Source organism: Notamacropus eugenii, chromosome 3 (genome assembly GCF_028372415.1).
Source record: "Notamacropus eugenii isolate mMacEug1 chromosome 3, mMacEug1.pri_v2, whole genome shotgun sequence".
NCBI lineage: Eukaryota > Metazoa > Chordata > Mammalia > Diprotodontia > Macropodidae > Notamacropus > Notamacropus eugenii.
The window spans coordinates 371,340,045-371,628,402 of NC_092874.1; the positions used below are offsets into that span (position 1 = coordinate 371,340,045).

The window sequence follows — 288,358 nt, forward strand, 5'->3', positions numbered from 1 at the left end:
AGGATTTAAAGAATAAGTGGAATTTGAAGAAGGAAGAGTAATTTATTATATTCTGAGTAAGCCTATTCTAGATATAGGAAGTAGAATAGAAAAAAGAAAAATCAGTAACTTCTCATATTTATATAGTGCTCAAAAAATTAACAAGTCTACATATACACATCATTTTTACTAAATGACCTACCCAACAGTGCCATTGACCACTGACCTAGGATAGGGCAAAGCTGCCATTTCACAACAGGTACTAGTATTGCCTCAGGCCTCTCATCTCCATAACTTAGCCCAGGACTAGATCCTGAAACATTACACACTGCTCTGGATCTTATTTAGGAGGAGTTTTCCCTAAGTGCTTATGAGAGACAAACTTGTCTACTTGGTGTTGCCCAAGCACTACATTCCATCTCTTACCACTTTACATACTTAACCTCCATACTTGGAATATCTTCTCTCCTCAATTTCATCTCTTAAATTCTCAACTGGTTTTGAAGTCTCAGTTTATGTCCTACCTACCTTTTGTGATTCCCATAGATTTTCATTCTTTACCTCCTCTTCAAATATATACATATAAACACATACATACATACATACATATATACTTATCTGTTTATATGTTGTTTCTACCAATGGAATGTGAGTTCCTTTAGGGAAGAGGCTATTTTTCGTGTTTTGTATCATTACCACATTGCATGTGTTTAGTAAATCCTTACTGAATTGAATTGTATCCCAACTCTCTCATCTAACATGTTAGCTTTCTTTCCCTCTCCAGGAATCATGGCACATCATCATCATAGTCAGCATTTAAGTTTTAAAGTTTATAATTTTTTCTGAACAAGTATCTCATTTTATCTCTATGAATAACAACCACCCTGGGAAATAGTTACTATTATTATTCCTATTTTAAAAATGAGGAAACTGAGACTAAAAGAGGTTAAGTGACTTGCCCAGGGTCACACAGCTAATATGTGACTGAGGCCAGATTTGAATTCAGGTCATCCTGACACCACATCTAGGGTATACTCCCTAGCTGTTTTCTACATCTACAACTTGGACAACTATGCCATCTATGCCTTCCAGTACAGACCATCTAGACTATGCTTTCCCCTTTGAAGAAGCAGTATACTGTAAATTTCTTTTCATTTCCTACGTATCTTATTCATTTCATTCTATGAGACTACAAACCATCTTAGAATGATCATATGAGGATAGATTTAGAGCTGGAAGGGTCCTCACAGAGGTTATTTAGTTCAACCTACTCAGTATATAGATGACAAAAATGAGACCTAGGAAAGTTAAGTGACTTGATCAAGGTCCTATAGATAGTGTCAGAGACAGAATTTGAATCCAGATCCTCCGACTCTAGTTAGCACTGAATAAGGACATGAGGCTGGGTAGTACCAGCTTGCATAGGGCAGAGAAAAATATGATTTGGCCAGAATGATGCCATAAGACCATAAGTGTGGCCAAAAGTCATGAAGCAAGAATTAAAAAGTGAAATTATTGTAATGTTAAGGGAATTTTTAGATATTCCCTGCCCTTTAATAGGCCCATGTAACTTGCTTTGAGCTTTGTCCCAACCCACAGCCTGAGTCACATGGCATGGTGGGAGGAGCTTGCTGAATGGGTGCAGCAGGAAGGGAGAGTGAAATGGAGCTGAGAGAGAAGCAGGAGGCAGAGCAGAGCAGAGCAGCTAGCCTGGGTGAGAGAGGGGCATTTTGCCTAAGGGAGATTGTGGGGAGTCCTAAAGGAGGGAAGGCTTGGGGATGGTTGTTCTCCCTCTATTGGTAATATGTACAAATTTTGTTGTTACTATGGTAGAACTGACTTTCTGGTATCTGAATAAATATCTTGGTTCCATTTTCTGAGGAAGAGAGTTTATGTTTTGTGAATTTACCCCAGAAATGCACCTGCATATTCATAGTGGCTGCTGTGGGTATCACATTGTTGCTACAACTATAAGGAAAATTAAAACTCTAGAGGTGAAAAAAAACGGAAGGAGTAAAAAAGCTTAGAACAGAAGACAGAAAACCTTATTCAAGTAACTGACGCCTTGAAAAACAGAATGGAACAAACAGAGCATAATGATTTTGTGAGACAAAAAATATTGAAACAAAGTAAAAAAAATGGAAAAAAATGTAACAACTTGCCCAGAAAACAAGTCAAAAAGAGATAATCTTAGAATCAACAGACTCCTCCAAAAGGATGATTTGGTGGGAGCATTATTCTATTTCTCCTCCTCCATTCAAGGTAGGCTAATTTTTCCCAGAAAGTCTTTGAATTCGTCCCCTTGATTCAGGGTACTCAAAGCTAAAAGGATTCAACTAAAAGGCTCAAGTTGTTGACATCACTTCCTGGTCACCTGAATACAAAACAGATATTACGTGCTCTAGATGCTTGGCTGATAGACCACAGTGACCTGCAACTCAGGCTAGGGAGTTTGTTCATTTGGTTAAATCAATCTGAGGTGTCATCGATGCATATATCCTTGTTGAATATGTTTTTCCTGCTAAGGCTAAGCAAATCTCCTATTAACCACTGAATCACCTGTAAATGTCTCATTTTGTTCCAGTATTAAACCTAAAACACCAGAAGAATTGCCTGAGTCTAGCCTTGCCAATAGAGCAATAGAAAAGATCATAGGAGATAAAATAGACAACTTTGTTTATATAAAATTGAAAAGTTTTCCTAGAAATAAAATCAATGCAGTTAAAATTAGAGGGAAAAACAGTTGATTTTTCTGATAAAAATCATCATGATGCCTAAGGAAAAGAGCCATTCTCTAACAGATAAATTCGTAATTCTCAGGGGAAGAAATGTAAGCTTTCAACAACTGTTGTAAGAAAAGTGTTCCTTATTACTAATAAAAGAGAAATTCAAATGAGAAAAACTCAGGTTCTACACAGCAGAATGGCAAATGGGAAATGTTGGAGAGGCAATAGGTGAACTGGCATTGTTGATGGAGCTGTTAATTGATCTGACCATTCTGGAAAACAATTTAGTCAGGTGACCATGGTGACTGTGGAACTTCCTGTGTGCTGGGGGTTCACATGTGCCATGAAGGTTTTTAGTGGGTTAAAAAGATGTCATATAGTCTGAGGAGAGGTTCAGTCACTGTTTTCCTATGCTCAGTTCTATGAGTGACAACAAGCACTCTTTTCTACCCTGGAACTTGGACCATGGTGCCTACATCTTCCGTGCTCCTCCCTGCCCTGGAATTGTGATCTGGAACCTAATATGGGGCAATGCGACAAAGCCTTGCACCCAGTGCTAGCAAAGGGTCCCCTGTGATCTCCTTCTGATCGGTTGTGCAGCTCCCTTATTGTCTTTGAGCTGAGAGCTGCAGAAGCCACCACCACAGTAACCCCTGAGGCCTGTTGCCAGCTTGCAGAGGCACTCCAAATCCCAGCCCTGTGAAATAAGACTTTTCATGCTGATTTCTAAATTGACTTAGGCTGGAAAATTGTTTCATCCCATCCTTTTGCTGGTTCTACCACTTAAGAATTCATTTTGAGGCATTACTTTAAAGTTGTTTGGAGGGGAATTGGGGAAAGCTCGGTGAGTCCCTGCCTTTACTCTGACATATTGACTCTGACTCCCCAAAAAGACATTTGTAAAGCTCTTAGTACATTGTCTGGCATACAATAGGCACTTAATAAAAATGATTGTTCCCTTCACCCTTCCCATATTTAAGCATCAAGCTCATTCATATATAACTGCAGAGGATGGTCTCCAATGAATTTAGAGTGCGATGTCTTCAACCAATAAAGGACAGTGATAGATCTTTGAAGTATTTTTTTTAAAGAGGTAGTTGGGGGCACAGTAGTCAGAACACTGCTGGAATCAGGAAAGACCTGATTTGACCTCAGACATTTACTAGCAGCATGACCCTGGGCAAATTACTTAACCTCTATTTGCCTCAGTTTCCTCAACTTACAGGAGAATATTCATAGCTCCCAGGATTGTTGTGAGGATCAAATGAGATAATATTTGTGAAGTGCTTAGCATATCTGGCACTCAGTAGGCACTGTATAAGTACTTATTCCCCCCTCCTTACCCTCAGCCCCCTTACATAGGACACACAGCCCATCTATGTGCATTTGCACTTACTGAGATACATTCCTTGAAATGTACTTTTCCCTCACACTGAAGGAATCCTTTATTTCCTTCACAACTCAAATGCTACTTTCTACATGAAGCCTTTCATGATCTTCTCCCCCAACCTGCTAGTGCTAATCCCCAACTTCCACAGTTTCCTTGTATATATATTTTATATACCTATGCATACATCATGTTTTCTTCCACAATAAATGTTAGTTCCCTGAAGGCAGGAACTATTTCACTTTTGTCTTCATATCCTCAATGCCTGGCAGGTAGGGATGGGGATTGGTATTGTGACTTCGTTGGTGTATAGAGCTCTCAGATAAGGGAAATCCTTTTACCAAAGCAGGCTGTACTTTTTTTTTTTGAAGCTTATCATCTTAGATTCTCCTAGAGGACTTATCCAGGGTCAAATAGTAAGTGTTTGTCAGAAATGGAGTTTGATCTTCTTGGGTCAAAGGATAACTATTCACTGAACTAAGCTGCTTCTTATCTGGTTTATAGTAGCTATTTAATAAATGCTTGTGGAAAAATTATTTAAATCTTATTAAAGTATATCTACATATTCCCAATTTCCTAGTTCAGTACCCTGTATAAAAAGGGAATGTTTCTTTTTCTGAATTGCATATCCTAGAATGTCAATTGGTTCTCAAACCCCAGTTACTGAACTAGCCTACCATATGTGACTTGTAGATATTTTCCTTCTACCATAATGTCCATGACAATAGTGTGTTCATCTCTATTATGTTTTATTCCTCTGGTTTAAAATTTTCCTCATGGGGAATATACTGTGTAATATACCATGCTATTCTACTACTTCTTTTACCTTTACTGTTCCTTTTGAATAAAGCAAAGTTCCTCAGGGTAATTTTCCAGTTATAAAGTCCCATCTTAGTAAGTCTGAGTAAGGCCTATTAGGTCAAAATCTACTTGCCTTAGGACCTTTATTTTTATTTGCTTATTACCTACCTATAATGTCTCCATTTACATTTAGTCACTTACAGCTTGGATATTCTCTTATGTGAATATGTGATTGTGTTTACTACTTTTCCTACTATGATGTATGCTATCTAGTTTGCAGATATATGCAAGTACTGTCCTTTTTCAGATTCTGTAGAGTTTTGTGTTTAGAAGCCAGACTGGAAGAGACTGAGAAGTGAGAGAAGTAATGATGCTTACTAAGAATTTAACAAAAACAGATGAGAGGTATAAAATAAGTTTAGAAAGTTTAAATGGTATCCCGAACTCAGGATTCAGTTGATACTCCTTTATATAAGAAGCCTATTAGAACACAACATCTAACAATCTGACCACAACCTACCTTTTCAAAATTATCTTCCACTACTGCCATGTACAAGCTTTCTGTTAGAACCAAAGTGATATAATCACTACTCCCTTATAGACATTTGTATTTCTTCACCCTGCTCAACCATTCCCCTAGTACACATCTTATGCCTACTCTCTCTGACTTTCTGGATCCTAACTACCCTTTAAGGCTTAGTATGGGGCAGGAGAAAAGAGTGCTAGATCTAAGAATCAGAGGACCTGGATTCAAATTGTAATAATTATTCACTATTAATGTGACCTTGGGCAAGTCACAACGTTCCCTAAGCTTAAATTTTCTTTCATATAAGATGAGGACACTGTATTGGATGATCTCTGAGCTCCCCTCCTGTTCTATAGGTATCATCCTAAATTCCATCCCTTACCTTTCCTATCCTTAATTCATAGTAATCTCTTCCTCTTCTATATTCTTAAAGTATTTTTGTCTGTATAATTTACTGGAAAAATAAATATTACCTAGCATTGTGAATTATACTTTTTTATGTATAAGTTTTGCCTCTGCAATAAAGTTGTAAGCTTCTTGAAACCTGGAACTGTCTAATACTTCTTTGTAACTCATAGTTTCTTCAAACGGAGGTAATAATAGCACCTACCTTTCAGGGTTGTTGTAAGAATTAAATGAGATAACATTTGTAAAGCACTTAACAGTGGCTGGCACATAGTACGTGCTTATTAAGCACTTTATTTTTTCTTCTTTCTCCTTTCTTTCCTTCTCATAGCACACTGTGCCAGACATAATGCTCAATAATGAATAATAATATTTGTTTAAGGCTTACAAAGTGATTTACACATTATCTTATTTGCTCTTCATAACAACCTTGTAAAGCAGGTACATTTATTATTATCCCCATTTTATAGATGAGGAAACTGAGGCTGGAATTTCAGTGATTTGCTCAGGATCACAGGTAGATGTCTGGGGCAACATCTGAACTCAGATACGGAATCCTATCCTCTATCCAAGGTGCTACTCACCCTAGTCATGGTAGTTGACTAATCTTTTAGCACAGTTAGACCCAAAGAAGTTGTTACTTATCTGAAGTCATACTGTTAGTGTAGCAAAGTTGAAACTGAAACTAAAATATCTAGGGTGAAAGTAGCAAGCTCCTTGCATTGACTCATCGAGGAATGCACCCTGCTATGGACAGAGCTCAACGGGATGGCAGAATGCCAAAGAAATAGGACTCAGTCCTTCCCTGCAAGGGCTTTATAATCAAGGCGGGGCGACAGGAACACTAGCAAAGACTTGATTAGAATTACAAAAAGACAACGATACATAATTACTAGACAACTGAATAAGTAAAGGCCGAGTTAATGAAAAGTATCCATCTCACAGAGATAAAATGTACAAAGCTATCCTAGTGGAGCTAGGTTTGCATCTAGCTTCTAATAATATGCATGGTGAGATTTGCAAAACACTTCACAGTGATTCTCACAACTCTGTATAATAAATAAAGTCGGTGCTATTATTAATCTCATTTTACAAGTAGGGAGAAAGGTTTGGCCACCGATGCTGGGGCATGTGGCTCCTAAGCAGGATTTGAACGCGGCTCTCGACACGAGCGGGGAGCGGTCACCTAGCGGGTTCCACCACAGCACCGTGAAGGGAGAGTGTCCGGCCGGGGGCCCCGGGGTTGGATGGAGCGCCAGCCCACAGGCTGACCCCGCGGAAACACAAAGCCCCAGGGAGGCTGGCGAGGAAAGGGGGCGCGGCCTTTTCGTCTTCCCAAAGCCGCAAGACGAAGGCCCGGGATCTGCCCAACCCGCCCGGGGGCCTCCAGCCACACCGGAGCAAGCCCCGGGAGCAGTCACGTAGAGGAAGGGGCCCGCCCCCTCGGGGACGTCTTGGGGCGTGGGCCCCGAGGCGGGTGAATGGAATCAGGCGAAGGAGGGACGATCTCCGCCCACGCGTGCGCAATGCGCTGCTCCCGCCTTAAACAAGATGGCGGACTCGAAGTAGGGAGGGGGGCGGAGTGAAAGCGCCGGAAACCGGGCCGGGGCCAGGAGGGCGCCACGGGCGAGGGAAGCCCCCGGGCCGCCGGAGGAATGGGGCTTTGGAGCTGCGGGGTCGGTTACCTTTGAGGAAAGAGGAAAGAGGGGGAGCTCGGGCGCCCCCCCTATGTCCTATGTCCTCCTCCCCAGACACCACTCTGCGGCCGCCTCCTGCCCGGACCCCGCTTTTCGGTTCCCCGAGCTCCAGCGGCGGCCGGGGCTGCATCGAGCCGGGGGAGCGCCCCGGCGGCGCAGCCGCTCCCGCCGGCCGCGGGGCGAGTGCCTGGCAGGTGAGTGCGGCCCCGACCCCTCGCCCTTCCCCGCCTCTCATTGTGCTCGCCTCTTGTCTCCCTCTGAGCCCCTCACCCCTCTCAGGCCTCTTTGGCACCCCCCCCCCCCCCGGCTCCTCAGCGCTCACCTTGATCCCCCTCTGGCGTGGCTTTCTTCCACCCTTCCCATGCCGGTCCAGGGTCCCCCACTTCGGTTAACGCCTGGTGTGGTGCATCTGGAGCTGCCCTCGGAGTCTGGAAGCCCTGGGTTCAGATCCCGCTCTTGACAAACACCTCCAGCATGTGTACCCCGAGCAGGGCACCTCCCTGAACCCCTCGGCCCTCCCTGCAACTCTCCCCGACTGTAAAGTCACGGAACTGTTACTGATCTGCTTTGGTAAAGGGATTTTCCACTCCCAGAAGTACATCAATTAAGTCACTGGTCTGGACCCCCCCCCCCCCCCCCCAAATGCACAAAGGACTTTCCTCCTCGGTCCCGGTTCTTAACTCTTTGCTTCTGACTGTTGAATGCGTTGTCCCGTTTCACTCACTCGCTTGTTGTAAAGCTTCGATCTGCGAAGAAAAGGCTGGTTATCTAGTTTTTAAATTCTTTTGCTAACCAATGGGAGGGATATAGGTGAGGATAGGTTCGCATTGGCTTGACGGGGTGTGAAGTCGCTGGCTTATATAAAGGTTCGAATTTCCCACCTGGTTAGACTCTTCCAAAGTGGAAGAATAGGGATGGTGATAACTGGTGATTGAACTGATTCTCGTCTTTCCTGGGGTTTAACTTAACCACTTTCTGGTTTTATAGAGTAAACCTTTGTTGGAATACTTGCCAAGGTGAACACGAGTTTTCTTTTATCTCTTACCATACCTTGTCATGTTCTGGTTAAGCCCAAGTAGTAAGTCATTATGGACTGTGCTAGGTTTTTATCAAGTAGATTTAAAGATACCATTTTATTAAATTCAGTTTTAACTTAGATTACAGATTGGGGTTTTTATATTCTTTATTTTATGTCCTTTTTTAAAGGACTGCATTGGAGAGTTTTAATCCACAATACTCCAATTTTTCTTTGTTGCTTTTACTACTTAACAGTCTTTAGTTAATTGTTACATATTATTAAAGTTAGCTTATTCTCTTTTCCTCTACTCTTCCTCCTCTCCCTTTTAGAACCATCTATAGTGTAGTGTCTATAGTCTATGACACATACTATAGTATATTTTAAAGGTCCTGTCCAGACCTTGCCAGAATTCATTCAGAAACATTAATAAAATTTACATTTAGAAGCGCTTGCTTTTTTTCCCCCTTGGTCTATATAATTAGGTTTTGGTTTCTGTTCGAAGAAGTGGCATATGAATTGTGTTTTTTTTCTTCACAAATATATTTGGAATTTACTCATCAGCATCAAATACTACTTATTAAAGTACAGTCAATTTCATGATGATGTGTTAGGTGCCTTCTAGAAAAACTGATAACAGATCATCTCTGACTTTGGTGTAGTGGAAAGAGTGCTTCCCCTAGGACTCAGGAGGCTTGAATTTGAATGCTGATTACCTCTGGTCTGGTCAACGCCTTCCACATCTTCCCATCACGCCACAGACATAGCATGAAAATCTTACTGAAATCTAAATATGCCAATCTGGTCTAGCTCTATGATTCGATGAGCCTTGGTATTGATCTGAGTTTCAGGTCATGGAGCTAGAAGGGATCTTCTCAGAGGCCATCTAATCTCCAATCCTTTCATTTTTATAGATGAAGAAACTGAAGTCCAGGGAGGTTAAGTGACCTACCCAAGGTCCCACAGGAAAGTATCAGAAGCAAGATTTGAATCCAGAACCTCTGACTTTATGGATCAATGAGTCTGACTTCTATTTCCGGCAGATTTCTGAATGTGTGCATGTGTGTGTATGTGTATTGTATAGAACTGGAAGCATTGAAAGAACCTCACTATATCTGGGGCACATTCGTTGTTTTTTTTTTTTTTGAGGGGTGGCTAGTGGTTACATGGAGGACATTCCCACAGGGTACTGGCACAGGAGAATAGAAGGCAGTTTGTATGGGGAGGTCACTGGAGTTCCTTTGAATATTACTGGACCCTCAGGTTATTTCCTCTACCCGCATTTTTTGTGCCGTAACTAGTTAAAATTCTTAGCAATGATCATTAAAAGCCAGCTTGAATTAAAAAAAAAAATTCATGCCACATTGACTTCATTTCTTTGTTGACAGAATTACTAGAATCATAGATTGGTATATTTAGATTTCAGCAAGATTTTCATGCTATGTTTGTGGTGACATGGGAAGATGTGGAAGGGGTTGAATCACCAGGCCTAAGAAGTAGTAATTAGTGGGTTTATGTTAGCTCAAATGGAAGAATCTAGAGCAAGGGTTCTTAACCTGGAAGTCCATAGAGCCATAAGGAGTCTCTGGACAGATTTCAGGGGGTTCATGAACTTTGATGGGAAAGTGTCATCTTTATTTTTACTCACCTGTAAATGAAATTGTGCATTTCCTTCAGTTATTTAAAAAATTATTCTGAGAAGGGGCTCATTGCTGAGCTATCCTTGGCACCATGGGTGTGTGTGTGTGTGTGTGTGTGTCTGTGTCTGTGTGTGTGTGTGTGTGTGTGTGTGTGTGTGTATGACTTGAATAAAGGATGAAGATACAGATAATATACTTGTTACTTTTACAGACAATAAGAATTTGGAGGAATAAACTCAGATAATGGATGATATAATAGGTCTATAAAGATTTTGATGAAGAATGCATTGGAAAACCCATGCGTTGGGATGACTGCTGGTTTTGAGGGGAAGGGAAGAAGCATTTATTAAATGCTTACCATGTGCTAGGCACTTTGAAGTCTATTTTACAGATACCTCATTTGATCCTCAAAACAGCCTTTATCCTCATTTTATAGATGAGGAAACTCTGGCAGACAAGTTCAGTGATTTAACTAGGGTCCATCAGTCAGTAAACATTAAATGCCTATTATGTGTCAGGCACTATACTAAGCACTGAGAGTGAAAAGAAGGGAAAGACACTCCCTACCCTCAAGAAGCTTACAGTGTAATGAGGAAGATAATAAATATATACCAACAAGCTAATACAGAATAAATAGTAAATAATTAATAGAGGAAAAGCACCAGAATTAAGAGGAGTTGGGAAAGTCTGGAAGAAGGTGGCATTTTAGTTGTGAAGAAGCAATAGTCCAGGCTTGGGTGATGAGGGCTTATTCTGGGATGGAAGCCTCACAGCTGGTAAGTGAGGCTGAATTTGAACCCAGGTCTTCCTAAACTGCCCACTATGCCACCTTGGAATCAGAGCACTTGATAGTGAACCCCTAATTATATTGTAAATCAGAAATTTTCACAAGACCATTACATGGCCCAAAGCAATTTCTGTTGATTTTCATTGTTCTTTCCATGTTATTTCTGACAGTCTCTTTTCTCTAACTTTGGTCTTAAGAAAAGAGGCAGATTTTTTTCCCCCCAATACTCTATACAGATATTGTAGGCTAGTTTTCATATGTGATTCTGAGGGCAGAGTTTACTTTATACTCACTGAGTTATAGAATATTACGTTTGGAAAGGAATTTTTGAGATCTAGTCTCATCTCTGCATGTTACAGACTAATTTGAGGACTAGAGTGGTTAAGTGACCTTATCCAAATTCAATCAAAAATTGAAAGCTTTGTCCTAGTTAGTATAATGGTGGTAAAAAGGAAGAGTGGAGTTAAAAATATGATTTATCTTAGACAGTAGTGGTATGAGAAAAATAAATCATTGGGTCAGAAATAAGTAGTATATCAAGACTTGAAGGAGCCCTTTATTGTGAACTTTTAGTATTTCTATTAGTGTTGTTTATTAAAGAAGAGCAATTTACATATCCATTAATAGGATAATGGGATTGAGAGCTGGGAGAGATCTTCAAGATAATTTGGTTTTTAATATTCTTTTTTTTTTTTAACCTAAAAAGGGACTGAAATCCAGGGAGATTGTGACTGCCAGAATTTTGATTTTAATCCTGGTTCTCTGGTTTTCTATAAGACAAAAAGTACTTTTTTAAAAATAATGTATTGGGTCACTAGTTAAGAAGGTTAATCTTTTTTCTACAGAAAGTGCATTTTTATTAGTTGATGTAAATAATTCGTTTATCTTCGAAAAGGTCATATGATCATAGATTTTGAGTCTAGTGTACTTTCTTATTCCCTCCTCATCTTCACTTTATATATACTCCCTTACCTCATTCCAGATGCAGTTTTAAGTACCACCTTCTATTAGAAGCCTTTATAGATTCCCCCAATTGCTCCAGTACCTTTCTTCCCTAACTACCTTGTGTTAAACTATGCTTATTTTGTATCTATTTTCCATTCAATTCAGTAAGCATTTATTAAGTACATACAATGTATGGGGCTCTGCTAAGTGCTGGGGTTTCAGAAAAAGAGACAGCTTTTCCCTTCGAGGAACTTATAGTCTAATGAGAGAAAACACACAAAAAAGCTGAAAAGCTGGAGGACGCGGGGTACCCAGCTGGAGGGACTCAGCACAGGAATGTGATGTTCCATGAAGCTAAAGCAGACTAGGGCAGCTGATAGAAAATGGAGTGACCTGAAAAGTTTTGAGCCCTCTATAAAGAAAAGCTTTGGGAGGAATTTAATTCTCTGGTCTCCAGTAATAGGGGATAGGCAACTGAGTGTCAGTTGAGATGTTGAGGTATAACAAAACTTACTATGTGTGTTCATGTTTTCCCCTTTAAAACAGAAGTTCCCCCAGAGTAGGAATTATTTCTTTTTCCTTTTTTTGTCTTTGTATCTCCAGCACCAGTATAATCCCTGCTTGGTACTATGATGCTAATAAATGTTTATTATCTGATTGATTGGTGAGGACCATGAAGCCCAAAAGGATGAAGTGTATTGCAAGATCACCCCGGTTGTAACTTGTACACAGCCAGGATTTGAATCCAAGTCTTCTGATTCCATATCCAGCATTTGTTCTGCTATATTATATATACAGCAAATAATTTAGAAGTAATTATATATAGTAATAATTTAGAACTGTTAGAAGGTGAATGTGATTTATTTTGATTTTTTTACACTAGTTTTTCAGAAGTATAAGAACTTTATTAAGCAAAGTTGATGCTTGTGAAATTATTGTAAGGTAATCCATCTCAATTGTAGCTGATTATGGCTGTTCAAGGTGTATTTTTGCCGTGCTATACTAGCACTTATGTATTCTTTATTTTTGTGTGTATATATATATATACATATATATGTAATTTTATTAATTAAAACATTTATTTTCTTGGTATTTTTCTTTAACACCTAGCATTTAGTTATTTTTAAAACAAGTATGTGCTTGAACTTGAAACTTGTAAAATGTATGCTGCAGGGCATTTTTTAAAAACAAATTGAATATACTTTCAGCTAGGTCTATGTGAGAAATTTGAAATGTTCTGTTATGCAGTAAACTCAGTCTTCATCTCTCCTTTCCTGCTTATTCATTAAACTGAAGAGGTTTGTTTTCAGCATTCAATTTAAATGAATGAAAATAAGCTGTAGTTGTTAAATGCTGTATTGTCTCTGTTTGCCTTGATAAATTCAGATGCTTAACTGTTATCAGTTCACAATTGAAACTTCATGGGAGCATAGATTTAGAGCCGGAAAGGATTTGAAATCTGGTCCATTCCCTATTCCCCTTTCCTATCCTCCTCTTTTTTTCGTAATAAATGAGGAAACAGGCTGAGAAGAGAAGTAAAGTGACAAACTCACACAGGAAGATTTGAGTTCAGGTCCTATAACTCACAATCAAACTTAATATTTGTCAAAATTTCAGTTAAAATATAATACTGATATTGGTACCCAGATTAAAATACATATTTTTAAATATCAGGCAAAGTATAATCAGATGTAACTTACTCACTGTTTGTCCTGAACTTCCTAAAATGTTCACTTTGTTTAGAATAAAAAATGTGGCAATTTGGGCTATCATTTTTCAGATACAAACTATTCATTATATTGGATTGTAGATTTAAGATTGAAAGAGAACTTGCTAGCCAACTCCTTCATGTCAGAGATGAATCTCATCCTTTTGTTCTAGTTTTCCCTCCCCACCTTTTCCACTATTCCTCCCCCAAAAGAAAACTTGATTGATTATATCCAGCATTTTCTTGGTTATTTTTCCAGAGCAACATATTGAATAGTGTCTTCAGGCAACAGTGTATATTAACTCCCACATCCTTTTCCTGGAGTGTTAATGAAAACTTAAGCCAATCATTTTGGAAACATATACTTTCTCACAAAAACTCAGCTGCGATTTTATTGTCTCTTACATAGCTTCTCAAGTAAGGTTTTCAGGAAATGTTTTTCCAAGTCATTTTATACTAACCAGGAAATTTTGTGAAATTAAATGAAATTTGGAGATACTATATTTCTTCTTCCAAATAACTTAGTAAAATGTTCATTAAAACCAGTGCCAACACTATTGTCTTCCAGATAGAGCTCCCACCCAAAGAATTTGTCCTTTATCTCAACCCATTCTTAATATATGACAAAACCATTTTCCCTGCTCCATTCCACAGTGGTTTAATGATTTTGACATTCACCTGTAGTGATACTCTTAAAAAACTCTTTCTGAAACTCTTATATAGATTAATTGTACTGATTTCCCTTTACCCAAATTCAGATTACATAATAAAAGCAGTAATAATGATGTATATGACATAATGTAATGAGATATATATATATATGTAGTGTAATGATATAATAAAAATAGTTAGCATTTACATAGCATTTTAGTGTTTGGAAAGCACTGGAGGTGTGTTAGTTCATTTGATCCTCACAACAGTTTTGTGAAGTAGCGCACATTTTACATTACAGATGAGGAAACTGAGGCAGAGAGAAGTTAAGTGTATAACCAGGGTCAGATAGCTAGTAAATGCCTGAGGCAGGATTTGAGCTTAGGATTTCGGATTCCAAATCCAACACTCGATATTGCTACCTGCCTGCAACATGTTGTTAATATTGTTAATGATAACAGTCATAATGCTAATAACTGAATTTATGCTGTGCTTTAAAGCTTGCAAAGCACTTTACGTATGTTCTCTAATTTGTGCTTCACAGTAATGGTGTTCTCGTCGTACACTGCAGACATTGTTATCTTCATTTTATAGCTGTAGAAACCGAGGCTTAGAGACATCATATGGTTATATAGTTAGTAATTGTGAGAATTTAATATAGTGCCTACTATGTTCCAGGCACTGTGCTAGGTGCTTTACAAACATTGTCTCACTTGATCCTCATAAAGACACTGGGAAGTAGGTGTTATTATTGTCCCCATTTTGTAGTTGAGGAAACTGAGGCAAATAGGAGTTAGTGACTTGCCCAAAGTCACAGAGTCCGGAAGTGTTTGAAGCCGCATTTAAACCCAAATCTTACTAAGTCCAGCACTCTATCCAGTGCACCACCTAGCTGCAGTGCTAGGCTACACTGACAGTTGCACATATTATGCACTTAATAACTCTTAAGTGTTGGGGATACAGAGAAAGGCAAAAAACAATTGTTTTCTTTTTTTTCCCCTCATGGAGCATGCATTCTAATGGGGAAGAAAACATAAATACATACCAGCTATATGATTGGTTGTTGTCCTTTGTCTTTAGAGAGGACCAAAATGACATCACCATTGTAAAGTGAAATTTCAGCGTATCTGACTGTGGCTGATCAGACCAGTATGAGCTCGGAATGCTCTGCCACAGGTTGGGCACAGATAGTCTGTGTGAATATTTGTAGTGAATATCCCAAATTTGCACATCCTACATTTACTTTGTGCTGTCTCAATTCTGCTTTGCTCATAGAGCACAGCACCCTTTCTGATGTGGGCACACCATGCTAAGCAGTCCTGTGCCAATGTTTCACATGTTGCACAGTCAAATCCAGATTTCTAGAGAGAGATCTTGAGAGTGTCCTTATATCGCTTCTTCTGACCACGATGTGATCACCTACCCATGTGAGTTCTTCATAAAATAGTCTTTTTGGCAAGTGCACGTTTTGCATTGAAACAATGTGGCCAGCCCATCGGAGTTGCACTCTCTAAAGCATAGTTTGAATGCATGGCAGTTCAGCTTGAGCAAGGACTATAGTGTCTGGTACCTTATCCTGCCAGGTGATCCTCAGAATCTTCCTAAGACAGTTCAAATGGAAGTGATTCAGTTTCCTGGCATGGCACTGTAGACTGTCCATGTTTCACAGGCATACAACAATTATAAAGAGTATGTGGAAGGTAATCTGAAAGAGGAAGGTTTTAGTAGCTGGGGGAAGGGAAGAACTGCAAAGGTCTCCTGTAGAAGGTAGACTTAGAGCTAAAGTTCACTTAAGGAAGCCAGGGAAGCTGAGGAATTCTTGGAAGGGAGGTACAGTGATACACTGTTGGGAGAATTGTGAATTAGTTCAGAAATTCCAGAAAGCAACTTGAAATTATGTTAAAAAATTAATCAACTGTGCAAACCCTTTGAATCAGTCGACCAGCTATTGAGCTCTCAAGAGTTCATAGACAGAAAGATTATACATATCAACAAACAATTGGCAGCACTTTTTGTAGATTATAATGATAAACTACAAAGGTAGGTACTCATCATTTGGAGAATGGCTTAACAAACTGGCATGTGAATATAAATGGTAATGAAATATTGCTTCATAAAAAATAATGAATATGAGCAATTCAGAGTAACATGGGAAGACTCAGGTGAACCAATGCAGAGTGAAGAAAACAGAACCAGAAATACTCATGAAGACTACCATAATGTAAACCAAATCAAATGTAAACCAAAAGTCAATTGAACTTAAGTTAAATGCATTGACCAGCAAATGATGAAACACCTCCTTTCTCTCCACTGGATGAGGAATACTGCATATACTGATGGACCTTGCTGTAGTGTAGTTAATTTTCCTTAAAATTTTCATTGTTAGAAAGGAGAGTTATTTTGGAACAGAGGAAGTATAATTGGAAAAGAGTGGTATGTAAAAAGAAAAAGGATCATTTCAAAAAGATATATGATTTCCCTATATTAAAACTGTTCCTTATAGGTTTTGTTGTTTTTAGTGTCCTAATTTTATCCTTTGTTATAATTACCAGCTTGCCTTAGCAAAGGCAAAAACAAAACAAACTTTTACCAATGAAAAATTTTAGGGCAAAAATATTTGAAGCAGCTATTTCTGTGTTTTAATGTTAGCTGAGAAACAAGCTCTACAAGTCATATTATTAAGTGACTTATTTTTGTCATAGGAATAAGAAAGATAAGTTTTGATGATTGAGCTCTGTATTTTATTTTTGAAGTTTCGTTTAAACCATTTTGAATGGTTATCTTTCTAAAATGGTATACATTTCCCTATCTTCTTAAGGAATAATAAGCATAATTTTGGATAGAGACTTACTTCTGGGATTTGAAATCCTGTGTTTATGTAATTTGAACTTTAGCCTATCCTTATAAGTAAAATAGGGTAAATGCTTATACTGCCTACCTTATGAGGTTGTTTGAAGGAAAACACTTTATAAAGAGTAAAGCTCTTTCTAAATTATTTTCTTAATATTGCGTTAAATTTTTTTTAATTTTGTTAAATATTTCCAAATGAGATAGATATAACTATAAAAGATAAAACAGGTAACTTTGATTATTCACAACTGGAAAGCTTCTGTACAGGCAACACTAATGCATTGAGATAACCGTTGAGAAGTGCTCCAGTGGTTGGTTGTATCAGATTTCTGTGATAAGTGTTTGATGAAACCTCAGAGTTGTTTTTGATTTTCTTTTCTCTTATTAGTAATTTGGAGTGTGTTTTCATGTGGTTGTAAATAGTTGGCAGTTTTCTTTTGAGAACTTTAGTTTTACATATATATTAATTGTTTATATCACTGAGATACAATTATATGTTTTTTACATTTTTTTGTCTTGATTTCTAAATTCTATCCTTTCTTCCCTCCTTTCTCCTCCCCACCTGAACCTCGAGATGGTAAGCAATGAGATATAGGCGATGCATGTGCAATAATGTAATACATTTCTGTATTAGTCTTTTTGTATAAGAAGACTTGAATAAAAAAAATAAAGCAAAAAAAGAAAAAAGTGAAAAACACCATGCTTCTGTTTTCAAACAACATCAGTTCTTTGGTATGCTTCTTCATTTGTCCTTTGGAATCCTTGTTTTGCTGAGAATAGCTTAGTCATTCTTAGTTCCTTATCATACAGTATTGCTGTTACTGTGTATAACATTCTCCTGGTTCTGCTCATTTCACTTTATGTTAGTTCTTCATGTAAGTCTTTCTGAAATCATTCTGCTTGTTATTTCTTATAGCACAAAATATTCCATCACAATCATACCACAACTTTTTAGCCATTCCCTAATTTTTGGGCATTCTCTCAGTTTCCAACTCTTAGGTACTACACAAAGAGCTGCTTTAAATATTTTTGTACGCTCCTTTTAAAATCTTTTGGATCTTGATCTTGCGTGGTATTGTTGTAAAATTGCGTGTGCACAGTTTTAAAGGTTTTTGGGCATAGTTCCAAATTTCTCTGTAGAATGGTTAGATCAGTTCACAGCTCCATCAGTAGTGCATTAGTGTTCGAGTTTTCCACTATTTCCTCCAACGTTTATCATTTTTCTTTTTTTGTCATATTTGTCAATCTGGTAGGCATGAGATGGTAGTTCATAATTGTTTTAATTTGCATTTCTGTAATCAGTAGTGATTTAGAGCATCTCTTCATATGACTATAGTTTCTTGGTCTAAAAACTACTACTTGTTCATATTCTTTGATTATCAAATATGACTATTTTTACAAATTTGACTCAGTTCTGTATATATTTGAGAAATGAGGCCTTTGTCAGAGATACTTGTTACAATATTTTTCCCCCAGTTTTCTGCTTTCCTTATAATTTTGGTTGCATTGGTTTCATTTGTACAAAATCTTTTAAATTTGATATAATCAAAATTATCTATTTTACATTTTGTAATACTCTGTATTTTCTTTGTTCCTAAATTCTTTCCTTATCCATAGATTTGACAGGTAAACTTTTCCTTGCTCTCCTAATTTACTTATGGTATCACCCTTTATGTCTAGATCATATGCTCATTTTGATCTTATCTTGGTATGTGGTATGAGATGTTGGTCTATGCCTAGCTTCTGCCATACTGTTTTCCAGTTTTCCCAGCATTATTTTTGTCAAATAATGAGTTTTTCTTCCAAAAGCTTAGATCTTTGGGTTTATCATAATACTGTATTATTATGGCCATTTGCCACTGTGTCTTGTGTACCTAATTTATTTCACTGATCCAACACTATTTCTTAGCCATTATCAAATTGTTTGGATGATTACTGCTTTACAAAACAGTATGAGATTTGGTATGGTTAGACTACCTTCCTTTACATTTTTTTTTATTAATTCCCTTGATATCCTTGATCTCTTATTCTTTCTGATGAATTTTTTTTCTAGCACTATACAGTTGTGGTTTTTTTTTTTTGGTAGTTTAATTGGTACATCACTTCTGCAACAAAGGACGAACACACACTGAATAAATAAATTTAGGTAGAATTACCATGTTAACTATATTGGCTTGGCCTCTCCATGATCAATTAATATTTTTCCAGTTGTTTAGATCTGACTTTATTTATGTGAAAAGTGTTTTATAGTTATGTTCATATGGATCCTGAGTTTGTCTTGGCAGGTAGACCCCCAAGTATTTTGTATTGTCTATAGTTATTTTAAATGTAATTTCTCTTCCTGTTTCTTGCTGCTGGACTGAAACATTGATGATTTGTGTGGGTTTATTTTGTATCCTGCAACTTTGCTAAAGTTGTTAATCATTTCCACTACTCTTTTGGTTGATTCTGTGGGATTCTCTAAGTATATCATCTTCTCTGCAAAGAGTGACAGTTTTGTTTACTCATTATCTAATTCCTTCAATTTCTTTTTCTTCTCTTATTGCTATAGTTAACATTTCTTCTTTTGTAATTTACTTTGCTTTTTAAGTTCCTTAGTTTTTTTAACCTTTACTAAAATCATTTTTATTTAAGTTGTGAGCTCAAAATTCTATCCTTTTTCCTCCTATTCTCCCTCCCTGGCTCAGTAAGCAATCAGAGACACATTATCCACATGCAATTATATTTCCATATTAGTCATTTTGTACAAGAAGATTTGAATAAAAAAAGAAAGTGAAACATAGCATGCTTCAGTCTGTATTCAGATGGTATCAGTTCTTTTTCTGGAGATGGATAGTATGTTTCATCCTTAATCCTTTCAGATTGTTTAGGATCATTATATTGCTAAGAATAGTTAAGTCATTCGCATTTCTTCATCAAACAAAATTCTGTTGTTGTATATTATATTCTCCTGGTTTTGTTCACTTCAACATGCATCAATTCATGTAAGTCTTTCCAGGTTTTTTCTGAAATCATCCTACTTATCATTTCTTATAACACAGTAATATTCCATTATAGTTCTATACCACAGCTTGTTTAGCCATTTCTCAATTGACGGGCATCCTTTTGATGTCCAGTTCTTAGCCACTACAAAAAGAGCTACTGTAAATATTTTTGTACAGATAGGTCCTTTTCCCTTTTTTGGGAAGTCTTTGGGATATAGACCTTATAGCTAACATTTCTAGTACAATATTGAATAACAGAGGTGTTAATGAGTAGATAGAAGTCATGTTTGATATTAAAAATAAGTTCCTCTATGTCTATACTTTGTAGGTTTTTCTTTTTCTTTTCTTAACATAGAAGAGTGCAGTAGTTTGTCAAAGGATTTTTTTCTTCATCTATTAAGATGATTGTGTGCTTTTGGACACTTTAGTTATTAATATGATTAGTTATGTTGATTATTTTCCTGACTATCCTTGCATCCCTGGTATAAATCTCACTTAATCTTAATGAATGATGTTGGATAAATTGTTGTAGTGTAAAAGCAAGCACCCTGACATATTCGAGATGGACTGCTATCCCAGGCCCTTTGATCTACTTTTCTAAAAGAAAAGACAACTTTTGAGGGGTCAACAGTTACTTTAATCCAGCACATGTATCATTCGCTTAGTTCAGGAGAAAAAGTCAGCACCCTGAACTTCAGAGAAAATACTAATAGAGAAACAAAGATCAAGCAACAGGGCTTCCAGTTGTCTGGTCCTAAGTAACATTACATCACAGATCAACAGACAGATAATTGTCTGACCATACGTACATAGTTACCAGAGAGAGAGAAGCACCACCATCAGGGTTTTCAAAGCTGGGGGTGGGGGTTCCTTAGTGGCTGCCTAGACTCTCAGCTGGCCAAATAAACTCCAATGAGTAAACCCTAAAGTAAAACCTCACCTCAGAGTATTTATACACTTTTCAGAGCCAGAGGGCATCACAACCCTTGAAAACCAGTGCCTCATTAACAAAAAGTGTGGGCCTTCCAACAAATCTCCCTTAATCAAATCCCCTTTATTGGGAAGGCGTATTAATGGTAATATCTTTAATCTTATTAGGATTAATTGTAGTCAGTTTGGTAAGATTTTGTTTAAAATTTTTGTGTTAGTGTTCATTAATGAAATTGACCTCTTTTCATCAAAAGTGCCTTAATGAGGGGAGGAGTCAAGATGGTGGAGTAGAAAGATGCACATACACTTAGCTCTTACCCCACAGCCCATAAAATACCTGTGAAGAAGAACTCTCAACGAATTCTAGAGCAGCAGAAGCCACAGAACAATGGAGTGGAGATTTCTATCCCAGAGAGACCAACGGACGGGGAGCAGAGCCTAGCCCAGCCTTGGCCACGCAGCCCACAGGCGCCAAAGGTCAGTGAGAGGGTTTTTCGGCTGGCTGAGAGGGGAGCGGGGTGTCCACATAACTCAGGCTCCATCAGGAGGCAGCAGCAGAAGCAGCAGCAGTGGACAGGGGCTCCCAAAGGAGGCAGAAGCCTGCATCCATTGTTGGAAGGTCTCCTCGTAAACCCCCTAAGGGAACAGAACCAGGTGTGGCGGCCCTGCCCCCACCTGAGTAGCTGATCTTAATCTCACACTGAATAGCAGCCCCACTCCCTCTAAAAGCTCTGAGACTAGGGAGTAGCTCATTTGAATCTCAGCACCCAAGCACTGGCTTGGTGGAACTGGAGGTGAGTTGGTTGTGGAGAGGAAACTCAGAAGTCAAGTAACTGGCTGGGAAAATGCCCAAGAAAGGGGAAAAAAAATAAGACCATAGAAGGTTACTTTCTTGGGGAACAGGTGTCTCCCCCCATCCTTTCAGATGAGGAAGAACAAGCCATACTGTCAGAGGAAGTCAAGGCCTCTGCCCCCAAAGGGAACTTAAAATGGGCTCAGGCAATAGAAGACCTTAAAAAACAAGTTAGCAGCATACTAAAGGAGAACCAAAAAAATACTGAGGAAAATAACAGCTTTAAAAAGAGGCTAACTCAATTGGAAAAACAGGTCCTAAAAGCCAATGGGGAGAAGGAGGCTTTAAAAAGCAGAATTAGCCAAATGGAGGAGAAGGTTCAAAAGCTCACTGAACAAAATAATTTGTTGAAAGAAAGAATTGAGTTCAGGGAAATGAATGACTATGAGTTAAACCAAGAAGTTAGTAAACAAAACCAAAAATTTGAAAAAATAGAAGATAAGATGAAACAATTCTTTGGAAAAACAACTGACCTGGAAAATAGATCCAGGAGAAATAATTTAAAAGTTATTGGACTACCTGAAAGCCATGATCAAAAAAAGCCTGGATATTATCTTCCATGAAATTATCAAGGAAAACTGCCCTGATGTTATAGAATCAGAGGGCAAAATGGATATTGAAAGAATTCATCGATCACCTTCTAAAAGAAACCTGAACAGAGAAACTCCTAGGAATATTGTGGTCAAATTTCAGAGTTCCCAGATCAAAGAGAAAATACTGCAAGCAGCTAGAAAGAAACAATTTGAGTAGTGTGGAAATACAATCAGGATAACACAGGATCTGGAAGCTTCAACATTAAGGGATCGAAGGGCTTGGAGTGGGATATTTCAGAAGTCAAAGAAACTGTAATTGAAGCCAAGAATCACCTACCCAGCAAATCTGAATATAATACTTCAAGGGAAAAAAATGGTCATTCAGTGATATAGTCGAATTTCAAGATTTCTTGTTGAGGAAAAGACCAGATCTGTATTTAAAAATTTGATTTCCCAAGACAAGAATCAAGAGAAGCATGAATAGGTAAACAGAAAAGAAAAATCATAAAAGACTCTAAAGCTGAACTATTTACATTACTACATGGAAAGAAAATATTTTTAACTCTTGAATCTTTTCTCAGTATTTGGGTAGTTGGAGAGATTGTACATACATACACACACACACACACACACATAGATAGATAGAGAGTACAGGGTGTGTTATATCAGAAGAGATGATATACACACGCAAAAAAAAAAACAAAAATTAAGGGGTGAAGGAGGAAAATTCCAGGAAGAGAAAGGGAGTAATGGAATGGGGCAGGCTGTAACTCATAAAAGAGATAAGAAAAATCTTATTCAATGGAGGAGATAAGGGAGTAGGGGAGAGGGGGAAAAATAAAGCTACTTTCCCCACGTGTGGCTGAAGGAGGGAATAACATGCCCATTAAATTTGATATGAAAATTTATATACACCACAGGAAAGTAGGAGAGGAGGTGACAAGTGGGGTGAGGGGAATGTTAGAAGGGAGGGCAACTGGGAGAAGGGAGTCACTAGAAATAAACACTTTCAAGAAGGGACAAGGCCAGTTGTAGGGGGGAAATATAAGGGGGGATAGGGTAGGTCAGAGGGCAATATAATTAGTATTACACATGATTACTACGGACGTCTTTTGCAAAACAATACATATTTAGTCTGTATTGAATTGCTTGCCTTCTCAGTAGGGCTGGGGAAGGCGGGGGGAGGGAGAGAAGTTGGAATTCAAAGTATTAGAAACGAATGTTGAGAATTTTTATTGCATGTAATTGGGAAGTAAGAACTACAGGGAATGGGGTATGGAAATTTATCTTGCCCTGCAAGAAAAGAGAGAAGATGGGGATAGGAGAGGGGTGGGGTGTGATGGAGGGTAGGGTACATTGAGGGAAGGAGTAATCAGAATGCAAGGTATTAGGAAGCAGGGGGAGGGGAGTGATGGGGAGAAAAATTGGACATGTTACAAAGTGAGGTAAAAGCAATTAGTATAAAAACAATAGACTGAATTAATTACTGAGAATAAATCAATGACATCTTTAGTTGGAGAAAAGAATTTCAGGCTAAATTTCCTAGAGGAAGGTAAAATTCAGCATTGATGGAAAAGTCAAGGTTTTAATGGTGAATTTGATTTTATGACTGCCATTTAATCAGGAACTAGAACATATATAGAAAGACGTGTAAGCCACTTAAGACTTGCCTTAAAAGATGTTCCTTAGCCAAAGTGAAACTGTAATCATATTTGAAACCTGGTTATTGGAACTTGCCATTTTTAGATGCTATGGGACTAGTAAGTGACTGTTCTTCTGAGTCTAACTCCAGGTATGGGTAGCAAGAGAGGCGATCTTACAATACATGATGCCAGTAAGCCTGTGAGATGCTGGTATGAACTGCATAGGTGATCTCAAGGGAAGGGTGGGAGAGCAGCTGTTCAGCATAGGCTGAGGTGAGATTCTCCTAACTCAATTTCCCCACTGACACCTGGCAGACTTTAAGCCTGACTGAATGCAAGTGGATAATCTAATCCTGCCTGGAACTGACATGAAGTTGGGGAGATATTGTATCCTTGCAATGTCCTTACTATTGGTGGCAATTTCCTACAGTCAAAAGGTTTGTAAGCTTAATACCAGATCTATTCAATTATAGATTATGGGTAGGGGAACATCCGAGGTTAGGTCTAAATTAAGCTATTAGGCGTAGGACTTTAGACTGACAACAATAAGTTAGGGTCCTTTAATTCTTAGTAATACTGTGGAGACAATTAGGTCAAGAGCTTGTGAAGTTAGCATACATAAATGTTATTTGTGTCTCAGTTGGTTAATGTTTTAAAAAAAAAAAGTTTCTTTTGTGGTCCATATTGTAAATGCTTTAAAAAGAAGTATCACCTGACCAAAAGTTGGAATTGCTTTATCTGTTATAAACTGTGTTAAAAATAAAAAAAGAAAAAAGAAAAAAGAAAAAAAAAGATTGACCCATAGTTTTCTTTCTGTGTTTTATATTTTCTTGATTTAAGTATTATTGTTAAGTGTTATCTTGATTTAAGTGTTAAGGATTGTATTTGTCTCATAAAATGATTCTGGTAGGGTACTTTTGTTATATAAGATCTTTATCTAGACTTCTGATAGTTTGGGTATTTTGTATTTTTGAAGCTATTATTCCATTTCTTTTATGTTCTCAGTATATAATTATCCATAATATGATCTAATTTTTCTTTTCATTTCTTCTAGTTTTGCTGTAATTTCAACTTGCTCATTTACTGTTTTATTGATTTGATTTTCTGCTCTTTTTAAAAATAAGATTAGTCAAGAGTTTATCAATTTTATTAGTCTTTTCAGAGAACTAGCCTTTTATTTAGCATTTTATGTTTTGTTGGTATTTTTGGTTTCCCATCTATTCATTTTCTGTCTGTATCTCCTTTTTTGTGCTTATTTTAGGTTTATTTGTTGATTTTTCCACTCTTTTAAAATGGATAGTCAATTCACTAATCTTTTCTTTTTTTTCTATTTTGTTATTGTTTCATTGTAAGGATTTGATTTTTCCCAAGGACTACTTTAGCCATATCTCAGAAATTTTGCTATTTTGTTTCATCATTATCATTTTCTTTTTCATCGTTATTGATTATTTATATGATTTATTCTTTAGCCTGCTCCTTATTTGAGATTTCATTGTTAAATCTCCATTTTAGTCTGTATCTTTTGATTTTGGTCTTGGAACCAATTTCTGTTTTTAGTTTTGCATTATAATCTACAAAGGATATATTAACTATTTCTGCCTTGGTACATGGTTAATTTTTTTTTTTTACATTTAAATGTGGTGTTGAGAAATATATATTTTTTTCCTGTCCCATTTATATATTGTAAGTGTTTTAATTCTGCTTTCTCTAGCAGTTTGTTCAATTCCATATTTTCCCTTTTGTTCATCTATTAGACTTAATAAAACTGATAAAGGGATAGTGAAGTCTCCTGTCACTATTGTGTTACTGTCCATGTCTTCTTGAAGCTCAGGTAATAATTTCCTTTATATATTTGGATGCTAAGATATTTGGGATTTATTACTGATATTGTTTGTTGTCACTGCTGATTCACTTCAGCATAATATAATTTTCTTGTTCATACCTTTTTATTTTTTGTTTCTATCTTGTCTGCTAGTGTGATGGCAACTACTCTTATTTTTAATTCACAGGATGCATGGTAAAGTTTTTTCATCTCCTCACTTTTATGTTGTGTATTCCTTTATTTTTTTAAATGTTTTTCATATACAGCAGATTGTAGGGTTTTGTTTTCTTATCCAATTTGTCGTTCTTTTTTTGTTTTATCAGATTTTTTAATCCATTACCTGTTGAAGTTACAAGAGTTATTATATTTGCCTCTGTCTCTCAAATTGTTTTTTTCCCAAGTTATGATTTTTCTTTCCTCCTGCTGTACACATATTACATTCCTTCAGTTACTTTAATATTTTTAAAAGATGGCCCTGTTCCCATTGACTTTCTTCCTGATCCTCCCTTTTCATTTGTTAATCTTTTCCCTTTAGGGTTTTATTTCTTAGGTCCTTTATATCTCTTTCTTTTATCTGGTTACATATTTCTTCCCTCCCTTTTTATCTCTCAGTGAAATAGATTCCTTCTTCTTGTCTCATTTCTCTAAGTTGTATTCATAAGTTTTTAAAATTTCATATTTTGTTCTCCTTTCCAAAAAGGATTTCTCTCATTCTCCATTATTCATCTTCTCTTTCTATTTTTATTCTAGACTCTTATTCTCTAATTTATGACCCTTATAATTTTCTGGTCTCTCTCTTTTCTCGCTGTTCTTCATGTAAACAAAGCTTCCAAGATTTCTGTTCTAGCCTCTCCCCTCTAGGCACTTTGTGCTATGGCCTTGCCTCATGAATTCCCCTTTTCCATTGTACCTCATTTGCAGAACAGTGCCAGTTGTTGCAGGTGTCAAAGAGTACCCAATCCCAAGATAGGACACCTCCCCCACTATATTCCTTACCACCCATCTAATAAACCTACCTTTGTTGACCTATTTTTCTACATTTGTCTGGAAATCTCCTCCCATGTGTCCATGCTATCCCACCCCTCAGAGCGCCAGTTGCTCCTAGGGTTTCCAGCTCCCCACCTCTCAAGAGTAGTAGATTTTTCAAGTACCAGCTCCTCTAGGCTTCATCCAGTACAACATGGATCATCTCTTTTCACCCTTAGGAGCATTCATATGTGGAACCCCTCCCAATTCCAAAGTAAGGCATTCTTTTTCTTCCCTCTCTTTTTAACATGTTTTCTCTCCTTTTTACCTACTCCCCTATAGACTCATCTCTTTCTGAGACCACTGAGGTCACCTTCCTCTCATTGCTTGATTTGAACCTGGCACATCACCCGTACATATCAGTCTCCTTGCTCCTTTTCCTCATGTTATGTACTCTCCCGTGGTATTATGTAGTCCCTTAAAAAAGGCAAAAAATCTGATTGACCTCTAGGCAGAGTATTGTCAAGTTGTCTGTGATGCCTCTTCTCTGTTACCTCTCCCAGATTTCTGCTCTCTCTCTTGGTGTACATTTATACAGACGTGATCTCTTTTTGTTCACTCTGTGCCTGCTGCATTTACTCACTCTGCATTTTTGTTGTTTGAGGTGTTTGAGAAGCAAATAATCTCTTCAATTATGATTTTCTCTTAAAAAATGTTTCAAACTCTTATTTATAACTGACAAAGGTTCATCTTTTGTTCTGTATGGTTAAGTTTGGATTTGTGTGATAGGTTAATCTGTGCTGCATCCTAAACTCCAGTGTTCTTTGGGAGACATTATTCCATTCTTTACTTCTTTCTCTAGTGGGTTTGGAAGATACCTGTCTTATTTGAATGTCCTTTTCTTTTTATGTGAAGATCTTTTTCCTGTTGGCTTGCAGAACTTCTCATTTCTGAATTGAATTGTTAAATTTAATCACTATATATCTTGGAGATTTCAGTCTTGGATTTTTTTCTGGAGGCAACCTGTGAATTCTTTCAATTGGCATTTCATTTTCTATGTTCAGAAGTTTTTGGAAGTTTTATTCTGTTATTTCCTTCATTCTTGTGTTAAGGTTTTTTTGTCATGTCATGTTCTTTTGGGAGACCTATGATCCTTAGGTTGGCTGTAAGCGTTCTGTCTTAGAGTTTGATATGCTTTACTTGCATAATGAACATCCTTTTAATGTTAGTTTTTGTTTCTCTTCAAGATTTTCTTTCATATCTCTGTATTTTGCAGTCTTAATCTGTTGTTCTCTTATTTCTTTCGCGAAACTGTTAAAAATTCCAGTTTTTCTATTCTGTGCATGATTTTTTACTGTGTTGGACATAAATTCTGCTCTCATGATTCTCATTTCTCTTAAAAGTGCTCAGTAATAGTATGTTGTGATTCCACTTTTTCTTCGAATTCTACAGGGTCCTCTGTCTCCCCACTTTTTCTTCAAATTCTATGGGGTCCTCTGTCTCATGAAGTGTTAGATCATTTTCCTTTATCTGCCTGAACTCATTTGGTAGATCGGGAGGCCATTTTTCCTTATGTTTTTCCAATTGAGTTATCTGTTTATGTTCAATGCTGTTGAGTTTTTTCTGGAAATCTTTGGTTCTTTTAGTCCTTTTCCCTCTATATTTTCCTTCTGTGATTGTGGTTTCCTTGAAATCAGGATCTCAAAGTCTCTCAGCCTTCTCCCACACTGGGCAATTCATGTTTCACCAGCCTTCCTAAGTCTTTGCCACAAGTGACTTCTGGGCTATCAGAACTGGGCCCAGGTGGATGCTGTGCTCTTTCCCTCAGTTTTGGTGGAGAGCTACACAACCTTCCACATGCAGGGCATCCTGTCTTGGGGACCTGTCCCACCTCCTCAGTGCAGAGCATGTTTTCCCTGGCAGTTCTATTCTCTTGGGACAGTTAAGTGTCACAGTGGGTAGAGTGCCGAGCCTGGAGTCAGGAAGATCTCAGTTCAGATTTGGCCTTGGATACTTACTGGCTGTGTGACCTTGAGCTAGTCATTTAATCTCTATCTACCTCAATTTCTTCATCTGTAAAATGTGGATAGTAATAATAGTACCTTACCCCATAGTGTTGTTGTGAGGATCAAATGAGATAATATAAAATACTTAGCATAGTGTCTGGAACATAATAGGTGCTATATAAATGTTAGCTGTCATCATCATCCTCATCGTTATTTTATAATTTTGTTTTAATAATGTGGTCTTTTATATCAATATGATATTGTAGAAAGGATGTACTGGGATATGGTGTCTGAGGACCTGCATTCAAATCATTGCTCTGTCTGTATGTGAGCTTAGACAGGTCACTTAATGAATAAATGAAAAATCATTTAGCATTTAATATGCTCCAGGCACTGTGCTAAGCACTGTGAATCTACTCTTATATTGTTGGCATATAGTTCATTTTCATTTGTTACTTTCATTTTTGATATTGGTAATTTGTTTTTTTTTTTTTTAGGTCAGACAAGCTAATGGTTTGTCTACTATGTTTTTTCTATATTTTTTCTATATTCTTTATTCTTTTCTTAAGCCATCTTCTAGTTTATCAGTTCATTGTTTCGTTTTCAATTTTGTTAATCGCTTTGAATTTTAGAATTCCTGTTTTGGTGTTTAGTTGGGACTTTTTGATTTGTTGCTTTTCTAGCTTTTTTTAAAAAGTTGCCTTCCCAATTCATTTATTTATTTTCCCTTCTGTTCATTAAAATGTTTAGTAAGCAAGTCAACAAACATTTATGGAGTGCTTACAACATACCAGGCCCTTTACTTTGCACTGGGAATACAAATACAAGCAGAAAGACAGACCATGTCCTCCAGGAACATGCATTCTTATGGGGAAAGCCACACATGAATGGAAGCTGAAGGGGGGCGGGGATTAGGGGATGGGGTGGAGTCTGGTGTACACCTAGGGATGGAGAGTACTTCTGTTGTGAGAAGTGAAAGGGGGGAGTGAAGTTCCAGTCTGAGAAGGCTTCTTGAGCATGGTAAAGGTTTGAAGAGTGAAGAGTAGAGCCGGAAGGGCATGAAGACATGGCTGACCTGGGTTTTTTCTTTAAGATCAAGGTTCTGTTTAGATCTTTCTGTACTGACTCTTATCCATAGAGTGAGCTTCATGTTACCTACAAATTTTTCAAGTATTGCTTCTGTACTTTAGCTTCATGGGTCCAGCAGCGCAGCAACATAGTGGAATCTGGATGCTATTTAAGGCCACATTCTTCCATGGCAATTAGTGAGCATCTCTGCTGCTTGTCCCAAACTGAGGGGAAAGTGGGCTAGCCCCTTCTGTGCCAACTTCCAACCAGTGTTTCCTGCCCTTCTGCATGGAGGGATAGCAGGGATCATCCTCTGTAGGGAATCCCAACTATTAAAGTTTTCTTGGCACAAGACTTCTGAGAGTTACCAAAAAAACTTATAGACTCCAGAGGTATCCCAACCTTTTCAGCTCAGAATGTTCCCTTGACCACTCTTTCTTCAGAGAGAGACATGCCTCAGATATGCTACAGAACTACTCTGAATTGGTAAGGCCAGACCCTAATAGCACTGTCAGAGGCAACAGAGGTTTTCTGACCTATTTATCTGTTGAAAATTCACTATTCTCTTTTGAAGTAAACAGTCTTGAGATATTAGACTAGTAGTGGCAAGGCCAGACTTGGTTTGAAAAGTCCTTCCTCAACTCCAATAGGAACACACCTTTGCTTGGCTTGCAAACCTCTTCATAACCTAGGCCCTACCCTCCTTTCCAGTGTTCTTATACCCCACCACACTGGTGACACTAACCGCCTTGCTGTTGGTTGAGCATGACACTCCATCCCATGGCTCCAAGTGTTTTCACTAGCCAGTTCTCCTTCTTCATTTCTACCTCCCAGCTTTCGTGTTTTCCTTCAAGTTTTAGATAAAGACCTGCCTTCCACAAGAAGCCTTTCCCGTAATCTTAATGACTTCCATTTGAGACTACTCCCAATTTTTTATTTTATATATATATGTATATATATATATATATACACACACATACATATATATTTGTATGTGTGTATCTATATATCTATCAATATAGATCCATATATTTATGTATATAGTTTGTAAATAGTTGTGTTCATTTTGTCTTCCCCGTTAGATTGGAACTTCTTGATTACAGGGATTTCTTGCTATTTTTGTTTTACCCTTAGTACTTAACATAGTGCCTGTCACAAAGCAGGTACATGATAAATATTAGTTGACTTGACACAACTTATATATGCCATGGAAGTTGACTTTTACAGCAAGGCCACACTCTGCTGCATCTACAGCTTTAATGATGCATCTGTTTGTAAATTATCTTTTCCCTTTTTCATTACATCTCCTGAAGAAGATGGTCCCTGGCATCCATGAACGACTGGGCTGAATTCTGGCCCCAGGGAAATTATGAGATATCTTTAGGAGAAAATTTTCTTTATTTTTCCCTAACCAATTTCAGTTTGTGACCTTGGAACTACCATTAGTCTCTTGCCATTCTTTGAACTTGGCTTTAAATCCCCTCTCACGTATACACATACCCACTCCTCTGTTAAGAATTTAAATGTCTTCCATTAAAAATTTGTTTGTTTTTTTATGTGCCAACTATTCCTTCACCCAAGTCACTGATAAAAATAGTGAGTACGACAGAATTGAAGGCATATTTCTTTGGCACTTCTGAAAAGACCTACCTCCATCTAGGTTATTAACCCATTTATGGACATTTTTTGACTATTATTCAGTGAGTTCCAAATCAGGGTAACTACTGACAGCTAACATGGCTCCATCTTGTCCAAAAGAATATCATGACTTAGTCATATGCTGATTTTTAATTACAGGTACAAGGAGGCTGTATATTATGCATTTCCCACACCACAGTTGGGGGGAGGATAAGGGAGAGAGGGGAAAAAATGTCTAATTGCAGAAAAAAAATAGAATGCTTTAAATCACTGATAATTAGAGAAATGAAATTAAAGCAGCTCTCAAGTTCCAGCTCCCACCCATCAGATTGCCATTGCCAAGAAAAGAAGGAAAATGACAAATGTTGCAGGGGCTTCAAGAATTCATTTATGGATGCTGGTGAGACTGTAAAGTGATCTAGCCATTTGGAATTATGCTCCTCCTATATTTCTAAATTATACATACCCTTTGACCCAGTTCTACCTTTATGAGGCCTTGTTCTCAAAGAAATAAAAAAGAAAAAGATACCATATGTGCAAAAATAATGTTTCTTTTGTAGTTACAAAGAACTAGAAACTAAGAGGGTGCCCATAAATTGACCAAAGTCTAATAAACAAACTGAAGTATGTGAATGCAATATTATACTTTTGTCCTGTAAAAACAGAAAGAGATGATTTCAAAGATAACTGGGGTGACTTGCACAGACTGATGCAAACTGAAGGGGGCCAAACCAGAAGAAAAATGTCTGCTATAACCTCTACATTATAAAATTGGAGAGTTTTGAAAGACAACCCTGAATGAGTATGAAGAATGCTGCCCACCCCTGGTGACGGAACTAATATACCAAAGGAGACACGTTTTCAGAAATCACCAATATGTGCTTTGCTTGACTAAGCATATTTGTTACATGGGGTTTTTTTTCCTTTTCTCAGTGAGGGGGCAGAGAAAATACATTTTTATTTAGTAAGTAAAAAAAACACTTTCAAAAGCATATTGGGTTTTTTAAGTTTAAAAAGCATCAAGTGCCTTTTATTTAGTAAGCACTTATTTATTAAATGCTTATTATTAAGTCCTAGACTATGTGCCAGCCAATGTAGTCAGAAGATCTGGATTTGAATCCCATTTCTTCCACTTGCGCGACCTCAAGCCTTCATCTCCTGGATGAAATGACAGTGACCTCCATGGTCCCTACTTCTCTAAATCTATAATTTAATAATAGAATAATAATAGAATCTCTGATTCTATTAACCAGTGACCTATATGCATTTTTTTCAAGTTTGTATATTCATGCACACGTTAGTCATTAAACATTTATTAAACACCCTCTATATGCCAGGCACTGTGCTAAAATCTGGGGATACAAAGAGTGGCAATAGAAATTTTCTGCCATTAAGGAGCTTGCAGTCTTAACCAGGGAGACAGCAAGCAGACGGTCTATACAGTATAAATAGTAAATAATTAAAAGAGGAAAGGCCCCAGAATTTAGGAGTAGAATATGTCTCAAGGGTCACCTTGACTAAATGGGCTAGCGGATGAAGTATCGTCCCCCCACCTTTTGATCCCTGTCGTTTGCCTTGTGCTGTCTTCCCCGCCCCTCCCTCCCCCCTCCCGGAAGGGATAACAGTTTCCATCAGCCGCTTTCGGGGTGGAAGGGTGAAGGGGCATTTTTAGGGCCTTGGACAGCTCTGTGCTGTGGGGTGGGGTCTGCTTTCAGCCCCAGACCGGCTCTGAAAGGGTCTGAGCAGCAGCTGTGTCATCTGCTGATCGCTGATCAGAGCTCATCACATCCTCCGATGGGAACTGGGGGTTGGCTGGCTGAGCGTGCACGTGACTGGCATGTGGTTGCATTGGCGCAGCCGGGCAGGGGGTGTCACTGGAGATGGAATGGAGGTGCAGCCAGGTTCGGAGATGGGGTAGGTGCTGGAATCTGGCAGCGATCTTTGCTGCAGAGGGGGAGGGGTGGTGACAATGACTGTAAAGGCCCCCTCTGCCCACTCCCGGGAGCCCCGGGAAGCTTGGAGGCTTTTCGGGAGCTTGGCTTACTTCGGTAGCAGTGCCCTCTGTGGCATGTCAGGCTGGAGAGGGCTGTTTTCCTTCTGCTGCAGTGGTGACCGGCGATGGCTTTCCTGCGCTTCTGATCGGGGTGTTTGACAGGAGAGGAAGGAGGGGGAGGGTAGGAATGTCAAGAGAGGCATAGGGAGAAAAAGTAGCTTTTGTTGCGAGAACTGGGTCTTGTTTTAATAAAGCCTTTTGACATGAGAACAGCGGAATAACAGTATCTAAGGAAACGGGTACAGAGTAACAAAGAATGGAGCAGATCCGTGGCGAGCAATAGAAGCTTTAGTGCGCTGGAGTCCTCCTGTTCCTCTGCCACAGTAACTGCAGGGAGCAGCCGCCGCCAAAGGGAGGGACAGGGACACAAAGCGCCTGCTTAGTCCTGGATGTGGGTCTGGCAGAACCACAATGAAGCATTTCTGGGGGGAAGGAAGAGCGTGAGGCAGGTACTGCGGAGCTTACTGTGGTCTGTCGAGTGGTAAAGATGGGGTTGCCAGTCGTCTGCATGTTATTGGGAAGCGTCTAAGCAAACTCTCTCTGAACAGGGGGTCAGAAAGATTCTGGTGTCTTTGTTGGTGACAAGGTATGGTGGCTTTTTGCGGTTGGTGTAGCGTTTTTCTCCTGTGCCGAGGAGAGAGGAATGAGAGCCTGTGGTACATTGCTGGTCTGAGAAAGCCGTGTACAAGAAGCTTTAATATTAAGTTGACTGCAAATGCTATAATAAATAAGGAATTGTTTTTTTTAATAGTGGAAAAATAGAGAGTTGTGAATGCTTAATCTGTTGGAATGTCCTGACATTTTAATTTTACATTACAAAAGAGATACTCAAAATCTGTGATTTAACCCAAATCCTATAGGAAATCTTAATACATTATGTATGAAGCAGTGAGCCCTTTCTCTTCCTTTGTTAGGTGCAGCTTTTATGCCATTAATTAGGTCACCCCAAAACTGATCATTCTAGATTATAAAATGTTTTGTGTAGGGTTTGTTAATGTTTCTTTGGTATATTTAGAAACCGTAGTTTTATTCCTATTCACTTTGGAATATAATGGCATAAAATCTAGAAGCAACTCTTAAATCATCAGATCATAGCTTTTCTTTTATGTGCAGTTAGGTGTTAAGAGAAATAATTTTAAAAACTTGATACAAGAAATGTGTTTTAAAATGTGGAGGTATTTAAAATGTGGATACATGTGAATTGAATAAAAGCTGAATTTATTGTAGTTTAATGTTTTATTCTTTATAGTTATAGTAGCCACATGCCACACCCCCAAGGAGAGATGGCGCTTGTTCTATAAAAATCACTTAGTATCAGATGCAGTATCCCTTAGATTTTTTTTTTTTGCTGCTGATTCTTAAGTCTGAGATCATTAGATTCTGAAATAATTCAGTTTTTAAAAATTAATTGCAATCTCAGAAAAAGGCATTTTTAAACTTTAGATGTCAGTAGCATTATCTTTTAAACTAGAAGGAATTTACATAATTTTAAATGAGAGACTCTAAAAACTTTTCTTCCCCAAAATGACAATTTAATTTCTCTTTTTACTGCTTTCTTTCTGTTAAATTAAACACTTACATAAAAGAAATAAGCAACATAGTAGAGATTTCATGTATAATTTTTTTCTGGGTGAAATTAAAAATACCATTGACTCTTTGCAAGAATAAATTTGAATTTTTTGTACTTGAGAAATTTGTATTTAACTGGAAATGGTGTTGAACATAAGTTAAGCTAACCGTTTTTTGTTAGGTTCTATTTTTAATGAGTCTAATTTTAAAAATCTAATATCAGAACTGCAAAATTGAGTTGTAGTTGAGACTGAAATACTATACCAAAAATAGCTGACTCATTTAAATCCCAAATCATAGTTCAGTGACAGATTATAATGAATGCTATGATGTCCTGGGGTTGAGAATATTCTTAATATTTTAGCTGCCCAAAAGTTAACTGAACTTAAGTATGACACTTTGGAATTAATGTGGTGAAAAGATGACATTTTTAAAAAGTTCTGTTTCATATGTATGTATATATGGAAATGCTTACACTTGTTTTTATCAGAAAAACAAAAAATAAAAGTTATATATTTTTAAAAAGACAGTGGTAAAGTCTTATGCTAGTTAATTTCATCAAAAAGGAAAAGCAAAAAAGGAAATGTAAAAGAATACAATGTCCTTCACACAATTGAAGCATTCATTTTTAGAGTATGTATAAAATATAATTAGGAGAACCTTTTTGAATTTAACTTCTTGGAAAGATAGTGAAACTATTTCTAGATTCTCGTTTTTTGACAGACTTACTGATGAGTAGACTAGCCCAGGGAGACAAAAATTACCTACCTACAAGTAATAAGTAGCACAGCCAGAATTCAAACCCAAGTCAGTTGACTCCAAATCCAATGTTATAATGAAAATTTGTTTATTTAATGCTTTGAAGCTTTACAAAGCTTTACTTTACCCAAAACAACCCTGAGAGATAGGTAGTAGGGTTATTAAACAGCCATTTTAAAAATGAGGAACTCGGAGATTGGCGAGGAAGCCAGTATCAGATCTAGGATTCAGACCTGAATTTTCTGATTGCAAGTGTAGCACTTTTTCTAGCACACCATGTAAGATTGTCTAGATGCAATCAGGAATAGACTTTTCTTAACTGCAAATTCAGTGGACTCTGCAGATTAAACCAGTGGCAACTTCTGTTGCCAAATTTAATTGCCTTTTCTCAAACCCTAATCCTGCAGTCTTTAACACTGTAAATCTTAAGTCTTCTTTGTGGTATGGTAAATGTTCTCAGTGTTCACAGTATTCTTCTCTTCCTCTATCACAGGCCATGCTCATTAACCATGAGTGACCTTCAAGGTTTTTATCCTGGTCCCTCTTTTCTCCTTGTATACTGTTTGACTTCACAATCTCATCAGCTCCTGTGGATTCAATTTCAGATTATTTGTCCAGCTCTAACTTATAATTTTCTTCCAGTTTCTTTATTTCCAACTACGTATTAGGTATCTTGAATTTGATGTCCTTCCTCTCCTTTGTACAGCATGTTCAGAATTGAATTAATTATCTTTTCTCCCAGACCTTCCCCTGGTCCTAACTTCCTTATTACCGTCAAGGGCACTACTACTGCCCCATCATCACCCTAGCGCACAGTCTATTCTTATCCTCAACTCTTCATTCTCTCACCGCACATATCTAATGAGTTGCCAAGCGCTATTGATTCTGCCTTTGCAACTTCTCTTATATATTCCCCATTTTCTCTGACATTGCCTCCACCCTTGTGTAGTACTTCATACAGTCAGTAGTCACACCTATACTATTGCAGTAACCTTTGGTTGGTCTCTCTGATCTTCCTAAAGCACAGATCTGACCCCTGTTATTCCATCAGCTCTACTGGTTCCCTGATGCCTCTAAGATGACATATAAAATCCTTTTGCTTTTTTCTAAACGTAATTTTATTAATTTTTTTGTTACTTTTTGAGTTCTGTCTTCTTCCCTCCCCACCCTGGGCAGAAAAGGCGACCATTTGATAGATATATGTGTCTGTGTACATATATACATATGTATGTATGTGTGTGTAAAACCGTACTATGCATACTTCCATTTGTCCATTCTTTCTCTCAAGGTGAAATAGCGTCTGCTTTCATAGGACCTTTGCTAGTCCTTTACAATTGTTCTTTGAACAATATTGCTGTCACTTTGTAAAACATTCTCTTGGTTCTGCTCATTTCACTTGTTATTGTTGCTTAGAAGTCCTTTGGCTTTTATAGCCCTTCATAACTCTTTTTGCCTTTACAGTTTTCTTATATCTTATTTCTCTCTCTTATGATCCAGTGAAACTGACCACATTGCCATTTCTAACACAAGACACTATATAAGTGCTTATTCTTTTCCTGTTCTCTTTTACATCTCAATTTTATGAAAGTAGACCACAGGTCTTTTGTTGTCAGTTTTCTGATCAGTTCCTCATACGTTTCCTTTTTTTTTCCTTCTGGATGAAATTAGCTGCTATAGGCATTACCACTGTCTTTTAAAAAAATACATTTTTATCTTAAGGATAAAAAAAACCTACCAGGTATGAATATTTCCATATATATTGCATATATTTTTTAAAGCTTATAATATTTTCAACATTAATTCCAAAACTATCATACTTACCTGTGTGTTCCTCTGAACTTATTCCCTCCTGTTTTATACTTAATGTTTTGTTGATACACCTATTCATTTTTGTTCTGCCTCACTATCATTATCTCCCTTCTTATTTCTCCCCTCCCAAAACAAACATACCAAAAATAAAAAAAGATAACCCTCCCCTCCCTTTGTGATCAGTAAGCGTTATCAAACAAAACAAATCCTCTGATGTGTCTTTTAAAAAATAATTCAATAGCCCTCTTTTTTTCTTTTGGTGATTCTGTCTACCTTTTGCTCCCCAAACTCCTCTTCAAATAAAAAAAAATATAAAAGAATTATTTAAATAAAAACAACTTCACACAGTTGCTATGTCCAAAAGTGTATATTTCATTGTGTACCTTGAGTCCATTACCCCTCTGTCAGGAAGTGAATGAGATGCTTCTGAAATATTGTTTAGTTAAATACAATTATTTAACTTTTAAGGCTTTTAGGTTTGTTTTTCTTTTGAACGCCACAGTGATTTATAAATTGTTCTCCTGCTTCTGTTCACTTTTCTTTGTATCAGTTCACACAAGTCCCTCCAGGTTTTTCTTAGCCTGTTCTCTTTTGTGATTTCATATTGTGCAGTAATTTTCATCCTTATATCATAATTTGTTTAGCCATTGCCCAACTGATGGTACTCTCCCTTTGTTTCTAGTTCTTTTTTATACTAAAAAATTCCTGCTTAAAATATTTGTACTTTGAAGTCCTTTCCCTCTTAATTCTTTAGAGGTATAGATCAAAGGGTGGTTATCAACAGTTTATTGATTGGGGGGTATTGTTTTCCAGAAAAGCTGTATTAATTCACAACTCCATAAGGATGCATTTATGTGCCACTTTTCCCATATCCCCTCCAACAGTTGTCACTTTTTTTTTTTTGTCATCTCTGCCCATTTGTATAGTATTTGTATTTGTAGGAACAACCTCAGGGTTATTACAATGAGCTTTTCCCTTATTGTTAGTGACTGCAGTTAACAAATATTTATAGAGCACCTACTTTATGCCAGACTCTCTCTGTTCAAAGTGCTGAAAATATAAAGAAAGGTCCAAAAAAACCCCTCAACCCTACCCCAAACCAAAAACATTCCCTGTTCTCAAGGAGCTTATAGTCATAGGGGATACAGTATGGAAGTGATTATGTCCAAGCAAGAAGTATGTGTGAATGTATATATACATGTTAGTATACATGTGTAAATATGTATGTGTTTGTGCATATGCACACATTTGTGTATGTGTATATTTATATATATGGTATGATAAACTGGAAATAATTAAAAAAGGGAAGGCACTAGCATTAGGGAGGATATAGAAAATCTTCTTACAGAAGGTAGAATTTAGTTACAAAGACATAAAAGAAACAAGAGAAGCTAGGAGGGTAGGGATGAGGTGAAAGAGTTCCGATCTTTGGAGAACAGCAAGTGAAACTACTAGGCATTGAGAAATTGAGTATGTAGTGCAAGTCACATAGAGGAAACCAGTGTTACCAGATGACAGAATACATGATGGATTATGAGGAGTATACTAGTATAATTTTGTTTTTGAGTTCTCATATGATAACTTGTCTTTTTTTGAGAATATCTTCTGACCATTTATCCACTAGGAAATAGGGAATGTTCTTGTATTACTTCCCTATATATCTTATACACTATTGGAAATGGGAGAGTGACTGAACCTCCCAAATGAGGAAGCAAGAGTTGCTTAGAGGTCTCACAGGTTAAGATATTTGCCCAGGGGTTTCAAGGCTTGTGTATTAGAAATAGGACTTTGAATCAAGGCCTTCCTGGCCAGGAATTCAACTCTCTAGCCACTGTTCCACATTGCTTCTAATATCTTTAAAGAAATTTGCTGCAAAGATTGTTTTCCTAAGGTTTTAACTGCAACAGTTTTGTTTGTTCAAAAGCTTTTAAACTTTATGTAACCATAATTGTTCATTTTCTCTTCTGTGGTCTTCTCAAACTCTTATTCGCTTGAGGTCTCCTCTGTCGATAATTGGAAAAGGTATCCCCTTCCTTGTTCTTTTATTTATCATGTAACCTTTAATATCTAGGCGTATATGCATTTGGAGCTTATTGTGATACTACATTGTGAGATATTGGTCTAACCCTAATTTCCTCTAGACTGCTTTTTAGTTTTTCTATCAAATAGAGAAAACTATCCCAATAGTTGGTTTCTTTCTTTTTTTTTTCTGAATACTGTGCCATCATGTTTGTTTCCGGGCCAGGTATTCGAATCAATTCCACTAAGGAACTTTTCTATTTTTTAAACTAGTATGAACCAAATTTGATGATAAGTGATCTGTAGTATAGATTGTGATCTGGCTCTACTTAAAAGCCCATCATTCCCATTTTCTGTTATTATTAATCTTGAGGTTCTTTATCTTATCTTCCTCTTCCATATGAATTTTTTTTCCAACTGTAAAGTAACCCTTTGCTGCTTTGATTGGGATGGCAACAAGTAAAATATAGGTAATTTTGTCATTTTTATTATATTGGCATGATTGAAATAAGAATAATTAATATCTCTCCAGTTATTTTGGGTAAGTTTTTATTTCTGTAAGTATCTGCTGCATTCATCATTGTTGACCACTCTCTTCCTAAATACTTTCTCTTCTGGATTTCCCTGACACTGCTTTGTTCTGCTTTGCCTAATACCTGTCTGACTGCTCCTTTGTCTTCTTTCCTGGTTCATCCCTATAACTGTTAGCAACCCCCAAGGTTATGTCCTAGGCCCTCTTAACCCTCTACTTTCTCTTTAGATAGCCTCCTCAGTCCTTAGGAATTTCATTACCCTATGCAGATGACTCCCAGATTTATGTATCCAGCCACAGTTTCTTCTCTTAGCTTTAATTACACATTGTTAGTTGCCTATTTGACATGTCAAACTGGATGTCTTGGAGACTTCCTAAATTCACCGTGTCTAAAACTAAACTCATTATCTTTCCGTCTAAACTAGGGGTTCTTGGCCTTTTTTTGTCACAGACTAATTTGGCAGTTTGTTGAAGTCTGTGGACCTCTTCTCAGAGTAATGTTTTTAAGGAAATGTTAAATTTCACATTTAGAGGTTAGTGAAAATAAATGTCATACTTTTCCATCCAAGTCCATAGATCCTCTGAAATCTAAAGGGTCTCTAAACCCCAGGTTAAGAATCTCTGACCTAAATCCTTTCTTATAAACTTGTCAGTTTCTGATAAAGTTACTACCATTCTTCCATTCTCCTAGGCTTCTAATCTTGGCATTATCTTAATTTCCTCACTATTTTTCACCCTACATATCTAATCACTTGCCATATCTTGCCATTTATACTGTCAAAATATGTCTTGCATCTCACCATTTTCTTCTTTCACATATTAGGTTAGGCCCTCATCATCTCTCCTGGATTATTGTATCAAGCTTCCTAATTGTTCTCCCTTCCTCAAGTTTCTCACTACTGTAGTCCATCATTCAGGGTGCTGGCAAAGTAATTTTCCTTAAATACAGATCTCATAATAAAACTCTCTTTAACCAACTTCAGTGGCTTCCTGTTGCTTTTAGGATAAAATATAAATTTCCTTGTTTAGTTTTTAAAGCCTATACAACCTGGCCTCAACCTATCTTTTTGGCCTTTTTGACATTATGCCCCCTGCTACAGTGTAATGTAGCCAAACTGGCCTTCTCTCTGTTCCTCCAACACTGTACTCCATCTGTTATCACTGTACCTTTGCAGTCTCCATTATGCCTAGAATGTACTTCTTCCTGACCTCTATCTACCTCATAGAATATTCCCTTTTTCTTTAAGACATAGCTTCTGCCCCTCCCAAGCATAATTTATCTATTTTCTTTTCTATTAAAGGGGCCATCCTCCTGACTAAGAGGCCTGTTCACTGAATGAGAATTACCTCACTTTAAGTGAGTACCAAATAGGCCTTGGCCTAAAAGGCCAAAGTCTCCCATTGCATTCTGGGCCATCTCTAGTCATCCTGATGAATATCAGGTCACTGGATCCAGGTGACCCAGTAGGAGAAAGTGAGGCTGGTGACCTTGCACAGCCCTCCCTCACTCAAAACAAGGTCAAGTGTAAGTCATGTCATCATTCCTCTGTTGTCCTGGTCCTCTTCGAAAATAAAAGACAAACACAACAACAAGAAGAAGACGGTTCAGGCACCATAGTCTGTATGAAGCCTTTCCTGATCCTTCCAACTGCTCATGACCTCCTTTTTTAATTTAACTACTTTGTATGTATTTATATTCACTTAATGGTTAATTCCTCCTTTGAGAAATCAAATTTTGTACTGCATTTATAATTCTAAAGCTACCTAATTTCATGACCTGAAACTCATAAGAAATTAACACATATCTATACATGTCTGTCTTTCTGTCTATCTGCTGTCTGTCCATCTAGCCTACCTGTCTACCTACCTATGTATGTACCTGATTGGCTGTCTGGGCTGTCTGGCTGTTTTGTTAAATTAGTCCAACCCCCTCATGTTACAGATGATAAACTGATGCCCTGATGGGTAAAGTTACTTGACCACATGATAGGAGGTAGTAAAGATACACCTAGAATGTGACTTTCTGACTTCAGAGATAATATTTTTATTCTTGACTTAACAGACACCACATAGAATGGCCATTTCACACACTCAGAGTAGAAAAAGAGGATTGTATATTAAACTACAGGTATCTACTGTATACAGCTTGCTTTTAAAAAAATGTTTATAAAGATCAACTTGTAGTTTTCAAAACTTTCGCTTATCTGGGCTTTTCTTCCTTCTGTTCTTTTCTCTCTTCTTAACAGAAACAAAGATATTTCAGTGATGCCCTTTTTCTTTTTCTTTTTTTTTGACCACTTTTTTATCCCTATCCCTCCTTAAGCCCCCATCTCACCATTGGGGAGAAAAATTAAAAACAATATCCATGTTTCAAATATACACAGACAAGCAAAACAAATTTACATTTTGACTGAAAATATGTTTATTATTCTGTATCTTGACTCCCTCCTCTCTTTCAAGAGGTAAGTAGCATATGTCAGCATTATTTCTGGTTGTTCATTGCATTAATCAAAGTTCTTAGGTTGTTCAAAGTTGTTTTTCCTTGTAAGGTTGTTATTGTATAATTTTTTGTTCTTGTTCTTCTGGCTAAACTCTGCATCACTTCTTACAAGTCTTCTAGGATTGTCTGTGAAATTGTCCATTTCATCATTTCTTATAGTCCATTATCTTTATGTCATAATTTGTTTTGCTTCTCCTCCTCAATTTTATCTGCTGACCTCTCTGGCATCCTTTAAGTACCACCTAACATTCCAACCCCTCTTAATTCTAGTGCCTTCCCTCTCAGTTGTTTCCAGTTTATAATATATATGTAGATATAGACATAGATTGCTTCTTATATGTTGTTGTTATTGAGTCAGTTAAATCGTGTCCAACTCTTCATGACCCCATTTTGGGATTTTCTTTTGCCATTTCCTCCTTCAGCTCATTTTGCAGATGAACTGAAGCAAACATGGTTAAGTGGCTTGCTCAAGATCACACAGCTAGTATATGAGGCTGAATTCGAACTCATGAGTCTTCTGATTCCAAATGCAGTGCTCTGTCTACTGCGCCATCTAGCTGTCCGTAACAGGCTTTCAGTTTTATTTATTGGTTCAGTTATTTAATTCATGTCTGACTCATTGTTGACCCCATTTGGGGTTTTCTTGGGCGAGATACTGAAGTGGTTTGTCCTTTCCTTCTCCAGCTCATTTTATAGGTGAGGAAAGTGAGGCAAACAGTGTTAAGTGACTTGCCCAGGGTCACAGCTAGTAAGTGTCTGAGGCTGGATTTGAACTCAGGTCTTCCTGACCCTAGGCCTGGTGCTTTATCCACTGTGCTACCTAGCTATCCATAGTTGTTCTGTATAAATTTGTTTGTGTCTTGTTCCCCAACTCCCATTAGATTATAAGCTCCTTGGGAGCAAAGACTGTATTTTATTTCTTTTTTGTATCCCCATTGGTAAGCACAGCCCCTGGCATACACAGTAAGCACTTAATAAATGTTTAATGATTGAAAATAGTATAGCTACTACTTTCTTACTACTTCTAAAGAGATAACTAGTCTGGGTATCCTTAAGTGGAGTTTCTCTACCCTCCATTTAGAGGAGCCCAGGGATAAAGGGTACTGATAACATGAATACTTTAAATTAAATCAAGCCTGATTGAATCATTTCAGAATAGAAAATAAAGGTATCATCTTAGTCTTCAGTGGAGCATTGAAATACATTGAATTCTCTTATTTGGCATGTTTAAAATGACATGTTTAGGCAGATCCATATAAAATCCATAGAATGTGGATTATATCTTCAAAAAAATTATAATCAATACATTTAACCCTAATTGAACATAATTTAATCTGTGAGAAATCTCTTATTATATAATCCTGTAGGGTATCTTTTTTGGACAAAATTATTTTCACACATTGAAATCTGGAAGTTATCTGGAGAGATTCCCACTCAAAGCAATTCCAACTGCTTTAAGCCAAACTTAAGCCGTTTAGTGGCTTAACAATAACCTAAATTTAATATGTCTAAATCTAAAACTCATCATTTCATAGTTTCCCCCCCACACACGTATACCCACGTTGGTTTTATTAATGAAACATTTTTTTTTATGTGAAGACCTCTTAGTACTTCTTAAGTACCAACTCATTCTCAGCACTCTCATAAGGTTAAGTAGATATTAATTCCCTTTGTACTAGTAGAGATAAGGATAAAGACTGAACCTGGACCTGTGGTATTGAGGACACCTAAGTGAGGTCTTAGAGCAGATCTGCCCAACCTGGGCCTCATCTGCCATCCCCCTTCCTTCCCCCCCACCTGCAGCTTGTACCCTCAGGCTACTTGTGGCATACCAAAGGATTTCAGGTAGCCCACAAAAAATGTAGAAGAAAATATCCTTTGTATGTAGAGGAAATCCTTTGGAGTGCTGCAAGCTGCCACAGGTTGTACAAGCCTGTCTTACAGAGTTTCCAGAGCACTGAGAGATTAAGTGACTTGCTCAGTCACACAGCCATAATGCTTCAAAGGTGTGAGACTTGAACCTATATCTTCCTGCCTTCAAGGTTAGTTTTCTGTATTGGTATACCACCCTTGCCTCTATTTGTACCAATAAAAGAATTAATATGGATACAGTTTTTATATGGCCAGAATGAGCTGGAGATTTAGCTAGATTATAATAAACATCTTTGATTCCATGCTTTTGTTATGTGATTTTTCTATCTTTTGATATCAAAGACATCTTTTAGTACTTAGAGTTGCAGTGTATAAACTATAAAAGGTTAAAGGAACCTTAAACTGCCTTCTTTTTCTCCTACCGCCCTTACTCATCGCTAGAAGGGACTATCAGTGATTTTTTTTACATCTCTGCTTCTTAGATGACTCCCCTACTATGACACTATCTTGTGGTCCTCAAGCATCTCCGTTTTAGGACTCCACAAGGCCACATGCATCATGAAATGATAATAGAATCTTTTTCTTCTGTTTCAGTGAAATCCCAATTTGTATTCATGTTTGCATTCTTTGTATTTAAAAAAATAGCCCACCATAATGCTGTCGTCATGGTCTGGTGTATGAACTTCTTTTTGATCTTAAATATTTCAATAACTAATTTGGGTGAGGGGCCTTGTAATTGGATTCTTTTATTAATAGTATTACAGTAAGTTTCTAGAATATTTTCTGAGACATCTGTGTGAGTACATGATTTTAAAAATCATAATTCATATTCTATTTTTGGGAGAATAAAATTTTTTCCATAGTTGAACAACAGAACAAATTTTTAGTTTGCTGTCATTCAGATTGGTAAAACTCATCTGTATATATATATATAGTCAAGGCTATATAAAATGTGTCAAGGTTACCTAGAAGAAATCCTAGTTTGTAGAGATGATTCTCTTCAAACGGAGAGTAGGTATGTATGTACATACACTTTAGAAACTGTTATTTTTAAATAGCCTTGAAAGCCTTGAGGACTGTGATTGTGCAATGATCAAGCACAGTTACAAAGAATTGATGATTAAAGCATGCTACCACTTCCCAACAGACATGACTGAATGAGGGTACAAAAGAAGACATTTTTTGGATATGGCTGGTGAAGGACTTTGCTTTGCTTGACTATGCATATTTTTTATGTTTTTTTCTTTCCTCACTGGTTAGAGAGAGTAAGAGAGAAAGAAAATTCATTTTTGATAATTGAAAAAAGATTAAAACTAAATTCTCTTTGCCTCAGAATAAGACATCAATTTTTTTGTACAGTTTTCCTAGAAATTTAATCAAAAGATTATGATTGCTGCCTTAATTCAAAGAATCTGAGGCATGTACAGTTTAGTTTAAAACCTGTAATGTATTATTTGGAAATAAATGACAGGGAAGAAGTTGATTTTCCCCTTCCTTATAAATAAGAAGCTTTTGGTAGAAAAATTCAAAATTATTTTTGATTTCTTAGGTCCAAGGGTAGCCAAGGATGGCTGCAGCTTCATACGATCAGTTGTTAAAACAAGTTGAGGCACTGAAGATGGAGAACTCAAATCTTCGACAAGAGCTAGAAGATAATTCCAATCATCTAACAAAACTGGAAACTGAGGCATCTAATATGAAGGTATTAAGAATGTTCTTTCATTCTAGTTGGAGTTTTTGTATTCATTTTTTTCCCCCCATATAAATGGAGGTTGAGAGTATACAAAATTTTAGTAGACCAGGAGGGTGAGTACAACTTGTTCCTTAAAAGAGAGCATTGAAATACATTTTAAAAATGAAAGATTGTTTTGGAACTGTTGCTAAGGATGTTAGTACAGATTTTCTTGTCCCTAACTTGCCCTTGATCTGACCCCTACCTTACCCGAATGGCTTTCTGGTACAAGACATCTTTGGTCCACGTACCCTGTTCCAACATAGTAGAGGCTATGGGAAGAAAATATTTGTCATTTAGCTTTCTGACTTCTGTGTCAGGAAATGTTTGAAGTTGTTCAGATTTTTATTTTATGGAGAGAGATCCTAGTAACAGTTGGTGAATATGTTTAATGGTGAAGTTGAATTAGCAGAAATTCCAGCAGACCTAGAACATTGAGAATACTTCAGGCACCCTGTAACTAAGTGAATTTCTCATTACATATTGATCTTGCTAAAAAACAATTATGAAAACATGCTGACAATTTTTTCAGTATAAGATAAAAAGGCTGAGGTGTCTGAGGTTGAGGTTCCAAGAAACAAAAACTTAGGTGACAAAAGAGGAATAAATTCTAGTATAATTTCCCACCCATTGCTAAAGAACTTGATGATAACTCTCTAAAAGCAATACCTGGCAAATCTGTTAATTCCAAAATCTGAACTCTAAGACTCTTTCTTAATGATATAAAATGAAAACATGCATGCTGTGTTCTCAGTTTTGAACAAAAGAGCCATTTCTTTTTTACTCCTGTAATTCTCAATTTAGATTGAGAGAAAAAAATCTTATGTTAGAGGATAGTTTTCTTTGTTTTGGAAAGTGATAAATTTGGGAGAACTTGAGGTTTTTAAGTTCCAAAAAAGACAGAACTTTTGGAGATGGATTCTCTAATATAGCCAATAAATGGATGCAGATAGGATTACAGGTATTGAATATATCATTGTTGACTCTTCACTTTAAGCTGGCACTGGAAGTTACCAAATAGGTTATATAAAAAATTAATACCTTAATAAATAAGAAAAATAAAACAGCTTTCAGTGAACAAATTAATATTTCTGGAAGCTGGAAAAATAAAATGATCATATATTCCCACTAAGTCTTCTTAAGAATTTAGAAATAAAAAGTACATTAATTAACTTCCTTAGGTATAAGATATAATGTTTAAAGAAATGAGATTGATTTTTCCCTAGGACCTTTGGAAATCATTCTTTCTAAAGTTTCCAAGTTGTAGAACTTCTTTAGGGATGAATTACATATGGAACCCTCCTCTCCCATTAGTGACAGATGATGAGTCATTCATGGTTTTCCCAAGCAGCACTGAAAGACATCTGTCACAAATGCCACTTCTTTCTCTCTTGCTGCTTTGTCTTTTTCTCTCTGACCTTTCCCTTTTTCTTGATTTCCTGCCTGAATTCTCTCCTGCTTGGTTACTAGTTTTTCTTCCTTCTTTTCTTCTAACTCATTATCATTCTCCTTTAGTACTTTTACTTCTTATATAAGTATATCTTTGTCACTTGAGTTCCTAAAAAACTTTCAGTGGATCTTTTTTTGGTATTTTTAATTTACATTCAAGATTTATCTCTCTGTCTTTTAAAAGAGTTATTCATGTTTCTTTTCCTTTGCTATTTAAAAAAACCCCACCATCCTCATGAATGGCTAAACTGACCTACAAGATTAATTCTTTGGCATATCCTGTGTGCTCTTTCTGCCACCTTGTCATTGCCATCTCCTTTGGTACAAAACTCCTCTCTAACCTTGAAGTCCAAGAGTGAGCTTCTATAGTACAAATAAGATGTGAATCGAAAGGTAGCTATATTATCTTGTAATTGTGTAGGTTGGCATTTGGTTTTTGTTGTGTTTATTTTTATTGTTTAAATAGTGTTTATTTATTTAGCATTTATTGTTGTTTTAACAGCATCTGATTACTTTCAAGCTTCAACAGTAGGATAACACTCCTCCATATATACCATAATAACATTCATAATTATAATATTTAGTAACTTGAAAAATTAACCAATATGTAACAAAAGGACTCATTTGATACATGCTACTTTTATTGTTTTGACTGATTTATCAGCATTATTTATTGGGCAAATATGGTAGGCATGACAATATTGTTGGTCAGTTGAAATAAAATCTGGAGCATACCGATCAGTTTTGGACTATAGCAACCCAGTTCAGTATGACAAGAAGAAAAGGATACCCTTAAGTATAATCGGGGCTCTGGTCTCCTTGAGGAACAAAATCTTCTAAATTAGATAATAGAAGTTAAGGAGAAGTAAGAGGAGGTAATTGTTTTGTCTGACCTGAAGGGTTGATTGACTGTTGTTGATGTTCCTTGACAGGACTGGTAGTATTGATTTGGTTTACTTCCCAGAACAGGTGATGGGGTCTAGACCTCACTGACTTGACAAGATCTTGTCCTAAGCCTCAACTGAATAACAGGGAAATTGGCCTTATTCCTGCAGCACTTATTGCTGCTGTGTTGCGTTTATTTCGTCACTCTCCAGTTAATGTCTAGATGGACAAAACTATTAAAACATTAAAATTTATGACTGATTTATATCTAAACAGAACAAATTTATATACATAAAATAAGCCATCAAAAAACAGTGTGGGAAACTGAACTTGCCACTTATATAAACCAGTTGGAAAAATGGAGACAAGAGTCACAGGGTTAAAACTGAATTATCACATAATATAAAGTCTTTTTTAGAATGGTTAAGGGGTTTGTATCCTGAGTTTTATAAGCTTGTTTTATAAATATTTTGACAACTATTTTAATATAATTGGTTTCCTTTGTAATCTTGCACATTTTACGCACACATGCACACTTTTAAATAGTTTGATAAGTAGTCTGTAGACTTCACCAGACTGCTAACAGAGTCTATGACACACACACGGAGTCTAAGAACCCCTAGCTTAGGGCTCATAGTACAGTAGGTGGCTACAGGCACATGGACACAAGCATGCATATAATCCCTTAGCATGTCTGATGGAATTGTCTTAAAAAAATAAAAGCAAAAACCCTCAGGAACTAGTGAGATGGGGTAGCTACATTCTGAAGAGCTCTTAGAGATTTGAAAAAGTCCCTTTACCTTCTGTAGTTGATCTAGAGCTTTGTTTCTCCTCCTCTCCCCCAGAGGAGCAGTCCAGAGTTGTGCTGACTTCTTTCAGTTGTCAGATTCTGAGGCACCACCATCGAACTGTAGAGGAAAAGTATTCTATACCCTTTATTTAGTCATATCTGTCAGAGACATATTTTTATTAATGTGCAGTTATTCTGTATGGAAAGAAATTTCTATATCTGACCCATGGAATTGCTCCTGCTAATCAGGAAACCCATCCTACAAAAGTTCTGACTCACAATTATAGTAACCGTGGAACAGAACATGAAGAAATTTTCACAGCAAAGGTAAAACAAAAGTACATAGTTCAGTTAGGATTTTTAACATCCAAAATAGAACAATTATAATGTTAATCTTGGGCACATGGTCTTTTTTTTCCTTGGAGATACTAAGCTCTTTCTCAGGCTGGGCTAGGGTGAATGAAAGGGTTAAAAAAAAACCCCAAAAGACCTTGATTTGGTCTTTTGATAGACTGCGGGACACATCGCCTTTGTAGTTGCTTAACAAAATAACATTCCCTTCATCTAGCTAATCACTATAAATTCGTTATAGAATTAAATATATTCTCTTTTTTAATAGTGGGCTCTGACTCAAGGGAGCCCAGGAATATTAAGAATGCCAGACTAAAGACACTCTTATAATGCTAATTCTTAATTTTTATAGAACAACAAAGGTCTTAGTGTTCTACGTTTCCACAGTTGGCATCATGTTTAATAGCTATGTGAGGGTTGGTTTTTCTGAGGAAGGGAGCTGGACACATTTGTTCAGTTTTCTCTGTGTAGATACTATATATACTATTAACTAACCATATTGAAGAGAGGAAGTTGAGGAGTTGGTCTGGGTGCCAAGCAAGGACTGGGGGCAGGGAAGGAATGAAGAAAATGAGATTCAAGAGGTAGAGTGATGGTGACTATCTGAGGAAGGCAGTCGAGATAAAAGATTTCAGAAACAAAATATCACTAACTCAAATGATGTAAAAGCTCCTATTGATGAGATTAGGGTGTGGGCAGAGATGGGGTCAAAAACTGTATAATAATAAGGGAAGTAACACTAGTTTTGGAACTGGAATACCTGTATTCAAGTCTGGGGTCTGCTGGTTACTAGCTATTTGATCTTTTTAAAAAATACACACATGCATACACACGTGTGTATTTGTATGCATACATATGCAAATGTGTATATATTTTTATTAAAGATTTCCCAATTACATGTAAAAAGTTTTTTTAACATTCATTAAAAAAATTTTTGAGTTCTAAATCCTCTTCTTCTCCCCCACCCCTTGAAAGGGCAAACAGTGTATAGATTATGCATGTGAAGTCATGCAAAATGTATTTTCCTGTTGGCCATCTTGCAAAAGAAAACATACAGACACATAAAACAAAATAAAGTTTAAAAAGTATACTTCCATCTGCACTCAGAGTTCATCAGATACTCTGGAGATGAATAATATTTTTCATCATGAGTCTTATGGAATTATCTTGGATCATTGTCTTGATCTGGGCCTCAGTTTGTTCAGTTTGAAAATTAAATATTTGGACTACATGATCTCTAAGGTCCCTTCTGGCTCTTGAAATTCTGGTTTTTGCAATCTTTTATTTGATCGAAGTTCTGGGTGGATATATAGGCATGCACTGTATAAATATCATTAATACATGTTAACTGTGATATTGGAAAAATTTTTTAAAAGATTGGAGCTGACTAATGTCTTTGCTAAGGTACAAGTGTGAAAAAGAAATTTTGTATTTTAGTCCTCTTTATTTTAGTTCTATTTCCCAGTCATCTTTTTTGTCCTCTCTTAAAATAGTTTTCTTAACAATCTACAATCTTATTTGCTCTTTTAAAAACATTTATTTATTAAGAAAAATTTTCTCAACTACATGTAAAATCAGTTTTTAACATTCTGTAGCAGCAATACAATACCCATGGCAACTGCTGTGGATATACATATGTATTTCCAGGGTAAATTCACAAAATATAAGCTCTGTTCCTCAAAGATGAAACCAGGACATTTATCCAAACACCAGAAAGTGAAATCCATCATAGTAACCAGGAAGTTTGTACACATTACCGATAAAGGGAGCATCACTATCCCCAAGCCTTCCCCTCCATTAAGTCTCCCCACAAGCAAGCTCCCTTAGGCAAAATCACTCCTTTGCTCACTTGTGCTAGCCTCTCTGCTCTGCCTTACTCTCTCAGCTCCACCCTTCTGCTGCATCTGGTAGCCAAGCTCCTCCTATCATGGGCTCCATGTGACTCAAGCTGTGGACTGGGCCAAAGCAGGTCACATGGGCCTATTAAGGGATAGGGAAGATCTTTAAATTCCCTTACCATTACACATTCTTTTTTTAAATTTTGAGTTCCAAAATCTCTACCACTCTCTTTTCTTCTCCTTGAGAAGGCAAGAAATTTACTATGGATTATACATATGCAAAAACATTTCTATATTAGCCACGTTGCAAAAAGAAATCAGACAAAAAAGAACAAGAAGGAAAAAAAGTAAGCATTCAGACTCCATCAGTTACTTCTCTGGAGGTGGATAACATTTTTCATCATAAGTCCTTCAGAATTGTCTTGGATCATTATATTGATCAGAATAGCTAAGTCATTAACAGTTGATCATCACATAATATTACTATTACTGTGTAGTGTTCTCTTGCTTCTGTTCACTTCTCATCAGTTCACATAAGCCTTCTTAGATTTTTCTGAAATAATTCTGCTTGTCATTTTTAATTTTAATTTTATTTTTTTCTCAATTATGTAAACAAAAATTTTAACATTTTCTTTTAATTTTGAGTTCCAAATTCTCTCCCTCTCTCTGTCCTCTCCCCTCTCTCCTTAAGAAGGCAAGCAATTTGATATAATTATACATGTGTAATCAGGGGTGTAGGGTGTGTTCAAGGAGGACCAGTACCTTTGGGGTAATGGCGGCTGAGCCCTTTTCGGGGCTCTTTCCACCTTTGGTGTTCACCTATTCCACCCAACTCTCACCTGTGGCTCCAAGAACGTGCAGCATATGCAGCGGCCACACCCTGGTAAACCATTTCAGCAGATAGGCCAAACCAGGTTGAGAGTAACCAAGAGGTCTCAAACCCATTGGTGAGTTGGGGGGAGTGTCTACGCCAAGCATGTGAAGACTTCCTCTGGTGGAATGGGGGGATGAGAACAGTTTGTTCCAGCGGCCACGAAGGTAGCTGAAGCAGGCTATGTGGAGCTCTTAGAGCTTGGTTAGACACCAAAGACACCAAGGTCATCCACTGAATCCTGAGCTAAGCCACCCATCTTGGCTGTGTCCTGCCACTGGATTATGATGACTCTAGAGGAGAGTGAGACTGATGACTTCATGCAACTCTGCCTTAATTAAATCTAATTTACACACAAATCAAAAGACATTACCCATACCATTTTACTATTATACCTCAAAGCCCTATGGCAACAGGCACGTGATGAAGCAGCAAGTGCAGATGCACTGGGAGCTGTAGTCACAACCCTGCACTCAGGTGGCCCAGGCCATAGGGTCGTTTCTCACCTGAAGCAGCAGTGGGACTCAGCAGCCCCCTGGCTGTGTGAGCAGCCTTTTAAGGATCGCACTACTCACCTCCTGGTGTGAGGAAGGGGGCTAGAAAAGGTGCCCTAAACATTGGCTGCTTACCCATCTCTGGCCTGATTACCGTGGCAGGCAAGGAATCCCACTATGCGGTCAAAACACAAAAAAATGTACAAAATGTACGTTTGCAAAGATGATTCCACTCACCATCAGCACATGGAACGTGTGCACACAAATAGACAACACAAAATTCAGTAGACCTGAATGAAGAACTGTTCTTGTTGCAAGAGAACTTAACAGGTACCACATCCAAATAGCAGCCCTGAGTGAAACAAGGGTGGCAAATGAAGGCCAGCTTACTGAAGTTGGAGCTGGATACACATTTTTCTGGAGTGGCTGCAGTGAAGGGGAGGTGCTGTGAAGCTGACGTAGGTTTTGCAATCAAAACTAATCTAGTCAGCAAGTTGGTATGCCCACCAAAAGAAGTGAATGACAGGCTCATGACAATGTGATTGCCACTTACAGGAAAACGCCATGCCACCATCATCAATGCCTATGCTCCTACCATGATGAATCCTGATGAGGTCAAAGAAAAATTTTATGAAAACCTAGAGACCCTTATCATCAATGTGCCAAAAGAGGACAAGCTTATAATTCTGGGTGACTTTAATGCTAGACTAGGCTCAGACTACCAGACTTGGCAGGGAGTCCTAGGGAAGAATGGAGTTGGAAATAGCAACAGCAATGGTCATTTACTGCTGAAGACTTGTGCATTGCATGTTGTACATCACCAGTACTGTTTTCCATTTACCTAAACACAATAAAACATTGGATGCAACCTCGCAGCAAACGTTGGCATCTAATAGACTATGTGATTGTAAGGAGAAGAGACAGACAAGATGTAAGTGACAAAGGCAGTGTGTGGTGCAGAGTTCTAAACTGATTGTAGACTTCTTTCCAAGATAAATATTTGCATTCATCAAAAGTGCTGCCCCCAAGGCAAAAAATCTACCGGAAGAATTAATGTCAACAAATTAGAGCTATTGTCTGAGTGTGAACAGTTTGTTGCTAACTTGGAGGGAAAGTTGAGCCAATACACAGTTGGCAACAGTGGAGCAGAAAAGAAGTGGGCAGTTTTCAGAGATTTGGTGTACAGCACTTCATTTGCTCATCTGGGTCAGAACACTTGCAAACACCAACACTGGTTTGATGAAAATGATGAGGAAATCCAGAAGCTGCTAAATGAAAAACGAGAACTCCACAGGATTTACCAGCAGGATAGTTTGTTCATCTCTAAGAAGGAAGCATTTAATTCCATCAAAAGTAAAGTAGCAAGCAAAGCTTAGAGAGATGCAGGATTCCTGGCTCAGTAAGAAGGCAGATGAAATTCAGTTTTATGCCGATAGTAACAATCCAAAGTGCTTTCATGATTCTCTGAAAGCTATTTATGGACCAAAAACCTATGGTGCATCACAACTACTCAGTACTGATGGAGCCATATTGATTAGTGATTAGGACATGATCCCAGAGAGGTGGGTTGAACACTTCCATAGTGTTCTGAACAGACCATCATCAATCAATACTGAATCCATTGACTTTTATCTCAGGTTGAAGTCAATCCCTCCTTAACTGAATTTCCAACTGAAGAAGAGATTTTAACTGGCATTAGGTTCCTTTCATGTGGCGAAGGACCTGGTGCTGATTCTGTTCCAGCTGAGATTTACAAGGTAGGGGGACCGTTGCTCATACAAAAGCTGACTGAAATTTTCCTGGTTATATGGCAAGAGGAGGTTATTCCCTAGAAGTTCAAGGATGCCTCTGTTGTCCATCTCTGTAAAGGTAAAGGGAATAGATCATCCTGTGACAATCACAGGAGGATCTCTTTTTTAGTCATTGCTGGCTAGATTCTTGCTAGAGTCCTTAATAGGCTGATCTTTCCCCTGGAAGATGGTTATCTACCTGAGAGCCAGTGTGGCTTCAGAAAGAGCCAAGGAGCAGTCGATATGGTGTTTGCTGCCCTCAACTCCAGGAGAAATGCCAGGAGCAGAACAGAGATCTGTACACACCATTTGTAGATATGACCACAGCCTTTGATATTGTTAGTTGTGAGGGCTTATGGAAAATTGTGTCAGAATTTGGTTGCGCAGAGAAGTTCATCAGTATTGTACATCAATTTCATGATGTTGTGTTTGCCTGGGTTCTGGATAGTAGACAATGCTCTTGTCCCTTCCCAGTCACCAATGGAGTGAAACAAGACTGTGTGCTTGTTCCCATATTTTTTAGCATGGTGTTTTCAGCCATGTCAGATCCTTTCAGTGAGGATGAACAAGGCATATCAAGGTCAACTACCATACTGGTGGTAAGTTCTTCAATTTGAAAAGGCTGCAAGCCAAGATCAAAGTGGAGGGAGTGTTGGTGCATGATTTTCTGTTTGCAGATGATTGTGCACTCAATGCAGCCTCTGAAGCTGAGATGTAGCAAAGTATGGATCAATTCTCTGCTGCCTGTGCTAATTTTGGCCTAATAATTAACACCAAGAAAACTCAGGTGCTCCATCAGCCACCATCACATCATTTATACATGGAACCATTGGTTACAAAAAATGGAGAAGTTTTAAATGCTGTGAATAAGTTGGGAAGTACACATTGACAGTGAGTTTGATGCATACATTGCCGGAGCTAGCTCAGTGTTTGGGAGGCTCTGAAGAAAAGTTTGGGAGAGAAGCAGTGTTAGACTGACTCCCAAACTGAAGGTCTACAGAGCCATTGTGCTGACCTCATTGTTATATGCCTGTGAAACATGGACAGTCATACCAGGAAACTGAATTGCTTCATTTTGATGTCTTAGGAAGATTCTGAGGATCACTTGGCAAGATAAAGTACGAGACAGTGAGGTCCTTGCTCAAACTAAACTGCCAAACTTTCAAACTATGCTTCAGAGAGTGCAGCTCTGATGGACTGGTCATGTTGTTCGAAGTCTCAAGAACTTTGGATTTGATTTTACGACATGGGCAACACTGGCCCAGGCCGTGCCCACATAAGAAAAAGTGCTGTGCTCTATGAGCAAAGCAGAATTGAAACAACACAAAGGAAACATAGGATGCGCAAATTTGGAGTAACCACCCCAAATGTTCATATGGACTATCTGTGTCCAGTGTGTGGTAGAGCATTCCAAGCTCCTATTGGTCTGATCACCCACAGCTGTGCACATTAAAACTTCACTTTATCATGTTGATGTCATTTTGGTCATCTTTGGGAATGAAGAACAACAACCACATGTGGAATCATGCAAACTATTTTCATATTAGCATGTTGCAGAAGAAAATGCTGACCAAAACCTCAAGAATAATAAAGAAAGTAAAAAACAGTATGCTTCAATCTGCATTCAGACTTCATTAGTTTTTTCTGTAGAGGTAGATAGCATTTTTCATAAGTCCTTTGGGGTTGTCTTGGCTGACTCTGTTGCTGAGTATGTACGTCATTCACAGTTGATCATTAATGGTTTTGTCCTTCAAGCTCAAAAAGGACTAAAATGATACCACTCTGTTGAGGTCAAGGTTCAGTGTGTCCAGCTGTGACTGATCAGATGAATATGAGCTCAGAAGGCTCTACCACAAGTTGGGTACAAATAGTTCATATGAACGTTTGGAGTGGAGATATCTCAAAATTTGTCCATATCATACTTGTTTTGAGCTACTGCAACACTTCTTTGTTTGTAGAGTACAGCACCTTCTTTGTTATGGGAACATCATGCCCTGTGCCAGTGTGTCTCATGTCTCACAATTAATTCCAAAGTTCTTTAGAGAGAAATTGGATATGTCCTTGTATTGCTTCTTCTCACCTCTGTGTGAGCATTTGCCTTATGTGAGTTCTCTGTGAAAGAGTCTTTTAGGCAAACATACTTTTGGCATTTGAACAAGGTGTCCAGCCCATCAGAGTTGCACTTTCTGCCATAGAGTTTTAATGCTTGTCAGCTTAACTTGAGAAAGGACCTTAGTGTCCAGTACCTTATCTTGCCAGATGATCTTCAGAATCTTCCTAAGATAATTCAAATAGAAGCGAATCAGTTTCCTGACATGGTGCTGGTATACTGTCCAGGTTTTATAGGTGTATAACAAGGGCAAGGCCTCTGTAGACCTTCAATTTGGTAGGCAGCCTTTTCTCCCACACTTCCTTTGAAGCCTCCCAAATACTGAACTAGCTTTGGCAATGTGTGTGTCAACATCATCATCCCTGTGACAGACCTGGAAAGTGTAAACATGCCATCATGAAACTGATAGTACTGATGAACTTTTCCAGACAACAAAATTTTGCCATAATCTTCCACAAGCCCTCACGACTAACTGACAGATTGACGAATGTAGTATATAGACCTCTGAAAAAAAAAAGAATATTCTTTCTTATCCCCATTCAGTTTTCTCCAGAGGTCTGTCATATCTAACTTTTCTCAAATTCTATTCACTTCCTTTACTTTTTTTGGTTTATTTTGTGTTTAGATTTATCTAGTTCTGAGGGGGAAAGTTGAGGTCTTCCACAATTACAGTTTTGCTCTTTATTTCCTCCTGTAATTCACCTATCTTCTCCTTTAAGAATTTGGATTTTATACTACTTGGTGCATATATTTTTAATATTGATATTACTTTATTGTCTATGATAACTTTTAGCAAGGTGCAATTTTCCTTTCTTATCTCTTTTAATTAGATTTATTTTTGCTTTTGCTTTGTTTGATATCATGATTGCTATTCTTGTGGGAGATTTTTTGTTTTTGTTTTTTATTTCAGCTGAAGCATAATAGGTTTTGCTCTAGTTCTTTACCTTTGCTCTGTGTGTGTGTCTCTCTGATCCAGGTATGTTTCTTGTAAGCAAAATATTGTAGGTTTTTGCTTTTTAATCCACTTTGCTATCTACTTCCCTTTTATTGATGAGTTCATCCCATTCATAGTAATGATTAGTGACTCTATTTCCCTCTCTCCTCTTTTTCCTCCCATTTTTCCTTCTCTCTTTTTTCATCCTTGCTCTCCTCATCAGTGTTTTGCTTTTGATGACTGCCTCTCCCAGTCTGCCATGCCACTCTTCCTGGTCACCTTTTTTTAAACCTCTTCCCCGCCTAATTCTCTGTAGGGTAAGATAGATTTCTGTACCCCACTGATTGTATATATTATTTCCTCTTTGAGCCAGTTTTGATTAGAGTAAGATTCAAGTGATGCCCACTGTTCCCTTCCCAGCTTTCCTTCCACTGTAATATAGGTCTTCCCCACCTCATTATGGGTGATAATTTACCCCATTCTACCTTTATCTTCCTTCTATTCCCATTGTAATCCTCTCTCTCACCCCTTAATGTTGTAATTTTTCTTTTTTAGATATCATCCCATTTACTTTTTTTTTTTACAATTCTTATTTTTTTTTTGTTTATTTAACGTTTAACATTCATTTTCACAAAATTTTGGGTTCCACATTTTCTCCCCATTTGTCCCCTCCCCCCTCCCCCCACCCCAAAACACCGAGCATTCTAATTGCCCCTATCACCAATCTGCCCTCTCTTCTATCATCCCTCCCTTCCCTTGTCCCCATCTTCTCTTTTGTCCTGTAGGGCCAGATAACTTTCTATATCCCGTTACCTGTATTTCTTATTTCCTAGTAGCAAGAATGGTACTTGACAGTTGTTCCTAAAACTTTGAGTTCCAACTTCTCTTCATCTTTCCCTCCCCACGCATTCCCTTTGGAAGGCAAGCAATTCAATATAGGCCATATTTGTGTATAGTCGTGTTGTATAAGACTAACTATATTTCCCTCCATCCTATCCTGCCCCCCATTACTTCTATTCTCTCTTTTGATCCTGTCCCTCCCCATGAGTGTCAACCTCAAATTGCTCCCTCCTCCCCATGCCCTCCCTTCTATCATCCCCCCCACCCTGCTTATCCCCTTCTCCCCCACTTTCCTGTATTGTAAGATAGGTTTTCATACCAAAATGAGTGTGCATTTTATTCCTTCCTTTAGTGGAATGTGATGAGAGTAAACTTCATGTTTTTCTCTCACCTCCCCTCTTTTTCCCTCCACTAAAAGTCCTTTGCTTGCCTCCCTTATGAGAGATAATTTGCCCCATTCCATTTCTCCCTTTCTCCTCCCAATATATTTCTCTCTCACCGCTTGATTTCATTTTTTTAAGATATGATCCCATCCTCTTCAATTCACTCTGTGCACTCTGTCTCTATGTGTGTGTGCATGTGTGTGTGTGTAATCCCACCCAGTACCCAGATACTGAATAGTTTCAAGAGTTATTAATATTGTCTTTCCATGTAGGAATGTAAACAGTTAATCTTTTGTAAGTCTCTTATGACTTCTCTTTGCTGTTTACCTTTTCATGCTTCTCTTCATTCTTGTGTTTGAAAGTCAAATTTTCTTTTCAGCTCTGGTCTTTTCATCAAGAATGCTTGAAAATCCTCTATTTCATTGAAAGACCAATTTTTCCCCTGAAGTATTATACTCAGTTTTGCTGGGTAGGTGATTCTTGGTTTTAGTCCTAGTTCCTTTGACTTCTGGAATATCCTATTCTATGCCCTTTGATCCCTTATTGTAGAAGCTGCTAGATCTTATGTTATCCTGATTGTATTTCCACAATACTTGAATTATTTCTTTCTAGCTGCTTGCAATATTTTCTCCTTGACCTGGGAACTCTGGAATTGGGCCACAATGTTCCTAGGAGTGTGTCTTTTTGGATCTCTTTCAGGCAGTGATCGGTGGATTCTTTCAATATTTATTTTGCCCCCTAGTTCTAGAATCTCAGGTCAGTTTTCCTTGATAATTTCATGAAAGATGATGTCTAGGCTCTTCTTTTGATCATGGCTTTCAGGTAGTCCCATAAATAGATCCTCCTGGATCTATTTTCCAGGTCAGTTGTTTTTCCAATGAGATATTTCACATTATCTTCCATTTTTTCATTCTTTTGGTTTTGTTTTGTGATTTCTTGGTTTCTCATAAAGTCATTAGCCTCCATCTGTTCCATTCTAATTTTGAAAGAACTATTTTCTTCAGGGAGCTTTTGAATCTCCTTTTCCATTTGGCTAATTCTGCTTTTGAAAGCATTCTTCTCCTCACTGGCTTTTTGAACCTCTTTTGCCAATTGAGTTAGCCTATTTTTTCAAGGTGTTATTTTCTTCAGCATTTTTTTGGGTCTCCTTTAGCAGGGTGTTTAATTGTTTTTCATGCTTTGCTTGCATGTCTCTCATTTCTCTTCCCAGTTTTTCCTCCACCTCTCTAACTTGATTTTCAAAATCCTTTTTGAGCTCTTCCATGGCATGAGCCCATTGAGTGGGCTGGGATACAGAAGCCTTGACTGCTGTGTCTTTCCCTGATGGTAAGCCTTGTTCTTCCTCATCAGAAAGGAAGGGAGGAAATACCTGTTCACCAAGAAAGTAGCCTTCTATAGTCTTATTTTTTTCCCTTTTCTGGGCTTTTTCCTAGCCAGTGACTTGACTTCTGAATATTCTCTTCACACCCACTTCGCCTCCAGATCCGCCCAGCCAGTGCTTGACGTCTGAGATTCAAATGCTGCTTCCCAGCCTCAGGCGGAAGGCTTTTGGCGGGGGTGGGCCTGCTATTCAGTGTGAGATTAAGTTCAGGTGCTCAGGTTGGGGCAGGGCTGCCTCCAGGGCTCAGTTCCCTCAGGGGCTTTATGCAGAGACCTTCAACAATGGATCCAGGCTCCTGCCTGCTTGGGGAGCCCAGGTCTGCTCCCACTTCTGCTGCTGCCTCCTGAGGGGGCCTGAGTTATGGGGGCACCCCACTCCCCTCTCGGCAGGCTGAGAAGACCCTCTCACCAACCTTTGGGGCCCGTGGGTGGAGGGACCCATGTGGCCACTGGAGATTCCATCCCCGAAGCCTGCTCGGATCTGCTCCTCTTGGCGCCGCGCGGCCAAGGCAGGGCTGGGCTCAGTTCCGGGTCCGCAGCGTGAAGGGCCTTTTGCGAGAGGTTTTCAGGGCTCTGTGGAAAAGAAATCTCTAATGCTCCGTTGTTCTGTGGCTTCTGCTGCTCCAGAATTTGTTGGGAGTTCTTTTTTACAGACATTTTATGGGCTGTGGGTTTGGAGCTAGCGTATGTGTGTCTTTCTACTCCGCCATCTTGGCTCCACCCCCATCTCATTTACTTTTAAGGCTCCAACCATTGGTTTACTGGAGAGACTGTTAGGATTCCAGTGGAAATAAATATCCAGATTCTCTGCTCCACCAACGTTCACAGGGATCTCCTTTGGCCCAGGTTGGGGATGGAATGGGAAAGAAGGTCAAAGAGACTAAAGTAGAAGCCAAAGCAGTTTTTCATTCCTTTGTCCAAGTGCTTCCTTTTCAAGGGCCTTTGTTAGGACTATTCCTTCTTGGTTCAGCATTCACTTAACTCACTCTATAACTGGTTCTCTGTTTTATCAGTGATGTACAGTGACCTGGTTACTGCAGTGTGTTTGAGTATACTTCCTGTACAGTGTCACTCCATTTCCTCCACTGGCAAAAGCCCATTGATTATGGGCTTTTTGGACTTATTCTGATGTCTTCAATTGATTGAGAGTTCTCACTTGCTTAAAATATTGGGGCAGAGAAGTTTGAGAATTTACTGTGGAATGAGGTGATTTGATTTATTCAGTTGCCACCCTTAATACTAATACTGAGGCAGTATGGTACAGGGGAATATGTTCTGGACTTGCAATTATATGGGTTTCAGTTCCAGCTTTTATGTTTATTATCAGTCTGATACTTAACTAGTCAGTTGACCTCTTAGAAGATTAGTTTATCTATAAAGTGGGGATAATAATGTTGCCCTACCTTCCTCGTGATGTTGTTGAAAAATGTTTTGTAAACTTTAAGTTGTTATCTGAATGTGAATAAGCATGTTTGTCTTTTCCCCTGTCCCTTTTTATTATGTCAGAAATCATTTGAGATCTCATAGCTGCTTTGAATTGTCAGAGGATCACCTTTCTTGTCTTTCCTCACTTAAAGGGCTCTGACAAAACTTCTTGAGACTTAGCTTACTTTATTTCGCTCAACTCTGCTTTCATACAGCAATTCCTCTGCTCCATCTTCTACCTTCTTCCATCAAACAGCATCCAGAAAGAATCCTCTTAATTGTACAGTACAGAGCCTTTCCTAATGAAAAGAGGGAAACTCTTTAATAGAATATGTATCATTTATTAAATGTCATGTGTCCATCTAGCACTTCTAAGCATTCATTTCTCAGTTCCAGTCAGTGTTGTCTACAGTGTATCAGATATTTCTGTATTTTAAGTTTTATATAGTACAGACTACTATTTTGATGATGGTGATTTTAATTGGCAGAAAATCTGAAATGTTATTATTCACCTATGAGGATATATGTAGTATAAGAGTATAAACAGTATTTAGTATAAAAGTATATATGGTAAAAGAGTATAAACAAATTAGTCATATTTCATATAAGTTATTCAAAATTTAGTTAAGTTTATATGTGGGATTCTTTTTACAGGAAGTACTTAAACAATTACAAGGAAGTATTGAAGATGAAGCAATGGCTTCGTCTGGACAAATTGATTTGTTGGAGCGTCTGAAAGGTAGGCTTAAAAAGTATTGTACATTGTAAAAAAAACTCACATAATACTCTTATTTAACATATCCTTCAGGTATCTTAATAAAAATTTCAGTGAATTAATTAAAGAATGGAACTGAAATAAATTTTTTTTCAGACTCTTACTGTGCTTTCATCAACATAGGGATCTCCCTGTTAAGAAACTCGCTTTATAAATGCAAGTTAGCAGCTGTCCTACAGATTATGATTGTCAAAAAACGTTTGGACCAATGAGAGATTAGGTGACATAAAATTAGGTGTCAGGGGTAGAATTTGAACCCAGGACTTGCTGATTAAAAAGCCATCTCTCTTCACTATGCCAGACTGTCTCTTGATGTGACTAGTGGCTTCAGTAAAATAACAGGATAAGAAATCCAAGCTATCAGTAGCCACTTGAAAATATCTTCCACTAATAATTAAAAAAATGTAAATTAAGCAATTCTGAGTTTCTACCTTAAATCCATCAGATTGGTAAATTAACAATAAAAGAAATATTGAAGAGGCTGTGGGAAGAGGCATATTATTAGCACACTGTTTTTGGAGCTATGAATTGATCCAGCCATTCTTTAAGTAGCTTGGAACTTTGCCAAAGTTACTAAACTCTGTGTATCTGTACCCTTTAACTGGGTACACATTAGTGGGTAAGCATTATTTGGCCTCTATCCTAAAACATACACACACACAGTCACTCACACACTACTTATAATGACTCTGTTTGTCTTGGCAAATAACAGGAACCTAAGAGAGAACCCAACAGTTGTAGAGTGGCTAAACAAATACTTTATATGGATGTAATAGAATCCTATTATACTATAAGAAATGATGCAGTCTGAGAAAGCTTCACAGAAACTTGAAAAGACTTATGTGAACTGAGGCAAAATGAAGTGAGGACCAGCAGAACAATTTTTACAATAGTAACATTGTAAATACAAGCAACTTTGAAAGACTTAAGAACTCTTATCACCAAAATGACCAACAGTGATTCTAGAGGACTCTTGATGAAACACACTATTGACTTGATGGATTCAAAGTGCAGATTGAGACATAAAATCTTTGGTCACGTATAATAAAGGAATGTTTTCCTTGACTAATTAATATTTGTTACTAGGGGTTTCCTTTTTCTTTTTCATTTTGGGGAGCTGTGTGAAGAAGAAAAATTAGATTTTATTCACTTAAAAATCTAAAAATCATCAACATTTCCTTACATCAATAACAGAAAATCAGTAGGACAGAAGAAATCAGAAGTGGACAATAGAGAAATTCCTATCAAAATAATTACAAGTTGCAGAAAATATTTGGGAATATTTTCCCACCAAGTAACAAACACTCAGAACTTATATAAATAAAATCACAAAGATTTGTTTTGTCATTTGTAAGTCTTTTTTAAGGTAAACTCAAATAACTACTGAGTTTTCATTGTTCATGTGTGGACTGTGCCAGTATAAGAATGAAGTTACTACCTAAATTAATTTACAAATTTAGTATTTTACTAATCAGTTGCAATTGGCAAAAGTAGATTTTTGTTGTTTAGTTGTTTTCAGGCATATCTGACTTCAGGGTTTTCTGGAGTAGTTTGCCACTTCCTTCTCTGACTCATTTTATAGATGAGGAAACTGGGACAGATGGGATTAAGTGACTTACCTGGCCAGGGTTACACAGTTAGTACATGTCTGAGGTCAGATTTGAATTCAGAAACGTGAGTCTTCCTGACTCTACCCACTGAGCCACCTAGCTGCCTTTAATCATGCCATGTGCCATTGTAAGCACCAAGTAGTAATATGAAAGGACTTGTAGATAATTGCAGCCAAAAAGTATGAGGAATACTAAAAAATGTGGAAATGATTTTATGAAATAATGCAATGCAAAAACGTTAGTAGTGACAGAATGCACACTGGGATCACAATAGAGGAAAAGTGCGTAAGAATGACCAAAGAATCCTAATGAGAATTCAGAGGGAGTTAACTTCAAATCTAATAATCATTAAATTATCACTGTAAATAGTTGTTGAGCAAATTGATTTTTGATGTTAAACTCTAAATTAGAAATTAGCAAAGAATAGGTGGTTCACAATTCAAATCTGTGGTTAGGAATAGAATTTTTAACCAAACAGGAGCTAGACAAGGAAAATCACCAAAGAAAAAAAGGCCAGTTTTGGTATATGAAATTTTAAAAATCTTTTGCTTTAATAAAAATCTATCACTGGAAAAGTAAAGAGAAGAAAGTCTAATGAGGGCTAGAGGAGAGGAATCTTTACACCAACTGTCTCTGGAGAAATAGCACAAATGATTTAGAGGAGGAGCTGTTACTCAGTTGTTATATGGTGGGAGGCTCTATGTGAATAAACATATTTCAAAAGAGGAGATGTGGAAATGATCATTATTCATATAAAACAGTTCTCCAAACCACTAACAATAACAGAAATACAAACTGAAATATTTCACACCCATCTTTTTTTCCATGAAAGATCAGTAATACTCTGTTGGAAATAGCTGGCAATTAGTCCAATTGTTCAGGAAAACAATTTGAAATTATGTGAGGAAAATCATTAAATTGTTCATTACCTTTGATTCATTAATCATTACTGGGTATATACTTTAAGGAAGGTAAAGATGAAAGATCTCGTATGTACCATAATATTTGTGGCATCATTTATTTGTGGTATTAAAAACACAGAAACAAACTTCATGTTCATCATTTGGGAACTGTCTGAATAAAATGTGACATGAAACTATGATATTGCTCCATAAGAAATAATGAATTCAGCGAGGGAGCTCGCATGAACTGATGATATAAGGAGAAGAAAGCAGAATCACGAGGACAATATAAGTGACTTTAAAAACAAAAAGACACTTGAACTCCTGTTAATTTTGGTGATCAGGAAAGAAATATAAGCATTCATGTAGTATCTGCTAGGTGTTGTGCTAAGCACTTATCTCATTTGGTCCTCACAATAGTCCTTGGAAGTAGGTGCTGAACCCATTTGACAGTTGAATAAATTGAGGCAAACAGAGGTTAATTGACTTGCCCAAATTTATACAGCTGTTGTGTCAGAGGTTGGATTTGAACTCAGGTTTTCCTGTACTATCTCCTCTCTTCCACCCAGCCTGCCTCAAGTTGATTAATCTTGGTTCTAGAGAGCTAGTGATGAAAGCACTTCTTTCCTCTTAGTTTAAAAAAAAAAAAAAGACTACATTTGCAGATATTTTCACTTGCTGTCAGAGGTGATTGTCATGGTCTTTGGTTTTTAAGTTTTTCTTGAATTATATGGGGGCGTTAAATTTGGTGGGAGACACATATACCAAAAAATAATTATGATATTAAGAAGATATCAATAAAACTTAAAAACAAAAATATGTTTTAAATGGTCCACTAGTTTGTCATCTTTTTAGGTGTCAGGTTTTCACATGCTTGGTTTTGATTAAACAACATGACCAGACTCCTTTCTTTGGTAACCTTAATGAAAGAGAACTAGAATAGTACCCTTCATGTGGTTGATGCTTGATAAATGCCTTTTGAAATGAATTGCAAGGAGAGCTTAGTAGTGGGCTATTTCAGTAGTTTAGATCCGAGATAATGAGGGCTGATGCTAAAAAGTGAACAGAGTGTGAGTCGTTGGTGAAGTACAGTTAACAGGGCATGGTAATTGATTGAATGTGGAGACCCAGAGGGAAAGTAATCAAGGATAGTGGTGCCAGAACTAAAAATAGAGAATATGTAGGGAAGGTGAGCAGGGCAGGGTTTTTAGTCGGGAGGGGGGGATAGTACAGATTTGAATTTGTCTTTAGGCATGCCATATTTAATGTCCTGACAGCATGTTCATGTGGAGATGTCCAACAGGTCATTAGAAAATATGGATCTTGAGCTGAGGGGATAGGGTGAGGCTAGAAATAATGATTTTGAGAGGAATCTGTGTAGAAGAAATGATAGAAAATGTGAGGTTTGATAAAGTTCACTGAAAAGAAAAAAGGGCTAAGTCTAAGATCAAAAGAAACCTTAGTGAGCAGGCAGAGTCTTAAAAAAAAAACCAGAAGGATGAATCAAGAGAGGTAGGAGAAAGATCTGGAAATTTTATATTGTTGCAAAATTTGGGGAGGAGAATTTCAGGGTTGAAATGGTCCCCTGTCTTGAAGAAGATAAAGACTGAGAAGAAACCATTGATTGATTATTAGGAGACCATTATGATCTTTGAGAGACCAGTTTCAGATAAATGATAGAAAAGCCTGTCATAATGGGTTGAAAAACAGATGAGTACAGAATTGGAGAGTAGATAGTGCAAACTATAAAGAAGTTTTTATAGCATAAGAAAGTCTTGAATACTTTTGTAGACAAAAGGAAATGATTTGAGAGAGGAGAAAGATTTAATGGAACAGTGTCTCTTAGGTATTAGCATGGTCCCATCTTTCCATGGCAAGGAGAGAAATGCTTCTTTCTCAGAAACAGGAAGTAAGGAATTTTATGAAGAGAGATGCAGAGATAGTTTTTTTTTTTTTAAGTGAAAAAAAGGGAGTATGGGATAAGCCTAGGAGTAAGGAGGATAAGGGATGAGGTAGATATCTTGAGGTAGGTAAAAAAGGTTTATAGCAGATTTCAATAGGAAGCATAATAGGAAGTAAAGAAGCTGGGGAAAAAAATGGATTGTAGAGGTAAAGAAATTCTAATCTTGAAGTTAAATTGAATAACCCAGTCAGTGTAGTCATGTAATTTCTGTGTAACAAGGTTCAGCTAGACAAAAGCAGAGAAAATAGATAATTGGGAGGTGGCAGGGATAGGGAATACTTATGGTCTATGTTTCCTAGAAAAGATCAGACCCTTTGATCAGGTTCTCTTTTGCTAGAGCAAAAGCAGATAACTGAATTCACTGGAATTAATGAGGTCATGAAGCACTTATGCAGGATAATTCTCAGATCATTTATCTATTCCCTAACTTTCAAATTTACATCTCCCCTTTCTCTCCTCTGCCTGCCATTACCTTGGTACAGACATTTATCACCTCATGCCTGAAGTAATATAATAGCTTGGTGACTTGTCTACCTGTCTCAGATTTCTCCCCACTTCCATACGTCTTCCACTCAGCTGTCAAATAATCTTCCTAAAGTAGAAGTCTAGCCATGAACCCCTCTATTCAACAAGCTTCACTGGTTCCCTTTCACTTCTAGGATCAAGTATAAAATCCTCTCTTCAGTGTTCAGAGTCATTCATTACCTTCCCTTTCCTACTTTTCCAGTATTCTTACTCCGTATTCACTCCCACATACTCTGTAATCTAATGACAGTGACCTCCTGGTTAATCCTCACACAATACACACTGCATTTCCACCCTCTGCATTTCATTCCAGAAAAGAATTTTGGAATTTTTTTCCTCTTCATCTCTGCCTCCTTGACTTTTTTCATGTCCTAACTAAAAATTTCTGAAAAAATCATTTCTAATTTCCCTTTTTTCTATTGATCACCACCTTTATTCTGCTTATATCTTGTTTGAATATATTTGTTTCATGTTATATCCTCCATTTTAGACTGTGGGGTCCTTGAGAACTGGGACTGCATTTTTGCCTTTTTCTTTATCTCCAGCACTGTGCCTGGGACATAATAATGACTTAACAAATACATAGTAGTCACTTGACCCGATTTGTATTCCTCATGTCTGTTGCTCTTAATTGCAAGTGATAATATTCCACTATTACTGTTATTGGGTATATTGTTCTCCTTGTTCTTATCACTTCACTTTGTATCAATTCATTTGCCTTTCAAGGTTTTTCTGAAATCACTCCCTCCTTCATCATTTCTTACAACACAATAGTATTCCGTCACATTCATATACCATAACTTGTTAAGCCATTCCCAAGGTGATGGATATCTCCTCAGTTTCCAATTTTTTGCTCTCAGAAAAAGAATTGGTATAAATATTTTTGTACATTTGGGTCCTTTTACTTTGATCTCTTTAGCATATTGCCTTGGTAGGAATATTGCTAGGTCCCAGGATATGCACAGTTTTATAGTATACTTTAGGTATAGTTTTAAATTGTTCTATAGAATGGGTGGACTAGTTCATAATTCCACCAACAGTGCATTGATATTTCTGTTTTCCTAAATCCCTCTGGCATTTTTCATTTTCCTTTTCTGTCGTCTTAATCTGATGGTTGTAAGGTGGTATTTCAGAGTTGTTCTAATTTGTATTTCTTTAGTTATTAGTGCTTTAGAGCATTTTTTCCATATAGCCATTGATAGCTTGGATTTCTTCCTCTAAAAACTGCTTGTTCCAGTCCTTTGACCATTTATCAGTCAGAGAAAAGGCTTTTTCTTATTTTTATAAATTTGTCTCTTTTCCCTATGTAGGAGAAATGAGACTTCTATCAGAGAAACTAGTTTTGCATCGGTTTTGTTTGCACAAAGCCTTTTTAATTTATGTAATAAAAACTGTCCATTAATAAATATGACTAATGCAGAAATGGTTTGAATTATTTCACATAGGTATCATTTATTTTCTGGAAGGGGGGAGAGAATTTGGAAATGAAAATAATAAATTTTTAATCTTTTCAAAAATAAAAATTATTCACTTTATCTCCCATGAACTGCCCTCTCTCTTGTTTGGTCATGAATTTCTCCTTATCCATAGATCTGACAGGTAATTTCTTTCCCCATGCTTCTTTAATTTGCTTGTTACATCACTTTATGTGTCTAAATCTTGTATCCATTTTGTGTTTATCTTGGTATATGATGTGAGCTGTTAGTCTGTGCCTAGTTTTTGTCTGACTACTTAACTGTTTTCTCAGTAGTTTTGTCAGATAGTGAGTTCTTACTCTGATATCAGGGATCTTTGTGTTTATCAAACACAGGGTTACTATTCTTATTTGCTTTGGTATATTGTATACCTAATCTGTTCCATTCATCAACTACTCTATTTCTTATCCAGTACTAAATTATTTTATTGATTATTGCTTTTTAGTTAGTATACAACATAGATAGACTTCCTCACCACTTGTTTTCATCATTATTCTTTAGATTCTTGACCTTTTGTTCCTTTACATGAATTTAATATTATTCTACCTCTCTGTTAATTCTTTGATGGTTTGAATGGTGCACCACTAAATAAGTAAGTTAATTCATGTCGTATTGTCATTTTTATTATTTTGGCTTAGCCAAATTACAAGCAATTCATGTTTCTTCAAGGTCTGTATTTCTGAAAAGAGTATTTTATCATAGACTATTTTTGAAAACTGGGGAAGAAGGAGTCCTCCCAAATTCTTTCTATGATACAAATATGGTTTTGATACCTAAACCAGGAAGAGACAAAACAGAGAAAGAAAATTATAGACCAATTGCTCTAATGCATATAGATGCAAAAATTTTAAATAAGATTTTAGCAAAATGAATACAGCAACTTATCATGAGAATAATAGATTACGATCAGGTAGGATTCATACCAAGAATGCAGGGCTGGTTCAATATTAGGAAAACTATTAGCATTATTGATCATATCAACAACAAAACTAACAAAAACCACATGATTATCTCAACAGATGCAGAAAAAGCTTTTGACCAAATACAACACCCATTCCTATTAAAAACACTGGAGGACGTAGGAATAAAGGGAACTTTCCATAAAATAATAAGCAGGATCTACCTAAAACCTTCAGCAAGCATTATATGCAATAGGGATAAGCTAGATGCATTTCCAATAAGATCAGGGGTGAAACAAGGATGTCCATTATCACCACTGTTATTCAATATAGTACTAGAAATGTTAGCTGTAGCAATTAGACAAGATAAAGAAATTGAAGGAATAAGAATAGGCCAAGAAGAAACTAAGTTATCACTCTTTGCAGATGATATGATGATATACTTAGAGAATCCCAGAGATTCAAGTAAAAAACTACTTGAAATAATGAACAACTCTGGCAAAGTTGCAGGTTACAAAATAAACCCGCACAAATCTTCTGCATTCCTATATATTAGCAACAAAGTCCAACAGTAAGAGATAGAAAGAGAAATCCCATTTAAAGCTATAAAGTACTTGGCAGTTTACCTGCCAAAAGAAACCCAGGGACTATATGAACACAATTACAAGACACTTTTTGCACAAATAAAGTCAGATTTAAGTAAGTGGAAAAACATCAGTTGCTCATGGGTAGGCCGAGCTAATATAATAAAAATGACAATTCTACCTAAATTAATTTACTTATTTAGTCATACCAATTAAACTATCAGATAATTATTTTCTAGAGCTGGATAAAATAATATCAAAATTCATCTGGAAAAACAAAAGGTCCAGAATATCAAAGGGACTAATGAAAAGAAATGCTAGGGAAGGTGGCCTAGCACTACCAGATCTCAAATTGTACTATAAAGCAGCAGTTATCAAAACCACTTGGTACTGGCTAAGAAACAGAAGGGTAGACAAGTGGAATAGACTTGGCACTCAAGACACTCCTGTTCGATAAACCCAAGGACCCCAGCTTCTGGGATAAGAACTCACTGTTCGACAAAAATTGCTGGGAAAACTGGATAACAGTGTGGCGGAAACTAGGCGTAGACCCATGCCTGACACCGTACATAAGAATAAAGTCCAAATGGGTACATGATCTAGGTATAAAGATTGATACCATGGACAAACTGGAGGAGCAAGGAATAGTGTATTTATCAGATTTATGGAGAAGGGAAGAATTTTTTACTAAAGAAAGAGATAGAAAGCATTATGAAATGCAAGATGGATAATGTTGATTACATTAAACTGAAAAGTTTTTGCACAACCAAACCCAATGCAACCAAAATTCGGAGGGATGTAGTAAATTGGGAAAGAATTTTTATAGCTAATCTTGGGGATAAAGGCCTCATTTCTGGAATATATAGAGAACTTAGTCAAATGTACAACAATACAAGTCATTCCCCAGTTGATAAATGGTCAAAGGATATGAATAGGCAATTTTCAGAGGAAGAAATTAAAGCTATCTATAATCATATGAAAAAATGCTCTAAATCACTTTTGATTAGAGAGATGCAAATCAAAACAACTCTGAGGTACCACATCACACCTATAAGATTGGCAGACATGACAGAACAGGAAAATGATAAATGTGGGAGAGTTGGAACACTAATTCATTGTTGGTGGAGCTGTGATCTCATCGAGCCATTTTGGAGAGCAATTTGGAACTATGCCCAAAGGGCTACAAAAATGTGCATACCCTTTGACCCAGCAATATCGCTACTAGGACTGTATCCCCAAGAGATCATAAAAATGGGAAAGGGTCCCACATGTACAAAAATATTTGTAACAGCACTCTTTGTAGTTGCCAAAAACTGTAAATCAAGGGGATGCCCATCAATTGGGGAATGGCTGAATAAGTTGTGGTGTATGAATGTAATGGAGTACTATTGTGCCATAAGAAATGATGAACAAGAAGACTTCAGAGAGGCCTGGAAGGACTTATATGATCTGATGCTGAGTGAAAGGAGCAGAACCAGGAGAACTTTGTGCACAGCAACACCACAGTGTGTGAGAGTTTTTTCTGGTAGACGTGGAACTTCGTAATAATGCAAGAACCTAAAAAAAAATAATTCCCAATGGTTTTCTAAGGCAAAATGCCTTCCACACTCAGAGAAAGAACTATGGAATTCATTTGGAGAATGTAGTAGATCATGTTTATATATGTGTGTGTGTGTGGGTATTATGTTTGATTTATTATATGATTTCTTCCATTTATTTTAGTTCGTCTATACAGCATGACTATAGTGAAAACATATTCAATAGGAAAGTATATGTAGATCCTGTATAGAATTGTAAGGCAACTTGGGGAGGGAGAAGGGTGGTGGGGCATAGGCGGGGGGGGGGAGGTAAAAATCTAAGCTTTTTGCTAGTGATTGTAGAATATTAAAAAAAATAATAATAATGAAAGAGTATTTTATCATTTTATTCATTTAGTTCTTGGGTGAATCTTATTACATTCTCAAATATATAATTTCTATAGCTATTTGGTGTAAATTTATTCTGTCTTTCACTTCCTACTCTACTGTTGTTAGTATTCATGAATGCTGATGAGTTTTACAGATTAATTTTACATCCAACAACTTTGCAGAAGTTACTTTTTCAATTCATTTTTATTTGAATCTGTAGTTGTTTAGGGCAACTAGGTGGCACAGTATATAGAGTGCAGGCCTGGAGTCTGGGAAACTTCCTTAGTTCAAACCTGGCTTCAGACATTTACCAGCTATATGACCTTGGACAGGTGACTTAACCCTGTTTGCTTCAGTTTTCTCATCTGTAAAATGAGCTGGAGAAGGAAATAACAAACCACTGCAACATTTGGTAAATTGGATATCTCCAATATCCAGTACTCCCAAAAAAGGGATCATGAAGAATTGAAAATGACTAAACAACAACAAAGGGTTGTTTAGGTATAAGTTATCCGTATCATCTTCAAAAAGAAAGAATTTTTTCCCCTCGTTGCCTGTTCTTATTCCCACAATTTCTTTTTCTTGTCTTATTGCTATAACTATAATCTTTAGTACTAAGTTAAATAATAATAGATATTCTTGCTTTATCCTTTTATCAGTTTTGTTAGCATAGCTGGATAAAATCATTCATTGTCATTTCCTTTATTCCCTCTTCAATTCTTGTGAATTCTCTATTTAAAAATTTCTGATATTGCTGGTTTTCTTTTTAAATGAGGCTGTCTTTTTTTTAAATTTTATTAGTTCTTTCCTCCCCCAAAATAACTCCAACTTTTATTTATTTATTAAGGCAATGGCATTTTTTTGCTTTCATTTTTTTGAGTCTCTTCTTTAATTTTCAGACTTTTTACTTTGTAATTTAGTTGAACATTATTTCTTGTTCAAGTATTTTTATTTGTATATGTAGTTCATTGATTTGTTCTTTCTTTTGTTCATGAAAACAATTTAGACTTTACATTTTCCTTCCAGAATGGCTTTAATTTTATCCCATAATTTTTTTCATTTTGTCTCATTATTGTCTATTTCTTTGTTGAGATATTTTTGTTGTTTTATAATTTGCTATTTGACCCACCAATTATTTAGAACTATGTCATTTAATCTTCAGTTACTTTTTAGTTCTTTCTTAAAGATCCTTTTACTGAATAGAATTTTTTCTTGCATTTTCTGGTGAGGTCTTTATGCCCCAAAACATGGTCAGTTTTTGTAAAGGTGCTGTTTGTAGCTGAGTAATTCCTTTCTGTTCCTGTTTAGTAATCTTTACAGATCTGTCATCTCCAGTTTTTCTAAAATTCTATTCAGGTCCTTAAATGTTGCAACTTTCACTTTATACAGTCAAATTATTCCAAAGATGTTTTATTTTTGAAGTAAGTTTTAAGAAGGGGAAGACTTTAATTATTTATCATTTAATTTTTTTAAACCTGTTAGAGCAGGGTCATGGCATTTACTTAATATTTCACTTTCAAATCAAATGAACTTTTTTATATTATTTTGGGTAATTTGAAGTAAGTGTTATATAAAGATTGTCTCTTTGTGTTTCAGAACTCAACTTAGACAGCAGTAATTTCCCTGGAGTGAAGCTTCGGCCAAAGATGTCGATTCGTTCCTATGGAAGTAGAGAAGGATCTGTATCAAGTCGTTCAGGAGAGTGCAGTCCTGTACCCATGGGGTCATTTTCAAGAAGAGGTTTTGTGAATGGAAGCAGAGAAAGCACTGGATATTTAGAGGAACTTGAAAAAGAAAGGTAACTTACAATATTTTATTCTTATCTGTATTTATAATAAAATTAAAGTATTTCATGTGTTCTGTTTCATTACCATTATTATTTTCCAGTTGTGTTTTTGTTAGAAAAAAATGTAAATAGCTGCCATTGACCATTTCAGATGTCTTTTATGAGAAACATTTTTTAATGGGTAGCTAATGCAGAATGCCAGTGCTCAGGATTAAAATGTATAATTCTCCTCATTTTGTCAGATTAAGTGAAAGCTATTCCACAGTTGCTCCAATAAAGATGAAGAATAACATCATTTTCACAACCAGAATAAAATAGTAAAGACAAACAGTTTTGAAAAATGTTAGAATTCTGATCAATGCAAGGATCAATTATTATATAATAAGACCAATAATAAAAATATTCTACCTATCTCCTGATAGACAGATGATATATTCATGATTCAGAGTAATATATATTCTTGGACATTGCCAATTCAGGAATCTATTTTGCTTGGTCGTAGACATTTGATATAAGGGTTTTAAAGATTTTTGTTTTGTTTTAATTTGAAGGAGGAAGTGGGAAGTTGGTTGAAGGAAAAGAAAATAAATCTTTGTTTATTGCAAAGAGAAAATGTAACTAGATTGTATAATGATAAAAAAATCCAAGGAGAAAATGCCAACCCATGTACTCACAAAAAGACAACCAAAAGCTTTCAGGTCTTAGGGAAGGATATGGGAAGGATAAAGGAATGAATAGTTAAATAGCACTTATCTCTGTGCTAGGCATGTTGCTAAACATTTTTTTAAACAAATGTTATTGTGTTTGATCCTCACAACAGCTCTGCAAAATGGGTACTTATGTCATCCTTATTTTACAGTTGAGCAAACTGAAGCAAACATTAAGTAGCTTGCCCAAGGTCACATAGCTTTTAAGTGTTTCAGGCTAGATTTGAACTCGGATCTTATTTACTCTAGGCCCAGCATTCTATCTACTGTGCCACCAGCTACCTACAGAAAAAAAATTTAACCTAAGTATATAGTTTATGGACGCCTTTCTACTTACTCAGGTAAGTTAGGGAAGTCTAGATGTTAAAGGTGTGTGACAAGGGCAGGAAGATGGGAATGCAACACAAAGTGTAACTAAGAAGCCCAGGATCCTGTAGCTAGCTTTCACTCTCACCTTGAACCAGAGCTCTGGAGCTTTTGGAGCTCAGACTAGGAGGGCAAAAGTCAGAACCTTGAATCAGACTACCTCACATAGGCCACCTAGACACACAGTGCTGAGCTATTCCTGAAGTCATTGAAGGGCACAGTGCTTATTACCAAGACCACAGATAATCCAGGTTAGGATCAACAGAGACCTTTCCATTCCTTCCAGATGTTGTAATAATCTGACCCTAATCTCAAAGTTCCAATTTAGGAAGTAAGGCTAGAAAAAAGAATAAACCGAATAAAATACCAGTGATAGGAGGCAGAGCCAAGATGGTGGAATAAGGCAGGAACTAACTTGACTCTTTCAGATTTGCCTCCAAACAACTATTAAATAATGCCTCAAAGTTAATTCTGGAGCAGCAGAACCAACAGAAGGTCAGGTTGAAACAATTTTTCGACCCCAAGAAAACTTAGAAAGTTGGCAGGAGTGGTCTGTTTCACTGGTGTACAAGGGGAACACAATTCAGTACAGGTGGTATCTGGGCAAGCCAGCAGTGAGGCCTAGCCCAGGTTAGCTGTGAGACTCCTACCTCTCACACAATAAGAGTGTGGCAAGGCCCTTTGCCATTGTAGGAAGCTTTGGACCGTGTCCCACTCATCTCAGGAGCAGAGTCCAACTTTAACATAAAATTAAAAGTCACCAAATAAGCTGGTGGGAAAATGAGCAAAAAACCCCCAAAATAACAAAAAAAGAACCTAACCATAGAGAGCTTCTGTGGGCATAGGGAAAATCAAAACAACCTTAGAAAAGAACGATAGTGTCAAAATAGCTACATGTGAAGCCTCAAAGAAAAATGTGAACTGATACCAGCATCATTCCCCACCCATTGTTCCCCCTGCCTCCTAGAAGAACTCAAAAAGGATTTAAACTCAAAAAGAATTTAAACATCACATAGGAGGTGGAAGAAAATTTGGGAAGAAAGGAGAATGATGCAAGAGAATCATGAAAAAGTAAGTCAACACCTTGATAAAGGAAGCACAAAAAATAGGAAGAAGATATAAAAAAAAAATCACAGAAGAAAACAACTCCTTAAAAAGTAGAATTGGCAAAATGAAAAAGTAGATACAAATGCTTACTGAAGAAAATAATTCCTTAAAAATTAGAATTGGGTGAGTAGAAGCTAATGACTCCATGAGATAAACAAAATCAAAAGAATTTTAAAAAAGAAGAAAGTGTGAAATCATTCTTTGGAAAAACAACTGACCTGGAAAATATATCCAGGAGAGATAGAATTATTAAACTAGCCGAAAGTCATGATCAAAAAAAGAGCCTGGACATCATATTTCAAGAAATTATCAAGGAAAAATTCCCTGATATCCTAGAACCAGAGGTAAAATAGAAATGGAAAGAATTAAACAATCACCTCCTGAGATTCCAAAATGAAAACTCCCAGGAATAGTATAGCCAAATTCTAGAGCTCCACAGGTAAAGGAGAAAATGCAATACAAACATCATAGAGCTACAGTCAGGATTACACAGGATTTAGCAGCTTATGCATTAAAGGATCAGAGGGCTTGGGATATGATATTCTAGAAGGTAAAGGAGCTAGGATTACAACAAATAAGCACCAACCTAGCAAAACTTAGTATTCTCCTTTGGGGGGGAAATAGATATTTGATGAAACAGGGACATTCTATCTTTCCTGATGGAAAGACCAGAGCTGAACAGAAAATTTGACTGTCAAATACAAACTCAAGAGAAGCATAAAAGGTAAATAAACAGAAAAGAGAAAACATAAGGGATTCAGTAAATTTACATCCCTAAAAAGGAAGGTATTTGTAACCCTTAAGAAGTATTAAAAAAAAAAAAATCGGAGGTAGCAATCATGATCTCAGACAAAGCAAAAGAAAAAAAATGAATCGAATTATAAGAGATTAGAGAGGAAACTTCATCTTGCTCTTACCATAGATAGTGAAGGAATGTCAATACTAATCATATATGCACCAAATGGTATAACATCCAAAGTTTTAAAGAAGTTAAATGAGTTACAGGAAGAAATAGACAATAAAACTATATTAATGGGTTCCTCAACTTTCTCCTCTTAGAGGTAGATAGATCTAACCAAAAATAAACAAGAAAGAAGTTAAGGAGGTGAATAGAGTTTTAGAAAAGTTAGATATGTTAGGCCTCTGGAGAAAATTCAGTGGGAATAGAAAGGAATATAACTTTTTCTCAGCGGCATGTGAGACCTTCACAAAAATTGACCTTGTATTAGGGCATAAAAACCTTACAGCTAAATGCAGAAAAGCAGAAATTTTAAATGCATTCTTTTCAGATCATAATGCTGTAAAAATTACATTTAATAAAGGACCATGAAAAGGTGGATTAGAAATTAATTGGAAACTAAATAATCTTATCCTAAAAAATGAATGAGTCAAAGAACAAATCATAGAAACAATTTTATTAAAGAGAATGACAACATTGAGACAACATACCAAAATTTATAGGATGCAGCCAAAGTAAGGGAAAATGTACATTCTCTAAATGCTTACGTCAATAAAATAGAAAAAGAGAGATCGGTGAATTGGGCATGAGGTTAAAAAAAAAAACTAGCAAAAGAACAAATTAAAAACTGCTAATTAAACACCAAATTGGAAATCCTGAAAATCAAAGAAGACATTCATAAAACTGAAAGCTAAAAAACTGTTGAACTAATAATAAAACTGGGAGTTGGTTTTATGGGAAAAAGAATAAAATAGATAAAATAAAGTAAATAAAATAGTAAAATAGATTTAACAAAAAGAAGAAAACTAAGTTACCAGTATGGAAAAGGTAAATTTACCCCCAGTGAAGAGGAATTAATTTAAAAAAATTTTAAAGCTATTTTGCCAAATTTTATGCCATACATATGACAATTTAAATTAAATGGATGATGAATATTTACAAAAATATGTTGCCCAGATTAAAAGAAGAAATAGAATATTTAAATAACTTCATCTTAGAAAAATAAAATTGGTCAAGCCATCAATGAACTCCCTAAGAAAATAACCCCAGGACCAGATGATTCACAGGTGAATTCTACCAAACATTTAAAGCACAGATAATTGCAATACTATATGAACTATTTGGGAAAATAGGCAAGAAAAAGGAGTCCTACTGAATACCTTTCATGACCCAAATAAGGTGCTGATACCTGAACCAGGCAGAGCAGAAACAGAGAAAGAATACTGTAGACCTATTTCCCTGATGAATATTGATGCAAAATTTTTGAATAAAGTACTGGCAAGGAGATTGCAGCAGTATATCACTAAGATCCTATTACCTGTGACCAGGTGGAAGATTCAGAGCTGATTCAGTTTTAAGAAAGCTATCAGCGTAAGTGACTACATCAGTAACCAACAATAGGTGTAGAAAAGTGTTTTGGCAAAATGCAACCCCTATTTCTATGAAAAGCCCTAGATAGCATAGGGAATAAATGGAGCTTTCCTTACAATGATAAGTAGTATCTATCTAAAATCATTAGCAAGCATCGTCTGTAATGGAGACAAGCTAGAAGCCTCCCCAGTAAGAACAGAGGTGAAGCAAGAACGGGCCACAAGATAATAAAACTATCTCCTCAAAACTGAACCAAGAAGCTAGTTGAAACAATAATTTTTACAAAGTAGCTGGATATAAATGAAACCCAGATAAATCATCAGTATTTCTATGTATTACCAACAAAGTCTAGCAGCAAGAGCTAGAAAGAGAAATTCCATTTAAAATAACTATAGACAATATAAAATACTTGGGAGTCTATCGAACCTGGGAACTATATGAACACAATTACAAAACACTTGTCACCCAAATAAAGGCAGATCCAAACAGTTGGAAAAATATCAATTGCTTATGGATAGACCAAGCCAATACAAAAAAATTGACAATTCTTCCTAAATTAATTTACTTATTCAGTGCTATTGCAGTCAGACTACCAAAAAATTATTTTATAAAGCTAGAAAAAATAACAGGAATAGCACCAATGATAATGAAATATTATGAAATCAGAAATTTCTGTGATACAAACCCAAAAGACGATAGTAATTCCATATCATTTATAAGATGAACCCCAAAGAAAATCACAAATTTGTCATAACATCTCTTGGAATTCTTGGAAGAAATGAAGTAAGAGGGGAAAAAAAGCCTATAAATTAGAGATCTAAATGAAAAAATAAAGAGAATAAAAGACCTCAAAATAATAATTTGAAGAATAAACATTATATCATCTTATTCCTTGATAACATATTAGAATATAGATGAATGACTATGAAACAGTAAACAATGTCTGAATAAAATCAAAAGATGAAAAAAACAGAAGAAAATACAAGTTATCTCCTCTTAAAAACAACTGATTGTATTAAGACATGGTCTATAGCAAATATAAAAGAGGTTAGATGGTCATAATCTTTGATGGTTATAAAGATTACAGTTTTTTCAGGAGATTATAACCTTTTAGGGTTCCTCTTCCTTAGAAATTCATGCTGTCTAGCACCCTTAGGATACAATTTAATCTGCAATATTAATATTGTCATATACATCATTTATTCACATCAGTAATGCACTGATTAGTCTTTCCCACTTAATAAAGTTGTGTAATTTTGGTTTTATGTACACTGAAAATTTTATATCACAAAGGTTTATATATCAAGGAATTAATATTTTAAAATCTACCTTAAATTGAAATGGAATTTTCTACTCATGATGAAGAAAGCTTTTTCTTAAAAAAAGGGTGATTTTTGGAGGGGAAAAATAACTTGATGATAACATGATTTTGCTCCATGTTCACTACAAATTCAACTAACAGTCTTTGATTACCTCATTGATGATGACTGCATGGAGTGTAATAATGACTAAATTATGTAATTAATCCATGGAGCATATAACTAAATCAGGAGTACAAATTTGTTAGCAAAATTTGAATTAGGAAAAAATATTTCAGCAACTTTCAAGAAATTCCCTTTTGTTGAAGGAAATGTCTTATGAAGGAAAAATGTCTTAATTTCCTTAGAATTTGAAATTCTTCAGATTATGAACATGTTTAATATAGATCTCTATGATAATGCTTAGCAGACTGTTTGTACTTAGTATGATATTGGTAATGGTGATCCAAATAGCTGTTAAATTTCCAGCTACTTCTGAAACAGTGGATTTTGATTCCATTATTTGGATTTGTAACTGAAAAAAAAAATCTGACTCTTAAAGAGTTAAACCATTGCTTATCTTAATCTAATATCCTTTTTAACCAAATGTTTGTTATATGACACTTCATATTAATGAGTTTTTGTATTATGCTTATTCATCAGTAGTATGTAATCTTAGAAGCCAGAAGGGACTTTACAGCTCAGCCCCCATCATTTACAGATGAGGAAACAGGCACAGAGAGAGGAAGTAGCTTGTTCAAGGTCACGCAGCTGCTATTTATTTATCAGAGTAGGGAACTGAATTCTTTTCAAACTATTAGTCCTATGAGCTTTCCACTATAAGACTTTAAGCAAGAGAAATTAGAATAAAATTTGAGAGGGGAAACAAATATAATAAATAGAAGAAATTAAGGTTAAAAAACTTTAGAGAATGAGGGAAAGAATGCCACTACAAAGAGATAAAGGATTCCTCGTCTGCAAACATATTCCAGAGTGAAGCTGCATGGATATTTTGTTTATAGCAAAGATATTAGCTGAAAACTGTGACTATGAAGAGCAAGGTTTCTATCTTCTTGGTCATCATTTCTGAAAACTATACACACACATACATACATACATGTACATACATATATATAAGCTTGTTGACTTTTTTGTTTTGTTTTAAATATTAGCTCTTTTTTAAACATAATAATAGAAGAGTATTTTGATACTTTTTTCATATCTGGTGGGGGGAAATGCATGGTTAAATTGGACCTTTGTTCAGTTAATAGATCATGTTCTCATTTCTTAAATAATATATTTATAAATTGTAGGTAATATTCTTAATTTTGGTTATCTGATACTCTGTCAGAAATAGAAAAATTCTCTTACATTTTAGTAAATGACATTTTTCTTACAGTGTACTAATTCTTTTTTTAAAAAAAGATTAAAGGGAGTACTTAGATCTAAGAATTAATTGAAAGTTAAATCTGATATGTAGTAGATGACAAATTAGTGTCAATTCCTGCATTCTACTTATCCCTATCAACTATTTTTCTGAAAAAAAAAAAACAAAACAAAACCATGGAGGATAATTATCATCTGAATCAGGTTATGCCACTGTAGAAACAGTTTAAGATGAGCCTAGGGCTTCTCGTCTTGACCATATATTTTCTCTTGCTTTTTCTAGACAGTAATTTTGATGGACCTGTGAGCTTAACAGTATGAATACTTTGTGTATATCCTTTCATACTGTGCAATGTCCTGTAGTGAATGCTTCATAAGAAGTCAGTTACCCATTGTGCTTGGAACCTTCTACAATATAGGATCATGGATAAAGAGCTGTAAGGGACCACAATGACTTCATTTTAGAAACGAGGAAACTAAGGTCTAGGGAAATGGAATGATCTACCCCAGATCTTCTAACTACAGAGCCTTTGCTCTGTGTGCTGTACTGTTTGACATTGCATGAATATTGGAACATATGGGCTGTGCATAAATTATTCCTTACTCTCAATACATGACGAGTCTTTTCTTTCTGGTCACAGATCTAGCAATCAAATGGTTGATATCCTTTATTCAGTCTCTGCACAATTCTTTGTTGGCAGTATGTGTTAGTCTTTGTATACACACTATACCCCCCTCCCTTGTCCTTTGAGTGACACAAAACTTTAATTTTTTAGTGATTATAGTTTTCCATGACTCATAGCCAAATATCATCTCTAAGAGAATATCAATTTTTAAATTTTGGCACTTGTTTGAGTGAGAAAAAACTGCAATTTTCCTTATGCTTTCTAAGCCACTTACTCTCTCCTGGATCTAGTTTATTGTTAGTTTGTATTGTGGACGACATATCCACCTGCATGTCATGGTCTGGATAATAAACGTTCTTCATCTACCTGATTTTTCTTACGTTTATATTGAAACTCCATTCAATCCACAGCAGAAGTTGTGACTGTGCCTTCCCTTGTTCAGGGATCTTCAGTATAGCTTCTTAGTGCCTCTAGCATAAAACACAAGCAGTTTAGCACTTAGAATGCTTCATATTCTGGTTCCAGCCTGCCCATCCTAATTTATTTTTCATAACCGCCCTTCACACCTCATGTATTCCTGCCTACTTGCTCATCTCCAAACATTGTATTCTTTTTTTGTCTCCTTGCTTTTGCACAAACTGTCCTCCATACTTAGGATGCATTCTCTTCACCTTCACCTCCTAGAGTGCTTGAATTCCTTCAGATTTCATCTCAAGTGCCACCTTTTACAGAGAATTTTCCTGATCTCCCTAATTGTTAGTATTCTCTCCTGCCTCAAATTATCTTGTTTTTACTTATATTTTTGCATGCGATATCCCTCAGTACTCCTATTCTGGGAATAGGAGTAATAGTGCTGATGAAGCCACATTGATTGGTGATAAGGACATGACCCTAATGAGATAGGCTGTGAACACTTCTGTAGTGTTCTCAACAGACTGTCATCAATCAATGCTGAAGCTATTGACCATACTTCAGGTTGAAGTCAGTACCTCTTTAGACAAACTTCCAATTAAAGAAGCCTTTTTGAATGCCATTAGGCTGTACTCCTATTGCAAAGCACCTGGTACTGATTCTGTTCAATGTAGTCGATTCCAGCTTTATAAGGCAGGAAGTCCACTGCTCATACAAAAGCTGACTGAAATTTTCCTGGATATATGACAAGAGGAGGTTGTTCCCCAGGAGTTCAAGGATGCCTTCATTGTCCATGTCTATAAAGGAGATCAGAGGGAGGTCTCTCTTAATCATTGCTGGCAAGATTCTTGCCACAGTCCTCCTTAATTGGCTGATCTTTCTCAAAGACGGTGTCATACTCTGACAATAAATGACCAAAAGAGTCACAGAGATTATGCAACTACTGTTAACTGTGAATTCTACCAAAGAATTCAGAGGTAATACCCCATCTGTTAACTCTGAAAAATAAAATAAAACTAAAGAGCTCACAGTGGTTATAAACAGACAGACAGAAAACCCTTTATTCCATTTGAGGAAACTAGACATGCGTACCAGGTCTGCTGTAGTACCAAAGAGACCCAAAGCAACCAAGTTGAGTCTTGATATGTAATAGTAGTGAGTAGACAAAGAACCAAGCAGTTAGCTGAATCCATGAGCGGGTAGCAAGTGAGGCAAGTTTGAGTCATAGCAGGGCTTCATCACCAGGACATGGTTCCTTCAGGTGCTTATCTGAACTCAGGGACCACTATTCTGTGATTTTATTGTAGCAGAGTTTATACTGAGGGAGAACACAAAGGATTGTTGTTTTGCCAGACTCAGTGTGCACAACTTGCTTGCTGGGCCTTAGCTCTGGAAAATAAGGTATCTCCTAATAGTAAAAAGAGAGGGGATGCTCTTGGCATGTGGATCCCAACAATAGTCATGTACCTGTGAGCCAGTGTGGCTTCAGAAAGACTGAAGAATCATTGATATGTTATTTTCTACCTGACAACTCCAGGAGAAATGCCAGAAGCAGAACAGAGGTCTGTATATCACATATGTTGATCTGGCCAGTTGTGAAAGTTTGTGGAAAATTATGTCAAAATTTATTTGTTTGGAGAAATTAATCAGTATTGTACATCACTTTCATGATGCCATGCTCGCCCAGGTTCTGGATAATGAACAATGGTCTTGAGTTTTCTTAGTCACCAATGGAGTGAAGCAGGGCTCTGTGCTTGCTTCCATGATGTTTTCTGTGATTTTGTCAGATACCTTCAGAGAGAGAATGACAGTGGCATCAAGGTCAGCCACCACAGAGATGGTAAATTAACTTGAAAATGCTACAAGCCAAGACTAAAGGGGAGGGAGGGTTGGTGCATGATTTTTTGTTTGCAAATCACTGTGCACTCAGTGCAGCCTCTGAGGCTGAGATGCAGCAGAACATGGATCAGTTCTCTGCTGCACAAGCTAATTTTGACCTAACACTTAACACCAAAAAACCACGCATTCTCCAGCAGCTAGCACCACACCATCCATTGCAACAAGTGGAGAAATTGTGAATACTGTAGACATTGACCTTGGCCAGTAAACTTCCCAGGGATGTCCACAGAAATGATGAGGTTGATGCATGCATTTCCAGAGCTCGCTCAGTGTTTGGGAAGCTCCAAAGGAAAGTGTGGAAGAGAAGAGGTGTTAGGCTGCCTACTAAGCTGAAGGTCTACAGAACTGTTTTGCCGACCTCATTGTTGTACACCTGTGAAACCTGAACAGTATACTAGCACCATGCCAGGAAACTTCTTTGCTTCCATTTGAGTTGTCTTAGGAAGATTCTGAAGGTCTCCTGGGAAGATACAGTCCTTTCTTGAGTTAAACTGCCAAGCATTCAGATTCCACCACAGAGAGTGCAGCTCTGATGGGCTGACCACATTGTTTAAATGGCAAACATATATTTGCATAAAAGTTTTCTAGAGAACTCACAAAAGGCAAGTGCTCACATGATGGTCAGAAGAAGCAATACAGCAAAACTTTCAAGTGAAGAACTTTGGATTTGATTGTGAGACATGGAAGATACAAGCACAGGACCACCCAGGATGGCATGCCCACCTCAGAGAATGTGCTGTGCACTTTGAGTAAAGTAAAATGTCAATTGGCCAAAAGAAATAAGAAATGCACATATTTAGGGACATCTCTACTCCAAATGTTCACGTGGATTGTTTGTGCCTAATCTGTGATAGACCCTTTCAAGCTTATATTGGTCTAATCAGCCACAGTTGGACACACTGTACCTTGATGCTGCCATAGTGATGTCATTTTGGTCCTTTTGGAGTATGAGGGGCAACCCATCATGTGGAAGGTACATTGCTAAGTATTTCTGTAACTAAGAAAAACAAAAAAATAGTCCTTGCTTTCAAAGTACATATGTTCTAATGTATGAAACACAACCCATAAGTAACTGTTTGCATACAAGATAGATACTAAGTAGATGGAAGGCAATCTGGAGAGGAAAGCATTATCATCTGAGGGGAATAAGAAAGGCCTTCTTCAGAAGGTGAGCTTTGAGCTGAATTTTGAAGGAAACCAGGGAAACTAGAAATGGAAGTAAGGGGACAGAGTATTGGGCTTTCCCACAGTAAATGCTCAGTAAATGTTTGTTGAACTGAAAGTTATTATAATTTAAGGTCTTCCTTAGAAATAATTATTTTTAATCATAGTACATCATTGTCAATATTTCAATTTAAAAAGCTTGTTATTAATGTGATGTGGTAGAGTTTATATGTATTCTGCATTGGTTTTATGTTTTGTTACTAAATTTTATTTTTTAAAGATCACTACTACTTGCAGAACTTGAAAAAGAAGAAAAGGAAAAAGATTGGTATTATGCTCAACTTCAAAACCTAACTAAAAGGATAGATAGTCTTCCTTTAACAGAAAATGTAAGTAATTAAAAGTCTGACTTATTTAGATGCAATAACTGGTTCTGCATATCGGTAATAGCCATATTAATGTATATTTTACAGTATCTGTGCTAAAAGCTACAAGTACCTGCCATCTTATTAATGTAGGTGCTCTGTAAAGAAACTACTCTTATTTCCAGCTCTGAAAGAAGCCATCACTTTTGAGTAGTATTACAGTTAAGTGAATTCAAATTGTTGTAATGACCATATCTAAAAAGTAATCATTTATATTTTGGTGTCAGTTTTTAAGGGTCTGTGAGTAGAATTGCTGTATTGTTTTCATTTTTTAGCCAAATTTTGTGTAAAGACATAAATGGTATGCTTACTAAATTTGTAGGTCAGAAAGGGAAAGTTTACGTGTTGTATAACAGGATCCAAAAAAAAAAATCAATAATTAGAACATTATTCTAATTAAGAATAAATACAAATATATTTGGATTTTACTCTTGTATTTCACAAAGAAAACTAAACTTACTTATTACTTTCTTTTGCAAATCTCAATAATAAAACCATAAGGTTTTTCTTAAACTGATACTTGACTGTGTTCTCATACATATATATATATATATATAGAGAGAGAGAGAGAGAGAGAGAGAGAGAGAGAGAGAGAGAGAGAGAAAGATATACTCTCTACTAAGATATGAAGTATACGTCATCTACTAAGATGAAATTTCATAGAACCAGGGATGTGCTGGTGCCAGCTAGAACTGATTCCTGTGGACTGTTAAATTTTCATTGTGAACATTTAAACCTTACAACGGGTAAATCAGAGCTTAAGTTAATGTTTTGTTGATTGTCCAGATTTAAAAAAGTGATAGAGAAAATGTTGATAATTCATATTAAATTTAAAAATGTGTTGTGTGTTTCCTTGCTCCGCAATCCCACTGCCTTGGAGCCTCCAGCACATTGCTGAATAGGATTAAGAAGAATTATAATTGAATTTTTAAAAATCCAAGATAAGGAGTTATGGCTAGGTAACAGTTTGAAAACAATCTGAGTATCCTATTGGAGAACATCCAAAAAACCTAATGCCATCTAGGACTACATTAAGAGTGTTGTGGTATATGACAGAGGGGGTTATAGCTCCACTCTGCCCTGGCAAACTGTATGTAAACTATTGTATTCAATTCTGAATATCACATTTTAGGAGAGATTTCAGAAGGCACATCTCATTGTGCCTCAGTTGCCTCCTTTATAGGATAATTTAAAGGAATTGTGGTTATAGTTTCTTAACCATATCTGTACTTGACCATTATCATCATCTCCCTCTCTCCAGAACTTTGGCCTCTGTCCCTGCAGTCTGATAGGTGAACTTTCAATTGTTCATGACCAGAAGGAAACATATCACTACCCAGCCATTTCTAAACCATGCCATGATACATGTAGTCCCTCTGCATATATTATCCTTTCTCATTAGAATATATAAGCACTTTAAGGGCAGAAACTGCTTTGTTTACTTATATTTATATCCCCAGCACTTAGCACAATGCCTGCCACATATATAGCAAGAGTGTAATATCATTTATCATTTATTTATGTTAAGCTAAAAGAAAAAAAGACTTAGGGGAAATCTGGTAGCTTTATGTTTAAGTATTTGAGGGGCTATCTCTTGGAAGAGAATTATTTGACTGTTTTTGCTTATCTCAGAGACAAAACTTGGAAGTGGGAGTGGCATTTCAAATGCCATTCTTCTTAAATGGTTCATGTTGTAATATAATCCATTGAGGAAAATTTTGTATACTTTCTCATCTTCCTTTTTACTGCTCTAGAGAAGGAAAAATTTCATTACAATTAGAACAATCCAAGAGGGTAATAAGGAGCCTTATAAGATGGTGGGTTTTCCTCCTCACTAACAGTCTTCAAATGACTGATAGTGGATCATTTGTCATTTATGTTGTAAAGGGGATTCTTGTTCAGATAAATGATCATTGAGCATAGCCACCTAGTGTCCTTTCTGACTATGAGATTTTGTGACTGAGTTTATGACTCTCATTTTTCTCCATCCCATTTTATTTAGTCTGTTATGATACTAGAATTATGTCAACTAGTTTCAGCTGTAGTTTTGTATGCTGGGAGATACCCTCAGCCTCTCTTAAGTCACTCATAATGCTAAATTTAAAAAAAAATCATTTTTTCCTCTCTAGGATATGGTTTTTTAAAAACATTTTTGAACATTCCCTAAAGTAGCAGAATTGACTTTAATTTGATTGTTACCTTTTTTAAAAATTGCATCAAAAATCCACGCTATTTTAGTGAAAGGTCTTTTGAGTTATTGTGGCCCCATAATTTCATTACATGGCAACCTCTCCTAGTGATTAGCCTCTGAATGTAGATTAGTTGCTCAAATAACAAATATACATTCTGTTGCCAAGAGTCCCAAGATTATATTAGAAGCCTTTTCAATTTGAATAGGATGAGCCAGACCTTGTATTACCACTGACATGACTTGGAGCACCCAGTGTCACATTCATAGCTAGGGATATCCTTAAATTAGATACTGCAGTTTGTTCAGTCATTACCCAACTGTTGAACTTTCAGTTATATATAATCACAAATAATGAGTTGTTATAAATAAGAAATATGCCTTTATTTAAAATAATATGTGGCCAAGAATAAATACAAATATATTTGGATTTTACTCTTGTATTTTGCAAAGGGAACTAGGCTTGCTTATTACTTTCTTTTGCAAATCTAAATAATAAAACCATAAAGTTTTTCTTAAATTGATACTTGACTGTGTTCTCATACATACATACATACATACATACATAGAGAGAGAGATATACATAAATTGCTAACATAGATATAGATACATATATGTCACACCAGTTTACAAATTTGTTGACTGTTCTTACCTCATTTCATTATTGTTTGTTCTTTAGCATAAAAATTTGTACACTAATGACTTAAAAAAAATTTTTTTCTGTCCTTCTTTACTTTGCTACCAATCCCAGTTCTCTTTGCAAACAGATATGACTAGGAGGCAGTTGGAGTATGAAGCAAGACAGATCAGAGCTGCAATGGAAGAGCAGCTAGGTACTTGCCAGGATATGGAAAAACGAGCACAGGTGATTTAAAATACTAAATTTTATTTTTTGAAACATTTATGACTATGCAGATACTACCTATTTAATTTAGAAACTCATTGAAATTTTACCAGAATATTGGGGATTTTTTAATTGATAGGTAATTTAGCTTTTTAATATTATAAACAATGTTATATTTTTAAAATCACAACATTTTTGAAGTTTTTGAAATTCAGAAGTAGACATTTCTGCATATATATACACCTTTAACATACCTCAAAAGTGTCAAACTTCTTTACAAATAGATAAAGAATCTACCAAAGTTTATTTTAGTTAGTTTAGTAAACAAATCAAAATTTTTGTGGAAAAATATTGAGTTTCTCTTCTTTTCACAATTAGATATGGAATTCTCCATGTCTTTTCAGATGTGATAGATGTTTGTTTTACTCAAGTGTTTGTCAAGTGTTTCTGTTATAAGAGGTTGAATGGTAGTATTGGAAAGTGACATTGATGCTAAAAAAAAGTAAATCTGAGAAGAAAAATAATCATGTTAAGACATTCATTCTTTTATTTTTTTAACACTGAACTCAGGAAAGGTATTTTGGGTTTTTTTAACTTTTAATTCCCAAATCTAGCAGTACTTCACAAAGATCACTTTGATAATTGAATGGAGAGAGATTGGAGAAATGGAGATAAACTAGAAAGCTTTATAATAGTCCAGGAATGAGGTGACAAGGACCTGTATCAGGATTGTAGTAGTGTCATAGCAGAGAAGAAGGCATATGCAAGTGATGTTGAAAATGTTGAATCAGTAGGACTTTGTACCAGATTGGATATGGGAGGTGATAGAATAAGAAGTCCGGGGTGACATTGATGTTGCCAGCTGAGGTGACTGGGAAAATGGTGGATGGCCTTGATAGAAATCAGGACTTTTGGAGTGATCGGTTTGGTGAGGAAAGATAATGAGTTCAGTTTTGGATATTTTGAGTTTAAGACACCCAATTGGCAATTAGAGATATGAGATAAAGTCAGGAGAGAAGTTATGTCTGGATAAGTAAATCTGAGAATCATCTGTATAGAGATGATAATTGAATCTATAGGAATTGATGGGATCGCTGAGCAAAATAATATATAGAGAGAAGAAAAGTGTCCGGGACAAAGCATTGAAGTATAGTCATAGTTAGTGGATATGTCCTGAATGGAGATCTAACAAAGAAGACTGAGAAGGAGAGATCAGACTGGTAGGAGGAGAACAAGGAGGGAACAGTGTCATGTTAAGGTTTCTAGATCAAAAATAGTATCAAGGAGAACAGTGTCCAAAACATACACCAACGGATGGTTGGTAAACCTAGGAACAGAGAAACACTAGTAGCTAAGGAAATCAGGAGAGGCCCTAAACCTCAAAAGGCCTCTTGAGCTGAGTCTTGAAGTGTTGATCATAGGAATCCTACATTGAAAGCTGGAATTCCCCACAACAGCCATTTCAATTGGATGTTCTTATGCCTCACTATCCCTCTCGACAATGGATCTTGCTATCTGTTATGAGGTCTGTCTTTTCCTACCAGTTTTCCCCATCCTTAAAAGCCTCTGGTCTCCTTTCATAGCCATATTCCTTAGAAAAAGTAATGTACTTATTGCCTCCATTTCTTTGCCTTTACCCTCACTTATTGATCACTCCTAATTTTACTTCTGACCTAATAGTCAAGTGAAGCTATTCTCATCAGTGGTGGTTGTTAAAGACTTTTGGTGACTCACTGCACCACTTGGCTTCCCCAAAGGGATGTTTATACTAGACCTGAAATCATCCCTTATTGTTGTTGTGGGGTCATTTTTAGCCTTGTCTCACTCTTTATGATCCCATTTGGGGTTTTCTTGGCAAAAATGAACTGGAGTGGTTTTGCCATTTCCTTCTCCAGCTCATTTTACAGATGAGGAAACCGAGGTAAACAGGATTAAGTACCCAGGGTTGTCACTCAGCCACTAAGTGTCTGAAGCCAGATTTGAATTTGGGAAGATGAATCTGTCATCTCTATCCACTGTGCCACCTGAGGCGCCTGGCCCTCAGAAAACTCTTAATTGTTAAATACAAATATTAGATTAGCTTCTTTCACAATGTGCTCTTGTAGTTCTAACATTCTATTCCTTCTTAGTTTAGCTCCTTTTTAATTACCTTTTTTATCCAATATTTAAAACCCCATTTTTAATGCTAGTTCTGGAGATGAAAATAACATCAAGTACAGTTATAATCTAGAAGGAAAAAATTAGTATATGTCAATGATTTTATATTGAGAGAAAAGAAGCTGCTAAATTTGATTTTCTAAGTTTGGTATAATTAATACAAACTAAAATTCCAAATCCTTTTATTAATAAAAATCTTCCCTGTTTTAAGTAAACTGAAAAGTGAAGTCCAGTTGAAGTAAAAGATAAACCTGCTTCTCTGATGACTTATTTTCCAGTGAATTTATTTATCAAAAGCTACCTTTAAATGTTTGACCCCTACTTTAGAACAAAGTTTAACTTCTAAAAACTCACTTTAAAGTTTTAGGAGAATGTCTCTAATGGAGAAAGTATGTGATAATAAAAATTGAGCTGACATTTGTCTCTGCTCATCAGTGTGTGGATATTTATGTTTTATTTCATGCCATAGGTATGAAAGAATTCATTGATCTGCTGTAACTTGTCAGAACAACCATGATATAGGTTATACAATTATATTTTTACCATATGAATGTGTGTATGTACATAATTTTTTCCCTTATTTTATTTTAGCTAAGAGTGGCTAGAATTCAACAAATTGAGAAAGACATACTTCGTATACGACAGTTATTACAGTCCCAACCTGCAGAAGCAGAGGTTAGTAAGCTGTTTTTTTGTACTATGTAAATTTATATGAATGTAAATAAATATGGATGGGCTTTTGTTTTTTAAATGATAGAATCAATAATAAAACATGATTATCCAGACTGACAACTATGGGATACAATAATTGTGATGGTATCTCAGTATTTATGCTGTTTTGGACCTAGTTGTGGAAATAATAGAAATAGTTGCTGCTTACTCTGTTAAGCTTACTTTGATGTAGCTAATATACTACTATAAGCTATATCTAATTTATTTGTAATCAGAGATAGAACTCTGGATGCCTCTGGTCAGTGAATGAATTGTTTCTCGAGTAGACATTACCCCAGATTCCTAAATTGTGTTGTACTATAGTTATATTCCTGAAAGGTTGGGTGTAAACTGAATCATATTTTAAATAATGTAAGACAGAGGTTCTTAACCGTTTTTGTGTCCTTTGGCAGTATGGTAAAGCTGTGGACTACTTAAAATAATAATCTCAAATGCATAAAATAAAATACATGGCATAAAAAAGAAAACTAATTAGATTGAAATATAGTTATCACAATGGTTTTTAAAAACAAGTTCACGGATTCTATATACCCTTCTGAAGTCCCTTAGTCAAAGAAATACTGTAGAGTATTGTAAAATTAATAATTTTCTCCTAGGAATGTGAATGTTGCCAAATTGGATTTTATCTAGGAATTGTCTAGCAGAGTATTCTAGTGCCAGCTAGAAACCTAAGGGATATGTCAGGATTAAAAAAACAGCACGTAGGGAGAAGTACCATTCAGGAATATAGTGACTGAGTCCAGGAATGAGGAATTGTGTTTTGAGGCCTTTCCCCAAAAATGGAACTCCTAGAAGAATTCACTAGTGTGAGAAGGTGCTCATAGTAGAGTTAGGTGGCAACTGGGATCTAGAGCTAAGTTTGGAGTAGGATAGCCCTTCCCTGAAATGGAGCATCTTAATGGTCTTCCCTTTATGGCTTATCTTGAATGATTCATATGGATCAGAGGGCCTTTAAAGGATTCCCTAGCTTTGATTGAGCTGAAGAGTCTCTGGTACCTTTGTGCTGAAGAGTCAGATCCAAAGTTGCCAGCAGGTGAGGGTGTCATTGCCTTCTCCTTGCTAGGCAGCTTTTGTGAACCCTTCCTCCATCCCCAGAGCCCTTATTTACCCTCTCCATAATAATTTGTTCACATCACAACTGTCTAGACTTGCTCCAAAATAACTAATTTCTGAAGCCATTCTGATAGGTGTTGCTGTTTAGTCATGACCTCATTTGGGGTTTTCTTGGCAAAGATATTGGAGTAGTTTGCCATTTCCTTCTCCAGCTAATTTTACAGATGAGGAAACAGAGGCAAACAAGATGAAGTGATTTGCCCAGAGTCACGCACCTAGTAAGTGTCTGAAGTTGCATTTGAACTCAAGTCTTCCTGCTAACTCCAGGCCCAGTCCTCTATCCGCTGTGCTACCTAGCTGCGCTAATTCTGATTGGGTCCTACCCAAAAGATGAAATCTGCAATCGGCTTGATCCTGAGGCAGTTTTGCCATATAATGTGGCAGTTGATTTCCCCTTCCCCTATCCCCAGCCCCACCTCTCATTCCATATCCCCCCATTCTGCACAAATCCCATCTATCAAACCATTTCCTTTAGGAACTTCATCCCCCTTCCTTGAAGATCTTCAGGAGAGATGACATCAAAAGGAGTTCATCTTTACGGTGTCAGGTGTGAGCAACTTTCCCTCTCAGCAACCAAAAAGGACAAAGATCATTCCTGTCTGGAGGCTCTAATAAATCTAGTTAATTAGATTTATTAAAAGAGGCCTTCAAAAACCTCCCTTAGCCTATGGAAGTCACGTGGAGAAATCAGCTCAACATTGACTATTAAACTACATCCTCAGGAGACATTGTTCTTCATCAGTTTTTTTGTTTGAACCCTGTGCAACCCTCCCCCATGCTCCTGGTTGGAGAAAGCCCATTTAACCCTTGTTCCCTTATGCAGGGTATCTTCCTCACTTTAGATCTTGTTCTGCTATCTCATGGATCCTATTGACAAGGAAACAGAGACCATAGAGTAGTTTGCTGGCTGAGGCATGTCAGTCCCCACCCCCATCAGGAGATATCCTTTTACTGGCCACCAGCTCCACTTGTTACTTCTGGGGTTTCATTTCATGGTCCTTGAAGGCCAGGATCTCTGTCTCTAGTTGCTAACTGTGCTTAACCATTTCAGTTCCTGTCTTATGCTACCATTCTAATTTCTATAGGATGGTGAACATCAAATAGGGAATGCTGAACTTGGCACTTTATTTACTGTCTGGGCAGTGTGCTCAAACACCTATAAAGTTAATCACTTTAAGTGGGAACCTGCTCCCTACCCTACAGAGAGGACTCAAGCATGTATAATCAGAGGGATTGGGGACCATGCAGTGCTGTCATCTAATCACCCTACCCATCCCCTCAACTACAGTGTGATCCAATAGATCATGTTATCTTATCCCAGTTATACATTATGCCAAATATTAGGGGCAGGCCAAATACCAGGGTCCTGTTTTATATTGGGATGAAATGAGTCACTGGCTGGTCACTGAATAGTAAACAAAGGGAAGTTTACATCGCCTTAACACAGCACAGATATGACTAAAGATACAGTGACACTTATCCTTTATGGATGTACCAACCACTTCCCCCCTCCCCCATCTACATATGGAAACGTATCATTGTCTTCAGGAATGCACTAAATCAGAGAGGTTCTTGCTCCTCGGGTGGGAATTTTTATGCCCTTAATTGACAGGAATCTTCATCAAGGAAGGCAGGAGCCAGTCAGTTCCCAGTGACAGCTTTGTTGCCTTTTAGGGAAAATTAATCTTTGTTGAGGGGAAACAACTACAAAAGTGTTTTCCTGTGTATCATATTTTTGCAATGATATTAACTGAACATAGTGCATAGGAGAGCCTTCTTTCTGATTATTAGAATTACAGATTTAGAGCTAGAAGTCATCTAATTCAATCCCATCATTTTATAGATGAGAAAACGAGGACCAGGGAGAAGTTAAGTAACTTGTCCAAGATCCCATTGATATAAATAGCAAACCTGTGATTTTAGCCTAGGTTAGGCATAGAGAACCCATGGCCTCAAGGCCACAAGTGGCCTTCTAGGTCCTTGGGTGTGACCTTTTGACTGAGTCTAGATTTTACAGAACATATCCTTTTATTAAAGGGATTTGTTCATTGAAGTTTGGATTCATTCAAAGGGCGGCACTTGAGGGCCTAGAGGGCCACATGTGACCTTGAGGCTGCAGGTGCAGGTTCTCCAGCCCTGGCGTAGGCCCTCTGATTCTACATCCATTGTTGTTCCTATTACATCAGTGAGGAATTAGAGGTCATGATGTAAATAAAAAAAATTCTGTAGTTTGGAGTTTTAAGGCAGAAGAAAGATGGATTGATAGTACATTGTGATAGGAGAAGTAGTAGATGAGGGAATTCCAAAGTTCACAAATATAGAAGTGGTGTATTTGTGTGTGGTAACAAGATCAATAGTATGAAAATCTTTGTGACTGAAGTGAGCTGGAGGAGTAGAGTAAGTGAAGTAAACTGAAGAACTATGATACTAGGGTGTTTGAGGGATTATCAAATATATGTGTGTTAAGTCTCGTAGTAGGAGGGCAAAAGTTGAGGAGAGAAAGACTCTGAGCCAAACACTGAACTCATAAAGAAAAAGAGAACATCCTGGAGGTCAGTAGACAACAACTACCAAAATTTTGATTGGGTGGTAGATAAGGATAAGAACCTCGAAGGAGAAAAGGTTACTGAGTGATGGGAGAGGAAGAGCCTTAGAAGTAGCAGTGGGAAGCAAAAAGTATTTTAGTTCCCCCATCTTAACCAGTGAATTGGAAGAAATAAGTCAAAATATAGCCAGGGCAAGAAAAGGTTGTTGTGACATCAGGAGGGAGCTAAATCTCAGAACCAGAAGATGGAAGCGTGAGAAAAATTAAAGGTGAAGGATTGGGGGGAGGGGAGATTAAAAATGAAATCAAGTTTGTTACATATAAAGTAAATATTCCAGATAGCACAGTAGAAGGAGAATATATTACTTTAGAGTGGGGCATTAGTAGGATAGGGATGGATTGAAGGAAATTGTCATAAAGGATTGATCAGTGGGGAGTGACTAACTTGGTTGGGGTTGAATAAAAATTTCAGAGTATTCAGAATCACTGGAATGGGAAGGCTAGGAGGGGAAAGGGTGTTATTAATCACTGAGGAATGATTTTTAGTAGGTTCTATTTTTATCCATAAGAGTTTCACCTGAAAGTGGAGTCCTCTCAGGACTAAGACAATTCAGAGGAGGGGCCAGGTGCTTGGAGCTGAACCCCTACCCTAAGGCAAGAGAACAGGCTTGATATAATGACGTTTCTCCACTCCCTTAAAAGGAAGGAGTCTATTGATGGATGAAATGGTATTTCTTCTTTTTCCCAAGGGAAGCTGGAGACTAAGCAGGAGACTGGCACAGTGGAATGGTATTTTTCCTCTTCCCCCTGGAGGCTGGGAGATCTAACAGTAAATCCAGGGCAGTGGAGTAGTGTCTTCTCCCCTTACCTCAGAGGCAGGAGACTTGCATAATGGAATAGCATTTTTCTGGAGATTACTAGAGATGAGGCAGAAGATTCAAGGCTGTAGAATAGCATTTTCTCCTCTTACTCAAAGGAAAGAGGAGAACAGTGTTCAGTGGAATGGCATTTCTCCTCTTCCCTTTGAAAGAAGAAAGGAAGACCTAGGACAAAGTTCAGGATACACTCACACACAAGGGATAAGACACGGATGATTATGCTGCACAGGAAACTGAGAAGGATCAGTGAGACAGATAGGAAAAGAACCATGTCAGAGCAGTCCCACAAAAATCCAGGGAAGAACATATATCTGTCAGAAGGTATGATCTACAACATAAAATGCTATAGAAAGATCAAGAAGGATGGGAATTAATAAAAGGCCATTGGACTTAGCTTTAAGGAGTAATTTCAGTCATGCAGTGGAATCTGATGCTATATGTTGAGAGGTTGAAATTTAGAGATGACAGGTAGGAGAGCTGGGTGTGAAAAGCTTTATCTGAAAATATAGCTGTGAAAGCAAGGAAAGATTTGATTTAACTTTAAAGAAGATTTAACTTGAGGGGGTAGTAGCTAAAGGTGGAAGGGTCATTGAATCAGTGTCAGGATAGAATGAAAAGGCAAATTAATACTACAGAGGAGGGCATTCTCGATTTCATCAAAATAGATGAGGGAATGTTTAAAAAAAGTGATAAAAATGCTGCACCTGAAAACTGTCACTTGGTGAGAATGTCTCAGTCATTTGCTTTAAGTGAGAAAGGAGGGAGGAGAGCACCTTAACCTTGATCTCCATTTTGTTCTATGACATATGAACCAGTTTGGAACTAAAAGATTTGAGTGAATTTTGCCAAGTCAAGCCAAGGCCGTTGAGTGGGGCAGGGGGAAGAGGAGTACCTTGCCCTCCACCTTGGTCTCTCTGTGCCCCACTCAACTAGAGGGGGACTCCATGAACCCCAGAAGATGAGAGAATTTGGACATTTTCCTTGGCATCCTAACAGTGCCCCAGGAAAATTATGGCCAGCAGCAGTTTCTGCATTAGGAATCATGGACAAACTGTATATGATGAGGAAAACAGATCCAGGGTTCTAAAAAGATCCCAGAAGAGAAACTGTACCATATGTAAGGGAAATTTCATAAGAACTCCAGTGAAAAGATTTCCTGGATCTGTGAATTACCCCATTTGCCACATGTACTCCCTAAACTTGGTCCCACTTCACCTGGGACTCTTTATGCACTTGTGTGGCAGCGTGTCACATACTTTTGGGGGGGTCGGGGTGTTCTGGACTGATGGTAGCACCCAGTGTAATAAATAACACATTTCTAAGAGCTAATTAAATCTACTGACTAATTAGTATCAACTGATAATTAAAAGGCTGGGGGTTAGTGTACAGGTTTGAGCTCCAGTAAAAAAAAAAAAAGCCACAATTCCTCAGTGCATAGGCAAAACAAGAAGCCATGACCACCTCGCAAATAATCTCACATGTCTCTTGCTCTTCTTTCCCGTTTCTACCTTCACATAGCTACCATCTAATTTAGGCCTTTTTGTCTGAACTATTAAAATCGCCTCCTAATGGTGTCTCTGCCTCAAGTCTCTTGTTGTTCCAGTTGGTTTTCTGATTAGCTGCCAAATGGACCATGTCACACCCCTCCTTAGTAAATGGAAGTATCTTCTTGTTACCTTCAGGATCGTGTGTGTGTGTGTGTGTGTGTGTGTGTGTGTGTGTGTGTGTGTGTGTGTGTGTGTGTGTGTGTGTGTGTGTGTGTGTGTATAGCGCTTTGATTAGTATTGAAAACTTCACAGCTGTCATGACCTCTTCCCAACTTTCCAGGCTTTACGGCACAGCTATACCTGACTACTTCCTGTTCCTCAATCACAGCACTCTGTCTTTTGGGGAGTCTCTTCTTTTGCATTAGCTGTTCTATATTGTTTTTCCTTCTCACCTGTCTCTTTAAGTTTCCCAGGCTCTGGAAATTTAGTCTCTTGATGGGAATGGGAATTGAAAGAGTAAAGTCTAAAGCCTATGCCATATTAAGACTAGACAGGACCTTGAAGAGTTATTCATATGTACCCAATATATAGTTTCTTGATGAATGATATTTTTTTTAATAGGTTGTCTAGATTTGTTGTTTTGTTTGCAGGAAATTCTGATATTCTTAAATTTTCAGGTGATTTTTAAAAAAATCATAGGAAACTTTTAAAAATTATGTCTTCATTTCTTTTACTCACTCTTGTTATTCTCCTCAGTAACCTGTTTTTTGTTTTTTTCCATGAAGCTTTATTTGAACTCCTGTAGTTATTCTTTTCCAGGTTTACCCTTTTGGGCTTCTCTTAAACCCATAACATTTCTTTATTGTGTTTGGACTTTTCTTCTATTTAGTAATCTATAACCCCAGTTTTCGGATTGAGATATAGTGCCACATCAAGGCACTACCCGAAACCCCACTTTTGGATGGGGTAATCTGGCTCTTTTTAGTTCTGTCTCCTTTCTGGTCTGAGTGATGCTATCACTCTTTGGAGGGTGGCTGTTAATGAAGCCCTACCCTCTTCATCAGTCCCTGGCTTTTGTAGTCTCCTTCCCAGTGGCCCATTGTAGGAACTAGCTTTAGGTCATCTCTTTCTCCTTCTTGTATGATCCCCATTCAAGAGTTTGTGCTTTTGATGTGACCCAAACAGGCCCCCAGTAAGGTGTTAGAGAACACAATACTTTCTGGCCTCTTTCAAGGCTCACAGTACAGGTGGCCAGGCAGTGAATTGACCCTTCTCCTTTTTTTGTTACCCAGTGCTCTGAGGAATGCACACTTAGGCCCTGTTTCCCTGTGCAGTGCAGTAACATAGGAACTAGCTCTGTACTCTGCTTCCCGTCTGACAAGCTGGGACTTCAGGCCTCAATTATTAAAGCTGATTTTGGAAAATCCTTGTTCAGCACAATAGACTTAATTTCCTGCAACTCCGTCTGACTTTCTTGTATAAGAAGAAAGCATCTTCTAGGCATCTGTAGCCTTCTGGTTTTTGTATAGTTTTGGACTTTGATAGAAGAGTTTTCTTGTGTTTCTCTTTGGCTTTTTCAGGAGCTCTTTTCATGTTTTTGATGGAGTATTTGTGAGAAGCCTGACTCATCTACATCCTTTCCTGTAACCACCTTAACCAGAAATCTCTTCCTCTTTATCTTTGTTTTGGTAGTTGCCTTGCCCAAATAATTCATTACCTAATAATTGGTAGCCTGTGTAAGTTTACTTACAAATAATTATAATACAAACTAGAATATAAATAAAGGAAAAATACAACATACTATGAGAATTACAAAGAGACAAATGCTGAATGAAGACAGGGACAGCTTGTTCCTTGAATTAAGCAATTTAGACAAAGCAAACCCTCTCTCAGTGTAGGATTTAAAAACCAAAAACCAAAACCGTCTCCTGAGAAGAGTGAAGAAGAACCTAAGAGAGGAGCCCTGACAAAAGAAAGTTCCAATGACACGAAGAAAATCCATGAAGGACGCTGTACTTTAAAGAAAGAAACTGGTAGCTTTCTTGTCCTGGCCAGGAAATGAGAAGATATACAAAAGAGGCCCTGAAGGATTTGTTCAAACCTTAGATTTCAGCAACTTCTTTACCTCACTTTAAGTGAGCACTTGAAAAGGCTGTAACCTAAAAGGCCAAGGTCTCCCATTGCATCCTGGGCCATCTCTAGTCATCCTGATGAATATCTGGTCACTGGATCCAGATGGCTCAGGAGGAGAAAGTAAGGCTGGTGACCTTGCACAGCCCTCCCTCACTCAAAACACAGTCAAGTGCAAGTCATGTCTTCATTTCTCTGATGTCTGAAGGATGAACACAACAACAATTCTAAGTGCTGCTAACAAAGCTGAGCAGCTAGTGGACAATTGCCATTGATATGCCTAAAGAATGTGTAGGGGGAACATTTTTGAAAATGAACAGGGTGAAAGGAGAGAAAGAGGGAGTAGGATGAACAGGGAAAATAGGATACATAGTAATCATAATTGTGAAAAAAATTTACAGCAAGTTTCTCTGATAAAGACCATTTCTCAAATACGTAGAAAACTGAGTCAGATTTATAGAAATAAGAACCATTCCTCATTTGATAAATGATTAAAAGTCATGATTGGGCAGTTTTCAAACAAAGTAATCAAAGCTCTCTATAGCCATGTGAAAATATGCTCTAAATCACTATTGATTAGAGAAATGCACATTAAAATTACTCTGAGCTATTACCTCTCACACATCAGATTGACTAATATGACAGAAAAGGTAAGTGATAAATATTAGAGGAAATGCAGTAAAGTTGAAATACTAAAGCACTGTTGGTGAAGTTGTATACTGATTCAACCATTCTCTAGAGTAATTTAGAACTATTCTCAAAAGTCTATAAAACCATATATATCTTGTGACCAAGCAATACCACTACTGGATCTGTATCCAAAGGAGATAAAAAGCAAAAAGGAAAAGGACCTATAGATACAAAATATATTTATAGCAACTCTTGTAGTGGTGGCAAAGAATTGGAAATGGAGGGGATATCCACCAATTAGGGAATGGCTGAACAGGTTATTGTATACGATTTTGACGGAGTATGATTGTGCTATGAGAAATAATGAGCTGGATACTCTCAGAAAAATCTGGAAAGACTTAAATGAATGCAAAGTGAAATGAGCAGAATTAAGAGAATATTATATATAGTAACAGTAATATTGTGTGATGATTTAGCTATTCTCAGCATTACAGTGATCCAATACAGTTCTGACGGCCTTACGATGACAAGTACTATCCATCTCCAGAGAAAGAAGTGATGGAATCTAAATGTTGATCAAAGCATACTTTTTCTTTATTTTTCTTTTTTAAATCTTTGTTTTCTTTTATAATATATCTAACATGGAAATATGTTTTGCATAACTGCACATGTATAACTTATATTAATTGCTCACCTTTACATTTTGGGGAAAGTGAAGGAAGGAGGGAGAGAATTTGGAACCCGCAAATTTTAAAAAAAGGATGTTAAAAATTTTTACATGTAATTGGGGAAAAATAAAATAATAAATAATAAAAAGAATAAGTGGAGAACAAAAAAGAAAAATGAACCAAAAAGGAAATGAGAGTATAAAGGAAAAGAGAAGACTGAAACTGTCACCTCCAGTGTTACTTACTTAGTAAGTAACCTTAGGCTGCTTCATCTCCTGTTCTCCTAGGGAGTAAGAAACAGCTTCACTATTACACAAATTCAAGAATCCAAGTGAGCACAACCAGCTTTTTGATGGCTTTACTCTAAGATATTATTTATTTATTCTAAGATTTTTAAAAGCTTCTGTCCTTAGAACATGTGTGTGGTTAATCTAACCTTCCATTCATTTCCAACCATAGCCATATATCTATTGTTTTTATTTATGACATATATTAAGTCCCTTCTGTAGTATGGACATACTATAATGGTTGTGTGAAAATTGACTTGCCGGAATTTTTGTCCAAACCTTCGATTTTTGTTGGGGTAGAAAATTCCCAAGAGAAGACTCACTCCACCAGTATGTATATTCCATTGTTTACTAGGTAGAAGTAGAGCTGCCAGGGGCCCTGAGAGGTTGCACAACCAAGAAATCAGGGACTGAGCTACTACACTGCCTCCTATAAGCTGTATATGCATTTATTAGAGCAAGGTGGTTCAGTGGAATGAGCATAGAGAAAGCAATTATGAGGTTGAGGTCAAGCCAGTAATTAGCTCTGGAATCCTTTGGTAAGTCATTTTATTTCTCTAGTTTCCTCATCTCTAGGAACAATTGACAAGATCCTCTTTGTGCTTCTTTCCAGTTCAACATTGTGTGATTCTGTGAATCTGACGCTGAAAGTACTAATCATTTATGAGTATACTGACCTTCTGCAATATAGTCTTGCTGAAAAAGTTAATTAAAAAATAAGATTTCGACCAGTTCTATGTATATTAGGAAGTTTGGTATTTAAGAGGACTCTTCAGTGAAATTTTTATAAAAACCAGAAAATGCTTTTACAGTGTGAATGTATTTCATTAGTTTATCTTTTGCAAATTTCATTTTTTATGTTAGATTAGTTTAGTATTGGGTCTTCTTAGAGTGAAGCATATGTCATTATTCCTATACAATAAACTATACTTTCAAATGTACAGAAAAGGTATTAGAGCATCAGGCATCGAGTCAGGAAGAGCTGAGTTTGAATTCTGCCTCAGGCACTTACTAGCTGAGTGACCTTGGACAAGGCACCCTTTCACAAACCTCTATTTCCTCATCTGTAAAATGAGAATAATAACACCTGCCTCACACTGTTGCAAGGATGAAACAAAGTATTATGTATAAACCACTTTGCCAGACTTCAGTTGCTATATAAATTCTAGTATTATTACTATATAGAAAGTGATGTTTTTGATTTCATTGAATGCTAACTCATTTCTATTTCATGTGACATATAATAAAATTTTTCTATTTTAGCTCTTATTCATATCAGAATTGAAATTTCTCATGGTCTTTAGTCTTTAAAGTTCTTTAAAGATTTTCTAGGAATTTTTCTTGGTGAAAGTATGTACTGTATAAATTAATATATTAATTAAGCTCTCTGCCTGTGAGGTACAAATTATTCTAAAGCAGCTCCACTAAATGCATGGATCATATGACTTTAAAGGGAAGACAGTTATTTATCCAGTTCAGTTATATTCCTGATAATGTTGTGTACACAGCTGGTGGAGAATGGTATTTCTGAGGGTCTCAGAAAATCCTTTCTCTTCTAAGTAATACTTAGAAGGCATGTTTTACTTTCATTTTGCAGTTTTGTGGAGACAGTCAATAGTTAATTATCAAAAATAAAGCATAGTTTGGTGTTTTTCTAAATACATGTAACTAACTCACTCAGCACCTTAAAGCAGTAGAATGATGAAGTATAGATTCTATTTCTGTGTATAGTGACATAAGCTCTTGTTATTAGAGGACATCTCAGAACAAGCCTGATGCCATCTCCCATGAAGCAGAGAGGCAGAATGAAGGCCCAGGAGCAGCAGAAATCAGCATGGCGCCTTCTGGTAGTAGTCAGGTAAATGAATGATTTTGTTTAATGAAATGAGATATTGAAAATGGTAGCATGGTTAATTTGGATTTTATTATAGCATGGATACTTTAAGTTACTGGGTTTTGGGGATTGTTTATTTCTTCAAAAGTTAAAAAATTGATTTTGGGGGGGCACTGACAATATTCTCACAACTATTAGGGATATTTTAATCATCGTCAGTATTTTTTTAAATGCTGAAATTGTATCCAGAGTTTAGTTTGAAGATATAAGCGTGTTGTATAATAGATATTAAATATAAATTGTTTAAATCCTATTGTTTGAACTACTTATTTTGCGTTGCTTAGAACAATTTCATCCCCATCTATCAAAAATTTGGCACAAAAATACTTCAATTACAATGAGGCGTTTACATCATCATTCTTGTTTTCCATTCGGCTTCTCAACTTTGTAAGCCTGGAAATGGAAATAAAATCACTTTTACGATAATTTTCAAGTTTATGAAAAATTTTTTTCCTGTCAGCTTTTTATCTTTAACGTAAGGAAGTAATTAACCTTTTTCATATTAAATCTTTTAACATCCTGATGTCTTAAATTTTTAGTTTTCTAATAAGATTCTATTCAGAAAGTTTAAAAGTCTCAAGGTAATTTTTGTCATCAAAATTTAAATCTGCTGTTACTTAAGAAAATATTCTTGAATTTGTTAATTGTACTTCCAGTATTTCATAAATTACTGAAATTACTGAAAATTTAAATTACTTAAAGTTTTACTTTAAATTAGTTAAAGTTTTAATACTGAAATCAGCATTCATAGTAATTCCCTAGCATACATTAAAAATTAATCTCTGTTATGCTAGACTGGCTTTTTTAGTTAGCAGAGCTTCAAATATCTGTATGTTATAATGCTTTAGGTTTAATAAATATATTTTTAAATGCCTTTTAGTTCAATTTTCTTTAGTAAACATAGAAAAAATATGTTATGGAAGGCAAAATTTAGTCATATTGGTAATAGAAAAACCGTTTTTTGTTTATGCTTAAACTTTTTTCAGTGTGCTAGTTCCCCACCCTATCCATATCTCAGTTAAGTATTTTAAAGATACCATTTTCATAACTTTCTTCCTTGATAGTGTAGGGTGTTCTTGCACTATTCCTTCTGTGAATCATTTTGAGATTATTTGTTTCAGGGGATTATATTACACTTATATATACAGAAGCAATGTTGAGTATATACATACGTTTTAAAAAATTATTTCATTATGTAAACTGGAATGGTATAGTAAAAAGAGTGCTGAATTTGGAATCAGAGGGTCTGGATTTCAAATCCTGACTATGCTGTTTACTACATGGAGGACAGGGAGTAAATCACCTTTCCTCTCTGGGCCTTAGTTCTTTGTATGTAAAATGAAGGGATTGAACTGCATGACTTCTAAAGCCTTTCATTTCTTAATCTAAGAATCATTATAATCCCACTTGTTTTGTGCATTTGCAGTTTTTAAACAAGAATCTATTGGCTGTTCGAATGTTACTGAGCTTGATTATTCCATAGTTCTTAGTAACATAATATAAACTATATTTTTTATTCCAATGTGCAAAATTAATGGCATTGAACTTGATGGTTAATCTCTAGCTGGACAAGAGCCTTTACAGTAGAGTTCATTGTTCTACTTCTCTATTTCACTGCCTTTCTAAGTCAGAAAAGGTTATGGGAATGCAGCCATTTGAGGAACTAGAAATTAGGATATTTGTGGAAATATCAGTCAGTAAATTGAAGTTCTTTAATATGAGAGCAGGAATTGTGTGTGGTAAAGAGAAAGACTCCGAGTCAGGAATTGAAGTTGTTGAGGTAGAAAGGTATTCTGGGATGAGCCTAACGCAAACCAGTCCTCTGATAGTTTAGGTTTGAAATTACAAAACAAGATGCTTGTATAGGTCATTTTTATTTTATGATTTATTCAGCCATAGCAGGAGAATGATATTCAACAAGAATAATAGACATAGAGTTGATTTTTCTGAGTGAAACTTCCTTGCCTGCGGTACCCATCATGTGCTACCAGCGAAGCACCAAATCATGCCTGTAACTCTTCGTCACTGTTTTTGTACTCAGGTGATCAGAAAATGTCAAAAGCCTGACCTTTTAATCTCCTAAGTCAGTCAAGTCTCAAGAATGTGTTTGGTGCCTTTAAAGAAAAACCTAGCCTAACTTGTATGGGGAAGGAATTAGGACAGAAGTTTTCAAAGTTTCACTGTTCACAGCATCCTTAGCGTCTCAGTAATTTTTTTTTTTTTTTGCTGTGCGCCTAAAGGCCAAAAGAAATTCTTAACAATTACATGTATTAAGTAGTTAGATCGAAACAGCTTAGTGTGTCCTAAAACTTGAACAGTTTGGAATAAAACAACACACATAAATTGAAAGAGAAAATATTCTTAAATAACCATAATCAGGCAGGTAAGTGACATAGTGGATAGAACACAGGGCCTACAGTTAAGAAGACCTGAGTTCAAATCTAGCCTCAAACACTTGCTAGCTGTGACACAGCAAATCACTTAACTCTGCCTCTATTTCCTCATCTGTAAAATTAGCTAGAAAAGAAAATGGCAGGCTCCTCCAGTATCTTTGCCAAGAAAACCACAATTGGTGTCACCAAGTATAGGACTACACTGAAAGCACTGAATAGTTACAATTATTTACTAATGGGATGTGTGTGTCTCTCAGGCGATGCACAGTTTCTCAAACCTTAGGATCAGATTGGACACTGGCACTCTTGTTTCCTGTTCTATGTTGATTTTCACTCTGTACTTGATTTTTATCACAGCAACTGTTGAAAATCCAGCTTTGCAAAAAATAGTGCATTACGAATGAGACAGTTCAAGAAGTTACTGGCATAGTCAAAGGTACAAGTAAGCAAAAACATATTTGGAACACTAGAGAATGACATCAAAAAGAATTTAGGGTGATTTAATATAGAAACTTTGAAATACCTTGAACTAATCATCTGAGCGGTATCCAAGAGTGCATTGTTTCCCTGGAAAATTTAAAATATCTCCTTGCACAGTGGAGTACTGTGGCACAGAGTTTGGAAACCTCAGAGTAAGGATACTGTTCTACCATTTCTCCCTCCCATGAAGTTCAGGTTCTTAAGGTCTTTTAGAGCAGTGGTATCACACTTAAATAGAAAGAATCCTTGCTGCCACGTAATGACTTAGAAAACCACAAATTGACCTTATTTATATTGTATTTTTATTTATTTTGTTAAACATTTCCCAGTTATGTTTTTATTTGATTCCTCACCATATTGGAGTTTTGCTTTAGTAGAATTTAACACTTCAGTTCTAGGGGACCATGGTTCCACCTCTTAAATAACTTTGTGGTTCTTATTAGTCAGCTGTGACTTATGGAATTCTTGAAGTCCAATATAGGCAACACTAAAGAAAAAAAAAGAAAATATAAAAAGTATTGCAAAAACAAAACAAATGAGTGACCGAATACAGGAAAACAAATCCAGAACTTCCAGGCTTCACTTCCATCTATAGTCTAAACAAATTCATGTGATAGATGGATGGTACTACATTTTTGCAGCTTTCCATGGGTGTCTTGATGTAAAGATGTGACCACAAATAGGAGCAACACCAGGGACATCAGGGCTACAGTGAAGATGATAATACTTACTGGTTAGAAACTAATCCCACAGGTCAGGGAGAATTACCCTGTGTCATCACCCACTTTTGTGTTCCCTGGCCTTGCCTTCCATGAGGGCCCCGTGGTTGTGATGGGGGTCAGGTTGGGGAACAGTGATACAAAATAATCACTTTATGAAAGGACACTAAAAGGATTGACTTTCTTCTGTGGGGGCTGAGTCACTTTCAGGGATGCAGGCCCCCTCACAACATTGCCCTTTTTCCTCTAAGCCCTCTTTGGGGAGGAGTTGCAGTGTGACCAAAATGTATTATGCTGATAGCAATGTGGAAAGTCCATTATCTAGATTACTATATGTAATGAGCTATAGTAGACCTGACTTTTGCAACTACTGATGCCAGGATAGAGTTGAAGCAGATGAAAGTAAAGAGAGCAGCCAGTTAGGGTAGGGAAACAAGGCAGTGGGGAATTCAAATTCACTAGAATAGGAGTATTGAAGGAGTAAAAGTATGTTAGCCATTGAGGTGTCAGTGATTTGGTGGAGATATGTCCTGGGATATATAGTAGAAAGTAACAGAACAGTCAAAGTTAAGTCCCAAGCAGGAGGTAGGTAGTATGCTGATCACCAAAGAATACTGCTGTTTAAGGATGACTGGTTGAGGGTGCAGGCTATCAAGAAAAGGGCTTTCTGGTGTGCCCATTAAAATTAAGCTCTGAGTTTTTACCCTGCCCATATAATGTGTCCTTGTGACTGATCAGGACTGGAAAACAGTAGCATAATCTAGTTGTGTTGAGTAATTTCTTCGGTTAACTTTTGCATCTCCTTTTCCATCTGAACAATTTTTCCCTTTAAGGAGCTATTTTCTCCATTTAATTTTTATACTTCTTTTTCCATTCGACCAATTTTCCCAGTTAGGTTTTGTGTTTCCTTTTCCATTTGATCAATTTTCCCAATTAGGTTTTGGGTTTCCTTTTCCGTTTGATTAACTCTTCCTTTTAGGGAATTATTCTCTCCAGTTAATTTTTGAACTTCCTTTTCCATTTGTTCAATTTTCCTTTTCAAAGTGATGTTCTCATCAGTGAATTCTTTTTTTTATAATTTTGAAATCATTGGCCAGTTTTTCTTTTATTTCCTTCTTCAGCTGTTCCAGGTAATCTAGTTGTGCTTGCAAGAAATTCATAGTCCCTTCTGAGGTTTCAGATGGAAGTACAGTCTCAGCTCTGACCTCTTTGGTGTTTGTGTTTTGGTCCTTATCCCCGTAGAAAGATTCTATGGTTATTTCACTTTTCGTCTGCTTTTTCCGATTCATGATGTTGGCTGAGTGTTGTAGCTTCTGGTTCTTTCAGTCAGAAGGTACAGATCTCTCTGTTGAGCTGATGTGTGTAGAGGCTAAAAGCAGGTTTTTGTTTTTTGTTTCCCAGATCAGCCCTGGGGTTAGCTTGTTAGGTGTGTGGGAGGGGTGGTCTGGTCACAGGAGATCTCCTCAGCTGACCTGAGGCAAAGGCAAGGTCAGGGGATGGTGATCCCAGCTTCCCTATTGTCTTCCCTTTTCCCCTGGAGGGCTGGGGCATGCCTAGATGCTAATGCGTGTTCCTGCCCCTCCTGGGGCTCGTCTCCCGGCGCTGAGGCTTGCCTGGGTCTCAGTGTGAATTTTCTTTGCCCTGGGTCTTCTGTCCTTCCAGATTGCCTCTGCCACAGTAGGAAGAATCCCCCTTTGCTATTTTCCTGGCCTCTGGTGTTATGAGACTATTTGCCCCCTTCTGCTGTTCCCGCTGATCCAGGATTTATCTGGGGAAATATTTTATGGTTCTTTCACGGTCATCACGGGGGAGAAGAGAGCATTTACTGATCACTCTGCCATCCTGGCTCCCGGAAGTTCAAGTAGGTGACTTACCGAAGTTTAGTCTTCAGGCTGAAGGTTTCAAGGGCTGCTGCGCTGATATCTGGCGCTCAGCGGCTCTCACCGGCTCGGTTTGGCTTGTCTCCTGCTCCGCTGGTTTCGCCCGCCACTCTCGGGCTTCTCAGGTCCCTTCCGCCCTGCTGCGCTGACCGCGCTGCACTGTGCGCTGGGGGCTTACCCCCGTGGAACAGATCCTTCCCGTGGACCTTCCAGTCTAACCTGGGCTCCGAATCTGTCAATGTCTGTCACCCACTGGATTCCACACCTCCAAAGTTTGGTCAGATTCTCCTTTCAGAGATATCCAGAGGAGTTTGTCCAGGAGCTTAGGTGAGTCGTTGCTTTCACTCCACCATCTTGGCTCCGCCTCCGTGTTGAGTAATTTCTTAAGCACTTTTTGGGTCTCCTTAAGCAAGCTGTTGACTCACTTTTCATGATTTTCTTGCATCTCTCTCATTTCTCTTCCAATTTTTCCTCCACCTCTCTTACTTGATTTTCAAAATCCTTTTTGAGCTCTTCCATGGCCTGAGACCATTGCATATTTATTTTGGAGGTTTTGGATGGAGAAGCCTTGACTTTTATGTCTTCATCTGATGGTATGCATTGTTCTTCCTCATCCTAAAGGATGGAAGAATATACCTGTTCACCAAGAAGGTAACCTTCTGTAGTCATATTTTTTCCTTTATTGGACATTTTCCCAGCCAGTTACTTGACTTTTGAGTCCTTTGTCAAGAGGAGGATATACTCCAGGGACCTGTAAGTTCTCAGTTCCTCCAAGGTGGCACAATCAAGGGAGAGGAGTTTACTCCTCTCCTGGCCTGTGCTCTGGTTTGGGAGCTACTGCAAGCTTTTCTGCCCTGGATCTACAAGTAGAATTCCCTCTCCCAGAGCCTCCACCAGCCAGTATTCTTCCTCACCCCAGGGCTGAGACTCAGATCAGCTGCTCTATTCCCCCAGGGTCTTTAGCTCTCACTCTGTCGTTTTGTGGCTTCTGCTGTTCTAGTATTTGTGTAGAGTCATTTTTACAGATGTGTGTTTGTCCTTCGTTGCCAAGGAAGACCTTATCATCAGAGATATGTGTGTGTGTATATTCACTTATTTAGAAATGATGCACATGTATTACCATGCAACTCATTTTCTTCAAACCAAAACAACACTAGGATGAAGGATCTTCCTCACTGATCATTTCTCTGAACACAATGGCCATCCTCCAAGGAGCTAAAATTGCAAGAGTGAAATTTCACCACAGTTTTTGCTGTAGGCACCAGTTACCAATTAGGTTGTAACAAAGGGCCAGTGAACTAGAGTATCAGGAATTGTTGGGAGTGTGTAGAACATTGGAAGTTGAGATGAAGGGGGATGTTATGGGATAATAAACACAGGCTAAGTGTGACTATTAGAGAAAAACCCTGTATTTGGCTTTTATTTGCATAGTAGGATTCTATCCCATCTACCCACTCTTGAATTAGTTGATCATATACTCCTTGGGGAATACAACCCTACACACCAGTTACTAGTATGCCAGTTTGCCTAGAAGCTATAAGGTAATTTAATGTCATATACAGAGATTGTAATATCTGACAGCTTCAGAAATGCATAAATTTTCTTGAAATGAGATCTATTTGATTGTTTTAAAGAAAGTTTAATCAGTATTTTGAATAGTAACAAAAATGATATTTTATCATATTCAGTAGCTCAAGAAAAGCATAGAAAGCTATCTCAGGGCCAGAAGGACCTGGGTTCAAATCCTGCCTCTGACATATTCTGGCTCTAGCATAACTACACAGTGCTCTGGATCTCTAAAATTAAGTGGCAAAGACAGTGTATACTTGCATTGCTAGAGAGTAAATACCTGTACCAATGAAGTCATAGATTCATCATACAGTTACTTCATTACTAAGCAAATAAATTATTGAACTAAAAGCTCTTCTCTATTACATTAAAAGGTAAAATGATAAAAGACAGGATAGCTCATTGTACCTTCGTGTATCTTCTACTCAGGCTACTAACCCCACATCTCCAGTTCTTGCACTCTCAATAGATAACTTTGCCTCTACCTTACAGTGAAGATTGAGGCCACCCTTTGTCCTCTCTGAGTTTTTTCACGCTACTCTCTTCTAGTTCTCCTCCTAACTTCTTTCACTGCTCCTTTTCAGTCTCCTTTGCTGGTTCATCATCAAGTTCATGCTCTGTAACCTCAGGAGTATTGATCTAGAGTAAGGTTCTATCCTAGGTCCCCTACTTTCCCTCTCTATACTTGCTCTTTTGGTAACCTCGTCATTTCCTCTGGGTTTAATTATCATCCCTTTATCAATGACATCTAGAATTAGTCATAGTCTGTCCCCTGAGCTTTAATCCTTTACCAGTTGCCTGTTGAGTATTTTAAACAGTGACCCATGGATATCCCATACTCACCATATCCAAAACAGTTCATTGCATTTTTCCCCAAACCAACATTTCTTCAAATTTCCCTGTTTTTGTTAAACACGTTCTGTTTTTTCAGTAGCCCAGATTCATAACCCTTAGTATTATTTGATTTCTCACTATCCCTCCATAATGGTATATCTAGCCCATTGCCCAATCTTCCAAACTATTGTCATTTTTATATCTTTTACATCCACCCCCTTCTTGTAGAGCTGCCACTTATCACCTCTCACCTAGATTATTGCAACAACCTCCTAATTTGTCTCCATATATCATCTCTTCCTATATTAGACCATGCTATACACCATTGTCAAAATTACTCTCCTTAAGCACAAATATGACCATGTAGCATCCTAATTAGATGACCCTTAAAAGAGGTAGCATTTTTCCTTAATTCCTACACAATGTCCTAGAAAGTGCATGAGACTGAATTCTAATGGGAAAAGCCAAGGAAAATTCACAGTGAGCTATTTTTCCAGCCCCCACAGGGCAGTTTAGAAAGATAGAGAAGTTTAGAGCATAGCAACACCTGGACAGAAAAAAAATGCAGGGGAATCTCTGTACTAACCAACCTTGACAGACCTCTCTTGAGCTTTCAGGAGGTCCTACCAAGCCAATGATTGCACCCATGGACTAGTAGAGAAGGCAGGCCACAGGCTGACAGCTCATTGGCTATGTGCTCATGATCCTCCCAATGTTAGGCAATAGAGGGGACTTTCCATGTAAGTGAGTCATCTCTGCCATGTGGGCCTAGTTACCATAATAAGGGAAAAAAAGGATGGAGGTCCTCATGAGCTTTCTACGATTAAGCAAGTTAACTTTCAATCTGAAGTTCACAGTTCCAAGGCATAATATCAGAACTTAAAATCATTACCCCTGTGGAATCATATCAAACTAATTGTTACTGATTAGAATAAGATAGGAGTCTAGTTAATCATCCATCACATTGTCCAGTCTACGCAGGCTGGAAGTAGCCTACTTATATAATAACTTCAGAAGCATCTATTTCAGCATCCAGCCATAAGAATCTGGTTACTTTAGCTCAGTCTGGACCACACTCCACAAGACATTGAATCTACCTAGCTACATAAGGAAGAAGGAATGTGTCAAGGGTGGAGAAGTGGACAGAAGATTCAGTAATGGTACTGTAGCACACTGACTCACATGAATTTTATAACCTAAATACCACACTATAGAAAAATATTGTAGGAAACTGCTCAGAATTTTTGAATGTGGAAAGCACAATATTGATTTACTAAATCCAGAGATCACTGTCAGAGGAAAAATCTCATTCTTTAAAAGCCAAGGCATGAAATGGTTAACTTTTAAAATATCAGTGTCAAATAAATTTTGCAAGCAACCAGAAGAAAGTCCTTCAGCTCTGGAGGAACCCCAATTTAAATAGTTGAGTTTTATTCTGCAGTCACAAGAAACTAGAGATAAGAATGGAATAGGAAATTACAAAAGAGCTTAAGATGCACCCCAAAATAACATCCTGCAAAGCTGATTCTAATCATCAATGAAAAAGATGAGCCATCAACAAAAAAAAGAAGCATGAGTCATGTCTACCCCCACCACTCCAAAAAAGGTGAGCACAGTATTAAGAAAATAATAAGCAAAGAAATAAACTCTCGCTTCCAAGCTATTGAAAATTAAGAGACAAAGTATGTCACTGAAGAACAGAAAGGCTCTAAGAAGATAAATGTATAAGTTAATTCTAAGAATTTAGGGGTACGATTAGGGAAAGAGGAAAGACTATTAACATATAGTGAACTTAATCCCCACAGTCTACTTGTGTAAACTAATGTCTTTTATGGGAGGATAAAATAGCAGGAAGTTGCTTTAGAAGGAAAAGATAGATAAACTGAAGGTGAACCCATACTCCTCTCACTGTGGGGGTGAATAAATGCCTTTAGTCTCTGGACTTAGGTTGGACCATGGGAGAATAGGGTAAGACTAATGGAGGAGAAGTACTGGGATAGAAAGAATAGAATTAATGAATGAACTCTTATTAAGCTCTTAATATGTGACAGGCATAGGGATAAAAAAAGTAAAGCAATACTGTTCCTGCTCTTAAGGAGCTCAGACTTCTTTTGCTGGAGGCAAAAGATAAAAGGTGAATGGTAAGACCCAGGAATCCTTAGAATATTGAAGCAAAGAAAGCACTAAGGCCCAGTGGTCCTTATGTCTCAGTACTCTGTCATACTAAAAAGATCACATTGAAGTTGTACAAGTAGCCTTTTATTCATCCTCTAAACAGTGACCTGAAGAGTCCTAGGCCCATAAACATCGGAAGAAAGATCTTTTGGGAAGGGTGTGGGCTGGGACATTGGAGAAAGGCTCCCATGTACCCCTTTCTAGCATCCAATGAATTTTACCTATGAAGAGGTGCTATTAACATGTTCCAGGCAATGAGGGTAGAGTATATGTAGCTATATATATATATTTATTTATATATACACATATATATATTTATATATATTTGTATCTGTAGCTATATAAATTGGGAGACACATAATGAGTTTCACCTGAGGGGAATGGATTCACTAGGAAAATATCTTCTCTTAACAGAGGTTGTACTGTTCAAGTGGCAGTGGTTGGTTCTTGTCCTCTCGAGACCAATATGAGCTCAGAAGCCTCTACCATGAGCTCAGCACAGATAGTCCATATGAACAGTTGGAGTGGACTTACCTCAAAATTTCTTTTGAGCTACTGCAGTTCTGCTTTGCTCGTAGAACATAGCACCACCTTTGATTCAGGCAAACCATGCTGGGTAGTCCTGTGTCAGTGAATCTAGTGTCTCACACTCAATTCCAAGAGACTGCAAGCCAAGGTTAAAATGGAAGGAGAGTTGGTGCATAACATTTTGTTTACAGATGATTGTTTGTTTGTTTATTCATTCATTTATTTTTTATTTTTAGTTTTCAGCATTCATTTCCACAAGATTTTGAGTTCCACATTTTCTCCCCATCTCTCCCCTCACCCCGAGATGGCATGCATTCTGATTACCCCTTCCCCCGGTCTGCCCTCCCTTTTATTATCTCCCCCCCCCCCATATCCTTTCCCTTTACTTTCTTGAAGGGCAAGATAGATTTCTATACCCCATTACCTGTATATCTTATTTCCCAGTTGCATGTAAAAACAATTTGTTTTTAAAACTTTGAGTTCCAAATTCTCTCCTTCTTCCCTCTCTACCCACCCTCATTGAGAAGGCAAGTATTTCAATATAGATTATACCTGTGTAGTTATGCAAAATACTTCCATAGTAGTCATGTTGTGAAACACTAACTATATTTCCCTCCATCCCATCCTGCTCCCTACTTATTCTATTTTCTCCTTTGACCCTGTCCCTTTTCAAAAGTTTGCTTCTGACCCTCCCCCATTCTCCCTTCCCTTCTCTTATGCCCCACTTTATTCCCCTTCCCTCTTACTTTCCTGTAGGGTAAGATACCCAATTGAGTGTGTATGTTATTTCCTCCTTAAGCCACATCCAATGAGAGTAATGTTCACTCATTCCTTTTCACATCCCTTCTCTGCCCTACATTGTGAAACATTTTTCTTGCCTCTTTAAGTGAGATAATTTACCCCATTCTGTCTCTCCCTTTCTCCTCCCAATATATTCCTCTCTCCTTAATTTTATTTTTAGATAGCATCCCTTCATATTCAACTCACTCTGTGCCTTCTATCTGTCTGTCTGTCTATTTATCTATCCATCTCTTCCAGCTACCCTAGTACAGAGAAAGGTCTCATGAGTTACAAATATCATCTTTCCGTGTAGGAATGTTAACCGTTCAACTCTTATGATTTCTGTTTCCTGTTTACCTTTTTCATGCTTCTCTTGATTCTTGTATTTGAAAGTCAGATTTTCTGTTCAGCTCTGGTTTTTTCAGCAAGAATGCTTGGAAGTCCTCTGTTTCATTGAAAGTCCACTTTTTTTCCCCTGAAGGATTTATATTCAGTTTTGCTGAGTAGGTGATTCTTGGTTTTAATCCTAGCTCTTCTGACCTCCAGAATATCATATTCCAAGCCCTTTGATCCCTTAATGTAGAAGCTGCTAGATCTTGTGTTATCCTTATTGTATTTCCACACAACTTTAATTGTTTCTGCTTATAGTATTTTCTCCTTGACCTGGGAACTCTGGAATTGGCTACAATGTTCCTAGAAGTTTTCTTTTTAGGATCTCTTCAGAGGTGATCAATGGATTTTTCAATTTTCTATTTTACCCTCTAGTTCTAGAATATCGGGGCAGTTTTCTTTGGTAATTTCTTGAAAGATGATGTCTAGGCTCTTTTTTTTGATCATGGCTTTCAGGTAGTCCAAAAATTCTCTCTCCTGGATCTGTTTTCCAGGTCAGTTGTTTTTCCAGTGAGATATTATTGCCTGCTGTTTTTTCATTCTTTTGATTTTGTTTTATAATTTCTTGATTTTTCATAAAGTCATTAGCTTCCATCTGCTCCATTCTAATCTTTTAGAAATTATTTTCTTTAGTGAGCTTTTGGACCTCCTTTTCCATCTGGCCAATTCTGCTTTTTAAGGCATTCTTCTCCTCATTGGCTTTTTGAACTTATTTTGCCATTTGGGTTAGTCTGTTTTTTAAGGTGTTATTTTTTTCGGTATTTTGGGGATCTCCCATAGCAAGCTGTTGACTCGTTTTTCATGATTTTCTGGCATCACTCTCATTTCTCTTCCCATTTTGCTCTATTTCTCTTACTTGATTTTCAAAATCCTTTTTGAGCTCTTCCATGGCCTGTGACCAATTCATATTTTTCTTGGAGGCTTTTGATGTAGGAGCTTTGACTTTGTTGTCTTCCTCTGGTTGTATGTTTTGATCTTCTTTGTCACCAAAATAAGATTCTATAGTCTGAGTTTTTTTTTTTTTTTTTACAATGTTTACTCATCTTTCCAGCCAAATACTTGACTTTCTAACTCTTTGTCAAGATAGTACTCTGCTTCCAGTGGGGGTAGGGATGGGTATAGTGTCCCAGGCTTCAGGGATTTTGTATCAGCCACTCAGTTCCCCACTGTCTGTGGACCCAGAGCTCCAGAAGCAGTCTCTGCTACTTCTGCTGCAGCTGCTGCTGCCGCCACTACCCCAAGGCTGGGGCCAGCCCTGGCGAGACTGCTGTCTTTCACCTAGGCCCCACAGAGTTTTCCCACTGACATTTTTGGCATTAGTGGGTTGAGACGTCAGGAGACTGCCACAGCTGCCAACGATTTTACTGAGGCCTGTCTATGCCAGCGCATGCAGACTGTGCTCCACTCCCTGCCTGGTGCTATAAAACCTTTCTGTCAGTTTTCCAGGTTGTCTTGGGCTGTTTCACTCTGTCATTTTGTGAGTTCTGTAGCTCTAGAATTTGTTTAGAATAATTTTTTACAGATATCTGGAGGGTTTGGGGGGAGAGCTCAAGAAAGTCCCTGCTTTTACTCCACCATCTTGGCTCTACCCTTTCACAGATAATTGTGCACTCAGTGCAGCCTCTGAGGTTGAGATGCAACATAGTATGGATCAATTCTCTGCTGCTTGTGCTAATTTTGGCCTGACAGTTAACACCAATAAAACAGGTTCTCCACCAGCCAACACTACACTTTCAAAGAAACATCTGGGATAGTCATTTCCCAGGGTGATAGTGTTAGACATAAAACAAAATAACCTGGACTTGAATTGTAAATAATTATGATGTGAACAGATACCTACCACACACCACTATTTCCCTCATTAGAATTGATATTTCTAGTAGGGAAATGTGGCAGAGGGGCTACCAAAAGCAAATAAAACATAATAAATACACAAGGAGAGCAAAGATGGAATGAACTCTGCAAATATACTAACATTGAAATAAAAAAGCATTGACCTTGGGCAAGTCACAGCACTGAGTGCCTCAGAAGAAAGAAATAAAATAACATTTAGTACTATAAAAACTTTGTCTTTAAGGGACATAGAATAAAGAAGCATGTAAGAATTTCTTCCTTGACTAGGAGCGTAGAATTCGGAATAAATGAAAAGAGAATAGCAATTAGGAGGAAGACAGTGGATGAAAATTTATTTTTAAAAAGTTCATTATCTTATTTTTCCACAATTACATGGAAAAACAGTTTTTAACATTTGTTTTAAAACTTTTGAGTTCCATATTCTTTCCCTCACTGCTCACTCCCCTCATTAAGAAGGCAAACAGTTCAGTATAGCTTATTAATGTGTAGTCATGCAAAACATATTTCCATATTAGTCATGTTGTAAAAGAAGACATAGACAAAAATAACTATATTTCAGTCTGTATTCAGGCACCATCAATTCTTTCTCTGGATATGGATAGCATTTTTCATCATAAATCCTTCAGAGTTGTCTTAGATTCTTGTATTGCTGAAAATAGCTAAGTCATTCACAGCTGACCATCGTACAGTATTGCTGCTACTTTGTACGTAGTACATTTCACTTTGCATCTGTTCATGTAAGTCTTTCCAGGTTTTTCTGAGAGCATCCTACTCATTTCTTTGAGCACAGTAGTATTCACATACCACAATTTGTTCAGCCGTTTATTCCCCAATTGATGGGTGTCTCCTCAATTTCCAATTCTTTGCCACCACAAAAGAGCTGCTACACATATTTTTGTACATGTAGGTCTTTTTCCTTTTTTTTAATCTCTTTGGATGTAGACCTAGCAGTGGTATAACTACATTAAGGGTATGAATGGTTTTATAGACCTTTGGGCATAGTTCCAAATTGTTCTGCAGAATGGTTCACAACTCCATCAACAATGCATTGTCTCATTTTTCCCACATCCTCTCCAACATTTGTCACTTACCTTTTTGGTCCTATCAGCCAGTCTAATAGGTATGAAGTAGTATACCTCAGAATTGTTTTCATTTGCATTTCTCTGATCAGTAGTGATTTATAACATTTTTTAATATGGCCATAGTAGATTAAAAACAAAATCAGTAATTTGCTATTTATAAGAAATGCACCTAAAAATAATGACCTTTCGGTGAGGCTGGAACAAAATCTATTTTGTATTAGATGACTTGAAAATGAGAATTTTAAGAATACACATTTCTTAGTATCATGTGATAGCTTTACAAAAATAGTACCAGAGGATAAAGAAAACTTAAAAGTTAAAAGGCGGAAATATTAAGTAGACATCTTATAGACCTAACACAATTAAAAATAATGAAGGGAACACAAAAGAAATATGCAAGCCTAATAGAGATTTAATAATGGTACTCTGAACAGTCATTTGATGCTACAACAACCTTGTCAGGTGGTAGTATTATCATCATTTTGCTGTGTATCTTCAAAGCATATAAAATGTTTTTATCTTTGAAAACAGAAAGAAGTTTGAAATAAGCATGCAGCTTAAAAAAGAGAATAAGTAAATTAAATCCAAAAGAAGCACAAAACTAAACAATGTATTAGAAAGATAAATTGGAAAACAAAAAGATTATGTGAATAATAAGCAAAACTAAATGTACATTCTTTTTAAAGAAACTAACAAAATAAATCTCTGGCTAATCTGATCATAGTTGCCAAAATTTTTTAAAATAAGAAGATGAATTTGTAACAAAAAATAAAGTGATTAGAATATATCACACAAATAGAAGAGTAGGAATTGAGTCAGTATAAAAATCATTCCCACCCTACTTAAAGTAACTTATATGTAGGTAACTGATAAGAATATGTAACTGATGCCATGCCCCGATAACTTAGTCAGACATAATGCCTCCATTGAGTTGATCCATCAGAGATGTCAACAAGGTGTGAACAAAGCCTATTCATCTCTGTGGAATTAGTGAATCAAAGGTTTAGGCTGAGTTTTAGGTAAGCCCTTAGTCTATTGAGTGAAATGGATTGGCTTTTGCAGGATATGTAGTCAAATTGGTTGAGGAAAATTCACCTGTAAATCAGTCCAGAGCAGATTTTCTTGTTTGGTAGTCTTATCTGAGATAAGGCTGCTTAAAACCTCTATTTTGTTATTTGGGATTTTTTTGTCTGTTTTCACAGAACTATTTATTTCCTTTAGGTTCTTAGTTTTGCCAACATACAACTGCTAAATACAGGCTCTGGGGCTACTCTCCCAAACCCAACCCACTGTGGGAGACTGGGTCCCCAAAGGTAGCTGCTATTTTTTTTAGGTTCTAGGGGATCCTGAGGGGTCTACTAAGCCTCCTCAGGTGTCAGACCCCTAAATTATTCATTGATAACAATTAGGGACAACATTCAGTGGATAGATTGCTGAGTATGGAGTCAGGAAGACTCGTCTTCCTGGATTCAAATCTGGCCTCAGATGGTTACTAGCTCTGTGACCCTGGGCAAGTCATTTAACTTCATTTTAATGCTTCAGTTTCCTTATGTGTAAGATGAACCAGAAAAGGAAGTGACCCCAAATGGAGTCACTAAGAGTCAGACATGACTGAAACAAGTGAACAACAATAGTAAGGGGTACATAGTAAGAACAGTTTAATGTAACTTACATATGATATTTATATATAATAATTTGAAAACAATATCCTAACAAAAAGATCACAACAATTTAGTTTTTAAAAATCACTTTGACTAATTTGAAATTATATGAGGGGTGCAAGGTTGGCTTAACATAGGAAAACAATAATCACAGAATCACATTAAAAAGAAAAACACACACATCAATGGCTGTAGTCATCTTAAGAAGTATAGTCATATGAGGGCCATATATATTCACACATACATACATACATATTAAAAGTCTGTATCTAAAGCCCAAAAGCTAGCATTATTTGCAGTGGAAGGACACTACAGGTCTTCCTAATATAAATAAAAAAATAAAGGAAAGAAGTTTTTCCCCACTATTATTCAATATAGGCCTAGAAATGCAATAATAGGAGAAAAAGAAACTGAAGGCATTTCACAAATTAAATGTTTTCTGGGTATCAGGATGGTGATTCCTAGTTTTTAGTATCTTTATCCACAATGGAATCAACCACCGTACTAGATAGAATTAGAAAGCAAAAAGAATAAGAGATTATAAAATAATCTTGTGATTAGGTGTGCAGAGTTTATAATCAGTTTTTAAATAACTAAGTGAATTAGGAAAATTAATCTCTAAGGTGGAGAAGGCAAAGCTAAAAGGATTTATCTGGAATTACCTATCAGAAATTCTAGTTTATTGAATCCTACTTGGATAAGTTACTGCATATGTGTTTGTTTTTTGATTTTAGAGTAGCTGTACTTTAAAAATGTCAGTAGACCTCAAAGATCCTTTTAACTCTTAACGAATTAGAAATTGATACTCTCATCTCTGTTAGGCTAAAGGTGATTTATGTTGGGGTTTTTTAAAGAGCTACTCAAACAGTAGCTTAAACATCAGTTCTAAATTTGTTTTGCAGATAGTTCAACAGTAATGTAAAGCAGTAGTATTGGATAATGTTAGAACTGTAACAGTTCTCAGAATCTGGTCACTGTATAGATCAAAAAGTGAGGCCCAAGAGAGATTGTGATTTTTCCAGGGTCACACAGATCTAATTGGTAGCCAAATACCTCTGTCTCTTGTTTTTTCCAAATCAGCCTGACTTTCTGAAATTCATCCAAGTATTTTCTTAGCTTTGACATTTCCTTTGTTTTCCTGTCTCTTTATAATTAAAGATTCAGAAAGGAAGACACATAGAAACAGGTTCCTGGGTTGCAGGTTTAAGGAACTAAAACTGTGTACAAGAGCATAATTGTGGGACTAAACTTTTAGAATGTCTGATTAACACCTAGTTTAAATTTCAACAAAGGTTTAAAAAGTCAGTAAATTTTCCTCCAGAGTATAGATACCACCATTTCAGTAGATTACATCAGTAGATCTCAAAACTTTATTAGTGGTACTTTCCATAGGCAATCACAGTTTCACAAAACTTATGTGGAAACTAGGCTTATTATAAAAAAGAGAAATGAACCTGGTTACAGGACCCAGAGAGTTCACAATTCCTATAGAAATGTGCATATTTTTGACAGCAGGACAGAGGGAGTAAGAGGTACCAGAAGTCTACCTAAAAGGGCATGGCATGCGAGGGGAAAGGTGCAGTAAAGGTGGGAAAAGGAAAAAATGCCACCCAAAGGGGAGGAGCAAGGCAGTGTCAAAAGCCACATTCTTTTACCATGAGAGAAAATATGGTGGTCTCCTTATCGGGCTAGAGGGTGGGGCGTGGGGGGGTGTTGGCTTCATCCTTGACACGTTCAGAGCCTCCTGCATGCTCCGGGTCCAGGGTTTCTGGAAAATAGGGCAACTCAAAAAGACAAGTTTAGAGGAAACTTAACAGCCCTTAATAGTACCCAGAATTTTACTATAAATAGTAAGTAGCAGGGCTTGTATTTCTTAATGATACTAAGATTTAAGGGAAAATTTTTTTAAATTTTTATTTGTAATTAACATGAGAATACAAATCTCTGTTATGTGTAACTTGATTTTCTTTTAAAATATATGTTAAATTCAACATATAACTTTCAAAACTGATCCGTTATTCTTTTTAACCTTACTCTGTTCTCTTCTGTTTTTTTTTTTTAAAATGATCTTTTCTCTTTTGACTACCCTTTCCCTAGCTTCCTTCTCCCTTCGAGCTACCTTCCCACTTGAAGAGAGGAAAAAAGACACTCCTCCAAAAAGAAAGAAGAAACAGGAAAAAAAAATCTTGTAACTTTTATGCATAGTCAAGCAAAATAAATTCCCATATTGGCCATGTCAAAAATGTATGGCTTATTATGCATTTTGAGTCCATCACTTTTCTCTGAGGAACTGGATAACATGCTTCCTCCTCTGTCCTCTGGAATCATGGTGGTCTTGCATTGAATAGAGTTCTTAAGTCTTTCAAAGTTGTTTAGAAAGTTGTTTTTAAGTATTTTTTCCATACAAAAGATAATGTACCTTTGTTGTCCGTCTTATTTGCCAGAAATCTTCAAGTTAAGGGTCATTCATCCTAAAAGTTGGATCATAATTAATGCCCTTACGGCAGTATTGGACATCAAACAGTCCATACTGTAATTATGCTTCAGTGTCAGTATAATCAAGACCACCCAAATATTAGAAAATGGTAGACTTTTTAAAGATATCCTTTCAGAGAGAATTGAAAAAAAAACAAATTGCTACATTTTGAGCACTCTTTGAGAGTATTCTTTTCTTGTATTTGACCTTTCTTACTAGTTATGTTAAAATTTCATAACATATTTTTTGCTACTCAGAGTGAGTATTTTTCCCTTACTCCCTCTGTAAAAAGGGGAGTATTTCCTATCATGTGTATGTATGTGGGTAGATAGATATATACATATATACGCACATATATCATCTATCAAAAACATTGGATGTTATCAAGGCTCTTTGGCAAAAGCAATCTCAAAAGGTGTTGGAGATTTTTATTTCATATTTTCCTGTCACTCTTGGCTCATAACTAGCTACTTCTGTTTTATTTCTCTACCATAAGTGCTAATATAGATAGATGGACTGCTGTCATAGATCTGACAAAAACTGTACACTGGATTGGTTTTTTTTTTTTAAGATTTAAAATCTTAGTTACATTTAGAGCAAAGGTGTTAAGAAAATTTAATTGTGTCCCTTCTGGAAATATGAATGCTAAGAAAGTGTCAAAATTGTTCAAAGATTTACTAGTTCTTATTTTTTTTCTGATAGCTTACATTTCAGAATCTGGCCATTTTCTTCATTGCATTCTGTAAATCTACTCGCACTTAATTTAAATTTGTTTTATGTCTTGTGATTTTAAAAATAATTTCTTTTGGAATTTTGCAGTATTAGATTCTAGAAAGTAACTATATGGATAGCATTTTCACTGACACAATTTTCTTTTGAATACCTCAAGAAATGGACCTAAAATTAGCTTTACAGTGAATGGCTATACTTTTACTACCTCCTCATGGGTTTTAACTGTCCTTTGCATTCTTTACTATGTTTTAGTTATTGAATGGAATTTATGTTGGATCAAATCTTGCCTTGTTTTGAGCATCTACGTACAAATATATCATAGAGATACTTAAGATTACAAATGGTGTGATCGATTCTTAGGGCTTAAGTGTATGCATAATTTTTGTGTCTTTTGGTTTGGGATACTATCTAATAACTTTTTTAATTTGTAGGGGTCTATTGCACAAGTGGATCATGAAACAGCCAGTGTTATGAGTGCTAATAGTACTTATTCTGTTCCTCGAAGGCTGACAAGTCATCTGGGTACCAAGGTAACCAAAGATTGCAAACCACAGGTCTCTGACACTCCATTCTTACTAATACAATAATTTCACTTCTTCTACTAGCACAGGCATACCACACCTAACATTCATTATTCTTCAGAAGCATGACTGAAGCAAAATAATAACAGGAATGGGGCAGTGGTATGAATAGTGAATATATTCCTGGAAGGCAAAATTTGAACTATAAAATATTAAAATAAGAGAGAAATGAGATTCTATCCAACTGGAAATTCTCTTTTTGCTCTCTTTTTCTTTTCTTGCAGAACACTAGCTTTGTAAGAGTGGTTGTTTTTTGATTGCCTGAACTTACCACCTCTACCAGCCAGAAGATACTGGGCTTTTCTGGGGAGATGGTTGGGGGATAGCTACCAACAACATAATTTTGCATGATGTTATAGTAGGATTTATTTAAAATATATTAGCAACATTATTACTTGTAAGCAACATTACACATGGCAGTGTTATTCTGAATATGTTTACAGTATTAATATTATTAGAATGGTCTTTGTACACATAAAAATACTCTATATAATATTCTGGAATAAGCTAGTTTTAGGGTTCTTTATCACTCTATTACTACAGTCTTTAAAAGAACTGATTTTTTATCTGAGACATAAACTAAAGGAAATTAGGAATTATATATTGCAGAGATGCTATGTTAACTGATTATTTTTGTGCTACTAAAAAAAATTTAGTTTAACCTTATTCAGTGCACGTAGCAAGAGCTTAATAAATGCTTGTTTAGCCTTTCCTTCCTTCCTTTCTTCCCTCCCTCCCAATGTATGTACAAGACTAAAATTTATGTGTGCTAGAATAATACCCTATTTTCATTCAATCTAAAAATATTTCATCATTTGCAAAGAATATTTACCTAGTAGATTTTTGTCTGCGATAAGTTGTGGCTTATAGTGCTTATGAAAAGCAAAAGAGAAATAATTTGGTTTCATTTAGGAAGAGCAGAAAAGCATTTTTTTTCAGAAATTAAAATATTTGAAAAGTGTTTCACTAAATTTTGTAATTTAGTAATTAGGTTAATCTAATTCTAAATTGTTTTTGCTTATTTCTCAAGATAGAAAAAGTATTGTTCAATTGTATTCCAGTAGAGATTTTTATTTTGAATTTACTGTTTACTTGTAATACTCTTTAGTCTGTTGAGTCTATTTATATTTATTTTCCTCTATTATATTGGGAAGGGAAGAACTAATCAATCAGCCCTTTACATTTTAACTTCAGAATCTTAACTATTAATTCTGACAACAGGAGAAAAAAATCAATATTCATGTGCTGAATGTTAATTTGGTACTATTACTTTATAGAGAAAAAAATAACCTAGTAATTTCTGTTTTACAGTGCTCCCGTTTTCTGAAGTATTATCCTCTCTCAGTTCAAATGTTTAGGTATATTAAGAACTAACAAAGGCATATGAAAGGGGATTGCGTTCTTTTGGCTAGTTCTACTTTTTAGTGTCCCTCAGTTAGATTGAACTAATGATTTTTGCTGTTCCTTCTTTTACGTATTTCTGTTTAGCATACTCTAAATGAAATGAAGTAGATTGCCCTTCTCCAGATTACTTTGCGTTAGTTAGGTTATCAGTAAATGTATTCATTCCATTTATTCTAGATGACCTGTTGTCCAATAATTAACTCAACTTCTTTTCCCATATATTTCTTAACAAGACTCAGATATGATTAGAATGACATTTATGGCAATTTGATCTCCTAATTTGACTACCAGATCAGAGTACTAGCCTGGATCTCATATATCACTGTATAACAGACTGTAGTGACACATCATGGTATCAAAGGGATTCTTAATTAAAAAGTAGGTGTCTTAGAGAGTATCCTCATGGCTACATGCCTTCCAGAGTCATTTTCCTCCTAATCACTGTTATCAAGCTGGATTCTTATACCTTCTAGTACAGAACTGACCATGAAATCTTGAAGAGAAGGCCTGGGGGAGGGCAATATTTAGAGAAAAGGTCTAGGGTAAGTAGGTACTCACAATGGCTCTTCATTAGAGTATTAATTACTATTGATGATAAGGTAATGATATAAATAGTTGCTCTTTAGTGATCAGGGGTCCCGTACATACTAGCTTACTTAATGGTTTGGTAATGACTGTAATTTTTTATTTTTATATTCTGTTTAATTATAAAATTCCCATGTTCTCACACACTGGTCTTTTTCAAATTCCATTCTGAGTTTAAAGGATTAACAAGGTGATTTCTGATTAAAATCTATAAGAAATAGGATATGCTCTGAATAAAGGAAATGTCAGATAATCTAACCCTGCAAATCCATTTTAAGGTAACCTTCTACTATAACATACCTCAGGGCTCTGAAACCACTGAAAACAAAATAAAAATCCAGCAGATATTGATTGTATTTTTTATTAGTTAGAAATCGTACCATTTTTTGAACATATGACTTGATTGCTCTCTGATGCGTCCTGTATGTATAAAAGAAAGTACTTAAATATAATTGTGATATAATTGGAATCTGATAAAGACAACTAGTGATTAAGTGCAAGTGCTTAGCAGGTATTAACTGCTATAAATTCCAGATATTTAGGATTGTGGAATCCACTGTAATAAACCTACTCTTTAATGCACTTCTTAATGGTAATCACAGCCACCAATTATTTGCCTTAGTAGGTCATAAACAAATGTTAGTAACTAATGTGTTTTGCAAAATGATACTGATTTCTACATCCTAGAAAGTAGTCAAAAGTGTGGTTACAGATACTGTCCCATTCATTACTTGATTAGATTATATCTTTCAATACAAAAATCATAACTTTTTTTTCTAAACTCATTTGTCCCACAGGTGGAAATGGTTTATTCCTTGTTGTCAATGCTTGGTACTCACGATAAGGATGACATGTCCCGAACTTTGCTGGCCATGTCCAGCTCCCAGGACAGCTGCATATCCATGCGACAGTCCGGATGTCTTCCTCTCCTCATCCAGCTCTTACATGGCAATGACAAAGACTCCGTACTGTTGGGAAATTCCAGAGGAAGTAAAGAAGCTCGTGCCCGGGCCAGTGCTGCACTCCACAACATCATTCATTCACAGCCCGATGACAAGCGAGGCAGGCGTGAAATCCGTGTCCTTCATCTTCTGGAACAGATCCGAGCCTACTGTGAAACCTGTTGGGAATGGCAGGAAGCCCATGAGCAGGGCATGGATCAGGACAAGAATCCAAGTAGGTTATGATTCCTGTTTCAGAGAAAACATTAGAAAAAAAATTAGCTTCACTTATTCAAGACACTCTGAAGCTCCTACGAAAGTTTAATTTTTCTTAATGAATAAAGCATGAAATAAAAACATTATGTTCACTTTAGATATGGTCTTTGTTTTTAAACCATATTTTTAGGCCACTGAGATAATAGCCAAAAATTTAGTTTCCAGCAATTGAACAAACGTTTAAAAAGAAAGATTATCAAGTAGTTGAGGACCAGAAAAATAAATATGTATGATAAGGCTTTTTATTCTCTTGATAGAAGCCCAACAGTGTAACTAAGTATCTCCACTGACACAGCATGGTGTGTTAGAGTACTGGATTGGGAATGAAATACCTCACTTTGAAACCCACCTCTGACACTAGCTGTGTGACCAAGTCACATGCCTCTCTGTTTTCTCGCCTATCCAACAAACTTACTATTTTTTTTTTTGTTCTCGTTAGTATTCTAGGGAACTCAAATACAAACAACATTTCTGTTTTCTTTAACCTCCTAGTTTACAGCAGCAGAAGGCACAAAGGTATAAGAAGCACATATGTGTAAGTTTAATAAAAAGATTCTATTAAACTACCAGACTGTATGTGAGACTTGATCTGTAGCTAAGAAAGAAATCTAAGATAAAGTACTAATTCTTAATTATTAGGGAAGTCAGTAACAAGTATTGATTCTTTTTTGAGCTCCCACAGTACGTTTATAACTATTGTCAAGACAGTACAGAGCTAAAACCTTTCACAGAGTGTGGAATACCATCTGTGATATTTAGTGGTTTTATTTCATTTTTTAAATAAATATTACCAGTTGATCTGCAGTAACTGATGCACTAAGGATGACTTTCTCATCCTTATTTCTACAAATATTTTTTCTTTCCTGTGATTACTTTACAGTGTGTGTTTTTGGTAATATAGAAATACTACATTTCTGTACGTGTAATACCTTTTTCACAGTATTATTTTGTCTTGGGACACCTTATTATTCACAGATTAGTTATTGATTATATTTCTATTTGCTTTTTGTGCACAGTCTCATTTGTAGGTTATTTTAAAAGAAATAATAGCCCATTCAGTCTTACATACTTACCAACAAATATAATATTCAAAAACATTTTTTTAAATAAATTGCATCAAGCAATTGCAGTGTGAACATCTTTTTTTACAGAAATGTTGATTATTTTTTTAACAAAGAATTTGCCATCTGATGCCTTCTAAAAAATTTTTAGATTTTTGACCTGACAGTAACTAATCTATACCTTTTGCCAGAGGCAGACAGAGTAGTAATAAAGTTTTTGTGAAGCTTTTTAAAGTTTTGCAATAAAGTCATCCTTGAAAGTACTTTTGAAGGACTTGATTTTTAACTTGATTGCCACTGATCCTTTTTGATGTACTAAAACTTTAGTTTTCACATTCGTTTTCTTGTTTCACAGTGCCAGCTCCTGCTGAACATCAGATCTGCCCTGCTGTTTGTGTTCTAATGAAACTTTCATTTGATGAGGAACACAGGCATGCAATGAATGAACTTGGTAAGACAAAAATGGTTCGTAATATGCCTGGAGAAGTCACAGAAAAATGTTGACTCAATGTGAATCTGCACTCTCAGAACTTAAAAAAATACAGTAAGATATTGTTCCCTCACTGCCATAATAGGCCATTCAGTGGTAAAGTAGGTGGTAAAGATAATTAAGTAGTATGCCTTGTGCAAACGTGCAGAAAACAGCTTTGTTTCCAAAGCTTATAGTCTGTCTTGTCTCATTAGCTCTGCTTATGAAGAAGTGCCAGGAATGTCATTTGGCTTTAATTCGTCACTATTTTCACAATAAGTAGATTGGTACATTTAGGGAGGAAAATACTTGATGTAGAAATACATTCTATATTATTTTGATTAAGAAAAATTCACTTCATGATTTAAAAGAGCATTATTCATTTAGAGGCCTTTATTTTATCATAATGCATTCAACATTAATATATTAAAATATATATTATAAATATATATAATATATAAAATAAATGAAATGAAATAAAATTTAAATAAATAAAATAAATAATATATAATATATAAAATATATTAAAATATATATGTGTGTATATCATAAATATTTTGTGTGTGGTATGTTTGTATATATACACATATATGTTTTAAATTATTGTTTTTTTATAGAACAGTTTTTATTTAGCTATATGTTACTCCTAACCAAAAGTCCAGAGTCTACAAGATATAGGTAAAAACTTGATTTATTACAAGAGAAAGGCACATGCATGTGGGATCAAGGATCCCCACCCCATACATGATGTGTTGGGTATTTGTGGAGTGCAGGAGAAAGGGAATGTCTCATAGGAAGAAAGAGGATAATACCCTCCCAGATTGGGGTGGCATGGAAGGAGGGAGTGGTAGGGGTGAGGGAGCAAGAGAGTTTGGGAACATTGGCCCCTGGAGGAAGGGTGTTCTGTTTATCTGAAAGGGTCCCTGCTGCACAGGTCATTTTGGGTTAGCTGGCTGAGCACTGAGAGTTTAACAGAGTTCTGTTATAAAAGATCACTGTTAAATTAGGTCAGGGGTGGCTTCATTTCTGGAAAATAGAGCAACTCAAGAAAACAAGTTCCAGGGGTCCCTTCACATTATCTACTTGTTTTGTTTATAAACTACATCCTCATGGGCCCAGAGATACCAGGTGAAGTTCTGTGTATAAGGAATAATAATAGCTAATATTTAGATATCACTTTAAGATTTGTCTAGCACTTTCCATTTATTATCGTGTTGATCCTCGTAATAACTCTGTGAGGTAAGTGCTATTATTATGCTCATTTTACTCTTAAGGAAATTAAGGCTGAGTGAAGTTAAGAGACTTTCCCAGGACACATAACTTGTAAGTATATGAGTCAGGATTTGAATTCACGTTTCCTTGAGGAAATCTCCTTTTTGAGGAAGGTTTCTGACTAGCCATGCTTCACACTCTGGTCTGGTTTCAGTTACCTTCTCCTTTGCCCCTGCAGCCCCCTTATCTTATTGGTGACTCCCTCTCAGAATGTCTGTTTGGAGGAAAAGCCCATAGAGGAAGTCACTCTTCACTGTCTGAACTTCACCCCCAAACCTAGTTTGTGGGTAGCTTCTCTTCCCTGCCTCATCAAACCCACCCACCCCCTTTTTTTAACTTTTTTCAACTCCTTTTCTGTGTTATCTTTCAGCTTTAGAATATAAGCTCTTTGAGGGCATGAGGGCAGGGGGACTGTCTTTGTGTACTTTGCCCAGTCAATGTCTGGCACTTAATAAATGCTTCTTGACTTGACTATCCATTATGCCACCTACCTACTTCTAATAGTGTGAAGGCTAGTTTTGCTGGATGCTAGTGTGTAAGGAAAAGGAATAGTATGTTATAAAGCTGGAAGAGTAGGTTGAACCAGGTTGAGAAGGAATTAAAAAGTCAAATAGAATTTATATTTGATCATAGTGGCAGTAGGGAACCATTTGGGGTTTATTGAATAGGGGAGTCATTGTCAGACTTATACTTTAGGAATGTCACTTCAGCAGCTGACGTCAGGAAAGATTTTGGTCAGGAAAACCAGTTGGGAGGTTGTTGCAATAATCCAGACAGGAGGTAATTAGGGTCTAAACTAGGGTACTGGTTCTCTTTTCAGTGTAATTGTACCCATACCCATACTTTGTTTATTAGCGAACTCATCATGACTCATCAGTTAGCCTAATCCAGTGTAGCCTCCAATATTTGACTCCTGAGCCACATTTGCACTCATCATAAATCAGAAGAATCTTATGCTATATTTTTGTACAGTTTATTGAGATGTTAAGTTTATACTGGGATATATAGCAAGATGGGCCAGAGTGCAAACCTTTTGGAAAGAGAGAATTACTGACACCCCACAATACCATGTTATAATTTTGTATTATTTTAAATCCTTTTAAAGAATGTTTCAGAAGTTACATATTATCAAAAATGCTAACAAAACTTTTAGAAGAACCCCTTTAACCCTTTAAAAGCTTGGCATATTTCTGTGCACACGCAGAGAAATATATGTTTATGGGTTTTTTTTTTTTGTTTTTTTTTTTTTTGGCTTTTAACATTTATTTTCACAAAATTTTGGGTTACAAATTTTCTCCCCTTTTATCCCCTCCACTCCCAAACCCAAGCATTCCAATTGCCCCTGTGACCAATCTACTCTCTCCTCTATCCTCCCTCTCTGCCCCCGTCTCTGTCTTCTCTTTTGTCCCGCAGGGCCAGATAGCTTTCTTGACCCCTTAACCTGTATTTCTTATTTCCCAGTGGTAAGAACATTACATTTGATCCTAACACTTTGAGTTCCAACTTCTTTAGCTCCCTCCCTCCCCACCCCTTCCCCTTGGAAGACAAGCAATTCAATATAGGCCAAATCTGTGTAGTTTTACAAATGATTTCCATACTAGTTGTGTTGTATAGGACTAACTATATTTCCCTCCATCCTATCCTGTCCCCCATTACTTCTATTCTCTTATGATCCTTTCCCTCCCCATGAGTGTCGACCTCGGATTGCATTCTCCTCCCCATGCCCTCCCCTCCATCCTCCCCCCCACCCTGCTTGTGCCCCTGTCCCCCACTCTCCTGTATTATGAGATAGGTTTTCCTATCAAAATGAGTGTGCATTTTATTCTTTCCTTTAGTGGAATGTGCTGGGATAGACCTCATGTTTTTCTCTTGCCTCCCCTCTTTATCCCTCCACTAATAAGTCTTTTGCTTGCCTCTTTTATGAGAGATAATTTGCCCCATTCAACTTCCCTTTCTCCTCCCAATATTTCTCTCTCACTGCTTGATTTCATTTTTTTTTTTAAGATATGATCCCATCCTCTTCAATTCACTCTGTGCACTCTGTCTCTATGTATGTGTGCGTGTGTGCATGTGTATGTGTGTGTGTGTACTCCCACCCAGTACCCAGATACTGAAATGTTTCAAGAGTTCCAAATATTGTCTTTCCATGTAGGAATGTAAACAGTTCAACTTTAGTAAGTCCCTTATGATTTCTCTTTGCTGTTCACCTTTTCATGGTTCTCTTCATTCTTGTGTTAGAAAGTCAAATTTTCTTTCCAGCTCAGGTCTTTTCATCAAGAAAATTTGAAAATCCTCTATTTCATTGAAAGACCATTTTTTCTCCTGAAGTATTATACTCAGTTTTGCTGGGTAGGTGATTCTTGGTTTTAGTCCTAGTTCCTTTGACTTCTGGAATATCTTATTCCATTCCCTTCGATCCCTTAATGTAGAGGGTGCTAGATCTTGTGTTATCCTGATTGTATTTCCACAATACTTGAATTGTTTCTTTCTAGCTGCTTGCAATATTTTCTCTTTCACCTGGGAATTCTGGAATTTGGCCACAATGTTCCTAGGAGTTTCTCTTTTTGGATCTCTTTCATGCGGTGTTCTGCGGATTCCTTGAATATTTATTTTGCCCTCTGGTTCTAGAATCTCAGGGCAGTTTTCCTTGATAATTTCATGAAAGATGATGTCTAGGCTCTTCTTTTGATCATGGTTTTCAGGTAGTCCCAGAATTTTTACATTGTCTCTCCTGATTCTATTTTCCAGGTCAGTTGTTTTTCCAATAAGATATTTCACATTATCTTCCATTTTTCCAATCTTCTCGCTATGTTCTGTGATATCTGTCTTTCTCATAAAGTCCTTAGCGTCCATCTGTACCATTCCAGTTTTGAAAGATCTATTTTCTTCAGTGAGCTTTTGAATCTCCTTTTCCATTTGGCTAATTCTGTTTTTGAAAGCATTCTTCTCCTCATTGGCCTTTTGAACCTCTTTTGCCAATTGAGTTAGGCTAGTTTTCAAGGTGTTAATTTCTTCATCATTTTTTTGGTTGTTCTTTAGCAGGGAGCTGATCTGCTTTTCATGCTTCTCTTTCATCCCTCTCATTTCTCTTCCCAGTTTTTCCTCAGCCTCTCTAACTTGATTTTCAAAATTCTTTTTGAGCTCTTCCATGGCCTGAGCCCATTGGGTGGGCTGGGACACAGAATCCTTGATTTCTGTGTCTTTGCCTGATGGTAAGCATTGTTCTTCCTCATCAGAAAGGAAGGGAGGAAGTGTCTTTTCTCCAAGAAAGTACCCTTCAATAGTTTTATTTCTTTTCCCTTTTCTTGGCATTCTCCCCAGCCAGTGGCTTAACCTCTGAATATTCTCCTCACACCCACCTCGCCTCCTGGTCCTCCCAGCCAGCGTTTGGGGACTGAGATTCAAATGCTGCTTCCCACCTTAGGGCTTTTGGCGGGGGCAGGGCTGCTATTCAGTGTGAGAATTAAGTTCAGATGGTCAGGTTGGGGCAGGGCCACCTCTCAGGCCCAGTTCCCTCAGGGGGTTTATGCACAGACCTTCCACAATGGATCCAGGCTCCCGCCCGCTTGGGGAGCCCCTGTCTGCAGCCGCCTCTCAGCTTCTATCTCCCGGGGGGGGCTGAGCCATGGGGGCACCCCACTCCCCTCTCGACCCGCCAAAGAGACTCTCTCACCGACCGTCCTCACCTGTGGGTGGAGGGGCTTGTGCTGCCACTGGAGATCCCGTCTCTGAAGCCTGCTCGGATCTGTACCTCTCGGAGCCGAGGCCGCCGCAGGTCTGGGCTGGGCTCCGCGTCTGCAGCGCGACGGACCTTTTGTGAGAGGTTTGCAGTTCCCTCTGTGGGTGGGGGGACCCGCGTGGCCACTGGAGATCCCGTCCCCGTAGCCCACTCGGATCTTTTCCTCACGGTGTTGCAGCCGCTGCAGGGTTGCCCTCTGCTCCCAGTCCCGGCGCCTAGTCCGCAGCGCGAAGGTCCCCCCGCGAGAGGTTTGCAGGTCTCTCCGGAACAGAAATCTCCCTCGCTCCAATATTCCGTGGCCTCTGGGTGCAGAATTCGCCGTAAGTTACTCCCCTGTAGCTGTTTTGTGGGTTGTGGGTTCGGAGCTATGTGTATGTGCGTCTTTCTACTCCGCCATCTTGGCTCCGCTGTTTATGTTTTTTAAAATATAAAAAGTAGAAATGTAAAAGATCTAGAAGTTCTTTAGTTCATTAAATAACACCTATAAAAAATCCACGAAGGAACCTGGATGAGAATTATGTAAGTACGAATGAATCATATTCCTCACAGTAGAATAAATCCCCACATCAGTGAAATGATAGAGCTCTCAAAGTGTCAAAATGGAGTTTTTGTTACTTGCATACACACATACACATACACATGCACACACATACATACACACATAATATGTAATAGTCATGCTGAAAAATACTCTTCAAAGGTCTATTTCTTGAGTTTATATTAAAACAGAGGTTGCATTCATTCTTTTTCAACTAATGATATATTCAGCAGTAAAGTATTCATTAAGGACCATCATTACCTGCTCACTGGAATGAACTGATGGTTATTCCAAAGCAAGTAAGAAAGTTCCAAGCTGCTAAAAGTTAATTTGTTCATTCTTCACTTGGAACTTATAACAGTTTTTTCCCATAGAAACTATTTTTTTGTGGTGGTTAGGTTTCTGAGACAGATGGCCAGATATTAAACTATGATGTACTAATGGACTACTGCAAAACCTAAAACCAGAGTACTTTGTATATGTGTACACTGCAAAGAGAAGAATGTGTTCATAGGTCCAATCTGAGATTCTCCTTTAGTCCTGGGGCAGGTAGGTAGTGCAGTGGATAGAGCCCTAGTACAGAAGTCAGGAGGACCTGAGTTCAAATCTCACCTCAGACACTTGACACTCACTAGCTGTGTGAACTTGGGCAAGTCACTTAACCCCAATTGCCTCATCCTGGGTCATCTCCAGTCATCCTGATGAATATCTGGTCACTGGATTCAGATGGCTCTGGAGGAGAAGTGAGGCTGGTGACCTGCACAGCCCTCCCTTCCTCAAAACAAAGTCAAGTGCAAGTCATCTCATTATTTCTCTGATGGCATGGTTTTCTTCGGCAACGAAAGATGAACACACACACTTCTTTATTCCTAGGAGGATTTGTGGACTCCTTCTACCACCACTTGCCAGTCAGCAGAGGGAGGAACTTCTCAAGTTGCAAACCCAAAATAGCAACTCTTGACATAGATGAAAAATTAGAATGTGATAAAAGCCTAAAATGAGCTGTGTAAAGTGCTGAGGATATTTCTCATTCTTGTCTTTTCTTCTTTGCGTCCCAATGATTAGAACACAGCCTTACATATTTACCCATGCTTTTTAAATTTGCACTAAATCTACGATTTCACTGTTAGAGTAGGGAACTTACAGTGAGGAAACTCCACTACCAATGGAGAGGACTCTTCCCCAATCCCATTAAGACAGAAAAATGCCTTGACCTTTCAGCTAGGAGAGACTAATGTATCTTTTGTGCCCTTAAGAATTGTACCTTCAAGATAATTGTTAAATTGTCTTTTAGATCTTCCAGCTTTGATGAGTCTTTCAGCTTGGTAATTTAGACTTTTTCAAAATTCTTCTTTTTCAAAATTCATTTATTTATTTTTAGTTTTCAACTTTCATTTCCACAAGATTTTGAGTTCCAAATTTTCTCCCCATCTCTCCCCTTCCCCCACCCCAAAACACTGTGCATTCTGATTACCCCTTCCCCCAGTCTGCCCTCCCTTCCATTATCCCCATCTTCTCTCATTTCTTGTAGGGAAAGATAGATTTCTGTATCCCATTACCTGTATTTCTTATTTCCCAGGTGCATGTAAAAACAATTCTCAACATTCGTTCCTAAAACTTTGAGTTCCAACTTCTCTGAACTCTTCCCCACTGAGAAGTCAAGCAATTCAGTGTAGGCTATATATGTGTAGTTTTGCAAAAGACTTCCATAATAGTCATGTTGTGAAAGACTAACTATATTTCCCTTCATTCTTTCCTTCCCCCCATTTATTCTGTTCTCTCTTTTGACCTTGTCCCTCCCCTAAAGTGTTTACTTCTAATTTCCCCCTCCTCCCATTAACCTTTCCTTCTGTCATCCCCCCCACCCCACTTATCCCCTTATCCCCTACTTTCTGGGAGTGTAAGATAGATTTTCACACCCAGATTGAGTGTGCATGTTGTTCCCTTCTTAAGCCAAATGTGATAAGAGTAAGCTTTGCTTTTTGCCTCTCACCACCTCCCTTTTCCCCTCCATTGAAAAAGCTTTTTCTTGCCTTTCTTATGAGAGATAATTCGCCCCATTCCATTTCTCCCTTTCTCCTCCCAATATATTCCTCTCTCACCCCTTAATTTTATTTTTTTATTTATTATCCCTTCCTAGTCAACTCACCGTGTGCCCTCTGCCTATATGTATAATCTCTCCAACTGCTCAAATACTGAGAAAAGTCTCAAGAGTTACAAATATTATCTTTCCATGTAGGAATGTAAACAGTTCTACTTTAGTAAGTCCCTTATGATTTCTCTTTCCTGTTTACCTTTTCATGCTTCTCTTGATTCTTGTGTTTGAAAGTCAAATTTTCTTTTCAGCTCTGGTCTTTTCATCAAGAATGCTTGAAAGTCCTCTATTCATTGAAAGACCATTTTTTTCCCCTGAAGTATTATACTCAGTTTTGCTGGGTAGGTGATTCTTGGTTTTAATCCTAGTTCCTTTGACTTTTGGAATATCCTATTCCAAGCCCTTTGATACCTTAATGTAGAAGCTGCTAGATCTTTTGTTATGCTGATTGTATTTCCACAATACCAGAATTGTTTCTTTCCGGCTACTTGCAATATTTTCTCCTTGACCTGGGAACTCTGGAATTGGCTACAGTATTCCTAGGAGTTTTTCTTTTTGGATCTCTTTCAGGAGGCGATCGATGAATTCTTTCAATATTTATTTTACCTTCTGGTTCTAGAATATCAGAGCAGTTTTCCTTGATAATTTCATGAAAGATGGTGTGTAGGCTCTTTTTTTGATCATGGCTTTCAGGTAGTCCCATAATTTTTAAATTATCTCTCCTGGATCTATTTTCCAGGTCAGTTGTTTTTTCAATGAGATATTTCACATTGTCTTCAGTTTTTTCATTCTTTTGGTTTTGTTTTATAATTTCTTGGTTTCTCATAAAGTCATTAGCTTCCATCTGCTCCATTCTAATTTTTAAAGAACTATTTTCTTCAGTGAGCTTTTGAACTTCCTTTTCCATTTGGCTAATTCTGCTTTTTAAAGCATTCTTCTCCTCATTGGCTTTTTGGACCTTTTTTGCCATTTGAGTTGGTCTATTTTTAAAGGTGTTATTTTCTTCAGCATTTTTGGGGGGGTCTCCTTTAGCAAGCTGTTGACTTACTTTTCATGATTTTCTTGCATCACTCTCATTTCTCTTCCAATTTTTCCTCCACCTCTCTTACTTGATTTTCAAAATCCTTTTTGAGCTCTTCCATGGCCTGAGACCATTGCATATTTATTTTGGAGGTTTTGGATGGAGAAGCCTTGACTTTTATGTCTTCATCTGATGGTATGCATTGTTCTTCCTCATCCTAAAGGATGGAAGAATATACCTGTTCACCAAGAAGGTAACCTTCTGTAGTCATATTTTTTCCTTTATTGGACATTTTCCCAGCCAGTTACTTGACTTTTGAGTCCTTTGTCAAGAGGAGAATATACTCCAGGGACCTGTAAGTTCTCAGTTCCTCCAAGGTGGCACAATCAAGGGAGAGGAGTTTACTCCTCTCCTGGCCTGTGCTCTGGTTTGAGAGCAACCACAAGCTTTTCTGCCCAGGATCTGTGAGTAGAATTCCCTCTCCAGAGCTTCCACCAGCTACACTAACCAGTGCTCCTCCTCACCCAAGGATTTCCACTCAGGGCTGAGACCCAGACTAGCTGCTCAATTTTCCCAGGGTCTTTAGCCCTAGGGCTCCAAAAAATGGCTGCAGCTGTGGCTGCCTGGGACCTACTGGGGCTAAGCCTGGGGCAAGACCCTGCTCCCTTCTCATCCAGGTGAAAGGGCTTTCTCACTGACCTTTGAAGCTGTCTTTGGCATTTGTGGGTTGAGTAATCTCGGAACCCCAGCTACTACCTGTGATTCTGTTCCCTGAAGCCTGCTGTGGTCCTGTCCAAGCTGGTCTCCTCAGCCAAGACTGGGCTGCTCTCTGCTCCAAGCCTGGTGTGATAGACCTTTCCTGTTGGCCTTTCAGGCTGTCTTGGGCTGGAAATCTCTTTCACTCTGTCGTTTTGTGGCTTCTGCTGCTCTAGAATTTGTTTAGAGTCATTTTTTACAGGTATTTTATGGACTGTGGAAGGAGAGCTTCTACAGGTCTGTCCTTCTACTCTGCCATCTTGACTCCATCCCTCTTCTTCAAAATTGTGATAATATAACTCTTTATAACTTGATTTACCTTCAAAACAGCCTGAAGGGATTGAGTTGGGGGGGGGTCAGGGATTTGTATCAAAAGAGATATTTCCCTCATCAGAAAAGGTAGATTCAGAAGAAATGCAGGGCTTATCCCTTGGTGGGTCTGGATGTCTTCGTTGCTAATGAGCTTCATCAGCCACCTGTCTTGGGGAAGATCTCCTGAAGAAGGCCTTACCAGCTTTAAACAAGTCATATTTGAGTTTGAATGGAAAGCAAACTGTTTGGTTTTGAATGACATGTTAAAAATGACAGTGTACCTGAACCAGCTGTCCTAGCAGAGACCTAGGTTCTCTACTTAGTGAACTGTGAATTTGCCTAGCAAAGGAGGATGCTACAATGCTTTGAGATCCAGCCCCTAAGGAAACCACTATCAAATGAATAATAAAGGAAATACTGAAATGATCAATACAACTGCACTATCTCTTACCTGTTAACCTATTAGCTCAGCACTCCCCCACTCTGTCATTTCCCACCACTAAGTAGACCGAGGCACCTATAGCAGCTTCTTAGGCAAAATTCCCTGCCCTATCTTTCCCTACATAGTATCCATGACTGTTCCTCATTCAACCTATCCAATCAGCTGCCATATCTTTTCATTTCTACCACCACCACTTCTTCATTCACATATGCACCACTTAGTTTAGGCCCTCTTCACCTCTTACTTGGCCTATTGAAATAGCATTCTAATTGGTCTTTCTGCCTGATGTCTCTCCATTCATTCTCCCACGTAACCACCAAAATGATTTTCCAAAAGTGCAAATCTGACCATGTGACTCCCTTATTCAGTAAGCTTCAGTGGTGCCCTGTTAATTCTAGGATCAGATATTATTTCATCTTTACTTTATCCTTTTAAAATGTTTTTTGTGTCTTACACATAATTATTAGTAATAGTAGTACATGCATAAAATTTATAAATAAGAAAATATGTGGACAGAGATATTCTCAAAAATTGTTTACTGCTACGGATGCATGATCAAAAAAGTTTGAAGACTCCTGGACCAAAGGCAAGAAGATCATGTAAGGGTGGGGAACCTGTGGCCTCAAGGCCACATGTGACCTTCTAGGTCCTTAGGTGCAGCGTTTTGACTGAGTCCAGGTTTTACAGAAAAAAATCCTTTTATTAAGGGGATGTATTCTGCAACGTTTGTGTTCATTCAGTGGGATCACACTTGGGAACCTAGAAGGCTACAAGTGACCTTAAGGCCACAGATTTCCCACTCCTGGTTTAGGATGTTATTGCAACAGTCTGCACAAGAACTAATGAAGTCTTAAACTAGTAATGGCTATTTAAATGGAAAGAAGGTAAAAATATAAGAGATGTTGTTAAGATAGAATCAATAGCACCTGGCAGCTAATGGTTGTAGGGAATGCAGAAGAGCAAAGACTGAAGAATAACTCCAAGGTTGCAAACCTGAGTGACTGGAAGGGACCTTCGAAGTCATCTCTTTCAATCCCCTCCTTTTACAAATGAGGAAACAGTCCCAGAGAAGCTCGGTTACTTGCCCAAGGTAAAAAAAGCAGTGACAAGAGCAGGAGCCAGAATTCAGATACAAGTCTTCTGGGTCTAAATCCATTATTCCATGTTGCCTATGGAGAATGACCTAGAGTTCATACCATTTCAAGACTGACTGAAAGAACTTGAGATGTTTAGCTCATGCCTTCTTGATTTTGTTTTTTCCCTCTTAGCCTCAATAACATATTGAATTAATTTCTTTCAGTGAACAATAGTGAGTGACTCCTAAGTCCCTGTCTCAGAATATGACTGAAAACACTGAAGTTATCAGATGAGGAGAGTTTGGATTTATTTTCCTCATTGCATTAACTTTTTTTTCTCAATTCCTTAAGCCTTAAAAAAAAATCGTCCTGTAATTTTTCTCTTGTTGGCTTTTTTCAGACCAAGAAAAGCGTTGTATTTTCTGAATACTCAGATTTCCCTCAGCATTCTTCCTTCAGGTCATATGTAAAACTTTTAAATGTTTCTGGATCTAACTTTATTCTTTAGGGATTTAGTATTTGACTTCATTATGAAAATTATTCAACTTATTTTCACCTGGTATTTCTTGCATTCAGATCAGTTCTTTGGCCATGTCCATGGAAAGAACATTAGATTTAGAATAAGAAGATTTGTATCTGAATACTGGTTTTGCTACTTACTGTATGACCTTAGATAAGTCACTTAACATCAGTTTTTCTCATCTATAAAATGAGGGGGTTGAACTGTCTAACCTCTGAGGTACCTTGTAGTTCTAATGTTTGGTTTGTAATTCTAATGGAAAATTTTAGATCTCAAGAAATACTTGAGATTTCCCTGCTGGTTAAATTGATGAAACTCTAGTACTAAATAATCACTTTTCACTTGAAATAAATACTTTTATTCTTACTCTTTTAAAATAGGGGGACTACAGGCCATTGCAGAATTATTACAAGTAGACTGTGAAATGTATGGGCTTACTAATGACCACTACAGTGTTACATTAAGACGATATGCCGGAATGGCTCTGACAAACTTGACTTTTGGAGATGTAGCAAACAAGGTAGGTTTTTATTTCATCTGGTTTTTTTTCATAGTATCTTATTTTTTCCAGTTACAGGTAGAAACAATTTTTACCTTTCATTTTGAGTTCCAAATATCCCCCCCAAGATGGTAAGCAATTTGACATAGGTTGTATATGTATGATCATGTGAAGCCCATTTCCATATTAGTCATATTGTAAAAGAAGAAACAGTTTGCAAAAGGAAAAAAATCGTGAAAAAAGTAAAGTGAAAATCGTCTGCTTGGATCTGCATTCAGACTCCCTCATTCCTTTCTCTGGATATGGATATTTTCCATCGAGTCTTTTGGAATTGTCTTGGATCCTTGTATTGCTGAGAAGAGTTAAGTCAGTCATAGTTGGTCATCATAAAATGCAGCTGTTACTGTGTACAATATTCTCCTGCTTCTACTCATTTCACTTTGCATCACTTCATGTTAAGTCTTTCCATGTTTTTCCGACATCTTCCTGCTTGTCATTTCTTATAGCACAGTAGTATTCCATTACATTCATAAACTGCAATTTGTTCAGCCATTCCCTAATTGATGGGCATTGCCCCAAGTTCCAGTTCTTTGCCAGCACAAAAAGAACTGCTATAAATACTTTTCAGGTCCTTTCCCCTTTTTTAATTTCATCTGTTTTTAAAAGAGTTAGCATGGGATCAGTGCAGTTTTCTGTTTTTTGCTGCTTTTAATTTCATATCACTCGTTCAGTACTAATCAAGAGTTATCCTTCACATCACATTCCTTTTACCTTCTTACTCAGCAGTCATATGTCTGATTAAAAACCATTATGTATACACAATGAAGATGTTATCTTCTTTGAAGATACAATCTGTAGAATTCCATTTTTTTTTAATGAAAGCCACCAGCTGCACTTCTGTGTGCACTGGTAACCCAGGCAGATGTAGCATACACGCTACCGCACAGGCTACATTTGAACTCTTTGCTTGAGACCTTGCTTTTGACGCATAATGGAAACCTGTTATCCAACCAGAGTTAAGGAAAGGGGTCTGTTCTTCCAGTTATGTAAATAGTATTATTCCCTTCTTGGGGAAAATGTTTATGTGACTAAAATGAAGCACTTAACCTATAGTGTTTGAAATTTCATCTCCAGAAGCAAAATATCAAACATATACTAAACATGAGGTTACCTGTTTTTGTGATCATCTTTTCTTTTCTGCTTATTTTTAGGCTACTCTGTGCTCTATGAAAGGCTGTATGAGAGCTCTTGTAGCCCAACTGAAATCTGAAAGTGAAGACTTACAGCAGGTAACTTCTTATTAAGGGAGAAGTTGTTTAGCTTGGAGGGGAGGGGTACAGTTATAGATATGGATTCCCAAAATCAAAGTCTTTATTCCATTGAACTTAGGGATAGCCTCACTAAATTTGATGCTTAGTACCTCGTAATTTGAGCAAAAATCTTAGCAGAGATTTGACATGGTACTTGTCTTTAAATATTTTGAGGATTATCATTTTTTTAAAATGATTTGGTTTACCCTGGCTTTGAAGGACAAAATCAGGAACAATATGGTAGAAATTGCAGAGTTGCATATTTAGGCTTGCTAACAAGAAAAACTGCTTTACACTAATGAGAGTTATTTTATATAAGCTGCCTCAAAAGGTGGATTGTACCTCAATAGACACCTTTAAACAAAAAATGGGTAAACCATTTATACTCTCATGGGAATTTTTTCTTGTTTGATTTAAATGAGATGACCTACTTTGAAATCATGATTTTGTGATTTCTGTCCTTGTTTCTGGCAGTAAAGCTACTGAACTCAGTTCTAAAACTGAAATAATCAACTCTTCCCAAAACCTACCTCTTCTTCAAAATTCCTTATTTATGTAAAAAGCACCCATATCCTTTTAGAGATCTGGGTCTTCCTTATCTATCTTTACCTTTTCTTCTCCTGATTTTCCTAAAGTATACATCTGTCTCTGTAACTCCCCTATTCATTAAAATTCCAATAATTTCTTGTCTCCAGGATCAAAAATAAGTTGCTGTGTTTAGCTTTTTAAAATTCCTTCCTACCTGGTCCCAACATACCTTTCCAACCTTATTATACATTTCTCCCTTTCCTGAACTCTATGCCATTGCCAAATTGACCTTCCCACAGTTATATCAAGACAACACTCCTGTCTCTGTGTCTTTCCGCTGGCTATCCTACTGCCTGGAGAGTACTCTTTCCACATTCCCCTTCCTCTTAGAATCCACTTGTTTTCCAAAAAATTTTGTCAAGTGTCACCTTCTACCTAAAACTTAGCTAATAGCCTAGCTGCTAGTGCCCCCTAATTGACTTCATTTTCTTTTTATATATAATTATTCATCAAAATGTAGTGTCCCCTAGTTAAATGTAAGATTCATCCAGGACAGAGACTGGTTTTTTTTCTCTTTGTATTCCAAAGCCTTAGCATAATACCTAGTTCATAGTAGATCCTTAGTAAAATGCTTATTGGTAAGGATCATTTGATATGTAAAAGCAAATGTTCTTAAATGAGTCCATTGACTATTTTGCAGGTCATTGCAAGTGTTTTAAGGAATTTGTCTTGGCGAGCTGATGTGAACAGTAAAAAGACTCTCCGTGAAGTTGGAAGTGTAAAAGCTTTAATGGAATGTGCTTTGGAAGTGAAAAAGGTATCCAATTAGACACTTAGTGTTGTGACATTGAAAAGATTCACTGAAGGATAATTAGTTTTGGCAATGCCTTCTCTAAAACCCTTCACCTATTGTGCCCAACTCATGACTTCTCTACTTTGGATCACTCTATCATCTGTTATATGTAAAAAAGGAAGGAAGTATATTGACTAAGAATAGCCTCAGAATGTCTGATATACTTGAGTTCTTTCTCGTCTCCCAAAGTTTGAAACCTTGATGGCTGTATTACCAAGAAAATCTGAGAAAAATGAGTCACATTTCTGACTCCCAGAAAGTATATGAGAAACTCTCTTTTTTATAGGAAAGCCCATTTGGGTCAGTTTTTTAAAGGATTTATCTTAGCAAGCTACTGCTTGGAATCAGCAAAGTCCAGATATTCCTTAACTGGAGGCAGTGAGGTGACTCAGTGGATAGAGCACTGGGCCTAGAGTCAGGAAATCCTTAGTTCTAGTGTGTCCTCAGATACTCACTAGCTGTGTGACCTTGGACAAGTCAGTCACTTAACCTCTGTTTGCCTAACCTATTAGAAAAGGAAATGATAAACCACTGCAGTATCTTTTCCAGGAAAATCCCATACATGGTCTCAGAGTCAGATGTGATGAACGACAACATTCTTTAACTGATAATGTCAGTGAACACTGGATAAAGAGCTTTCCTTGTCATTGTAGCAAGCTACCCTTTGCAGTTTTCCTGATTTCATCAACTTTTACATCAAATGGTCTCATCACTTTTTAGACAGTTATAGTAACACTTTGGGCCTTTGATACATAGCTGTTTTCATTAAGGATGGTTTCATCTTTATCATTTTTCATATCTACTTTCTCTTCTGAACACAGGCCAAAAAGTGCTGCTAGAGAAAGTTTCATAATTTAGTGTTCCCATACCATTTTATTGTCTAAATTCTATCTGACACTGCTTATAACTCAGTAACCCTGAGCATTTTCTATATTCCATAGGCCACTCCCCATTGTTCTAAACATTCCTGTTTCCCCTTCAATCCCTAATCCTGTCCTCATTAATTTGTCACTCTTAATTATGTTTCATATTTCACCAAGAAAATAATGTCCATCTTGCAGGAATTCCTACATATATCCAAACCCTTCAACTTTATCTTATTCCTGCTGTACCTATTCTCTCATCCTTTTCTGAAATCTCAGGAAGAAATGTACCATTTTTTCTCTTACATTGCTATCCACATCTGCTCCAAGACCCTCAAATATTTTCCTTTCTTTGTTCAATATTTTCAATTTCTCCATTTTGACTGATTCTTTCTCATCAGTTTTTCTTTAAGAAAACTTTATTCTGAATTTAACATACTCTAAAGAGTATTATATATGAAAAAGAGCATTAGATATGACACTGAATCTCCATATCATGCTGCTTGCTTCTTTAAAAGTACATAATAAATTTACATTACTTTCAAGACTGTCCTACTTAACTGTCCTTCCTTCTGAATATTCCTCTATTCTCTTTTGTGTTAAAATGGTCCTCTTTTTTTTCTTTTGGTATTATTATTGCTGATCCCCCAGATTTCCCCTCTATCCTTCCAATAAAAAATGAAAGGAAATTAAAAAAAAAAAAACCTTCTAACAGATAAAGCACAGTCAAGCAAAACTAATCCTCCCAGGGGCCGTGTCTCCACAATTTGTGACCATCCTCTCTGTCAGGACATGGGTAACTTGCTTCATCCTAAGTCTTATAGAGACGTGGTTGAGCAATTGCATCGATCGTATCTCTTCAGTCTTTAAGAGTTGTTTTTCTTTACAGTATTGCTGGGTTTGTATCGATTGTTCTTCTGGTTCTGAACACTTCACTCTGCATCCTCCACCTGGGATTCTCTGAAGTTGTCTCTCTCATAATTTCCTGTAGATTCAGATACCACAGTTTGTTCAGGCATTCCCCATTTATCCAAGAGGCCATGTGGTATATCCCTCTGATTCTAATTCTTCTCTTCTTCCCCTTGAAATATTCCCCCTTTGTTTTATTTGTTTCTGTTCCTTCCCCTGATTTTACAAGAATAAAACAATAGCTAATACTTATGAGGAACTTTAGGTTTGCAAAGTGTTTTACATGTATTACCTTATTTTATCCTTTCAGTCCTATAAAGTAGGTGTTCTTATTATCCTTGTTTTACTGACGAGGAAACTAAGGCTGAGTGAGGTAAAGTGATTTGCCCAGGGTCACATAGCTAGTAAAAGTCTAAGGGAAAATTTGAACTCAGGTCTTCTTTAGTCTTTAAGTACAGCACTCCCTTTGTCTCCCTTTGGAGTTTGATGTATATTTTGTGTATGTGTTCAATCTTCAGTTATCTGTTTCAGATAAAAGTGAAGTTCATCTGATGCCTAATCCTGTTACCATGTTTATATATTCTTCTCATCCCAAGTATGAGAAAAAACAATTCTACCCCTTTTCTCCCTTCTTTATAAAGTATATTCTTTCTTTTACCCTCCCTTTTGAAATCCACAAAGCAGAACCATCCCCAAGTTCTTGTTTTTTTTTTATTTAATTCCCTCGGTAGCCTTTAAAACATTAAGGTTCTGAAGGGACCTTTGTTTCTTTGTTCCCATTAGAATGTAAGTGCTACATACTGCTCCTTCAAGTTGCTCAAAGAAATTTGCCAGGTTAGGTTTCTTTGAGCCCTTAGGTTTCTATTTCAGAATTCCTACTCAGCTATGATTTTTTTTATCAGAAATGCTTGAAAGTCCTCGATTCCAGACTTAATAAACATTTCTCTTCTTCATGTGTTGTACATTACATCAAAACTGGCCTGCTATTTTTTCCCCAAACACAACATTCCATTAACCAACTCCTTACAAAAAATAGTCTCACCTTCTTAAAATGTACTCTTACTTTACCTTATAGAATCTGTAAAGGTGCTCTATATCACTTTCTATAGGTTGTCTATCTTGATCCCCTACTTCCAGTTGCATTTATCATTAACGCACAAGAAATGATTAGCTGTTCTGTTTTTAGCACAAAGGGAGATCCAGCAGGTGTTCAGATAATACAGTATCACATCACTACTATTATATTTCTTTTTGCCAGGCTTGTCATCCATTTCCTGAATTTCTCCTCTATTTCTTCTTTCTGTCCACATATTTGTAGCATAATCCAATGATATCTTCTTATTTCTCTAATTAATTAATTCAGTTGATTCAAATGTTTACCATGCTTCCCCTCTCTGTTTCCTGGGCCTCTTCCCTTGAGCACATCTTAATATACAATACCATCACTTTGTAGTCTTTAACAGTGCTTTCTAGGTTGTTTCTGGCTATGTCATGTGTGATCCATGATATGGATCACCAGGATTTAGGAAATCATAGGTTCTTTGTCACATCTTAAGTACATTGCCTAGGAAGACAAAAAACTATTATTATTATTATTGTACAGTCAACAGATACTTGCACTGGTATCCCTAGGCAGGAAATGAGCAAACACCATTCCTCTTCTTGTTATTCTTTCATTCTTACTGGGTGATCTGTCCTCTGGTAGTCCAAACGCAAAGAGCTGGAAGCTCAGTGAAGGAAGACAACAATGAGGGGCTGCTGAAGGAGCTCGAGCAAATAAAAACCCTTCTCATGGTGCTCAAGAACACTGTGAAAAGGAGCAAGAGAAGAAGTAGCTGAGGAGCTGAAGCTGAAGAGCCACAAGCTGAGTGAGCTGGAGCGTGTACAGCACCTGCCTCACATTGGAGCTTCATGCCACCAACAAGAAGCTGATGATGCTTGTACCCTCCAACAGATCTGCTACCACCAGCTACAAAACAGTTTCCCCTAAAGATAAGCTCCCAGAAACTATGAAGCACCAAATTAAAAAGAATCTCTTGGTTCTGTTAAACCCAGGATTTGAGGAGGTCCACAGCATGGAGTTGGAGAGCCAGAAACTCCTTTTATAAGAGTCACTGGATTCCATGCCTGACCCCACTCCATTTCTGCTTGGACAAGGTGCACCTCATCAAAGAAAGGTCTTTAGTTATCTCTTCCTTTGATTTGGAATGAAACTCAAGGGACTGGCACAGCCAGGAAAAAGCTGCACAAGGCACGTATTGGGGGAGCCCATTGGATCTGTCATGTCATACTTCCCCAGGCTCAGCCTGATATAGAGATGCTAGCAGTAGATCAGGTTAACAGAAGCAAAGTTGTAAGTCCTGTGATCATTACTGGAAAAGAAAATTTCATCTGTCACATTTTTTATGTCTTCAATACATGCCAAATTATTTTTAGAACTGTCAAATTATTCTCCTTCCCCTTCTTCTCCTCCCTCACCCTTTACCAAAACCAAAATATGATCATATTCCTAATGCAGAATATGTCTTTACCAAATGCTGTGGCCAAATACCTCTGTATGCGAATGCTTGCTTCAAACCCTGTTCCATTTAATTAAAGTGCACATTAGGACAAAAGCACAGGCCCCAACAATACATGACACCCCTAGTGGAGACTATTGTTATTTCATTGACAGTCCTTTCTGAGGCAGCATTGACAACAATGCAGATAAATGTGTACTTCAAAAGGAACTAAATAAAATTGACATTACTCTTCATGTCACTTTGTGTGTTTATATATTTTGTTGTATTTTGTTTAAATTTTGAACATCCCAACAAACTTTATATTCTAAATATGTTCAGACAAAATGTGAAAAACTCTTTTGGAATATATCCAATTGCCATAAAAGTTACACACCTGTTTAGAAAACAACTTTTTGTCTCATTCATTATTTTTCATAGTATTTTATTTTTTCCAATTACATGTAAAGATAATTTTTAACATTCATTTTTAAAAAATTTAATGTTCCAAATTTCTTCCTTTCTCACCTTCCCCTTCCCTTAAAATGGTAAACAATTGGATATAAGTTATATGTGTGTAGATAGCATTTTTCATTATTAATCCTTTGGTATTGTCTTAGATCATTTTATGTGTGAGAATAACTAAGTCATTCATAATTGATCATCATACAATGTCGCTGTTACTGCATATAATGTTCTCTTGGTCCTGCTCTCTTCACTTCACATCAGTTCATGCAACTCCAGGTTTTTCTGAAGTCTGCCTGTTCATCATTTCTTATAGCACAATAGTATTCCATCACAATCATAAATAACAACTTGTTCCGTCATTCCCCAGTTGATGAGCATCCCCTCCATTTCCAATTCCTTGCCATCACAAAAAGAACTGCTATAAATACTGTTGTATAAATAGGTCCCTTCCCTTCTCCCCCCCTCCCCCCCTTTTTAATCTCTTTGGGATATAGACCTGGTAAGGGTATTATTGGATCAGTTGCTCTTTGGGCCTAGTTCCTGATTGCTCTCCAGAATGGTAAGATCAGTTTACAACTTCACCAGCAGTGCATTAGTGTCCCAATTTTCCCACATCTTATCCAATGTTTATCATTTTCCTTTTCTGTCATTAGCCAATCTGATAGGTGTGAGGTCATACCACAAAGTTATTTTAATTTGCATTTCTCTACTCAGTAGTGATTTAGAGCATTTTTTCATGACTATAGGTAGTTTTGATTTCTTTGTATGAAAACTATCTATTTATGTCCTTTGACCACTTATCAATTGGGGAATGACTTTCATTTTTATAAATTTGACTCAGTTCTCTATGTATTTGAGAAGTGAAGCCTTTATCAGCAACATTTGCTGTAAAAATTGTTTCCCAGCTTTCTGCTTTTCTTCTCATCTTGGTTGCATTAGTTTTGTTGGTGCAAAACCTTTTAAATTTAACATAATCAAAATGATCCATTTAACATTTCATAATGTTCTGTCTCATTTATTCTTTGAAAGAAAGCACCTACATCTTCCTTATCACATTGAACTTTTCCTCCATTATATGGCATTTTTACCCTCTACGTACTGACCCTTCTGTTGTTCAGATGCTTTTTATTCTTGATTTGTACACTGAAGCCTTATTTAAAACTGAATCTTTCCTTCTAAGTGAAATTTAGAACCTATTTCTGCCACTCAGGGTTCTTCAAAACATGGTGCCACCCTATTTTTCCAGCCTTCTCTCATAACACACACACACACACACACACACACACACACACACACACACACACACACACACACTATATTTCAGCCTAACTGTATACAGTCCCTTCAGAAGACATATTAAATTTTCATGTATATTCACATGAATACCCTTTCCCCATCTTTACCTGTTGAAATCCAACTCATCTTAAAAAACCAACTACAATACCACATGGTTACTGTTAATAATCTTTCTCTTAGATCTCTAATAATATTTTGGTTTGTAACTCTCTATATGCAGTTTTCAGGTACTTTTGTGTATTCTCATTATCTTTGTTGGTATTTTATTCCCCCACTAAACTGTAAGCTTCTTGAGAGATTATCTTGTCTAAAGGGGCCATGTCTTATCTAAAATTTTACTTTCTCAACACAGTTTGCTGTATACAATAAGCTCTTAATCAATTTTAGTGCCCTTTTATATCTGATTAGATATTATGACTAGCTGCTTAATAAATACTTATTGAGGGATTGATATCTGTTAAAAAGACACAGGTTAGACACATTTTAACCTAATCATGGTCATTGTATACTTAGAATATGGCTGTGAGTACCACAACTTAACTTATTTCATGGCATATTTATCATTTTTTTATCAGTTTATATTGCTTTCCTGACAGTAATACTTTCATAATTTATACAAATCCATTTATTCTTTTATACTTTTATAATTTTAAGCCCTTTGTAAGAAATTCCTTTAACCTTCATAATTTTATTTTTGTTGATTTTTAAAAAATAAGAATATTCTTGACTTGTTGAACTCTCAATGTCCCTTTAGTATTTTCTTTAAACTCTCGAAAGTGAGTATTTCAGAGAGGAAAATCCGAAGGTTTTAAATGTTTTGTTAAAAAAGGGAAAGGAATGTTGATAAGTATCATTCTAAAGAAAACAATTATAAGCTCCAAGAGACAAATTTTATATCTGATTAGATGTTATGTATTCTATTTCTTTATAGGAGTCCACCCTCAAAAGCGTACTGAGTGCCTTATGGAATTTGTCAGCACATTGCACTGAAAATAAAGCTGATATCTGTGCTGTTGATGGTGCTCTTGCATTTTTGGTTGGCACACTAACTTACCGGAGCCAAACAAATACTTTAGCCATCATTGAGAGTGGAGGTGGGATATTGCGGAATGTGTCTAGCTTGATAGCCACAAATGAGGAACACAGGTATATAGATAAATAATATGTGTATATCTACATGTGCATATTTCAGAGTGAACTTAAAAATTTTAATTTCATGCTCAACATGTATATATTTATGAGCAGATATCTTATTTCAAAATGAAATTAAATAAAATTTCAATTCCTTACTCAAAATGTATATGCTTATGAGCAAATAGCTATTTATTCATTTGTATTGCTGCACTAGCATAAAGTGTATTTACTAGTGATTATTCAAGACATGATATTTTAAAAGAGCACAAGACTAGCGGTCAGAAAATGTAAGTTTTGCTCCTGGCTTCACCACCATTAGCTATATGACCTTGGGTGAGTCACTTAGCCTCTGTGATCTTACGTAAAAATTGAATGAAAGAATATATTTTAAGTTGCTTTGTAAACTGTAAAATTCTAAATTAGTATATAATCTTAATATCATGAAAATGGTTAACTTATCTAATACTTGTTTAATTGGACATTCTAAAGTTCCAAAGACTCATAGAACTTGGGGAATAGAATTAAATTTAGTTTTCACAAGGTGATCTAAAGCTCCCCCCTCAAAAAATAAGACATTTGTAGCATGTAGTATATATAAAGAGGGAAAACATAATGATTAACCCAAGATAGAGGGATACCTGACCATATTAGTAAAGTTTATCAGGAGCTAAAAGAATTAATTTTATTGAGGATAATGGCTTAAATTCTTATTGCTGGTTATAATTTTATTTAACCTAACTGCTGAATATAGCCAGTTACTGAGACTGCTAGAATGTCAGAAGAGTTATTCAAATTCCAAGAGCACCTAGAACCCCTCTGATATACACTTGGGGAAATGAGAAAAAGAGGAAGGTGTAAGAAATGATATCCTTGCAGACTACAGGACCCTGGAGACTCACTAATCCAGTCTCTGTTTTCTACCTCACTACATTTGAGAATAATGTCAAGGTTCAGCGTATTCATCTGCTATACCACTGAGGGAGGTGTCTGTGCCAGTAGATCCTCACCAAGTCAAAAGCCTACTGATACGGGAAATGTTAACATTCAGCAGGTTCTTATTTGTTAAGGCCAGAGAGAGTGAAAGGTCAATTGCACTAAAGAATCTTGGATAGGTTTCTAGTTAATTTTAATTCAGATGAACCTGTATGTATGTATGTGTGTATGTATGTGTGTGTGTATGCATGTATATACACACACATATATACATATACATATACACATATTACTTACAATACAACCTAAATATATTTCTTATAATCCAGCACTTCTTAGGTACCAAAAAGAGCAGACCTACAAAATCAAGGATATGACAGTGGGGTGCCACATCTCTGAAAAGATTAGGAATTCATGACTTAAAAATCTTGCCTACCTCATTATACCCTCAGTACAATACATAAAGAGGGGTTTTCCTGTCCATTTTCCCTACCCCTTCCAGGAAATGTAATTAACTTAACACAGGGGTGGTTCTTAACACCATCACCATCACCCCCTTTTTTTTTTGTCATGATGCCTTTGGCAGTGTGGTAAAGCCTTCTCAGAATAATGTTTTTAAATACATAAAATAAAATATACATGAGATCACAAAGGAAACCATTTGTATTTAAATATAACTTTAAAAATACTTTTAAAAACAAGTCCACACTCTCCAGGTTAAGGACCCCTGGCTTACCCTGTGTTCAAACATACTTTCTTTTTCATTGGCCTGAGCAAAGGAATAGTCAATTGTATGATTCTGAAAGATATTCTGGTACTTAAATTTGAAAGTAGAGTTATCTGTGAATAGTGACACCATTTACTCACTTTTAAAAACAAGTAAAATGGGCTTTGGGGAAATGAAGTGAAATGGTAGAACAGAATTTTTATACTGACCTGTTCATTCAGTCTGTCTGGTCAAGATTATTTTAAAAGAGCTTTTGGGGGAAGAAAAGAAAGCAGCAACTGAAGATTTATGGGTTGTTTTTGGAATTCAAAGATTACTTCCCCTGTTATGAAGTAATCCTAATGTCATTTTTTAAAAGAGATTAGAGGCCCAAATTCAAAATTTTGTATAGAGTCGTTAATATATATATTATTTATATTGACCTTAATAATTTTTGTTTACTGTTTTTTTTTTAATTTTAGGCAAATCTTGAGAGAAAACAGTTGCTTACAAACCTTGTTACAGCACTTAAAGTCTCATAGTTTGACAATAGTTAGCAATGCATGTGGAACTTTGTGGAATCTCTCAGCAAGAAATACTAAAGACCAAGAAGCATTGTGGGACATGGGAGCAGTTAGTATGCTTAAGAACCTAATTCACTCAAAGCACAAAATGATTGCTATGGGCAGTGCTGCAGCATTGAGGAACCTTATGGCAAACAGACCTGCAAAGTATAAGGATGCCAATATTATGTCTCCTGGTTCAAGCTTGCCATCCCTTCATGTCAGAAAGCAAAAAGCACTAGAAGCAGAATTAGATGCTCAACATTTATCTGAGACTTTTGATAATATTGACAATTTAAGTCCCAAGACGTCTCATCGTAATAAACAGAGACATAAACAAAATTTATATAGTGAATATGCTTTTGATATTAATCGTCATGAGGACAGTAGGTCAGACAATTTTAATACTGGAAATATGACTGTACTTTCGCCATATTTGAATACTACAGTATTGCCAGGATCCTCTTCATCAAGGACAAGTTTGGAAAGCTCTCGATCTGAAAAAGATCGGAGCTTGGACAGAGAACGAGGAATTGGACTAAGCACCTTTCATCCAGCAACAGAAAATTCTGGAAATTCTTCAAAGCGAATAGGATTGCAGCTCTCTACTGCTACAGCCCAGATTGCTAAAGTCATGGAAGAGGTATCAGGAATTCATGCACAAGAAGATCAAGGTTCAGGATCTACAACAGAATTACATTGCATAGCAGAAGAGAGGAACACCTTGAGAAGAGCATCTGCTGCCCATGCACATTCAAACACTTACAACTTTCCCAAATCAGAGAATTCAAACAGAACATGTCCTATGCCTTATGCCAAAATGGAGTATAAGAGATCTTCAAACGATAGCTTAAATAGTGTTAGTAGCAGTGATGGCTATGGGAAAAGAGGTCAAATGAAACCATCTATTGAATCGTATTCTGGGGATGATGAAAGTAAATTTTGCAGTTATGGGCAGTATCCAGCTGACTTGGCACACAAAATTCATAGTGCAAATCATATGGATGATAATGATGAAGAATTAGATACCCCAATAAATTATAGCCTTAAATATTCAGATGAACAGTTAAATTCTGGACGACAGAGTCCTTCACAGAATGAAAGATGGGCAAGGCCAAAACATATAATAGAAGATGAAATGAAGCAAAATGAGCAGAGACAGTCACGGGGTCAAAACACACCCTTTTCTGCTTATAGTGAAAGCACTGATGACAAGCATATTAAGTTTCAGTCACGTTTTGGACAGCAAGAATGTGTTTCTCCATATAGATCAAGGGGAGCCAGTGGATCAGAACAAAATCGAGTTAGTTCAAGTCATGGACTTAATCAGAAAGTTAACCAGTCTTTGTGTCATGAAGATGATTATGATGAAGATAAACCAACCAACTACAGCGAACGTTATTCTGAAGAGGAACAGCATGAAGAAGACGACAGACCAACAAATTACAGCATAAAATATAATGAAGAAGAACACCATGTGGATCAGCCTATTGATTATAGTTTAAAATATGCAGCAGACATTGCTCCTTCCTCACAGAAGCAATCTTTTTCATTCTCTAAGAGTTCATCTGTACAAAGTAATAAAACAGATCACATCTCTTCAAGTGGAGGGAATACATCAACTACTTCAGTTAGTACCAAGAGGCAGAATCAGCTTCATCCAAGTTCTGCACAGAGTAGAAGTGGTCAGACTCAGAAGACTGCCTCTTGTAAAGCTTCCTCTATTAACCAGGAAACAATACAGACTTACTGTGTGGAAGATACACCAATATGTTTTTCAAGATGTAGTTCATTATCTTCTTTGTCTTCTGCTGAAGATGAAATAGGACGGGATCAGACAACCCGGGGGGCAGAGACTACTAATAATCTACAGATAGCAGAACTGAAAGAAAACAGTGGAAGTGTGTCAACTGATGATACAATAAGTGAAGTTCCATCAGCATCACAACATATTCGAACCAAAGCCAACAGACTCCAAACTGCTAATTTATCTCCTTCAGACTCAGCCAGACATAAAGCTGTTGAATTTTCTTCAGGTGCCAAATCTCCAGCAAAAAGTGGTGCTCAGACACCTAAAAGTCCACCAGAGCATTATGTTCAAGAGACTCCACTCATGTTTAGCAGATGTACTTCTGTCAGTTCACTAGATAGTTTTGAGAGCCGTTCAATTGCGAGTTCTGTTCAAAGTGAACCCTGCAGTGGAATGGTAAGTGGCATCATAAGCCCTAGTGACCTTCCAGATAGTCCTGGACAAACCATGCCACCAAGCAGAAGTAAAACCCCACCTCCTCCTCAGGCTGTACAAACTAAGAGAGAGGTGACAAAAAGTAAAATACCAAACACTGAAAAGAGAGAAAGTGGACCTAGGCAAGCTGCTGTAAATGCTGCAGTTCAAAGAGTCCAGGTGCTACCTGATGCTGACACCTTGTTACATTTTGCTACAGAAAGTACTCCCGATGGATTTTCTTGTTCATCCAGTTTAAGTGCTCTAAGCCTTGATGAACCCTTTATACAGAAAGATGTGGAATTAAGAATAATGCCCCCTGTACAAGAAAATGACCATGGAAATGAAACAGAGCCTGAGCAGCTAGAAGATGTAAATGAAAACAAGGAGAAAAAGACAGAGAAACCTATTGAATCTGAGAAAGACATACTGGAGGACTCTGATGATGATGATATTGAAATATTAGAAGAATGTATTATTTCTGCTATGCCAACGAAATCTTCACATAAAGCCAAAAAGCCCTCACAAGCTGCTTCAAAAATACCTCCTCCAGTGGCCAGGAAACCAAGTCAGCTCCCTGTGTACAAACTTCTTCCTTCACAAAACAGGGTGCAAACTCAAAAACATGTTAGTTTTACTCCAGGAGATGATATGCCTCGGGTATATTGTGTAGAAGGCACACCTATAAACTTTTCCACAGCTACATCTCTAAGTGATCTCACAATAGAATCACCTCCAAATGAACTGGCTGTTATTGAAAGTACTGGCACAGGGGAGTTTGAAAAAAGAGATACTATACCTACAGAAGGCAGAAGTACAGATGACATTCAGGCAGGAAAAATTCCAAATGTAACTACCTCTGCATTAGATGACAACAAAACGGAGGAAGGTGAAATCCTTGCTGAGTGCATTAATTCAGCTATGCCTAAAGGAAAAAGTCACAAGCCTCTCCGTGTGAAGAAGATAATGGATCAGATTCAACAAGCATCAGCATCTTCATCTGGGAATAGTAAAAGCCCACTAGACAGTGAGAAAAAGAAACCTACATCACCAGTAAAGCCAATGCCGCAAAGCATTGAATATAGAACCCGTATAAGAAAAAATGCAGAATCAAAAAATTTGAATGTTGAAAGATCTTACACAGATAACAAGGATTCAAAGAAACTGAACTTGAAAAACAATCCAAGAGACTTTATTGATAAGCTTCCAAATAATGAAGATCGTGTGAGAGGAAGCTTTACTTTTGATTCTCCACATCACTATACACCCATTGAAGGAACTCCGTACTGTTTCTCACGAAATGATTCTTTAAGTTCTCTTGACTTTGATGATGATGATGTTGACCTTTCCAGGGAAAAGGCAGAGTTAAAAGGAAAAGAAGCTAAGGAAACAGAAACTAAAGTTAATAACCATATAGAGCTAACATCAAACCAACAATCAAGTAATAGAACACAGATTTGTACAAAACAACCAACAGATCGAAGTCAGTCTAAGCCCTTGCTGCAGAAGCAGTCCACTTTTCCTCAGTCATCCAAAGATATGCCAGACAGAGGAGCAGCTACAGATGAAAAGTTGCAGAATTTTGCAATTGAAAATACCCCAGTTTGTTTTTCTCGAAATTCATCTCTGAGTTCTCTCAGTGACATTGACCAGGAAAATAACAATAACAAAGAAAGTGAACCTACTAAACAGACTGAGCCACCTGACTCACAGGTAGAACCAAGCAGACCTCAGACATCAGGTTATGCTCCTAAGTCATTCCATGTTGAAGATACCCCAGTGTGTTTTTCAAGAAACAGTTCACTTAGTTCTCTTAGCATAGATTCTGAAGATGACCTTTTGCAAGAATGTATCAGTTCTGCAATGCCAAAAAAGAAAAGGCCATCAAGGTTCAAAGGTGATGATGAAAAGCCTACTCCTAGAAACATGGATGGTATATTAGCAGAAGATTTGACATTAGATTTGAGAGATATACAGAGACCAGATTCAGAGCATGGTTTTTCTCCTGATTCAGAGAACTTTGATTGGAAAGCTATTCAAGAAGGTGCAAATTCTATAGTGAGTAGTTTACATCAAGCTGCTGCTGCTGCTTGTTTATCTAGACAAGCTTCATCTGATTCTGATTCCATTCTTTCACTAAAATCAGGTATTTCTCTAGGATCACCATTTCATCTTACACCTGATCAGGAGGATAAACCCTTTACAAGTAATAAAGGTCCACGAATTCTAAAGCCTGGGGAGAAAAGTACATTAGAAACTAAAAAAATAGAGTCTGAAAATAAAGGAATCAAAGGAGGAAAGAAAGTTTATAAAAGTTTGATCACTGGAAAAGTTCGTTCTAATTCAGAAGTTTCAAGTCAGTTGAAACAACCCCTGCAAACAAATATGCCTTCAATTTCTCGAGGAAGGACAATGATTCACATTCCAGGAATCCGTAATAGCTCTTCAAGTACAAGTCCAGTTTCCAAAAAGGGCCCATCCCTCAAAACCCCAGCTTCCAAAAGTCCCAGTGAGGGTCCAGCTTCTAGTACTTCTCCTAGGGGAGCTAAGCCATCAGTGAAATCAGAATTAAGTCCTTTGACCAGGCAGACATCCCAACCTGGTGGTTCAAGTTCAAGTAAAGGACCTTCTAGATCAGGATCTAGAGATTCAACTCCTTCAAGACCATCTCAGCAACCACTGAGTAGACCTATGCAGTCCCCAGGACGAAACTCAATTTCTCCTGGTAGAAATGGAATAAGTCCTCCTAACAAATTGTCTCAATTGCCACGGACATCATCCCCTAGTACTGCTTCAACTAAGTCCTCAGGTTCAGGGAAAATGTCATATACATCTCCAGGAAGACAGATGAGCCAGCAAAACCTTAATAAGCAAACAGGTTTATCCAAGAATGCCAGTAATATACCTAGAAGTGAATCTGCGTCCAAAGGACTAAATCAGATAACCAACAGCAATGGAACTAATAAAAAAGTTGAACTTTCTAGAATGTCTTCAACAAAATCTAGTGGAAGTGAATCTGATAGGTCAGAAAGACCTGTTTTAGTGCGTCAGTCAACTTTCATCAAAGAAACTCCAAGCCCAACACTAAGGAGAAAATTGGAAGAGTCTGCATCGTTTGAATCTTTGTCTTCGTCTTCTAGACCAGATTCTCCTACTAGATCCCAGGTACAGACTCCAGTTTTAAGTCCATCCCTTCCTGATATGTCTTTATCCACACATTCATCTATTCAGACTGGTGGTTGGAGAAAACTCCCACCTAATCTTAATCCTTCCATAGAGTTTAATGATGGAAGATCAACAAAGCGCCACGATATAGCTCGCTCCCACTCTGAGAGTCCTTCTAGACTTCCAATTAATAGGTCAGGAACTTGGAAGCGTGAACATAGTAAGCATTCATCATCACTTCCTCGTGTAAGCACTTGGAGAAGAACTGGAAGTTCCTCCTCAATTCTCTCTGCTTCATCAGAATCCAGTGAAAAGGCAAAAAGTGAAGATGAAAAACATGTGAGCTCATTTCTGGGAACAAAACAGACTAAAGAAAACCAAGGGCCAGCAAAAGGAACTTGGAGAAAAATAAAAGAAAATGAAATGACTCCCATAAGTACTGTTTCCCAGGTTACTTCCTCAGGTGCTACAAATGGTGCCGATTCAAAGACTTTAATTTATCAAATGGCACCTGCTGTCTCCAAGACTGAAGATGTGTGGGTAAGAATTGAGGACTGTCCCATTAATAACCCTAGGTCAGGAAGATCTCCTACTGGAAATACACCCCCAGTGATAGACACTGTTTCAGAGAAAGTTAATTCTAGTAATAAAGATTCAAAAGATAATCAGGGAAAACCAAATGGGGGTAATAGCAGCAGTGCTCCTGCTCGTACTGTAGGCTTAGAAAACCGTCTGAATTCTTTCATTCAGATAGATAGCCCAGACAAAAAGGCTACCGAGACAAAATCAGGGCAAGGCAATCTTGCCCCTACCCCAGAGACTAGTGAAAGTTCTATTGCTGAGCGTACACCATTCAGTTCTACTAACTCAAGCAAGCACAGTTCACCTAGTGGAACTGTTGCTGCCAGGGTGACTCCTTTCAATTATAATCCAAGTCCAAGGAAAAGCAGTGCAGATAGTAGTTCAGCCCGCCCATCACAGATCCCCACACCAGTAAATAACAGCACAAAAAAACGAGATTCAAAAACTGAAAACACAGAATCCAGTGGAGCTCAAAGCCCTAAGCGCCATTCTGGATCTTACCTGGTAACTTCTGTTTAAGAAAACTAAAAATGTTGAAACAAAGAAAATTATGTATTATTTACAACCGTTATGTAGAAATTTTGTTTCAAATGAAACTTTAAAAAAATAAGAATTTTTTGTAAATAGATTGATTCTTGCTAGAGGGTCTTTGTTCTGGAAGCCATATTTAATAGTATACTTTGTCTTCACTGGTCATATTTTGGAGGGACACTTGATAGTTTAGAGGAAAATTGGTAAAGCAAGTATATTTGTACAGTATGTTTTACATGTATTTAAGTAGCATCCCATGCCATGATCCTTTAATTATTGCTTGTCTTAAAATAATGAACACTACAGATAGAGGGTACAATATATTGCTGTGTATCAATCAGTTCTAGATTATAAAATGACTAAACTTACATCAGGGAGAAATTGGTATTATTTATGCAAAAAAAACACAAAACTCAGTTTAGTACACTCAAGAGTCCATCTAATCCAAAAACTAATCATGTGACTGTGAAATTCACAGTAATATGGTTCCAAACGAACAAATTTTCTCAGCTTGCTCTTCTGCATGAATGAAACTGATGGTTCAATTTCTGAAGTAATTGATTAACAGTTCTGTGGTCACATAATGTGCATAGATAGCTATGGTGTAAACATTTACACTAGTTTGTGCTCTTAAAAAAAGGAAATCTGTGTAACAATAAAACCTTGAATGAAATTATTTTACCTGAATTAGATTTTATCTGAAAGTAGGTAGAATTAATTTTTGCTATGCTGTAACTTGTTGTATATTCTGGTATTTGAGGTGAGATGGCTGCTCTTTTATTAATGAGACATGGGTTATGTCTCAACAGAAACTAAATGAACAATTTAGAATAAATTATTGCTGTATGTAAACTATGTGTTACTGAAATCTGTATTTGAAGGGTCTTATTTCACATTTGCTTAGTCATTTGAAAAACTTATATGCAGTTTCTTCAAACCCTATGCATTTAGAGTAAAACTTCTGCTGTCAGGAAGCAGCTTGTTGAAGAAAGCTGTCTAGATGATGCAGTGGCACTTATTTTCCTCAGTTTACTATGTTCCTTTGTATGATAAGATTTGGAAGTGTCTACCAATGTTTCTTGCTGTTTAATAATTTTCCATTTTTACTGTTTTCTGAAAGGTAATCTTTCATTATAAAGAATCGCTCACTTAAAATAAATTCACTTAGTAGAATTCTGAATTTAAAGAATTAATTAATTTGGTCACACATTTACTCCTAAGAAACAATACTTTCCAAACAATAGAACCTGATTGAACGGGAAATGATCATTGGGAGTCATTTCAGAGTCATTTGTGTGTGAAGTCAGATCATTGACTGGAAAGTTAAATCATTGATTACAAAGAGGAACAGTCAGAATCATCACCAGAGTAGAAGAATAAAATTGAGACATCTCATGTACAGTTAGAATAATAGCTAATATTTATATAGCACTTACCATGTACCAGGTCCTGTGCTGAGTGCTTTATAATTACTAACTTATTTGATCCTCACAACCACTATGGGAGGTAGGTGCTATTATCATCCCTATTTTACAGATGAGGAAACTGAGGCAAACAGGTTAGGTGACTTGCCTGGAGTCACACAGCTAGTGAGTATCTGAGACAAATTTGAACTTGTGTTCCAGACTCCAAGCCTAGCACAGCACTCTATCCCACTGCACTACCTAGCTGCCTAGTTAGAAAAACCTCAACCTATTCAAACAGTCTGTTAACTCTGAAAAAATAAGAAGTAAATCATCATTTTAATGTTTTATTAGTATATGATGTACACACATCCAGTGAATCCTTTGTGACAGCATTAGGAAGGGAACAGATAAACTCTTGTGGCCAGTTTTTCTATAGCAAATCATATCTTCACAGACATACTGCTGAAAATGCAAGATCCATTGTGGGCAGATTACAAATAAGCATTCAGTTTAGTAGGGTAAATAAAACACAGCTTTAAAGTTTTTGTTTATTTGGCCAAGCAAGTATTTATCCAAATATGATATGCTATGCACTGTGCAGAGTTCTAGGGATGCAAAGGACAAACACATGTTCCCTACTCTCAAGAAGCTCACATTTTAATGGGTGAGACAACTAATTTTTATAGCAATTTAAGGTTTACAAAATGCTTTATAAAAATCTCATTCTATCATCATAACAGTGGGAGATAGGAAATAGAAGCAGACGTAAAGGTTAAGTGACCAAAGCTAATAAGTTTCTGAGGTCAAATCTGAACTCAGATCATCCCGACTCCAGGTTCAGCCCTCTATCCATTTCAACATCTAGCTGCAGTCATTTGTACATTATATACAGCAGTTATCTGCATACAAGATATATAGGCTGTAAATGGAAGTTTAAAATGGGAAAGTACTGTAGGCGAAAAGAAAACCAGCAAAGACTTCCTGAGAAGAATAGGATTGAGCTAAGTTTTCAAGGGGGCTAGGAGACAAAGGTGAAGAGGTCAAGTCTTTCAGCTGTAGGGAACAAGCAGTGAAAAGGCACAGAGATGGAGTATTCTATGTGAGGAGTAGTAAAAAGGTCATTATTGTTGGATCACAATCCACAGCAGAGAGTAAAGTGTAAGAGGATTCAAAAGGTAGGGGTCAGACTTGGCTTTAAAAGCTAGACAGAATTTTATATGTGGTCCTAAGGTAATAAAGCCATTGGAGTTATTGAGGAGGGAATTGATGACCAGACCTGTGATTTAAGATAATAATCACTTGGCAGCTAAGTGGACAATAAATTGGAGTGGCTGTAGGATTTGAGGCAGGGAAAAGACTATTATTGCAGTGTTCCAGGTGAGAAGTGATGAGGGCCAGGTCTAAAGTACTGTCTATATGAATGAAGAAAAGAGGAAGGATACAAAAGATGTTTTCAAGATAGAAACAAAAAGACTATAACAGAATAGTTAATAGTTAAACAATTAACTAAAATGTGAGGGGAAGTCATGGATGACTTCAAGGTTTTGATCCTGGGCAAGTGGGAGGATGGTGGACCGTAATAAGGTAGTTTGGGAAAGAAGAGGATTTATGGGAAAAGATTGTTTTGGGCATGTCTACAAGGCAGTTGAAAATGTGAGGCTGAGGCCCAGGAGCAAAGTTAAGGCTGGAGATCATTACTACTGGTGAGAGTAGGTGCTATCAGGGATAGTCTCAGTGTTTATGCTCCTAGTACACTAGGGAAGGAAGTGAGGAATTCATACTCCAGTCATCCTTTAAGGCATAATTTTAGACAAAGAACCAGTATGATATTTGTTCAGGAATCATTAAAGTAAGTATTTTCTAAACTGCCTAATAAGGAGTGAAGAATGAGGGGTTAAGGTGTAGGGAATTTAACCCTAAGTGTGCCAGTCAATAAACATTTATTAAGTGTCTACTGTATATGATAGGCATTGTGCTAAACATGAAGGAAACAAGGAAAGGCAAAAGATAGTCCCTGCCTTCAAGGAACTTGCAATATAGCATAGGGAAGACAAGACAAAAAGAAGCAGAAAAGTAGAAGGGGGAAGAAAAGGGAGAAGAAGGTACCTAGTGTTAGGGACATGATAGAGAAGTCCAGAGCAAAAGGTTAAAAATAAGAGTAGTGACAGGGGTTGGAGAAATGCCCAACCTATGAGTTTATATGCGTTAGCATATATACGTGGTGGGGGAAGGGTTTTTGGGGGATGGGACTGGGGCCATACCAATCAAGCCACTTTTTATGAGCTTGCAAAGACCTCCGTGAGTAGATCCTCTATGGAGGATTTATAGAAGAACATGGACAGTAGTCATACATAATGAAAAGCAATGGGTGGTTTGAAATATGTATCCATGGAATATCTGCATGTACAGATGAAATTGTGAATCTATTAAAATATCAAGAAGTTACTATTGAATCAAAATCTCAAGGGTGGGAATGACCTTAATCATGACATCATAGTGTAGTGGACCAAAAACTAATAAAAACGCAGGTCTGATGCTGTCACATCCCAATTTGATAAACTCCCTTTACTCCTTTCTTCAGTATGTTACTTAAAGGATCAAATATAATCTGTTTGAAATTTAAATCCTTTTCAACCTGTCCCAACCTACATTTTCAAACCTGTTATATTTCCAAACTCCTCATTCATTATAGTTCAGTCAAACAGGTCTTATACCTGTTTATACATAACAGTTCTGTGATGGGTAGCTGCCCCCCATGCCTTCAATTCATTCCCTTCTGGTTTCATTCCCAGGTTTCTTTCAATGCTGGGGCCAACACTTACCCCTCTCTGACTTAGATGAATGCTTGATTGATTTATAGGACCCATGTGTATCCTGAGGCCATTGACTGCAGAGCAAGGATAGCAAACTCCCTGGCTCCTAGGAGGGAAATGAGATCATTTGCAATTGGTTAAGGATGGATGAGTGTACCAGGTCAGCTTGTAGGCCTTCAAAGATAGCACACAGATGTCATAGTTTTTCCAAAACTGAAGTTATGAAGGATACCTGATTTCCTTGACACAAAGTGACTTGAAGGTGGTGTTGAGATAGCAATTTCTTTAGAATTAAAATGTTTTATGAGAGTACTGAACCTTTAAGCCTAGCTCAGTGCTTTCTTTAATTAAGTGATCAATAAGAAAACTAAACTGTGACCAGGATCCTTGTTACCCTATCAGCTATACACTCTAAGGTACAAGTGCTCCCCCTCATCCTAGGACTGTGACCTGGGTCTGGGAACCAGACCCCCATTTGGGCAATGACAGAGCCCTGCACCTATTGCCAGCAAAATGCCCCCTATAACCTTCTGACTGGTTGTCTGGCCCCCTTAGCATCTGTGGCCTTGAGAGCCCGTCAAGTGTCTGTTGCTGATTCAGTTGCCCCCAAGGCCTGCACTGATCTGCTGGGGCAGGGCCTCCAGGGGGCCTGGGGCCTGCTGTGGATTTGCCCAGGCTGCCTGTCCTGGACTGTGCCCCACTCTCACCTCAACAAGAGATCTTTCTGTCTGGAAAATTGTTTCTCCCCATCCTTTTGTTGCTCCTGAATTCATTTTGAGGTGTTATTTTAAAGTTGTTTGCAAGGGAATTGGGGAGATTTCAGGTGAGTACCTGCCTTATTCTGCCATCTTGGCCCTGCCCTGATCACAACTAAGACCCAAATTTTTTTTAAAAAAAAACATTCAAGATTAAAAATCACTGGCCTGAACAATTTGAATCATGGTAATCCTTAAACAGAAGGGAGACTTGACTTCCCCTTGAGAGTTTTAGGAAGTACACATCTACAGCCCCACTGGGACTTGAACAGAATTAGAAAGTATCAGTGGCAAAGAGGCAAAAACCAATAAAAAGAAGAAAATGAAAGAAAGGCAGAGATACAGTTGAGAACTGAGAGATCAAGGTGTGTTATCTGGATTTCACAGGAATTTTAGACAGAAGACCTGGCCTGAAGCTATTGATTTTCTTCACCTCTTTAAAACCTGAGGGAAGTTCCTAAAAAGTACCTGATCTTTTTCTGATTTCTTCTTCCTATTCCTGACCAATAAAAGACACTATAGTATACTTTGATTAGTACCTGGAATGTTAGACCTGGAGTTAGGAAGACCTGATTCATTTGAGTTCATATCCAGCCTCAGACATTTACTAGCTGTGTGATCCTGGGCAAGTCATAACCTCTACTGCCTCAGTTCCCTCAACTATAAAGTGGGAATAATAATTACACATACCTCACCTGGTTGTTGGGGGAATCTAATGAGAATAATTGTAATGTGCTTTGTAAGCCTTAAAGTACTGGCTGTTATAACTGCTGGCTATTATTATTATTAAATATTTATTGTATCATGATACCTTGTCTCAAGTATAGAGAGGCTTATCTGGAGATACCTAAATAAATTATATCAAAGAATCAAATATCAGAATGTTAGGAATTTCCTAACTCAGGACTTTGGCTATTGTGAATGTACTACTACTCACTTTTCACCTTATATAAATACCATGAAATAGTAAAGGAAATGGCCATGTGGAGCTAAAGACCACCATATTGCTCTTAAACTAAAAGAGGAGCTAATTACTGTAACAGAATATGGCTGATCAAATCAAAAGAGAGAAGGGGAATAGGGATAAAAACAGTGGCAAAGAAAAGATCACACCCTAAAAACTACGAGTAGGAAATAGACAGCACCTGGGAAGGATTTAGGCTAAAAAGGATAAATGCTTGTAAAAAATTTTTTTAGATATCTTTTGTTTTTACATCCTCTAAGTTTCTTCCAGTATCTCTGGCCTCCTTATCCCAGAAAGCCATACCATAAATGAAAGAATATTTTTAAAGAAAAAGAAAAAAAAATCAACAAACCCAATCAATATATTGAAAAGGTCTGAAAATATATGCAATGTTCTTCACCTCTGGGCCTCCACAGGTGATTATCATCACATTTGAAGATAATACAGAGCCAGGATCTGAAAGGATACTGACAATCTCTAGAGCATGGGGCTACTCCTAATTAAGATGAAATTCAACAGCAAAAAAAAAAAAAAGTAAAGCTTTACACTTTCAACCTTGAAAGTCTAAGATGGGAGGAAGAGGCGTGGAAAGACAGCAGTTCTGAAAAGGATCTAGGGATTTTAGTGGACTGCAAACTCAGTATGAGTAAGAGGTGGCATGTGATAGCCAAAAATCTAATGTGATCTTGGGCTGTGTTATTAGGAAGGGTCACTATAATCTGCCCTTGACAGACCTCATCTGGAGGATTATGCTCTGTTTTAGGCAACATGATCTGAATGACATTGACAAAGTAGAAAGTTTTCAGAGGGCAACCAGGATGCTGAAGCTCTTTAGAGTCCATGTCATGAGGATTATTTGAAGAAACTAGGTATGTTTAGCCTGAAGTGGGGGGGGCGGGTACAGGAATTGCCTGATGAAGGATATGAAAGCTACCTTCAAATATTTAAAGGGATGTTCCATGGAGGAAAGATTAGACTTGTTCCGCTTTGTTTTAGAAGGCAGAACCAGGGGTGATAGGTTCCAAGGAAGTGATTTTATGCTTGACATCTGGAAAAACTTCACCCTAAGGGTCTACCACTTTAAGCCAATAGAGCTTTCCAGCTAGCTGATAGGGACAGAGTCTAACAGAACATTATGTCTAACACAGACCCAAACCCTGGTTAGAAACTTGAAGAGCTCAGAGCAGGGGGGAAGCAATCAGACTGTCTCCTAGATCAGATCTCTTTAGAAACACTGAAAGCTTACAAGTCTCTAGCCTGTCCCTGAGATCCTAGAATAACACAACAACATACAACACCCAAGAAAGGAGCAACAGGACCAGCCCTGACCTTCCCTCCAGAAATATGTGCTTCTGTGTAGCCAAAAATAGCCTGAAGTCAAGAAGTAGCCTGGAAGAATGGGTAATCACAAAGAGCAATTACGGTGGCAGGGATTCTCACAAATGCATTAGCAGGGAATGACTCCAAAACATTTAAAAGAAAAGCCTCAGAGAAGAGGGAAAAAACCTCAACTAGAATTCCTAGAAGTGATAAATCAAGAGTTCTTAAAAAGATAAAAAAAAAGTTTTTAATTAATGGAACGAGGATGCTTGAGGGAAAAAATGGAAAAGAGAAATGTGGAAGAAAAAATTGAAAAGGGAATGAACAGCTTGACATAGAAAGTATAAAACCTTGCCCACATAACAAGCTCCCTGAGAATTAGAATTGATCCATTAGAAGATAATGAAAAGAAATCATAAAAGAAAGTCGAAAGGGAGAAAGAGATAAAGGGGGAGAGAGAAGTGTAAGATATTTCATAGTAACAACAACTGATCTGGAAAACAGATGGAGGAGAAAAAAATCCTCAGAGATGCTATGACCAAAAAACGTGCCTAGACATCATATTTCAAGAAATCTCAACTGTCCAGACCTCTTAGAAGCAGAGAACAAAATTGAAATAGAATTCATTGGTCTTTTCTTAAAAAAAAAACCTCAAACTGAAAACTTACAGGAACATCATAGCTAAAATTAACAGCCAGAATTAAAGTACCCCAACAATCCATGACAACTAGGAAGGATTTAGGATAAAAAATGCTATCCTTTCCCAGAGAAAGAAGTGATGGTGTCTGAATACAGATTGAAACAACATTTTCCCCCCACTTTCATTATTTTTCTTGAGGTTTCTTTTTTCTATGTTTTTTTTTCAAAACATATATATGTTTTTAACTAAAGTATGCAGGAGCTACAGTCAGTATCACACATGATCTAGCAGTCACCATTATAAAACAGTGGAGAATTTGGAATACAATATTCCAGCAAAATGAAATAGAAGACATCTAAGCATTCCTGATGATATGACCAGAGCTGCAAGTGAGAGGGTGAAGAGAAGCATAAAAAGGTAAATGTGAACGAATAATGATAAAGGATTAAATGAGAATAAACTGCTTACATTTAAATAATGATGATAAATGTCTGTTCTGAACTCTCTTCATGATTCATGGAGGAAGTCCAATTAGAAAAGGTCTGGGAGTGGTTCAATTATGTCTTAATCTTAAGAAAACAGTGGAAGAAGAGGAATACACTAGAAGGGGATGAGAAAGGGTTAGGGAAAATTATCTCACATAATCAAGGTGCTGTGATGGATGACAAGTTTGAGAGACACAATTCTGGCTAATTAATCATTAGCTATGGCTAGCAAATAATAAAAGGATGGTCATTTGGCTTTCTCTCCTAAATCAAAGACAAATCCTAGAGGCCTCTGAATGCTTGTGAGAGTAGGTGTTCCCAATAGGCAACAATGAACTCTGATTGGTTAACAATTAATGAGAATGAATACTATGATGAGAGGTGGGCCTATTATAATAAGGGACTAGGGGCCATGATTTTAATTGTGTTGTCCTTATTCCCAGACCACCTTCTGCCTTGGGCAATCTAGGCAAAGAGATCTACCCCCCACCCAAACCTGTCTGAGTAAAACACAAAATGGGCCAGAATTTACCTAGATTAGATTCTCTTTGTAAGGTTTTCAGTTGAGTGGAGTAACAGTTCCACCTGGATAAGATGGTCCAGGTCTGGGTAAATTTTGGGGTAAGGTCAGTAATATCTTTCAAAGACTGGCTGTACAGCCTACAGCCTTATTATTTCTGACTGAAGAGATAGAAATTTAAAAATCAGTTTCCATAACTGGTTATTAATACAAGAGATACTCATTTCTCTCAGTGCACAAGTAGTTATCTGTACAAACAAGGAGGTGGAGCAGCTGACATCTGAACCCATTTCTCATCTGGAGTGACCTAAAGAAAACACACACGTTGGGTAAAAAAGTCTATTTTATTCAACAGGAAAACAGGAGGAAAGGGGGAGAAGGGAGCAAGGGGAATTGTTGCTCCTTTGGGAGAGGACCAGTGACATCAGAAGGGCAATGTCTTGACTTGCAGGTGAATTGGATGTCAGTGAGGCAGAGCTGTGCGAAGTCATCAGCCTCACTTTCTCCTCCAGTTAATGGAATCCAGGGGCAAGACACAGGTCAGGAGGACTGGGATGCCCCCCAGGAGGAATTAGAGGGTGGGGGGGGCAGTGGATGGAGAGTGCTTGGTCTAGAGTCAGGAAGCCCTGAGTTCAAATCCAGCCTGGGACACGTGCTAGCTGTGTCTTACCGTAATCTACTGGAAAAGGAAGCGGCAAATCACTGGCAGGACCTGTGCCGAGTGTCCAGTACCTTTGTCCCTCCGGACGGCGTTAGCTGGAGGTGGGCACGACTGAAGGACAAAGATCCACAGGATGAATTCTATGCAAACAAACTTTAAGGATACACAAAAACACCTCTTTTGGGATGGCAGAGGAGGTGTTGGGACCCCAATGCCAAGCCCGCCCCTCTCTTTACTATTAGGAGACCCCTTGTTTTCCAGAGCTAAGCAAGCTGCGTCCTTAGCTTAGCACAAGCCTTGGCACACCCCTCCCGATGGGCTCAGCCGCAGCAGTTCCCTGACCCGGTACCACGTCCTGGTCCAGAAGCCCGGCTGCGACTCAAGCTTGTCTCGTCGTCAGGGCTACAGCTCACGGAGGTGCCCCCGCTATGGGCGTTGAGGGCTGGCCTCAGCACAGCAGGGGTTCCTCCTCCACAGGAATGCAGAAAGCTTTTTGCTTACGGCCGATGTTACCTCTTCTTGGTTTTATTTGACTTCTTAGAGTTAACTGTGGTGATCACCTGTGTGAGCGCTTTGGTCCTTGAGTTTTCACACTTGACAGAGGGGCACTGAGGCAGCGCCCACCGAGCAGGGGCAGTTGTGGTGCAGAAACGCCATGGAACGATTGCTGCCTTGTCACCAGCTTGAAGGCCGAACGTGCCCCCACCTCCCGTAGGCCGAGGGCTCGGTGCAAAGGCGGACAAGTTGGTCTTTTTCTGGGCAAGGCCGATGACTAAAGTACACGTTTGTCGTGGGGGAGGGAGGGTGCGTGCGTGCGTGCATGCGTGTGCGTGATGTTTTCCAGGAATCGGGAGGGTGAAGGCAGATCGTGGCCGATTAAAGTTTACAAAAATTAGTATCCAAAGGTCGGCTGCCAGAGGCAGTGACACACTTAAGATCCTAAGATGGCGCCCGCCTCCACAACTCTCCTCCTTCCCCACTTCCCCCGCCCTTCTCTCATCTTCCCTCTCCCCCTCCTCCCCCCAAAAAGACGCAGGACGAGCCTAGGCTACCTAGAAAACCAGGTGTGGCCAATTCCCCAACCAACGTATCTCCCAGTCCTTCCTTGACGCGGCGTTAACTGTCGGCTTCCGGTCCTCTGCGCCGCAATTGAACCACGCACGCGCGTTTCTCAGAGGAGGCGGGCTCTTCGTCACAGTTTGTTGTCCTAGCGCCAAGCCTTTGAGTGACAGCTCCTGGAACGAACAGGGAGAGGGAGATGGCGGAAATTGCATATGTGGTAGGCGGGATTTCCCCCGGAAGGGACAGTTGTGAACTCAGCGTCGGCTCGGTGTAACGGTGATCTTCTCGCCCCCTGGCCTCGGGGATCGGGAGCGCCTCGGGAGATGGCGTACGCCGATCGGTCTCCGGCGGACAAGGACAGGTAAAGCCCTCGGGGGGAGGAAGTAACGGAAGATGTTTACCGCCCCCTGGCACGGCTCGGCCACTCTCCCCGGGGGCAGTGGCCCGGACAGCGCGGAGCCGCTCTGGGCTCTTGAGTTCTTGGAAAACTGCTGGGAAGGGATGGGGAGGATGGAGAGCGAGGCTGCCTTGGACTCTTTCCCGGGGGAGTAGCTTGGCAGTGGGCTGCAGGCGGAGCTCCGGAAGCCCCCTCTCAGCCCTCTCCCAGAAGAATTCACCCGGGTGATCCGTGGGGAAAGAAGCCCCTTCCGGCCCCGAAGCCCCTTCCTCCGCCTGGCTTGTTTGATTCTGGAGTGGAAGGGGCGTTGGATCGGAGGTTCCGGGTTCTAATCCCCGGTCTGCGGCTGCGAGAATTGGGGCAGACCGCTTCCTTAACATCTGCTTCTCAGTGTCCTTATTTCCGAAAAGAGAGTTTCAGACTGAATAACCCCAAAGGTTACTTTCAGCTCTAAGTCCTGTATCATGAAGCCCATTTCTCTGTCCCTCTTAGGTTCATCTGCATTTATCCAGCGTATTTAAATAACAAGAAGACCATTGCTGAGGGAAGACGGATCCCCATCGACAAAGTAAGGGCCCCAGGAGCTTCAGGGCGGGATGTCCGCGTCCTGCCAGGGGATCAGGGGCTTGGAGGACAGTGGTTAAGAGAGGGGGTTGGTGTTGGAGAAAATGGGAAGTCTGACGTAATGTGTAACAATGTGTGATCCTGAGGATTGTTAAAGGGATTCTGTAAGACGGCCTCGTAATGGAGATGACAAAGTTAAAACACTAGCTAACACTTAGTTAGTGTTTGCCGTATTCCAGGCACTCTGCACCTCACTGCTGAGGTAGGTGCTGTTATCACCCTCATTTTACTGGGAAGGAAACTGAGGCAGAGATTAGGTGACTTGCCCAGGGCCACACAGCTAAGTAAGAGCCTGAGACTGGATATCAGTTGAGATCTTTCTGACCAGGCCACCTGCCTGCCTCATAGACTTATCCAGGTTTGTCCAGGAGCTAGTATTTCTTCTCTTGAGAAAATGAATTTGACAGTAATATATGTTTTGGAATACTATGAAATTGCTTCCAGAGCTTAGAAGAAAGTTATTTTTTACATTACCAAATAAGTTGTAAATTTAAGAATATGCACATTTCTAAATTATAGACTATATAGAGAAATAAAGGTGATGGTATTATCCCTTAAGAGGATGAGTAGAATTGAACTTGTAGATTGGTAGTTACAAAGTTAAGCCTGCAATACTTGTTTCTAAAACTTCCCAGTATTATTAGGTAACTTCAGCAGAAAACTATGCAAATAGGCAATGATTGAAAATATCCAGTCAGGTAAGATTAGATTTTTCCTATAGCTTAGTTAAGATTCTAGCATAACCAGGGTCCATTTTAATTGCCATTGAAATAATTCCTATCTGAAATATAAATTTTTGAGGGGATGGAGTGAAATGAAATAGGTAAGCCATAATTTTTTTTAAAAAAGAGAAAAATGAATTACTAGTATCAAAATTGAAAAAAAAAGGTGAATTCACAACTGAAAAATAAGAAAAGAAAATAAAGAAATAAAAGCAATTATTAGGTGTTTCAACTATATGCCAATAAATTTGATAGTCTAAAAAAAATAGATTAATATTTACAGAATTATAAATTGCCCGGAATAGCAGAACAGGAAATAAATACTTTAGTCAACTTATCTGAGAAAAAGAAATGGAACAAGGCATAAATGAACACCCTAAGGAAAAAATCCTCAGGTCCAGATGGATTTACAAATGAATTCTACCAAATAGTTAAAGACCAATTAATTCCATTACTCCATAAACTGAAAAATAGATAAAGAAGGAATCCTACCAAATTCCTTTTTTTATATGAATTTAGTCTTGATATCTAAACTAGGGCAGAGAGAAAACTTAATAGGTCAATTTCCCTCATGAATAGTGATGCAAAAATATAAATATTAAGAAGGAAACTACAGCAATCCATTATCATCAGGTTGAATGTAACCAGGAATGAAGAGCTGGTTCAATATTAGGATAACTATAAGCATAACTGATCATATTAATAACAAACTAACAAAAATCATATATTTATGTTAATAGATTCAGTAAAGGCTTTTGATAAAATCTAATAGCCATTCCTATTAATAACACTAGAAAGCATAGGAATAAATGGAGTTTTCCTCAGAGTGGTTAGTTGTTGTCCTTGTTCTGGAAGAGGGCCAAAATGACATCACCATGAGAAAGTGAAGTTTCAGTGTGTCCAAGTGTGGCTGATGAGACCAATACAAGCTCGGAATTCTCTGCCACAGGTTGGGCACAGATAGTCTGTGTGAATATTTAGGGTGGATACGCCAAATTTGCACTTCCTACATTTGCTTTGTGCTGTCTCAGTTCTGCTTTGCTCATAGAGCACAGCACCGCTTCTGATATGTAAATAGAAAAATAGTATCTATCTAAAACTGAGAATAAGAATTATCTCAAATTGAGGTAAGCTAAAGCTTTTCCAGTAAGATCATAGGTGAAGCAAAGATTATCCCGATTACTATTCACTTCTTTAGTCAAGAAACAGATTTTGATGGCAATAGACAGAGAAGAAACAAAACCATCACTTTTTACATTTGACATGGTTTACTTAGAGAGCCCTAATAGAAATAGCTAACATTTATATAGCACTTAGTATGTGCTGGGCACTGTATTAAGCACTTTATAATTAATTATCTCATTTGATTCTTAAACCCTTGAAAGGAAGGTGCTATAATTCCTATTTGACAGGAGAGGAAACTGAGACTTAGTAGTTAAGTGATTTACCTGGGGTCATACAGCCATTAAGTGTCTGAGGCCTGATTTGAATTTTAAGTCTTCCTGACTCTAGGCCCAGCACAGTATCCATTATATCAGCTAGCTTCCGCAGAGAATCAGTTAAAAAGTGAATTGAAACAATTTACAGTTTCAGCCCAGTTGCAGGATCTAAAGTAAGCCAATACAAAGCTTTGTTGTTAACCAACAAAATCTCATCAGCAGGGTAAGGAAAGTGAAATTCTTTTTAAAATGTAAAATACTTGAAAGTCTACCTGCCATGACACACACTGGAACTATATGAACACAATTACAAAATGTTTTTTACACAAATAAAGACAGATGTAAAAAAATAATTGAAAAAAATATTAGTTACTCATGGGTAGGCCGAACCAATACTTTAAAATGACAGTACTACCTATTGAGTGCCGTATCAATTAAATTACCAAAGAATTACTGTATGGAACTAGAAAAAAATAAGAATTCATTTGGAGGAACAAAAGGTCAGGAATGTCAAGGGAATCAGTAGGGGAAAATGGAAAGGAAGGGCAGTACTGGATCTCACCCTACACTGCAGTTGTCTTGTGTTTGATAAACTCAGAGTCCATCTATTGGGGCAAGAGTTTAATAATAATAAACAAAAGCTCAGGAAAACTGAAAAGTAGTTTGTCAGAAACTATTTATAGATCACCTTATGCCAAGACAAGCCTCTAACAGATATATTATTTATATATAAAGGATCTAAAATCAAATTAATGGTGCATAGAAGAAATTACCTGTCAGATCTGTGTTTAGAGGAAGAGTTCATGACTAAATAAGATATAGAAAGGTTCACAGAAAATGAAATGGATAATGTTGATTACATAAAATTTTTCACAAACAAAATGAGTATAGCTAAAATTAGAAGAAAAGCAGTAAACTGGCAGCAGATTTGTCTGATAAAGTTCTAATTTCTGAGATATATGAGGAACTGAGTTAAATTACAAGAAAAAGATCCATTTTCCAGTTGACAAATGGTCAGAATATGAATAGACACTTTACAGAAGTAGAAATCCAAGCTCTCAATAGGCATGTGGGGAAAAAAATGTTATAAATCACTAATAATTAGAGCAATGCAAATTAAAACAACTCAGAGATACCACCTTCATGCCTATCAAATTAATAAGGAAATTCAAAAGAAAATGACAAATAATGGCAGAAGTGTGGGGAAAATAGGTACACTAATGCTAGAGCTGTGAACTAGTCATCTATTCTGGAAAACTATTTGAGAGTATGCCATATCATTTGACCCAGCAATTCCGCTAGTAAGTCTGTAACCCAAAGAGATCAAAGAAAGGGGAAAAAGACCCATATGTTTTTAAAAAAAATAAATAGTTATAGCAGTTCTTTTTGTGTTGGCAAAGAATTGGGAATTAAGGGGAAGTTTATCAGTTGGGAATGATTGAAGAAATTATGGTGTATAAATGTGATGGGGTATTATTATACTGTGAGAAAGGATGAAGGGGATGGTTTCAGAAAAATGTAAGAAAACTTGTATAACTGAGGCAAAGTGAAGTGAGTAGAACCAAGAAAACACTTTATGTAATAACACTTCATATCAGAAGGATAATCAACTTTGAAAGATATAGTTATTGATGAACATAATGACCAACTGCAAGGATGCATGATGAAATACGCTATCCACCTCCAGATAGAGAGCTTATTGTCTTAGCAAATTGAAGTCAATTTTCTTCTCTTCATTTTTTTTTATTTCTTTTGGATATGGCTAAAGTGGAAATTTGTTTTGTATGACTGTACTTATTTTTTTTTTACCTTCCCGATGAGTAGGGGAGAAGAAGGGAGGAACTAATGAATTTGGAACCAAAAATAAAATTGGATTTAAACTGTTAAGTTAAAAATATTAGAAAGTATGTAAGCCCTTTTGGTTGGTGCAACCAACCTTTGATTTAATGTACTAGGCACCAGGAGTACAAAAACAAAAAGAGACTCTGCCTTCAATGTAAGTAGGATCTTACTTTTACTGGGAATGAGGAGGTACACATGCTAAAATAAGTAAAATCCAAGATAATTGATTCTCGGAGAGAGAGGGCATTAATAGCTAAGGAGATTGGGAAAGGCTATTATGGAAGCTGAGTCTTGAAAATAACAATATTGATAAGTGTCATTTATATAGTGCTTACTATGTGCCATGCATTGTGCCCAATGCTTTACAATGATCTCATTTGATCCTCACAACAACCTTGAGAGATAAGCACTATTATGATCCCCATTTTATAGAGAAGAAACTGAGGCACCAGGGGTTAAGTGTCTTACCTAGGATCACATAATTAGTAAGTATCTAAGACTGGATTTGAACTCAGATTTTCCTAACTCCAGGTCTTGGGCTTACCCACCATACTGCCTAACTGTCTGCTTTCTCCCCTCCCCCACAAAAAAGTAAGAATTCCAGGAGACCAAATTGAGAAGGGAGTGTATTGTAAGTAGGGAGAATAGAAGTGAGAATTGAAATGCTAATTTAGGGGAACAGAAAATGGCTAGGTTAGCTAGAATATGAAGTGTGAAATGAAGGGGGAGTATTGTGAAATAGGTCATGAAAGGTTGCCATGAAAGGGCTTTACATGCCTGGTTGAGTTTGCATTTGATCCTAGAGACAATGTGAAACTCCTGGCAATTTTTGAATCAAAGAACGCCATGGACATACCTGTGTTTTATAAAGAAGGATGGGACCTCAAAGAAGCTACCTAATCTAGTTACTACATACTTTATTTTTCAGTTAAGGAAATTGAGACTCAGAAAGGTTAAGTGATTTGCTCAGAGTCACATTGAGACTCAGAAAGGTTAAGTGATTTGCTCAGAGTCACACAGATAATGCACATCAGAAGTGGAATTTGAGCCCAGGTCTTCTCCAGAAATGGTATTCTTTCCATTCTACTATTTTGTCAACTATGGGAAGAATGACATGGAGAAGAGAGACACTGAAAACCAGAAAAGTGTAGGGGGAAAATCAGGGGGATATTGCATTAGTTCCAGTGAAATAATAGAGACCTAATTCCCCATCTCTAAATTAGTTGGTTAACCCTAGGTTATTGGTTGTGTGAGTGCACAGGAGCTCCATGTGAAAGAGATTGGGAGGCAGAAGTGACAAGATGAGGCAACTAATTTGAATATGGGAAAATAGGGAGTGGGAATAGAATAAATTGAGGATGATTCTGAGATTATGAACTTGGGTAACTAAGGTTAGTTAGTGATACCCTAAACAGAAGTAGGAAGGTTAGATTTAGCAAGGGACGAAGAGTTCCATTTGGAATATGTTGATGCCTATGGAAATCCAGATGGAGATCTCAGCAGGCATTTTGTGACACCAAAATGTAGTTCAGAAGAGATTAGGGCTGTTTAATATAGATTTGTAAGGCATTTTCTAAACATGATAATTGAACCTGTTGGAGCTGATGAGGTTACTGAGAGAACTGTAGAAAAAAAAGAATAGCACAGCCTTGGGGGACAACCACATCAGGAGACTGGGCATGAATGATGATCCAAAGAAGAGGCTTAAGGCATGGTTGGAGAATCAAGGAGAATAGTGTCATGAAATTCAAGGGAGTAGAGTATATTCATGAGAAAGGAGTAGTTAATTACCAAACAGCTGCCAGGATGTCAAAGAAGATGGCAACCTAGGAGATGGGAGAGAAACTATTGAACTTTGCTCATTCGGACTTAGGGTGTTCTTGGAAAGAACCGTTGTAGGCAAGTGGTAAGGTGATGAAGTTAGAAGCCAGATTGAGAGGGGTTGAAAAGTGAGGTAGGAGTTTAGCAATGAAAGGGAATGAAGATATAGGACAAAAGATAGTTTGAATAGGTGTAGGGTTTTGTTCTGTTTTTTTTTTTAATGAGGGAGATGTAGGTTGGTAGAAATGTCATCTGTGAAAAGGGAAGAAAATGAGTGGTGTAGGGGACTTGAGTGAAGAGGATATTTTTAACAGCCCTTGTGGGAGTCACTCATGGTGGCTAAGGATTGCTGTGGAGCAGTAAGGGGCCAGTTGAAATTAAATTAATATTTGTAAGTCAACCCTTAAAGCACAGTTGTATGACTCCCTCATTGGTGTTTGATGGACTGCAAAATAGACATGGTGGACCACATGGTGGGTGCAATGCAGTGTTTGATATTAGTAAGCTTTGAGCCATGATTGGATGAATGTGATATTCTGTAGCTAAAGAGTGACTTTTTTTTTTCCTATAAAAACTGCTTCAGGCTGTTGAGAATCCCACAGCTACAGAGATCCAAGATGTATGCCTGGCAGTTGGACTTAATGTGCACATTGAGGTACAGTGAAATTTCTTAGTACTTAATTTATTCATTTCATTGACAGGTTTCACATTATCTATTTGAAACAAAATATGTGCTTTTCTGTTTTGGATCCTAGAAAAATAAAATGTACTCCAGAGAATGGAATCGTGATTTACAATATAGGGGCAGAGTACGAGTTCAGCTCAAACAGGAAGATGGCAGCCTGTGCCTTGTACAGTTCCCGTCACGTAAGTCAGAAGGTTATTTCTGGTGAATGCTAGTAAGACTGTAGAGTGAAGTTTGGGTGTATTGTTGCCTGCAGTCCTGTGACCATATTGTCTCTTCTTTTTATAGAGCATTAATACAAGGCTTCTTTTTGAAATCATATAATAAGTTTTACATGATCTGATTTTTCAAAGGGTTGAACATATACCCATTAAATGTTTTTAAAATAATATTTTTCCCCATTTACATATAAAATAGTTTTTTTTAACATTCGTGTTTGTTTTTTTTAATTTGGATTTCCATATTCTCACTCTCCCTCCCCTGCCCTCCCCTGAGATGGTAAGCAGTCTGATATGGGTTATACATGTTCAGTCATGTAAATTATTTCCATTTTAGTCATTTTGTGGAAGAAAACTCAAGAGAAAGTGGAGGGGCAGAGAATATGCTTTGGTCTGTATTCAGACTCTATCAGTTCTTTGAGTCCTTTGCAATTGTTTAGAATCATTGTGTTGCTGAAAATAGCGAAGTCATTGAGAGCTGATCATTGTACAATATTGTTGTTAAAATGTACAACTACTAGTTTTGCTCATTTCATTTTGCATCAATTCATATAAATTTTTTCAGGTTTTTCTGAGAGCATCCTGCTTGTCCATTTCTCATAGGATAGTAGTGTTAAATCACAATCATATACCACAACTTGTTCAGCCATTCCCCTATTGATAGGTATCCGCTCCATAGCTAATTCTTAGCTACCACAGAAAGAGCTACTATAAATATTTAGGTACAGATAGGTCCTCCCTCCATACCCATGCCCCCCTTTTAAAAAATCTCTTCGGAATATGCCTAGTCACTTCTATCTACGTATGCTATATATTGCTGCATCAAAGAGTTTTGTGGAACTTTACATATAGCTCCAAATTGTTCTCCAGAATGGTTGTATCAGTTCATAACTTCACCAAGAGTGCATTAGTTTCCCAATTTTTGCTTTCCCTCTAACATTTGTCATTTTTCTTTTCTGTTATATTAGCCAGTCTGATAACTGTAAGGTTATACCCATTAAATGTTAAAGGAAGTGAGAGATGGTAGTTTTCTTAAAACTGACTCTAAGATTTTATTTTTTTGTGATTTTATTATTGGTGGGTAAGGAACTCCTGATGAGGAAGTGTACCCTCTACCAACTCTTCCACAAATTACAGTTGCCTAAGTTACTGAGAGATTGTCTTACCCAGGGTACGTTCTAGAGACAGGACTTGAATCCAGGTCATCCTGACTATAAAGGCAACTCAGTTCAGGAGAAAAGCACAGATTGATAGCCTATGATTGGGTGATCTAGAACTGGCGATTGGTAATAACCAGTGATTTCTGTAATTTACAAGTCTTGAAAAATCACATTTATCCATTGTAAGGCACTTGCATAATAGAGCTTCAATATAACATTCTCTCCCAGATTGTGTTTGTAATGGTAATGGGGTATGATAGTGGGGTATAAACTAAATAATCCTTTAGTCTCACAAAGCTGAAATTTAAACATGCAAGCTTATTTCAGAGTTCCTCCATTTTAATGTTATTTTGGACCTATTATAAACTCGGTACTTCTGTGTCTCCAGTAGATGACCTATTTATGCAGTCAGACCTATCTGTTGCCAGACTTTTTATTGCCTACAGTCAATTTTTTTTTTCATGCGAACTATTTTGTTGATTTGATAGCCTGGTGATTTTATAATTTAAGAGTTATTTGATTGCATCCTTCACCTCACAAACATGGGCTAAATCTAACTTCTGGTTCCTAGGTAAGTCAGTAATGTTGTATGCAGCTGAAATGATACCCAAACTAAAAACAAGGACACAAAAAACAGGAGGCGGTGACCAAAGTCTTCAACAAGGAGAGGGAGGTAAAAAAGGAAAAGGGAAGAAGAAGAAGTGATCCAGTGATACCTCATTGCTGAATGTGTGTCAATCCTACAAAAGATAAGAATGAACATTGATGATTTGCTCCTGAAGTGAATGATGAGAAAGGAAACTGAAGAAGTTGTATGACTTGTTACTTTCACGTAACTGGAATATGTATGTTTGTGCTTCTCAGCTTCAACAGAACAGTCAACCAACTTGAATTCATGAAATAAAAAAAATTGACATTGGAAAGTTAGTGTTTATATAGCACAAAGCCCGCAGAAGTCCTCTGCAGACCAGCACTGAATTGTTGGGGAAATATGTATGTATCTTTATAAATTTAAGGGTCATTACCCAGTGAACTACACAACTTTTAAGTCATTTGTTCTCCTGTGCTGTTTCTTACATTGTAAGTGTCTTAGGTTAGAAGAAAAGTTACACTTTCTGAGTATATTCTGTTTGAATTGAACAGATTTATCAATCTTTAATTTACAATCTGCTCAACTTTTGTTAATGTTTAAGTTCATGAAATAAAGGATTTGAAATTGATTTTTGAAGCTTTCTGTTATGAAGGGATTATTTAAATTCTGTAGCGATTAGTTGAGTAGTAGAAGAAGATGGAGAATGAAAGAATAGCCAGAGTGAGTCAAAGCAAATAAAAGATGGTTTTATAAAGTAGCTGGGATTTGTGTAGGTAGCTTTCTCTTGTCCTGTTGCTACAAAAGAATTGAGTTATAATGTATACTATTATGTTCTAGGTCTCTGATAAAAAGAAAAAATGTCAACTTTGTCTTGATTGGTTTTCTGTGAATAGAGACAATTTGCACCACTCATTAGGATTTCACCCCACTTGTGTTTTACTCTTTTGAGTTAGACTCTTTCAGGTGGCTTGATGATCAGTATTTAAATATTAACTAGTCCAGCTTCATTTTACTGATGAAACTGAGAGCCAAAGGATTTAACTGTGAATTTAGGAAGGGATCAAGCTACTAAGGGAGTAGCATAGAGATGAGTTCTGAAACCAGGTCCTGTGACGGCAGCTACAGTATTCTTTTCATAATGCTATGTTGCCTGTGCTTCTGAAGTAACAATAAATCAGAATTTCTTACAAATTCCATTTGAAGAGAATTTACTCTGAGGTTCATAGAGACCAAAATTGCAGAACTTGATGCTTCCCTTTGTAATAATGTAGAAATTGCTTCAGCAAGTTAAATGGATGCGTCAAGTTAGCCACCTCCACCTTTACATCTACATGTTCTGGGAGACATCACTTGTGATGTTTTTCTTGCCTTGTTTTGGTAGAGGGATAACTTGGGGCCTAACATGGAAAAAGTTTGAGAGCCATTGCTAAAAATGTTTATGATCTCTTCTTTGTATGTAGTATTTAAAAAAATCAGCCACTCCATATAATCGTTTAGTTAGTAGTTTAAAATGTCAGAACTGATTAAATAGGGTGTCCTTTCTTAACACAGTTTGTTTTGATGAATGTAGTGTTAAGTGCTGCAAAGCCAAAACTCGTTTGTTCGGTTTTTTGGTGAAAGTTTCTAGAACTGAGGCTGAAAACTTACCCATCCCCAGCAGTGAAGTAGCTACAATTGAGTCTTCTTGTCTTGCCTAATCAAAAATTTTAGCGTTCTCTTGTCCTTGTTGGGTACAAAATAGATGTCTATTGCCTCTGCGGAAAGAGAAAGAAAATAGATGGTTCTTAGGTTCTCACTTGCTTTCCATTTCATTTACCATGACCTACTTAGCAGATCAAAGAATTTTCTCATTAAAATTCTTCTTGGGTTTTCTGTGTTCATATGCTGATTTTCACTTAACCCAATGGAGGCAAAGTGGTACAGTGAAGAAGGAACAGGACTGCAGTCTGAGGGCCTGGGTTCAAATTCTCGCTCTTCTCATCTCCCAAGACCTCAGTTTTGTCATCTATAAAAAATGGTTTCTAAGGTTCCTTCCAAATATAAATATGTGGTCTTAGATTTTTTTTCTCTAAAAATGATTAGAGGGCTTAACTGAAGTTACTTTCTGTTAAGACAGTGCTGTACATAAGAGTCTTTAGAGTTCTTACTGTAAATATCCTTGATTGAATTAACAAGTTTTCTGGTATAAATTCTTGTCTTGGAGTTAAACACTTGTGCTCAATAACTATTTCAGACAACGTGTATTTGTTTCTTTCTTCCATTCATCACCAAGCTGAGAATGCTATAAATTAGGCTCCAAGTATATGAATGAATTTCATCCTTTGACTTACAGAAAAGTTAATGATGTTTACTAAGGGTCAGATTTTGAGCATAACTAGCACCAAGTAGAATTTTTCAGTACTGAGTATTTTCTCATTTCGTAGAACTTGAACCATAAGTAGTGGTAAATACGCAAGTGACTAGAGTTCCCATGATTGACTTTATGCATAGTTCTTGGTTATCTACTCCCATATAATGTGATCCTAAAGACCATTGGTTATATGCTTTTATAGAACTTGATGATTTAATAGTAAAGAATAGAGTGGTACGATTAACTGCAGTGTTTAGGAAACCAGGGCAGGGAGAGCCGAAGATCTGATTAATTGAATTTTCCAACTAATTCAAGATAAACCAGAAAAAAAAAACCTTTTCGATTGTTTTAGAACATTTTTTTAGAAACTGTATTATATTTTTCTACTTTAACACAGTTATATGATGTTATACAATTCACTTTTCTGAGTATCAGTGATCATTGTATTATAGTACAGTTAAATCCAGAAGGTGGCAGATATCAACTCTCTACTGAGATTTTAAAATTAAATATCTGATAAGAGCTTATCTTATCATCCCAGGCTTCATTCCACACCCTCTTCCTTAAGTGAATTGATTCCAATTAAAGATTCCAGTAAGATAGATTAAGGTTACTTGGAGATTTTCTGTATTCTCTCTAATCAGTAACATTAGACCCTAATATATATTTACGCCGAATTGAAACTGATCAGAGTGGATGTTTCTTTGGTGACAAATGACCTTTCCCTATTATGGTAGTTTGCTAAATGTCTTTCAGTTTTAAATAAAGCAAGTCAATTAGTTTAAAATGCACAGAAACTGAATGTGGTAGATGTGTTAGTTTTCCTGAACTTTTTTTTTTAACAAGAGATGACTCTGAGAGGAGGGATATATTTAGAAATGAAGATGATATTAAAAACAAAAGATACCAATAAAAGTGTTTTTAAAAAACTTTATGACTGTGTCTTGTACTCTTAGATCTGTCATCATTAAGGATCAAGTATTTGACTCAAAAAATTTGAAATTATTCAGGATTAGTTGTTTTTATCAAAAACATGCAAATGCAGTGGTGCTTCCTAAGAAAAAGTAGCCATCTAAAGACCAACCAACCTATATAAAAATTGCAAAGTTCAGTTGTGTCCCTAATAATAACTCAGGCTTTTAATTCTATTTATATCATTTTAGCAGAGTCCAAATATTCACAAGCATACACACACACACACACACACACACACACACACACATACATATGCTTTATATGTGTGTTTTTATTTTCATAAAGGTAACTGTGGCAAAGTAGTTAGAGAGCTGGCCAATCAGAAAGACCTGGGTTTAAGTCCCACATCTGTAATCTGTGATACTTAAAACCTTGAGACTAACCTTTTAGTGCTCCAAATAGCTCTAGGACATCATAGCAGTTGCCTGTCTGGATCAATGGATAAAGTTTTCTCACAAGGAGAATTAAGTGTTTGCTAACTAAAGTGCTTTCTAGGTTCTTTTGGTTATCAACTATCATAAAGCACCTACTGTGTGCCAGGCATTGTGTTAAATTCTGGGGATATGAAGAAGCAGAAGATAGTTTCTTATGGCAATTAATTTGTCGATTAAACTTCTATATGTAATTATAGTCTATAACCTTCTGTCCCTAACACATTTTGTATTTTCAGTAACCTGAATAAATCACAGTTGGGTTGTTTCAGTTATGTGCTGTATGTTTTCCTTATTTTTATTCTATTAATTTTGAGCTCTGCTCTAATAGGTCAGTGATTTGCCTCCACAGACGACTAAGAAGTAACACATACACAATAAGGAATAGTTTCCCATCAGTTAAAATGTAATCAGTTTCTTTTTTTTTTGGTGATGTTATGTGTTCATTATGTCCCACAATTATTCCACTTCTTGAAGAAAAGTATTCACAAAACATAACAGCAGCCAGAACCTACATGAATTTATAATATAAACTCATTTGTAAAATCTTAGATGATAAGAATGGAAGTTGATGAACTGTGTTGCCTACTAAAAAGCTTCAGTGGAGGATAAAATTAGCTTAAAGGGTGATGAGAAATCCAATTAAGTCAAGTCATTTCAAGGAATTTTTAAGGATAAAAATGCAAAAACCTTCAGAATAAAAATAGAAAAGAATATACAAGTTTTTATAACAAATTTTGTTTGTCATTAAGGAAAGCAGTGGTGCTACCATACTTGGATTCTAACTTCACAGTCCTGTATGTGTCTATAGAAGAGGTACATGTAATACTCAAGAAGACAAGGATGGGAAACATAGCTAGATGGACCAAATGTACATAAAGGAGCTCTGTGCTGGAAGCAATGCAAACAGGAGGACAAACTTTTGAGGGATAGATTCATAAGGGATCGGAAGGAGATGATAAAGTCACTAAAAAAAATCTTCATGGGTAGGCAAAGCTAATATAATAAAAATGGCAGGTCTACCTAAATTTACTTACTCATTGCCATACCAAGGACCAAAAAATTATTGTTTAGAGCTAGAAAAAAATTCACCTGGAAGAACAAAAGGTCAAGAAAAGGGAAAATTAATGAAAAAAATGCAAAGGAAGGTGGCCTGACTGTACCAGATTTAAAACTATATTATAAAGCAGCAATCATCAAAACTGTGTGGTACTGACTCAAAAATAGAGTGGTGAATCAGTGGAGTGGATTAGGTACAGAAGACACAGTAGTAGATGGCTAGTAATCTACTGTTAGATAAACCCCAAATCCTCAGCTTTTGGGATAACTCATTTGACAGAAATTGCTAGGAAAACTGAAAAATAATATGGCAAAAACTAGGCATAGACGAACATCTCACACCCTATCCCATGATAAAGTCAAAATGTGTGTGTGATTTAGACATAAAGGCTGATGCCATAAGCAAATTAGGAGAGCAAGGAATAGTTTACCAGTCAAATCTGTGGAGAAGGGAAGAATTTATGACCAAACGAGACAGAGAGCATGAAATGTAAAATGGATAATTTTGATTACATTAGAAAGTTTTTGCACAAACAAAACCAATGACAAGAGACAAAGTGCATGAAATGTAAAATGGATAGTTTTGATTACATTAGAAAGTTTTTACACAAACAAAACCAATGCAGTGAATATTAGAAAGAGAGCAGAAAGTCGGGAAACAATTTTTACAGCCAATGTTTCTGATAAAGGCCTCATTTCTAAAATATATAGAGTACTGAATCAAGTTTATAGAATACAAGTCATTCCCCAGTTGATAAAATGGTCAAAGGATATGAACAGGCAGTTTTCAGAGGAAGAAATTAAAGCTATACATAATTATATGAAAAAATGCTCTGAATCACTTGATTAGAGAAATGCAAAATAAAATAACACTAAAGTACCACCTATCAGGTTGCCTAATATGTCAGGAAAGGAAAATGATGAATGTTGCAGATATAGGGAAAATGGAATACCAATGTGTTGATGGAATTGTGAACTGACCCAACAGTTCTGGAGAGCAATTTGAAATTATGTCCAAAGGGCTATAAAACTTGCATACCCCTTGATCCAGCAATACCACTACCAAGTCTATATCCCAAAGAGATCATAAAAATGGGAAAGGGACCCAAATGTACAAAAATATTTATAGCAGCTCTTTTTATGGTGGCTAGAAACAATATTAAGAGGATGCCCATCAATTGGGCATGAATGTAATGGAATACTACTATTGTTCTATAAGAAATGACATTGGTTGGGGGGGGGGGGGGCAGAGCCAAGATGCTGGAGTAGAAAGATGCACATACGCTAGCTCTTACCCCACAGCCCATAAAATACCTGTAAAGAAGAACTCTCAACAAATTCTAGAGCAGCAGAAGCACAGAAGTCACAGAACAATGGAGTGGAGGAGATTTCTAGCCCAGAGTGACCTGAAAGACCTACAGGAAAGGTCTGTCACACACCGGATGCAGAGCAGAGCCCAGCCCTGCCTTGGCCATGTGTCAGTGAAGGAACAGATCCAAGCAGGCTTCAGGGACAGAATCTCCAGTGGCAGTGCAAATCCCTCAACCCACAGGTGCCAAACTTCAGTGAGAGGGTCTTTTTGGCTAGCCGAGAAGGGAGCAGGGTGTCCCCATAACTCAAGCCTTCTCAGGTGGCAGCAGTAGAGGCAGCGGCAGACGGGGCTCCCAAAGCAGACAGTAGCCCGCATCCATTGTTGAAGGTCTCACTGTAAACCCCATGAGGGAACTGAGCCCTGTGTCATGGCCCTGCCCCCACCTGAGCACCTGAACTTAATCTCACACTGAATAGCAGCCCCGCCCAGCCAACAGCCCTGAGGCTGGGAAGCAGCATTTGAATCTCAGCCCCCAAGATCTGGCTGGGCGGATCTGGAGGCAAGGTGGGTGTGAAGAGGAAGCTCAGAAGTCGTCACTGGCTGGAAAAATGGCCAGAAAAGGGAAAAAAAATAAGACTATAGAAGGCTACTTTCTTGGTGAACAGATATCTCCTCCCTTCCTTTCTGATGAGGAAAAACAAGGCTTACCATCTGGGAAAGACATAAACGTCAAGGCTTCTGTATCCCAAACAGACAAAATAAATATTCAATGGGCTCAGGCCATGGAAGAGCTCAAAAAGGATTTTGAAAATCAAGTTAGAGAGGTGGAGGAAAAACTGGAAAGAGAAATAAGAGACATGCAGTCAAAGCATGAAAAGCAGGTCAACACCTTGCTAAAGGAGACCCAAAAAAATGCTGAAGAAAATAACACGTTGAAAAATAGGCTAACTCAATTGGCAAAAGAGGTTCAAAAAGCCAATGAGGAGAATGCTTTCGAAAGCAGAATCAGCCAAATGGAAAAGGAGGTTCAAAAGCTCACTGAAGAAAATAGTTCTTTCAAAATTAGAATGGAACAGATGGAGGCTAATGACTTTATGAGAAACCAAGAAATCACAAAACAAAACCAAAAGAATGAAAAAATGGAAGATAATGTGAAATATCTCATTGGAAAAACAACTGACCTGGAAAATAGATCCAGGAGAGACAATTTAAAAATTATGGGACTACCTGAAAGCCATGATCAAAAAAAGAGCCTAGACATCATCTTTCATGAAATTATCAAGGAAAACTGCCCTAATATTCTAGAACCAGAGGGCAAAATAAATATTGAAAGAATCCACCGATCACCACCTGAAAAAGATCCAAAAAGAGAAACTCCTAGGAATATTGTGTCCAAATTCCAGAGTTCCCAGGTCAAGGAGAAAATATTGCAAGCAGCTAGAAAGAAATAATTCAAGTATTGTGGAAATACAATCAGGATAACATAAGATCTAGCAGCTTCTACATTAAGGGATCAAAGGGCATGGAATAGGATATTCCAGAAGTCAAAGGAATTAGGACTAAAACCAAGAATCACCTACCCAGCAAAACTGAGTATAATACTTCAGGGGAAAAATTGGTCTTTCAATGAAATAGAGGACTTTCAAGCATTCTTGATGAGAAGACCAGAGCTAAAAAGAAAATTTGACTTTCAAACACAAGAATGAAGAGAGGCATGAAAAGGTAAACAGCAAAGAGAAGTCATAAGAGACTTACAAAAGATTAATTGTTTACATTCCTACATGGAAAGACAATATTAATAACTCTTGAAACTATTCAGTATCTGGGTACTGGGTGGGATTACACACACACACATGCACACGCACACACACATAGAGACAGAGTGAATTGAAGAGGATGGGATCATATCTTAAAAAAAATGAAATCAAGCAGTGAGAGAGAAATATATGGGAGGAGAAGGGAGAAATGGAATGGGGCAAATTATCTCTCATAAAAGAGGCAAGCATAAGACTTTTTAGTGGAGGGAAAAAGAGGGGAGGTGAGAGAAAAACATGAAGTTTACTCTCATCACATTCCACTAAAGGAAGGAATAAAATGCACACTCATTTTGGTATGAAAACCTATCTTACAATACAGGAAAGTGGGGGAGAAGGGGATAAGTAGGGTGGGGGGGGGGGATGATGGAAGGGAGGGCAATGGGAAGAGGGAGCAATTTGAAGTCAACACTCATGGGAAAGGACAGGATCAAAAGAGAGAATAGAAGCAATGGAGGGCAGGATAGGATGGAGGGAAATATAGTTAGTCTTACACAACATGACTATCATGGAAGTCATTTGCAAAATTACACAGATATGGCCTATATTGAATTGCTTGCCTTCTAAAGGGAATGGGTGGAGAGGGAGGGATGAAGAGAAGTTGGAACTCAAAGTTTTAGGAACAACTGTTGAGTATTGTTCTTGCCACTAGGAAATAAGAAATACAGGTAAAGGGGTATAGAAAGTTATCTGGCCCTACAGGACAAAAGAGAAGATGGGGACAAGGGAAGGGAGGGATGATAGAAGAGAGGGCAGATTGGTGATAGGGGCAATTAGAATGCTCGGTGTTTTGGGGTGAGGGGAGGGGACAGATGGGGAGAAAATGTGGAACCCAAAATTTTGTGAAAATGAATGTTAAAAGTTAAATTAATTAATTTAAAAAAATTTAATTAAATTAAATTAAAAAAAAAAAAGAGGTTAGCTCAATTGGAAAAAGAGGTCCAAAAAACCGATGAGGAGAAGGAGGTTTTAAAAAGCAGAATTAGCCAAATGGAGGAGAAGGTTCAAAAGCTCACTGAACAAAATAATTCATTGAAAGAAAGAATTGAGTTCAGGGAAATGAATGACTATGAGTTAAACCAAGCAGTTAGTAAACAAAACCAAAACTTTGAAAAAAATAGAAGATAACGTGAAACATCTCACTGGAAAAGCAACTCACCTGGAAAATAGATCCAAAAGAAACAATTTAAAAATTATGGGACTACCTGAAAGCCATGATCAAAAAAAGAGCCTAGACATTATCTTCCATGAAATTATCAAGAAAAACTGCCCTGGTGTTCTAGAATCAGAGGGCAAAATAAATATTGAAAGAATCCACTGATCATCTCCTGAAAAAGACCCAAAGAGAGAAACTCCTAGGAATATCGTGGCCAAATTTCAGAGTTCCCAGATCAAGGAGAAAATACTGCAAGCAGCTAGAAAGAAACAATTTAAGTAGTGTGGAAATACAATCAGGATAACAGAATCTGGCAGCTTCAACATTAAGGGATAGAAGGGCTTGGAATGGGATATTTCAGAGGTCAAAGGAACTGGGATTGAAACCAAGAATCACCTACCCAGCAAATCTGAGTATAATATTTCAGGGGAATAAATGGTCATTCAATGATATAGAGGACTTTCAATCATTCATACTGAGGAAAAGACCAGATATGTAAAGAAAATTTGACTTCCCAAGACAAGAATCAAGAGAAGCATGAAAAGGTAAACAAGAAAGAAAAGTCATAAAAGACTCTCTAAAGCTGAACTGTTTATATTACTACATGGAAAGAAAATATTTATAACTCTTGAATCTTTTCTCAGTATTTGGGTAGATGGAGAGGTTGTACATACACACACATACACATGTATAGATAGAGAGTACAGGGTGTGTTGAATCAGAAGAGATGACATTCACACACAAAAAAAATAAAATAAAATAAAAATTAAGGGGTGAAGGAGGAAAATACTGGGAAGAGAAAGGGAGAAATGGAATGGGGCAGTTTATAACTCATAAAAGAGATAAGAAAAATCTTGTTCAATGAAGGAGAAAAGGGAGAAGGCGAGAGGGGAAAAATGAAGCTACTTTCTCCATATGTGGCTGAAGGGGAGAATAACATGCTCACTAAATTTGATATGAAATTTTATATCACACCACAGTAAAGTAGGAGAGGAGGCCACAAGTGGGGTGAGGGGAATGTTAGAAGGGAGGGCAAATGAGAGAAGGGAGTCACTAGAAAAACATTTTCAAGCAGGGACAAGGTCAGTTGTAGGGGGGGAAAATAAGGGGGGATAGGGTAGGTCAGAGGGCAATATAATTAGTCTCACACAACATGATTATTATGGAAGTCTTGTGAAACAACACATATTTAGTCTGTATTGCTTGCCTTCTCAGTGGGGCTGGGGAGGGGGGGGAGGGAGAGAAGATGGAATTCAAAGTATTAGCAACGAATGTTGGGAATTTTTATTGCATATAATGGGGAAGTAAGAAATACAGGGAATGGGGTATAGAAATTTATCTTGCCCTACAAGAAAAGAGAGAAGATGGGGATAAGGGAAGGATGAGGTGTGATAGAAGGGAGGGTACATTGAGGGAAGGAGTAATCAGAATGCAAGGTATTAGGAAACGGAGGGAGGGGAGTGATGGGGAGAAAAATTGGACATGTTACAAAGTTAGGTAAAAGCAATTTTAGTTTGGGGAAAATAATTTTATTCCAAATTTCCTAGAGGAAGGTAACCTCGGGTAAAATTTGGCATTGATGGAAAAGTCAAGGTTTTAATGGTAAATTTGATTTTATGATTGCTATGTAATCAGGAGCTAGAACATGTATAGAAAGGCACGTAAGCCACTTAAGACTTGCCTCAAAAGATGTTCCTTAGCCAAAGTGAAATTACAATCATATTTGAAACCTGGTTGTTGAAACTTGCCATTTTTAGATGCTATGGGACTATTAAGTGACTGTTCTTCTGAGTCTAACTCCAGGTATGGATAGCAAGAAAGGCAGTCTGATCCATGATCCCAGTAAGCCTGTGAGATGCTGGTATGAACTGCAAAAGATGATCTCATGGGAAGGGTGGGAGAGTGGCTGTTCAGCTTGGGCTGAGGTAGGATTCTCCTAACTCAATTTCCCCACTGACATCTGGCAGGCTGTAAGCCTGACTGAATGCAAGTGGACAATCTAATCTTTCCTGGAACTGACATGAAGTTGGGAAGATATTGTATCCCTACAATGTCCCCACTCTTGGTGGCAATTTCCTATAGTCAAAAGGTTTGTAAGCTTAATACCAGATCTATTAAATTATAGATTATTGGTAGGGGAACATCAGAGGTTAAGTGTAAAATTAAGCTATTAGGAATAGGACTTTAGACCAACAACAATAAGTTAGGGTCCTTTAATTCTTAGTAATACTGTGGAGACAATTAGATCAAGAGCTTGTGATGTTAGCAACATAAATATTATTTGCATCTCAGTTGGTTAATGTTTAAAAAAAAATTCTTTTATGGTTCATATTGTAAATGCTTTAAAAAGAAGTATCACCTGACCAAACGTTTGAATTGTTTTATCTGTTATAAAATGTATTAAAAATGAAAAATAAAATTTAAAAAAAGTAAAAAAAAAAATCACATTCAGAGATTTCAGAAAAACCTGGAAAGACTTACATGAACTGATGCTGAGTGAAGTGAGCAGAACCAGAAGGACATTGTACACGGTAACACCAACACTATTCCGTCATCAACTATGAGAGACTTAACTCTTCTCAGCAATGCAGTGTTGCAAGACAATTCCAAGGGACTCATAATGGAAATTGCTAATCACATCCAGAGAAAACTATGGCATCTGAATGCAGATCAAAGCATGCTATTTTCACTTTTTTGTTTCTTGTTTTTTTCCTTACTTGTGGTTTTTCCCTTTTGTTCTGAGTCTTCTTTCACAACATGACTATTGTGGAAATGTTAAACATGATTGTACATGTATAATCTATATTGGATTGCTTGTCATCTTCCGGGGGGGGGGGGGGGAATGGGAAGGAAGGGAGGGAGAAAAATTTGAAGCTCAAAATCTTCAAAAGATGAATGTTGAAAACTATCTTAACGTGTGATTAGAAAAAAAATACTATTAAGTAAGAAAAAATATCTTGGAGTTTGTTGTTGTTGGAAAAAGGCAACCAAGAGACCATCAACAACTACTAGTCTGTCTGCTAACTTTCTCATCTATAGAAAGTTGCTACAAAAATAATCCTTTCACACAGTGCATTAGTAGGAAGCAGGCTTTCAAAGTAGCATAAATAATGTAGAAAATTCATGACCCTGCTGTGTTCATAGTTTGATTGTAAAAAGACCAAAACCTTGCTTTAAAATCTCGCAGAGTTGTCTCTTATGCTTACATCAAAATTATTTAGAAGGCAATAGAGAAAACCTTATTTGTCTCTTAGATCCTTAATAGTAGTACTATTGCTATACAGTGGAAGTTAAATTTGATTTAATTCCTCTTTGACATGGACTTTTTTTTCTGACAATGAATAATTTAAATTGGTCCTCTCTGTAGCAATAATGTTCTGCTATTGTATATATTATTTGACTTAGTTGATTTTTCTGAACTTTTTTCTCTTTAAACATTTTTTTGCAACATGTGAAGTTAAGCTTTTTTGTAATGTGTAAGATTTTACACATATCCCTATTGAACTTGATCTTATTACATGCTTTCTCCTGTCAAGATCCTTTTGGTCATCCTGACTCTCATATCTGCAGTGTGTTAGGGATCCCTCTCAACTTTGTGTTACTTCAAATTTGATAACTACATCTTTATCCGAATTATTTAAAAATGCTAAACAGCCTTTATTTTGTTGCCATAAGTGTTCTATAAACAGTAACTCTAAGATTAATAATAATGATAGCTAACATTATCTAGCACTTACTGTTAGCTGGGCTCTGTTCTAAGTACTTTACCTTTATCTCATTTGATCCTCAGGACAGCTTTGGATGGTAGGTGCCATTTTACAGATGAGGAAACAGGCAAAACGGGTTAAGTGACTTGCCCAGGATCACATGACTAGTCTGAGGCCAGGGTGTTCTTGACTCCAGACTTGGCACTCTTCACTGTGCCATCTGTCAGATCAGTTTCCTATTATTCAGTCACACCCTATTCCTTGCACTTTCCTAACTTCACAATGACTTGAAATCTTACCAACTTTCTGTGTTTTGTCATCACTTCAGTCTGGGAATTTGTTGTCTTGAGTATACATGTGACCTAGTGGTTAGAGTAGAGTGTGGAACTTGGAGTTCAAATCTGGCCTCAAACACTTACTAGCTGTGTGACCCTGGGCAGATCACAAAGCCTCTGTCTACCTCAATTTCCTCATCTTTACAGTGATAACAATACAAGTTTCTACCTCCCAGTGTTATTGTGAGGATAGAATGCAATAATATTTGTAAAATGCTTTGCAAAATTTCTGTTTAAATGCTCCCAAAGTGGGGGAAAAGACAGAGTAGGTAGATTTTTGTTGATTGAAAAATCAAAATTTAATTTATATAGTTGTATAAATTATATAATTGTATTCATCTATATAATTATTTACATAAAATTATATATATATATTATATAAAATTTGTATTAAAAAAGGAAAGGCCAATAGATAGTTGGCAATGGACTGGAGCTGTAGAGAGATAGTAGGCTTAGGTATATGAGTCTTATAAATTGAGTTATCTCAACAGATGATACACCTATGAAAACTAATGAAGTCAACCAATTGAGAGTGTAGGGGAAGGCCTAGGGGAGGGAAAACTGTAGTTCAGAGGTGGGACATAGATGACAAACCAGCAAAGGAGACAGAGAAGTCAAACTGGAGAACTAGGAGAGAATATCATTGTGAAAACCCCAAGAGGAAGTGTAATAAGCTGGACTGACTTAGGCCAGTCCTCTGGTAGTTTAGGTCCAAAACTGGAACAAAAGTGAGACAATTATTTGACAGATAAGAAAAAGAGTTATACTGAGCCATAGTAGGGGAAGAATGTTTAGAGCAGGAAAGGGAATTTGAGGACAAAGTATCTCAATTAAGTGCAACTTCCAAGCCTTGTTCCTACTGCTAGGGCTCTGAGGCTCCTATCATCCCTCATATGCTGTCTAATTTGTGTTCAGATGGCCAGCAAACTGTATCAATGGCCTGAGCCTTAGCCCCCTAAGCTAGTCAAATTTGAAGGACCATTTTAGTACCTTTTAAGGAAAAGCTAGTTTAACATGCAATAGGGATATAGAAGTAAGGCAAAAACAGCTTCTACCCTCAAGGAATTCACATTGTAATGAGGGCTACACCATGCAGTTATATGTAAATATAAGATTTATACAGGATTAATTGGAGGTAATCTCAGAGGGAAACTATTAGCATTAAGAGTGTCCAGAAAAGGCCTCTTGTAGAAAGTAGGATTTGAGCTGAGACTTGAAGGAAGATGGAATCTGGAGACCAGGAGAAAGAGCATTCCAGACTTGGAGAACCAATGCAAAGGCACAAAATTGGGAGATAGAGTATCCAGTTTAAGGAACAGCAGGACCTGTATCACTGGGTCATAGAATATATGGAGAATAAAATATAAGAAAACTGGAAAAGTAGGAAGAGGCCTACTTATGATGGCCTTTAAAAGCCAGAGGATTTTATATTTGAACCCAAGGGTAATAAAGAGCAGCAATAAACTAGAATTTACTGAATAGGGGAATGACATGGTCAGACCTGCACTCAAGGAAAATTGTTCTAGCAGTTGAGTGAAAAATAGAGTAGGAAGAAACACTGAGCAGGGAGAGTTTCTGTATCAGAAGTAAGAAGGGGATGTATACAAGGAGGTAAAATTTAACAAAATTTGGCCACAGATTGGATATTGAGGTGAGTGGAATTAAAGAGCCCAGAATGACACAAAACAATGTAACACCACCCTGATGGGAAATGAAGACCAAAAATACCAATCTTCACTTCCTTTTAGAAGGATCTCATCTTGGATCTAAAATATCTAGTCTAGGTGGTGGCCAATGTGAAATCTTTGTAATTAATAATGGATATCTCAATGGAAAGAATTGAATATGAGCAGGATATCAGATCTACAGGGAAAATGACAATAACAGTTTCTGAATAGTCATGGTTCCCCATCTTAGAACTGGCCCAGACCAATACTCAATGGTATCTCCTGGTGTTTCCTGATCCACAAGCCAGGCCCTCTCCTCCCTTGGGATACTTATGGGAAGAGCAATAGAATGCCAGCCCTGTCCCCTTAGAGGCCTCTGAGGGAATGCCCTCCTTCTACAGGTGCTCAGTAGACACTTTCACCTCCCCCTTGTTACCAGAAAGCAAGCCACTGTGCAGCAATGCTACTCCTTGTTTCTCAGAGCCTTCACTATATAAAAGAGCTGTCCAATTACTGCTGGACATTGTAGGGACAGCAATATGGCAGGGGCCAGTCAATAAGCAGAAGGCTACAATGGGCCTGCGTTTGCCACCACTCATGCCAGTGCTTATTCTGCAGAGCCTGTGTCTCTGCCCTATTCATCAATTGCTGGGGCCAAGCATCTCTTCCCACTTTGTTTATTCCACTGCCTACTCTGCCAGATCAATGTTCCAGGGGCCTGAGCACTGTGTCAGGTGCTCTCACCTCACACCCAGGCCCTGCCTGTGCTGGGATAGGAAAATCGCTACTCCTGGGAACAAACTCTGTCCCCCATGCTAGGGTGGAGCCTTGCTACAAGACTGAGTGATGTGCTGGAACCTGAGTGAGCTCCATGGCTCTAGCACTGGCTAAACATTGCCTCAGACTTGAGCTATGTCATGCCTGCCATCACTGGGGCCCAAAGGGAGGAGCATTGCTACAGTCCTGGGCTTCCAGCGTTCTCTTATGCAGAAGTAATGTGGGTGCTGCTACTGCTTGGACAGAGCCTTGCCATGTTCCTATGCTGCCAGTTCCCCATGTGCTGAAGCAGGAGCACTGTGATAGTATTGTGATTGGTGGAGACTGACTGCCCCCCATGCCTGGCCTGGATGCTGCAGCACAGAGTGGCATAGCCCCAGGCTGATTCACTATTGTGATGAAGTGAGGAACTATGTCACATGATGTGGCTTGGGCACCTCCAAGGGATTCTGTCCAATCAATCCGTGTCTTGGGTTCCTCTTTACTCTTTCCATTGTAGGAAATTTCTTTACTAAGGAGCTCCTGAGGTCTCAAAACTCAAAGCTTGACTTCAAGGCTAGTAAAGACCAGATTTTCTGTCCTCAGGAAATGAGATAATGGTCACTTTATACTCTGCCCTATTTGGACCACATCTAAAATATTGTATTTAATTCCGTGAACTACAGTTTAGAAAAGACCTTGATAATTTGGTGTGTTTGCAGAGAAGAGCAGTCAGAATTTCTAAGGACCTTGAGTCTATGTTATGTGAGGATCAGTAGAAGATGCTGGTAATATTTAACCTGGAAAAGACTCTGCAGGGAGATGATAGTTGTCTTCAAGCATTCAAAGGGTTTTCATGTGGCAAAGGAATGAGATTTGTTCTGTTTGTTCATAGAGGGCAGCCCCTAGGAGTGATGGTGGCAAAGAGGCAAATTTTGATTTATTGTCAGGAAAAATGTCTTAGCCTTTCAAGCTATCCAAGAATGAAAAGGCCTCTTTTGGAAGATATTCCCATTCTCCCCTCCCTCGTCAGAAATCTAATGCTGGATTGCATTCAGCAGATGCTGGATGACCGGTTGTCAGTTATGTTATAATGGGGATTCTGTTTTGGGTCAGGGTTAGATCCCTTCCAGCTCTAGAATTTGCAATGACCCATGAAATAGAAACAGGTCTTATTTCTTTAGTTACCATGTGTAACATTATGATGGAATCTGATAATAGGGACATAATAATTTTGAAAATGTAGCATTCTCCACATTCTGGCAGAACCAATGGTTTAATTTCATGGCAGCTTGCTCTATCAAAGAAGATTTCAAGCCTTCTATCATTTTAGTCCTTGAGAGTTACCTACAGGCTAAAGAAATTAAGTGATATGTCCCTGGCTACACAACTGATATGTTAGAGGCAACATTGGCTCGTAGGTCTTTGTGACTTCAGCTGCAGCTGTATATCCAGCACACAAGCTGCCTATCCGATCTCTAGGTTACCAAGTAAACTCTGAGGATAATAACAGCACCTATAACACAGAGTTTGGGGAAGATCATATAAGCTCTTTGTAAAGTACTTTGCAAAACTTAAACAACTGAAAGCTAGCTAGCATTATAATAGGCTAGCCATCACTAGCATATGATGTCTCTTCTGTGCCGAGCACTATGCAAAGCAGCTTACAAATATTATCTCATTTGATCCTCATGGTTGAGGAAACTGAGACAAGCAGATTGAAGATTAAGTAACTTGCCCAGAGTCACTCAGATAGTAAATATCTGAGGCTGGATATGAATTCAAGATTATTTTACACTTGGGTCAGGGCTTTCCTCACTGCCCTATCACCTGCCTCAGTGTAAATGGTGGTTATTGTCATTGTCTAGATGGGAAGAGGAGCATTGATTTTAGAGATGGTCTCTCATCCAACACCAAAGGGCTTAATTAGGATCAGATCCTTGCCTTAATTAGCAGCATCCTTCATAGTTTAGCTAAGTAATACCAGAAGAGACTCTGCTTATTGCTCTTAATGCTTTAAAAAAAAAAAAAAGGCTGGCCTATTCTATGTGGTAAGACTGAATTTCATGCAACACATGATAAATGGAATTTTGCCTTTTTGCATTTCTTTTACCTGTCTGATATGTCACATCTTTTGATGTTATTTCACTTTTGTCTGAATTTCCTCTCCTGGAAAATGAGTATAACAGCATCTCCCTTCTCTCACATCGTGATGGTAAAATGATGTTTGTTTTACAAAGTATTTAATATTTTACAAATATTAAAATAAATCCTAAGGAGTACAACAGAAAAGGTTTAATAGTTATCCTTGAATTAAACAGAAATTGTTAAATTTCTGTTATCTGAGCACTTAAGGTAACTGAGAACTTAAAGTACAATATGATCCTGTTTTACATTTCAAAATTTGGAAAACATTTTCTTCTTGATCACTCATTCATTCATTCCCATAATACCTCTATGCTCTTGGCCCCCCAAGATCCAGAAGCTAATTCACTCAATTTCAGAAAATGATGTGATTTTTGTCAATGCAAATATCATTTAAGAAGAGGCATTACTGACATACTCCAAAGATCATGAGATCTTTCCATATGATTTGCAGTTCCAATCTTCCATGTGTTATCTTCTCAACTAGAATGTGAAGCCTTTTAGAATAAAGACCATTTACCTTTTTTAATTTGTGTCCCCCAATGTTTAGCACAATATTTTTTTTTTCATTCATTCATTCACACATATTCATTTATTCCTCTGAGGTAGATATTTCATGATATTGAGCTGAGGACTGGTGATGAAGTGAGCTTCCCAGAATCACATAGCTTTAAGAAGTATCTAATGAAACCTGTAGTATTATTGTAAATATGAAGCTACAAATTTCATGGATACTAATGAATAGGGCCAATCAGAAAGCCCTTCATTTCAACTGTTTTTTTGAAATTAGAAAACATTAGTCTACTTTACTGCCTCAATAAGTGCAATAAAGTGAAAGTTATTCTTTCCTTATGCCTAAAGAAATTTCTGTCATAATATCTGAAGAGTAGTGATTACTGAACTACTCTAGTTATAATTCTAGCCTGAAAATGTCCCAGTTACCTTTTAGAAGTAAATCTCTAATGTCTTATTTTACTCTTTTTTTTGTTTTTGTCTTTGATACTTGCTTATATAAATTGAGTGCAGAAATTGAAGAAATTGAAGTTTTGTTTGAATGAATATTCAACAGCTAAGTTTTTTTAAAGATTGTTTTTATATTTTTCATCTTTGGAAATTTTCCATCTTATTTCTTCTTTTTATTAGAAAGATTTGAGAGTATTTGAGAGTATTTACTCAAGCAGTTGATGCTTTTTTTCCACTTCTTTGGTCATATCTCCTTGAATATTCAAAGCTTACCCAGCCATCGTGTAAAAAGATAGGTCTTTAAATATGAAATTCTGTCATGCAGGTGTGTTCTTAAATGCTTAAATAAATGTTTTAATTTCAGGTGCCTTTAAATATATGATAATATGATTCATTTTACCAAAATGATGATGACATGAGACAGTATGACATAATTGATATTAATAGAGCAAGGAAGATTTGTGGTCAAGAAAACTCCCCTCTGACTTGCAGGAAGACAATGGACCAATCACTTAACTTAGTGGAGAGACTTTCTACACTCATTTAAAGTATTGGGATTAGCTTATATAATAGTAATTCATTACATTTGTAAAATAATCAGATTTCTTCTTTATTTTTCTTACTTTACAATACCACTTTCCTTCAAATATTTGGTCAGAACAAATATTGAAAAAAAAACTCAATAAATTAAGAACAGCTTTTTATTTGGGTCTACTATTCAATACAGTACATCTTCAGTACAAGTGATAAAATAGAACTAAGGGCTAGCAATACTTGTTTCCAACTGACCATTCCAACAAGACATTTTAAAGACCATCAGTAACTACACTAATCTGAAGGATAATGACTTGGCACTTTCAAGTAAAAGAAAAGCTTGAGTTCTTTCCTTCCTTTCTGAAAACAGAGTGGTACAAGTCGATATTAGACAGCCACTTGCAGTCCCCAAACAGTTGCACATGACAAACGTAAGCTTGCTCATTGCCACACACAGAAGTTGAAACTTCTTAAATCCAAATTCCAGTCATGAAGTTTTTCTAGAAGAGCTTTATTTCATGAAAGCCTGAAAGAGACGAGTTCTCAGCACAATTTTTGTTAATTACAACAGTATATCAACTGCTGGAAACAATGAGCTGAGAGCAGGACTTTTTGAAAGAAGGTGCATAATTTAAGTGCATAATTTTAGAATAGTTACTTTGCACTTCACAGTAGTTATCTATTGGTAGCTTGTTAGTAATTTAAGATCAAAAGAGAAAATTAGGATCCCCCAATTTGTCTAATGAAATTAGGCTACATAGGTCAAATACTATACTAACTCTGTTTTTATAAAGTCAGAAAAGTGTGGTTTCTGAATCCAAGGAGAAAGATTTTAATATTTAGAAATACCTTAATTTTGGCTACAGGAATGGAATTTCCCCCCAAGTAGTTATTTTTACTTTCCTTTGATTTGGTGATATGGTTTACTTAGTTGTTTTTTTTTAAAGAAATAATTCACCCTTACTAATAGTTTATAGGAAATTTGACCAATTTCACAATTCTACTGTCTTCCCCAAATGTTCCAATTTGTTGCATATCAAAATATTGATGTTAGACTTTATTTCAGTATAACATTATTTAAGATGATCTTGCCTCCCAATTTTATATTTTCTCATTATGAGATAACCTTTTGGTCATATCTGATTATCTCTCATATATATTTATACATTATCTTAAGCACAATAACTTTTAAAATAATTTACTGATTGGTGTTTTAGGAGTAGTTAATTTCTTGTTATCGAACCCAAAATGGACCTATAAAGCTTTCAAGTTTCAGTTTTCTTGCAGCCCTTTTTGCTATAGCCACAAAAGCTGTTAATGTGTCCCATAATATATGTGCCCTGCAATAAGCACGTGACTTAATTTTGTTAAACTTCTGGTCTGTGCCTGAACTGATATCATGAAATAATTTCAACAGAAAAGAGAAATTAAGGCATTTAATAAGAAGCTATAAAAATAGCATTTATAGGATAAAGTTGTCTCTTGTATCTGACTTAAAAACCAGAGAAGTAAAGTGGAGGGAAGTTTTGAGAAGACCTATAATTAAAATTAAAATTAAAGCTCGGTTGGCAGGAATTAATTCCTGCTTTTTCCATTCTCTCCATCATTGGTTTTCAATCTAATGAATATGGTATTTCAATTGTACACAGAAATACAGCATTTGGTCAGAAATGCAAGTCCTCTGTTAGTGGCTAAAGGAGAATAATTTAAAAATAGGGATAGAGTTTCTGAGAAAAGGCTTAAGAAACAATCTTCTCTAGCTTGAGGAAAGGCTAGACATGGCAGCAGGTAAGATTCCAACAAACTAGAACAGACTTGAAAACAAACAGAAAATCCTAGATATCCTGAAATAGCAGACCCTTAGTTATTGATATGCATATAAATTTTCCCATTCTTGACATGAGTAACACACTTTCTATTCTTGATTTCTTGACAACTAGCTTCTATAATTCTGGGAAGAAAAAGCTAGACATCTTAAGAAAGTACAAATAAACTGACAAAGCTATACAAACTTCATTCGATTTTATATTGTATAATTTACTTACATTATTATCCATTTTTTCTAGCACTTTGTATATCATCATTCATAATAGAGATCATTCTAGGAAAAAAACTAACCAGTGACATCATGCTGTTTTTATTAGGTTTTCATAATTATCCAAATAAGTGCTCTCACTTTTTGCACAGAATGGTTACAAATGGCATAGGCAGTCACTGAATAACATCATTGCTACAAAATTCATATTGCTACGTTGTATCTTCTCTAGCATAATAGTTTAAATCTACCCTTTGAAATATATTTCTGCATGTGCACAAACAAAAAGGTTTAAAACATCAAGATTCTAGTACAAAAATCATATATTACATGAAAACCCACAAACCATAAATACAGAAGATACATGCACAGAGAAGCCAGTAAAGCATGGAGCCTGTGAGATTTTTAATTTTATTTGTATTCACTGTGGTATGACAGATGTCTTTCCTTGCTCAGAGAGGAAAAGGATACATTCTCAAGAAACTTTGAACACTGTCCACTGCATTGAATGAAATTAAATTAAAATGCTCACTGCTTATACAGACAGCAGCAAGAAGTAAGCAAAAAACTTACAACACATTCCTTTTTAACAGATCAAAAAGGTTTCCAAGGCAATGTTATTTTTATTACTGTACCACAGTCCCCAGCATAATAGAGCTGTAATAGGAGAGTAAAGTGTGTAACAGAGAGGGCTTTCATCCAGTTCACTGTTTAGGTACTTTTCTTTTCATCACCCAGTAAGTTCACGGTAGCTTTCTTGGCTGTTGTGGAGTGAAAAGGAGAGAACAGTAAATGACTTTGCCACACAGGATATATGCCTTAGTTAGATAACAAAACTTGGATGATTATATTTCAAGTACAGCAAGACACAACAGTATGTAGTTAGTGCTAAGATGTCTTGCAAAAACCAAGGACATTGATGAAATTCATCTAGTTTTAAACAACCCAAATAGTACATGTTATAAAGAACTTAAGTACTAGAAGAGAGATGAAGGTGATCTAGTTCAGCCACTTCTTTTAGGGAAGCCAGCTTTGAAAACCTCCAAGACCACTTTTAATCTTAATCTTTAAAGGTCTCTAAGAGTAGAAGGTCCCAAAGTAATCGTATGAAAAAAATGCTCTAAATCACTATTGACTAGAGAAAGGCAAACTAAAACAAATCTGAGGTATTACATCATACCTAATAGGACATAAAAATAAAATGATAAATGTTGGAGGGGATGTGGAAAAACTGAGACACTAATGTAACGTTGATGGAACTGATCCAATCATTCTGGTGGGCAATTTGGAATTATGTTCAAATGGCTATAAAACTGTGAATATATCTTTGAACCAGCAATACTACTGACAGGTCTATCTCCCAAAGAGATTTTTTAAAAAAAGGAATGGATCATTTATACAAAAATATTTATGGATAAGAATGGGAAATTGAAGGGATGCCCATCAATTGGGGAATGGCTAAACAAGCTGTGGTATATGATTGTGATGGAATATTATTGTGCTGTAAGGCATTAAAAGCAGGATGATTTCAGAAAAACTTAGTAAGATTTAGATGAACTGATGCAAAATAAAGTGAGCAAAACCAGGAGAACACTGTATACAGTAACAGCAATATTGTACGATGAAGAATTGTAAATGACTTAGCTATTCGCAGCAATGCAATGATTCAAGACAATCCCAAAAGAGTAGTGATGAAGGGTGCTATTTATTTCTCTCTTTTCTTTTTCCTTTTTCAAGTCTTCTTATACAAAATGACCAATATGGACATGTTTTACATGGTTGCACACATATAACCTATATTAGACTGATTACTGTCTCAGGGAGGGGGAGGGGAAAGAAGGAGGGATAGAATTTGGAGTTCAAAACTTTAAAAAGCTCAAATGTTAAAAAATCATTTTAACATGTATTTGGGGGAACAATATTATATTTAAAAAATATTATAAAGAAGATAACTACCCTGAGCATTCTTGGGTATTACTGACATAGGATGGGAAAAGCTTCTGTTCAAGGGTTATATGAGTTAACTTCAGTACAACTCCCTAAATATTTAATTAAATAAATCTGTCTCACCTTCTTTAGCGATGGCATCTGCGGTCTCTTTGGCTTTGTCTTTCAGGTCCTTCACCACATTGTCCATTTGGGATTCATGCTTCAGAAAGAAGGGGCGGATGATACGCCTATACAGCATTTCAGCACCATTTGAAGGGCTGGGGGCCATACACCACAACAGGAAACCACACTATATAGAACCAAGAATCAAAATTAGTGACACAATAAAAACTTTTATATCCTGCTGTCCAACACTTTTCATATAATTTCCCCACTTCTTACATTTCTAGAAATATATTTCTGGTGGTTTTTTGAAATTTATTATTATGAGCACAACGTTGAAAAGTGAAAACAAGGATAAGAATTTGTTTGGAAAAGAAAGAGAAATGAAAACCTAGCTAGTGAACTACTTTTAATCTAGATTACATTACTTTCTAATCACTGAAGTCAGCTGCAAAAATATCCAGAGCTAGAAAGATGTTTCCAGTCCTCAAAGGGTTTATTAAAGATTATGTAAATTATTCTTTTCCTAATACCCTTAGTGTAATTTTTCTGATTGATTACACAAATGAAGAAATCAACTCAAGGAAAAGTTGATAGAGAGAATTATCTTAGATAATAATATAATAATAATATAATAGATAATAATATAAGAATAATTATTATAATAGATAATAATATAATATTAGATAACAATATAATAGGTAGTAATAGATAATTACTTAGATAATAATATAATAATAAACAAGTCAGCTGGTATTGGGTATTTAATTCAAGGTTCTTCAGTTGATTTCTTATTCTCGTAATAAATCTTTAAAGTCAATTTCCTTTCTCTTTACCCATTTCAGAAGAGAATTAAATAAAGAGAATAAATACCCAGCTGCAAAGCAAGCAGGATACCCTTGATCTTTAAGAGAAGTTTGTTTTTAATAGTCATTTTGCTAACTTTTCCATTTTTTGCTAGAATAATTTAAACCACACCCTAGCTTATATATGGATTAATAGTAGTAATAATAATCTTAGTAACAACCAAGTTCAACATAATATTAGTCTTAATCTACACCTTCAGAACTGTAAAATGGACCTCACCTTGCAACTGAAACTGATTTCTTCATAGTTACTAATGATCTCTTAATTTCCAGATCTAAAACCACAAAATAAATCACCAAAAACAAAAACCAACCATCCCACACATTAAGGTCTAGTGGTGAAAATAAAAGTGTGTGTAAACCTGTTGAAAAATTTGGAAATGGAATTGGGTGAAATATCCCATTTCTCCTGCTCTGGTCACTGTGTCATTTTTTTTTTCTTTTTTTCTCCTTTTAGATCACTGCATCAGGAAATCATGTTAAAAATAATCAATGGAAATTTGTAGTAATAAGTGGAACTCTTATAAGCTGTTCACTTTGTCATCGTGGTTCTAGATGGGCCCTCTGCTTATGCCCTGGTCCATGGTGCCATTGGTTATTGGGAGGACACTTTGGTAGCCAGCATTGCCACACAATGCTGCTGGAAGCTGGGGGACACAGCAGTGTTGCGTCCTAGTGTTTGGTGCTACAGTTTCACCAAGCTGTTGGTCTCAATCTTTTCATTCCAGAAGTCTTTTGCCCATCACACTACTGCAGCACCCAGTACTGGTGCCATCGGCCCACTCACCTCCAGGTGAGTCAGCCAGGAGCTTGTGATTGAATGGAGTCACCTCCAGGTTCTGGCCTTTCAGGACAGTGGTTATATGGTTCATGAGGAGTTCACTGAGTTCAGTGAAGAACTCAGTCACACCTGCATAGCCTGGGAATGTGTTGGCATCAATGTCTGCATGCTATCTAATCTGATTGTTGATAACAGTGTCAGTCCCAAACAGCAACCCTCTGAGTACTTGCTCCAAGGCCCTGGAAAATCTCTCTGAAATCATCAGAGGGCTTAACAAACACTCCTATTTTGTGCAATGCTGTCCCGATGGAAGATGACTCTGGTTTTAACGTATTGTGGCTGTTGAAGAACATTAATTCTGTCCGATATTCCTGCAGAAACGTCCTTCAAAGATGCTCTTTGTACCATGGTGTAGGTCTCACCCACCACAAACACCTTGTACAGGATGGAATTGTTATTGATGAAGTTCTGAACCACCAAAGGGGCATGATGTCACTGAGGGCTTCCTGGCTGAAGATGATGGCCATCTCATGACAGCAGATGCTGACGGCCACTCTGATTTTTTGCAAATGTATGAGAAGGCCAGAAGCTTCATGCTATCTTCTCCACATAAACCTGTGAACTCTAGGAAGGGTATGGAACAGATCTGTTCATCTTTCATGTGGGCTTCAATCTTTTGAATAAATTAATGGCAGGGAGGGGTTCCAGGATGGCAGTCTCAGGGTGAGCATTAGTATATTCCTGGAATCTGTGAACCAGCTCCAAGGATTGGCTATCATACTAATCAACTTCCAGGATAACATCAGTCAGTCTGCATATGATCACATCCAGTGGGCCCTGCTCCTCAACTGATTTGCTAAGATTGAACTCTGCAACTTTTGTACCCGCTTTCCTGCACAGGTTGGCAAAGGACTGGAAATTGAGCTATTCTCAGTTGCCATCTCTGTGCCCACTTCCTCCTCCTGCCACTACTTCTTATAACACCATCCACTCTGCCTGCTGGTACAGGAGGAGGTTTGGGTGGGAGGAGGACTGGGAGGAAACACTCTCCTTATGTGTGTGTGTGTGCATGTGTGCATGAGCACATGAGCATGCATGCAGAGTCTTCCCTTCCAGTCCTCTGCAGGTTTTTGGGGGGCTGCTGGCATGGAACCTCCCCTCCCCCTTTGATAAGCTTGACCCTCTAGGCTTTGTGACACTGCTCTTCTCCAGCTATCTGACTATTCCTCAGCCTCTTTTACTGGATCTTCAACTAAGTCATGCCCACTAACCATGTCCCAAGACTCCATCTTGGGCCCTTTATGTTCTCCCTCTATCTTGTTTCAGTTAGTGATCTCATCAGCTCTAATAGTTTCAATTATTATCTCTATGCAAATGATTCTCAGATCTATATTTCCAGCTCTAATCTGTCTCCAATTTCCCATCTCTAACTGCTTATTAGATATCTCAAACTGGGATATAGACATTTTACTCTCAATATGTTCAAAATATAACTCATTATTTTAGAGTACTACCATTCTTTCTGTCACTCAGGTTCTGAACCGAAGTGTCATTTTCAATTCTTGCACTCCCCTCACCCCTATATCCATCTTGGAGGCTATGATCCAGGAGGATAATAAAAAAAAAATGCTCCATTGGGGACATCCACGTGAGCTCAGTGAAAAAATAATATTTGGACAATGATGCACTGAACAGATTGCTGAATCATGCAAGAACTGTTTATGGAAACTGAAGAATACTTCCTTTAAAAAAAGTTAGTATTGATTCCATTAACAAAAATCAATTTTTCTCTCTCTCTTGCCTCCCTGACAGTATGGGAATAGAATCTTATAACAAATATTTTAATGAGGCAAAACAAATTCCAGCAATGGCTATGTCCAAAAAGTATTTGTCTCATTCTTTACCCTCAGTCCATCACCTCTTTGTTAGGAGGTGAGTAACGTGCTTTGTCACTAGTCCTCTGGAATCATGGTTGATTAGAGTTCTTACATCTTTCAGAGTAATTACAAGGCTTCTCAAAGAGCCTAGACTTAGTGAATATGCAAGGAAATGGACAAAACTGTGCAAACTATCACCATAGGTATGAAAGTTTATCACCCATTATTGGATACCTAGCAAGATGTGAATTCCAGCCATGGTTTCTAAAATTCTACACCAATAGCTTATTACTTTCCATGGACTGAAAGACAAGTCCCCATACTGGAAATATCCTGCAGAATTCAACTAATATTAGAATCAATTTTTATCGCAGACCAAACTGCTGCCCAGGGATAACACCAATCCATTAAAAATCTAAAAGCAATGATATAACAGACATTGCAACATAAAAGACTCAATTTCCAACTTCTATAGAACAAAAAGTTTTCAAATATCAACGCCTAGCAGAGAACCTCCATATCATGACGGAGGAAGAGCGCTTTCAATGAGTCTACAAGGGATGAACTTGCAGCCCATTCAACTACAAAAAAGGTTATTTTATATGCCTGCACATAGTTTTAGAATATTAAGCCAAAAAGGATAATAGCAAAATCATCCCAGGATTATTTCTATGTGAATACCATAAAAATATAATAATGAGATAGTGCTTTACACATATTTTCTCATTTGATTTTTTGTTTTGCATTTCTATCACCCAAATAACTCTCTGTTTAGCTCCAGAATTGAAAACTGCTCCTGCTGAGATGGTATATCTATATATAACCAGATATGCTGAGCTAAGATTAGTTTATCTGCATCTCAAACTGACATAGCTTCAGCAACCTTCTGAGACACAGATTTCTCTGTGGCTACCTGTGTCTTTTCTGTAATCTCTTTAATGGCTTTTTCATCAGGTCTTTGCTGGTCTGGGTCACCTGCATTTATAACTTCTTTGGGAACCAGGTCAGCATATTTGCTATAAATGACCTTTTCCTTTGATTGTCCTTGGCAAGCCATTATATCATGTTTAATTTCGCTTTGCATCCACATGAATGGCCAATGCATTGGGCATTTTCTTCTCTATTCCTTTATCTCATATCTTATTTTGTAGATGAGAAAGAGATTAAATGATTTGTCTATGATCATATAGCTAGGAAGTAATTGAGGCAAGATTCAAATTCAGGTCTTCCTGACTCAAGATCAATTCTCCTATCTGCTCTGCAATGTACCTGCTATATACAATGTTCTGTGCAGTGTGAAACTGATAGAGCCTCTCACAAAAGATCTTAATCTACCACAAGTAGATTCATAAAAACATTTATGTACTTCAAAAAAGTTTGACAGAATTCTGGATGCAATCCGAGGCATTACACTGCTATTACACAAGAACATCTTCAGGCAAGGTTGAACTTGCATCAAGAATTTCAGTTGATTTATATCTTGTACCTATTAAAAAGTCAATTTTGTCAACTGATGAAAATTATACTTTTCTCCCATAATCTCATAAACCTAACAGCATGTATTTTATATTAAAATACTCAGACTTTAGCAATTTCATTTTCTAAAAACAAGGAATATAAACTAGTCTGCTTAGTATAAGTATCAGAGCAGATTTGAAATAAATGAATGCTATGTAGCCCAGTTAACAAAGCAGAGTAGGAAGAGGCGTAACTAGTCCAACAAAGATCTAGGGCTACCAGAATGAATTGTGATTGGGCAATCTAAGGAAATACTAAAGTGGGAAATCTTTCCAACTAAATCTTTCCACTAAAAATGCAATGGTTTGCCTGTCTTTCCACAATCCTTCCAATACCAATTATTCCCATCTTATGTTGTCCTTACCGATTTGCTAGTGTGAGGTAAAACCTCAGGCTGTTTTGATTTCTCTTATTAGTGGAGCATTCTTTCATATGGTTGTTAATAGTTTGTAATTTTTCCTTTGAGAACTGTTTGTCTGTATCCTTTGATCTTACATATTTCTGTTACATGTCTGTATATCTTGAGTATCAAAACTTTATCAGAGATATTTAATACGAAGATTTCTCCCCCCATCTCCTACTTCCCTTCTTATCCTAGATGTATTAATTTTCATTTTTATGTAATTAAAATTGTCTATTTTATCTTTTTAAACGTCCCCTTATCTTATTTGGTTAACATTTTATCATCTACTCATTATCTGTGAAATTTTCTTCTGATTTGTTGAATTTTATGATCTTTAATGACTCTGAGCTTCCTTATGACCTTTAATGACCTCTAGAACTATGATCTAAAAATATTCAGGTCACATATCCATTTTGAACTTAAGATTCTGGTCTAAGCCAAATTTCTGCCAGACTGTTTTCTAGGTTCCAGATAAAACCAATCAATATATCAGCAATTCTTATGAATATGGAATTCTTTTCTAGATAATTTATAGTTCAGGATTTACCAAATGCTTAGGTATGGAGTTCACTTATTTCTGATTTTTTTTGTTTCACTGATTTACCTTTCTATTTTTAAAACTATACCAAATGATTTTGATGACAGCTACTTTGTAATTTAGTTTGAAGTTTGGAAGTGCTGGTAAGCTATTAGTATAGAGAGAATTTTGCTGGATAAACCATACCCATTCAATGATTTGTATGCGGACTGTCCAGAAAATGATAACAATCTTGTATTAATATAGTAGTTTTAAGGCTTATCAAACACTTAAATTACCATAACCCTTTGAATTTGGAATTGCGAGCATTGTTATCCACACTTTACACAAAAGGAAACTGAGGTCCAAAAAGGTAAGACAATTTGACCAAGGACATAGACAATAAACTCAAGAGCTAAGATCTGAGCCAAGGCCACCTGACTCCAAATTTAGTTCTCTTTTCACTATATGTAATGCCAGGCTGTCTTCTCTCTTACCACAAAGAATGGTCCTGCTCTGGTTAACTACACTTCCATTACCACCCATTGGTTGGTATGTGCTAATGGAATATAAAATGATTTTATGATTAGGATAAACTAGCATCATTAGAAAGTAAAGTCTGTCGTAAAATAGTCATTTAATGCATCCCAAAGCAAGACACAAATGATACAAGGACAATCTTGTTTTGGATTATATCTATAGTGCTTCTACTCTCCATTAGTACAGATAAAGCTAGATCTCAGTGTACTTTATATTTGGGCAGATGGCCAGCATTATATCCAAAGTGTTCTATTTCAGATATAGTGGTTTGAGTCAAGGGCAAGTGCTTTTGGTTCTGACGAAAGGACATCATGTCCTACAGCATATGAAAAAGACCATCGTGAAAAGAGACAAATTTGTTTTCATTATGGAAAACAAATTAAAATCATTACCATCAAACACACTCCTTAAGGGCTTCTGCTTTGTCCAAAATTATTTGAAATGCTTTACACAGGGCACAGTATAGGAGATTAAAAAATACAGGTTTATAGTTTCTTTTGCAATATTGCTAAATTAATTTTAACAAGCTGAAAGAAGTAAAGTACCTTAACATGACAGCAACTTTATCAATTTTTAGAGGAAATGAATTCTAAGAAATCTGCTAGTATTACTTTAAATTTTTTTAAAGGACTTCTTTTCCTGATACCACTGAACGCAGCAAGAGGGATATGAAAAAAATTACAATCTATCATTACTCTGTGACTTGAAAGTTAGGGGGTCTAGTCACTGCCACATCCACAAGTGACAGTAATATGAATGGTCACTTATTCCAGAGACAGTGCAACTCATGGATAGAGTGTGCTAGAAAATGTAGGTTTAAACTTGCCTCTGACACTTAAAAGGTGAGCTAGTAACTCGGCTTTGTGTGAGTAATTCAACTTCACTGAACCTCATTTTCCACACCTATAAAATTAGGATAATTATAATTGGAATTCTACTTCAAATGAGATAATACATATAAAACATTTTCCAAATTTTAAAACACTACATGAATAGAAAAGGTGAATATTAGTCAAAGTGGTATTAATCCCGACATGTTTAGTGTCAAAAAGTGTCTTGGCCATGACTCAATCCTAAAAAAAATTTTTTTTTTTACTAGCATCAGCAATAGAGCACTATGGATGGAGTCAAGAAGACTTGAGTTCAAATCCAGCCTCAGACACTTACTAGCTGAATGATCCTTACAAGGCAAGTCACTTAACCTTTGTAAAATGGGGATAATAGCACCTGCCTGCCAAGGTTGTTGTGAGGATCAATGAGATAATTGTAATGTGCTTAGTACAGTGCCTGGCACATAGTAAGCTCTATATAAATTTTAGTTATCGTTATTATCATTACTTCTCTTTGGACAAGACATTCACTGGAATCTGACTTACCCTCTTTGGCTGGCTGCCAGAAAAGGCTAATTTTATTTTTGTTTTTAAGAAAGTGCTATCCATTTTTTTGTTTTTACATTCCAATCATTTCCAAATGTATCTCTGTCTTTAAATACTCATTCAATCAATGAGCTTCCTTCAATAAACAAAAACAAGCAAAACCAGCTAATAGCAACCATTTCCAAGAGCTTATGCAACATTCCGTGGTCCATAGTCCTTTCTTTAGCTCTTCAAGAGAAGAAAGGAGGTCCTTTTTCTGTAAATTTTATTTTTTAAAAACCTTACAGGATCATTGAAATAGCAAGTCATTTACATCTAAGACAAGACAGCAGAATTCCTCTAATCTCAAATCTCAACTTTTCTAGATTTACAGAATTGCACTGGGAGAGAACCAAAGGGAGGATTCTTTAATATTCACTTTGGTGTAAAGACTACATAATGCTTTTGAAAATGAAGAAGAGAAGAACCACCAAGAGATACTTATTTCAGGTTGGACAAGCTGAAAAGGCTTGTTTTGAATGTGATTTTCCACTTCAGCTCTCCAGGAGCAGAAGTTGAATTATTTGCTTCTAGAATCCATAAGAGAAATCCTATGTGGATCAAAGCTGGTTTATGTGGTTGGACAACTGGTCAAGAAACATTTGTGCTTAATAACACTTAATATGTGCCAGGTACTTGCTAAATACTGAGCATACAAAGAAAAGCAGAAACAATCCTTGACATCAAGGAGCTCACATTCTAATTGGAGAGATTACATGTAAATAAGTAGGCATATCTATGATATAGTATAGATGGGAGGTAATTTCAGAGAGGAAAAGTGTTAGTGACTGGGGGTTGGGGAGGGACTGTAAAAGGTGCCCTGCAGAAGGTAGGATTTGAAGGAAGTTAAAGAGACAAAAATGAAGAAAGAGGAAGGATGGGAGAGAGCTAGTGCAAAGGCATGGAGAGGGGAAATTGTCTTGTGTGAGGAACTGCAAGTAGGTCAGTTTGGCTGAACCATAGAATGTGTGAAAGAAAGTAAAGCATAAAGAAGACTAGAAAGGCAGAAAGAGGGTCCAGATTATTAAGAAATTGAAACACTGAGGCAGCTAAGTGGTGCAATAGATAGAACACTGGCCCTGAATTCAGGAGGACCTGAGTACACATCTGATGTCAGATACTGAATAGCTGTGTGACCCTGGACAAGTCACTTAATCCTGACTGCCTTCCCTCCCCCTCCCCCTCTACCAAGAGCTTGAAATGTCAAATAGATGAGTTTATATTTGATCCTGAAGGTTAACAGGCATAGACATTTCTTCTCTTTCTATGGCATTAAGAGTAGGGTTACCAAGATTTTATTGAAAAACAGAAATGAACTCTACAGAATTACAGAAACTCAGGAATTTTTTTTTCTTGAAAGGGACCCCACAGACTGTCTAATCAAGCCCTACATATTGTATAGATGAGGAAAATGAGACCAAAAAAGTAGGATGATTTGCCCAACATTATCCAGCTAGTAAATGGCAGAACTGAGGCTAAACTTCAGGTCCTCTAATTCTACTTCTGTGCTCCTTCCACTGTATCAAGCTGCTCCTGACTTTATAGACTAGAGTTCTATCCCAGGCCTCTATGTAAGCCAACCTGAAGGCTTCCCTTTAAGTATGAATGGATGAGATAACAAATCAGAAACAACTGATAATCCAGGGTTTGATATACCTGGGAATATAAATCACTTGGGGAAGAATTCCCTAAATGACAGGAACTGCAAGGAGAACTTTCAAAGTAGTTTAGCAGAAAAAAATTTAGATCAATATCACATACCACATAAGCTCAAAATGGGTATGTGATCTGAAGAGTAAAGATCATACTATAAAAAATGGAAAAAGTCAGGTGTTTTAACATGTATGGGGGAGAATGGAAGAGGGAGAGAAGCTCTTAAAGGGTAGAGAAGATAAAAAGCAAATTTAGATTACATTAAATTGAAAATTTGCATGAATGAAATTAAGGTAACTAAGATAATATGGGGGGGATTTTTGTATCAGTTATCTCTGATAAGGGTCTGATAAATAAGCTATATAAAGAAATAAGTAATGCACAAGTTTTTAAGACCACTTGTCATCCCACAATGGATAAATGGTCAAAGGAGATGAACATATAGTTCTCAGAGAAACTATAAATGATTAACAACCACATAAAACATTGCCCCAAATCATTAAAAGAAACTCAAAACAAACCTGAAGTTTCACCTCACACCCAGCAAACTAGCAAAGATGACAAAAACTGGAAACAGTTCATGTGGAAAGGGCCAGGGGAATATGAACACAATAATATTGGTAGAGCTGTGCATTGGTACAGTCATTTTGAAAGACAATTTGGAATTGAACTGTCCTAAGAAAATCACTAAATGTCCATATTGAGGAATATGGAGATTCTACTGCTAGGTATATATACCAAAGAGGTCAAAGATAGAAAGAAAATCCCTCATACACCAAAATATCCATAGTACTTTCTGTAATAGCAAAGAATTGTAAACAGAGTCGCTGCCTGTTGATCAAGGAATGGCTAAATAAACTGAGGCAAATCAATGTAATGGAATATTAGTGCATCATAAAAAATATTGAAGAGAAGCATGGAAAAACCATGTATGAACTGTTGCAAAATGAAGTAAATATATGCAGTGATTACATCTATAGAAATAGAAAAAATAAAATAAAAAAAGAAATCAAACATTATATAATTAATTATAAATTTATTTCTTCAAAAAGAAATTAGAAAACATTCCTCCTCCCTTCCTAGCAGATGTGGAGAGGACTATGAGTATCGATATTTGAAATGATATCATACTCAGCTGATGTTTTAGCTAGTTTTGCTGAACTGCTACTTTTTGCCCTTTTAAAAAATTCTTCATCAAAAGGGATGGCTTTCTGCAGGGGAAAGGGGATAGGATATATTCATAAATGAAGGCAATATAAAAACAAAGGATATCAATAAACATTTTTAAACAAATGAATAATAAAACAATAGACTTGTGAAGATGGACAGGTATAGTCTTATTTGTAAACTTACTGAATAATCCCTATTTTCAAGACAAATACAATGAAGTCAGAAAATGAGTTAGGAAGGAGATCTTCAAATATCTTATAGGATCCAATTTTACATTCATACCACAATCCTTAAAATATATTAAATATATTAATTTTGTACATAAATATAATAATATACATATAAATAAATTAATAAAATAAATTAAAATCCTTAAAATCCTTTTGAATCTTCAAAACTTTTAAGGTGCTTTTTAGCATTAAATTTATTTTACTTGGTGGAAGAAATCATGAGTAAACGCCAACTTACATAAGCCTATATAAGTGAAATCACAGATTTTGTTCTTATCCTAACTAGAGCATACTTTACTTAGAAATGTGGCAATTTGCTATACTTGGTAAATGAGGGAGTTTGGAAGAAAAGAAACACAGCTTCCGACTGAGGCAAAAGGGAATAGTAATGAGTTTCCTGGTTCCAAGTAGCACATGCTTTCTTTTTTCCAAATCTATATACTACATTTTGTAAATACTGCATTGTTTGGAAGTAGTAGCTTATTGATTTGACTTTCACTTACCACTGGGAACAATAAGTCTACTACTCAATGTTTTACTAAGAGAGTGTATCAAATATTAAAACCATTCTTACATAGTTAGGCAATAATATCTAAAAGTGGATCATGGAAAATACAGAACATAATTTATACCATGTCATAGAATTTTACATTCAATAAACATTTAAATGTATCTTCTTGGTGCTGGGGGGGTGTGCCTCAATCCTAAGGTTTTGTACAAAGGTCTTAGAGGCACTTAACTATAACAGTTTACAACGACATTTGCAAGTAAGCATCATTTCTTAGACAAGTAAGTAGCTACAGTTCATGGTCAATGTTTTATTTTAGGGCAACCAATCAATTAGGGTGGAGATTAAGCAAAGAAGTAAAAACCAACATACCTTCAGCATGTAGTAGAAAGGGAACCATGACAGGAAGAGATCAGAGAAGAATTCTGCTATACTGAAGACACCATATACCACCCAGTAGGTCAACCATTGTGTATCATCTTCTTTGTTGGGACTCTCAATAGCTTTGATTCTGAAAGGAAATATACAATACCTAACTCAATGAGTCTCGGTACTATATTGTTAACCCTCTATTTTCATAGATTGAACCCCAAACTAGTCAGAAATTTTACAAACGTGTGTGACACAGTTGTTATGAAACAGATAGAAGAGTACAACCTGTTATAACCACTGGAAAAACAATTCAATGTAAAAGGTTTATAGTGGATCAGCCAAGGATCTATGGACAAATTACTACTATGGTTAATGTGCAGTTTTTATGAAGCATTTTGTTTTTGCATTTCCCCATATTTCTTGGCATAGTCCTATATTTTTCTTGTGACTGAATTCAGTTATGAAATAGAGAACTAAAAGTTACTTACTTCACTAAAATGTTCACCAAAGCTCACAAGGTTGTTTTCCCACTTCTTAGTCATTTTGTCATGATGGTGTCAATAATGTGATAATTAAGTTGACTTTTATTCAAAGCAGAATGTCATGGTCTAACAAAAGCTATTCCTTTTGCACAGTCTCATTCAAAGTACAATTATTTTTGTTATTTTAATCAAGATGGCACTGGGAAATCTGGGCTGCAAAGTAAAAATAACTATGCCTCCTAAGTTGGAAATTAACCTCAAAGAAAGAGCAGATGAAGCATTAGCTTTATTTAAAACTTCTTGGTGCTGTCCTGTGAGAAAAAAGGGAGAAAAGACTTAAAGGTATCCCTCACTTTATGGATCATCATTCAAAAGCTGGAAAGAACCCCAAATAGTATCCAGACCATGCCCCTCATTTTAAAAAATGTTAAACCTGAGGCCCAGAGAGATGAAGTTCCTTGTCCAAGGTTACGAAGAGTGGTGAATGTCCAAGGTGGAAGTCAAATCCCGATTCCAGAATTAATTCCTTTCTACTTGTTGTCATCTAGCATTAGCTGCAGAATACATGTCTGTGAAATGAATCCTATTTCTACCAATTTTTACTAAAAATATAAGATGGCATCCCACAGGACCAGTCACAAATAAACAACAATAAACAAACTCTCAAATGACTAAGCTGAAAGTTATTGTCAAGAAAGGAGCTGGACTTTAGTACAGAAATAATGCCGTTTACTTTTAACATACTTCTAACACTTCAGTATTTTCCTCAGCCTAAACTTCCTACTTGTCAAAGGCCATTCCATGCATCAGTATATTCCCTAACAGCAACAGTAAAGTTAGACAGTAAACATAGAAAGACCAAGATTTAACATTCAATTCTTGCCTAAGACAGGTAGCTCTTTGCTATTTTCCATAATCAGACAATCCTCAACAATTAAGGCTGCTATCACATAGCTAAGGGCTGCTGGTCATATGAAGAGGCTAGGAGAAAAATCAGTGGTTAGATCAGTGCAAATTCATCTCTACAGGAAAAATAAAGTCAAATAACTTGCTTTGTTAATGGTGTTTGTAGTACTAACTTGTATGCAAAGACCAATGCTATTTTGTCAGTGTCCTTGAAGGATTTCCTGGCAAAGTGGGTATGCTTACATCATGATATCTATTTAATCCTGATTCTGTTTTTCTTGTTTGGACAGCTACCATATTGACCTCCTTCACCCAAACAGATAGTATAGCTCAGCAAGGCTTTTCCAGTACTATTTATCACTGAGTCAGGTATGTCACATCATATGTGCAGATAACAAGATTTGGGCTACATATACATGGAAATAATAAGGAGAAACAATGGAATATTGTCTTCCTTTGCCTCTGGACCACAAGAATTTCATCCATGATTGGGGATTCCACACTTCTAGCTACACAATACTTGATTACTCCCTGGAGTGTTCAGGGAAGACCAGTACCTCTGATGGGAGGTCTACTGAGCCCTTTTCAGGGCTGCTTTCCCCTTAGGTGTCCACCTGATCTACCAACTTTCATTTGTGGATTTAAGAAGCTGTAGCATGTGCAGTGGCCATACCCTGACAAACTCTTTTGGGAGATGGGCTACCCCAGGTTGAGTATAAGTGAGGGGCCTCAAACCCATTGGTGAGTTAGTGGGGTATCTACTCTATGCATGTGAAGACTTCCCTGGCAGAATAGCTAAATGTGAACAATTTGTTCCAGTGGGCCATAAAGGTGACAGAGCTTAGAGCTTGGTCAGTCATCTAAAAGGTCAAGGCCATCCACTGCATCTCAAGCCATTACCAGTTGTCTTAATTTTTGTCTTGCCACTAGACTCAGACAAATCTGAAAGAGAGAGCGAGGCTGATGACTTCACATAGCTCTACCTCACTTAAATCCAATTTATGTGTGAGTCAAAAGATAACACCTATATCATTTTACCATTTTTTTCTACCCCACAGTCCCATGGGGACAGGCAAGTAATGAAGCTGCAGATGTGGATACAATGGGAGCCATAGTCACAACTCTGCGTCAGGTGAACCAGGGAATAGGGTTGTCTTCTAACTAGATTGAAGCAGCAGTGGGATTCAGCAACCCTGGGGGTGTCTGATCAGTCTCTTTAAAGAATTGCACTGCTCACCTCCTGGTGTGAGGAAAGGGCTAAAAAAGTTGCCCTAAAATTGTCTGCTTCACCTAATCTAATTCTGGGCTGCTTACCATGGAAGGCAGGGATCCTACCTTATGGTCAAAATGCAAAAAAAAAATGTGCAAAATTTTTTTGCAAAGATGATTCTATTCACCATTGGCACATGGAATATGTACACCCCTATGGACAGCGTGAAATTCAGTATACTTGAAAAATGAACAGCTCTTGTTGCAAGAGAACTCAGGAGATCATATTCAAATAGCAGCCTTGAGTGAAACAAGGCTGGCAAATCAAGGCCAGCTTGCCAAAGTTTGAAATTTTTTTTTTCTGGAGTGACCACAGTGATGAGGAGTGCTGTGAAGCTGGCATAGGTTTTGCAATCAAAACTTGTATGCCTCCCAAAGTAGTGAAGGACAGGCTCATGACAATGCAATTGCCACTTGCAGGAAAGCACCCTCATCAATGCATATGTTCCCACTATGACAAACCCTGATGAGGTCAAATAAAAAAATGTATGAAGACCTCAAGACTCTCATTATCAGTGTACTGGAAAAGGACAAGCTTGTCATTCTGGGTGACTTTAATGCCAGACATAGCAGGGAGTTATTAGGAGGGACAGAGATGGAAACATCAACAGCGGTGGTCACTTACTCCTGAAGACTTGTGGGTCTCATGATCTTCTCATCACCAACATTGCCTTCCATTAATTAAGTGCATTAACACTTCCTGGATGCACACTCACAGCAAACAATGGCATTTAATAGACTATGTCAATGTAAAGAGAAGAGACAGACAGGATGTGAGAATAATGAAGGTGATGTGTGGCACAGAGGGCTAGACTGATCATAGACTTTTCCTCTCCAAGCTAAACATTCACATTTAATAAAAGTGACAACTCTAAGACAAGACAACTACCAGAAGACTGACAACCCACACCAAGAAAACAGGTTCTCCAGCCAGCATCTCACCTCCATTTTACACTAATACTAACAAACCAAAGAGCTTTAATACTCTGAAGACTATTTATGGGCCGAAGATCTATGGTGCATCTCAGCTACTGTGATGTTAGATGCCTTCACCAAGAAGAAAGACAGTATCAAGGTCAGCTACTGCACTGATGGTAAATGATTTACCTTGAAAAGGCTACAAGTCAAGACTGAAGTGGAAGGATGGTTGGCATGCTAATTTTTGTTCACAGATTACTGTGCACTTAGTACTGCCTGTGAGGCTGAGATGCAACAGAGGAAAAATTGATTCTCTGCTGCTTGTGCTAATTTTGGCCTGATAACTAACACCAAGAACACATGTTCTCCAGCCATAGGTAGAACACTGGTTATAGCAAATGGAGAAATTTTGATTTTGAACACTGTGAATAAGTTCACTCACCTTGGCAGTATACTTTCCAAGGATGTATACATTGATAATGAGGTTGACACACACATTACCAGAGCTAGCTCAGTGTTTGGGAGCCTCCAAAGGCAAGTGTAGGAGAGAAGACGTATTATATTAGATCAATGGAGCCTCAAGGCCACATTTGGCCCTGTAGTTCCTTAAGTGCAACCTTTTGACTGAATCCAAAGTTCATAGAACAAATCCACTTAAGAAAAGCCCTTTCCTGTCTGTTCAGATATGATTTTTTTTGTTATACTACTTGGTACTCATAACTTTAATAAAAGTTTTGACTTGGGCTTATAAGGACTTATAAGGCCACATGGAGCCTTGAGGTTGCAGGTTCCCCATCCCTGTATTAGACTGACTACCAAACTGAAGGTCTACAGAGCCATTGTACTGACTGCATTGTTGTATGCCTGTGAAACCTGGACAGTCTACCAGCACCATGCCAGGAAATTGAATTGCTTCCATTTGAATTGTTTCAGGAAGATTCTGAAGATCATTTGGCAAGATGAGGTATCAGACACTGAGGTCCTTTATGAGATGAACTGCCAAGCATTCAAACTTTACAGAGAGCACAACTTTGATGGGCTGCTCACATGGTTCAAATGCCAAAAAGACTATTTTAAGGATAACTCACAGAAGACAAGTATTCACATAAAAGTCAGAGAAGCTATACAAGGCCAATCTCAAGGTCTCTCTGAAGAATTAAAGACATGGAAAACACTGGCACAGGACCACCAAGCATGTCATACCCAGCTCAAAGCAGACACTGTGCTCTATGAGCAAAGCAGATCTTCAGTAGCTTATAAGAAATATAAGATACAAATTTAGAGACTTCTCCACTCCAAATGTTCATATGGACTATTTGTGGCTGACCCATGGTAGAGCTTCCTGAGCTCATACTGGTCTGATCAACCACAGTTGGACCCAACATAGTGATGTCATATCAGTCCTCCTCAGGCAAAAGGATAAGCAAGTGATCTCTAAAAGTTTAGGATTTTTGATCATTTTATATTGCAGTACTTATGACAAATATTTGCCAAGAAGACAAACATGAAAATAATGCAACTTATGGGTTAAAATAGGTTTCAAAGGAAGAAGAGATAGAGAAATTTTATAAAAACCTCCAAATAAAATCAACATATATTCTGATCTTCAATAATTTTTATTGAATTTAGAAAATAGGAACCAGGAATAAGGAATGAATGAGGCCAAAGAGTACATGGAAGATGCACTCCTATATATCACAAATTCTGTCCTTAAGAAAAGAATAAAAAATACTAGAAGTAATGAGTACCAAGTAGCATAACCAAAAAAACTTTTATTTGAACCGACAGGAAAAGGCTCATTACTGATCTGAATCATTTCCGAACCAGCTGTCTGTTTACAGTCAAAGTACTGACTCACAGCAAAGATCCAAATTAGAAAAAACTGGAATAAAAATGAGAAAAATGTATGGCATAATTAAAACATCTACAATCTGATCTACTTTAAACAACTATCCCTTTAAACATATTGTTGATGGAAAATAAAGTCTAATGAATGAAAAACTGGACAGACGTATATTGCAAAATTTCCTATAGAACTTTAACTAATGTAAATCAATGGCCACAAATGAAAAGCAAAAGAACCTAAAAAGTTCCTTAATTAGCAAAACTGACTTAATTACCTATCAGACAGATATGGAATCTAAGAACAACATTGATTTAAGATATAAAATAGTTTTAAAATTATATTATATGAGAACCCACCAGCGCTTTCTTTTCCAAGTGGTCATTTCCCTGGGGGCATGGCTAGATAGTATTACCCTTTGTAGATGAACTGGATAAACCAGAACCTCTATCAGCAAGCCTTGAACTAATCAGAAATTTTGAAAATCTCAGTCTCGAGGGAAGAGTGGAATGGATCTCCTCCTTCCCATCCCACCATGGTCCCATGAAGAAGAGAAGGAAGATAGCAGAGTTGTCTCTGAGAGGGATCCAGCTCTTGATGAATCAGGAACCAGAGTGGGGAAAGAAAACAAACCTGAAATTAAATGTTATATGAAAAATAAGCCAAAATTACTTGAAAAGAGGCCATTTTGTTCCCTGGGAAATCATGAGGAGGACATCTCCTGAGGCAGGAAATCTCAAGGTATTTCAGATTAGTACCAAGATTCCAGGATTATAAAAGATTGTGCACAGAAAAAAGGGAGGGATTAGATTTTTAAAATTTCATTGATACGGAAAGCTCCTTGGGAAGGAACTCCTATTGATGCACGTCACTATCTTCTCTGCAATTTGTAATTTTAGAGTTCAGTAAGGCATTGGAGGTTAAGTGACTTGTTCAGGGGCACACAGCCAGAATATATCTAAGGTAGAAATCGAGGTTCAAGTTCTCCATCTGAGGCCAGTTCTGTGTCTTTTATATCATGCTTCATATCACAAAACAGGAAGAAGCAATGGTAGATAAGACCAATTTAAAGAAAGCTAGGCAAGACACTCAACTGAGCAGAGTCATTTAAGTCAAGGGCATATAAGAATGAACCTGGAATGAGAACAGCAAACAGAATAAATATAGAAAGATTTGCACTTTTTAAAAAATACAAGCCTTTTTTTTCACTACCAAATGAAATAGAACTATTGTATTTGGACTCTGACATCACAGTCACAGATGTACTTACAGAAGAGCAATGAAAGAGAGAAATGGAACTAACGGAAACAAAGGTGGGAAAAGCATCTGGAATGGACCATTAGTACCTAGAGGAGATCACATGCTAGAGGTGACACAATTTTAGGGATACTGAGGGATCAGTTCATGAAACATCTGCAGGAAAGAAGACAGCAAGGGTATGGGGAAAAAGTCTCAGTCTTTACTAACACCAAAAAAGTCAATTAAGAGAACATCAATAATTGTCAACCTAAATGCTTACTTCCCATTTATATATTTTTAATGAAAATAATCTATATGCATATTTAGGGCATCGTTGATGAGAGTATTCAGAGGAAACAGGAAGTCTTTGTAAGCCTTATTCCACAGCAGACCACAATTTGACTGAGAGACAAAGAGATCTTACTGTGCTTATTATTTGTTATCTAAAAAAAACCACAACACTTGATTTGGCATAGTAAAACACTGCCATGAAAGCCTTTAGGCTTTTTCCCCCAATAAGACATCATTATCAAAATTATGAAAGTTTTCTTAAAAGATCTGACAACAAAGATAAGCTTGCTCAATGACCTTCTGACCATTAAAATCAAATGAGGTATAAAACAAGAAGACATATGCTTGCCAAAATGTTTGCCACTGTGACTGAAAAGATCTAGTTGAGGGATGCCTCCTCATGTATGGTAAGTTCTTCCATATGTTTCTCTTTGCAGACGATAGTCTGCTGGGTGCATCAAGTCCCAGAACATTTAGAAGAAATCCATAACCACTTAATGGTCCATAGAAGAAAAGCCAAATGGATCAAGAATGCCTTTTGTCCAGATTATCACATGCAACTCAATGTACAACTTAAAAGTACTTATTCATCAGCATAAATATTAGAAAGGCATTAAGAAGGGCCCAAAATTGAACAGGAGCAAGAGGGTAGACTGGATTGCTTTTGGGGAACTGTGAACCTCTTTTAATGACTCCAAACTTCTCTATGAAAAAAAGTCTCATCTTTTTTAATGTCATTATGCTGCTACTGGTGTTGTATATCTGAGTAATGGAATACATCAATCTCAAAAGAATTAAAAATGGGAGGGAAATCAGAGGGAAATGGAATGGCACATAATGTGTGTGAATGGTGTGCAGCACATGAAAATTAAGTAGCAATGAAAAAAAGTCAGCGTAAAGATCATCATCAAGGAAATGTACTGTCAAAAAAGACGAGCTGGTCAGAGGATGAAAGGGAAGGGTAACTGATGTGGTTATCAGTGATGAGTTTCACTGGTAGCCTTACAATGTCAAGAGAAAGCAAAGAACTCTAGCACATTTTGAACAGCAGTTATACAGGACTGGAAAGCACTGATACCTGTAATATACATCACTGGAGGCAACATTCAAATCAAAGAGATGAAAGATCCATTTGGGTATTTAAAATATGAAAAGTACTTTATATATCATTTCATAAGCTTCACAAAAAAATTTGTGGTAGGTTTTACCTCATAGGTAGGTACATCATTATTATCACCATTTGACAAGAAGGGAGGAAGGAATTCCAGACCAATATCTCTCCCCAACAGAAGCGCAAATGATGTAATCACAGTTGATATAATCATACATAATGATTACTGGGAAAACAAGATATCTAGTTCTCATCTCTGAATGTAGTCACATATTATAAGAGAGTCATCTGTCTATACCCTGTAACATTTATCAAGTTTGAACTCTTCTCCAACTAGGTTGAGAAGTAAACAGTATAATTGCTTGAGAGCATCAGTCATATTCCTTGGATCTCTCTATAAAAACATCAAGCCATTCAGCAGTTGATCATTCAGCAGTTGGAAGCCATTGGTGGAGGCAGAACCATTTGCTTGTTACTAGACGGAAGCAAGATGGGGAGGGGGACTGTCCTCTATCTCCATTTCCCTCCCCACTCCCCATGGTCAATGTTATCAAAGATACTGGACTAGTAAGATGCAACACATCCCACCAGGAGCAGAGATGGTTACCTAAGGGAAGAAAACAATTCAGTGAGTGTAAAAGAATGACAGCTGGGGACTGAAGATTCTTTGATTATTGTCTGACAATTTTTACTTTAAGAATGTATTTATTATAACTTAAAAGCATGCAGTATCCAAAGCAAGATTTGAACCAAGTACATTCGGAATATTATTCAAACACAGAAGATGAATTGCAGAGAGGATAAACTGGAGGCAAGAATTAGGAATTAGGAAGCTGGGTAGGAAGGGGCTAGCTTTTTCTAAGACCCAGTCAAATTTGTTGTTGTTCAGTCATTCAGTCATGAGTCATAGCCTGCCAAGCCCTTCCGTCTTCCCCTATCTACCAAAGTCTGTCCAAGCTCATGTTTATTGCTTCCATGACACTATCTACATATCTCATCCTGCCATTCCCTTCTCTTTTTGCCTTCAACCTTTCCCAGCATCAGTGTTCCAATAAGCCCTGTCTTCTCATTATGTGGCCGAAGTATTTAAGCTTCAGCTTTAGTATTTGTCCTACCAATGAAGAGTCAGAGTCAATTTCTTTAAGTGCTGACTAATTTCATCTCCTTGCTGTCCAACGCACTCTTAGAAGTCTTCTCCAGAACAATTCAAAAGTGTCAATTCTACAGCACTCAGCTTTCTTCATAGTCCAACTCTTACAGCCTTACATCACTACTAGAAAAACCATAATTTTGACTAGATAGGTCTTTGTCAGGCAGGATGATGTCTCTGTTTTTTAGTATGCTGACCAGATTTGCCACAGATTTCCTTCTAAGGAACAAGCATCTTAATTTCATGGCTACTGTTACTGTCTGCAGTGATCTTTGAGCCCAAGAATATAAAATCTGACACTACTTCCAATTCCTCTCCTTCTATTTGCCACTAAGTGATGGGACCAGATGCTGTTATCTTGGTTTTTTTTTAATGTTAAGCTTCAAGCCAGCTTTTAAACTCTTTCACCCTCATCAAGAGGTGACTTAATTCTTCTTCACTTCTGACACCAGAATGATATCATCTGCACATTTGAGGTTGTTATTTCTCTTGGCAACCTTAATTCTGGCTTTTGATTCATCTAGCCTGGCATTCTGGATAACGTACTGTGCATATAAGTTAAATAAGTAAGGTGACAATATACAGTCTTGTTGGACTCCTTTTCCAATCATTTGTTCCATGTTTGGTTCTAACTGTTTATTCTTGGCCTGCATACAGGCTCCTCAGGAGACAAGACAAGATGATTTGGTACTCTCATGTCTTTGAGGACTTGCCACATTTTGTTGTAATTCACACAGTCAAAGGTATTACTATAGTCAATAAAGCAAAAATAGATGATTTGTAGAATTCCCTTGCTTTCTCCATAACCCAGTGAATGTTGGCAATTTGATCTCTAGCTCCTCTGCCTCTCTGAAAACCAGCCTGCAAGGTGAAGCCAAAATGACTGAGAAAAGGCAGGAAGTGGCAGAATGGGATAAATTATCTCACATGAAGAGCTGTGAAAGAGCTTTTACAGTGGAGGGAACTGTGAAGGAGGTGGAGGGGAGCGAGTGAACCTTAGTCTCATCAGAATTGCCTCAAAGAATAACGTACACACTCAATTAGGTATAAAGATCTGTCTCACTCTATAGGAAAGTAGGAAGGCAAGGGGTTAAAAGAAGGGGGAGGGTAATAGAAGGGAAGGTAGATTGGGGCACATAAAAGAAGCAAAACACTTGAGGATGAACAGAATGAAAGGAGAGAGAGAGTAGGACAAATGGGGGGAAGTAGGATGGAGGGAAATACACAATAATCAGAACTGTGAAAAAATTTACGGCAAGTTTCTTTGATAAGGACCTTATTTCTCAAATATATAGAGAACTGAGTCAAATTTATAAAAATAAGAGCCATTCTTCAATTGATAAATGTCCAAGGATAAGAACAGGCAGTTTTCAGACAAAGAAACCAAAGCAATCTATAGTTATATGAAAAAGAAATGCTCTAAATCACTATTGATTAAAGAAATGCAAATTAAAACAACTCTGAGAAACCACCCACACCTATCAAACTGACTATTATCACTGAAAAGGAAAATGATAAACGCTGGAGTGGATGTGGAAAACTAAGACACGAATGTACTTTTGGTGTAGTTGTATACTGATTCAACCATTTGTAGAGCAATTTGGAATTAAGCTATAAAACCATGCACATACCCTTTGACCAAGCACTTCCACTACTGGATCTATATTCCCAGGAGATAAAAAAAAAAAACAAAAAGGAAAAGGACCTATATGTACAACAGTATTTACAGCAGCTCTTTTAATGATAGTAAAGAACTGAAATTTGAGGGAATGTCCATCAACTGGGGAATAGCTGAACAAGTTGTATATTATTGTGATGGAATACTGCTGTGCTAGAAGAAAAGATGAGTAGGATGCTCTTAGAAAAACACGGAAAGACATGAACTGATGCAAAGCGAAATGAGCAGAATCAGAAGAACATTGTACCATGTAACTGCAATAGTATGTGATTGATCAACTGTGAATGACTTAGCTATTCTCAGCAATACAATGTGAGAAAATCCTGAAAGTCTTATGACAAAAAATGCTATCCATCTCCAGAGAAAGAACTGATGGAGTCTGAATGCAGATGAATGCATACTTTTTTTACTTTATTTTGTTTGCATTTTCTTTCACAACATGACTAACGTGGAACTATGTTTTGCATGCCTGTACATGTATAACCTATATCAAATTGCTTCTCTTTCTCAATGAGGGTAAGAAGGGAGGGAGAGAATTTGGAACTCAAAATTTAAAATAAAATTTAAAATTGTTTTTACATGTAATTGGGGGAAAAATAAAATATCAAATTATTAAATTGAAAAATAAAATTCAACTGTAGAGCTAAAAAGTTACATCAGATTCTCCTAGAATAAAATTTTGCTTAGAGAAAAATCACGATAAAGGTGTTTTGTTATTAAATTCATTCAAGTATGACCATAGATAATGATAAATATTATAATCAGATTTGGAAAAAAATAGTAAGAAATAAAACACCTTGCCAATTCATAAAATTAATCTGGAAAATTCTGGGAAAAGTTGCTATTATTCTTTAAATAAAGTATACATAGACTATTAAAAAAAAGAAAACCATCCTGTACTTCTGGTAATTATTGGTTCACATACTGATGAAGTTTAGCTTGCAGAACCTTAAGCATAACCTTGCTGGTGTGTGAAATGAGCACAGTTGTTGGATAGTTTGAACATTCTTTGGCATTGCCCTTCTTTAGAATTGGGATGTAAACTGACCTTTTCCAATCCAGTGGCTACTATTGAGTTTTCCAAAGTTGCTGCCCTATTAAGGGCAACACTTCCACAGTATCTTCTTTTAGAATTTTGAGCAGCTCAGTTGGAATTTTGTCACTTCCATTAGCCTTATGGTTAACATTGTTTCCTAAGGCCCACTTGACTTCACCCTCCAGGATTTATGTGGAATAATTTTCCCTACAAAATAACAGGGAAGTTGTCACTGAGACTTGATTGGCCCAGGGAGCTAAGGCTTCAGTCAATTCATGGATTCCTAGTTTCCTAGAGCAGAAAAAGTCCAGCCTGCAAGGATTCAGTGCCCTTCACACTTATCAAATATCCCATTTGAGTCATCACACCCTTCTGAACCTACACACTCTGCAGATGGAGCTGAAGCAGAGTAGCCAGAGTATCCTTGCTGAATATCCATTCCATGCTATGGATGAGTAAAAATTGCCTTTTCTTAACTGGTCTATACAAGTGTCTCATTTCATTCTAATTGTAAACCTGAGCCACTGATTTGGCCTGATTCAGACCTGACACAAAACAGAAGATTTTACAATAAGCTAAGTGAAGAAATATAGTCTCAGCTTGGGAGATAACAATGGGAGTTAAGAAGAAAGACCAAACATGAGAGCAGTCATGAAGATAGAAAGTACTAGACTGGATAATTGACTGGCTACATAGAAGTGAGGAGGAGGGAGGGTTGTAAGTCTGAATGACTCGTGAATTGGTGCCATCAAGAGAAACAGAGAAATTAGGGGAAGGACAGGTTTAAGGATATAGATGAGCATGGTGAAAGAGGAGACCTAAGCCTTAAAATACATAAAATTTATAAACAGTTTTAGGCCTTTCTAAAAAAATAAAAAAATTGGGTTTTGATCATTTCAAAAGTTTTATAAAATCACAGTAGAGCACCTATTTAAAAAAATCACAAGCTAAAGTCTTGATAAATTGTTACTATGTCCTTAAGAGCATAGAAACCAAAGTTTCAAGATCTTATTGTCATTCTATGAGATGTTTCTCCCTATGGGGTCAGGGCGAATGTGTGAATTTGATTTTGATCCGTGAGGATTTTTGAGGAGTCTGTAGAGAAGACAGAGAGAAAACAAATGAGGAGAAATGTTTTCTCTGCTAGAACTGTAAACTTATTTTATGAAGAAACATAATGAGACCATTATAAGGAGTCAATCTGGAGAGAGATTACCTTTAGAGAAACTAAAGATACTGTTTTCCTGACAATTATGGAAATTTAGAGAGAAAAAAGAGAAAGAGATCTTCCTTTTTTTCCTTATGAAACTACTGTAACCTTTATCTTGCAAACAAGATGAAGACAATTCTGTCAGAGAGTCTTGTTATCCTGAGTAAACTAAATGAACAAATGAAGGCTAAGTCATCTATTACTGTTGGAAGGATCTGAGGTAACTGGCTGTAATTGTTCTCACAACTAAAATATTTTAAATGATTATCTATGTCATTGTTTTATTACTTATTTCATTGATAAGTTTATATTCAATAACTAATATTTATATAAATAATTTAAAATTTTTAATATTGATTTATTTTTAAAAATTTAAACCTTTAGGAAAAAAGCTTCTCTAGTTTCCTATGTAAATAATGTTTGATGAAATGTAGTAGGGAATGCTCAAACTAACTCATGAATGAGAAAGTTATTGTAATAATATTAATAAGAATATGTACATACTCTTTAATTACCCTAGTTTAGGATGAAAATATTAAATAGAAGAGTCAAAGAGTAAACATGAGTGTGAATGACCCCAGATCTTCTATTCTTTGCTAAAATAGGATATTAGGATTTAGAGCTAGAAGAGACCCTTACATATCATCAAATCCAGACTCATCATTATACATATGAGGAAATTAAAGCCCAGAAATGTAAATCATATGGTATAGAGCTAGAATCTGCACAAGTTATTACTCCATGAGTAGTGTTAGTTCTACCGTATCATTCTGAGTTTTTAAAATATGTAACTGTTTCAGGCAGACAGTTAGTTGGTCACATCTTAGTGACACTGAGTGAAAACAATGAAATCAGTTAGTGTCTTCAATTCTGAATACTATCAACAATGAAATTTCCCCTCATGAACAGCTTCATTTATGTGCTTTCCCAGTAGATAAGCAGTCAAAATTTTGTTGAGAATTCTCAGTAATAAAAGGATGTATACTCTAGTCAAAACAAATTTATGGCATAAATTATTTATACAAGCTCATATTTAGATAGTTTTTTATAATTTTATTTTTATTTGGACCTCAATAGACACCAAATAAAGTGGACATTTCTATATATATGTATATTAGAATAGAAAAGATTATACATCGAATTGCAGATCTCTATTATGTACAGTTTGTTCTTCTTTAAAATTATATAATAAAGTTAAATTGTAGCTTTCAAAGCTGTCCTGCACATCTGTGACTCTGGCCTTCCTTCTGTTCTCCTCTGAGCAGTTTTTAAAAAGTCTCAATAACTCTCTTTTCTTTTTTTTTTTTTGGTCTTTTAAACATACATTTGGAAAAACAAGCCATACACAATAGTTACAATTTCCTTTTTCTGCTTTTCATGTGCTTCAGTTATATAGTTCCTTATAATTTACAAATCACTTCACTGGGAACAATCCTGTGATTAGGGTATTATCCCATTTTACATGTAATGAGACTAAGGCTCAAAAAGGACAGAGGACCTACTCACAATCACTCAACTGGTAGGTATCAGAATCAGGACTTGATTCCAAGTCTAGTACTACTTTCACTTGGCACAGTTGTATATTAATTTATCACTTATGTCTGGCACACACATATAGCTACATAGAAATCATTTAATGGAAATCATTTTTTTATCAGTATCATAACAATATTCAATCAATATAGTTGTAATTTATATAAATAAGTGTGTGTGTGTATACTTATATAAAGAAATATGTATGTATGAATACATATAATAACTTTGAAGTACAAAATTATAAAATCCACCAACAGCCCAAAGTCCTTCCTCTTTGGATTAAACCTTGAGCATCTAAATTAAAATGCTAGGGGAATTACACAAAGACACTTTTCTCATATTTTGACTATTTCTGCCCATTGCTAAGAGATCCTGTGGCTTCTTTACCTATTTCATTCTTGTTCTGAGTGAAGAATGACTCAGGCCAGTCCCTTGGTAGATTAGGTTTGATACTGGAAGGAACTGAAACTCTTAAAACTCCTATAACAGTCAACCAAAGGGAATTTACTAGCCAAAGCAGGGGAAGAATATTTAACAAGAACATGCATTAAGATGCTGAGAGGTGATTCTACTAAGCAAAGTTCCCCTGCCTCTGAGCTGGCCATTATGGTCTGCACGCTAAGCTTCAAAGATAGACTGGAGCTCCTCTGGTTCTTTTGTACTAAGGAAACTATGAAGTGATGTTAATAGAGTGAGCCTTTAGTCCCTTGACCCAATTAAATCTCAAGGACAATTTCAATACCTTTTAACTAACTTATCATGCATGGGATGAGAAAGCTGGTTAGGGTTAGGACATTACTGTCAACACACACACACACACATATAGTTCTTATATGTGTACATTTTCCCACCCCAAAATATCCCTTTATACAAAGTAACCTCACCGAGGGCAGGGCCTGCTTCATTTTTTGACTCTGTATCCTCAAAGCATTAGAACTGTGTAGTACTGTATAGTACCTGGCACATGGTGCATGCCTAACATACTGTGACTTATACTGTCAATTGACTGAATTACTGATTTATAAGTAAGTAAGGTAGTAAGGAACTAAGCTCCCTTGTATATTTTTTGAGCAGGGAGTGACAAGATTGGAGTTGTACATTAGAACAATTAATCTGATCGTTGTGTGTAAGATGGATAGAGGGGAGAGGGGAGAGAGGGTGGGAGACTGGAGGGGCAAGAAGACAAAAGAGAGAGAGTTATTATAATAATCCAGATGAGGTAATGACAATATGAAATACAGTGTTAATAGAAATGATAGAAAAGAGGAGTTGACTGTTAGAAATTTCTGAAGTAGAATTGAAAATGGCTTTATGACTGATGGATCATTTATTTGAAGAAGGGGTATTGAAAGGGAAGAATCAAGAGAATAGTTCCAAGATTACAAAAATGAATGACTGAATAGTAGTGCTTTAGTAGACACTACACACTGTATGAGATACAGGGAGATCTAGACTTTATTCAGAATTTTATCACTGATTCACCTATGACCTCATAACTTCTCAGTTTCTCAGTTTTTCTTTTACCTATAAAAAGGTAATATATATAATATATATGTATATATAATATTTTCAAATATATGTATATATGTATATGTATGTGTATAATATTTTCAAATCCTACATTTAAAGGAAGCTCTGAAAAAATAAATTATTTTTTATAATTCAGTTGGGTTTAGGTAAATTTGAATGGAGTCTGCATTGTACTTATTAGACTACCAGGAGTAGTAGTTGGGACCAAGCTAAAAAAGAGGAGTGAACACATACTAGAAATGGGATAGATCAAGAGCAGATAAATGAGAATTAGTGATTTTTTTTAAAAGAGCGATTTAGGAAAAGTTCTGTAATAAAATACATCTAAATGTTTAATGCAAAAGGTTACAGAAACATATTTTTTTAAAAAAGACAGTTGCCTTAGGATAATTAATTATTTCTTCCCAGAAGACTTGATCCTTTTCTCTTTAGGGCTTCATTAAATACTAAACATGAAAGAAAACATTTCTAGACACCATCATTTAACTTCCCTACAGAGAAAGAAACTAATGATGTCCCTACAAGTCCATGTACTACTTTCACAATTTGCCACATGCCACCTAATGAGTTTGGAAGCATGAAAAAGAAGGTTCCCTGAGAGTTCTTCAGGTTGTATATTGAATACCATACAATCCAAATGGCTTGAGGCATTTAGGCACAGCAGTAGTTTCACTGTCTGAACACTTTTTTTATTATTAAAAAAAAATCTCTGAAAAATAGTCCATGATGACATACATTATTTATTAAAAAAAAAAAATGGAAGAAAGAAAAGAAGAAAAGAAGAAAGGAAGGGAGGAAAAGAAAAAAGGATTTAAAGTCTAGAATTGTGAAACTGCAAAATGGCCGTATCTTATTTTTAATATAAAATAGGTTCAACCAAAATAGCATTTTTATTGATACTGCAGAATAGGAAAACACTATTTTGAAAACCCATTCCCTGTGTTTCAAATTCCTCCACCTTGGAAAAGATTATTTTCTTGAAGCATTAGGTAGTATTTGTGTGAAAGAGATTAACAAAAACTCAACTAGTTGAAATATTGTATATTAGTCATGGCTACCCATGAAAAATTTGAGGTAAGTAACTAATACTTCCTTTTTTAACAATAACTTTTTTGGAGGTAAGAAAGGAAGGGAAGTTTGGGAGTTAGATTTTTCTAAACTATTCTCTTTATTATCCTAATTAAAATATTTTCTCTGTATGTCCCATTTTCATTTTCATAACAAAGTCAAAATTTAAATCCAAGCCCCCAATTCAACATCCAGTATTCTTTTCACCATAATCACTGCCTCTCTTTATCCATTCTCTGTGTCCTTAAGGAATCTTGCTACTTGTGTGTGAAATCACAAATATCTATGAATAATCAGGAAATGTTTACGGTGGCAGCATGGCATAAAGAATCTGGTGCTGCATTTAAGTCAAGAAGACCAGAGTTCAAATTCTTCCTTATGATTTTTAGGGCAGTGAAGTGAAAAAATAAAAAAAAAAGAAATACTTTTAGTAAAAAAAGTTTAGAAAATGAAATTAAAGAGAAGAGAAAAGAGGATTTTACTTAACTACTTAACAAAGAGAAAAAATAGAGGATAAGGATTAGATAACTAATTAGCACAGGCCTGCACAACATGCAGCCTGCCAAAGAATTTCAGGCTGGTATCACATGACCCACAGCAAGCAACCATCATTAGTCTGTCTCTAGTCTAACCTATCTGCATCCTGAAGAAGTTTAGCCTATTTTAATTTTGGTCCTTACCTACTGCCAAGTTGTGCAGCTCTGAGTTAGAAGGAAGAAGGAAAAAGGAATTAATAAGCAAAATTCCAAACTACAGAAATGTAAAACAAAAGGAGAGGCATGGAGCTTGAGGGTGAGGGGAAGAGAGTTCGGAGGAATAGGGCTGCTTTAAAAATAGGTGAACAAAAATAACTGGAGACAAAATACTGTGTTTGCAAAGGAAAAGGAGGAAAATACTAATTTTGGAAGAAAACAATTTTAGAGACAAATGGAAGAAAATATAACCCTAGCTTTCTTAACTTTAAATGTAAATGGATTTGACAATCCAATAAAATGAAAAAGTGAGAGTGGTTAAGCAAAGAACCTCATACAATTAATTGCTTACAAGAAACATACCTAAACTATAAAGCCATTCATAGAATAAAAATGAGCCACTGGAACAAAATTACCAAGCATCAAGTTAATTCAAAAATTCAAAATTCAAAAAAGCAAGAGTTGAAATCATATAATTGAAGCAAAAATGAAAATTTATAACATAAAAAGAAATGAACAAGGAAACTGTATTTTGATGAAAGGTTCCATAGACAACAAACCAATGAATTAAATTTATGTGTTCCAAATATCTTGGTATCTAAATTCATTAAGGAAAATTTAACTGAATTTCAAGACAAAGATAATAATTCAATACAGGCTGAATTTTTTAGTGCTTTTCTCTCAGTTTTGGACAAATATAACTTAAATAAAAGAGAAAATTTAGAATTTAATAAATTGCTGAAGACTTAAGGAATCTTCAAAAAGGAATTACCAAAAAAATATATGTATATATCTGTCAACACCACATGGCAGTTTAAAAAAAAGATCTGATCATGTTTTAGAGTATAGAGATATTGTAAGTAAATATTAGATGGCTTAAATAATAAGTCTATCTTTTATAGACCACACTGTAATAAAAAATAGTAATCAGTTTAGGGAACAGAAACAAAAGATAGAGATTCAAATAAGACTTAACAATGAAATCCTAGCTAATGTATGTCAAAGAATAAATCAGAGAAACTATTAATAATTATGTGAAAGAAAATTACAACGATGAAACCATATAAAATTTTTGAATTACAGCTAAAGCTTTATTCAGGAGAAATTTATATCCCTAAAAACATGCATTATAAAATAGAAAAAGAGAGGACTGATAAACTGAATATGTATTTTTAAAAAGTATAAAGTCAAGAAATAAAGAAACCTCAAATAAATACAGAAAAGGAGATATTGAAAATTAGAGAAACAGATAAACTAGACACGAGAAAACTAAAGAAATAAATAAAAATAAAATCTGGTTCTTTGAAATGATTAATAAAATGAATGAACTTTTAGCCAATCTGATTTTTTTAAAAGGAAAGGAAATTAAATCAACAAAAAAGCAAATTAAGGTGAAATCACAATGAAGGCAAAAAAAAAATAATTATCAGAATCTATGGTTCAGTCATATGCTACCAAAACACAAAATAAAGAAATAGAATTAGCTGTAAAGAAAGTACTGAAGAAAAATCTGATCCTAATGTATTTACAGGAGAATTCCATCAAAAATTTTAAAAAATTAGTATCAATATGACACAAATTATTCTCAAAAATTGAGAAAGAAAACCTTCTATTAGACTTATGACACAAATTAGTCCTAGTACTTAAACTGGGGAAGGATAAAGCACAGGAAAAATATAAACCAATAGCATTAGTAAATATAGGTTTTTAAATTTTAAGCTAAATCCTATCAGACTCTAGTAATTCATCCAAAAAAATAATTCATTATGATCAAGCTGGACTTATACCTAGGATGAAATGCTGGCTCAGTATTAGGGGGAAAAATTAAACATAATTCATCATATTAAAAGCAAAATGACATGATTATCTCAATAAATAGGAAAAAAAGCCTCCGACAAAGAAAATTATATATATGCATATACATACACACATATGTAAAACCAATACGAGTTTAATTTCTAAATCAATCATATTTCATGGTTCTCTTCATATTGAAATATTTGTGATTATTGATGATTGTTATACTCATGAAAAGATAATTTAAAAGAAATAAGCCCACAAAAAAAATGTGTAAAGGGAATGAAAAAAGCTCCTGCCACCAAAGATATTCTCACCATATTGTCTTCTTCATTGCATACGATGATTCATTCTTATTTCAACTGCTTTATATTTTAATTCTATTAAGATCAGATAAAGGTAGAGCTCTGTTCAAAATCAAACACCATAGGAATGTAGATCGATTTTGAAATTTCAGGAAAGCATTAAGAGTATTATTAACATTAACATTGTGTACAAGGTTGATTGCCACAGGGCTCCCACTGCTGTGATATCACTCATACAACTGATTTATCTTAATTTTCTTGGTGAGAATTAGCAGAAAAGTAAGCATGGAGGCAGCTAGTATCTCAGAAATGTGTTCTGTCAACTTACAAAACTTCACAAAACTTACGTGAAAACTAGGTTTATTACAAGAGAAATGAACGTGCATGTGGAACCCAAAGAGTCTGTAATTTATACAGAAGTTTGCATATTTGTGACAGCAAGACAAAAGAAGGAGGAGGAACACAAAACTCCACCTTAAGGGGCATGGCATGGGAGGGGAATGGTGCTTCAGTAAGGATGGGAAAAGGATAAAACCTCACCCAAAGGGAAAGAGCAAAGGTAACCTTAAAAGCCAAATTCTTTTCCCTTAGGAACTTCTAGACCATGAAGATAAGATGTTCTCCTTATCTGCAAGTTGTATAAACCTAGTGCAGACTGTCTGGCTCCTGTCTTGACTCCCAAGGACAGTTTAGGATGCAAACAACAAATTATGTCAGCTGGGGCAGGGGGCTGTCATCCTTGACACATGCAGGACTTCCTGTAGGCTCTGGGCTCAATGTTTCTGGAAAATATGGCAACTCAAAAAGACAAGTTCAGGGGGACCCCTTAACAGTTCTCATTATTAGCAACAGAAATTTGTACTTCAAAGCTCATTAAAAACACACAAACACAGACATAGTAAAGTTTTGGGTACTGTCAACGGGTCCCCTGAACTTGCCTGCTTATTCAGAGTATGTTGGAGGCCCTGAATGGTTCAAGGATGAAGTGCCCCACCATCCAGCTGACATAATTTATTGTTTGTATCCCAAACTGGACTCTGTTTGTGTCCTTGGGAGTCAAGATGGGCTCCAGGTATTCTGTGTCAGGGCTGAGAAATTTACTTGTGCAGTTGGGACCCTGTAGATATGCACAACATCCTATCTTCATAGTCTAGCAGTTCCCAAGGGGAAAGAATGTGGCATTTGTCATCACCTTGCTATTCACATTTTTAAAACCCACAAATGCAATTTTTAGATTTGTATCATGATGATCATAAAACTTCAATAAAGTGTTAAGTCCCAAATAACTTGTAAGTTCACACTAGTAGTTTTAAAAAATGAATACAAATTTAAACAAAATAGACCACTCTTCATACAACCTGCTACTGACCATTTCCAATATACATGGTGATATTAGTAAAGATATTTCTATTTCTTCCATCTGTTTTAATGATACATATAGTTTTTGAGGCAGCTATGTAGTTTCAGATAGGGTGCTGGGCCTCAAGTCAGGAAGATCTAAGTTCAAATATGACCCCAGATACTTACCAGCTATGCGACTCTGGGAAAATCACCCTACCTCTGCATGCCTCGGTTTCCTCATCTGTAAAAATTTGGGAAAATAATGGCGCCTGCCCTTCAGGGTTGTGATGATTAAATGAAATATTTGTTAAGTGCCTATCAATAGTTGATGTTATATAAATTCTAACTGCCTTCCACAGAAAAAAAAAATCCTGAATGTGGATTAATGGCCAAGCCAAGTGCAAACATAGGAGATACCCCCACAATATAATTTGTCTAAAACCTAAGTATGGATAAATTTATTCAGTTTTAACCTACGTATTTTTTTCTAAAGGGATCTCATTTCAATGAAGTCATCTATTTATGGGGAGTTCATCATGTACATACATGAAGAAGAAAAGGAGGAAGAGAAATAACAATAATAACTAATGCTTTTATAGGGCTCTAAGGTTTGCAAATAACATTTGCTCTTTACAACAATCCCCTGAGTGACGTACTACAGGTTTTATTATCCTCATTTTTTAAATAAGGAAAGTGAGTCTTAGAGAGGGTAAGTGATTTGCTCATGGCCACACATCTAGTGTCAGAGCTAGTACTGTTTCCATATTGCCTTTCTGAGAAGGAGAAAGTACTATAAGCAAGTAAAAGTATAATGACAGGGAAGAGATGTTACTGGACACTATTAGATATTTACACCACTTTACAAAGCTTTCCTAGGCTATTCTGAATCACAGCTATCTACATACTTCAGTTGTTATCATATTACATTTTATTGGGGGCTGATGATATTCCAGCATCTTCCCATTGGCTAGAAATCCAAGCCTGTTTTCTTACCCTGGTTTATATTTTAAATCCTTTGAAACATACTCCAGAGTTCTATGGATTGTTACTATAGTAGGCACCACAGAAGGGGGAAAGGAGACTGCTGGCATCCCAGGAAACTAATGTCTCAAATTTCATATATGATGCAATATCCCAGAGCAGATTCCCAGAGCTTCTAGTTGCAGATTTAAGGACCCAGGTGCTTATAAAGATCCAGAGACCTCTACTAAATTAACACAATTACTATTAATGTAATTACTCTTCCTGTTTGAATTGGAAACTACTTAAAGCAAAGCATAGGCTGTTTTTATCCCAGTGCTGGCTAGGAGACTCCCAGTGGTCTAATGTAACTGTAGTCCAAATGTCACAACATTCTTAGTTCTATTTCCAGCTTTAACAATAACACAATGTACAATCTGGGCAAGTTCTTTAACTTATTTGTGTCTTTAGTTACCATCCTTCACACTTATGAGATACTGTAAAGATACAATTAATAAAGTTTATGAAGCCGTTTGTTGTTCTTTTGGGAACGATTGTACAGTTAAGTTGGAAGGGAGAGAAAGTCATTCCCACCTGAATTAGTGTTGTCACGTAAATGTAGACTATTTTTTAGAGAGTTCTAGTTTTAATCCATACAGTTTAATCCATGTTAACATATAGCAATAGAACTTAGGTTAAAAACTGTTAGCAAAAAGTAATTTCAGAATCTATTTTAATATGAATCATTTGTAATAGGCATATTAACTAACTGTATAAAGTTTGCTATTAAAGTGGTTTTCAAAGTATTTAAACACCAAAATTTAAATTTAGCATTCTCCTAACTTACACTATTAATATGCAGACTGCTTTCATAGATCAAATAAAACCTTCAAACCAGTCAGTGTCTCTTAGTTCTGAATTAATAAAAAGGTGCTTTTACTGTATAGGGCTATCAAGTATGGCTAAATTCCCATGCATACCCAAACACTGGTATCATATGATTACAGATTTTGCGTGGAGTTCAGAGGCTATTTCAACACCCTCTTTTATGGAGGGGAAAACTGAGGCTGAGAGAGATAAAATACACTAAAATAACTAGGGGGACTTTTGATACTAGGTCAGATCTCTCTTCTAACAAAAAAATCTCAAAAAAGTAACAAAGTAAAGCGCTATTCTACTTCCCTAACAATGAAATCTACAACTTGTCACTCAAATCTAGTGGGGAGCACTACTAGAAATCAGGAGATCTAAGTTTGAATTCAGGCTTTACAGGTAAAATGTTAGATGAAGCACCGATACACAATGTGCTTTAGTTTCTCCACCTGTAAAACTGAGATGTATTTGTCGTGAGGAAAAAGTATAATAGGGAAGTGAGAAAATAAAGACGGACGGGGTTCCATAAATGCAAACCGCTACTATTTTTGCCGTCCAAGAGCAGGCCTAGCAAAGGAGGAATTCTACCCCCTATTCACTTGAAGGGGGGCCAGTCCCTAGCGACGGATGCACACTCTCCCACACGCCCCACAGAGATGGGGCGGAGCTAGGAGAGCAAAAGGAGCCACTTACGAGACATAGGCCGGGTAGCCAAATCCGATCAGGTTGCAGAGCAGAGAGGCTCCATAGCCAAACACCAGGTACAAAGCCACCAAGCCGATGATACCTGAAAAAGAGAAGCAAAATGAAAAGATGTCCCGGATGAGGATGATGAGACGGTCACTCTTCTCTCCTGCTTTCCTCACACCAGCATTCTCAAGAAGCGAAATCTTGAGTTCTAGGAATTGCCTTCAAGGAATAGAAGGAGAAAGAAAAGTAAACGGAGGAAGTGATTGGCTCTGAACCCCAAATCAGCGAGATTGAAGGAGTGGAGTCTAGCCCCCACCTCAGATTAAGAAGGAGGAGAGAAGCTGCGAGGGTTGGGGGAGCGCCAAACCTGCAAACATAAAGCGATACATGGCAGCAAGGGCACCGCAAGAGCCTGACACGTCAGCACCCCAGCACTTTCCAATTTCCTCCTCCTCCAGGAAAAAAAAACCCTCAAATTTAGCCCTACCCCCAGAGAAGCTCTCCTTCCTACTACACCCATTTTTGCTTCAGTCACGCATTCCTCCAGGCAGAAACCCGAGAGCCCACGAGCACTCCCCAGTGGTTTTCCCCAAGCTTCAGGGCTCCGCCAGGCCGTGGTGGGGAGTGACTCACCCCCTTTCAGCTGCCCAGAACCACACGCAACCCAAGCCCAACTAGGGAGGCCGGAAGGGCGCGGGCTGGCCTGCAGTAGGTCCAGAACAAGGGCTTCTAGTCTGCTTCTCAGTCTCTACTGGTAAACATTTCTCAATGTCAGCGGTGACCAGCAAGCCCCTGGACAGCAGCAGCAGCAGCGCTCCCCTCCCCGGCCCAGCTCCGGTCCCAGAACAGCCCAGGCTGGCCCAGTCCTCCTGTTCCCTCTTGTCCCCCATTCCTAAACTGCACAGTGGCTTACGCTTCAGCAGCAGGTGCTGGGATGGCCAGGGAAAGGTCTCGGAATTAGTATTATAAATATTAGCTACGAGCCTAAGGGCCATTCGGGGTGGAGGAGCAGCCCTCCGCGGAGAAGGACCCACCAAGCGCTATGTAGGATCTGTTCACCCCAGTCTTGCCCTCGATCTTAGCCAGAAGGTCGGTCATGCAGTTCTTCTGATGCAGGAACTGGTCGAACCTCTCCCTCATCTTGGCCGACATGGCGCAGACCCCACTGGGCTCAGGCTCTTTGGAGCTCCGCAGGCACGAGTACGTTCCTTTTCTTCCTTGGGGTTTGCTGCAGCTTCTCGTGGCGCGGCCCAAAGAGTCGGGCGGCTCCTTGTGAACTAGCTAACAGGACAGGGGTGGTGGCGCGGGGGTGGCGGGTGGCAGCTGCAAAAGCAGATCGAGCAGCGTCATCCGAGAGAGGAAGCGTCAGCTCTCCTCCCCCAACCCCTCGGCAATACACACCTCCCTTCTTTCTCCTTCCCCTCCCCCCGCTTTTCCCCCACCCTTATTGCTGCAAGCACCACACCCAGTCTGGATGCCCGCACAGCCGCTGTCTTTTCTTAAAGATGGGGGCACCAGCCTAGCAGCCAAGTCACAGGACAGATTTTCTCTCGAAGAGCCAATAGCCATAAGATCTGCCCTTCCTCGGGGGTAGTTGCTTGTAAGACCACTGGGGAACGTAAGTCAGTAGGCATCTTCGGAAGGCTGCAGCTGTTCCTAGTAGTAGTAGACTTTCCAAAATCCAGTTTGTCGAGGGACTGAGATAAGGAGAAAAAGTCTGTGAAGACAAGTTTAAAGAATCTCTTTCTCACTAGGGTGGAAGAGAAAGGACAAAATATTTTAACAGCTCATTTAGAACCTAAGCTTTGTGTATTTTGGAGAGTTCTGTTTTAGAGGCTGAGAGTTGCCTTCTTGCACTAAATTGATATAAAGTGAGGGACTTGGGGGAGGATATTCGAGACAGGAGGAGAATGCTTCCAGCATCCCTTAACCATTTCTGAAGGAAAATGTACCTTTTCCAGACTTAAAGTAGATAGTGCTTCATTGTTTCTGTATGCTCCCATAGGATGTTGTTTTGAATATACTTGAATTTACTTGGCTGTCATAAGAAATAATAGGCCATTGGAGCAAGTTAAAAAACAACCCTGAACTCTTGAGTACATAGATTTATCCAAAACGATCTTCTGGGTAGTCCTGCTTGTTAACCAATTCTGAGAGCACTTTAACACCTACGTTAGTCACCTTCAAATATACATGTTACATACACATAAAAACTGAAACACAGAAGGGCACTAGAAGAATACTCCATTGAACTCATACCCTTTTCTGAACTTTGCAAATGAAAAAACCAAGATCCAGGGAGGCAAAGTGACTTGTCCAAGGTTCAGCAGCTGAGTCATCTGACTGCCAGGGGGATTCATTCTACCATACCATGATACTATCTGCTGATATCAGCAGTCTTTATATATGTCAGATAGAATCAGTCAGTAGGATATAAGCTCATGAATGAATGAGAGTTTTCATTTTTAATGTGACTTGAGTGTAGGCTATGTATGTACTTTATGGGTATCCCATATGGCAGAATTAGAAGAATTAGAGAGAGAGCAAATAATATGCCTTGATCTGCATTTAGACTCCATAGTTCTTTTTCTGGATGTGGACAGCATTTTCTATTATGAGTCTTTTGGAGTTGTCTTAGATCCTTGCATTGCTAAGAAGAGATATGTGTATCAAAGGTAGTCATCACACAATGTGGCTATTATTGTGTACAATGTTCTCCTGATTCTGCTCACTTCACTTAGCATCAGTTCATATAAGTCTTTCCAAGTTTTTCAGAAGTTTGCCCGCTTATCATTCTTTTTTTTTAAAATTTAATTAACCTACTTGTTTTCAGTTTTCAACAATCACTTTCACAAGCTTTAAATTTTCTGTGCCTCCTTCCCCCTTCCCTCCCTGAGATGGCATGCAATCTTACATGGGTTCTAGACATACATTCTTATTAAACACATTTTAACATTAGTCATATTGTATAGAAAAATTAAAACGAATGAGAAAAACCATGAGAAAAACCAAACCAAAACATACTATTACACAAGAAAGAAGATTCATGATGGAAAATGCTGTCCACATCCAGAAAAAGAGTTATAGAGTCTGCAGATTGAAGCAAATTATTTGCTCTTTCTCCTTTTAGTTTCTTCTTTCTTGTGGTTTCTCTGATTGGTTCTAATTCTTCTTTACATATTACATGCTATCTTGGGGTAGGGGAAGAGGAGAGATGGGGAGAAAATTTGGAACTCAAAATCTTATGGAAGTGATTATTGAAAACTAAACCTAAAAGAAAAAGTTCTCTAAAAGAACAGGGGTGTCCAATGTTGTTCTTCCTTGTAGCACTAGTTTTGTCTGTGGGGTTAATGTTCCTTATTTCAGTTGGAATGGATTGATTTAGTTCCATGTCAATTCCTTGATTCCAGATGGATTATGCCTATCCTTTTCAAGAACGTGTTCCTCAATGTGTGATGGTTCTATTGGGTAAAGTATCATGAATACCTGTGTTAAATCTCCTTGCTTTATATGTAATAACCACAGTCCATTGAATTGAGTTGAGTCACAAGGAATATGTACCAAAATAAGAGGATAATAACAAAAGTCCTTTTGTCAAGGAATATTCCAAGGCACTGAAGCCATTGCTTGATTCCAATAGACTACATAGGGATCTTCATGGAAGTTTCCCAACATTCTCCTTAAAGCCTGTGTTGTGACACATAGGAAAGATTTGCCTGACTCAATATTCCATTGGGCTCAATGTAAATAAATGGGAGTTCTGTATCTTCCTTTCCTCTAAAGTTAGACCAGAGCTCTATATGAATATGTTTCTTGAGTAGATGGAAACTCATAGAGAGGCAGAGAATCTACTATGATTCAGGGCATTTATTTAACTTCATATATCCTCCCTATTCTCATCAATTCCTTTAAAGTTTTGTTAGTGTTTCTTTTCCCAAGAAAGAGTTCTTCTTCTTGAAGAAGTATTCTATACAAAGGAAATCCGTCTTGCCTGTTATGGAGAAAGAAAAATCTTAATTGGGCCAGAAATACTCAAAACTGGAAGCGTCTAGGCCAAATGTAATGTATTGAATTTAAAGAAAGAAAATTAATCTCGATGAAACACAATCTTACTCACTGAATGACTTAACTCATTCCAGTTTGCACTTATATCTACAGTAGATGTTTATTCATTAATCAGAACAAATGGTAAAGGTTCTCCCAGAAAACAAGAGGTCACACATACCAGTAAATGTTTTACAAAAGGAAATCATTCTTGCCAAGTAAGAGAAACAGAAAAGTCTTAATTGGACCCAAAATAGTAAAAACTGGAACAGTCTAGGCCAATTGTACCATGTTGAATTCAATGAAGAAAACAAGTATGAATGATGTAAAATCTTGTCCATTAAATGACTTATAACTAATGTTTTTTTCTTATATCTGTAATAGACATTCATTTACTTCTCAGGACAAATTGAAAAAAAAATACTCTATCAAAAGGGGAAATGCCTTGTACCATCCTTCCTCGTAACACTAGTCTTATGATGAAGTTGATATTCCTTATTCAAATTGAAATGCAACATTTAGTTCCATGTCAATTACTTGATTTCAGCCTGAATGTGTTTATCCTTTTCAAGAATGTGTTCTTTGATAAAAATAGATTTGCAATGGTTCTATTGGCTAAAGGATCATGAATACCTATGTTAAATCTTACTTTCTATAAACAGTATTTTATTTTTTCCAATTACATGTAAAGATAATTTTTAACATATATTTTTAATAAAATTTTGAGTTCCAAATTTTCTCCCTTCCACTATTGCCTCCCCCTCTGTAAGACCATTATTTTGACATTTTGGTATATGATATAAAATGTTGTTCTCTACCTAGTTTCTGCCATGTTGTTAGATTTTCCAATAGTTAGTGTCAATAATTGCTTACCATAAGTAATATGATCTAGGGTATATATGTGCAATCATGTAAAACTTATTTCCATATTAGTCATGTTGTGAAAGAAGAAACAGAACAAAAGGAAAAAACCATAAAAAAATAAAGTGAAAATAGTATGCTTTGATCTGCATTCAAACTCCATTAATTCTTTCTCTGGATGTGAATAGAATTTTCTATCATGAGTCCTATCTGGGATCATTGTATTGCTGAGAAGAGCTAAGTCAATCAAAGTTGATCATGGCACAATGTTGCTGTTATTGTGTACAATGTTCTCTTGGTTCTATTCATTTCACTTTTAACCAGTTCATGTAAATCCAGGTCTTTCTGAAATCAGCCTGCTCATTTCTTGTGGCACAAGAATATTCTGTTACATTCATATACCACAATTTGTTCATCCATTCTGTAATTGATGGACATCCCCTCCATTTCCAATTCTTTGTCACCAGAAAAAGAGCTGCTATAAATATTTTTGGACATGTAAGTTCTTTTCCTCTTAAATTTTTTTTTAAAATATGTCTTTGGGAATAGACCTAGTAGTGTTATTACTGGATCAAAGCATATCCACAATTTTATAACCCATTGGGCATAGTTCCTAATTATTCTCCAGGATGGCTGGATCAGTTCATAACTCTATCAACAATGCATTAATGTTCCAATTTTCTCTCATCTTATTCAATATTTCTAATTTTCCCTTTCTCTCATATTAGCCAATCTGATAGGTATGAGGTGATATTTCATAGTTATTTTAATCTGTAATTCTCTAAGCAAGAGATCTAGAATGTTTTTTTTCAAATGGCGATAGATAGGTTTGATTTCTTCATCTGAAAACTGCCATATCCTTTGAATTATTTATCAATTATGGAATCACTTTAATCCCTACAAATCTGACTCAGTTCTCAATATGTTTGAGAAATAAGGTCTTTTATACTTGTTTTAAAAATTGTTTCCCAGCTTCCTACTTTTCTTCTAATCATTGTTGCATTGGTTTTGTTTGTACAAAACTGTTTTAATATAATCAAAATTATCCATTTTACATCTTGTAATGTTCTTTATTACTTGTTTGGTCATAAATTCTTCCCTTCTCCATAGATCAGTCAGGTAAACTATTCTTTGCTCTCCTAATTTACTTATGGTATCACCCTTTATTTCTTAATCATGTACATATTTTGATATTTTGGTATATGGTATAAAATGTTGCTCTATACCTAGTTTCTGCCATGCTGTTAGATTTCCCAATAGCTACCGTCAAATAGCGAGTTCTTTACATAGAAGCTGGGGTCATTGGGTTTATCAAATACTAGATTACTATGTTCATTTACTACTGTGTGTTGTGTACCTAATCCATTCCACTGACTCATCACTCTATTTCTTAGCCAGTACCAGATAATTTTGATGTTTGCAACTTTAAAGTCTAGTTTTGGTTCTGATATAGGAAGGTTACATCCATTTGCATTTTTTTCATTAATTCCCTTGATATTCTTGACCTTTTGTTCTTTCAGATGAATTCTGTTATTATTTTTTCTAGCACTATAAAGTAATTTTTTGGTAGTTTGACTTGGTGTGGCACTGAGTAAGTAAAATAATTTAGGTAGAATTGTCATTTTTATTATATTGTTTTATCCTACCCATGAGCAATTGATATTTTTCCAATTATCTAGATCTGATTTTATTTATGTGAAAAGTGCTTTGTAATTGTATTCATATAGTTTCTGGGTTTGTCTTTGCAGCTACACTCTCAAAGTATTTTATGTTGTCTACAGTTGTTTTAAATGGAATTTCTATTTCTATCTTTTTCTACTGGGCTTTGTTGGTAATATGTAGAAATACTAATGATTTATGTAGGTTTAATTTGTATCCTGCAACTTTGCTAAAGTTGTTAATTATTTTAAGCAGTTCTTTTTAGTTGATTCTCTACGATTCTCCAAGCATACCATATCATCTGCAAACAGCCATAGTTTTGTTTCTGCCTTGCCATCAAGAATTCCTTCCATTTCTTTTTTCTTCTCTTATTTCTAAAAGTAACATTTCTACTACAATATTGAATAATAGTGGTGATAATGAGCATCCTTGTTTCACTCCTGATCTTATTAGGAAGTTTTCTAGCTTATCCTCATTATAGATAATGCTTGCTGATTTTGTTTTATATAGATACTGCTTATCATTTTAAGGAAAGCTTCATTTATTTCTATCCTCTTCATTTTTTTACAGGAATGGGTTTTGAATTTGTCAAAAGCTTTTTCTTCATCTATTGAGACAATGATATGATATATGTTGGCTTTATTATTAATATGGTCAATTATGCTGATAGTTTCTCTAATATTGAACCAGCCTTGCATTCCTGGTACAAATTCTAACTGCTCATAGTGTATTATCCTAGTGATGTCTTGTTGTAATCTCCTTGCTAACATTTTATTTACAATTTTTTGCATCAATATTCATTAGGGAAATTGCTCTATATTTTTCTTTCTTTGTTTTAGCTCTTCTTGGTTTAGGTTTTAGCACCATACTTGTATCATTAATGGAATTTGGTAGGAATCCTTCTTTACCTATTTTCCCCAATACTTTATATAGTATTGCAGTTAATTGTTCTTTAAATGTTTGGTAGAATTTACTTATGAATCCTTCTGGCCCTGGAGATTTTTTCTTAGGGAGGTCATTGATGGCTTGTTCAATTTCTTTTTCTAAAATAGAATTAAGTATTTTTATTTCCTCTCATGTTAATTTAGGCAAGTTATAGTTTTATAAGTATTCATCCATTTCACTTAGATTTATTGGCATACACTTGGACAAAGTAGCTCTTAATTATTGTTTAAATTTCTTCTTCATTGGTAGCAATTTCACGCTTTTCATTTTTTCATTCTGGTGATTTGGTTTTCTTCTTTCTTTTTCACCAAATTAACAAAAGATTTACTTGTTTTTTCATAAAATGTAGTTTCCTTCTTTGTCTCTTTTAAGTAGATCTATTTTTGCTTTTTATATGTCTGAGATCAGGATTGCTACCAGTGCTTTTTTTTTTTTTTTTACTTTGGGTGAAGCCCAATACATTTTGCTTCAGTCTTTTACTTTTAATCTGTACGTGTCTCTCTGCTTCAGTTGTGTTTCTTGTAAACAATATATTGTAGGATTCTAGTTTTTAGTTCACTCTACTCTCTGCTTCTATTTTATGGGAGAGTTCACTCCATTCACATTCACAATTATGATTACTAACTGTATATTTTCCTCCATCCCATTTTCCTGTTTATACTTTTCTCTCTCTTTCCTTTCATCCTGTCCCTCCTCACCAGTGATTTGCTTGTGATCACCACATCCCTCAATCTTTCCTCCCTTCTATTAACGGTTGCTCTTTTCCCCATCGCCTCCAACTTCATTATAGGATAAGATAGATTTCTATACCCAAATGAATGTGTATGTTAATCCCTCTTTGAGCCAAATCTGATGAGACTAAGGCTCAATAATGCTTACTCTACCCCTTCTTTCCCTCTACCATAATAGGTCTTTCATACCTTTTCATGTGATATAATTTATCCCATTCTTCCTCCCCCTTTCTTCTTCTCTCAGTACAATACTATTTTCACCCAATAATTTTTTATATCATCACATCAAAGTCAACTTATATTCACACCCTCTGTCTTTATATACTCTTTCTAACTGCCCAAATAGAGATACAGTTCTTAAGAATTATACATATCATCTTCCCATGTAGGGATGTAAACACTTTAACCTTATTGAATAATGTTTTTTTTTTCTTTGCTGTTTACCTTTTTCTGCTTTTCTTGAGTCTTATAATTGAAAATCAAATTTTCTGTTCAGCTTTGGTCTTTTCATCAGGAAATCTGGAAAGTCACACTTTTTTTGAATTTTCATTTTTCCCTCTGAAAGGTTATGCTCAGTTTTGCTGGGTAGTTGATTCTTGATTGTAATCCAAGCTCCTTTGCCTTCTTGCACATCATATTCTAAGCCTTCTAATCCTTTAATGAATAAGTTGCTAAACCCTGTGTAATCCTAACTATGACTCCTAGATATTTGAATTCTTTCTAGCTTCTTGCAGTATTTTCTCCTTGTACTCCTAAGAGTTCTGGAATTTGGCTGTAACATTCCTTGGAATTTTCATTTTCAGATCTCTTTCAAGAGATGATCAGTGGATTCTTTCATTTACTCTTTTAGCCTCTGGTATTAGGATTTCAGGACAATTTTCCTTGATAATTTGTTGAAAGATGATGTCAAGGCTCTTTTCAGTTTTTTGGTTTATCATGGCTTTCAGGTAGTTCAATATTTCTTAAATGATCTCTACTGGATCTATTTTCCAGGTCATTTATTTTTCCAATGAGATATTTTACATTTTCTTCTATTTTTCACTCTTTTTAAAATTGATCCTTGATATCTCATAGAATCATTAGTTTCTACTAGTCCCATTCCTATTTTTAAGGAATTATTTTCTTTAGTATTATAATGTTAATGAGATTTATGTTAATGAAAGATCTTCCCTATCCATTAATAGGCCTCAGGTGGAACCCATTGGGGGAAACTTGATTAGAGGAAGCTTGTTTTGTAGGAAGGCTCAACACTTTTTGCTAATTAATGAAGCACTGGGTCACAAGGGTTGTGCCCTCTGGCTCTAAAAAGTGTATATATACTCTGAGGTGAGGTTTTGCTTTGGGGGCTTGGGAGAAGTGTGTTCAAAAGTTCATGTGACAGATGAGATTTTGGGTAGCTGTTAAGGAGTCCCTCTGCCTTTGAAAACTCAGATGTTCACGCTTCTCTTTCTGGTAAATATATATGTACATATGTAATGGTAAGGCAGTTCTGTCTATTGATCTATGATGTATGTATTGCTTATGGTCAAACAGTTTGAAGCCCTGTCTGTTGGTCTTTATTTCTCTGCTTGTATTTTCTCTGTTGGTGTATGTGATTAAAGAAGATTGTTGACCCCTCAAAAGTTGCTTTTCTTTTAGAAAAGCAGATCTAAGAACCTGTGCTAGCAGGCCATCCTGGATGTGTCAGGGTGCTTTCTCCTACAAATATTTAGCATTTGTACCTCCTTTTCCTTTTGGCCAATTCTGCTTTTTATGGAGTTATTCCATAAACTCTTCAGTGAGTTTTGGTACATAATTTTCCACTTTTTGTGCTTTCCTTTACTCTTTTTTTCATGATTCTCTTGGGTAACTTTCATCCTCTTCCCTCCCCCCCCATTTTTCTTCTACTTCTCTGATTTTTATAATCCTTTTTGAGCTTTTTCAGGAGGACTTTGTGGGTTTGAGACTAATTCACATTTCTCTTTGAGGCTTCAAATGTGCACATTTCAACAATGTTGTCCTCTTTTGAGTTTGTTTTTTGATCTTCCCTTTTACCATAGTAGCTTTCTATGGTCAGGGCTTCTTTTTTTTTGTTTTTTGTTTTTGCTCATTTTTCCAACCTATTTCATGGCTCTTAGCTCTGTTCTAGGCATTCAGGAGGCACTGTGCCAAGCTTTATGCACTAGAGACTAAGGGCCTGGTCACTGACTTACTGCACTGGGGCGTCCAGGGCTGGCAGCTTGCTGGTTGTGCTGGAGCATCCAGAGCTGGGGCTGGAGGCCTCACAGCTGACCTGTTATGCCACTGGCCTGATGAGTTAGCACCATAGGTCATCAGTTGCTGATCTATATTGGGACTAGAGGCCTCCCACTGGCTTGCCTGGAAGCTGCATGTGCTGGACTATGATTCCTTTTTATTGAAGTGAGGGAGATATTTCCTGCAGTCCTTCTAAGTTATCTTGAACAGGAAAGTTGTTTCATCCTTTTGTGGGGTCTATTTCTCCAGAATTTGTTTTTAGGATTGATTTAAAGTTGTTTTGAGGGAAATTGTGGAAATCTCAGACACTTTTTTACCTTTCCTTTTTTTTGATTAATTTGTTTTCATTTTTCAACAATCACTTCCACAAGTTTTAAATTTTTCTCCCCCTTTATCCCCCATCCCTCCCCATGATGGCATGAAACCTTATGTGGGTTCTACACATATTTTATTATTAAACACATTTTCACATTAGTCATGTTGCATAGAAGAATTAAAATGAATGAGAGAAACCATGAGAGAAACCCAAACAAAACAAAACATAACAAAACAGAATATAGTCTGCTTCATTCTGTGTTCTGATTCCATAGTTCTTTCTCTCGAAGTGGATGCATTTTGCATCAGGAGTCCTTTAGAAATGTTTTAGGTCCTTACATTGTTGTGAAGGACTAAATCCATCATAAATAGTCCTCACACACTGTGGCTGCTACTGTGTATAATGTTCTCCTGGTTCTTTTAGCTTCACTCAGCAATAGTTCCTTTAAGTCTTTCCAGGTTTTTCTGAAGTCCTCCTGTTCGTTATTTCTTATAGCACAATTGTATTTCATTACATTCATATACCACAACTTGTTCAGCCCCAATTGATGGGCATCCTCTTCATTTCCAATTCTTGGGCACTACAAAAAGAGCTACTATAAATATTTTTGTATATGTGGGTCCTTTTCCCATTTTTATGATCTCTTTGTGATATAGTCTTAGAAGAGGTATTCTAATATCACTAGTCTTATCCATCGAGTTGATGTCCCTTATTTCAATTGAAATGAGACATTGAGTCCTATGTGCTTATCCTTTTCAAGAATGTGGTCTTCAGTAAAAACAGATTGATTTGTGATGGTTCTATTGGGTAAAGAATCTTAAACGACCATATAAATATCTTCTTATTTTCAATATAAAGACCAAAGTTCATTGACTAGAGATGAATCACAAGCAATAGGTACTGAACCATGAGGATTTTAGCAGAAGTTCCTTGGTCAAGGAATATACCAAAACACTGAAGTCCTTGCTTGATTCCAGTAGATTTCACAAGGTTTTTCTTGAAATATTTCCAGCATTATTCTTAAAGGCTGCATTTTGACATCTAGTATAAGACTTAAATGCTCCAATTTTCCATTGGTCTTGCTTTCCTCTCAAGCTAGGCCATTGATTTGACTCAGTTCTCTATGTCTGAGAAGTGAGATCTTTATCAGAGAAAGTTGTTTAAAAATGTTTTTGTCACAGTTACTATTGCTAACTGTATTTTCCTCCATCCTATTTACCCCCATTTATTCTATTCTCCCTCCCTTTTCACCTTGTTCTTCCTCAAAAATGTTTTGTTCTGACTACCCTTCCTCCAATATGCCCTCCCTTCTATCACCCCCTCTTCTCTTATCCCCTTCCCTGTTACTTTCCTATAGGGTAAGATAGATTTTCATACCTGTTTGAGTGTGTATATTATTTCCTCTTTGAGCCACTTCTGATGAGAGTAAGGTTTCAATCACTTGCTCTCAACCCCCCTTTTCCCCATCCATTCTAAAAGCTTATTCTTGCCTCTTTTATTGTAGATAGTTTACTCCATTCTACCTCTGCCTTTCTCTTTCTCCCAGTACATTCCTTTCTTACTCCTTCATTTTATTTTTTAAATGCCATCCCTTCATATTCAACTCACATCTGTGTCCTTTGTCTATATAGATACCTTCTAAGTACCCTAATAATGAGAAATGTCATATTCCCATGCAGGAATGTAAACAGTTTAACTTCAAAAAATCCTTTATGATTTCTCTTTCTTGTTTGCCTTTTTAGGCTTCTCTTGAGTCTTGTATTTGAAAGCAAAATTTTCTATTCACCTCTGGTCTTTTCTCAAGAATGTTTGAAATTCCTCTATCTCATTGCATGTCCATTTTTTCCCCTCATGGATTATACTCAGTTTTGCTGGGTAGGTGATTCTTGGTTATAATCCTAGTTCCTTTGCTTTCTGGAATATTATATTCCAAACCTTCCAAGCCTTTAGTGTAGAAGCTGGTAAATTTTATGTTATCTTGACTATGGTTTCACCATACTTGAATTGCTTCTTTCTGGTTTCTTGCAATATTTTCTCCTTGACCTGAGAGCTCTGGAATTTGGCTATAATATTCCTGGGAGTTTTCATTTTGGGATTTCTTTTAGGAAGTGATTAATGAATTCTTTCCATTTCTATTTTACCTTCTGGTTCTAGAATATCAGGGCAGTTTTCCTTGATAATTTCTTGAAAGATGATGTCCAGGCTCTTCTTTTTGATCATGGCTTTCTGGTAGTCTGATATTTTTAAAATGATCTCTCCTGAATCTATTTTCCAGGTTAGTTGTTTTTCCAATGAGATAGTTCACATTGTGTTCTATTTTTTCATTCTTTTGTTTTTGTTTTATTGTTTCTTGATTTCTCATAAAGTCAATAGGTTCCATTTGTTCCATTCTAATTTTAAAGCAATTATTTTCTTCAGTGAACTTTTAGACCTCCTTTTCCATTTAGCTAATTCTGCTTTTTAATGCATTCTTCTCCTCACTGGCTTTTTGAACCTCTTTTACCATTTGGCCTAGTCTTTTTTTTAAGGTATTATTTTCTTTAGCATTTTTTGTGTGTCCTTTACCAAGCACTTTTATGATTCCCTGAAAGCTATTTATGGACCAAAAACCTGTGGTGCATCACAACTACTCAGTGCTGATGTAGCCACATTGATTAGTGATAAGGACATGATGCTAGAGAGACAAGCTGAACAGTTTCATAGTGTTCTCAACAGACCATCATCAATCAATGCTGAGGCCACTGACCTTTTACCTCAGGCTGAAGTCAATCGCTTCTTAGCTGAAGTTCCAACTGAAGAAGAGATTTTGGATTATATTTCAGTTGAGATTTACAAGGTAGGGGGACCATTGTGTATACAACAGCTGACTCAAATTTTCCTGGTTTTATGACAAAAAGGAGGTTATCCCCCAGGAGTTTAGGGATGCCTCTATTGTCCATCTCTATAAAGGTAATGGGAATAGATTGTCCTGTGACAATCACAGGGGGGTCTCTCAGTCATTGCTGGCAAGATTCTTGTTAGAGTCCTCCTTAATAGGCTGATCCTTCACCTGGAAGATGGTCATCTACCTGAGAGCCAGTGTGGCTTCAGAAAGGGCCGAGGAACAGTTGTTATGGTGTTTGCTGCCCAGCAACTCCAGGAGAAATGCCAGGAGCAGAACAGAGGTCTGCACGTAATATTTGTAAATCTGAACAAGGTCTTTGACAGTGTTAGTCATGAGGACTTATGGAAAATTATGTCAAAATTTGGTTGCCCAGAAAAGTTCATCAATATTGTGTATCAGTTTCATGATGGCATGTTGCCCATGTTCTGGATAGTGGACAACGCTCTTGTGCCTTCCCAGTCACCAGTGGAGTGAAACAGGGCTGTGTGCTTGCTCCCATTCTTTTTAGCATGATGTTTTCAGCCATGTTGTCAAATGCTTTAGATGAGGATGAACATGGCATCAAGGTCAGCTACCATACTGATGGTAAGTTCTTCAATCTGAAAAGGCTACAAGCCAAGACCAAGGTGGAGGGAGTGTTGGTGCATGATTTTCTGTTTGCAAATGATTGTGCACTCAATGCAACCTCTGGAGCTAAGATGCAACAAAGTATGGATCATTTTTCTGCTGCCTGTGTTAATTTTGGCCTAATAATTACCACCAAGAAAGCACAGGTGCTCCATCAGCCACCAGCACACCAACAAATGGAGAAGTTTTGAATGCTGTGGATAAGTTCACTTACCTTGGTAATGTACTTTCGAGGCATGTACACATTGACAATGAGGTTAATGCACACATTGCCTGAGCTAGCTCAGTGTTTGGGAGGCTCTGAGAAAAAGTTTGCAAGAGAAGAGGTATTAGACTGATTACCAAACTGAAGGTCTGCTGAGCCATTGTGTTGACCTCCTTGTTGTATGCCTGCGAAACATGGACAGTTTGCCAGCGCCATGCCAGGAAACTGAATTGCTTCCATTTGAACTGTCTTAAGAAAATTCTGAGGATCACCTGTCAAGATAAGGTACCAGACACTGAAGTCCTTGCTCAGACTAAACTGCCAAGCATTCAAATTATGCTTCAGAGAGCACAACTTCGAAGGGCTGGTCGTGTTGTTCGAAAGGAAAATATATGCTTGGCAAAAGACTATTTCATGGAGAACTCACATGGGGCAGGTGATCACATGGTGGTCAGAAGAAGCGATACAAAGACACTTCAAGGTCTCTCTCAAGAACTTTGGATTTGACTGTGCAACATGGGAGACACTGGCACAGGACTGCTTAGCATGGTGTGCCCACATCAGAAAGGGTGCTGTGCTCTATGAACAAAGCACAAAGTAAACATAGGATCCACAAATTTGGAGTAACCACCCCAAATATTCACATGGACTATCTGTGCCCAACCTGTGGTAGAGAATTCCAAGCTCATATTGGTCTGACCAGCCATAGCCGTGCATATTGAAACTTCACTTTATCATAGTGATGTCATTTTGGTCCTTTTCGAAAATGAAGGACAACAACCAACCAACTAACCAACCAATATTCCTCATATTTGCATTTCACATATTAACTGTCTAGCTGATTATATTCCTCTAGACCTATGTTTTTAACGTTTATGTGAAATAAGCCTGCTTAAACCACCCATGAGGTTGTAAATTTCCCGGAGTTTTCTTTAATCTTTTGTTAAACTCTGGATCAATATCTGGTCTTGCAAGGTTTTTAAATGTCTATTGTTTATCATCTGGGGTTTTCTGAAATCAAACCTTAATCTTGCTTTTGCTTTTTTCAATATGCTTATTTCGATTTTCTGAAGAGTTCGGACTGGTGTGTACTGAGTGCTCCTCCAAGTCCAAGTTCCCTGTACACTGTACTTGGTGCCTTCTGGGGGATGTTTATTCTCTTCATAATCCATTTCATTCTTCTCATCTACTTCTTCCTTTTACTTTTACTTTCCCTCATCCTTATCTTTTTCTTTACCCAAGCTAATATGTTCTTCATTCTCATCTGTTTTTAAAAATTACATCTGCATTTCAGGATAATTCAGGATAATTTCCTGTGAAATAGTAAAGGAATAATGTCAAAGATGATGCATCTTTGTGACTGCTTCATTGTCTTCTTTTAGATCCTGAAGAAGTTCTGAACTCCTTTTGCTTTCTTACTTTAAAATTTGCCTTTTATTTCTAATCCAGATTCGTCTGTGTTTTTCTTTCCTCTATCTGGGTGTAAAATGATACTTTTCAACTTTGATCCAATTGATTTTAATCCAGTTCTTCTGGGCTTGTATGGCACTGTTTTAGTTTTGTTCTGGTAAATTGAAGTCTATGATTTGCTTTTCTGACTCTTTCAGGTTTGGTGTTTTCACATACTAGTTCGTTATTTCTCTCTCTATAGATTCTACAGAAATATCTTTCTCTTTTAATGAAACAGGAAGTAAAGGAGTACTTTTCTCAGGAGGAAGGCTTTCATTTTTTTGTTTCAGCATTTTCTTGAATAATCAAAGATAAATTTGAAGGCTCTGTTTTCATTTCTACCAGTGGCAGGATATTCTTAATTTTAGGTGTTTTGACAGGCAACTCAAAAATGTTGCATGCTTGGCTTCAGGGATAGTCAGGGGGGAAATGGAGAGGCTGTTTTGTTTTACATTTGGACCTGGGAATAGTCATCCTGATTGGAAAAAATAGGTATAGGGAGTAGAAAAGGAAGCAGGCAAGCCTCAGATGAAAGAAATTTATCTTCTTGCTTTTAAAATGAGAATTATGGTGACTGAGAGAAACTTGCTAGGAGTGGAGAATCATGCTTTATAAATGTCATCATTGCCATTAGTGTCCTTAGAGTCAGGAAATTCTTTTGTTTCTTTTGTTTTCATGAGAACAATTTGGTCCAAATAATTAGCTTTTTCTTTCTGTGTTTTCAAATTTCTATATTCTTTCATCATTCTGTCAAGCCAGTGTCATGATTGTTGTTGTAGTTTTTGAAGACATGTAGAAGATGATGAATGAGTCTGTTTTCATTGAGTTTCAACAGTAACATTCAAGTCTTGTGATAGTAATACTGGATAGTCTATTAGTTGTGGTATGAAAATATTTGTTAGAAGGTCTGTTTTTTCTGTAGGTGAGAGAATATACATAAATGAGAATGGCTGCATCAGCTTCTGAAGTGGTTTTAACTGATGTCAAAAACCATAACCAAAAGTTTCCACAGGAAAACAAACTGCCCTTCAACCTTGCAGACAGCAAGGTTTTCTCATCTTCATATAACATTATTCTGTGAGACATTCTTTCTGAATTATTTCTTAAAGATGTAAGCTAAAATTTCCCAATAGTACAGGGTATGCTTCCAAATCATCAAATTATATTAGTTCCAAATAAATCATACTCCTTTTATCATCTTGACATCTTGGAACCTATACAGAGGAGTATTTAACTTCTCCAAATTTAGCTGCAGGTTTCTTCTCGTTGCTCTTAAAATTCATAGAACAAGCTTTAGTACATTTCAGGATCTCATTTACAATGATGCAAAAAATAGTTTGTGTAGTACTATATTTTAATCCTAGGTGAAAAAATCTGCATTTCTTTGTATGAACTGCTACACAGCCAACCACATCTCCAAATGGAACCAAAGATAGTATGTCACGTACTATGTCTAATTCTTTACTTTCACTTCCTTTAAGAGTTTTTCTCAGCATGTTCAATAGTTTTTGGCCTGTCACCTCCTTGATCCCATACCTAGATAGAACAGTCTTCAGTGAGGTCATTTGCCAAAAGGAAGATGCCTGAGAGAAGGGTCAGAGTGTCATGGTTTATCATTGTCATCAGCCCCCAGAGTGCCTCTTGTGAAAAAAAGGGACCTTGAATAATAAATGGACCTTGTTTTGTTGAGATTCACTAAGCTCTAAAATCTTCTTTTCCATATGATTTGGCTCCAGTCTGTCCTCTCAATCCCCACCCCCACACCAGCTCTCTCAGCTGCCTGCGGTGGCTTGGGGCACACTTTGGCACTCAAATATATAAAGAGTTTTGTCAACTCTATAAGAATACAAGTCATTTCTCAATTGATAAATGGTCATAAGAGTGAACAGTTTCCCAATAAAGAAATCAAAACAATTTATAGTCACATGAAAAGAATGCTCTAAATCATTATGGCATAGAGAAATGCAAATTAAAACAGCATGAGGATATCATTTTACACCTGTCAGGTGACTAAAATGATAGAAAGGGAAAGTGACAAATGTTGGAGGAGATGTGGAAAAATTGGGACCTTAAATTCATTGTTGGTGGATCTGTGAGTTGATACAACCATATTGGAGAGCAATCTGGAATTATGCCCTAAAAGCTATTAAACTGCCAATACACTTTGACCCAACAGAACCACCATTAGGTATATTCACCAAGATGATTAGGGAAAAAGGAAAAGAATCTATATGTTCTAAAATATTTATAGCCACTCTCTCTGCGGTGGCAAAGAACTAGAAATTGTGGGAGTGCTTGTCAATTGGGGAATGGCTAAACAAATGGCTAAACATATATTAATGATGGAATATTATTCTGCTGTAAGAGATGATGAGCTCAGTAATTTTAGAAAATAAATGGAAAGACATGCACAAAATAATGAAGAGCAAAATAAGCAGAACCAAGAAAACACAGTATATAGTAATAGCAATATTGTTTTAAGAAAAACTTTGAGTCATTCTGACTTTTATAAATACCCAAATTAAATGCAAAGGTCCTATGAAGGAAGATACTGTTTGCAACCAGTCAAAAGAACTGACATATATGCATATATATATGTACATTATATGTACATATATACATGTATACACACATATTTGTGTTTAATTATAGCTATCTCTAGGTTGAAGGGGGATATGTAACAGCAAGGACCCCAGCATACACAGGAGGGCCTGCTGTACAGGTCCTTAGATCTGCTTTTCTAAAAAGAATGCAGTTTTTGAGGGGTCAACAATCTACTTTAATTAAGCACATATATTATTCACTTAATCAGCACCCTGAACTTCAGAGAAAATACAAACAGAAATTACAAACAGAAAGACCAACAGACGGGGCTTCCAGTTGTCTGACCATAGACAATACATAGATCATTACCAGAGAGGTAATGATCCAACATCTGGATTTTCAAATCTGGAGTCTCCTTAGTGGCTACCCAGAGTCTCATCTGGCACAGGAACCTTCTTCCAAAAAATAAGTCCCAAAGTAAAACCTTACCTCAGAGTATATATATACAATTTTCAGAGCTGGAGGATGTGACCCTCATGACCTAGTGCTTTATTAGAAATTAACAAAAGGTATCTGAGGCCTGTTAATGGACAGAAAAGATCTTTAACTCTTCCCCCCCCCCCCCACCATTAACTTTACATTAACATTACTGGAAGGAGGGAGGAAAGAAGAAAGTTACATGGTAATTTTGTTGTATATTTAAAAGGAATTGCAAGATGTGTGAAGTAGATCTGTGGTTTCAGGTGCAATCCTCCTTTTTTATTCCACTTTGTTATGGAAATGCTTGTTTTATTTCTTAAGTTCAAAATAAAATAAAACAAAATAAACCAAAAAAACTTATGACCCAATGTTGCCTTGACCTCAGTGTAAATGAATGGGAGTTCAGTATCTTGCCTTCTACTAAAGCTAGATGATGGCATTACAGGATTATTTCCTTATGATGAGGTAGAAAAAAGTGCTTTATGCAGATGGGGCAAATAGGATATGAGAGGAGATAAGACCAAGATGTGATCAACCAGAAAAGTGGTGAAATAAGACAATTGATGTGGATACAAATGGTGTCCTAAGGGTAAAGTGGTGCTTTTCCAGTATTTTATGAAGCCCCTAGTTTATTCTGAACTGAAGGTACCCTACAGTCTGATAATGTTTAATATAAAATTTTGGAATAATCTCTTTGTTCTCTCTGAAGCAAACTCAGAGAATGCCTCTTCCTATGTCAACAAAAGCCAGCCAGGGCTGACAAACATTCCTTAAGAGACCTTTAACCTAAGACACTATCGTGAATAATGGGATGTTTTCCATATCTTAATATTTGTAGACATATGCTATGTTATGGCATGTTAATGGTAAAGAAAACACGGACATCTTGGGTTGTAATTTCTATGTGAAACTTTGTCAAACTCTGTTATGTTATTGTATTTACAACCTATGCAATTAAGAAATTCCTTTCTAATGGTCTAGTTAATCACTCATGGAGATCATAAATCTGAAGGACACAGAACACTTCTTTGTCCTAAAAACATATTTAAGGCTGCCCAATTCTTTGTATCGGTAGCCAGAACATTTCTGGCTCCATAATGCATTATGTTACCGTTTTCTTTAATAGGGAATTGATTAATTAATTAATTAAATCACAAAATGTATGCATTTAGCCTGTTGCCTTTTCTTTAACCAAGTTTTCAGGTCAACAAGTCCTTTCCCCCTTATTTTGAACATGTACCAAAAAGAACTGCTTTTGTGTCCCTTATCCTGTGTTCCCTGCATCCTTTAATTGTAAAATTGTATCCTTCTGTCCTGTCCTTAAATCCTTAAACCATAAAAAATTCCCTTTTTCTCCCTCAACCTATGTCATTTTGTCCTGTCTTTAATCTTTTACCTCCATAAAAACCTTTAAAACTACATCATTGTTCTGAAACCTTTATATAAGAATAACTTCCCCTAACTATTGGAGTCTCACTTAACTTTCTTGCTAAGGAGGACTGTGATGCTTTTTTCATGTAAAATAAAAATCTCCCATTGGTTAAAAGAGGTCTAAGTGAATTCTTGAATCAGCTTTCCTGACTCTAAACCTCAAATTTTATAAATGGACACTAATCCACATAAAGAACACCTGCTATCTTTCAGGGAACTTACTTGATTTTCTAGATCCTCACTATCATCTTCACTGTATCAGATTCCATTAGACTATATTTGCCCATGAAAGGGTTCACTTTCAATAAATGTTGTACCAAAGGAAATATTTATTGCCAATTAAGGGAAAGAGAAAAGTCTTAACTGTACTCAAAATGCTTAAAACTGGATCAATCTAGGCCTATTATACTGTGTTGAATCCAACAAAACAAAACAAGTCTAGATGAAATACAATCTTTTCCATTCAGTGATGTATTTTATAAGAAATAGTTTCCTCTTATATTGACAATAAGTAATCATTGATTCATCAGAACAAATTGAAAAGATACTCCACCTAAGTAGGAAGCGCCCCATAACATGCTTCCTCCTGACACTAGCCTTAAATGTCAAGTTGTTGTTGCTCATTCCAATGCAATTGAAAGATTGAATTCAACATCAAGTATTTTATTCCATTCTGAATATGCTTATCCTTTAAAGAATTAAAATTGATCAAATTGGTTAAAATTGATCCATTTGATATTGTTTGGTAAAGAACCTTGAGCCCCCATGTTAAGAGCTCTTAGCTTTCTTTGTAATGACCACAGTCCATGGAATAGAACTGAATCTCGAGCAATCTGTCCTGAACCATGGGATTAGAGAAAAAGTCCCTTTGTGAAGGAACGTTGCAAGGCACTGAAGACATTGCTTGGTTATACTAAATTATACAGGAATCTTCTTGAAAATTTTCCAGTATTCTTCTGAAAGGTTGTGTTTGCACATGGAGTGTTAAGACTCCTATAGCCCAATATTGCTTGGCCTCAATGTAAATGAATAGGAGTTCAGTATGTTGCCTTCTTCTAAAGTAAGGTGATGGCTTTTCAGGGGGAGAATATTTCCTTATAAATGGACACTATTCCAGAGAAAGACAAAACATCTGCTGTCATTCTGGGTACTTATTTGACTTTCTAAATCTTCTTTATTATATATGTTGTATCAATCCTATTAAGGTTTCATTAGATGTTGTTGCCCAAGAAAGGGTTCTTCTCTTTCATTAAATATTCTGTCAAAGAAATCCTTTACTGCCAATTAAAGGAAAGAGAAACATCTTAACTGTACTTAAAATATTCAAAACGGGCACAATCTAGGCCTATTGTAATGTATTGAATCCAACAAAACAAGTCTCAAGGAAATGCAACCTTTCCCATTCAATGGTATATTTTATAAGAAATGATTTCCCCCTGTATTGACAATACATATTCATTGATAAAGCAGCACCAATTAAAATGGTACTCCAACAAAATGAGAGGTGCCCTGTAGCATTTTTCCTCCTAACACCAGTCTTAAAGATCCAGTGATTGTTCCTCATTCCAGTGCAAATGAAACGTTGAATTCAATATTTATTAATTTATTCCATTTTGAATATGCTTATCCTTTTAAAGAATGTGTTTTTCATGAAGACTTATTGGTTTGCTATGGTTCTGATGGGGTTCAGACTCTGGGAATTTCCTTGAATTCTCCTTGAATCTCCCCACTAACCTGGCTTTTCATACTCAAATCTGTGGCCATTGTCTGTTACCTCTTGACTGCCCCACCTCTTCCCACCTAGGTGCTCCCTAGTCTGATGCCTCTTGATTGCCTTCAGCTGTTTCTAGTCTTTGATCCTCCTGGGATTCCCTCTTTGAGCTTCTTCTCAGGACCCTCCCTAGATGCCTTCTCCCAGCACTCTAGACTACCAGACCCCCCTCCCCCCCATCCCTCCTATAGTCTTTTCTGTATTTAAGTTCCATCTTGCCTCCACAAAGGCACTCAGATTCAATCCAGCTCAGACTCCGTCTAGCTGGGATTCTATCTGGCCTGCTTGTGAATACAAGCATCACAAATGCTTAGGTTCCTTAAGAGTCAACCCAATTTTGGGAATCTTTAATAAACTTTGTTTTCTTTGGCTTTAAGGCTTGAGTCGAATTCATTCGAGCATGACCCAGACTGTCGGTATTTTGGGGTCCCCATCACCCCTCAAACTCATCAGTTCTATTGGGTACAGAATCTTGAAAGCCCATTTGCAGAATAGAGCTGAATCCCAAGCATTTGGTACTAAAGCATGAGGATTATAGGAATATCTCTTTCTGAAGGATTTTCTAAATCATTGAAAATGTTGCTTAGTTCCAATGGGTTATATAGAGATCATCTTGAAATGCTTTTAATGTTGTTTTTAAAGGCTTCATTTAGGCATCTAGAATGAGACTTGTATGGCACAATGTTTCCTTGGCCTTAAGGAAAAGAAATGGGTATTCAGTATTTCATCTTCCTCTAATGCTAGCTGAAAGCTTTACTGGGAGAAAATGTTTCCTTATAAATAGACAAAATTCAACAGAAATGCAGAATATCTGCTTTCATTCAGGGCATTTACTTGACTTCCTAAATTCTCGCTATTATCTTTATTGTATCAAGACTACTCAAGTTCCATTACATTTTGTTAACCTACAAAAGGATCCTTCTGATTCCATAAATATTCCACCAAGAAAATCCTTTCTGCCAATAAAGGAAAGAAAAGTCTTAAGTGGGCCCAAAATGCTAAAAACTTTCACAGTCTAGGCTTTTCATTGGAGTCAATACATTGACCTAGGCCTAGACTATGGAGTTCCTAGCATTTGAGCTCCAGTTAAGACAATTCTCTCTCCCTCAATTGGCAAAAAGAATTTTCTTTGATAGAACATTTACTGAAAGATAAGAACCCTTTTTGGGTCAACCAAATCTAATGAAACCTTAATAGGTTTGATCAGGTGAAGAGAATAGTGAGAATTTAGGTCTAGGATGTCAAATAAGTGCCCTGAATCATAGTACAGGTTCTAGCTTTCTGTAGAATTGTGTCCATTTTAAAGGAAACTTTCTTTGCTAGTAAAACTTTTGCCTAGCTTCAGAAGAAAAGCAAGCTACTGAACTTCATGCATTTACATTGAGAGCAAGGCAACATTGGTCCTGATGGCCTTTAATATCATTTTTGGATTTTTCAAAGCCTGAGCTAATCAATCAGACTGCTTGTGGTTTACTCTAAAAATTCCCTTTCCTGTGTCAGCAATTTGAAAGACCTGTTTATGACAGGATGCCTACCACCAGAACGGTGGGATTTTTCTTATCTTGATATGCAGAGAGAGAGGAAAACAGACATCCTAGGATCTTAATTTTCAACCGACTCTACTTTGTTAATTGTCTTGTCTCACTGAATTTACAACTTATACAATTAAGAAAAGTCCTTTCTCATGGTAAAGTGTATTTAAGCCTGGTCATTCTTCCATCAGGGTGTCAGAAGTTTCCTTCTAGCTCCACAGTCTTGTAGCTGCTAGCTTTAAGGGAATAAACAATAAATGAAGCCTGTTTGCCTTTTATAAACAGTATAAGTTCTTCTATTCCCAGCTTTCAAAGGACTCCCACTAATTTGGTTGAAGTCTGCAAATTCCCTTTAAGCTAGTTTTGGAGTGGGGAATCAATTCACTTTAAATTGCTTTGCATTACTTAGGTCTCCTTTGATATCCATCTTAAGAAAAATTAACACGAGTATTGCTAGCACTAGTGTCAATTAACTAAAGATAGTCGTAAATTATGTTGGCCACAATAGTGTTCTTTTGGACCAGTCAAAGTCACTTTGTCCTAAAGCCAAATTAATTTTAAAGGCCAGCAAAACATCTAGCCAGCAGTGGAAATGTTTCTTCTTGGGCTTGCTGAAATGGCTGAGGGAGAACAAAAGGCAGGAGTCTCTTCCCTTAAGGCTCACAAAACTGCTTCAGCACCACCTCAGTACTGGCTGACTCCCTCTACCCCCAAGGGCGCCTCCCTTTCACTCCCTTGGCGCTATTCCTCACCTCCTTCCTTCTTCCCCTTTCCCTTTAAGGCTTTGATCTGGGGAGGATGACTGCACCTTGCCATTATCTCCTCCCTCTTTGCCTTCCCTCACCTGCTCTAGCCCTGAGGAGGATAACTTTGTTCAGCCATCTTTGCCTCCTCCTCCTTCCTCCCACCTTGTTTTCCTTTAAGGGCTCTGGTCTTGAGGAGGACAGTTACATTCTACCTACAGACAAGAAACCTGAACCTATTCCCATGGGGCTATCCCTTTAAGTCAGAAACTTCACAGGCACCAAGGTTCCTATCTACTATAGAGGTGCTCCAAGCAAAGGTTGCACGATCCACACTTATTCTGTCAGGTCTTGAATCCTTACAGCCCCCTTTCCTAGGAATAATAATAGCCAATTCATGATGGGGATTTCTAACAAGCTTCTTAGTCTTCCTTTCTCTGTCATTAATTGTGAGTTCTTTTGTATTTGTCCTGTTGTTAATTGTCAATTTGTCTGTTAGTGTATGTCTCTGTTCATATCATGGGTGCTGTGAACAAGTCTGTTACCTTGTAAGATTTAAAATGCAGGCAACCAGAGACTTCTAAGGGCTGCAGCTAGGGAAACAAACAAAAAAAGACTGTAAGATGTTTTCCTTGTTTTTCTGGTCTGGCCAACCTGGAATTATGATGGAAAGTTAGATATAGCTAAAAACATCTTGGAAGATTTTGTAGATTGGGAGATTAATCTTTAAGAAAATTTGGAAACTGATCATTTGGAATCACTGGAAAAGAAAACCCCTAAGACTATAAGGGGCTCCAGTAGCTCACCTAGCTAAAATACTCCCTCCCAATCCTGATCACTTAGCATTCCCCACTCCCTCCCAGAGTTAAGAGGGTATCTCAGTATGGAGATTTTTAACAGCCACAAGGGTTCATGTTAACCCCTCTCATCACAGATCAGATTAAGAGAAGAGAATGCAGGAGAAGTATAGGGACATTACTTGCAGACGGGCAGTGGTCCTACAAGTCCTGTATCCTTGGGCACCTTGTAACCCACCCTTCTAGGTAAAGCTTGGAAATGTCACCCAAATCCTATACATTGTGCTCACCTTGTCCCAGCAGCTGCAAACTGTCCCAGGCTTAGTAAATTCTGTAGCTGTGGGGGAAGGGAGAAGTGGATGTGTTTGGTCTGTGGTGAGCATTCCCTAAGCCCTGACTACAAGAATTATCATCACTGGACACCAGCCTCTTTGTTCTTGGGAAACTCCACACTTCTCTGTTCCAGTTGCAAAAAAATGTATTTTATCTGTGTTTGACCCTTTTCATGATTTGTAAAGGGAAAAATAATAATGGTTGTTGTTATGGGATCAAATGATATAATGACTGTAAAATGCTTAACATAATGACTGGCATATGCCACATAAAATTGTATTATTATTATCTCTCTCTAATTTAATGTAATTGTTAACTTTGAAGTGGTTTTTGAATGCCAAAAGTAATAAGATGAATAATTTCTATATGAGATAAACTGGAAATGCAATTGAATGTCATCTGAAATTTCTTGTTTGTGTTAAAACTGTATTTCTAAGATTGTGTTTCTAAAATTCTCTTAGATTGTGAAATCTGAGACGTCATTGTGAAGTAGAAATGTTGTCAAAGCAATTTTAATTTTGATCTTGTTGCATATAAATTGGGCTTTTAAAAGGATGTGATAAAATTAGATAATTTGATATTTACTATGATAGCAGATATTTCCATGGGAAATCTTGGTTATTATTTTTAAAATGGTGGTTTAAAGTTATAGTTTCCACATATTATGCAAGGTGATTTAGAAACACATTGACCTAAAGTTCTTATAAAAATCTGTGCAAAAGTTTCTGTGTTGTAGAATATCTATTGAGCAAATGAGAATCCTTAAAAAATAATTGGAGTGTGATTTTCATGCCTGTTTCGTCTAAAGATGTATTCATATATGTTAATTTGAAAGTTTATGCATTATCTATGTGAAATGCCAGAATGTACTTAATTTCTAGTTATATATTTAAGGGAAATTTGTTATTGTGATAAGGCTAAATTAGCTGGATATGTACTTCTTGGCTTATAGAAAATAAATTTCCCTTCCAATACAAATACCTTTTTGACTAAGGAACTTTGTGATATCTAGGAATTTTGTAATAACTAAGAATTTAGTTTTGTTATAATACTTTGTGAATCTGTGTTACTTTATACCAACATAGTTTATTGAGTTCCAATTTTAAAGGTTTATTATTGCTTTAAGGAGGAAGAAAGAGATATCTATCATTTTAAAAGTTCCCAACTAACTTTCTTCATAAAAGTTTAGTGAACATCAGAATAAAATTTAAACTGTTTTTTAAAGAAGGGGAAATACTTTTAGAAGAAATGTTTTGAAAACTCTTGTGTGATTTTTGGAAGGCCTGGTAAATTTTCAAGGTAATTCATTGTTAAATTAGTGTAATGAACTATAAAACAGAAGAGAGCCTGCTGTTTTGATCTGAATTTGTTGTCATTCTATGGCCTAAGCAAGAGTTAAAATTTGTGTTTGAACTTTTCATATGTAAAAGATTTAAATCCTGAAGTATCTCATTCTTCCAAAGTGACTACAATTAGGGAAGAATAAACAAACTTGTGAAACAAAGAAATAAATCCATCAATCTGTAAGGTTAGCCATTAACCTCTTTGCTTTCTTTAAGCTGGAATGGGATTCCAGTACAGTTATGTTAGCAAAAAAGGAATAATTTATGAACTATCTTGTCTTACAGTTAAAATGTAAAGGAAAGTTGGATGATCTGAAGAATAGAATCAAGAGATTTGAAAGGATAAATAAAGGCTTGATTGAAAATATGGAAGGCAGATAAAAAGGTTTGGAAACAAATAGGGGTTATCCAAATCCCTCCTGTCCCTAAGATAGTTGCTCTGGATCTGTTTCAGATGGTTTAAGTATATTTAGAGAGTGTGAGGAAGTTTTTTTAGAAGACAAAAAAATTAGTAACTTGATTTGATAATTAATAACTCAATCATATTTGAGATGGTCCTATCTGAAGGATACCAGCCAATATTTATTTGCTGTTTAAGAATTTATGCGACTGCAGTTTACTATTGTTTTAAGCTCTGATTACAGGAATAGTTGTCTAAGTTATCACAAAGTCAATTGGCATGTGCTGCAGGCTGAGAACTGCTAACAGTGGATGCCTGGATAGGTTTTGGAGATGACCTTGGACACATCCTTGGTAGGATCTTCCTAAATTCCCAATTCTCTATTTCCTTTATGAAAAAGGAAAATTCCCCACCTGATTACTTCTAAGCCCTGCTTTCAGCACCTAGTGACTACATGATTGGCTGTCAGATAATGACTCATTCCTGGAATCAAACAGAGCTAAGAAAGCTCTTTCCTTCTGCTAAGATATATGACATTGTCCCTCTTTTTCTTTTATAGCAAATTTCTATAAACAAGAAGCTACAATGCTTAATCTATTGAGTAATAGATGGATAATGAAACATCCCTGAGTTTCTATAATGGGATGCAAGAATGAATAGCTTATAACTTTAACTTATATTCATGACCAAATAAATATAATATACAGATAATATCCTCCAAAGAAGGAAAGAATTAGACCAAGTAATAAGACAAAGATGTAATGTGATAGATTTCTAATTAAAAAAGGCTAGCAAATTTTGAGAAAAGCAACAAGATCAGAGTTATTCCTCTAAGAATTATATACAGATGTATCTGATTGACTTCTAGAATTTATCATGTTTTGGTAATAAGGTTTCAAATTTGAATTTTTGCACAAAAGTTGCATAAGATAGTGGTAAAAGTAAGTTAAATTATTTCTTCTCTGTTAAAGTATCTGTCCAATAGTTTTAAAAGGCAGATGAGTTCATTTTATCATTGAACCCTCATATTTTTAAAAGATTCTTATACAAGGTACAGGATTTAGGTAAAGACAGAAATTGAAATACTCTGAAGTTTCAAAAATGGAGACAAATTTAAGAGATTTTTACTAATTTATATTATCAGAATTATCTGGGAACTTTTAGATCTGAACCAGAGAAGCAGAACTCCCTTTTTTAAACTGTCGCAAGAATAAAACCTATTGTCAAAGAAAGAATGTCTAGGGGTCAGATAACTACACGAGACATCTGGGATTCAGAAAAGTACTGCTTAAATGGACACTGGGAATAAGTAACTTGGATACAAAGAACTTGATGTTAGTTAACCCTGGAAATAATGATTGCATTTATTTGTATGGTTCATGTTTAAGTTTTCTTGTTTATTTTGGTGACATGTAAATCTCCCTTCTCAAAACAATCAATTGTGAGCCATCTAAATTTAATCTGTACTTAACTTAATATGAAAATGCAATTTTGTGAATTTTTGAGAAAAACTTTATTGTGTTGTTTGAACCTAGCCCTGCATAGCTGGAAAACTGAACCATTCCTATGTGCCTTTAGCTACATTAGCTATGTTGTGCTATTTTCTCTCAATTATCAAGTCATATGTTTTCTGGGAGCCCCTGTCAGGTCTTTCTGACTATGGACTTTTGGATCCATCTGTCACATCTATTGCCGCTATTCCTGAGTGGACATCTGAACCCCATAGGAGACCTTGCCCTCCAATTTCAAAGGGGCCTGAAAAAGATGACATCAGACTTGTATAGCTTTCCCAAGAATCCAGACTAGACGTGCACAAAAAACAACTCCCTCCCTACCTGTGCCCCTTGCAAACCCAGGACTGGTTGTTTAGTAGTTTTTTCATACTTTCCTTGGTTTATAGGAGAAAACTTCAGCTTGCCTTCGACTAAAAGGAGGAAATGATAACATTTAATATCATTTTTGGACTTTTAATAAGGGCCAAATCCTGAACTAATCAACCAGACTGCTTTAGTTTGTTCCAAAAATGCCCTTTCCTATGTCAGCAACTTGAAAGACCTGTTTATGCCTACAACCAGAATGGTGGGATTTTTCCTATCTTGATATGCAGAGATAGAGGAAAATAAACATTTCTAGGATCTTAATTTCCAACTGACTCTACCTTGTTAATTGTCTTGTCTCACTGAATTTACAACTATACAACTAGGACAATTCCTTTCTCATAGTAAACTATATTTAAACCTGATCATTCTTCTATCAGACAGTCAGAAGTTTCCTTCTGACTCCATGATCATGTAACTGCTAGCTTTAAGGGAATAAGCAATAATGAATTAGGCTGTTGGCTTTTTTTTAACCAAACTTTCTGGTCAATGGGACTGATGAGTCCTACACTGGATTTCCAAAGGCAGACTTTTAAAACAGTGTTGGAAAGCTTTCAAGAAGATCCTTATATAATCTATTGAAGTAAAGCAGTATCTTCAGTGCCTTGGAATATTCCTTCACAAAGGGATTTTTGCTCTAATTCCTATGGTTGAGTACTCATTGCTGAGGATTCAGCTGTATTCCATTGACTGTGATCATTACTGAGAAAGCAATGAAATCCAAACAAAGCAATTAAAATTTCTTTACCCAATAGAACCAAAGCAAATAGATCTGTAGGAATGAAGAGCACTTTCTTTCAAAGGTTAAGTATATTCAATACAGAATAAAGTAAAAACACAGAATTCAATGTTTCATTTGCATTGGAGTGAGGAACAATGACTTGATGTGTAAGACTAATGTTAGGAGGAAGAATGGTATGAAACACATCCTATGTTCCTTTCTTCCATTTTCAGTTCATGCTGGTGAAACAATAACTATTGATTAATAATAACTATTGGCTACAATGAGAAACCTTTACTTAGAAGGTAAACCATTGAATAGGAAAGATTGTATTTCCTCAAGACTGGTTTTGTTTCATTGAACTGAATACATTACAATAGGCCTCAGTTTTGAAGTTTCAAGTATTTGGGGTTCAGTTAAAATTTTTCTCTTTCCATCAGTTGGTGGAAAGAATTTTCTTGGTAGAACATTTACTAAAAAGAAGAACCCTTGTTGGGTCAACCAAATCTAATGGAACCTTAGTTGACTTGATCATATCATGAGAATTGTGAAGATCTAAGAAGTCAACTAAGTGCCCTGACAGTAGATGTTCTAGTTTATATCCATTTGAAAGGAAATATTCACCAATTGTAAAATTTTCGACTAGTTTTAGAGGAAAGCAAGGAACTGAATTCCAATTAATTTATGTTGAAGCTAAGGCAACAGTGGACCCTATGAATCTTACAGTGGATATCACAAGGCAGCATTTCAAAATATGTTAGAATGTTGTCAAGACTATACTTATATAATCTACTGGAAAGATGCAATATCTTCAGTGCCTTGGACTATTCCTTCATAAAGGGACTTTTGTTTTAATCCCCGTGTTTCAGTTCTGATTAACTTAGCATTCAGCTCTATTCCATCGACTGAGGTCTTTACAGAGAAAGCAAAGTGATTTAAACAAGGGATTTCAAAGTTCTTTACCAGCAGAACCAGAGCAAATAGATTAGTTTGAATGAAGAATACATTCTTTTAAAGGATAAACACAGTTAAGAAAGAATAAAGTGAGAGCAATTGAATTTCATGTTTCATTTACATTGGAATGAGGAACAAGAACTTGATCTTTAAGACTAGTGTGAGGAGGAAGAGTGTTGTGAGGCACATCCTGTGTTGTTTGAGTGCCTTTTCAATTTGTGCTCGTGAGTCAATGACTATCATTACCTGGAGGAGAAATCTTTTCTTAGAAGGTAAGCTAATCTGTGGGAAAGACTGTATTTCCTTAAGACTTATTTTGTTTCATTGACTTGAATACATTGCAATAGGCCTAGACTATGGAGATTCTTCTGTTTTGGGTACACTTAAGACTTTTCCAATGCCAAAGGCATTTTCTTTGGTAGAACGTTAATTGAAGGTAACTATTTTTTACACCAATGATATCTCATAGAATCTCAATAGGATTGATACAATGAAGAGAATAGTCAGGATCAAGGAAGTCAAATAAGTGCCCTGAAAATCTGCAGATGTTCTAACTTTTTGTGGAGTTGTGTACATTTGTAAGGAAACATTCCAGGCTTTTAAAGCTTTTACCTAGCTTTAGAGCAAAGCAAGATACTGAATTCCCATTCATTTTCATTGAGGCCAAGGCAACTATGATTATCACGTTGGATGCTGAAAGATAGTGAGTGAAATCAGGTTAAGTGAAGACCCCTCAGGCATGAATTCCCGCCCCCCCCCCCCCAACCCACACCCTTTCTGCCAAAGCTAAAATAACTAAGTATCCCCCTTAGGCATAAAATGCTCCAGGATGGAGGAGAACCATCAAAGTTCTGGTCATGGATCTGGTGTACCCTTCCCTTTCATCACCCCGTTAATGCCACATCAGCATTCTTCCCTTAAGTTCCATATTTGGTAACAAAAACCCTCTTTGGTGAGCAATAATCCTTTCAGTGTTCTTTGTCTCTGGGGTAGATTCCTATGCTTAGACTATACTCCTGGATTCCCAGCCAATGGGAAGAGAGGCTAGTGGGCTTCCGCCTTAGGGACTATATGTGCACTCCCTTGCTGACACCACCCATGGTCTCTGGGGAGTGTCTCTTCTCATGAGACTAATAAATTCCTTTTTGCCTTCTACCTTGAGAAGTCTCTGAGCTTAATTTGAGTGAGGGTTGCTGTATCCCACACAATAGCCATAATCTACTGGAATGAAGCAATGTCTTCAGTGAGTTATCATATTCCTTTACTGAGGGATTTTTGCTGTAATCCTGATGGTTCAATATTGATCACTTAGTATTCAGCTCTATTCCATTAGAGAGAAAGCAAAGAGATTCAAAGAGAACTTCAAAGTTCTTTTATCAATTGAACCAGAGCAAACAGATCAATTTGAATGAAGAACACATTCTTTCAAACGATGCACATCTTCAAGATGGAATAAAGTAAAAGTCAATGAATTCAATTTTTCATTTGTTTTGGAATGAGGAACAAGAACTTGATGTTTAAGGCTAGTGTTAGTAAGAAGAATGGTAGGAAGTATAGTGCTATACTGTTGAATTTCTTTTCAACTTGTGCTTGTCAATCAATGACTTGATTGACAATTGGCTACAAGGGAAAACCTTTTCTTAGAAAATAAATTGCAGAGTGGGAAAGACGGTATTTCCTTAAGAAAAAATGTTTTCTTTCATTGAATTGAATACATTGCAATAGGTCTAGACTGTGAAGTTTCAATTACTTGAGGTCCTGTTAAGAATTTTCTCCCTACAACAACGGGCAGACAGGATTTTCTTTGGTAGAACATTTACTAAAAGAGAAGAACACTTAGGCAATTCAAATCTGATGGAACCTTAATTGGCTTGATACAATGAATAGAATATTGAGGAAGGTGAAAATAGATAAGTGCCCTGACTGATAGTAGATGCTCCAGCTTTCTATGGAATTGTGTCCATTTGTAAGGAAACATTCTGTGCTTGTAAAGCTTTTACTTAGCTTTAGAGGAAAGCAAGAAACTGAACGTCATGCATTTATACTGAGATCATTGTAACCTTGGGCCCCATGACTCTTACACTGGATATCACAACCAGCCTTTCAAAACAGCGTTGGAAAGCTGTCACAAATATCCCTATGTAATATGCTGGAATGAAGCAACATCTTCAGTGCCTTGGACCATTGCTTCACAAAGGGACTTTTGCTGTATTCCCCATGGTTTAGTACCCATTGCTGAGGATTCAACTCTATTTCACTGACTGTGGTCATTACAGAGAACAGAAAGAGATCCAAAGAGGGTGTTCAATGTCCGTTATCCAATAGAACCAGAGCAAACAGATTGGTTTGTATGAACGTATTCTTTCAAAGGATAAGCATATTCCAGATAGAATAAAGTCAGTCACTGAATTCAATATTTTATTTGCAATGGAAAGAGGAACAGGAACTTTATGTTTAAGACTAGTATTAGGAGGAAGAAAGTTATGAAACACATTCTATGTTTAGTCCCTTTTCAATTTGTGCTGGTAAGTCAATGGCTCCCTCTAGTGGCTAACAGGGGAATGTCTTCTTAGAAGGTAAAAATCATGGATTGAAAAAAAATTATTTCCATAAGGTTTATTTTATTTCCTTGATTAAATGCATTGCAGTAAGCCTATACTGTAGAGTTACTCCCCTCTTCAGTCCAGTTAATTCTTTTTTCTTTCCTTCAATTGAAATTCCTTTAAATTCCCTTCAATCAAAAAAGGTTTTCTTTGGTTTCATCTATGGAAAGTAAAGAACCCTTTTTGGGCAAACCAAATCTGATGGAACCTCAATTGGATTGATATAATAAAGGTAAAGTGAGGATTCAGGAAGTCAAATAAGTGCCCTGAATAAGAACAGATATTCTGTCCATTAGTGAAGAAACATTCTGTGCTTGTAAAGCTTTTGCTGACCTTTACAGGAAAGCAACATACAGAACTCCTGTTCATTTCCACTGAGGCCAAGGCAACACTGGATCCCCTGAGTCTTACACTGGATGTCAAAAGACAGCCTTTCAAATAAGCGTTGGGAAGCTTTCATGATGATGCCTGTATAAGCTACTGGAAAGGAAGGATGTCTTCAGGTCCTTGGCATATTCCTTCACTTCCTTTGTTCTAATCCTCATGGTACAGTACCATCGCTGAGGATTCAGCTTCATTTCATTGACTTTGGTCATTACAGAGAAAGCAAAGAAAACCTAATAAGGGCAATCAAAATTCTTTACCCAATGGTGTCAGAGCAAACCATTTTATATGAAGAACACATTTTTTCAAAGTATAAGCGTATTCAAGAGAATAAAATAAAAGATATGGTATTCAATATTTCGTTTGCATTAGAATGAAGAACAAGAACTTTTTTGTTTAAGACAAGTGTTAAAAGAATCGTGTGAAGCACATTCTGTTGAGTCTTTTTTGTACTGGTGAATCAATTTCTCCCTCTTGTGGCTACAAGGAGAAACGTTTTTCTCATTGAAAAACATTGCATTTCCTCAAGACTTTTTTTAAAATTTCATTGATTTAATACATTGCAATAGTACTAGACTGCAGAGTTTCTAGTATTTGGGGTCCAGTTGAGACCTTTCTCTGTCCCTCAATTGGCTGAAAGGGTTTTCTTTGGTAGAACATTTACTGATAATGAAGAACTCTTTTTGGGCAAACCAAATCTGATGGAACTTTAATTGGATTGATACAATGAAGGTAATAACAGTAAGGATCTAGAAAGTCAATTAAGTGCTCCCTAACTTCCTATGGAATTGTGTCCATTTGTGAGGAAATATTCTGTGCTTGTAAACATTTTGCCCAGTTTTAGAGGACAACAAGATATTGAAGTTCATGCATCTCTATTGAAACCAAGGCAACATTGGACCATGAGTCTTACACTGGATGTCAAAAGGCAGCCTTTCAAATGAGTGTTGGAAAGCTTTCACGATGTTGCCTATATAATCTACTGAAAAGAAGCAATGTCTTCTGTGCCTTGGAATATTCCTTCATAAATAGACTTTTGCTCTAATTCCCATGGTTCAGTACCTATTGCTGAGGATTCAGCTCTATTTCATTGACCGTGGTCATTACAGCAAAAGAAAGAGGAAAAGAAGGCCTGCTTTACACTGGAGCCATGTAAAAAAAATCCACACATACACTCACAAACAATGACAACAACCCCAAAAGATGATGAAACCCTGGTGAAAGAGGAAGGAGTAGTTACTTATTTTCTAGGCAATGGTCATTTGCATGAACAGATTTCATCAGGTAAGAGATTCTATTGGGACTGGGAAAAGCTAAGAAGTGCTCGCAGCCACATTTGAACTCAAGTCATGAAGAGTCAGGCATGATTGAAATGACTGAACAACAACTTCCTGACTCCAGACCCATTGCTCTGTTCATTGCACCACCGTATAAATGTTAGTACTTACTGTTATTATTAAGAACCAAGGAAAGGAAGTTTTCTTTTGTACCTGATTTTCTATTTTTTTTTAAAGACTGGATCTCTCTATCTCACTCAGGCTAACAGTGCAGTGGCTACTCATGGTTTGAGTCAAAGTACTGATTAGGGCAGAAATTTTAACCTATTCTGTTCATTTGACCCCATTTTGGACAGTCTGGTGGCCTTCCATTCTTGGGAACTCACAATATTGGTGCCAGATTTAGTGTGGACCATTGACTGACTTTAGTGCTGCTGAGGTTCAGAATTCCTGAAGTCAAGGGATACCCCAGCTTCAGCCTCTGTAGCAAGATGGTATAAGTGTGTACCACCATGTCAGGCTCTCTGATTCTCATTTATAAGAGAAAATGATTGCTGGGGATGAAATTATGGATTTTGGAGGAAGAGGGTGGAAAAGTTCACTTTCTTCATGTCCAAAGTGAAGGGGTCTAACTAAATTCGGTGTCCCTTCATTCTCTAAATTCTTTTTTGTAAAATAAATTTTTATTGATATATTTTGGGTTTTTCACCCAGGTTTTCCCCAATATACCTCTCTACTTTTCTCTTGGAGAATGTTCTCCTATGTAGTCTTTTATTAGTCTGCCCTATAACTCCCTCCATTCCTCATTGAGAATATTAAAAAAAGAAAGAAAAAGAAAATCCACAATATTTGCATGAGCCAGCAAAACAAATTCTCATATTGGTCAAATCTGAAAATAAATGTGCTTATTACATTTTAAAATAATTGTCTCTCTAATAGTAGATGATTAGTGTATTTCATCTTTTAATAACAAGCTAGGTGGCGCAGTGGATAGAACAAGAGAATTGGTATTGGGAAGACCCCAGTTCAAATCCAGCCTCAGAAACTTACTAACTAGTGATCTAGGGCAAGCCATTTAATGGATGTCTGCCTCAGTTTCTTCATTTTTAAAATGGGGATCTTAATAGCACCTACCTTGCAAGACTGTTGTGAGGATACAATGAGACAATATTTTTAAATATATTTTTGCAGATCTTAAAGCTCTATGTAACTGTTAGTTATTATCATCCATTCGCTCATTCTTCTGGACATAGGTCCAGATGTGTTTGTCAGAGTTCTAAAGTCTTTCAAAACTGTTCTTCTCTGTAATGTTTTCATTGCATAAATTGTTCTCTTAGTTCTCATTTTAGTCTGCATTAGTTCACAAAGTTCTTCCTACTTTCCTATGAAACTGTCCATTTTACAATTTTTTTATGGTACAAGAATATTCTATTACTGTCATATACCACAATTTGTTTAGCCAGTCCCCAAGATGAGGATGCAGCCTTGGTTCCAATTTTTGAGAACTATGAAAAGAATTGCTGTAAGTATTCTTGCACATCCTTTCCCCCTTTTCTCTGTATAAGCTTAGAAGTGGTGCGCCTTTGAGCCAAAATGTATGCACTATAAAATGACTTTTTTTTGGCACAGTTGTGAACTGCTTTCCAGAATGGCCAGACCAATTTATAGCCCCACTCATAATTGAATTAATGTACTCTTATCCCACATACCCTTCAACATTTGTTACTCTTCTTTTTTTTGCTATCTTTGCTAATCTGGTGAATGTGACTTAGAATCTCAAAGTTACTTAAATTTGCATATTTCTGCTCGTTAGTGATTTAGAACAATTTTAAATGATTGCTGGTAGCTTGAATTTCTGCCTTTGAAAAATAGCTCTTCATAGCCTTTTACTAGTTAGCTATTGGGGGATGATTCTTAGTCTTTTAAACTTGAACAAGCTCTTAATATATCCCAGATATGAGACTTTCATTAGAGAAACACTGGGAATTTGTCCCCCAATTACCTGTTCTCCTTCTGATTTTAACTTTATTATATTTATCTTGCAAAACTTTAAAACTTAGTGAAATTTAAAAATAATCAAAATTGTTCATTTTGTTTTATGTGGTCCTCTCTATCACTTATTTGTGAGTTCTTCCCTTATCAATAGATTTAAAGGATAATTTCTTTCTTGCTCTTCCAATTTGTTTATGATTAGGACCTTTATCCATTTGGAGTTTATCCTGGTGATGGTGTGGTATGTTGATCTGAACTTAATGTCTGCCAGTCTGCTATACAGTTTCCCTGCAGTTTTTGTCAAATTGTGAGACTTTTCCTCAGTTACTAGAGTATTTGGGCTTATTATACACTAGGTTTTGTGCTCATCTGCTTCTGCATGTTGTATGTTTTATCCAATATTCAAGGGACCCCTCTCCCCACTTTTATTAAACCATTACCACATCACTTCAATGAAAAGTACTTTCTAGTCAAGTTAGAGATCAGGTACTGATGGACCTCTTGATCCTTTACACTTTTTCCCATTATTATTCTTGAAATTCCTGTCCCTTTATTCTTTTATACGAATTAAATCATTATTTTCCTAAGTATCAAAAATATTCTCTTGGGAATCTACTTGGCGTGGCACTGAATAATTTAACTGACTTAGGTAGCGTTGTTATTTTTATTATATTAGTTCAGCTTAACCCCCAGCAATTACTATTTCTCCAGTTATTTAGGTTTGACTTTACTTGTGCAAAGAATGTTTTTAGTTAGATTCATATAGTCCCTGGGGGAATCTTAGTAGATATATTCCCAAATATTTTATACCTTTTGCTGTTATTTTGAATGGAATTTCTCTTTTTAATTCTTCCTCCTGGGTTCCATTGGTTGTATATAGGAATGCTGATGACTTCTGTGGATTTATTGGTTATTTGTTTTTTGGTTATTTTTATTTTATTTATTTATTGGTTATTATTCTCTTTTTGGGAGTTGATTTTCTGGAGTTCAGTAAAGATACCGTGTGCAAAACCAGATAATTGTGTGTCCTCTCTGCTAACATGGACTCCTCAATTAATTTCTTTGTCTCATTGCTGTAGCTATGTTATTTCTAGCACTATGTAAAATAGTTGCTTCTTAATGAGATCTTTCCCATCCATAATAGGTCCATGTGACCTGCTTAAATCACTTGGATTTGGGATACAAAGTATAATGCCTCTATTTGTTCCAGGATCCATGGCCATTTAGATTGAAAGGCCAAAAATCTTGGAAAGGTGGAGCATAATAGCAAGCAAAGTAGGATCTTTGGCTGTTCTTGTTTTAGTATAATCAAGTCCCTCAGATTGAATCTTGCTTTTGATTGAATTAATCAAGAGTCTTTAACTAGAAACAGTATATGTATTTGTACTGTTAATTATTTTAATGTGATTAAAGAAGATCTTCCCCACCCATTAATGGGCCTGCCCATTAAGGGTAATTTGATTAGGGAAGATTTGTAGGAAGGCCCACACCTTTTGTTAATGAGGCACTGGTTCTCAAGGGTTGTGATGCCCTCTGGCTTTGAAAAGTGTATAAAGACTTTGAGGGAAGGTTTTACTTTGGAGCTTAATCATTGGAAGTGTTTGTTTGGCCAGAGGAGACTCTGGGCAGCTGCTAAGGAGCTCCCTGACTTTGAAAACCCAGATGTGGTGCTTCTCTTTATAACTATGTATTTATGTAATGGTCAGACAGTTGGATCTTTCAGTTGATCTATGATGCATATATTGCTTATGACAGGCAGCTGGAAGCACTGTCTGTTGATCTTTATTTCTCTGTATTTTCACTGAAGTTCAAGGTGCTGACTTTTTTCTCCTGAACTAAGTGAATGATATATATATGTATGCTTGATTAAAGAGACTGTTGACTCCTCAAAAGTTGCTTTCCTTTTAGAAATGCAGATCTAAGAATCTGTGATAGCAGGCCCTCCTGTGTATGTTGGGGTGCTTGCTTTTACAGTACCCAAATCACAAAGAATCTGGTACCTCTAGAAATCTTATTGACTGATTGAGATATAGTAGGCACTATAACTTCCATTTTACAGATGAGGAAACTGAACCTCAGAGAAGTAAATTGTAAATCATTCAGATGGGACTCAAATTCAGTTTTCAGACTTTGAGATTAGAGTACTTTTCCTATGTTATATCACCTGAATATGGAATTATGAGTGTTAAATCTTGGTGAAGATTTATTATCATAAATCTGTGCCAATGCAGTCAAGAACAGGCATTGCTCAATTGAAATAATGGGCATTTTTCTAAATGTCACATGTGGGTTTGTAGTTAGGAACTTAGAAATCCATTTTATTCACTGAAACAATATTATAAATCCAGGTTAGGTTCACAGACTAGCCAAAAAAATGGAACAAGACTTTTACTAACTATTCTCGCCTAAATTCTAGGGTCCAGGGATAAGTGGTACCTCAGTACAGAAAGAAGTAAAATAGTTTCTTCATCCTTTTGTGGGTAAAGGGCTTTGAAATAAGAGAAATTTTTCTGCAGTGTTCTCCTTCCACCTTTCTTCCTATTCCTGTCAGCCACCGTTGTTCACGTTCTCAGGGTCCTTTCATTAAACTAAGATTCCTAAACATTATGGCCTACCACCTCAGAGGAGATATGACATGTTCACACACATATCACACACACACACACACACACACACACACACACACTACTGTAATACAATACAAAGGTATTAAAAGTTGTACAAACTATCAGAGTTAAGAGCAGGGAAATCTTGCTGTGGCAGATGAGATCAGGGAAGAAAGGCAGCATTTGAGTTGTGTCCTAAAGGATGGCTAAGAATTTGACAATTAGAACCATGGTGGCCTTGGGAGGAGTAGAGGAAGGAACTTGAAAATGGAGGAAGTTCCTTCCAGATGAAACTTTGTATAATTCTATGATATATTACTCTTCAATAGGTCAGCACTATAACGTCTATCTTCTTTTGTGGAATGCAAGTAGAAACTCATGTTTGTTTGTTTTTTGGAATTAGTATTCACACTTCAGTGACAGGAAACATTGTACTTGAAAGACAGATGATGTGGAACCCCTCCCCCTTTTATTTATCTTGAGATGTCTTTTTCCTATTTGGTTACAAAATAACAATTATTAAATAGTTAGAATACATTATTGTGGCTTAAGCCATTTGGAAATATCCTCCGGTGTGGTTCCATCCACAGGGATCCTTGCTTCATCAAACATTGAGGAAAGGCTATTTCAGTTGTCTCTACTGTCTAAGACTCCAAGAAACCTAATAAAGTAATGACCTGATGAACTAACAGCAGAGAAAGCTAATCCCTAATCTTTAACATGCTCACCAAGCAGGTGAAATACTCAGAAGTATTTTGTATTGTCTAGCTATTTTAAATGGTCTAAAACAATATTGAACGATATTGCTGACACAGTGTAGTTTCCTTATTTTTCTCTTTTAAATCTATTTTCAGCTTTAACCAAAAAAATTATTGCTATTTTAATTAATAATTAATTTTAAATTATTTTAAGTTATAATTGCTTGTTACATATTTTCCTCCTTCCTCTTTTTCCTCAAAAAATAAAAACCAAAAAACTAACTGATACATCACTTAAATCTACCATTATTAGTTTGTATTTTATGCCCAAAGACCTCCCGCCTCTGCAAAGTAGGGAATGAGGTTCAATTTCACCCTGTATCTCTTCTCTGGGGTTAAGCTTACTCAGTATAATGACACGTTGTACAACTTTGATTATATTGTTGTAGTTGCTTCCTTTTTTATTGGTGGAGTCATTGTGCATATTGTCTTCTTGATTTTGCTTATGTTACCTTGCATCAGTTCATATAATTCCATGCTTCTCTATTCATCATATTTGACATTTCTTGTTTCACAGTAACATTTCATTATAGTCATGTACCACAATTTATTGAGCTTTTTCCCAATCAGGAGGCTTCTATTTTATTTCCAGTTCTTTGTTAGAACAAAAAACATTATTATAAATATTTTGATATTTATGAGATATTTCTATTTTTGATCTCCTTGTGTCATGTACCTACCAGTAGAATCTCTGAGTCAAAGGTCATGGGCATTTTAGTCACTTTCTTAGCATACACATTCTTTTCCATAATTATTGGAACAATTTACAATTATACCAACAATGCATTGTTGTACTTTTTCTACATGCTCCCACAACTGACTTTGTTGTTATTATTCAGTTGTTTTGAGTCCTGTCTGACTCTTCATGACCCTATTTGGGATTTTCTTGGCAGAGATATTAAAATAGTTTGTCATTTCCTTCTCCAAGATGGATTATTCTTATTTTATTTTGTCATTTTTTTTTTACCAGTTATCTACATGTAAGATGCAACCTCACAGTAATCTTGATTTGCATTTCATATTATTAGTGATTCATAGGAATTTTTCACATGGTTGTATTAAGTTATTATTGTTATTGTTAAGCTAAATAAAGAGGATGAAATTAGAGGAGGCAGTGTGATTCAGTGGAAAGAATGCTGAATTTGAAGAAAGAACCTGAATTAAAATCTAACATGTCCTTTATAATCTGTGGGGAACTTTTGGCAGCTCGCTTAACTCTTTGAGACTCTTTTTCACTATTTGCATTATGAGGTGGTTAAGCTATATGACTTCACCAAGGTCCCTTATGATACTAAATTTCTTATCCCAACATAATTTATCACAATATGGGCAATGGGAAGAAGGAACATAGGTGGATTTGGGTTATCAAAAGAAAGTTTGTTTCATAACTTTTCTCCAAAGTTGGAAATAGAAACTATTAAATTTTACTTATTAAAATTTATCATATTTATCACTGTACGACCAAAAGTATGTTTACAGGTTTATTATAAGTAAATGTGAGAGAGAAATTTTTTTGTACAATCATTTAATGCCTTATTCATACAATGAAGTTTTTTTTATTATTTTTTAATGTTTAACAATCACTGCCATACAACTGAGATTTTATCCCCCCCACACCTACCCCCCACTACCCCCCTCCCTCCCCACGACTGCATACAATTCTGTATAGGTTCTACATATACTTTCCTATTGAGTACATTTTCACTATAGTCATGCTATGTAGTCGGACTAAAATAAATGGAAGAAATCATATAACAACATACAATGAAGTTTTTAAAAAATGTTTTAAGTATTCTGGCTTTTGTCAGTTCTCTTGTTCTGTATCCTGGTGATTCTGGTTGAATCCCATAACAACATTATCTTGTCTACCTGACAAATTATTTGTTTTGTTGTGTTCATCTTTCCTTGCTGAAGAAGACCATGCCATCAGAGAAATGATGACATGACTTGCACTCAACTTTGTTGAGTGAGGGAGGGCTGTGCAAGGTCATCAGTCTCAATTCTCCTCCAGAACCATCTGGACCCAGTGACCAGATATTCATCAGGATGACTGGAGATGTCCCAGAATGCAATGGGAGATCTTGGCCCCTTTAGGCCAATGCCTATTTGCTACTCACTTAGGGTGGGGTAACGTCCATTCAGTGAATAGGCCTGTTTAAGAAGTAGTCAGGGGATGGCCCCTTTTAATGAGGCAAAGAAAAATAACTACATCAGACTGGGAGGGAAACAGCAACAGTTACTATTGATAATCACTCTTAAGCCAGGAGGGTCCAGAAAACAGCCCTTAAGTGGAGCTTGGGCAGGGATCTAGTGTGGTACAATCTCTGGGCTTTCTTATTTTTTACTGGCTTTGGAATAACCATCAGTTTGTTCCAATGAGCAGGTAATGATGGACCTTAATGAACACTTACTGCTGAATATGTTACTAGTTGAAAAAGAATGTTTTAACATAAGCTTTAGAAATAGACCTTTAAAGAGTATTTTGCAGCATGACACTATTGCATGTTCTGTGTGTATGTATATGAGTGTGTGTGCATGTGTATGTGTGTGCAAGTAACAAAAACTCTGTTTTAACACTTTGAGAGCTTCATCATTTTACTGATGTGGTAATTTCTTCTATTGTGAGTAGTGTGATCTATTTGTACTTATGTAATTCTTGTCCAGGAGTTCATTGAATAACACCTATGTAAAAAAAATTATTTGTTTTATACATAATTCAAAACACTTGCCATAAGAATTGGACATGGTCTGGTCTATGTGTAGTGAGGGGGATGGGCCAATCCCTAAATTTAAAAATATGCACCATATACTGTGGCAGGAAGCCTGTAAGAGTCCAAGTTCAATTTTCCCATTATCACATTAGGTTTTTTGATACCTTCTCTCAGTGTGACTGTAAATTCAGCTATTGACTCTGTTCCTACCCAACTGTATGACTTTGGAGAAGTCACAGCCTTTCTGTGTTTCAGTTTCCTCAGCTGTAAAATAAAGGGATAAAATTACAGGATTTCTAAGATCTCTTTTAGCTCTGATGTTCTCCAATTTTCAAGTTCCTTTCCAGCTCTAAAATGCTATAAGTCCTGCTATCCCACTTTAAAATCAATATAACCAAATAAAATCAATTGTTCTTCCCAAATTTAGAAAACTCTGCAGTGACCTAAAAGGGTTTAAGAATTTTACCTGGATTATCTATAAGAAGTCATTTATCCACAGGAAAAATAAGGTACAATATGGATTATTGCGTATACCTTTTATGTATTGCAAACTTAGTACAATTCTAAATAATCCTTTATGTGGTAGAAGGAAACTGGTTTGCCCTTAAATAAGAAAGTTTTCAGTCTTATATATGGAGGTAACTTATAGGACTAATTTGACTCTAAACACTGACATGCTGATGAGATATATGATATATGAGAAAAACTTTCCATCTAAAACAAATCAAAAGGAAAACAATAGTATATCAGACAAATATTGTTCTGAAATACCCAGGAGAAATAAAGCCAATTCTTTTCTGAGTAGAAAAAGAGGGTTTTATAACATTGCATGGTATTTCATGTGACTTGAACCATGCACATTCATAATTGATGTCCTTTTGCTAGTGGTAAACTTCATCAGTGACTTGTTCTAAATGATTTAAATAATAAAAACAGAAAGCCACAAACATTCCCTCTTCTTCTTTTTCTCTTCTCTCCTTCCCCAAAGACATTTAGTTTAAATCTGAATTTGACTTTATTTCACATTCTTATATTTGATTTTCCCGCTGATTTTCAAACATTTTCCTGTTTGTATTTCCCAAGAACCTAGTAGTGAATTTGTACATACTTGGAGCTAAATAAATGGTTTGTGCTTTTCAATACTCATTCATTTCAGTCCATTTGTACATTTTATCCCTTTTTCCAATTTATGAAAATAGAAACTGGAACCCCCAACTAAACTCCATGTCTGTACATCTCTACTTCTTTATTCTCAGATTTGTGGTTCTTCTTGTCTGGGCCTCTTTACTAGTTATTAGGTAGTTTCAGGGTTGCTAGGATTATTTTAAATCCTTGGGGAAACTTAAAGATAATTTCCATCAAATCTTCAACTATCAGGCTCATTAAACTGGGGAGTGAAGTTAGTCCTGGAAACAGAGTGTATCTTGGGACAATTTTCTTCCTTTGCTCTTCAGAAGCAGTTTTAGACCAATAATCAACTTCTCTCCAACCTTTCTGCTCAAACTCTGCCTCTCCTCTCTCTAATTTTAGACCAGAATGGCATTTGAAATTCTTTTCTGGGTTCTATCTGAGCTGAATTACACTGGCAATTCTTGTTTCCATATTTCTAACTATTTGTCATTCATAGTGTTACCTGCATGGCCCATTAAAAAAAGAAACACCACGAAACAAAACAAAAAAAAACAAAAAAATTATTCATATCTCCAATCTGAGACTTGAGGATACAGATTCATTTTTATTTTTCTCCGAGTCAACAATTTTCAGCAGGAGTTTAAATCAGCAGTCTATAGCAAGACTAGGGGCAAATAGTTGTGCCTATGTATTATTAGAGCATGGAAAGACTTAGCTAACTTCTGCTTGATACATGAACATAATATATCATTGCAGAATAAAAACAAAACAAAAGAAAAAACTGAGACATAATGTTAGATGCCAACTTTGAGAAGTCTGATATACATAGGTGTCTATGTATTAGATTTTATTCTTTTCTATAGTTGTTGTACTTTTAGTATTTCATGTTATATTATATTTAATATTTGTTAAGGCTTTGTTAAGCCTGTTCATGATATTTTTGCTGAGTTTTTCAAAGACGTAATAAATAGTAATAGATTCTAACAACAGAAATTCTTCATTATTAATTAACCAATCACTGCACAATTTTTATTAGTCATCATTTTGTGCCAAGTGTTGTTCTAGGAGCTTGGAATACACATACAAAGAATTTGGGGGAGAAATCAGGAGGTAGAGTCTTTTTTTAAGGAAAGGCAAAGAGATCGGTGTCACTGGCATACAGAGTACATGGTAGAGTGTAAAGTGTTAGAATTCTGGAAGGGTTGTGGGGTAAAGATATAGAGGTGTTGGAACATGAAACAGGGGACTACATGGTTGATTGTGGGGAAGATAGGGAGCCATTGAAGGTTATTGAGTAATGGGAAGGTGGGGAAGGGTGACATGGTCAGATCTTACGGATTAATGCCACCTTACATTTATAGAGTATTTTTTATATTTACTGAGCACATTCACATCTATTAGCTTATTTATCTATAAATCCATGGGACTTTGATGCGTATTACCCTAGTTTTAAAATGGGGAGACTCATATGCTCTACAAGTGATGTGACTTGCCTTAATTCATTTAACGTAGTCTAGTTTCCTTTCTGTATCACTGAAGTAGTTTAACTCTTATTAATCTTGATTTAGATTATTCTCATTGCATGTGGTTTTCAGTTTTATTTTTGTTTCCTTTTAGAATTGAGAAATAAGGTATCTATAAAGCTACAGAATGCCAACATTGAAGAGATAGATGACAAGCTACTAACATATCATTAAAAATAAATTCTCAAATCATGTAAAATTGAAATAAATACGGACATGTACAGGAAGCAGATTATGGAACCACATTTACTCACTTCTTTTACATCCAATACAAGGTTGTTTTTAATGAGTACTTAATTTTTTAGTGAGTATTCACCTTAAATCTTGATGATTATGAGTTATGAAAGTGGAGTCATGCAATGTTATAAGCTGCCTTCAGGACTAGTCAACATAACCTGAAGAAAGCACTCAACTTAAAAGATGTTTCCACCCACATTTGGGTTTATGCTTTATTATTTCCACCCTGCTCCCAGCTACTTTAGAAACAAAACAAACCTTGAGTGTCAAGTATATAGGCTTTTGTGTGCTCCACTCTACATACAAACTAAATTCCGAAAACTTTTTGGCATATTATCTAAAGAGTCACTTGTAGAATATTAGGTTTCCAATGGTTACACTATTCACCAAATTGATACATTTCACTAGACAATGCAGAATGTAGATAATAGCAATTATCACTGCACATTTGTCTGAAAAATTGTTGGACAGAAAATAAACCTTTGTACCCAAAGGCAAATATTTCTTTTTTCTAAATGAGTTGTTAGACTGTCCCTGAAGGATGAAAACTACAAGAAGAGTTCTGAATGTTAAGTAAACAGTTGAGTGCCTTGGGGAATTTAATTGAGAAGTGATCCAGACCACTTGATTTTGTGTGCAAGTTAACTTTTAGATGTTGAAGTAAATTTTAAGCATATTGATGACAAAAAAATAACCTGGACTTCTAGACCCTGAGGCAAAGTCAGTGGTTGTGGTGAAGGAAGTGAAGGAGCTCACCTGGAGCTCACTCCCTCAGGGTCCCACCTTACTCTGTATGCAAGCCCAGCACTGCTGATTCAGGAACTCTCTCTGAAAAGCAGTTTGGTAGCACACTGGATAGAGCAGAGGATTTGGAGTCACTTAGACCTGAGAATAAATCGTGCCTAAAACATTTAAATCCCTGTGTGACTTTGGGCAAGTCACTTAGTTTCTGTGTGCTTTAGTTTCCTAGAAAATCTGCAATAAAAATAAGACCTTTCTCCCAGGGTTGTTCTGAGGATAGAATGAGGTAATATTTCTTTTCTTTTTTTTTTTTTTAAGATTTAAACTTTTTAATTTATTTTTAGTTTTCAACATTCATTTCCACAAGATTTTGAGTTCCAAATTTTCTCTCCATTTTCCCTTCCCCACACACCAAGATGGCATACATTCTGATTATCCCTTCCCCCAGTCTGCCCTCTCTTTTATCATCTCCCCTTATCTCCTTCCCCTTTACTTTCTTGAAGGGCAAGATAGATTTCTATACCCCATTGCCTGTATATCTTATTTCCCAGTTGCATGTAAAAACAATTTTTTAACATTTGTTTTAAAAACTTTGAGTTCCAAATTCTCTCCCTTCTTCTCTGCCCCCCCCCACCCCAGTTGAGAAGGCAAGCAACTCAATATAGGTTATACATGTGTAGTTATGCAAAACACCTGCATAAGAGTCATATTGTGAAAGACTGACTATATTTTCTTCTATCCTATCCCTCCCCCCAGTTATTCTATTTTATCCTTTGAGCCTGTCCCTTTTCTAAAGTGTTTGTTTTTGACTACTCCCTTCCCCATTGTGCCCTCCCTTCTATCATTTTCCCCACCTCTTATCTCCTTCCCTCCTACTTTCCTGTATGGTATGATACCCAATTGAGTGTGTATATTATACTCTCCTTAAGCCAAATTTGATGAAAGGTTCTCTCATTTCTTCTCACCTCCTCCTCTTCCCCTCCATTGTAATTTGCCTCCATTTCTTGCCTCTTTCATGTGAGATAATTTACCCCATTCTATCTCTCCCTTTCTCCTTCTCCCAATATATTCCTCTCTCATCCCTTAATTTTATTTTTTAGGTATCATCCCTTCATATTCAACTCACCCTGTGCCATTCCCCTTCTTTCCTCCAGGTACCCTAATACTGTGAAAGATCTCATGAGTTACAAATATCATCTTTCCATGTAGGAATGTGAACAGTTCAGCTTTAATAAGACTCTTATGATTTCTCTTCCCTGCTTACTTTTTCATGCTTCTTTTGATTCTTGTATTTGAAAGTCAGATTTTCTATTCAGCTCTCGTTTTTTCATCAAGAATGCTTGAAAGTCCTCTATTTCACTGTATGTTCATTTTTTTCCCTCTCAAGGATAATACTCACTTTTGCTGGGTAGGTGATTCTTGGTTTTAATCCTTGCTCCTCTGATCTCCAGAATATCATACTTCAAGCTCTGTGATCCCTTAATGTAGAAGCTACTATATCTAATGTTATCCTAATTGTATTTCCACCATACTCGAATTGTTTTCTTTCTGGCTGCTTGCAATATTTTCTCCTTGACTTGGGAACTCAGGAATTTGACTACAATATTCTTAGTTTTCCTTTTAGTACCTCTTTCCAGAGGCAATTGGTGGATTCTTACCATTTCTATTTTACCCTCTGTTCTAGAATATCAGGGCAATTTTCCTTGATAATTTCTTGAAAGATGATATCTAGATTCTTTTTTTGATTATGACTCTCAGGTAGTCCAATAATTTTTAAATTATATCTCCTGGATATATTTTCCAGGTAAGTGGTTTTTCCAATGAGATATTTCACATCGTCTTCTATTTTTTCATTCTTTTGGTTGTGTTTCATAATTTCTTGATTTCTTGTAAAGCTTCCATTCACTTCATTCTAATTTTGAAGGAATAATGTTCTTCAGTGAGCTTTTGGACCTCCTTTTCCATTTGACCAGTTCTACTTTTAAGACATTCTTTCCCTCATTGACTTTTTGGACTTCCTTTGCCACTTGGACTAGTTTATTTTTTAAGGTGTTATTTTCTTCAGGATTGTTTGGGGTCTCCATTAGCAAGCAGTTAATCCATTTTTCATGATTTTCTTTCATCACTCTCATTTCTCTTCCCAGTTTTTGCTCTATGTCTTTTACTTGACTTTCAAAATCCTTTTTGAACTCTTCCATGGTCTGAGACCAATTAATCCATCATTCTGTGAGTTCTGCAGCTCCAGAATTTGTTTAGAGTCTTTTTTACAGGTATTTGGCTGGACTTGGTGGAAGCACTGCAGAAAGTCCTTGCTGTTACTCAGCCATCTTGCTCTGCCCCCCTCAAAGTTCTTTTTGAGCTCTTCAGTGGCCTATGACTAATTCATCTTTTTCCTGGAGGCTTTGGATGGAGGAGTTTTGACTTTGTTGTCTTCTTCTGGTTGTATGTTTTGATCTTCCTTGTCAACAAAGTAAGATACTATAGCCTGAGTTCTTTTATGATATTTACTCATCTTCCTAGCTCAACACTTGACTTTCTAACTCCTTGTCAAGGTGAAACTATGCTCCCAGTGGGTGTAGGTGTGGGTGTGGGTGTACTGTCCCAGGCTTCAGGGATTTTGTATCAATTGCTTGATCCCCACAGCCTGTGGGCTCAGAGCTCTGGAAGCAGCCTCTGATGTGCTGCTGCTCTTGATGCTGCCACTGCCAGTTGCTGATGCCACCACCCTCACTGTCCTGGGGACTGGAGCTGGATCCTGGCTAAACCACAAGCTCCTCTTTCACCCAGGTCCACAGAGTTTTCCCACTGACCTTCTGGATTGAGAAGTCTGCAAACTGCCATAGCTGCCAATGACTCAGTCCCCTGAGGCCTGCTCTGACTGGTCTGTCCTGGTTGCAACCCACACTGAGCTGTGCTCAGATCCCTCCCTAGTGTGAAAGATCCTTCCTGTTTGCTTTCCAGTTTGTCTTGGGTTAG

At 36.8% G+C, this 288,358-nt stretch overlaps 4 protein-coding genes and 1 pseudogene across 21 annotated transcripts; 2 read left to right on the top strand and 3 right to left on the bottom strand.

Moving 5' to 3' along the window:
- Positions 1-7,351: 7,351 nt before the first annotated feature.
- On the top strand, positions 7,352-160,518 carry APC (APC regulator of WNT signaling pathway). Of its 8 annotated transcripts, XM_072597429.1 has the most exons (17): positions 7,352-7,715; positions 46,223-46,375; positions 62,600-62,684; positions 74,182-74,383; positions 85,945-86,053; positions 89,029-89,142; positions 91,870-91,953; positions 93,599-93,670; positions 103,502-103,606; positions 123,627-123,725; positions 126,563-126,941; positions 128,399-128,494; positions 140,664-140,803; positions 141,994-142,071; positions 143,321-143,437; positions 150,439-150,653; positions 152,763-160,518. In XM_072597429.1, exons 2-17 carry the CDS (start codon positions 46,241-46,243, stop codon positions 159,331-159,333), a joined length of 8,601 nt encoding a protein of 2,866 aa, XP_072453530.1. In that variant the 5' UTR covers positions 7,352-7,715; positions 46,223-46,240; the 3' UTR covers positions 159,334-160,518. The 8 variants fall into 8 exon arrangements, with proteins under 8 accessions (XP_072453530.1, XP_072453522.1, XP_072453525.1 ...); XM_072597421.1 differs by lacking the exon at positions 93,599-93,670; XM_072597423.1 differs by lacking the exons at positions 7,352-7,715; positions 93,599-93,670 and adding an exon at positions 32,523-33,474.
- LOC140496986 (uncharacterized) lies at positions 126,114-170,865 on the bottom strand. 11 transcript variants are annotated; one of them, XM_072597439.1, is made up of 7 exons: positions 169,962-170,865; positions 168,919-169,020; positions 168,261-168,409; positions 167,712-167,843; positions 163,574-163,670; positions 146,929-147,052; positions 146,587-146,809 (listed from the first exon to the last, which is right to left on the bottom strand). In XM_072597439.1, exon 1 carries the CDS (start codon positions 170,746-170,748, stop codon positions 170,026-170,028), a length of 723 nt encoding a protein of 240 aa, XP_072453540.1. In that variant the 5' UTR covers positions 170,749-170,865; the 3' UTR covers positions 146,587-146,809; positions 146,929-147,052; positions 163,574-163,670; positions 167,712-167,843; positions 168,261-168,409; positions 168,919-169,020; positions 169,962-170,025. The 11 variants fall into 11 exon arrangements, 9 of the variants coding, with proteins under 9 accessions (XP_072453542.1, XP_072453535.1, XP_072453534.1 ...); XM_072597441.1 differs by lacking the exons at positions 146,587-146,809; positions 146,929-147,052 and adding an exon at positions 126,114-126,955; XM_072597440.1 differs by lacking the exon at positions 146,929-147,052.
- SRP19 (signal recognition particle 19) lies at positions 170,219-180,099 on the top strand. The gene is made up of 5 exons (XM_072597444.1): positions 170,219-170,332; positions 170,861-170,936; positions 177,400-177,471; positions 177,572-177,683; positions 179,451-180,099. Exons 1-5 carry the CDS (start codon positions 170,295-170,297, stop codon positions 179,582-179,584), a joined length of 432 nt encoding a protein of 143 aa, XP_072453545.1. The 5' UTR covers positions 170,219-170,294; the 3' UTR covers positions 179,585-180,099.
- Positions 180,100-198,824: 18,725 nt separating this feature from the next.
- LOC140496990 (receptor expression-enhancing protein 5) lies at positions 198,825-240,146 on the bottom strand. Its single transcript, XM_072597445.1, has 5 exons — positions 239,572-240,146; positions 238,541-238,634; positions 214,613-214,751; positions 202,781-202,949; positions 198,825-201,471 (listed from the first exon to the last, which is right to left on the bottom strand). Exons 1-5 carry the CDS (start codon positions 239,687-239,689, stop codon positions 201,422-201,424), a joined length of 570 nt encoding a protein of 189 aa, XP_072453546.1. The 5' UTR covers positions 239,690-240,146; the 3' UTR covers positions 198,825-201,421.
- Positions 204,128-206,671, bottom strand: LOC140496989 (inositol-tetrakisphosphate 1-kinase pseudogene; annotated as a pseudogene).
- Positions 240,147-288,358: the final 48,212 nt, after the last annotated feature.

Coding starts and splice junctions, on each gene's coding strand:
- APC (XM_072597429.1), top strand. CDS start 46,241: ATGGCTGCAGCTTCATACGATCAGTTGTTAAAACAAGTTGAGGCACTG. Junction 143,438..150,438: donor GTGCTTTGGAAGTGAAAAAG/GTATCCAATTAG, acceptor ATTTCTTTATAG/GAGTCCACCCTCAAAAGCGT. Junction 150,654..152,762: donor GCCACAAATGAGGAACACAG/GTATATAGATAA, acceptor TTTTAATTTTAG/GCAAATCTTGAGAGAAAACA.
- LOC140496990 (XM_072597445.1), bottom strand. CDS start 239,689: ATGTCGGCCAAGATGAGGGAGAGGTTCGACCAGTTCCTGCATCAGAAG. Junction 214,752..238,540: donor GGCTACCCGGCCTATGTCTC/GTAAGTGGCTCC, acceptor ATTTCCTTTCAG/AATCAAAGCTATTGAGAGTC. Junction 202,950..214,612: donor CTTTCTACTACATGCTGAAG/GTATGTTGGTTT, acceptor GGTTCTATATAG/TGTGGTTTCCTGTTGTGGTG.
- SRP19 (XM_072597444.1), top strand. CDS start 170,295: ATGGCGTACGCCGATCGGTCTCCGGCGGACAAGGACAG. Junction 170,333..170,860: donor TCTCCGGCGGACAAGGACAG/GTAAAGCCCTCG, acceptor TGTCCCTCTTAG/GTTCATCTGCATTTATCCAG. Junction 177,472..177,571: donor GACTTAATGTGCACATTGAG/GTACAGTGAAAT, acceptor TTTGGATCCTAG/AAAAATAAAATGTACTCCAG.
- LOC140496986 (XM_072597435.1), bottom strand. CDS start 133,096: ATGCCAAGAAAAGGGAAAAGAAATAAAACTATTGAAGGGTACTTTCTT.